General features: G+C 29.6%; 5 protein-coding genes and 1 long non-coding RNA gene across 10 annotated transcripts; 2 read left to right on the forward strand and 4 right to left on the reverse strand.

Moving 5' to 3' along the window:
* Nucleotides 1–7,795: 7,795 nt before the first annotated feature.
* Nucleotides 7,796–65,404, reverse strand: PIG-S (phosphatidylinositol glycan anchor biosynthesis class S). 2 transcript variants are annotated; one of them, XM_071182927.2, is made up of 16 exons: nucleotides 65,173–65,350; nucleotides 64,903–65,091; nucleotides 63,310–63,446; nucleotides 59,948–60,143; nucleotides 56,500–56,652; nucleotides 53,136–53,245; nucleotides 49,412–49,532; nucleotides 45,268–45,329; nucleotides 38,847–38,964; nucleotides 37,270–37,359; nucleotides 32,551–32,723; nucleotides 30,439–30,495; nucleotides 27,411–27,539; nucleotides 25,703–25,805; nucleotides 22,303–22,360; nucleotides 7,796–7,981 (listed from the first exon to the last, which is right to left on the reverse strand). In XM_071182927.2, the coding sequence occupies exons 2-16, from the start codon at nucleotides 64,979–64,981 to the stop codon at nucleotides 7,870–7,872; spliced, it is 1,698 nt and encodes a 565-aa protein (XP_071039028.2). In that variant the 5' UTR covers nucleotides 64,982–65,091; nucleotides 65,173–65,350; the 3' UTR covers nucleotides 7,796–7,869. The 2 variants fall into 2 exon arrangements, with proteins under 2 accessions (XP_071039028.2, XP_021002135.3); XM_021146476.4 differs by lacking the exon at nucleotides 64,903–65,091 and having other exon boundaries at nucleotides 65,173–65,404.
* A 39-nt stretch (nucleotides 65,405–65,443) lies between these two features.
* On the forward strand, nucleotides 65,444–101,106 carry LOC107440706 (palmitoyltransferase ZDHHC8). The gene is made up of 8 exons (XM_043053382.3): nucleotides 65,444–65,872; nucleotides 68,969–69,090; nucleotides 72,690–72,847; nucleotides 76,893–77,065; nucleotides 80,163–80,265; nucleotides 85,661–85,752; nucleotides 89,600–89,741; nucleotides 97,383–101,106. The coding sequence occupies exons 1-8, from the start codon at nucleotides 65,781–65,783 to the stop codon at nucleotides 98,394–98,396; spliced, it is 1,896 nt and encodes a 631-aa protein (XP_042909316.2). The 5' UTR covers nucleotides 65,444–65,780; the 3' UTR covers nucleotides 98,397–101,106.
* Nucleotides 101,096–139,750, reverse strand: LPCAT (lysophosphatidylcholine acyltransferase). 2 transcript variants are annotated; one of them, XM_087167227.1, is made up of 14 exons: nucleotides 139,663–139,750; nucleotides 130,477–130,592; nucleotides 127,722–127,870; nucleotides 124,635–124,855; nucleotides 121,717–121,890; nucleotides 120,236–120,294; nucleotides 118,617–118,651; nucleotides 116,428–116,482; nucleotides 115,775–115,857; nucleotides 112,797–112,922; nucleotides 110,719–110,851; nucleotides 107,274–107,372; nucleotides 105,179–105,278; nucleotides 101,096–101,231 (listed from the first exon to the last, which is right to left on the reverse strand). In XM_087167227.1, the coding sequence occupies exons 2-14, from the start codon at nucleotides 130,582–130,584 to the stop codon at nucleotides 101,194–101,196; spliced, it is 1,380 nt and encodes a 459-aa protein (XP_087023353.1). In that variant the 5' UTR covers nucleotides 130,585–130,592; nucleotides 139,663–139,750; the 3' UTR covers nucleotides 101,096–101,193. The 2 variants fall into 2 exon arrangements, with proteins under 2 accessions (XP_087023353.1, XP_087023352.1); XM_087167226.1 differs by having other exon boundaries at nucleotides 139,545–139,735.
* Nucleotides 139,751–150,744: 10,994 nt separating this feature from the next.
* Nucleotides 150,745–205,519, reverse strand: LOC107440703 (lysosomal dipeptide transporter MFSD1). 2 transcript variants are annotated; one of them, XM_087167229.1, is made up of 14 exons: nucleotides 205,500–205,519; nucleotides 195,332–195,680; nucleotides 191,202–191,302; nucleotides 187,936–188,054; nucleotides 185,328–185,383; nucleotides 183,433–183,576; nucleotides 180,523–180,681; nucleotides 177,881–177,996; nucleotides 174,443–174,543; nucleotides 168,534–168,642; nucleotides 165,192–165,329; nucleotides 162,310–162,449; nucleotides 155,385–155,499; nucleotides 150,745–151,282 (listed from the first exon to the last, which is right to left on the reverse strand). In XM_087167229.1, exons 2-14 carry the CDS (start codon nucleotides 195,351–195,353, stop codon nucleotides 151,169–151,171), a joined length of 1,434 nt encoding a protein of 477 aa, XP_087023355.1. In that variant the 5' UTR covers nucleotides 195,354–195,680; nucleotides 205,500–205,519; the 3' UTR covers nucleotides 150,745–151,168. The 2 variants fall into 2 exon arrangements, with proteins under 2 accessions (XP_087023355.1, XP_087023354.1); XM_087167228.1 differs by lacking the exon at nucleotides 205,500–205,519 and having other exon boundaries at nucleotides 195,332–195,717.
* On the reverse strand, nucleotides 200,642–205,453 carry LOC147806796 (uncharacterized). The gene is made up of 3 exons (XR_015435233.1): nucleotides 205,110–205,453; nucleotides 204,620–204,825; nucleotides 200,642–202,350 (listed from the first exon to the last, which is right to left on the reverse strand). It is a non-coding gene; the product is annotated as an uncharacterized LOC147806796 (long non-coding RNA).
* Phf5a (PHD finger protein 5a) lies at nucleotides 205,459–219,353 on the forward strand. Of its 2 annotated transcripts, none has more exons than XM_016066853.5 (4): nucleotides 205,459–205,745; nucleotides 209,836–209,859; nucleotides 213,095–213,261; nucleotides 219,136–219,353. In XM_016066853.5, exons 1-4 carry the CDS (start codon nucleotides 205,694–205,696, stop codon nucleotides 219,223–219,225), a joined length of 333 nt encoding a protein of 110 aa, XP_015922339.2. In that variant the 5' UTR covers nucleotides 205,459–205,693; the 3' UTR covers nucleotides 219,226–219,353. The 2 variants fall into 2 exon arrangements, with proteins under 2 accessions (XP_015922339.2, XP_087023356.1); XM_087167230.1 differs by lacking the exon at nucleotides 205,459–205,745 and adding an exon at nucleotides 205,848–206,039.
* The last annotated feature ends 3,702 nt before the right edge of the window (nucleotides 219,354–223,055 follow it).

The raw sequence follows: 223,055 nt of genomic DNA on the forward strand, positions 1-223,055 counted from the left end.
ATAATTCTTTTCATTTATAGAACACCTTATTCACTTAAAAATATTGAAAAAGAAGTTAAAAAAATAACATAAAATAAAGTAAATGAATAAATAAAAATTATCCAAAATTTATTCGTTTATTAGCTATTATTCACTATTTCACAAAGAAAAAATTTTTATTTTTATATACAGAACACTTGATTCGCGTTATAATATCGAAAAGTATTTTTAAAAAAATAATGTAAAATAAATGAATAAAAGATAAAATCGACCCTCACAGGGTTTCGAACCCAAGACTTCCGGGACTACACATCAACCTTGCTGAAAGTGCTACCAACTGCGCCACGCTTCACATGGCAGCCTCGCGAATATTTAGCTTAAAATACTTACTCCCGGTTAGTCAACAAAACTCATTTTGGCCATTTGTGGGCCCACTAATTAGTCTATAAAAAATTATTTTTGTGCAATTGTTTGTTACATTAGACTCTAGTTTCAGGCCGAGTTTGAAATTTATAGGTCAATAATATAGGGAGTTACGGGGTGTGATGTGTGTATGCCTCCTGATACGACTTTTGTCCCTTTTTCAGTCATTATTCGCTCTTTAACAAAGAAAAATAATTCTTTTCATATATAGAACACTTTACTCACTTAAAAATATTGGAGAAGAAGCTTAAAAAAATTACATTAAATAAAATAAATGAATAAATAAAAATTATCCAAAATTTATTCGTTTATTAGCTATTATTCGCTATTTCACAAAGAGAAAATAGTTATTTTTAAGTACAGAACACTTGATTCGCGCTATAATATCGAAAAGTATTTTTAAAAAAATAATATAAAATAAATGAATAAAATTCAAAATCGACCCTCACAGGGTTTCGAACCCAGGACCTCCGGGACTACACATCAACCTTGTTCAAAGCGCTACCAACTGCGCCACGCTTCACATGGCAGCCTCGTGAATATTTAGCTTAAAACACCTACTCCCGGTTAGTCAACAAAACTCATTTTGGCCATTTGTGGGCCCACTAAATAGTCTATAAAAAATTATTTTTGTGCAATTGTTTGTTACATTAGACTCTAGTTTCAGGCCGAGTTTGAAATTTATAGGTCAATATTATAGGGAGTTAAGGGGTGTGATGTGTGTATGCCTCCTGTACGACTTTTGTCCCTTTTTCAGCCATTATTCGCTCTTTAACAAGGAAAAATAATTCTTTTCATATATAGAACACTTTACTTACTTAAAAATATTGGAGAAGAAGCTTAAAAAAATTACATTAAATAAAATAAATGAATAAATAAAAATTATCCAAAATTTATTCGTTTATTAGCTATTATTCACTATTTCACAAAGAAAAAAAATTTTTTTTATATACAGAACACTTGATTCGCGTTATAATATCGAAAAGTATTTTTAAAAAAATAATGTAAAATAAATGAATAAAAATTAAAATCGACCCTCACAGGGTTTCGAACCCAGGACTTCCGGGACTACACATCAACCTTGCTGAAAAAACTACCAACTGCGCCACGCTTCACATGGCAGCCTCGCGAATATTTAGCTTAATACACCTACTCCCGGTTAGTCAACAAAACTCATTTATGCTATTTGTGGGCCCACTAATTAGTCTATAAAAAATTATTTTTGTGCAATTGTTTGTTACATTAGACTCTAGTTTCAGGCCGAGTTTGAAATATATAGGTCAATATTATAGGGAGTTACGGGGTGTGATGTGTGTATGCCTCCTGATACGACTTTTGTCCCTTTTTCAGCCATTATTCGCTCTTTAACAAAGAAAAATAATTCTTTTCATATATAGAGCACTTTATTCACTTAAAAATATTGGAGAAGAAGCTTAAAAAAATTACATTAAATAAAATAAATGAATAAATAAAAATTATCCGAAATTTATTCGTTTATTAGCTATTATTCGCTATTTCACAAAGAGAAAATAGTTATTTTTAAGTACAGAACACTTGATTCGCGTTAAAATATCGAAAAGTATTTTTAAAAAAATAATATAAAAGAAATGAATAAAATTTAAAATCGACTCTCACAGGGTTTCGAACCCAGGACCTCCAGGACTACACATCAACCTTGCTCAAAGCGCTACCATTTGCGCCACGCTTCACATGGCAGCCTCGCGAATATTTAGCTTAATACACCTACTCCCGGTTAGTCAACAAAACTCATTTTTGCCATTTGTGGGCCCACTAATTAGTCTATAAAAAATTATTTTTGTGCAATTGTTTATTACATTAGACTCTAGATTCAGGCCGAGTTTGAATTTTATAGGTCAATATTATAGGGAGTTACGGGGTGTGATGTGTGTATGCCTCCTGATACGACTTTTGTCCCTTTTTCAGCCATTATTCGCTCTTTAACAAAGAAAAATAATTCTTTTCATATATAGAACACTTTATTCACTTAAAAATATTGAAAAAGAATTTTAAAAAATAACATAAAATAAAGTAAATGAATAAATAAAAGTTATCCAAAATTTATTCGTTTATTAGCTATTATTCACTACTTCACAAAGAAAAAATTTTTATTTTTATATACAGAACACTTGATTCGCGTTATAATATCGAAAAGTATTTATAAAAAAATAATGTAAAATAAATGAATGAAAATTAAAATCGACCCTCACAGGGTTTCGAACCCAGGACTTCCGGGACTACACATCAACCTTGCTGAAAGCGCTACCAACTGCGCCACGCTTCACATGGCAGCCTCGCGAATATTTAGCTTAATACACCTACTCCCGGTTAGTCAACAAAACTCATTTTGGCCATTTGTGGGCCCACTAATTAGTCTATAAAAAATTATTTTTGTGCAATTGTTTGTTACATTAGACTCTAGTTTCAGGCCGAGTTTGAAATTTATAGGTCAATATTATAGGGAGTTACGGGGTGTGATGTGTGTATGCCTCCTGATACGACTTTTGTCCCTTTTTCAGTCATTATTCGCTCTTTAACAAAGAAAAATAATTCTTTTCATACATAGAACACTTTACTCACTTAAAAATATTGGTGAAGAAGCTTAAAAAAATTACATTAAATAAAATAAATGAATAAATAAAAATTATCCAAAATTTATTCGTTTATTAGCTATTATTCGCTATTTCACAAAGAGAAAATAGTTATTTTTAAGTACAGAACACTTGATTCGCGCTATAATATCGAAAAGTATTTTTAAAAAAATAATATAAAATAAATGAATAAAATTTAAAATCGACCCTCACAGGGTTTCGAACCCAGGACTTCCGGGACTACACATCAACCTTTCTCAAAGCGCTACCAACTGCGCCACGCTTCACATGGCAGCCTCGCGAATATTTAGCTTAATACACCTACTCCCGGTTAGTCAACAAAACTCATTTTTGCCATTTATGGGCCCACTAATTAGTCTATAAAAAATTATTTTTGTGCAATTGTTTGTTACATTAGACTCTAGTTTCAGGCCGAGTTTGAAATTTATAGGTCAATATTATAGGGAGTTACGGGGTGTGATGTGTGTATGCCTCCTGATACGACTTTTGTCCCTTTTTCAGCCATTATTCGCTCTTTAAGAAAGAAAAATAATTCTTTTCATATATAGAACACTTTATTCACTTAAAAATATTGAAAAAGAAGTTAAAAAAATAACATAAAATAAAGTAAATGAATAAATAAAAATTATCCAAAATTTATTCGTTTATTAGCTATTATTCACTATTTCACAAAGAAAAATTTTTTATTTTTATATACAGAACACTTGATTCGCGTTATAATATCGAAAAGTATTTTTAAAAAAATAATGTAAAATAAATGAATAAAAATTAAAATCGACCCTCACAGGGTTTCGACTTCCGGGACTACACATCAACCTTGCTCAAAGCGCTACCAACTGCGCCACGCTTCACATGGCAGCCTCGCGAATATTTAGCTTAAAACACCTACTCCCGGTTAGTCAACAAAACTCATTTTGGCCATTTGTGGGCCCACTAAATAGTCTATAAAAAATTATTTTTGTGCAATTGTTTATTACATTAGACTCTAGTTTCAGGCCGAGTTTGAAATTTATAGGTCAATATTATAGGGAGTTACGGGGTGTGATGTGTGTATGCCTCCTGATACGACTTTTGTCCCTTTTTCAGCCATTATTCGCTCTTTAACAAGGAAAAATAATTCTTTTCATATATAGAACACTTTACTTACTTAAAAATATTGGAGAAGAAGCTTAAAAAAATTACATTAAATAAAATAAATGAATAAATAAAAATTATCCAAAATTTATTCGTTTATTAGCTATTATTCGCTATTTCACAAAGAGAAAAAAATTATTTTTAAGTACAGAACACTTGATTCGCGTTATAATATCGAAAAGTATTTTTAAAAAAATAATATAAAATAAATGAAAGAAATTTAAAATTGACCCTCACAGGGTTTCGAACCCTGGACCTCCGGGACTACACATCAACCTTGCTCAAAGCGCTACCAACTGCGCCACGCTTCACATGACCGCCTCGCGAATATTTAGCTTAATACAGATACTCCCGGTTAATCAACAAAACTCATTTTGACCATTTGTGGGTCCACTAATTAGTCTATAAAAAAATTATTTTTGTACAATTGCTTGTTACATTAGATTCTAGTTTCATGCCGAGTTTGAAATTTATTGGTCAATATTATAGGGAGTTACGGGGTGTGATGTGTGTGTGCCTCCTGATACGACTTTTGTCCGTCTTTCAGCCATTATTCGCTCTTTAGCAAAGAAAAATTACTCTTTTCATTTATAGAACACTTTATTCACTTCAAAATATTGTAAAAGAAGATAAAAAAAAATAATATTAAGTAAAATAAATAAAAATTTTCCAAAATTTTTCAGTTTATTAGCTATTATTCGCTATTTAATAAAGGAAAAATAGTTATTTCTATATACAGAACACTTGATTCACGTTAAATTGTCGAAAAGCATATTAAAAAACATAATATAAAATAAATAAAAAAAATTTAAAATCGACCCTTGCAAGGTTTTGAACCCAGGTTTTCCGGGACCAAATATCAACCTTGTGCACTGCGCTACGAACTGCGCCACGCTTCACATACCAGCCCCGCGTATATTTAGCTTAAAGCACCTCCTCCCGGTTAGTCAACAAAACATATTTTGGCCCATTGTGGACCCACTAACTGGTCTATGAAAAATTCCTTTGGTACAATTGTTTGTTACATTGAACTCTAATTTCGGGCCGAGGTTGAAATTTATAGGTTAATATTTTAGGGAGTTACGGGGTGTGACGTGTGGGCGCCTCATGTCACAAGTAGAAAGTCAACTGTTCAATGTGGACCATCCATCGAAGTAGTTCAAATCGAAGTGGGCGTTACTGTCAAGGTATGCGTATTCGCATCAAGTCTGGGTCACCAATTAGGGGATGGTAGCTATCGACTATGTTAACCTTCATCTATGAAAACCTACCCCACCATAGAATCGAGTTAACATGACTTATATAGTAGTGAATTGGAATTATATTTTTGTAGTGGTAGATACATTACAACTGTTTTTGATTTGAGGGCTCAATCATTTATGTTTAATGTTTCTAGCTGACGATGGGGTGATCAACTTCTCTCTCATTTTTTAACACATATATATAAACGCGAAGTTTCATGTTAAAAAATTAAATATACCACCATTTTATGTCTCTTGAAGTGTTAAAATCTCCTGATAAATTGAAAAAGGTGGCAGGTACATTTTTCTAAAAAGTAAATAATTTTAAAAATATCTAATGTCTTTCAAATATTTATATTTCTTTCATTTTTAAGTATACTAAATTTTGATTTAACAGAATGAATTGTTAAATCCATATAATTACAAACGAGGTGCTTTTTTTCTTCTTCTTCCACCCAATATAATAGGGACTAATGTACTTTCACACAATATTTCATCATTTGAGTTCCCTCTTCATGTAACGCAAATGAGGATGAATTCCATGAAAAAGTTCTCCAGGTAGACCAGTTTGTCTCAATGCTTGATCTAGATGTTTCCTTGTCTTCTGGGTTATGATCAAATTTCGGTAGACGTAAAAGAAGGTCCGTAAGAAAAGGGTACGTGGAAAAAATGGTGCAGTTAAAAAGGCCCAGGAAAAAAATATATTTATTAAAAAGATTGGTGCTTCGTGAAGCCTACTTTACCTCAAGTGCTCTACTCACATGCTTAGTGGGCAATCCTGCCCTGAGGATACCTGCAAGTGACTTAGTGCGATCCTGATTGGCTGTTGAAACGTGACGTTTGTATTTATATACCTCTGTATTTAATTAACGTAACATTAATAAACGAGTTATGTAGAGAAACTTAGCTCAGCGTTAATACGACATACGGCTGATAGATATTGGTTGTCTTTTTCTTCTGGAAGTGCAAGCACCCAATTATTAGCTGCGACTACAGAGTATATAATCTATTAATAGTCATAAATTTTGCTAATTTTGATGTTTTGTTTTTTAGTAGAAATAAATAGTCGGAAATGTGAGGATAAATGCAAACAAACATTGTAAGTACTTAGTTTATGGGTAGACCCTTAATTGGATTTCACTATACACCAGAAAACTATTAAGATTAATTCACACTACTACTAATAAGTAATAAAAATGGTCATAAACACAACTAGTTCGTAAAAATTTATCACAATGCTCGATAAAAAATATTTTTCTCATTTATTTGGGCTTTTAAAATCTAAATAGAAAGAGAGAACATGTACGTTAGGTAAGATGACCAAAAAAATTAACTCAAAATAATTTATTTTATTCAATAATTCGTATATTTTGTTTATATTTGTTTGAAATATTTACTTGTTTTTGAAAACGTGTGCTGAAAATTCGCACTGTTTCGTGAGGAAAAATAATTTGTCTTAATAAAGTTTTTAAGCAAAAATGAACTTCAGACGTAAAAGCATTGTTAAATATTAATTCGAAATTCTTCTTGGAATGCTACTTTTTGTATGTTTCGTCATTTTAAATGCATTATTCCAGCGCTTGTTGAAGACGTAGTGAAATATATACTTCTGATTCTAGTGCTATGAGAATATTTCCGTAACAGTACCTGTGCGTATCAACAATCAGTGCTTAGATGCCAAAGGGTTTTTTAACTTGCAAAATTTTAGAATCAAACATGTAGAGGTTTGCCCGGGAATAGCCACATGTTATTCCCTTCCTGTTAGTCCACTTTCTTTCAAGCCCATTTAGCCACTTTTTTAAGATTTTTAATTGGCCAAAACTTGCCGATTATTTTGATATAGGTACATACATATATATATATGTATATTGGAATATATACCCCCATATGCATAAAAAATAGGCGATTGGTGATGTTTGTGCAATAAATTTTTAATAAATTAGCCCTCTATAAAATTATTTACTAACCATAATTAATTTTCTCCAAAAAAAAAATAAATGTATTTTGAACTTCAAAATACAAGAACAAAAAAATATATGTTTCTTCAGAGAAAGTATGTTTTTATGTCTGATTCTGTAAATCAATTCATAGTTAGCACTAATTAATGAGCATAATTGAATTCAACGTTACGAACCATTAAGATTGACTCATATGAAAATCTGATCATTAGAAGGAAAGTTATTCAGGGTGATATCTTTTTTTATTTTAGACACTGTATATAAAGAAAATAGAAAAATATATCATTTGAAGTTAATATTTATTCAGATATAGTATTAATATTTTTTGAGAATTCTATGAAAATATTAATAGAGAATAAGTTGGTGTAGAACCTTTCAACAAGAGAGTTTGCAGCTCTGGTTGCATCTATGCAAATAATAATAAAGCAACTAATAAAGAATTTATTTTTATTATGTGAAAAGACAGCACATATTGCAAATAACAAGAAAAATAATCCTTAAATATTAATCGTGTTTCGATTTGTGTTTTAGTTCATTCCAAAACTTCCATAAATAGGTGAGAGACATCAGCACTGGAATACTGATTGGCAGAAACAAAGGAATGTAAATAGCATACCTAAAAAAAGAATCATAGAAATTAATATTCTCACAGCTTGAAAAACTCAATAGTAAATATTACAGTAGAATACGGATTATCTAAACCTTTTCAGGGTGCATAGCCAGATTTTTCAACAAAAAATAAGCACACTTGAAGCACTCAGAAAACATTTTTAATCACTTTCCAAAAAAATAATAATAATAATTAGGATGTGTGCAAAAATATAAGTTATTTCTTTCTATCATTTCAAGTTCTAAATTTATAAACATAAAATCAGCAAAATTCAAAAACTTTACATAACCATGATAAAATAACTATTTTTTGATAAATATTGCAGAGAAAATTGCAAAAATCCTGCTTTTTTCTGTAATTTGTGACGACAATCGACAAGGCAAGGAAAAAACCTCTATTTGAAACATAGAAAATTAAGCACTTTTTACAGACCTCGAATAAAAAAGCATCTTTAAGGGCCTTTAAAAAATGCAAATCAAAAATAAGCACTTTTTAAAAACGCTAAGCACCCTGCTTTTTCATATGGATACTTTCAGTGGTCGGAAAAACCAAATTATTTTCTTAGTATACTACAACTACATTGTTACAAATGTAGTTAACCACAACTTCTTTTTTTAAACGAAGTGACTACAAAAAACTACTTTGGAATTGTAGTAACTACTTCACAGCTTTAAGGAGACGAATTTACATTAAATGTAAATGTAATTATTTAAGAAATATAATCATTCATGTTTACATGAGCCAGTTGGTTATTCGAAAAGTTTTGTTTGAAAATGTTCATTTGATCTTCAACTTTTTATGCCTTTTCCGACAACGAATATTTAATTTAAGAAACACGAAATTATTAAATTACTTGAAATTTTTGAATTGTTTAATGCTTTTTTATTTCCTCTGAGAAATTAAGTATAACGAAATACGTTCTCTTCCTTTGAAATAACATCAATGTTTCAAGAGTGCGCATTCGTAGGTGAAAGTATGACCAAAGCAATAAATTATCTATTTTTCGTAATGGCTAGTTTAAATATAAGTCACACGTGATTTTAAATACGTAATTCCTTTCAACGCTTAGCTGAAACCATAGGGTCGTTTTCATTGCATCCATTGACGGACACGCGAAGATTTGCACCCTTCAAATTCGAAACATTTGCGGCGTCGAACCCGTGTTTCTTTACTAAACTATCGTTAAAAGTAGTTTCCAGGTATTGCTACAAAACTACCGTTTTTTTTCGTATTGCACTACTAATTACTCTATTTTAAAAAAGTAGCTCACTATGTTACAAACTATGAAAAAAAGTAGCGACTACAAGAGTTTCACTACTTGTGCGCTATCTCTGATCACTAGGTACTTTGGATAATCAAAATGGGTTCTGAAATTTGTTATGCACAAACGCACTTTGGCTTCCTTTTCTTTTCTACTCCATACTTTTTTCTTCTTCAAAGAGTCCAATTAACAGAAAACAACTTTAACCCTTTGTAAGGCCATGGGAAGTATACATCCCACTTATGATTTAAGAGGTCATATGCTAATAACTACAAAGAAAAAAAACACACACACACACACATATATATATATATATACATATATATATATATATACATATATACATATATATATATATATACATATATATATATATATATATATATATATATATATATATATATATATATATATATATATATATATATATATATATATATATATATATATATATATATATATATATATATATATATATGTATATATATATATGTTACTGTGAATGACCGAAATGGGTGGTTGTGAATGTCGCTTTGTTAAAACGTCTAAAATATATACTTAGGTCTAGTTAAGTGCCCGGTATGCCCTACCTCAATGTTTTTCTGAGGTCCAGCGCCCAGTATGCATTTAACCGCTACACTAATTTGTCCTCAGCAGATATTAAAATATCGAAAAAGTATAATAAAATCAACAAATAAATTTACATAAAATATGATATAACAAATATTTCGGACATTCACCAAAGCGACAGTGTTATTGTTGACATTCACCGGTTCACATTCTTTTGATTTTGGTCATTCATATATATACCAATGAAGGGCTTTGTTAAAAGAAAGGTGGGTAACAGAAAATTTAGCATGGGGGTTAATAAGAGATCAACACTTGGTAGCCATTTTTTTTTCTTGTATTCATTCATTTGATCACTTCTCATAGAGTTCATTTGTAGTTATAAATACACAATTAATAAATTCGGTTATTTATAAGTTCAAATACTACTTAGAGAATATTTCTGAAATTTTGAAAACGTCCCTCATCAGAAAATAAATAGATAAAAAATGGTCTTCAAAATAAAATTAATTTCAAGAAATAAGTTATTCATTATTACCTGAACGACGCAAGCTATTCAAGAATAAGTTATTTTCAAAAGTAATTTTAGGTATAAGTTATTACACTTAATAATAAATTCGGTTGTTCATGAGTATAAAAGTTTTAAATATAACTTAGAGAATATTTCTGTAAAATTTTGAAAATGTCGCCCATCACAAAATAAATAAAAAATGGTCTTTAACCCTCCTGGCGTTTCCCCTCTCTCTTAGTTTCTTACTTCAAGCGGCAGACACATTTTAGATAGATGCTACCAAAAGTGTCGAGGGTCGGACAAAAGGTATGCTTTCCCCCTTCTGCTTCAATTTGTGGTTAAAAGGGGTGATTATCGGTCTAGGAGGTCCAGGTGGGTCATAACAGTTTGATGGATGAATCGCGTATGTGATTCACTTTTAAGAAAGTCATTTTTGAACTGTAGTCAACATTGCACTTTCCTCTGAAATATCAAGCAATGAAGAAGACATTTTTACTGATAAGATTATTGCTTTCAGGTTAAATTACACTTTTTCTTGTCCTTTGAGCTTTGACAATGATAACGTTGATATATAACATCAAAGGTTGTTATCAATATCCCCTGTGATGGTACTGAATAGGTTCCTTCTACTGATATTTTTTCCTTCCTAGCTCTTTTGACTTCTGTTATTTCCCAGATACATTTGCCAAGTTTAAAAAAAAAATGTGCATCCTTTTTAATTTACTTCAGTTCTAAGTTCATGTAGGATGAGAACAATTTCGTTGATTTACGTGTTAGTAACAAATCATGTTTACCTTTTTAATCCATATTAATGATATCTTTGAATTTAAAAAATAATTAATAGTACTTATATAGTACTTATATAATAGTACTATAGATACGAAATATAACGGCAATTCAGTGGATATTATATATTCATGTATAATGGCTCTTTTTCTTTGAGAGGGAGAAAAAGCTTTTGTTAATCGCTACTGTTTCAAAATGAAATATCCATTTTTAATTCATCGTTTACGCGATTGAGTAAAAATCGTTAGGTATTCTAGTAGCGATTTATAAAACTTCAAAAAATATGAATTTCTATTTACACTAGTAGTTATTAGGCAAAACTGCATTTTTCATTATATTTTTTCATAGTAAAAATAATATTAAGAATGAAAACAAATCAAAATCTAATCTAATCTTCGCATGCAAGGAATAAATATCAGTACAAGAATCATTGCAAGAATATTTTTTCAAGCAAGGGCGGGATCAGGGGAGGGGGATTTGTACCCCTGTCGGGTATGCCCCCCCCTCCCATCGGGAAAATTTTAAAGTCTCGTCCGGAAAATAGTCTGGTCACATTTTTTTCTAAATTATGTCAAAAATTCTTTTACACTTGCCTAATAAAAAATTTTGTAGTTGACTTTTTATCTATTTATTCTTAAGAATTAGTAACAAAAATTAGTAAAATATATTGCAAATTCTATGTAATTATAGTTTCACTGCACTACCCATAACTTTACCTGTACATTGTCAAACTAGAGACTGGATGCGATTAGACATAGGTGAAATTGAAGACTTTTCGAAGTCCCATAGAAATCCTTTCCCACAGACACATCTTCATTTTCGTGGAAACTTATCTTTCAAACTGCTATTCTTTCTTCTGGAGAACTGAGAAGGGGATACACAGGTCCTCTTCTTTGCGAATTCTTTTTTATGTAATGTGTTTATCAATGGTTTATGCGATCACGTAATTTCTTTTTGAAATTTTCAAGCAAAATGAAAGTATAAGAACAAAATAAATTTTCTTTTAATTTTTTAATCTTTTTTTTAAAAAAATACTATTAATTGAGGAAAATCATTTACTTATTCGGATTCAAGGTTTATATTTTAATCAACGCAATAAATATGCAGTCGGAAAAAAACAGTAACAAAATATTTTTAATTTATTATCTTTTTTATTATTTTCTTAGTAGTAAAAAGATTGTTGATTGATTCAGAAAAACAATTAAACTGTTCATATTCAATATCCTAAAATATATATTAATCAACCTAACAGATTCTCATTGACTTATTTTATGTACAGTGCATGAAATGGAAAAAGGGAACACCTTGATTAACTTTTGATTTAATCATATTTTCACGTACAAAGAATCAATACCATATTTTAATTTACGAAAATGAACAGAAAAACGCATTCTGATCTGGATAAACATACAAGTTTGTCTATAGTTTCAGGTTTGTAGATCTTGCTATTTTATTTTATCCGTCGTTGAACAACCGACCCAATTTCAACTCCGTAGCCTTGTAATTTTGAACCAATCCAGAAGACCAGGAAACTCCTGGATAAGTACCCCCAGTGTTGTTTATTTGTTATGGGAACATGGGGGACTTTGCGACTCGATAGATTTAACGTGCATCAGTCGCCATTTACTGCACGGGAATTTCAAAAATCGGGATTCAGAATTTTTAACGCATATTATAAATATATTAAATATTTTATAACTATTTAAAACTATATTTTTTGCATGGCATTACCTTTGGAAAAACGAATTTTAACAATTGTATGAAAATTTTTTCGATTCAATCAAAAAGCAAAATCGGTCAAATAAGTCCTGAAAAATAAAAATAATTTTTTTTTTCGAAATTTTGTCCCCTAACTTCTTAATTTTTAGTGTCTATTTCTTGTGACTTAAAATTCGTAACTATGAAAGCAAAAACAAATTTAAATCGTAGAGGAAAGAATGTTTCGCGTTGACATGTGGTAAACAATAATCAATTAACTGTGTGAAAAGTTATTCGTTGCAGGCATATGCCAATATGTAAAACGCTTTTGCAGGGCGAAACAGAAATCTTGGTAGAAAGTGTGCTTTCAGCTTTGCAGAGAAACGAAAACATAGGCAGACAAACAGCAGCCATGTGTTGCAATTTTTTTTTTTAAAAATGTAAGTTAGTTAATATTCGTTTCTCGGACGCAAATTTAAAATTTGTAAATTTAAAAATAATTACAAATTTAAGCTATATTGTTTGAATCTTATATAGCCGATGGACTTACTCTTTTTCTCAAATAGAGAAATTAGCATTTTGCCGGACATAGATGTTCACTTTAAAAGCATCTTTGAAAAGAAAAGGGAATCGCAAGGAGAAATTTTAGAAGTATCTTTGTATTTATTTACAATATATATTAACATCGAGTCCCCTGATTAAAATAGCCCTTTTTTTGTCCGTAAAATTATACAGTGTAACAATTTAAAAAAATAGAAGTTTTGCAATTTTATGGGCATAACCATTTCGAAGTTCGTTCGAAACGGGGCATGATATCTTCAGATAGAATACGTGGATGCAAAAAATGTACTTAAAACTTTATTTGCAAAACATTTAAATGAGTCAAAAGTCAATCGATGCATATAAAAATAATATTTTATATTAAAATATTCTTTAAATGCTTTGTTAAATGTGCATGAAATTTCTGATTTTTATTATCGAATAATTTTTGCTTTATGAGAGTAAGAAGTGTCGAAATTTTTTGAAATAGCGGTTACTGCTACAACTATTCTTCATTACAGAAGTAATTTTTATGATTACAATGTATGGTAAATTGCACCATACAATACAAAATATATCGATAACAGAAAAAAAAAATTTGATTTAAATTTACATTAAAAGGAATCTGCACATTATGGGTATCAATATTACTGATTTTAGATTCTTAGAAACACACTTGAAAAAAATGTAAAGTATAAAATTTGTTTTAATTTAAATATTTTGAATTTGTTTGAGCCCCCCCAGTCGGGGGAGACTTGACCCCTTGTCGGGCAGAGTCTGGCGCCATCCTTGATTTCAAGAATTAATACATTGATTCTTTGCTATTTTGTCTATTGCTTTAATTTCGTGGGAATGATTTTTACAATATAAATCAAACAATAATATATATTGTAAAAAAAGTACGTCACAGTAACAGAATTTAAATATACAAAAATAAACATATTTTTAAAAATTTTTGGTTGTATTGATTTAGTATAATTAATATCAAGTAAATTTTTTTCATGAAAAAAATTAACTCTTTGCACCATGATGACCTATAGAATCAGTTATTCCAAATATGTTTCTGAGACACCATTTAGAAATATTGTCTCAGACTCAAAGGTAAATAACTATACTTCTAGCTGACAACACTAATTTTTTCCGCCTATAGAATAGAAATAGTGCATGCAAAATCGGAAAAAAATCGTTGCTCTGCTTTTCTTTTTCTGTGAAACAAACTGACAATAATTACAACCTGTAAACATGACATAAAAATACTTTGTCATAAAAAAGTACTACGATCATGCATTATTCAAGGTGCACACCTTTTGTATGGCAATTAAATGACATAGAAAAGAATTACACAAAAAAAGGAAGATATTTTCAAAATTGGAAATGGTAAATAGAATGAATATGGGATTTTATATTTTTATTCGTTAGTTTATATATTCATTACTTTATATTCTTATATTCATTAGTCTATATTTAATTTCTATAAGTAGGATATGTTTGCTTTTTTTTTCTTTATAGAACCTAACTTAGCTGGAAAAAAAATTAAAAAAAACTTATGTGTATAAGTATAAAAATCTATTAAAATATAAATATTGCTTTCCCCCGAATTCCATTCTTTCATCCCTCTTCAAAGTCAAGAGATAGGTGACGTATAATAGGAAATGAGCTATGGGATTGCAAATTCAGGTTTTTAAGTCGAACGTCATCGAACTAGTCACTCCTTCTATTCAGAATAGATAAGGGTAGGATTTCTTTTCTAGGGGGGTGGCGGAGGAAGAACTTAAACTACTTGAACCTGTGAACTTTTGAAGCATATCATACAATTGAGAATTTGTAATTTTTACACATGTTTCAAACATAATACAACTGATATTTTAATTAACATTAACCTGTTTAACATTTTCTCATTTAAATAAATATTTTATTGCATAACTTCGTTTGTATTTTATAAATACTATTTAATTGAATAAAGTAAGCTATATATAAATGAATTTTAATGAAGTTGCTATATTTTGTATTTCTAACGAGGTTATCAGTATAATTTTATCTTTCATCTAATTTTCCTTTTTATTTTTAAATTATTACTAATACATTTAAGCAGATCAAATTTAGGAATAAAGTTTTCGGGATCTTTAGCTTCAAATTTGCAAAAAAAATAAAAACTTATTGCACTATTTTTGTAACATATCAACTAATGAAAAGTTGCAATAACATTTTTTTTTTAAAAATTAAATTTTTTAAAGAAAAAAGTATTATACGTATTACTCTATGGTTTCAAATTATATGTGCTAAGAAATATTTCGTGTAATAAAACTTGCCTCCCTGTCCACTATATTTACTATTTATAAGAGTAACACTTTAAGAATATTTTATTTATAGTAATTAGCAATGTATTTAAGGAGCTTGTGGGTTATGGATATACTTGAGATTATGGTAGGGCGCAAGAACTTGTTATCACTTAAAAAAAAACATATAAGAGGTTGCATTATGCCTTATAAAATAAATTACACCATCATTTATGAATTCAAAGATATACAATTCCTAAGAATGAAAAAAAAACATCATGTCTTTCATATTTATTCCCAAATATTATTATTATTCATTCTAAATTTATTGAAGCTCTTATTTTAAGTTTTATTATTTTCTTGCAGTCGAGAATTTCTCGAAAAGAATCGCAGAAAATACAGTGACAAATCTTCTCTGCATTTCACATTTCTCTAACTTAATGTAACACGTTCTGCTTATTACAGTACGTCCATTTCTTTTAGATCATCTTTCATAGTATTTTTGATCATAAATAGGAAAGAAAGCGATAGGCGAAACTCACTTCATCCGAACACTTATAAGCGGAGTCTAGATTATATTTACATCACAAGAAGGCTTGTTTATTGCTTATTTCAAATGAAACTTCTAAAAACGATTTCAATAACTTAACAAGATCATCACGTAACTAGAAGTATTATTTACTTTAGTATTTAGACCGCCAATAGATGAATATTCTAGTACGAATGACAGTACTGTAATACTTAATTTGATTGTGTTAAATTAATGGAATATTAGGGGGAGTGGAAAGTAAGGTCATTTCGATGCCGTTGGTATTTGTTACCAAGATTTTATTTTTAATCAACACCGTATTTACCCTCGTTATCAACAACTTTCAAATTCCGGATTGTTTAAAATGTATATCGTAATGTGAGTGACATAAAAAATTTACAATTTATTTGATTATTTGCAAGGATGGAAAAAAATTTTTGGTATATTAAAACTCACTTAGTTATTTGAAGTTTTAACAACTTGTAATTTTTTTTTACATAATTTATTAAGAAAATTTAAATTTATTATTAAACTTAGTTGTTTTTACTGAAACAAGCTATAAATCGTTTTCTTTAAAATGTATATCGTAATGTGAGTGACAAAAAAATTTACAATTCATTTGATTATTTGTGTGGATGGAAAAAAATTATTTGGTATATTAAAACTCACTTAGTTATTTGGAGTTTTAACAGCTTGTAATTTTTTTTAATATAATTTATTAAGAAAATTTAAATTTATTATTAAACTTAGTTGTTTTTACTAAAACAAGCTATAAATCATTTTCTTTGAAATGTATATCGTAATGTGAGTGACAAAAAAATTTACAATTCATTTGATTATTTGAGTGGATGGAAAAAAAATGTTTGGTATATTAAAACTCACTTAGTTATTTGGAGTTTTAACAGCTTGTAATTTTACTAATTTAATAAAACGTATTTACAAATGAAAAGAATTTCGATTTCCTCTCTATCCATGAAAAAGTTTCAATATCATTAATCTAAAGCACAAATAAAACTAGTGTCATAGGTGATGGGATTTTAGACAAACGCCGAGAAAGTCCAGAACATTACATGAAGAGGAGAGAATGTTTTTAGAGTTAACTTCAATCGCAAGAATTGTTTTAAAATATATTTTGTAAGCAAAAAAAATCTTTTTTTTTTAAAAACAATTAATTAATTTAACTAAATTAGTTAAATATTATAGAAAATTGGTAATATTAAAAATTCATAAATTAGTTCATTAAATATTACATTATTATTTAGAGAAGAAATAATTTGCTGCATTTACACTAAAATTAAATGAATTTTCGAAAATTATTTGAAATTTAAAAATACAAAACGATTTAAAACATTTAAAGATTTAGTATAATAAATTAAGCAATAAATATTGAATAAAATTCAATCTATCGAATAAGTTGAACAAAAAAAAAAATAACCTGTTTATTAAAGGTAAACTTTTAGTTTGAGTGGGGGTTCAAAAATCAAAAAGAATGCAAAATATTCACATCTATTCAAACAGAAATACTATAGCACAGTGAGTGATTTACGATGACAGCTTATACGCCTCTCAATTTGTGAGCAGTAGGAGGTTGAGGGGGAAGGAAATATTCTAGAGGAGAAAAAGACGGGTTCGCCGCTCTAGAGGCAGATCGTGAACCCGTGAAAACACGGGCAAGCCGCTTTCAGCATGGAAATCAAGCCCGTAATATAACGGGCTTGACGCCAGGAGGGTTAAAATAAAATTAATTTCAGGTAATAAGTCGTTCATTATTGCCTGACAGACTCAAGCTATTCAGGAAAAAGTTTTTTTTAAAAGTAATTTTAGGTATAATTTCATTTTAAAAATCAATCTCAATTCATAAAATATTTTACTAATACACTACTAGAATGGTCTTATAGAGGCTTAAACTATGTTGAAATAGGCTCAGAAATAAATTTTTTTATTTTTAAAACTAAAACTAGAAATTTTATTTCTAAATTAAATAAGAAATTAATCCATAAAACTATTTCATTTAAACCAAATTATTAGTTATTATTTCATTTAAACCAAATTAGTTAATTAGTATTTTTAGAAAAATGTATTTAATTTTAAATTTTTAAAAATCAGTAATATTTTCATAAGACTGTAAAATTTGATTTTTTGTTAATGAGTTATTTTTCAAACAATAAACAAAACACTTCACCTTTAGAATACAAGAAAATTCAAACAATTAAACAAGAAGTAGTTATCGTTTTAAAATTATCACACGTGTCTAAGTTAAATGTTATTTAATTATTAATATATTTCCAAGAGTTATTGCTCCATACTAATATTGTTCCCAGTTTCAATTAAATTTGCAGCACTAATTAAATATTTTCTTAAATTAAAGAATTTTATAATTTGTAATAAAAAATACAACCAGTATTATGTAATATCTCAGAGATAAGTTTTGTTAGGATAAAAGTTAATTAAAGTATAATGAGAATACTTTAAACAAGAAACCTCAACGGTTCATATTTAGATTTAATAAATAAAATTTTATTAGTCTAATGATTATTTATCTAAATAATTAAGGTAGATAAAGTTTATGAATTTATGAAGTAAGTATGGTTTTATAGTTATACCAATTAGGAACAGATATTTAACACAAATAAAGTTTGTTAGAGACTAATTATTATTTAAGTTGCATGCTTTTGTTATAAGCATTCATTTACTATGTACTAATCAGACTAAAATTTATAGCATTTATTTTATGAAAAACATGCTTTGTTTTCATTCCTGTAAAAATTATTACACTCCATTTCCTGTAAAAAATCAGTTGTAAAATCATTAAGTAACTATGCATTTCATTTATTATCAGGGTTAAAATTTGGAAAAAAAATTCCCTGTGTTTTCGCTGTACATATCATACACAATATATTTAGAGGAAAAATTTACTGTGCTCTTGTCTGAGCTATACTAGGCTAACTATAGTAGTTTTAATTGCTGAAAAAACTTAGAGAAAAAAGGAACATATTTAAATAATGCTATAGTAAATGAAATAGTTTAGTATAGCTGAAATATCATGGTTAAATATCCCATAGATTACGCTTTGAGTAGTCACCATTTTTTAAAAGACAAGATAAAGAAACAAAATAGGGGGGATGCACGAATTACTTCCTTTATTGCATTTTGCAAAACATCATCACATTAAAAAAATAATTTTATATCATTAAATCTGCAGCAGTAATTACCGAAAAGCAGATCTAAGACGAAATCACACGAATCAGCTTCAGAAAGGGGTTACTCATATGCATATTTCGTTTAAAGATTTTATTGTTTTAATAAATAATATCGTATAAAAAACATTGGGTTTTAAAAACTAAGTGGAAATCAAAAGCAATAACTGCCAAAAAAAATTATAGAATCATTGCCTTAAAAAGTAAATGATCAAATGCGCAATTTGAATTCCCCATATCATCTGTAATATATCAGGATATCTAAAAGCCAATCAATGTCCATAACAGCAGAAAATACAATCAAAATGGATTTACAATATTGGCATAAATTGAGTGCTTCAAAATTGATTATTTAAAAGTGTGATTCAAATTTTACCAGTAAATTTCTGCAGAAAAGCAAACCTAAATGCTTTACTTTCCAAAAGAAAAAACTTTCTGCAAGAACGTTCTGTAAAGTTCTGCAACAATGTCGACGTGATTCTGCCACGGGGCTAATATTGACTTCTCTTTTTTTTTAATCCATTAATAAGAATGATAAAAAAACTCAAAAGAATTTACAGTAAGTTTAAATTGCAAACACAAAGACATTATTGTTAAGGCATCACATCAAAATGGACCAGAGAAGAAATTTTTGTATGATAAACTTCCACAAATGAATTGTTTAAAACCTGACTAAAATTTTGCACTTCAAACATATATTTCTGGTAAAAGATTCCAAGTAAGTTTAGATGTTTTAAAATACGGGTGCAGAACCCTTTTCAGTAAAAGGCAAGGCTGCAGGTTTAGTCAAATTGGCAGCAAACATCATAATTTTTCAGAAAACATTAGAATTTTAAGAACTACATTTTTTATCAGTAAACTTAGTAATGTATTTTCAGAAAATTACTTTCAATTTTTTAGAATTTATTTAAAAAAGGAAAAAACATGCGTTTTTTAATATATATATATATATATATATATATATATATATATATATATATATATATATATATATATATATATATATATATATATATATATATACCCATAAATAAATACCGGGGGTGGAATATCAATTCTAAAACATGAAATAAAAAACTGTAATGCTGTGATTGAAAATATTTAAACGAAATACCTATGGTTTAATAAGAAATATAAAATCAAATTATATATTTTAAAAGAAAATTTACAGAGTTTAAACAAAAACCAAAAATTAAATCATTGTAGTACAAAACCAGATTCCATCTTTATTTGGTATTATACTTCAGATATTACTTATATTTTTTGAATTTTTAATGGTTTTATGAATTTTAAATAGGAAACGTTTTCTTTCTGAAAAATCCTCTAAGCTACAAAAAATTTCTAAACAAAACTACATACAGTGAGCAGTTTAATTTTAATTTTCCTTGTAATTTTCAATTCCAATTTTCCTTGCTGCAATAACACTGTATTAAAATATCGGAATTCTAAATGCCATGTGCAAATGCATGGTGCTAACTGCCAAAAAAATTACGGAAAAATAACTTACATTTACAATGTAATGTACGCAAATTAATTGTATTGAAAAGTGATTATTTAAATAAACGATTAATAACTTGCAAGTCGTAATATAATCTTAATAAAAATAACAGGTTCGTCAAATTCATGAGAAAAAACATTGTAATAATTGAAAAAATATTGCTTTAAATTATGATGAAATAGTATGAATTAAGCGTGTCTATAAGTAATTATCTAAATGTATGATTTAAAATTTGCATATCATATTACAAATTGGAATTTTTATAACCACTGGATAATGCACCCTAAAAACTGCTGTTAAAATAATGAAAAATAACTTGGACGTAAAAATAATGAAAAATAACTTCAAAAAGTAGCAAAAACAAAGTGTGCCCAATAGCGATAATTTAAATGTGCAATATAAAACTTGCATGTCATAATATTATTGTATTAAAAATAAGGGGTTTTCCAAATTACATGAAAAAGTGCAGCAATAACTGCTCTTATAATAATCAAAATCGTCAGAAATAAAACATGTCAAAAAGTGATCAATTAAATACCCGACTTATGACTTACAATTAACAATTGAAACGTCACAAGAATTTATGATGAAATTGGCAACAATAAAGCGAGTCTAAAACCAATTGTTTAAATTTCAAATTAGCGTATTGTAATATTTTATTAAAAATATTGAGTTTCTTATGCAGAATTTCATAGCAATAACTGTTGAAAAATCGATAAAAAAACAATATAGATTCATGATAGAATCTGGGCAGATTGAGTACATCAGAAAGCGACTAACTGAAATGTGTGATTAAAATTTTGTACTTTTCAGAAAAATTTATTTTTTTCATTGCATTCAGAAGCTCTTGCAGACAGCACATCAACAGTTGGCTGGCCACAGGTTGTGCAAATCTAATTCAAAACTAAAAATATTGAAAGTTATGAATAGAAATCTGAATTTCAGGAGAATTAAACCACTTTCAAGTAAAAAAAAAAAAAAAAAAAAGATTTAAAATTTACATGCTTATTTGAATGAATTTTTCTTTACAGTAATGCATTAACTACTGACAATGTAAGCAAAACTTAATTGTAGTGGCTTAATAAATATAATTTTGTAAAACTTGAAAGAAAAACCACTAAATTTTCAACAAAAAAAAATCATAATATACTTAGGTATTTATTTACCCTGATCCCTGGAAATTAATATAGACTTAAATTAATAAAGGTGAAAAAATTTTTTTGTAAATAATTTACTACTACAATTTTAAAATGGTTATGAATTCATTTTTGTTTCTCTTAAAAAAATATTTAAATTGTCAATGAATTATATTTTCTTGTTACAGATAGGCATTATAAGTTCAACAACACAACAATAAATAGTTTTAAATAGTGTAAAAAAGAAGAGTCCACGGAAATGAACAAAGAGTTTAAATTTGAATGAAGATTAACATCGACAATGGAGTAACATAAAAATGAATCTTACTTTTGATCTTCTGGGAAGTACAACAATCGGAGTAAAGAGGGATCATAAAATGCTTCATCTATAACAGAATGTATTTCAGAATTATTCATAATTTTTTTAATACTAAATATAGCTCACAAACATTTTAATTAACATATACTTGCACGTATTTATATAAATTAAGAAAATTTTCTGATTTTGTTGATTTCCCCTAAAAAACTTGACCAAATTTAAATTAAATTTGATTTGAAGATAGGCTGGCACAGGGTTTCCACTCAATTAAAAAATAAATAAAAAATTCTTGACTTTTCCAGGTATGCCAGGTAAATTTCAATGAAAATCAAGACCAAATTTTCATCAGAAAACTTTGATTGTTTTATTTGTAATGTAAAATATTAGATTTTCTGTGAAGAAAAATATTGTTAAAAGAGGATGGGAACATTTCAGTTTGACTAAAGCGTAAAAATTTTATAACAAATAATTGTAATAGATGTAAGAATTATCTAACTCGAATCTCAATAACTGATTACTTTTACTGACAATTTCAAGACTGGTTATTATCCATGTATGATATAGTGGGAATATTTCAGGTTTTTGTTAAAAAAATTGCAGCTTTTCCTGATTTTTAGAGTTAAAATAAAATTCCCTGGCAATTCCAGATTTTTCCTGTACTCCTTGACCTATAGGAACCCTATGAAATAATAGAAATTAAAATAAATGTTCCAGAGTTATAATCAGGATTAAGATGTTAATATATATATATATATTTTTTTTTTCTATTAATAGTCATTTTTAACTTATTAGATTTTACTCTTCTTTTAAACTATTTTTTATGAAATTTGAATGAGATTAAAAAAATAATTTACAAGCAAAATCCTCTTAAAATAGAGCATCTTTCTTCTTAAATTAGTGCAAACTTTTAGTATTGATTCATATAATTTTAAATATCCTACAAAAACAAGAGTTGATAAATAATTTTTCAAAATATAAAAATTTGCATTTTGTCAAAATGCAATCTTTCAATTTGGAGAATATCAAAAAATATTAGAGAATTTAATATACTTCAAATGAAAATTGATGCAGAAAATAAATAAATTCCTATTTATCTTCATCAGCTATTAATTTACATATTATTTTATTTGTAACTCACATACTTATGCTAATTATCACCTCATTTTTTACTAAATTTAAAAATGTCAGTTCCAATTTATAATTTTTCTTATTAAAAAGCTCATATAAAACAAGTTTTTGAAAATTTTTAAGGATATCATTTTTCAATTCAAATTAATTTTTGATTACTTTTAGACTTTTTTCTTTATGTTTTGCTTAAGGATATTTTCCAGCATCTTTACCCTGGTTATAATACAGAAGCATAGTCTTGAGTAACAGTTTTCGGAGTGAGAAACCAAATTAACTAACTCAGGCTGCGTAGCCAGATTTTTAAACAAAAAATAATACTTTTTAAGCAGTAAAAAAATATTTTGAATTACTTTTAAAAAAATCATTATTAGGATCTGTGCAGTAATGAAAGAAATCTTTTTTTTTTTTATTGTTTAAAGTCATTAATCATAAAATCAATAAAATTCAAAAACATTTTCAAAAACTTTACAATCATGATAAAATAACTAGTTTCTGATAAATATTGAGAAGAAAATTGTGAAAATCATGTTTTCTTTGTAACTTAGAACAATTAACAGGGCAGAGAAAAAATTATCTTTTTAAAAGACTTAACAACCTAGCACTTTTTACAAACTTTATTAAAAGCACTTTTTACAAACCTAGAATAAAAAAAAGGACCTTTAAGGGCTTTTAAAAAGAGTAAATCAAAAATAAGCACTTTTAAACAGTTTTTAAAAACACTACGCACTCTGTAACTTCTTTTGAACTGTACAGAAATAAAAGATAAATAAAGTTACGTAGTAATATATTTGTATTTTAGAAAAGTTTAAATGAATTCTTATGATTCTGTCACGAGCCCTTTTTTCATGAGAACTTATAATTAGCAAATATTGTAGTCCCTTTGCGCTCGTGAAAAGCGAATTCAAATGTGTTATAAAAACATAACACTAACAGCATCATGTTTCCTCAGTGAATTTATAAGAAGCTCTGACATCAACAAAGTTAATAAAAATATAAAAGTTAACTTTACCGCTCATGAAATAAAGTTTCTCTGCAAATTAAATGACATTTTCTTAAAACTGTCTTAAGAGTGCAACTGTTATTCATGACTTTTTTATAATGTTCATTTATAAATATCTAACATGAAATGTATGAAGAAAAACCACAATTTTATAAAACCAAAAAGACTCAGAAGTAACTTCTCAGACTGATTTTATCAAATTTCCCCAATTTTCCTAATGGATGACATACATTTCACTGATTTTTCAGCACTGTACTTTAGCTTACATACATAAAACATAATATTGCAAAACACTTTTATTCGCTACTAAAGTTAAGAAAAATAAAAAAAAATTTTTAAAAACTTATAAGGAGAATATATAAATACAGCAAACATATTACGTTAAAAGATTGAGGTACATAGCAGTATAAAGATATAAAAGACAATATTTTATTTTATGCAATCGCTATTTAAAACAAAGGTAGCTAAAAGGGTAACCCTAAATCAATGTGGGAATGAAAAATAGATCTACGATGGTTCTACAATAAAAAAATGGATCTTTTAGCACCAAAGACGCAACTTTTGATTCAGATATTAAAGTATTTACTAATAAACAATCAATATTTTTCCAAAAATATTCTTTTGAAGTATTACTATTTTTTTTAAGATAAATTTATACAATTTATATATAAAGGCATCAATAAAGAAAAAATTATAAATAAATAAAATAAAAAATATTAGGTACCTATTTATTGATATAAATTGGACCAAATTAAAATACAGAAAATGTTTTCAAAATTTGTACCAATTGTTTCAGAAAAAAAAATTGGGTTTTAGGTACTTCAAATTAATACATTTACTGGTAGTTTTGGGAAATTTAATTAAATTTCCTGTCATATCACTGATTTTTTACAGATTAACTAAAATTCCTCTTCTTTGGTTGACTTCAAATGCTGCATTGTCTGTGGTTATAAATACTTGGGAAAATCTAGAATTATTAATTGATTTTAATCAAAAAGGTAAAAAATTAGCAGTTTTTGGAAAAATTTAATAGTTTTTTTAAAAATATTTAAGTGATTTGTTCATTTTTCATGACAAAATGATTTAGTTTGAAATTATAGCATTGCTTTGAGTTCAAGGCTCTTAAGCTAAGGGTTTTTCTCTCTTGGCCAACACCTTGAACAACACTCTTAAATGGAAGCAAGCAAGATAACAATTCTATTTCTAATGCCGCAACACAAACAATGTTTATCTGAAGAAGATATTTTTCTGCGTATGAGCATTCAAATTTAAACTCAATACCTGAATCAATAAAAGCAACCTGAGCTGCTTTGTAACCTTCTTTTAAGTAACCATGACGTAAAAGTTGAAGACTTTCTTTGGTAGATGAGAGGGCAAATTGTACCTAAAACAAAAGAAAAACAGCACTAGTATGATTATCGTTGACTTACATGACAGAATCGCAAGATCAGACTCTACCGAATCAGCAGATCTTAACCATGGCCCACCCCGCTTTCTTGTTCAAGTAGGTCTAAAATGCAATATCTCTTTTATTGTATTGTCAGCGCTCATTTGAGTCACATGGGCCACCTATGGTTTGTCTGAAATAAGAAGTCCTCTAAAGATTCGTCTGGACCTGTTGCGATGACTATGGCAACAAGGTATGACTATTTCAAGTAGGAGTGCGGGGTCCCTGTTTTGAAGTGGTTTCGGGTCGGTGGGAGAAAGGAAATCTCTTGGGTCTATTGAAGTAGGAGTGAAGCTACCCTCCTTAAAATGCGCTATTCTTGTTTCTATGGCACCAGACTTTGTGGCGGGAGGGAGTTCTTAGCTTAGACAAACTATAATTCATTTTTATGTATTTAATAATAACAGGTTGTTTATAAACCTTGAACAGTTCAAAGTTAAATCTCCTTCTTCAGGTATTGTTTCTATTTACACCATCGAGTATACTCTGCAAAATTTGTCTCTCAAATATTCATCCATCAATATAAATCGCTCGACAGCCCAGGATGGGCCTTGGACTTCTCAAGAAGTTTTTTCCAGGCTAACCTTTTTCCTGCTAGTGTTTTCCAGTTTTTAGTTTCTAAGACCAAAGGGTGTTTTTGCGATATAATTTTCCTCTCCTCCAGTTTTGTCATTATCCAAGTTTCAGAAGCACATATCGAGACCGGCCAGACAAGAGTATTGTATAAACCTAGATGCAATAAATCATCTCAGCCCAGCTCTATTTGCCGATACCGTGATTAGTAAAGTAACTAAGAAACAGAGCAAGGATTGATGTTGATTGTGCCATTTAGAAAAAAAACAAAAGGAGAAAAAAAGCAACTATACGAGTCAAGTCTTAGCCTTTAAACATCAAGATTCGGCATTGTCGGCCAATTACAAACTTGTGAACATTTTGCACAATTTATTGTACAAGTGGGTAAAAAATAATAGGCTCAACTTTCTGATTTGAATTGTTAATTGATCATATTTCCAACAAAAATGGGTCGGCGTGAGAAAATAAGGGGACGCCGCTTCCACGTTCTGATGTTACGGCCATCTCGTACTCACGGACTTCATGTATGCCCACTGGTAATTAAAATTAAACAATGCAGATAAAAGAAATATTTCTTTTTATTTGGCAAAATTAAATATAAAGCAAAAAAACAACATTAATAAAGCACGAATAAAGTACAGAAATGGACATACTATAGTTTTGGTTCTCTTAAAAGGAACAGAAACTATAGTATGTCTATTATTTTATCTTCAGTGATCGAAATTCAAAATTGAAGTCACCGAGGATAAAATAATACACATACTATAGGTTCGGCTCTTGTTAAGAGAACCGAAACTATAATATGTTCATTTCTTTATTTCATTTCTGCTTTATTCATGTTTTTCTTTTTTGCTTTATTCTACGAAGCACAAAGTATAACCTAACCTTTTATGGGACAATTAAGAATCCTTTGTAATTGCTAAAAACTCTTTACATAGGAATAATATCTCATAAAAATGTTCCTCTCACCTTTTGACCAATATCATCATGAATGACAATATTTCTTATTTTTCGTAACAAATGACTTAAGGATGAAAGTGAGGACATTGATGAAGATATCTGCTCCTGAACATTTTTGCGCAACAAAAAATCTTTCTCCTTAAAAAGAAAATATGTCAATTTTTTAATATGCAAACGTATTTATTTTATTAAAATATAAGATTTATTCATAAAAAAGCACTCTCTTAATTAATCATTTAATATTGTAAGTTCCCATTAAAAATAATATGTTATTATTTTAAAGTCCCATTTTTATAATTTAAGTTCAGAGGATACCATACCGCAGAAGAAAAATTTTCCTCTCAAATTCTCTTTCATTACTAATTTAAAGTGAGTTCAGAAAAACCTAGAGTAGGCCTTTCAAATACTGAAAAGAAAATACAAATGAAAATAAATAATGAGACGATAACTTAGCATTTTAATATTTTGAAGTCTTTTTTTTCAGCAATTGAAACTTAACTTTTGAGTGAACTTACTTTTTCTTTCTTTTAAATTAGCAATAAAGTAGAAAGCAAATTTGTGAAAAAAAAATTTTTCTTGTGGTATGGCATTCTCTTCAAGGACTTATAGAACTAATTAAATTTTAGTCACACAATACCCAAAAAAGTTAATACAATACATGCAGAACATATATTTTACATGAAAATAATAGGGTGCTAAAGAAAAAAAATTCAGACAACATCAACACAACAACAAATTTAATTATTTCTTCGCAAACAGTTTCTAATACATTTTTTGTTATATGCAGTAATAGTAATTTTTTTTGTCATAATAGTTATCTAATTTTGTTTGACAGAAGATTTAAAACCAAAAATAGCTCTGTAAATATCAGGCATGGGTGCAAGTTGGAAAAAAGGCCAAGACTGAAAATTTTTTGACTGAAATACCTAACATACGCAATACCCCCTCGACATATGCAAACTATCTAAGAAAGCTTTACCATAATACATCAAGTTTAAATACTGTACAAAAAATATTTATTCATCTGCCTTTAATAAAATAACAACAGGACATAAGAAAGTAGACCAATAACGTAGACCTAAAAAATATTTTTAAGGACAGAAATTTTTTTTTCCGATTTCCGTCTTCGAGTCAGTCTTGTTTCCGTCTTACTTCCGTCCGCGGACATTTTCGAAAGACGGAAATCCGTCCTGGGGACGGAAGACTTGCACCCATGATATCAGGTATTTAAGTAACTTTATACAGAATATCATTATGTAGGATGAAAACTAAATTTTCTAGGCTCAACAAAGATTAGTGTTTTCTGGGCATGCGAGTTACTTTACATAATAGGATTGATGTATATGAATAAATAACAAAATCTACAAATCAAATTTCTGGTAATATATTTCATGTCATTTATAACATAAAATGTTACTACTCAATTATGAAATTAATGTTTTGTTTTAATTTATGGAATTAATATACATAGCTTAAAAAAGTACACAAATACTCAAATGATTGACTTAAATTCGTTTAAAATACAAAATCATTTTCTTAAAAATTCTACTGAAATTAAATATGAGCTAATTTGCATAGATTATAAAAATAATTGGCAGAATTTTCTCGCTCTAAATACTCAGAGAAAGTGAAACTTCCTTCAATAAATGTACACTCAATAATCTAATATTAATAAAAAATAGATACTTCACAATGACAAATTTGTTTCCATAAATGATTTATGATTTGCTTATATAAACGCTAGTCTTCTGAGTTAGGTTAAATTAGAAGGACACAATCATCATTGTTACTAGGCCCTTCATGAGCAAGCATGCAATAAAATAATATCAACTTAAAACTGCAACAAACTTGATGAATCCTAAATATCATAACAGAAATTGTCAAACATATAAAGTTTTGTTTTCATTAAAGTTACCCTTTAATAAGATTTAAATTTCAAGCTATCTCAAAAAATAAATTTCATCTATATTTTGAGGACCAGAAATAGGAATCCATCAAAAAATAGGTATGTTTATTCAGAGAAATCAAGTTTTTGGTTTCTAAAATATTGTCAGCACCAATTAATTAGCTGGTAAAGAGGGAATAAATGTCTCATTAACGAGATTTTGCATAAGTGACAAAATTTAAATTTTAGATTAGGGGAACTCTGAGAAAACTTTGTTTGGAATATACAGGGTATCTGCTACATTTTAGATTTTCAAATTCATGACTTCCCATGACTAATTCCAAGAAGTTTTCATGACTTATTGAAGTTACTATTTTCTCCGACAACAAAAACATAATAATAAACTCAAAAAGCATTATAATAACATTAATTGAAATGATAGGTATAACCAAAACTGTTATACTTTGCATATTTATTGATTTTAAATTCAAAAAACGGAGTAAAAAAAAGTATTGAAGAAATAAAATAGCTGAAAAAATAACAGCTGAGCAAAGAATTTTTTTTCTGCAGAATTATATTCTAAAGAAACTTTTCTTGTTCACCAGAAAGGAAAGAAATACTCCTGATTTTTCTGTTTTCATTTTGGAATTTTAAAAAATTTGCCAATGACTGGTTTGTTTCAGCTAGAATTTTAAATTGATAAAATTAAAAAAATAAATAATAATAATAATAATTCTGAAATCATAGAAGTTTAAAAGATACTTTGCTCTAGAAATGATGTTTTTTCTTTCATTATTTGAAAGAATACCATAATTTTTAAAGAAATGATAAAAACATGTTATATTTTAATAAAATATGACTTTGAGTGGGGATTTTGTTATAAATTCAGACATTCGGAACAGCGTGAAATTTGGGGAGGGGGGGATTCCATGTCAAAAATAAAATTTTTCGGCGACCTAAATCCATGATTTTTTTTAAAAAATAGTTAAAATCATGACATTTCATGACAAATTTTGTTGAATACCAAAATTCATGATTTTCCAGGTGCACGGATACCCTGAATATAAATAATTCATTGGTGGAAATCAATGGTTTTGACATTCACGGAATCCTGTGAATTAGCGGGTGAATCACAGGATTGTATAATCTTACCCATTCACGAATAATTGGTCCAGTCAGTTCTAAAAAGGATTCGTTGTTAAGATCACCCTGAAAAGAGAAAATGTTTTTTACTTATAAATATACATAAACATACATATATACAATCAATACTTGAGGTAATAACCCCTTTTATCTAAACTAAAATTTACGATATAACCTGAAGTTGTTAAATTGTGAGAGCACAAAATACAATAAACAGGGTTTGCGTTTAGGACTTCAAATTATCAGCCAGTAAATTAGAATCTGAAAACCACCAATTCTTTCGAGCACACATGGGGAAAACATGTCCCCTCCCTGCCCTCTTTCGACCTAAAGATCTTCCAGGTCACAGAAGAAATTTTGAAGTTTTCTCTCGACAAACAAATTCTTACATTATGAGTTATAATGTAAAAATGTAAATTTTTCAACATTAAGAGAAAAATTTTCTCCCTTTTTTTTAAAACTGATTTTAGGGTGAGAAGCCAAATCTTTCTACAAAAAATAAGCATCTTTGAAGTACTTTTCAAGCACTCAAAAAATAGTTTTAAGCACTATATACATTAAAAAAATGCGAAATAATTTTCAAAGACTCTACATGATCATAACAAAGAACTCTTTCTTGATTATACTAGCTATTATGAAATGATTAGCAACTTTTTTGGTTCCATATCAGAGGATGGAAAATGAAGTCTGAAATTGAGATTATCTTGCAAAATGTAGCAGAATTGCACATAAGAGTGCAATAATCTCACCGAGCCCTGCTCAGTAGATATATTAACTGACAAGTATTTCATCAAACATATAAAATGATTCATACTCTATGGTGCTTTCATACTCTATGGCCTGATGGTACGCCGATATAGATTGTGGTTGAATAAATTGTGAAAACATTGAATACAACAATGTGAAAAGCACGCTTTTGCATAATATGTGGTGAAAATCGAGACGGTTAAGAAGAAGAAAAAAAATCTCACTTTCGAAAAGGGAAAATTAAGCACTTCTTAAAGACACCCAGTGAAAAAAGGCAGCTTTAAAAGCTTTTAAAAAACGAAAATTGAAAATAAGCACCTTAAGTACTTTTTATACACCATGGGATTCAGCAGTTTTGCAGACTACCATTTTGTTGAATTTATTTCCACAAGCCAAGATATATTCTATGTAGTTTTACTATCTCATAATTAATTAACTCAATTAATAATTCAACTAACAAATATATAGCTCACAAATGTTAAAAAATGATACTAGGATGACACACAAAAGGAAGGAATTGAATGAAAAGAGTTCCCGTGTTTGACATTTGACAAAAAATTTAAAATATTTTTACTTCAGACTTTGGAAATGTTCCCCTTTTCATGGAATTTCAATAATCCCTTTTTTTCCCTTTTATAAAAGTCTAAATTTTCCCATCCCATAGCTGCCAACATGGATAGGAAAAAATCCAGTAGATTTTATGAAATAATATCAACTTCATTATAATTGTTGCAAAATGTACTAAATATTTTATACAAAGGGAATTTTATGGATTTTTATAGTCATTAAAATAGGAAAACTGTAATATTTTCCAAATACGATTAACATTAAATGACCTTGAAATTTTTAAGCATAATGTTTACTCACAATTTTGAATAGTAATAGGCATTTAAATGATCAAATAAAGTTAAAAGATTTTTTAATTAATTTAAAAAGGGAGTTCCGAATAAAGATAAAAGTTTTAAACTGATTTTTATAAATGGTATGCCTCATTATGTATAAGTAATACTTATTTAAATATTGAAGCAAGCAATAACCTGCACAAAAGTTCTATTTCAACAGGGATTTTTTTTAGGAAACTTACTCAATTTTAGGTGATTTATTAAAATGTAAAAAAACCAGAAGAATTTTTACTATACCAGTAGAAACTAGCAAAATCCAGTAACCTACAGGAAAATCCAGTAGAGTTGGCAGCAATGCATTTCAGATTTATTCGACTTTTTTTAGGCAATTTCAAATTTTCCTGACACCCCCTATTTTTATACTGTCTGCTTTCCTCAGATAGGTAGCTTTCTTAAGATTAAGTTTTTTAAAAAAATTGCTAATACCTATTCAGACTTTTAAAAATTAATAAACGAAATGAACTAGACTTACAACATTGAGCAAGCCGAGTAAGAGACGAAACTGGCTCAAGAAGACGTTCATGACACTTGACATATCAATGTGCAGGGTGTAGGGTAAAGATGAATTCTCAGGCAAATAAGGGTTATAGATCATGAAGCCTCCCCACTGGGGCAAAAGAAAAGCATTGGAAGGAAGAGCCTTTCCTGAAATATACATAATATGCAATAACTTCATATAAATCAGATAAGATATCAGATAAGATAGATATAAGACTGGTCATTTTCCAGACATGATACAAGAAGTTACCAGGTTTTTTGTAAAAAATTGCCCTCTTCCCTGCCTAGACTCGTGGAAACCTTGATATCATAAACCTGTTTTTAGTAGCAAGGCACGGAAAATGATACACAGAATTGTTCAAAAATATTATTACAAATATTGAAACATTTATTATTTACCATTTAGAAGACCAGAACAGCATTTGGAGAGGGCTTCACTCAATTCTCTCTCTATATTAAAAAATCGAAAGGGCCACTGTTTTGGGCGTTCAACTTAATGTTACATTTGTTTTGTTGTGCAAAAACTAAACAATTAAGAAACTTGAAATTACGCAGGTGAATACAGGTAAATGTACAAGGAATATGAAAGAATAAAAAAAAATTAGCATTCGAAAATTAGTTTCAGAATTTTAACTGTTAAACTTGAAGGAAAAAATACTATGTGGGCCGCTCAACAGACCACAGGAATAGAACTTCTGAGTTGAAATTTGGTAAGCAGAAAGAGCCATACTTGTTTATGAACAAAGTTTTTTTTCTTCTTCCAAAATTCCAATTTGTTGAAAGTTATTACAATTTTAATGCTTTTTTCCTCTTTTTTTTTTGCTTTAAGTTACATTTTGCTCTGTGGACCGAAATCTATGACACAATTTACTGTCTGAAATCTAGGGTTTGCAAAGTTGTCAATAATCAGATTTATTTGACTTAAATTTGATTTTTTTTTTAAGTTAATTTTTTTTATTTAAATCAAGTTTTTGTTTTAATTCTTTTTATATTTATCAGCCAAATCATCTGATAAAATATATTAACACCAATTAATATTATTAAAAAAAATAATGTAGCTAAAATAATAGATATTTCTCACTAAATGTTTTAAAAATTCTTATTCAATAACTACAAACTAATCACTGAATCAATAAAAACACAGTTAATTTTGTTAAACCTAAACATCATGAAATTTCAAAGACAGAGGGGCACTTTGTCTGTTAGATATCCAATCAAGTGTAAATTAGTTTAAATCAGAATGCAAAGAAAAAACAATTGTAAGTTTCTTTGGGCAGTACAAGTTTTTTCTCAATATTGGTAAACACTAACAACATATTTAATACATTTGAAAGCACTTAAAGTATTTAAATAAACATAAAACTAATTGGCTATAATTGAAATATACTTAGTTTATTACCAGCAAATTATTCTACATACAGCTTATGGAAATTAAACAGTTTGGCATTACTTTTATCAACTTGTCTCTAATGTTATTTATTTATTAGTCTATTTCGAAACATAATTCACCCTTGCCTTGTTTTATTTCTTCAGATAAAACCTCCGTTATCAAGGGAATCAGACTTAAAAAAGAATCACACTAGAATATATTTATGCAAACATTTTTGATTTAATGATTAATTTAAAAAAATCAAATGATGATCAATCAACATTTAAAAAATAAAAAAAATTACAGTGATTATAAAAAAATAATGAACATGGATAAAAGTAAGATGATACTTTTAACATTATAGTTTTCTTTTAACAATGCATGAAATGATTTGCTATTTAATAAACAAATTTTCCAAACGCATTTTCTCACACATACCCATTTAGTTTTATACTTATTTAGAGACTGATACTTTAAAAACTTATTAAATATGCCGTATGTGCATATAAACAATAAAGAAGATGCCAAGAGCAATAAAGAATAAGTGATTTTTTTTATCTTTCATAATCTAAATTAAAATACTCTTCGTTTGATATTTAATTAAAATTAGTCTTTACCTTTACGAATTCCCAATCGTGTTAGGTGCTGAGCTTAAACAAAAACTATGATTTCCATTTTTTAGTAATAAGTTTGCAGTAATTATTTACAATATGTTGTTACATATGGCTTTATAGGAAATATTAATCCATATACAATGTTCAGCATTAAGTGGACATAAACAAGGAGTAAAAAGGAACAAAATTACATAAACAAACAAAGAAAACACATGACAAATGCATATTAACACAAAAAGAACACATAGATAAAATTAAAGTAAGAATATATATATATATATATATATATATATATATATATATATATATATATACAGTGAAGAATGAGGAGTAGTCTTTACAGAGAGTTCATGTGATCTCTGGCATCCCAGTAAAGTTTACAGAGATCACCCCGCTCTTGGGATTGTTTGTCCAGTAAAGGGCATACAAGCAAGTGGTCTGAGTTCATGGTTCCCGAATTGCGGATTTTGCACTCACTAGATGGAAGGATACCTATTGTGTTGAGGTGCTCCGCCAAGCAGTCATGGCCTGTTGAGAGTATGAAGTTTGCCACAGCCTTCTTACGAGAACTGTGACAAAATTTCTTCTAACTGTTTTGGATGTTAGCCCAGGGTTTTTCGGCTTTAGGTCGGTCATAAGTTTCTCGGAAAATTGTTTTTTAAGGGAGTCTGGGGGAATTGGTTTATTACATTGTGGTTCGAGTGTCCCTTTCTTGGCTAGTTGGTCTGCCTTTTCATTGCCATTGATTCCCACATGCGAAGGGATCCACTGGAACATAATAATTTTGTTGGCATTCTCGAGAAAAATCAAATTATCTCAAATGTCTGAAACAGTTTGAGTATTTGAATCATGGTTTATGGCAACTGCCTGGATAGATGCCTTAGAGTCGAGAAGGATTACTGCTTTAGTGAAGTAATTGATCTTATTCTTAAGGTTTTCCAGGGCTATCGATATAGCAAAGATCTCTGCATCAAAATTTGATATATAGTTTCCCACAGGGGCGCCGTGAGAAAAGAGCTCACTGTGTACTCCTGATCCGGTGCTGTCTTGTATTTTTGAGCTGTCAGTGTACACTCTCGTCCATTCTATTATTTAAAATATAATTTTAGGTAAAGAAAATTATTTATTGCATTGCGAGCTAGAGAAAATTATAATATAGTTTTTAAATAATATCATAGCTGCCAAAATGGATGGGGAAAAAAATCCAGTAGATTTCACGAAATATTATAAATTTCATGATAATTGCTGCTAAATGTACTAAATAATTTTACACATGGGGAATTCTAAGGATTTTTACAGTGATCAAAATAGAAAAACTATGATATATTCTAGTCATGATTAACATTAAATGAACTTGAAATGTTATGCATTATGTTTACTCATAATTTAGAATAACAATAGGCATTTAATTTATCAAAGATTGTTAAAAGATATTTATTCATTCAAAAAGAGAGCTCTGAATAAAAATAAACTTAAAATTTTACAACAAAAGGGTTTTAAACGGAATTTTAAAAACGAGACTCGCTTCATTATGTATTAATAACACTTATTTAAATATTCAAGCAAGCAATAATCTGTGCAAAAGTTCAGGGAATTTTTCAGGAAACTTACACAAGTTTAGGGAATTTTTAAAAATGTACAAAAACCAGGAGAATTTTTATTAAGCCAGTAGATCAGGAGAAACAGGCAAAATCCAGTAGAGTAGACAGCTATGTAACATAAAGTATTATTTATACATTTTATCCGAGTTTTGGTTGGTAAATGCTATGTGGCAGAATCGCAGCGACACGGCAACATTGTCGCAGAACGTTACACTTTCACACAGAAAGATTTTTCTTTTAAAAAGTAAAAAATATTACTTTTCTTATCTACAGAAATTTACACCAAAATCCTCGTAAAATTACCTAATCAACGTAACATTAATGTAATATTTGAATGCTGCAATTAGATAATTATTTTTAGATGTGATCAATTTACACCAATAGTATCATAAATCGATACAATGTTTCGATTGTATTTTCGGCATTTGTTAATATTGATTTTCATGTGATTTTTAAATATCACAATACATTTCAAACAAAATGGAAAGTTTGAATCGTGCATTTGAATGTTTACTCCTTCAGGCAATAATTTTACCGAATTTTTGGCAGTTATTGCTAGTGATTTCTCTATAGTTTAAAAATCTGATATTTTTTATACGATATTATTTATTACTTATCACAACAACCTAATTTCGAAACAAAACACAGATTTTGAGCAGTCTGATTCACGTGATTTTATTGTTGATCTTTTTTTCGGCAATTACCACTATGGATTTCATGATTTTTAATTATGTTTTTTATTGTGATGATTATTAACAAAATGCCAAGAAGGAAATGATTCGTGCGTTCCACCCCAACAAAACGTGAGAATATCACCCGTAATATTAGAATAAAAAATTATTACGTGTGCAATTTAAAAAAAAATTATATAGATTTTGTTTTTATAAGCACACCTCTTTTGTTACTTTAAATTAGTATCATATATGTTTGTTATTATTAAAAGTATCTTGCAGAAAGATATTAGTACTAGAGATGAAAGAGTTTTGTTGCAGATAGCTTGAAAAAATTCTGCCACAGGGAATAAGTGCATAAAATTCTTTAGAAAAAATTGATTAAATGAAAAAAATCCAATTTTCTTGATAATAAAAATAAAAAATCTAGAGACTCACCCTCACTATCTGATATTCTGAGTAGAGACTGATGTCTAGAAGGGATATATAGAACAAAGTTCACGTTGGGCTGGAGAGACGTATCCGAACCTTTAAAAGGTGAAAACAAAATCCATTATAGTTTGGTCTATGGTAAGAAAAATGTGTATGTACGAGTATAAGTATTGATTGCTATCACTTGTTGCATTTAAGATATTATAAACTCTAATTTTATGATAAAAAACTGATTAACTTCTTTATTATCTCATTTTACGAAATTTTGATATTTACATATTAAAGCTTAATTGAATAAAAATCAAAATTATAAACTATATCATTTTAAGAAATAAAAATATTAGATCTATATTAGTAAAATAATTTTATAACAATATTGCTAATATAGATTCAGATTCTTTACACAGATATGGATTATTCAGTAAAAAATCTTTATCTTCAGGAAAATAATAAAAAAAATTTGAAAATTCCTTTTATTTATTGTCTGTATGAATATTGAATTTATGTGATGAGTATGTTTTGAATCATGAGAAGATCAGAAACGAAACTTATTCTTTTCACTCAGCAATGCTTTGAAATTGAATGAATATGTGTATCATGATGTTTGATTTTTCAAACACGTGAATATAAATAGGAATATTCACTTGTTAAATCGTTCAAAAAACTAGATCCTTTTTCTTTAAAAATTACAAGAAAAAAAGGAAAAGTGCCAAAAAATCATTCGCTTATTATATTTATATACCCAGGGATGATTGTGAGCTCAACTCAAAAATCCTGAAAATTTCTTGAGTAGAATCATTAAAGACACATTTCAAAAAATTAATGTCTTTATGCAGCATAATTTAAATTAATAATTATGTATAAGTTTACTTTTATTTCTAATTACATTTATTATTCTACCAGAAAAAATATTTACAAATGAAAGAGTTGCCTAGTAGAAATTCTAATTCTAATATTTTTAAATAAAATATACACGAATTTTTAAACATAAATGCGATCGATTTCTTGAAACCTCCGAACCTTGGATTTCTAGAAATTTCTGGATCCCAGTTAGCAAAAAATCCGAAAATCCGGATTTTTTCTGGAGCACAATCTGTATACCACAATATATGAGGAAATAGTTGCCCAAATCTGTAAAAAGTCACTACTTTTTAAAAAAGTAAGTTTTTAGACACTTTTTAAGCTTAAAAGAGACATCATTGTCACCCAAGAACAAAATAGTATAGTTTAGTTAATAATAGCAAGTATAGTTTGCCTAGGGTAAGAACTCCCCTCGCCACAAAGTTTGAGGCCATCTGCTGCTATGGAAACAAGAATAGCTCATCTGGAACAAGGTAACTTCGCTTCACTCTAGGGCTAACATAATAGAATGAAGAAAAATATTCCCTTTTTCTCGCCGACTCGAGCTAAAACCTCTCCTAAACAGTGACCCCACACCAATACTTGAAATAGTTATACCTTGGTATCATAGTCACCGACATAGGTCCAGACGAATTGCCAGGGGAGTTCTTACTTTATACAAACTACATATCAATTAGATATTTATTAGGTCAAATGAGCAACATCAGATAAAAAGATAATACCAAGTTTATCTTCAATGGGGTTGACCAGAGATGGTAATTGTTCAGGCTGAAGAATAAATTCTTTTTCAGCGTTCATGGGAAGGTGAGCTGAAATGGGGAGGGAAGTCATGAACAAAACCTAAAAAAAAAAGATCATTTTTATCAGGTTTCCAACAACTCAATTTAAGATATGAAAAACAGTTTCTTGAGTTTTCAATGTGTAGATGCAAGAAAGAATTTTAAACAACATTATTAATTAAAAATTATTATATACCACTCCCAGGCTGTGGAAAGGTGAGATAAACTTGTGGCAGAGACTTTGAATAAAATATGCAAACATGAAGGTACAGATGGATATATCCGAGCAATACTAAAATCTAGATATGTCTCCAAAATATTTAGACTTTAGATATGTAGGAGATAAAAACAGAACCTCAACAATGCAGTAATCCTTCTCAATTGAAGATCTTTTAACGTAGCTGCAAATACAGTAAAACCTCGCTACAACAATATTTTGGGGACCAAATAAATATATTGTTGTAGAGGGATATATTGTTATATTGAGGTTCTACATATTGTGGGAACACAATAAAAAAAATTTTTAATGTTATATATGTATTTACTATAAATGTACTTATATATTATACAAAAAATTAATTTGCAGAGTGTTATTTATGGCTAAATATTGAAAACAATTAAAATAAATTCAGAAAATAAGATCGTTAACATACCTGAAAACGGTTTTTATTGAAAATAATCTGATATTTTTGCTTATTTATTTTTTTCTTTCTAAAATGCTGTGCCAACTTAAATCATTGATCAGAATTCAATTTAACTTTCAAATAAGGACTTAAAAAAAATAATGACAATCGTGCTTAACAAAGCAAAAATTAAGGACATTTAAGGACTTTCTTTTGAAAAAAATCAAGGATTTTCTTGAAAAATTAAGGACCTTAAAAATAGTATGATTGTTTATTATCAAATATACATATACCACCAATGACACTGCCAATTCTTAAAAAAGAAAATCAATAAATAGGTTCGAATAGGGACGAAAAATATAGCACCTCCAAAACCCGTTCCACTATCTCCCCTACATTTTTTGTGGGGGTGCGTGTGTTAAGTAACCCGAAACTAATCACTGTCACAGAAGGGGGATTGCAACCTGCGGGGGTCAACTAGCTTTCAAAAGATATCAGAAGAAACTCACTCTTCATCTTATATTATGCTTTTTCTCTTTCTAAGAAAAACTTAAAAAATATTTTTTTTAACTCTAAAACGACTTTATTTATTTTCAAAATAGTTTTATCATTTTATTTAACATGCACTTTTTCTAATTATATCTTGAATTGTTTATTATTTTGATTTGATTATTTAGAGAACTAATAATAACCAGAGTATTTAAATTTATAAAATTTTACTATGTAGTCATATGAAAGTAATTCATATAAAGTAACTACATTAAAAATAAATTTATATTTTCTCTATAGATCAAATAAAGTTTGTTAATTTTTTTAAAATTGATTCGCAAATTTTTAAAACTTTTTATGTTAAAGTAAAACCTTGAGTTCAAGATTTTACTTTTTTATTACGTATTTAATTTTCTTCTTTCAATTACAATTCAAATACAAATATTTTTCACAATCTTTTTTTAATTTTAATTAATTTTTTTAAAGATTGTTACACCGTTTTGAAACTAATTAAATTCTACCACTTTAAAAAAACTGTGTTAACATTTAATCCATTGTTTAAGCAAATATGGTTGCTTACTATGTAAATTTGATTTAGACTTAAATATTTGAATTTCGCAATTTGAATTAACTAAATTAACCTTCACTAAAAACTCACTTCATTTTAATTATTACTTTTGCTAACTACAATTATTATTGAATAAATAACTTCGAACTGGAATTATGATTCGATCTTAAAAAATAAACACCGGGGTTATTTGTCACAAACAAATTGAAACATCAAAATTGAAAATTATTCGATTTAATTATCATAAAATTTTAAATCATATTAAGACAGATCTAAATTCTGATTATATCACTTAACTTATTCAAATAATTTAGCTCGGATACATTTAAAACTTCACCCACAAACTCATATTCATCATTTTTACTTACATTATTTCTACTCAGTTATAGTTACTTTAAAAACTTATCGCCAAAGATATTATTTAACAATAATACAAAAGAAATTCCTTATTGATCTAAAGCAGTTATTTAGTATAAATTTATTAAACTGCATATTTTGAAAGCGCAGTTTTATATGAAGTTTATTTTAAAGGAATAAAGGAAAATATAACTTATTAAAAAGCGAAAATATTTTATTTATCAGCTTTTGCTTGTTAAAAGGTATTTATATTTTATCAAATAATTTTTATCAAGTAATATCTTGTGATTACTTTATATAATAAAGGAACTTCATTTTTAATTTTAAGCCTTCAACTTAAAATTATTATAACCCTAATAACAAAGAATAATGGTAAAAGTGGGTAATGAACGCATTTTATTTGTAAATGTCGTAAATAAAAGGACAAATAAATAACTTACAAAAGTATAACTTATTTCTAAGAAATTCCTTAAAAACTATCTTTGATAAGCCTTATAATTTTCTAAACGTAAAAGTAATATTATAAGAAAATTGATGTAACTCTTTCATTTCAGTTTTGAGGATGCATAAAAAATACCATCATTTCTGTCGTAAAAATAAATTATAACATTTTCGAATAATAAGCTGAAGTGACAGTTTAAATTTATTTTTCTAATAGATCATTTCGATGGATCATTAAAAACAACAAAATAAAACAATTCTATGTTATTTTACATTTTAGTATATAGATTTGTGAGACTGCTCACTGTAATTAATATAAAGATTTATCAAAATAATCGAAATTAATTTATAAAAAAGTACGATAACGAAATTTTTGAAAGAAAAGGCATTTATTGGTTTTCATTAAAACTTACAACATAACAACAGATTGAGACAAGTTTACTTTACAAAATTTTATCAAATACAAAAATACAGAAAATTATGGTTATCTGGGAGATATATTCATATAGATGGCATGCTGGCTAACCCTGGGAGGTTTTCGTGTTTTTCCTCTTTATGTAATGCTAATGACGGTTAGTTTTCTTATATTTTAATTAACTATAATTACACTAATTAAAGTTTGCAGTATAGAAATTTCTACCAAAACTCTTCTCCATGAATGGCAAAAGAGGGTCAGGGAAGAGAAATTAAAATAACACATTGATTACATACTTTGTTCTAGCAAAAAATTATGAATAAAAATTACATTCTACACTTTTAATATGAATTCGAAAAATTTCTCATTATTAAATACATAAGATATTGCATAATTACTACTCTTAATATATATTTTTAGAATATTGCGAAAAAAAGTTTTAAAAAGTATATTAATTAGGAATTTCCGATTAGGGAATCAACTAAGGAATCAGGTCTGAAAACATCAAAACCAGTTTGACTGTCTGAAGTAACAAAAAGTAACTTAACTCTAAGTATTACAGCTTATTTTTATTTTTTAATTTATCGTGATGAAATGTCGTGGTGTTTATAATAATCACATTTCTCATTCTTTCTATTTCATCTGGCAATCAAACTGGTTTCAATATTTTCAGTGTTGCGTTCGTTCCTAAGCATCGATTCATTATATTTTGATACCGTTTGTATTTTTCTCTCGTGAATATTAATTATGACCACTAATGTTCTTTTACTTCCTTTTTTTTTTAAAGAATTTTACAATACATGCGTGTATTTTCATATTTTTCTTCATTTGCTGATTAAAATGAAAATTTCTTTCATAATACTTTAGTGTTCTTGTGTATTTACATCAAAGCCCTAAAAACAGGGTTAAGTGCTTGTTCATGTTTGGATGATGCGTGGTCTTGTGTACTAGCTATTTTTTTTCCTTACCGTGAAAAAACATACTATCACAGCTATTGGAGCAATTAAAACTATTTACGGAATGAAAAAATTGAAACCTTTTAAATTTTTTTAATGTAAATGTTTTTTTAAACCTACAAATGAGTGTACCATATATTTTTTTAAAAAAAAAAAAGGAAAACTGCAGTTTTGTGATGCTTTCTTTATAGTATATTGGAAGATCTTTACGTCATTTATTCGATTTTAATTAATCTCACTTTATTCAGCAGCTAATTTTTTTAATTCTGAAACATCTTTAAAAAACAAGAAACAAAGTTTTAAAAAAAGGGGAATAATGTATTTAAAAAATAAATTCCATTCTCAAAATGAATAAAAACAAGAAAATTATCACTACTAAATAAATAAAATGTATATAGAATGAACGAATTATCAGCAAATATAATTTTCATAATAAATTACAAGCTTATAACTAAAAAGAAAGCTATCGGTTTTTAAAGCGTTCCCCATATCAGTTCTTCAGAAGGACAGAGAGAGAAAAAGATTTTCAAAAGGGAGCAAGACCTCCCACCGAGAAGATTAGTGAACTGGGGGGTGGAAGTTGCCTTCCTCCCTTACTCAAAGGTAGAAAGTGACTTGTGTTTCAAAGGCAATATTACAAAAAGTAATAAAGATAAAAAAAAGTAACCTACATTTTCATGGATAGGAAAGATTGAAAAAATTATTAGTATTTTTTTTTAATTGATCACTCCGATTCTTGAACAAGAAAAATCGATTCAAAGTGTGACAAGCCCGCCATAGACTTTACATGTTAAAAGCAGAATTGAGGAGTCTGCTTGGTGCAACACTTTTCTCCCGGCAACCACGATTGTGGACCAGACTTTCTGATCATTTGAGCGTGCCCCGTGTTCTTTGTTCGCCAAGTAATAGTATTAATTAACAGGGCTCACAAAAGTAGGACCAGGCAATTTTTCCAAACTCGGGTTGTGTTTTTTTAAAAAATATTTTCAGATTGTTACATATTAACATCTATGAAACTAATCCGTATTCCATTTTTAATGATTTCATTGAAATTGACAAGTAAAATTAAGTGCAGAAATTAAGATTTGTAAATTTTTTCATACATTAAAAAAAAGAGTAATAAATAGAGACATTTGGGAAAAACATTGAAAAAATTATTAAAACAAGTTTTTATACACTACGAGAGATGTATATTTGAAAAAACTTACGGTTTTCATCAAAAACCCAATAAATCCCAGATTCTTGATGAAAAATCTAGGTGGACTGTGATTTTTTAAACTCTGTTTATTACAGACCTGTTTAATATTTACTACAATCAGGAATTTTAAAAAAATTTTACTGTTTTCTATAACTTTACAGTTACTTATTACACACTGAAATATTATACAAATTTACTTATTTCTTCAAGAACTTTGGAAATAGTTTTCATTGTGGATTCCAGCTATAAAAAAAAATTTTGATACTTCTTTTTTTAGATTTTTACTTCGTTCCTATATGCAGATGTGTTGTTGTGTTAAAATTGGATTTCTTGAATTCTATCAATTTTGAAGGCCAGTGTGGGTCGTTTAAAAGATAATTCGCTCTAGAAATGATGTTTTTTCTTTCACTTTTTGAAAGAACACCATTATTTTCAAAGAACATAATTAAAAAATTTTATATTTTAATCAAATATGACTGTGAATGGGGATTTTGTTACTAATTCAGATATTCGGAACACTATATAAAATTGAGGGGAGGGAGGGGGTAAATTCCATTTCAAAAATTAGATTTTTCGGCGACCTAAATCCATGACTTTTCATGATTTTTTTAAAAAATAGTTAAAATCATGACAAATTTTGTTTAATACCGAAATTCATGACTTTCCAGGAGCGCGAATACCCTGACCTTGCCTTTAGTCCCTCACACACATCCTTTGTCTCTCTAAAATGCTCTACCCTCAATGCATGGTCTAATTCTAGATAATAAAAGAACTTTTTGTTTTTAAAAAAATGAACTGAAAAATTTTTCCCATCAACTATAGTAAAGCTGAAAAATTAAGGACTTTTAAAAACCTTACACCAAAATTAAGTACTTTTAAGGGCCCTTATTTTCTAAAATAAAAATTAAGTAGTTTTATAGGACTTTACAGGATGTTTGGAACCCTGACACTAGAAAGAAAAAAATTTTAAAAAAATTGCAAAACGAAACAAAGTTTCACAATTGATTTTTGGCAGGATTGTTAGTTTGAAATGCTTCAGTATCCAATTAGAAAGCTAAGAATAAGAAGCAATTTGAAAGAAACTGCAAAAGAACTTCAGAAACTTCAACCCATCAAGTGGAGAGTGTTGCAAACAAGAGAGGTAGACTTCCTAGCAATATAAAAAGTAATAGGAGATAATAGGAATGTTCTAAATTTATTTACTCACAGAAGATCAGAGAAAATAATTTACTTCAACAAAACGTTATGTAAATCCTCAATATATTTCGGAAATTATAAATCAAGATTAGCACATTCAGAAAGAAATGGAATATATACCTGACTTTTGATCTTTATAGTCACAACATCTTTCAATTCATCAATAACATTCTTCATATATTCTGAAAAGAGGATTGATTACTTTTGATGCAATATATGATACAATGTTTTAAATACAGTAAAGAACTATTTCAAGCACTATAATTTGAAACACCATATTCGTTAACAAAACATGTAATAATTAGACTTTCAACACCCGAATTAATCAATTAACAAAGCATAAAGGTAGGTACACTATTTATGTCACACTAGAGCTGCACAATAGGCTGTTGGTGACAGTCTGGAAAACATCTATGAGGATGATCGGAAGAAATGACATCACAACTTTGATCCTCTGCAAAGAGGATGACTCCCTTGCTTCGGTATCCTGACGAAATGTGAGTAAAATTGAGCTCTAAGAATAAAGGAGAAAACTGTACATTTCTTTTATGTTTTGTGTAAAAAAGTTATAAGATTTCTTTTTTAAAATTTGGATATAATATTTTGGACCAAAGTAACCCGAACTCACTGCGGCTTCTTTGAACCACTTATTTATTTTATTAGAAATAGAATAAACTCATTTAAACAGAATTTAAATATCAAACCATTGTAACAGGGGTGATTGTGATCCCAACTCAAAAATCCCGAAGATTTCTTGAGTAAAATCATTAATGACACATTTCAAAAAATTAACTTCTTTGTAAATTGAAATCATTGCTATTTTTAAAACATAAAATTAAAATACATTATAAGCAGCATAATTTAAATGAATAATTATGTATAAGTTTACTTTTATCACTAATTACACTATTATTATTAAACACATGACTACAATAATAATAAATAAATAATAATAAAAAAACAATTAATAAATTGAATAAAGTATGCTTCATCTACAAATAAATTGTAGGTTTGATTCAATATTTATGAGGTGCAGTCATACCTTTGCACACACTAGTAATAGTATAAATAAGCAAATTAATAAAATAATCGATTGCGGAAACAAATTCTGATGAAAACGAGAAAATTAATGCTGAATGATATTCTTTTGACTAAAAAAATAATAATTAAAGACGAATCTGCTTATGCAGCTGGCGGCTTGCCAGCAAAGAATGAGAAAGTCTTTCGGAAAGAATATCAAAGATAAAGAAATAAAAAAACTGAATAAAGTTTAAATAAAAAATATCGTTTGCCAATATAAATTCTTGACATAACTTGTAATGAAACATAAGTTGAAATTTTTGGACCTTGGAACTCCAGAAACCTCAGGATCGTGGTTAAAGAAAAATTCGGAAATCTGGATTTTTTCCGGACAACAATCATCTTTGTTGTAACTCCTTACACAAGACTCTGCTAATGAAATAACACAACAAATAAAGGGGGGGAAATATTAAATTTCAAAAACAATTTTGTTTTTGCGACTTAAGTGCTAACTTTTTTTATTCCAACTCACATTCAGTCACCTCAGAAACATTGAATAATCCTCGTTTGATTATCTTGGGAGTGTGTATTTTTTCTTGACATCAGCATAATCGCAAACAAGAATATCTTTTTTAATGGGCTTGATATTATAGGTATGTTTATTCAAAATTTAAAACGTGATGTCAAAAATAAATAAATAATAAAAACAATTATTGCATATTATCATCTAACTGGATTTGTCCAAAATGAGAATATTTGGAGGTAAAAAATTTTACTTAACAAAACTATGGTTTACATTAACTGCAGTGTCACCAATGATAAAATATTTCAAGTATCGAAAATTTTTTGAAATACCCTCATATAGGGTACTAACTACTTAAGCTCAAAAATACCCATATGTCTTGTTAATTCAGAGCAAAAATAAACAAAAAAATTTGTGCTAGCCATGGAGGAAATGAAATTTGTTCAGCTTGTTTAATAATGTTTTTTACCAATGTGACTATTTTGCATTGATAAACTGCAACTTACATGGAACAACTAATTTTGGTTTTCACAATCATTTTATAACACAATACGAAACTAATCAATTATAGGGTTTTTACTGCAATTTTCCTCTTCCAGCATATTTTAAGAAATAATAATTTAAAACTAAAAAATTTATATTATATTTGAAAAATATAATAATTTCTTGAGATTTGTGTTATTTTTGAAAATGCATCTTTTAATTTAATTTCGATTACTAAGTTAATTAGTTAATTAATAAATTGAGGTTTTACTGTATCTTATTTGGAGACCATGAAACAAATTCATTAACAGTTTAAAATGCCTTTTCATTTAAAAGGTATTTATATTTAATATCAAAGTTTTTTTTTCCTACTTGTTGATAATTTTACAGTATTCTGCTGAAGAGTTTATTAATATTTTAACGTTAAGGTGAAAAATTGGTTTTTAATATTTAATTGCTAACTAACATCGATTTTTTTTAAGAAAGAAATTTAATCAAAAATAAAATATTTAAAATTATTAAAAATTACATAGCTTTAAAAAAATTTGTTGTGCAGTATTTTTTTAGATAATGTCATCTTTGAACAAAATATTTGATAAACTGAAAATAAATTCACATAATTACTAGATTTAAGTGCACAAATTAATTTAGGAACAAATAACAAAATTTCAAATAATTATATAATAGGTTATACAGATTTTAGAATTCTGTATAAAACTAAAATAAATTATATGGAAATAGTTATTTTTTTTTATATTTATGACTAAACAATTGCATTGGTCATTTTTTGCTTTCATCCTTGCCCAGTTTTTATCTCCAGAGTACTGGAAAAAATAAGACTCTTCGATAAGAAAATTCGAATCTGATGAAGCTCTAATTTTATAATAAAAAAATTAATAAACTTCTTTATTGTCTTATTTTATGAAATTTTGATGCATACATATAAAAGCTTAATGGAATAAAAATCAAAATTATAAACTATATCATTTTAAGAAATAAAAATATTAGATCTATATTAGTAAAATAATTTTATAACAATATTGCTAACATGGATCTAGATTCTTTACACAGATTTGGATTATTGAGTCTAAAAAAAAATTAATAATCAGTAACTTGGGGAAAATAATATAAACATTTTTAAAATAAATTCTCTTATTGTCTGTATGAATGTTGAATTTATGTGATGAGTATGTTTTGAATTATGAGGAGACCAGAGACAAAACTTATTCTTTTCGCTCAGCAACGCTTTGAAATTGAATGAATACGTGTATCACTATTTGATTTTTCAAACGCATGAATATAAGTAGGAATATTCACTAGTTAAATCGTACAAAAAACTAGATCCGTTTTTTTTTTTAAATTAGAAAAAAAAGGAAAAGTGCCAAAAAATCATTAGCTTATTATATTTATATACCCAGGGGTGATTGTGAGCACAACACAAAAATCCTGAAATTTCTTGAGTAGAATCATTAAAGACACATTTCAAAAAATTAATGTCTTCCTGCAGCATAATTTAAATTAATAATTACGTATAAATTTACTTTTATTTCTAATTACATTTATTATTCTACCAGAAAAAATATTTACAAATGAAAGAGTTGCCTAGTAGAAATTCTAATTCTAATATTTTTAAATAAAATATACACGAATTCTTAAACATAAATGCGATCAATTTCTTGAAACCTCTGGACCTTGGATTGCCGGAAATTTCTGGATCCTAGTTAGCAAAAAATTTGAAAATCCGGATTTTTTCTGGAGCACAATCATCTCTATATACCACAATATATGAGGAAATAGTCGCCTAAATCTGTAAAAAGTCTCCACTTTTTAAAAAATAAGTTTTTAGACACTTTTTTGCTCAAAAGTTTTACCGTAGTCACCCAAAAACGAAATAGGTAGCAAGTATAGTTTGTCTAGGGTAAGAACTCCCCTCGCCACAAAGTCTGAGGCCGTCTTTTGCTATGGAAACAAGAATAGTGCTTCTGGAACAAGGCAGCTTTTCTTCACTCTAGGGCTAACACAATAGACTGAAGAAAAAGATTTCCTTTCACTCGTCAACCCGAGCCAAAACCTCTCCTTAAACAGTGACCCCACTTCCCAACTTGAAATGGTTATACTTCGTTACCATAGTCACCGCCACGGGTCCAGATGAATGACTAGGGGAGTTCTTACTTTAGACAAACTATAGTTGCATTTTAGTCACCAATAGAGACCCTACAATTGAAACTCACTCATTACCTTCAATAGCATTTTCAATGTCCCAATTGACTTCAAAAACATGTGGTTCTGGAACAATGAGACTGAATGTCAAATCAAAGGATTTCATTGCTTTGAGGTATCTCATTCGATCTTTGTCAGGCTGTTAATTGGAAAAAAATTGAATAAATAAGCAAATAATTTAAGAGGAAAGTTTTCATAATTCAGTGTAGATAGAAAAAATAATTTTTTTTTATGTAATGTGAATGTATAAATTTTAAAAATAAATAAACACTAATTCTTTTGTACCTGTTGAATATTTTATTATACAGCTTTCTTTTTTAAAAATTGGTTGTAAAAAGTTTTACCAAATTTGTTGATAAAAAAAGTACAGGGCTGAAAATCTAAAATATGAAAATTAAGGACAAAATTGCCACCCAATTTAAGGACAATTTATGGATGCTGATTCTCTGCTGGGAGCAATTTTTACGATACCAACATGGATTTGCAGATATACAATTGGTAACAGTTTTAATAGTTCCTGCACTTAAGTGAAAAATGAAAAAAAAAACTCGGATTTTTAAGTAACAAAAAAAAAATTTTTTTTGGTTTCTTTTTTTACAAAAAAGGGGAGAAAATAGGAAAAACGCTGAATAGTAGCAAAATACAAGGATTCTCTGGTGAAAAACAGTAGAGTGTGATGAGAAAGATAAGAGCTTTTTATATATTTCTCACACATTGAAGGCTTTTATGTCATTGAATCAAGGAACTGGACACTGGAAGTAGATTCATATTGTACTTGACGCACTATGAAGACTTCGTTGCTCATTTTGTTATTTACTTTGTTTAATGGCATATAACGTAATTTTTAAAATTGAAATTTCTTCAATTCTTTTTTAGATAAATAATATTTATTCTTCTCGTAAACTTATACAAAAATTTGGAAAAAATCACAAAAATTTCAGGACATTTATTGAAATGTTTATTAATAATTAAGGACACTTTCTTTTTTAAAAATTCTTGAACAGATTACACATTTTTTTAAGTAATTCATCTTGTGTCACTTTTTGAAAAATATACTTGAATTTTTTTTTTACCCCCAATTTTACGTTATCCAGCTTTGTTCGTTTTTTAACGATAGTTTAAAAAACGAGCGAACGCTAAGGCAGTGTTTTCATCTCAGAAAAAAAATGGGTGAGAATTTCTCACCCTTTCTCAAAAACAGGGTGAGATTTCAAAAAGTTAAGTGAGATTTCAAAAATTAACAAAAAAAAAAAAAAAAACACCAAGATACTTGAAAAAAAAATCATTTCTTTAATTATAATGCATTTTTAACATCTTCTAATTCTTAAAGCATTGAATATTTTTGCTGCATCATCATATGGAAAATGTTCTACATCTACTTTTTCATCAGCTATTCTCATTATGTTGCTCAAATGCGTATTTGTTTCGTTTTGATCGTTTCTACCCACATTTGTTTCATTTTCATTTGTCCGTTTCGGAGTAGAAGATATTGACTTTACAAGGTATTTGTCCATCTTACATTAACGAGCAAAAAATTTGAACATCTTACCTAAAGAAACCTTACCTACGGTAAACACGTGGTTGCAGAGAAATGCGTTCTGAAAGAGGTTCCGTGGTTCGGAAGTATGGTGTTCTGTTGTTCTTAAAGGTTCTGAACAATACTGGTAAATAGGGAAGCTAGATAATGGGGCAGATGTTGAAAATAATAAAAGATCCAGGAAGAAAAATGAAACGGATTTTATTCTAAATGGCGCAAATGAGAAATTTTTTTCAAAATGCGAGAAATTCGCGAATTTTGAAATTGGTTTATAGAATGCGCGAATTTCTCGCGGTAATCATTTTTTAATGCGAGAAAATAAAAAAATATGCGAGATTCTCACGTTCTCGTGCTGCAGTGAAAACACTGGCTAAGGAGAACTTAAAATCAGGGTTCCAAAGTAAATATACCAGGGGTGATTGTGAGCCCGACTCAAAATTCCTGAAAATTTCTTGAGTAAAATCACTAAATTTCAAAAAATTAATGTCTTTGCAAAGTTAAATCATTGATGATATTTTCACAACAGGATAATTCTAAATAAATTATAGGCAGTATAATTCATATTAATAATTATGTATAAGTTTACTTTTATCTCTAATCATACCTATTATTCTACCAGAAAAAATATTTACAAATGTAAGATATGCCAAGTACAAATGTAAGATATGTCTAGTTCTAATATTTTTAAATATAATACTCAAGAATTTTTATACATAAATATGATCAATGATTTCTTGAAACTTCTCGGCCTTGGATTTCCGGATTACAGCTAGCGAAAAATCTGGAAATAGGAATATTTTCAGGAGCACAATCATCTCTGAATATATATTTGTTTCTAAATACAGCATATTCATGGGTGACACTCAAAAAAATTTATAAGACTGAACTTATTTTCTTACTAACTAACACGGTCTAGCGTTGTTCAACAGAATTTTCAGAAATATATTGCCCAATGACTGCAAAAAGCATCTATCCATGAGAATGGTCCACATATTATATCAATGACTTATTTATTTTTTCTTTAAAAAAATTACTTATATGTATATATTTTTACAGCAAATAAAAACACAAAAGCTACCTCATATCTCTTTTTACACCACTTGCTGAAAAATATAAACTACAACTTTTTTCTTGGAGCCATTCACATCTTTACACATTTTTAATTTCATCATCAGTTTTTAATTCAAACTTCATAATTTTTTTTTAAAAAATAATCACAATTTGAGTATTGAATTTTGATCCTTTCAACTTTTCTAAAAATAAGGGGAGAAAACAAACTCAAGCAAATTCAACGCTGAAGATGTCGGAAGTTCAATCGTTTTCCAATTCTTTTATTATGGTGTCACATCATTATTTGATCATTTTGCAATAATTACAAAAAATAATATTTTTGTTAAAAAGGATATTATTTTGTAAAATTGTCTTTAACCAAAAATATTTTTTAATTTTTATAAGGAAGAGAGAATTTTTTTGAAAAATTCAAAAAATAAATTGGAAAAGATATTAATTGTAGTATGGAATTCAGCTCACTGGCTTTTTCTCAAGACTGATTTCAGTCTTCAGGACAGAAGAGTGGTACCCATGAGCAGCATGTTTAAGAACTCCTTTCCGGCAGAAAAAGAATTTTACTTCCTTCACGTTAACCTACAAAGAATTACGTGTCCGGAATTTCCTTATTTATTTAGAATCCAATTAATGTTTTTGAAAACTTTTTGTTTTATTTTATTCATTGAAATGAGTTTTATAGATATTAGTAAAACAAATTTTAAGGTGGTAAGTATTTATAAAACTTGAACTTTGAATAACTTGTAAAAATATTTAATAAATTAAATTTCGTAACTAGTTTTCATGAACTCATTGCAATGATCAAAATGAAACCAATATAATTCAAAAGAAATTAATTACTAGATAAACAAGGAAATCAGGGACATATACTGGACATATAAGTTAAATCAGGACACATAGATCAAATCTGGGACATATAGGTAAATAAGGAGGGAGCGAAATCCTTTTTATGTCAGAATGGAACCCTTAGGAATGATCAGAAACATATTTGATAAAAAATAAAAAAAAATCTAATTTTAGAATATTTTCAGCTTATCAAGCTATGAAAAACTTTTGTTCCGATTAATTTAATTAATCGAAAGAAATGTTTTTTTAAACAGTTTTCAAGTCATACAAATTTTAGAGATAAAAGTAATTTACATTTTTATCAGCAATATATGATGAGGCAGGTGTAAACAGCTTTTGCAGCCTTTCTACTTGAACTATTTTATTAACCAGAAGCATGACATCAGAAGCAAGTTTCTTACTATCTAAATGATCAATGAGAAATCAATTGCAAAACATAAATATGCCTCAAAATTGTTAATAAGGGATAATGCTAGAAACAGATAAAATAGTTTGTCAACAATACAAAAACAGATGATTAAATGCTTAACTTATTAAAACAGATGTCGTGTTGACAAAAATAAATGTGCACCTGAAAAAAAACAGAACCAATTTTTTATGGGTGGTCAGACGGTCTTTATTCATTTGCTGATGGTAGATCACTCATGGATTTTGACGTAGTTTCTGGTCTGTATTACAAGAGTATTGAATTGATAACTTGAAATGAAGATTGCTGTGATCTTACTTTTCATTGTTCAGCAGAGAGTAATGTGTTTCTTCTTATTGAAGTTTAATATGTTTTTAAATGAATTGTTTTTCCATGGATATTTAGCTTCTGTTTTAAGACCAATAGTAACCGACCTACCCCCGAAGGAGTTTGCGGATAAGGGTTTCACCCGTTTGCACGTGACTAAACACTACCAAACTACAGAAAAGTAAAAGTACTAAATTAAAAAGATTAAAACACATAGGAAAAATCCCAAAACCGAAAAAGTAAAATAAAATAAAACAGAATAAAGAATAAAAGTACTTAAAACATCAAAGTGGATAAAATCAACCGACAATAAAAGTGTCAAAAATACAGGTAAAAACATATAAAAGTAAGGTCAATTAAAACATCAAAGGGTAAAATATGAAAAATCACATTAAAAATAAAAAGACTAAAATAAGCCCAATAGAAAAAATAAAATAGTCGACTAAAAGTTCAAGTGTCTCCCTTTCAAGGCTAAGTGCCTCTAAGATTAAAATGTTCTAAGGTAAACCAAAGTTTCACTGAGGTGATAACACTCAAAGATGACACCAGGTAAGACAGAGGGTGCTGAGCTTGACCAAGAGCAAGATTTCATTTTGAATGTCCTATGTATAAGGAAGATGCCAGTTTAAGGAAACGGCAAGTGCCGGAGTAAAATACTAAAAGCAGAAATTTAAAACCAGAAAACCTAAAAGCCGAACGTTTAAAAATAAAACCAGATAAAATTAGTCAGGTGTGCTCGCAGGGGCAAGCAGATCATCGAGGGTATATTTAAGAATTTCGATGATTTTCTCCCTGCAGTCAATATCAGCATAAAGTTGATGTTGAGTGTATTGATCCCATTTTCTGCCACGGATCCTCTGGAATTTGGGACAAAATTTTATGAGGTGGTCAATGTCTTGTACTCTGCCACAAAATTTACAATTTGCTCGTTTATTGAAGAATTTCTGCTGATATATTCCGAAAACTCCGTGGCCAGTTAAGAATTGGTTTAAATAGAAGTTTGACTGCAGGCGAGTTAGTGTGGGATCTTTAAAGAAATTATATGTCTGCCTGCCCTTTGTTGATTCACTCCAATCAATTTTCCATTTATTCATTGTGACTTGCTTGATGTAGCTTCTGTTTTAAAGAAGATTACTATTAATTTGCATTAACGTCATTGCAACTATATCACAGTAAATATTTCATGCAAAAACTAGTCCCTAAAGTTCTTGAGTCAAACTTTTGCAGCAATTCCACTTTTTTTAAAATTGCAAGTGAACTATACTTCCCCTTTATCGAATTATCATTAGTTTTTCCAGTAATCGATTGTTTAGATAACAAAAAAGTGCTTTATATTAAAACAAAAAATATTGGCTTAAAAAATATATATGTTATTACAGGGTGCGAAGCCAAATCTTTCAACAAAAAATAAGCACCATTTAAATACTTTTTAAGCACTACATGCATTAACAAAATGCAAAATAATTTTCAAAGCCTTCCACATGATCATGAAAAAATTACTAGTTTTAGACAAAGAACTTTTTTCTTGGTAATGTTAGCCACCATAAAAAGATTGAGAGATTTTTCAGTTGGATTTCCAAGGGTGGAAAATGAAGCCTGAAATTGAGAATATCTTGCAAAATGCAGCAGAGTTGCACATGAGAGAGCAAGAATTTCACCAAACCCAGCTCAGTAGAGGCACACGTGGACCCGTAAGTATTTCATCAAACAAGTACAATAATTGGCGCTTTCATACACTAAGGACCAACAATACACCTAAATACGTTGTGCTTGAATTGTGAAAACGTTGAATAGAACAACGTGAAAACCCCGCTTTTGCATAATACATAGCGAAAATTGACATTGTAAAGAAAAAAAAATTCACTTCCAAAAAGGGAAAATTAAGCACTTCTTTAAAAACACCCAATAAAAAAAGCACCTCTAAGGGCTTTTAAAAAACGAAAATAAGCACCTTAAAGCACTTTTTAAAAACCCTATGCACCATGTACAGTGGAACCCCGATTTTACGTTGTCCGTTTCGTACGTTATCCCGCTTCTTGCGTCATTTTCTGCTGATCCGTGAAAATTGTCCATACCGATAATGTTAAAAAATCCCGGATTTTGCGTTACCCCGTTTATGAAAACCCGCTTGATGCGTTTTTCTACCAGCAGGTCAAATTAATTTTTTTTTATTCTACAACTCTCACACAAACTTTTCCCCAATTTTTTGAACAAGAAAAACTTGCTTTTCAGCTGTATGGAGCAATTCTTGCATTCTTTCTGTTCCATTTGTCAATAGGGGGGTAGGTAACAAGCATAAAAACTCTAAAACAATTTTTACTTGCAATTGTAAATCAAGAAGCAAATTTGCAATAAAATGTTAGTATTGAATGAGTTGTAGATGAAATTGTAGCTAAAAACAAAGAGGAAGTGAAGATTACTAATCTTTTCCATTAATTTAACTAGTAGGTGTCAATTTTTAAAAATATGCATAGATTTTTCTTAATCCCGATTTTACGTTATTCCGCTTCAAGCGTTTTTTATCGCTAGTCCGACCGAAAACGTAAAATCGGGGTTTCACTGTATTATGAATGGCCAAAATCAAGAGAATGTCGACTTTCACCAGTGAATGTCAATAATCACAAAGTCGCTTTGGTGAACGTCCAAAATATTTGTTATATCCAAAGTGATATTAAGTTATTTATTGATTATTATATTTCTTCGATATCTTTGATTTTTAAAATAGTATGAATAGTTCGACTTTTTAAATAGTATGAAAAATAATGCAAATTTTTCTTCTGCATTTCAGATGATTGTTTGGCTAAACGATGGTTCTATTGATAATTTAAGAGTTGCATCTAGTACTAAAGATGTAGATTGTTCACATTAATCAAACAATTTAACCAAATTGTATTACAAACAAAGTTATATTTATACTTTAAATACCTCCTCCATTATTTAGAACAAATCCATGCCTTTTAGTACCAATAACAAATCTAGGGCAATCCAAGAAGTGTTTTTGTAGAATGACAATCGTCAACTCTCCTTCAGGTTTTTTGTAAGAACTCCTTTCATTAAACACTAAGACATCATTCAATTCTGTAAGTAGAAAAATATCTAAGAAAACCACTATCAAATAGTCAGCAACAGTAAAATTTTTTAATTCTTTTTTTACTAATATTTCCTAAATTATAAAAATTATCCATGTAATGAACTTTACATACATGTGTTATTGAATGAACTTTATATACATGTAAATTGGTCACTGGTTACATGCAAAAAATTTTACATATGCACAATTAATTAAAATAAAGCTGAAATGTTTTGTTGGTCAACTAATCAGATAAACTGCTATTTTATTGAGTACTAGAGGGCAAAGCCCCCTGTACTCAATAAAACCATGATTGCTTCGAAATAATTGTTTTGAATCGAAATAATTGATCAAAATATTTATTCGAAATAATTGCAACCCCAATGATTGCTTCGAAATAATTGTTTTTTTCTTTTTTCTACTAAAGATAAAAATATTAATTTAACATCTACTGTTTGCTTATGCTCTTGCGCCTCTAAATATTACTATCGATTAGTATTATAAACATTTAGATCTCTTGGTGAACAGAAGTGATTTTTTCAATTATCATTTTTTTAAATAACATTTATGTTCTTAATACATTATATTGTTCAAACAAATTTGATGAGTTCTCAACCATAATTTAAAATTTTCGCTAATAATAGCAGTACTGAAAAATAACTTTAAATTAGGGATACAAAAATATTTAAAGGAAAACAATACCTTTACGACTTTTGTTAATTTTATGCTGATGACAACCTAAACGATATAGTAATGAATAGGGGAAAACTGGATCTCACCACGTGATTTTCCGGCCAATAAAAATGTGTCAACAATGGAAAACGGTATCAGACCATTATGATTTTATGTTATATAGAGATATGTTGATGACACCCTTTTTCAAAGCATCATTCTGACACAAGTATACAACTTTGCTAACTACTGTAAAAGTTTGGTATTGTTGTTTTTATGTACCATGAGCAAAGGGGAAGCAGCAATCTGAGAAACAGGGTCCTAATAGTTTGAGCAGGACAGCTGTCCAAAATTTGGAACCCTTAATGTTAATTTTGCTTTGTGTATTTCACTATATCTCAAGAACTTGTTAAGCAAATTGAAAAGATTTCACACACAATCATAAAATTCCATTATCCGAAGATAATTCCCTGCAAAAAATATTTACTATTTTCTATTATTTTATTTAATAATAGTCGAAAAAATTTTGTACTTTTCCTTACATTTTTTAGCCACAGTTTCATCATGTTGGTTTACAGTTTTATCAGTATTAACGACTGAAATTAGTTTATGATGGTCAAAATCAGACTTTTGCGATCTTAGACCAATGGACCATGGCTAATTTTGAGCCTTCAAATTGTTTGGAGGAAATCTAAAGAAAGAATAGTTACTTCTTTTCTTTACTTAAGGAAATTTTTCAAAACGCATAATCTCTTAGGACAAAAGTTTTTTTCTTTTTTTTTTTTCTTGAAAAAACTGGTGAAAATTGATCCAGTTTTTTTCTTTTTCTTTACAAAAAATGAATAAGAAATTATTTTCGACAGTTTCTTATTTGGGGGGGGGGAAACCAGGGAGTGGGGGTTGGTTTAAATGTTATGAAAAAAATTACAGTATAAACAAAGATTTAACAATTTGATTACAGGTTTATTTTGAATTTCAAAACATTAAAATCAACTCAAGTGATCATCACGGCATATTCAAAATCCTCATTATCGGATAACTTTTTCAAAACAAGTTAAAAACATTTACTAATTTATGGTTAACTGTTTAATTTTATGATATTTAACGCAATAAAAATGGATATATTACATTTTCCATACCAAACATCTGCTTTATAATTAATAAATCCTAACAAACTTATAGCAAATCATCAAAATTAACCATGTGATTTACACAAGAAAGATGCTGCACAGTGGTGTCATCTGCTAACGGGGTGGTTCATCTATAAAATCTAATTCTAAGCAATGTATTAAGAAGTAATCAAAGTAATTCTAAATATTCCATTAAGAGGAAATCAATGCAATTCTAATTCAACAGTCAAATCTAAGAATATTTTAAAGTATTTAATAAAAGAAAAGAAAGTGTTTACATTTCAATTTAAAGCTCAACAGCTACATGAAATTCTACAAATTGATTGACTATTAAAATTCAGTTCTTTTTTGTTTTCAGAAGTGCGTATGCGCGTTGTTACTTCTACGTTCAACCAGAGTGAGAAAGAGAAAAAATGTTACTTGACGGGCACATCATCTATAGTAAATAAATATAATTACAATCTAGCCGATCCATTTTTACTATAGAATGAACCTTAGACAGGCATAAGAAATAAAATAACGTTACAAGATTGCCCACATGAAACACGGGCAAGTGCAAATTTACAGGTGACTTTCGCCCGTGTCAGGCATGGGCAAATGTGTTAAAGGGGATAAAAGCATTAACAGGGTTCAAACTCAATTTCAAAAAGAAAAAAATAATTCTGACTTTTTCAGGTAAATTTCAATGAAAAATGAGAATATATTTTCATCAGAAAACTTTGATTCTTTTATTTGCAATGTGAAACATTATATTTTCTATGAAAAAAAATATAATTAAATGAGCATGGGAACATTTCAGTTTGACTACAATCTATAATTGTTTCAACAAATAATTGTAATAGATGTTAGAATTATTTAACTTGAATCTCAATAACTGATTACTGTTACTGACAATTTTAAGACTGGTTTTTGTAATAAAAAAAAATTTAAAAAACTGCGACCTTTCCTAACTATTCCCTGATTTTTGGAGTTGAAATAAACTTCCCTGACAATTCCTGGTTTTCTCCGTTCTGCCTGACCCGTCGGAACCCTGATTAAGCATTTCCTGCAGGTAAGGTTCATAGATATAGAAATGAACGGCCTCTTTTTTTAAAAATTATTTTATACTATTAATTATTCTATTATTCTTTATTTATAATTTTCATTTTATTTATTTTTTTATTATATTATTTTGAATCTGCTCTCAGAAAGTTATTAGTTTTGCTTTGTTCTGGAAAATTTAGTAGGCATCATTTGGAAGAGACAAAATCTTTTAAGACTTTTTTTTTTTTTGTAAAATTAAAAAAAAGAAGAAAAAAAAACAAATTCAAAATATAGATGAGATTTTATGTTTGAGACTAAAAGTTCTGATGATTGTGCAGAAATCAATCAAATCAAACTTTGAGAAATACAAATATATTCAATATTAAAATTTGTGCTTATTGGCTGAAAACTTTAAATTGAGCTTAACACGATAAAGAACACAAAATAAAACATTTAAGTAATATGTTTGACAAAATACTTGTGATATTTTCAGATTCCTTTATTATTGCTGCTTCTTCATTCGAGGTGATACTCATAGACCATTGAAAATTAAAAACTGGCTGTGATGTTTCCTCATTTTTCAAGCTTCCAAGTTTCAATAATTCTTCCCAAAATAACCCTTGTTGAACTTCTCTATCATCTAATAAAATTTTTACGAAAATGGTGTGCCCAACCTATATTAAGAATGAAGAAAAAAAACAATCACAAAAAAGAGCTTGCCTATCACATGGAGATAACAAAAAATACAACTCGAGAACAAACCATATATTAGAATAGACAGTGTTTTGTTAAAGATGGTTCTAATATACATTATGCCTCAAAGCAATTATCTTCTTTAACACTCTACCACATGCATCAAGTGTTCGTTAGATAAAACAGATTTTTTGTTTTTCAGTTTGACTCGATAGTTGCTTTTCTCGTAATCCAGAAAAAAAGTGTCAATAAAAAAATACTACACATTCAAATAAAAAAGTTTTATTATTTAACTTTAACCAAAAAGTTTTTATTTGTATTTATTTATTTATTTAATTTTTGAAGTTAACACTTTTGTTACTTTAATTTAGTAGCATGTATATTTGTTATTTTTTTTAATGTATCTTGCAGAAAGATATTAGTATTAGAGAGGTATATCGCAGAAAGCCCAAAAAATTTCAGCCACAGGGTTGCTGCTATTATTTGGTTTGATTGCCAATTTGAAATCTTAACTTTTAAACCTCATAAGTTAATGAAATTATAGTCAAGAGAGAAAGCTTCAAACAATTTAGGGTGCTGCTGAGAATTTTAATTATATATATTTTAATATAATTATAAATGTTCAGAATATTTTTTCAGTGTGATTAATTCATTAGATATATGCAAGGCAGTCTTAATAGCATGTAGAGCCCCCAGGCACAGACAGGGTGCGTAGCTAGATATATCAACAAAAAATAAGCACCTTTTAAGTACTTTTTAAGTACTCAAAAAATACTTTTAATCACTTTCCAAAATAAAATCACAATTAGGATCTTTGCAGTTATATTTTATATTGCTTAAAGATCTTAATTTATAAACATAAAATAAATAAAATTCAAAAACATTATCAAAAACTTTACACAATTATGTTAAAATAACGCCGACTTGGTGGCCTAGAGGTTAGCGTGCCTGACCGCGGAGCCGATGGTTGCGGGTTCGAATCCTGCTCCTTCTCTCTGTTTCCTATGTCCTTTCTCCTTTGTGTGATTGTGTGAGTGTGACTCGCCCTATAAACGGGTTTGTGGTTGTGTGACGTGGGCGTTGCTGCTTCACAGCCGTGGCTTCGCCACAGGTGCCCACTAGGTAACAAGTGAGTAGCAGTTCTGGCATTAAGAGGCCAATGAGACAATACATTGCAAGTGCCCGCCATTAAAAAAAAAATTTAAATAACTAGTTTCTGATAAATATTGCAGAGAAAACTGTGAAAATCATGTTTTTTTTTTTTTTTTTTTTTTGTATTTCATGTATTTCAATAGACATGGCAAAGAAAAAAATCTCTTTTTAAAAGATAGAAAATTAAGCACTTTTTACACAAACCCCGAATAAAAAACTATAGCACCTTTAGGAGCTTTTAAAAAATTTAAATCAAAATAAGCATCTTTAAGCACTTTTTGAACCTACACACCCTGACAGAAGTGTTTTGTGCCTCTACAACATGTCACATTGTTTGAAATCAAACTAAAAAACTTCACATACAAGAGATAAAGCATTTTTAAGATATGCATTAATTTTACAAATATTGATTACCCCAAAAATTCAATGATTATAAAATAAAGCATTCTACAAAAATTTAAAAAAAAAAAATTTAGTTTCTAATCAGTTGCAATCGTCGAATAATAAAATAATTTTCAAAAAAATGGAAGCTAAATTATTAAGTTTAAAAATAACATAAAGGTATAACAATCAAGAAAAAATCGAATGGTATCAAACATTTAGTCAAACTTAGCAATTATTAAAACATCTTTCAATGTACATTAGCCATAACCAATTTAAAAGTTGCTGTATCATAGTGCTGCTTAATTCTAAACTCTTTCAATCATTACTTTATTTAACTAATTTCAAATACTAAATAGATTTGGTGGTGATCAAGCATTTTATTATGACTTAACATAAAACCTTCTCACGCTAATTTATTTTACAGGAGCGTATGAATCCTGCAGGCACAAATCGAACAGTAAGTGAAAGTTGAGTACTAAAAAATTCTTCGTAACGTGGAAAAATAGATGTCAGTTGCCTTTTTAAATTTTCTTGGTGATAAGTTCAAATTATTGGTGTTTGCATGATAATCAATTACTATTTGTTGAAAAGAAAAGCAAAATGCACACTTTACATAATCAGGGGACTGTCTAAGTTTTCATAGGTGGTATCTATTTTGTGAAAATTTCGACATAATTTGTGCAAATTAAAAATTGTATTAAAAAATCAACACAAAATATAATAAAATAAGAAAATATTTTCAAAAATTGTCACTAAAAATAAAAAATTTCTGTACATAAAAGTTTCAAAGAGAAAAAAATGCTTCATAAAAAAAAATGGTCAGTTAGAATAAATTTAGAATAATGTTTAAAATAATAGTTCGAATTTCGACTTCTCGTAAACTTTAGAGAGGGACAGCCTCGTCATTTTATTTTAAAAAACTCTGCGAAAAAAAGCTCGCTATAATATGGCGTGAAGGACTGGTTAGGCTTACCTCACAGCACTTTCTAACCAAACACGTGTTACTTATTTGTAGAAGAGCTCCTTTTCCTCGGAAAAGCTCCTTCTTTCCATAGATTGCAACGAGAACGGGATTGCATTGTACTAGTGCTTTTTCTACCACTTCATGTAAGGAACAGAGTAGCTGATGCTTCTTTTCTTCCACAACGTTTTGGGATCCCGAAATGCCTTTAGCAAGGCTTGGGGAGAAAAAGCAAGACGTGTGGGATTCTTCTACTACATCATCAATCCCTGTTCCAGTGCATACGTAATTAACCTAGGAGTTTATTGTTTTTACGGAGATACAACAACAAAATTTTAAGAGCCGGGGGGAGTGAACTTGCTTTTTTTTTAAAGTATTTTGTGAAGCTAACATTTTTCCTTAAGTTGAATTTGTGACAGTACCGCTAAACGGTAGTAAATTTGCCCTGGACATATCCCTGACAATACAATAAGTTTCTTTTAAAAATATGTAAGACAATGTTGTTCATTCTTAATTTTTCTTAAAATACAACTTACATAAAGTAAAATTCTCAAGGGACACTGCGCAGGTGTGCTCGTGCGTAAAGACATATATCTTTTATATATGTTTTATGGACATATGTTTTAGAAAGAAAAAAATAATAAAATTACCATTTCTGACTGCAAGTTTTGACAATCATTATGAGGAATAGGATACCTATAAACTTCCGTCGTTTTCCACCATAAGGGAATTCCAATAAATATAAAGGTTAAAATATATACACTCGTAGTAATAACAGTATTGACATCTGAAAAAGAAATTAATCTCAGTAACAAAAAAAAAATTATTATTATATTGAATGGAAGATTAACATATAAATCATATCAGTGGGGAAGATTTCTGTATTAATGTCTGTACAAAAAGAAAAAAAAAACACTGGAGATACTTCTACATTTTATTAGAAGATTTTTTCAAATAAAAAATTCTTTCTGATTGTAGGTCATCATGAACAGGTACCGTTTCAGAATTAACTTTTAATCCCACCAGAATTATTTCAAAAGACATCATACTCACATCATTTCACTTCATTTTTGAGAAAATCGCAGATTTTTGAAAAAATGTTTGCACTTTTATACAACCCTATATTTATTAAAACCACAGGTATAAGTTTCGTATTAAAAAAAAAAAACCTCAAAATAGCTAATAAAAATCCGAAAATGTTAAGCGTAAAAACACTTTTTAAATAATTGAAAAACTATACGAATTTTGAGCAAGAAAAAGTAAATGCTAGAAACATTTATAAACATAATGTTATCAATTTAACTAATAATGAGTGATTAATAAATCATACGAATGCCAATAAATAATTTTAAAATCCAGTGAATACGAATTTCATAATTCATAGTCACGTGAACATGAATTACAATTAGTGGTCTTTTCTTTCGAGTCTCGAGCTTGATTTTGGAAGACTTTCAAGATTTCTCGAGAATAACACGGGGCAACAAAATTTTTGTTACATTTAAACAAATACTTAATCTTGCCTAACTTGGCTGTAGAAATTTCAAATCTGAAATTAATTATGCTCTTAAAACTACTATTTGTCTTAAATGACTTTTTTAGCCTATTTTATTTACCTAAATGTTTAAAACTTCATATGCACTAGGCAGTCACGTAAATGTTGCAACAAACTCCTAGGAGATTTAGGGCAATCATCAAGATTAAAACTACATAGGAATGAAATGTTGTGGTGAATCACTAAGGGAGGATTCCCTATTATGATCTGTTCAGAAGCAGGTGAAGAAACAGTTCATAATAGAGAAGTGTCCCAAGCCATTTATAACACCATTTTTGGGTTCCAAAGCATTTTTAGTCATAACGATGAGCCCTAATTCTCCTAGAAAATTTGTTGCAACACTTATGCCACCCCCTGTCATACTTAGGTTGTACATTATGTGTTTCGATAAAAAATGCCTTTTTAACAAAACAGTTGCTTGGAAAGAGCAACCGATTACAGATTTGGAATCAATAGTATTAGAAACAAAGAGTATCGAATACTTATCAATTAAAAAATTGCATGAAGCAGAAAACATTTGTTCCCCAGTGATTTAAGTTAGAATGGTGTAATTTTTGAGCGTATGAACTAGTTAAGAAAAGAAGAACCGCTCTTACTACTTAACTCTTCAGCGGACTTTGTGGCATCAGCCAGATTAACCTTTTTCTGAGGAAAATAAAGATTTGCAAAATAAAATAAAAACGTGTAATACTGGAATTAATGTTCAGGAACGGCGCTCCAGGGCAATAATTCCGTATCGTGATTTGTTGCGCCAACCAATTGCCAGGCATTTTTTAAACTTGGTCATCTTTTGTTATGTTTTTTTTTTTCTTCAGTTTCTTATGGGACACTGTCCGAGAGTTGCAAAGTCTTGGCTATTACTCTGCCTTAGAACATCAAACTATAAGGATATTAATATCGTTATAGTTTGAATATCAGCGAATTTGTGTTTCAAAAGCTATCTTAAAAACAAAACTTTTACCTAAGTTACTTTTATCCATTGTTTTTTCTAATAACACAAGGATCTTAAAATCTTGATTTTAATTCCATATTAGAATAAATTATATACATTTAAAAAGAATTATCAATTTTAGTTTTAAAATCTAAATTGCATTCAAATTACAAATGTTCATTTTTTTCCTTACGACTAGTGCGATCCTAGCGATCTATTTCTGTTGCATTTAAAACTTATATCATTAATCTTTCATGCTAATGTTAACCCGTAACTATGTAAGCTACAAGCTTATATTATCAGACACAATTAAATCATAATGGCAACAGACATGACTGGTGTACAAAAATGAGAGAAACTCATGAAAAATGATAGGCAATAAATTGTGTCAAGATGGGGAAATTCATAAAATAGCAAGCTTATTCGAATATTATTGTCTATTCACGCTATTTTCGACAATTATGATAGGATTTTCTAAAATTTCTTTGCTGAGGCAATCCTCTGATCAGAGCATAAGATGTTGATTAGTGTGTTTGTTTATTTTTGAATTTGTGATGACAGTGTTTAGTTGATGGCTCCAAACAAATCTTTGGAGCAAAACAATTATTTAATGTGGTTCGCATCTTTTGTATATCAAAATGTCCAAATGTAAATCAACGACAAGGTGTTTCCCTGCCTTTTGTGCGTGGACGTTGTTAATAGCTACAACCGCATTGTTTTTCGTATTTCCGTAAGTCATTTGTTTATTTGTAATTTTTTTTAAACAATTCTTTTTGTTCCATTTCATTTATGAAATGAATTAAAAGGATAATACGCAATTCAAATTTTTCTATTTTTTAAATTTAAAAAATTCAGAATGTGAATAAGACAAGACTTGTAAAAAATTTTATCAGTTTGCTTATCAATAATGTAAAATGCGTTTTACCGATTCTTCTTTATTTTTGTATTCAATAAGTGTGAAGATTATTACAATTTAATAATTTTAAAACTAAAAAGGAATTTTAAATAAAGTTGCATTAAGTTCAGTCTATTGTCTCGAAAGTTGATAAATCCCAGACTTAGTGTTAAATTTGTTCACCAATCACTTTTCAGAACAGATTTATATCAATAATGATTAATATTGCTTTCACTTTACGGCAGCATATTAGGATAGATTTCCGCATCTTGATCTGTGGCAGAATAATTGCCACATCTTGGAAACTTCCAAGCAGTGGCCCGCAGGAAACTGAAAAGAAAACATCACAGAGAGGGACCAACTCGAAAGGTATAACTCGTAGCCACCCCCGGGCAAATATCTACATGTTATTTTTTAAAAAAATTGAAAGTTTAAAATCTATTTGGCACCTTGGCGATTATAGGTAGTTGGCACAACAGATAACGACAAGGAAATATCCCCTCATATTAAGCAGATACTCTTAAGTTGAAGGTTGCATTTGTAAACTGATTTCTTGGGGGGATTTTCCTATCGGGATCTGTGGCCGGATGATAAGTTTTCGTAACTTTTGAGCAGTGGTTTGCGAGAAACTAAAAAAAAAAAAAAAATCACAGAAAACGACCTACCTACTCGTGGCCTCCCTTGGGCAAACCTCTATGTGTTTTCTTTTTTTTTAATTTTTATGTTTAAAATTAATTTGGCATCTTACCAACTCTAGTTGGTTTAGATATTCAAACAAGCATTAAAGAAGGGAAAAGTAGTAAAATAGAATGTATGTGTGTTCGTAAGACAGTACTTCTTTAGGAGACACACTGTCTACAAACACACAGGAGCCTTTCTGTTGTCAGTGGAAAAACCAAAACTGACAGTGCCCCAAGGCCCCATAATGGATAAACAAGTAAGAAAATCATTACCAGAATCTAAAAACACTGAAAAATAATGAACTAGCATTACTACTTAAAAGTTCAAAAATTAAGACTTAAAAATGAAACTCCTACTTATAAATCAAAATATAAATATAGTTACAGTAAGATTAACCAAAATAAATTATAAATTGCTGACACCTGTTTGAAAATCTTGAACAACAAAACAAAAATATTCAATGAGCCAAAAAATTCTTCCAAGTGTTGCCATCTGCTTTGGAGAAAGAAATTCTTAATTTTCACCGCATACGCCTATTTATGCAGGCTTCAGTATCCGCCAAACTATTTTAATGTATGTAAAATATTTAGAATTAAAATGTCAAAATAGTAATTAAAAGGAAAATTATTATTCTTTAGGGTAATCCTTAAAGTCCCAATAGCTGATAGAATATCTGTTTTATTATAACAAATGAATTTAAAACTAAGAATTTGCCCAAAAACAATATTCTAAAAAATCTTAAATTAAAGGTTGGAATTAAAATGTGTTAAACTAATTATGCTAAATTTATCCCTTCTTTTATCGTATTAACATATCTTATTTCTCAAAAGAAAATTTTTAAGCTGAAAATCTCTATTTTCCAATTACTGCATTTTTGGAAGGAAAAAGAATAAAGTCTACTAGAAATTTGCCAGATTATATTAAAATCATGGACAAAAAAAAAGTTTTAAAAAAGACTAAACTTATTAGAAAACAAAGCAAAAATCATTATTAATTTTTAAACAAAAAAATTTAGCACTAAAAATCTCAATTTCACTCTTTCACATTGTTCTATTTTTAGAATTATCTGAGTTTTTTTATTGCTATACAGAAAAAGAAAAATTTCTTAGTTTTTGAAATATAACTTAAGTGTTGAATATCACAGTTTTCTTTGTTACCTGCTATCTTTCTTACTGTACTGAAGAAAAGTGATAATGCTGCTTTCTTAACTCTTAAAACATAAAGTGTTGAAAAAGCGATGAAATTTACTTACCAGGGATAAAATGTAAAAAAATAAATCAGCAGTACAAAACTTGTGGTTCAGTTTAAACTAATCAAGTTAAAATTCTTCTAATTTCTGAATATAATTTTAAAAAAATAAATCAGCAGTACAAAACTGGTGGTTCAATTTAAACTAATCTAGTTTAAATTCTTCTAATTTCACTTTTACATTTGTCTTCCAAAATATAAATTTGGAAGTCATGTGCAAGTTTCAGAATTTAAATATGTGTAAAAACTTTTCTGTAAAATACTTTGCCGAAGATTTGACCAAACAAATTTTGGCAAAAAGACGAAATAGGTGGTCGACTATTCGCTACACCCCTAGTATGTATGCACTCTATTTTAACTTGGGTAATCTCTTTACAGTGCTAATTCCTGTGGCAGAATTTGTTCGGGCTTTCTGCGACAAACCTTTTTAACCTTTTCTTTCTGCATGATGCAATTAATTATAAATAATAACAAGTATATATGTGGCAAATTTAAAGTTACAAAAGCGTTGTGTTTCACCCCCATAAAAAATCTTTATAGAATAACAATGAATATTATTTCTTTTAATTGCATTTGTCATACTTTTTTTTTCTAATAATATTAGTAATTCTCTCGCATTTTTTTAGCGTCCCTTCAACTTAGAGATATGAAGTAATATCTCAAAGTTGTCATTACTGTAATTATAAATAAATGTTAAAATAAATATGTAGGTAAAATTTTCAATCAATAAAATTGGGTCCAAATGCAATTTTTTCTTTTTTTTTTTTTTTTTGTTAATTGTTTTTCTTTTCATTTAAAAAAAATATATAAAGCAATGTGTTTCTAATTTCTTATACCCCTCCCTACCCTTGTCATCAAAAAATAAGCAAATCATTAGGGCACTTGCATAATAGTTTAACGATCCAATTGGTTGAAAAGTTTGCTTTCATATTCCAACAGGGATCATTGTGTAAATAGCTGCATTGTAAATTGTGGTTCTAACTGGCAATTGTTTTATTTCAGATGCCGTTACTTAACATATGAGTATCATATAGCTATTCCAATATGTCAAGCTTTTGTCACGTTTTTTGTGATTGTGAATTTCTCTTTGGCTACCTTCATGGATCCTGGAATTATTCCAAGGGGTATGTCTTTTAATTTTGTTATCTCTACGGGAAACATTGGGAAAACCTGGAAAATACAGGGAATTTAAAAATCATCTAAACTAACAAGAAGTTTTGATTCTTTCTTTACAAACTAGGAAAATGCAGGGAATTTTATTTCTTATTTTCGTCTTTTAAAAAAGGCTGACCACTTAAAGCATAATCTATGGGATAGGATGATATTTCTGCTATACTAAACTATTTTATTCACTATAGCATTATTTGTTTTAAGTAGGTTAAGCTGTTCCTTATTTCTTTAAGTTTTTCAGGAATTAAAACTAGTATAATTAGCCTAATACAGCTGAGACAAGATCACAGTGATTGTTGTGTTTCCTCTTTATATATTGTTTATAATACGTACAGGGAAAACGGAATTTTTTTTCTTCCAGATTTCAGTGGTAACTCTGATAATAAATGAAATGCATAGTTACTTAATGATTTTTTACAAGAAATGGAGTGTAATAATTTTTACAGGAATAAAAACAGAGCATGTTCTTCATAAATTAAATGCTGTAAATTTTAGTCTGATTAGGACATAGTAAATGAATGCCTATAACAAAAGCATGCAAATTAAAAAATAATTTGTCTGAAACAAACTTCATTTGTGTTAAATATCTGTTACTCCTAATTGGTAACTTGGAAAATACGGGGAATTTAAATATCACCAATATAAACAGGGAAAATACAGGGAATTTGTTTCTTATTTTCATATTTGTTTCTTATTTTAAGGATGATATTTCAGTTATACTAAACTATTTCATTTACTATAGCATTATTTAAGTATGTTCAGCTGTTCATTTTTTTTCTCTAAGTTTTTCCAGCATTATAGTTAGCCCAATATAGCTCACATAAGAGGGCAGTAATTGTTCTATTTCCTCTTAATATATTGTGTATAGTGTATACTGGGAATTTTTTTTCCAGATTAAGTGGCAACCCTGTTTATGTAAGATGTCATTTTAGAGTTGTATGATATATTGAAGCTTTCTTTCTTAACCAGTGTTTCATAAAGGGGTTTGTGTGGTAGGTTGACCCGGGGTAATTCACGATCACTCTGTTTCTGGGGTAAATAATGATCACCTAAGTTTTATTTTAAAAAAATTATTTTTTTTTTAAATTTCAGACATGGACAAGAATGCTTGTACACTTTACTAAAGTATAACTACATTTAGTTAATAATAGTTTTTTGTTTAATCTAACAAAATAAGTATCTTTTAAACTGCTCTCTGTATTTTCCATTTCAAAGATGGGTTTCAAAATGTGCACATTTCTTCAAAGATCCCCCTCCTTCTCTTAATAATAAATATTTTGAGTTACTTTCTTTTTCCTCGATATAAAAATAGTGTAAGCTTTTGTTTAATTGTTTCACATCTACTGTAAACATTATAATTGATTGTAGGAAACTATATCAAATGTTGTCCCCTACAGATAGGGTAATTATTGATCACTGGGGTAATTCATGATCATTGTCATTTCTTCTTATAAATAGTTTAATAAATAGTTAATTTACTTTTCTTAAATAACAGTTCATATTTATTAAGTGGAACAACTGTAAAATATATTTTGACTATAATCACAAAATTTGTTTTTAACTGTATACAAGACACATGTGCTCTGATATGCACCATTTCTAGCTTGTCTTACCTTGCTTCTATCTTAATTTTATGTGTGTATGTTGTTAGAATAATTTTTAAGTTTATAAATTAGCTTAGTATAAATATGGTGAGAAATTATTAGCCTAAAAAGGATACTAAGCTTCTAGAAAGCAAAATTAGTGAATTTCTTTTAATGATTGAAAATGAAAATTTCAATGTGAGAGCTGCTGACAGAGCTGTTGAGTTGACATACATTACTTTACTTTACACTTTCACTTAATGAAGTTAAAAAATCCAGCAAAAGTAACCCATGAGGGAACTCTCTTATATTTCAGCAAAACATGAGAATGAGTTGGCTGATTGCCTAAAATGTATGGCATGATGCAAAGATTTTTGGAAAATTTAAAGTGTTAATCTTTCTTCATGCTTTTAAATAAATAGTTTTATTAGCTGCTTAAGCATATATTTTTGGTTTATTTGTTTGATCTTAATGGCTTATTTGTTAATTACCATTGTATAATTATTTTTAAACAGCCAATTTACTATAAAAACTGGTCATCAGTAATTACCCCAGAAATGATCAAGAATTACCCCGGAAATGATCAAGAGAAGGGGCAATTCCTGATCACTAGATGTTTTAAATTCTAATTAGATTTTCAAACAAAAGAAGGTAGAATAGGACTCATCTCATATAGCTTCAAACTTCCAGTAAATATTAAAATTCTATCTTGAATAGTTTTTTCACAAAATAGATGTTTGCATTTTTTGATCAATAATTACCCCAGGTCACCCTATTTAATATTATTGCATACATGTATTGTAGAAATGGAATCTCTGAATATATTATTGTAATGGTAGAAAGTTTACTAACAAAATGGGTATTTTAATATTTAAGTTCTACCAGTCACTCTTTTAACCAAGGTTGGCTTTTTTGCTGCCAGAAACTGGTTTTTACCACGCGAGTGGCAGAAACTGGTTATAACCGGTAAAAACCGGCATGTAACTCCATGTAACTGTAACAAACTTTTAATTTGCAAAAGATGCTTGTGATATTTGGATTAATCTAACAAAGGAAGAAAATCTTATGGCTGTTTGTGAAAAGGAAGTGACATACAGATTTAAACAGGCAGTTACTGATTATCATTTGCTAGCTTATATGCTGCATCGAAAGTATTTAGGATTGAAATTATCATGTGCTCAAGAAGAAAGTGCCAGAATTTTACTCGCCAATATTAACCCAGATTTTGTACCTTATGTCCTAGCTTTGCAAAACAAATCAGCCCCATTTCCTGAAACTTATTTTTCCAGTAGCTATCCCAGCTGCTGCATGGTGGTCAAGTTTTAAAAAATATGCAATTAATGAAAATTTCATTAATCTTGCTTGTTCCTTGATGGCAATGCCTGTTAGTTCTGCTGGACTTGAGAGAATCTTCTCAAATTTCTCGTCCGTGCATGGCAAATTGAGAAATTGTTTAGGTTTATAAACTGCATCAAAACTTGTCTTTTGTTATAGATTACTGCAGAGTGCAAACAATGTAATATTTGATTTTGAATGGTGATAATTTTGTAAATAAATTGTACTTTGTTTAACATTTAATTGTTTTTTCTATGAATTATCCATTGTATGTCAATCTCAGTACTTACTTTTATGCCATTTTCTGAATTTCTGCCATGCCAGTTTTAACCGGTTTCTACCAGTAGTTTTAACCACCTCGGCAGAAACTTGCTAACCTTGCTTTTAGCGGAAATAAAGTTAAACAATGTATATAAAGTATTTTCAGAATAAGGCTTCACGTTTGAATTTAATTAAAATTAATACTTTTTTTTCTCTTTCTAGTTTTAGAATTAAAAGATAGAAAGAAAAGCTCATTAAATATTCTTGTGATAACTTAAAGAGTTATTTCTTAATATTATAATGTTGCTATCACATTGAATGACTGTTGCTTACAACATAGGCATTTATCAGAACTTTTTTTTCTTTCCTATTAGCTACTCCAGATGAGGAAAAGGATGATGATTTCCGTGCACCACTATATAAAAACATACTTATTAATGGGGTTACAGTTAGAATGAAATGGTGTGTAACCTGTCAGTTTTACAGGCCACCAAGATGTTCACACTGCAACACATGCAACTGTTGTATAGAAGTAAGCAAATTATTTATTTTTTCCACAACTGTATTGGATTTTCCAGTAGATTGCTGGATTTTGCCAGTTTCTCTTGGTCTACTTGTTTCATTAAAATTCTCCTGATTTTTGTACATTTTAGAAAATTCCTGGAAATTGGGTAAGTTAAGTAAAAAAAATCCCTATCAGGGTTATTGTTTGTCCTAAACTGTGAGCATTGTTAAAAGGTGAAAATTTTATATGTGTAACCATTGTACACATAATAATTACATGTATTTGTAAATATTTGATACTTTTTATACAATTTGCTTTAACTTATTAAAGGAAAATAATCCTAGTAGGAAAAGATTTATAAATTTTAAAGCTCCACAATTCAATGAAAGCAAAAGTGAATACCTTACCCTTTTAATACGAATAAATATGCTTTAATACTGATAAATTATATTTTTGCATAAGGAAAAATAAAGCAATACTAAAAATAATTATAAACTTTTTAATAAAACAAAAACTTTTCTTCATTTTTCCTGTTCAAAAATTAACATTTTATTTTTAACAATATTTTTTTTAAATTGAGACATAATTTGAATAAAAGGTTTTGGACAGGATGGTTTAAACCCTGGTTTAATCCATTCTGTCCCAAACCTTGCCAACTCTGATCCCTATTGAAATAGAATTTTTGTACAAATTATTGCTAGAATATTTAAGTATTACTAATACTTAATGAAGTGAACCTCATTTATCATCAGTTCAAAATTTTTTTTTGTTCAGAAATGTTCAGTTTATTCTTTTAAATTAATTGAAAAAATCTTTTAACTATCTTTGAATTAAATGCCTATTAATATTCGAAATTATGAGTAATTATAATGCATAACATTTCAAAGTATGTTTAATGACAATCATAACTGGAAGATATTGCAATTTTTCCATTTTGATGACTAAAATGCCCTGTGTATAAAATATTTAGTACGTTATGCAACAATTATCTTGAAATTGATATTATTTCGTAATATCTACTGGATTTTTTTCTTTTCCTGTGCATCAGATTTTTTCTAGTAGAGCTTTATTACATAAACTTCAAACTTCTGTTTATCTGAATAATCCAATTTGTAATATAATGAGAATCTACTGTCTTAGCAAATGTTCTTGTTTTTTTGTTTGTTTTTTTTTCTTCTTTTTTAAATAGGTAGGAAAAGTATTTGTGTTTAGTTTAGTTTTATTCCACAAAACTGTTATAAATTTTTATTTCAAATTATTTATTAGCATTATATAAGGATGTTTTTCAAACATTGTTTATTAAAAAAAAGAAAGAAATGTGTTTCTGTGCTTTGATTACATTAAAGTATATTTAAGCATTTTCTTTTTTTAAACTCTGAATACTCTAAATTAGCTGTTAGTGTTATTGTCAGGAAAAAATATGGTTTTTAATCTCATTTTTTGATTTCTGTATTTCTAAAAGTGAAATTTAAAATGTTTATTTAAAAAAAAAAAAAAGAAGCAATCTTTTTTTGTGATTCAAACTTATTGATTACACAAAATATAATTTATGCTTTTATGTTTTAAATCCTGTATATTCTAAATTAAATGTTAATGTTTATTTTTTTTTTCAGAAGAAAGGGAATTCATAACCACTTTTCCATTTTTGAATACATTTTAAATATTTTTTGTACATGGAATGCTAATTTAAAATCGCAATGACACCCGCAAATTAGATATCAAAATTTAAAATATAACGAAAGATTAAAAGTGCGTAAATATTGAGATTTTACTTCATTTTTGGGTCTTTCTTAAAACATTTTTTATGCTGACGCTGTTTTTATTAAGTAACTTAAATACACTTTATCTATAAAGATCTTATTACATTCAAATAAAACGTAAGTTTTTTTTCTTTCAAACTTCTATTCTAAACTAGCTGTTAATGTTATTGTCAAGGGAGGAAGGGGGGGGAGGATTAATAATCATTTGACAATTTTTGTAAATGTATAAGTTAATTTTAAAATCTTTTTATTTATTTTGTGAAATAATCTAACTTAAGCTTACAATAACACCCAAAAATTAGTTATCAAAATTTAAAGTTAAAATTCTGATAATCTTTTCACAAAATGTGTGACTGAAAGATAAAAAAGTTTACAGAGATTTGACATAGTCTTTCATGGAATTTTTTTTAATACTTTGAAGTTGTTTGTGCTAAGTTGCCTCACAATGCTTTTAATTCAACATTATACAAATAGAATTATACAGTAGGGAACCGATTATCCGGAACGATCGGGACCATCGCTATTCCGGATAACTGATTTTTCCGGTTTTCTGAATTACTGCAAAAAGCCATTTTTTTTTATTGTTAAACCCAACTAAAAAAAAAAAAAAACATTTGGAAATAATCTTAAAAAGAAGAAAAAATGATGAAGTAATACACTAATGATTATTTCCAAAATGATAGTAAGGTAAAAATCTTTCAAAAAAGAAAGAAAAATCCTAAAATCTTATGAGGAAAAAAAATTTCTTTTAAAAATGGCGGGAAAATTCATCGAATTTCGTTCCGGTTTTTTGGTTTTCCGATTTTCTGATTTCCGGATAACAAGTTCTGTACTGTATATAAAATCTCAATTTTCGTACAAAAATTGTACTTTATCTTAAAAAGGTTTGCTATATAATTAATGATGTTAAACTTCTAAGGATATTGATTTAATAATTATTGCAAAAAAAAAAAAAAAAAAATTTTTATATTTAATTTAAATAATAATTTTTTTATGCATAAGATTAACTTTGATTTCAAATTTCTCAACTTTAAGGGTGCTATTGGATCAATCCTTGATTTTTTTTACCAACTCATACCTGCCAAGTCTCCTGTTTTTTAACAAAGAAAGGACTCCTGTATTTTAAGACTATCTGCTGTTTATCTGTATATTCTCAAATTTCTCCATATTTGTTGAAGAAATTTGGTGATAAAATATCCGCTAATGGCGAAAATACTTCTGTTGTTCCTCAACTAGTGGTGCTATTACCAGTACTGCAGTATGTTGAGTGTTTATAGTTTGATTAATTATAAGAATTCATTATAATAAACAATAATAATTATAAAAATCTTTAGATTAAGATTTTAAGATCTTTAGATTACATATTTTTTACTTCACTAAATGTAAATGCTTATATTATTTCCAATTTTTTGAATTTCTCTTATTAACTTACACGATTATGCATGCTGTATCTTTACTTGTAGCCCGAAATATGTTGCTAGTAAAATCTCTGTTACTTGTCTGGCAACTTACATCACTTTCCAGACACATTCTTTCAGGGTGCGTACAGACTCCTTATAATCCTTAGAAACTCCTTGGAAATTAAAAAAAGTCTCCTAGGAGTACTTGGAACTACTTAGATTTCTAAATTAGTCCGTAGAAACTCCTTAGATTATTGCATTGCATAGATGAACTTACTAAGTCCGCTATTGAATTTGCTGTCCAGGCAGGGAAACTAAATGATATGACTTAGCTGTCAAAATCTAATAGTTTAAGAAAAACTTTAAAAGAAAAAAAATTGAATTGCACGAGTTAGAAGAAGAAAAAAATGACAGCAAATAATTTTAATTTTACATGTTAGAAGAAAACTTAATTAATAATTTACTGTGATTTTTTTTTTTTTTTTTGTTTGTTTAAAATGCCTTAGATTTTCTTACGTATTCAAATTTAAAAATATAAGATTGGTAAGTTTTTATATTAATTTTTAACATCTATACTTTAACAAGATTTATTAAAATATTTGAAACTGAAAAATATATTTATGTGTAAAAGTGATAACTTTATTTATTTTTTTTGATGTAGTTTGACAAAGTCAAAATTTATTTCAAAAGGGCTAGAAAAAATATGCAAAATATACATTTTTGCAAGTTCCTCATAATAACTGTTTTTTAATTTTTAAAAAAAAAAACTGTCTAGTTATCTTTTACACAAAGTTTTTAAATTTTTGATAAGTCCTTAAAATTTTGCACTCCTTGGATTTCTTCTGATCTCTGTGTGAACCCTGCCTTTATGTTTATAGCCCATGTGATAACCAATTATTTATTATTTTTCAGACATTTGACCATCACTGTCCATGGGTGAACAATTGCATTGGTCGCAGGAATTACCGTTACTTTTTTTTATTCCTCATTTTCCTGAGTGTACATATGATTAGCATCTTTTCCTATTGTGTATTGTACATGTTGGAGCATCATGAAGAAATTCATCACAGAGATACCATTGTTACGTATCCTTTTTATTTATTGACAACTTTTCTTAATAATTTGGGAAATAGACAAAGCTAAATAATGTGAATGATGCTGAAATGTGGCATTTGTTTATGTTAGCAACTGTTCTTTCTATTTTATTTTGAGTAAGCCAAGCCCGTCAAGCATCAATTCTCTTAAAACACATTCTAAATTCTTTCGCAAAGATTCTTCTTCGGGGATTTCAATTCTTTCATTATATATTTACACAGAGACTCAACACAAAGACAGGCACGAATCCATGACGAACATGAGCAAGCTAATTATACATCAAAGTTGCTTGGTACATGAAGCAAAAATGTATCATGGTTGCAATAATATACACAAGCAAATAATAAATTTAAATAAAATAAGTAGATGAGAGAGAATTATATTTCAATATCTAATTTGATGTGAAATACGGCTAGGGATGAGATTTTTCCGTTTTTTAACGGATTTCCTCTTTTTTCTCTCGAATTTCAGCCTTTTTATTGAAAACTCCGTTTCTCTAGAAATTTTACTTTTTCTATTACAAATATTCCTCTTTTTCAGAAAATTCAGCCATTGACATAAAATAATTACATTTATTTCCGTATTTCAAAGATAAACACAAAATTCCAGCTACATAGCTACCAACCCTTCCGCATTTTTACTTATTTTAGCTATTTTCCCCATTTTTATGCGCAGAATATAAGATTTTCCGCATTTTTCCTCCTTCCACCAGATAGCTCTTATTTTTGTAATTCAAATGAAGCTGCTTCAAGCAAACCTTCTAGAAGTCCCAAGCCCAGAATCTGCTAATAGCTCCATTCTTATTCACGCAATTTTAATATCAAACAGCTTTTCGTATTTACATGATTTAAAAGTAGTGTGCTGCGGTTCTTATTCACGCGATCTGAATATCGTACATTGGGATATTTACGAGTTTTTTAAAACCTATGTAATTATTTGTATTCACGATAGTTTAAAATCCTATGTCATAATACGCTCATGCGGTTATAATATTATGCATCGATTTTCGTATTTATACGTGATTTAAAAATAAGGCATTGTGATTTGTATTTACGCGATCTAAAAATTATGCATCATGATTCATATATACGAGATCTAAAAATTATGAGTCGTGATTTGTATTTACGCAATTTAAAAATTATGAATCGTGATATGTATTTATGTGATTTCTATATCGCAGTTTGTATTCTCGAATATCGAGTTTCATTTTCCCGTGATTTTAAAGTCCAAGATCGCAATTTGTGATTACGCGCTTTTAAGATCGACTTTCGCGATTCCAGTAAGAAGTAAGTTCTTTTTTATTGAATTAGTTACTATAAAGGTGACTGTTTTTCTATCGACTATTATTAGTATATGTTGGCATTACAACATTAGCGGAATTTTGTGCTTGCAAAGAAGAAGAGTAAGATTTGTCAAAGGATGTTTGAAGATGAGCTAACGACTAAATTAATCTTCAATCTGTTAGTGCAACACCCTCTGTGTGTTGAGTTCAGAGGGTGTTGGTTAGTGCCAGTTTTGCTATTACTACAAGAATATACAAGCAATTTGACCTTGTTAAAGGATTTTTTGCTTGTTTTGTGAAACATGGAGCATTTGCAACAATTAGAAATAAAAAAGAATATAGCAAGCAAAAGTAATCACTTAAAAAGTGATTACTTTTTTTTTTGGAAAAAGAGTTACATAACTCAGCACTAAAATCCAAAATTTAAAAAATAATGTTGCTGTTATTTATGCTCAAAAATGCGAAATTCTTATCAAAAGAAAAATAATTATCTAAACAGTTGCTAATTATCATGTAATTTTTCAAACTTAAATAGCAATTTTTGTATGTTAAGGAGTTACTATATATTTCGACTTCACAGTTATTGATATGTTTCACAGGGCTCTAGCTAGATTAGATTATAATTTGAACATAGTGATTCTAATTGTAAAAGTTTCTTTTCTAAATAGTTTAAAAAGCCATGCTACTGGTATATTTGTTATAAACTACGTAACAGTATTTATTAAGAGAAATATAATATTAATGTGTGTTCTCAGTAGTTTTAATTTGCTAAACCAGGCACTTTCTCAAGTAATAATTGTCTCTTATGTGAACTGAAGAAAAATTTCATTTTCTAGCTTTATTATTTCAATTGGTAATTTTACTTTTTACTAAATGTTAAGTATCAATGTAATCATTTATATAATAATAAGTTAGTGAACAATTTTATGTCAACACATTGTTATTTATTATCTTAAATTGTCCGAAATTTATTATTAAAAGGTTGCGCGCATGTAAAATTTACTTGCTGGGAAATTCAGCTTTTGGCCAATCTCATCCCTGTAATTAATGTTTATTATAGTGTTTAATTAATAGGTGATGTGTGGGTATGGGAAGTCTTCTTGAAGTGTGAGTACAAAATCGGAAGAATTTATACAATTAATTTGAAGCAACAATAATTTTACTAAAAAGCAAAATTTTATTGTACCTACTCCTAATCATTTTGTAATACATTTTATCTATAGGAATAAAACATAAACTAGAAAATTAATGTTGATATTTAAGCTGTCGGTAACAAAAGTCGCGGATAGCCCATTGTCCAGCTCTGGTGAGACATATTTAGAGTAGCTACCTCAAACCTTGTTAGAATGATTAAAAGATGGAATAATTTTAAGAAATAGTTTTTATTCACGGGAAGTTCTAAGCAAAATCCTAGTTATATCTAGTAACTTTCTGATTTCGATTAATGGGCAAGAAGCAAGTGTGACATCAGATCTTTGCAAAATTAAAAACATTGTTTTAATTTTGTGATTTATTTATTTTTTTGTAATTTCTAGATTTGTTGTTTGTTTGTTATATTTCTGAAATCAGCAGATTCTGTTTCAAAACCAAATGATCAGAGCGAAAGGAAAACTCATGCTAGACCGTCGCATGCTACTCTAGTGCGACGTAAACAAACAACAACAATTCTAAGCTTTTTTTTCCTTCAAAAATAAAGACAAAGCTTGTCAGTTTTTATTAAAACTATCTTTAATCAGCTTTTTTTTACATTTCTCATCTAAGACATGCATACCTTAGCTGTATTGTAATCCTTAACTGTAATGTAGCATTGTTATCATTATCATCATTACTTTGTTATTTATACCAATATTAGGACTCACTGGGTTTCATGTAGTTCTTGTATTTAGAGGCAGAACTACTAATGAACAGGTAGGTTGTTGTTTTTTTTATCTGAAAATATTTTATCATCGTTACTTTGCTTTTTATACCACTACTAGGATTCATGTATATTTTATCTAAAGTGAGAAGTTCCCTAGTAATTCGTCTGGACCTGTGGCAGTGACTGATGAGGTATAACTATTTCAAGTAGGGGTGTGGGATCATTGTTTAAGACAGGTTTCAGCTCTGGTTGACGAGAGAAAGGGAATCCTTTTTTTTCTGGTGTTTGCCCCATAGTTAAAAGGAAGCTAACCTATCTGAAATGCTCTATTCTTGTTTTCATAGCAGTAGATGGTCTCAGACTTTATAGCGGGGGGAGTTCATACTGTAGACTAGGGGTGCACAATTTTAAAAAATGGCAATTTTAAGTCATCACGTTTTGACGCAATCAATTTTAACAGATTCTTTAGTCAATGTACGTTTAACACGCTTTCTTTAAGCCGATTTTATCGTAAATATAAATGTTTTTTTTTTTTTTAAACAATTATTTCCGCTTTTCTACACTGTTTCGAAAATCCGGTATTTTTATTATGACACGAGTTTCAGATCACAAATTTAAATAATCACTTTTTGTGCACTTTATTTGTGACAATTTCATCTTAAATCTAAGTGATTTTTTATCTTTTTTCGCAATTTTTCTTTTTTTTCAACAATTTTTTTCGGCAGTTATTGCTATGCATTCCCACGTATTATAAAAAATTCCAATTGTTCCGATCGCCCAATTAAATAATCCTTTTTTGATATGGTATTTCAGTACAGTTTTATCGTAAGTCCTAGTTATTTTTCCTTCGTTTTTATTTCCGCAACGAATATGATTTGGTCGAATGTGGTGATGAATTGTGATTTGATCAAAAACCAAATATTCTGCAAGAAAAAGAAGAAGAAAAAAATCGACTGAACGCCGTACACTTGGGGCCAAATAGCAAAATCTTTTAGCAGCATAGCAACACATGAAACTGAAATTTCAATGCTCAGAATAATATTTCCTGGAAAAACGTATTCTTAAATTAACTCTAAAAAATAAGGCCAATCAAGAACGTTTTTGAAAATGTTGAAAAGCAAAACAGAGAACATAAAAATCAATCTTTATTTTTGGAAAAAATTTTTAAAGCTAAACATCTCAGTTTTTCAATTATCAGAAAAAGCCAAGAAAAAAGAATTAAGTCAACAGAAATGCTATTAAAAATTACTGCGTTATAAGGAAAACGTCTAAAAAAAGTTTTTTTTTATTTAAAGAATATAAAAAGATAGAAAATGAAGATCTTAATGTTTTTAAATGAAAATCTTATGCCGAAAATCTCAATTTAAATTTTTCTCATTGCCATAATTTTGGAAGAAAAAGAATTGCTATAAAATAAATTTTATTAGTAACTTTATTTTTAAAAAAAATGCTGAGTCATAATAAAAATACCTAAAAGAAGAAAAACAGAATAAAAAAAAAGAATTTTTCTTAGTTCCTGAAACAAAACTTTAATACTGAAAATCACACTTTTCTATGTTACTGGTTATTTATATTACAGTACAGGAAAAGAGTGATAATAATAGTATGAGATGTTCTGTTAAAATGCTGGGTTATAATAAAAACAGCAAAAAATGGAGAGAAAAAATCCTTCTCAATTCTCAAAGTATCGAAAAAATTACAAAATTGACTTGTCTGATTATAATTTTTAAGAAAAAAAAGTAATATCCATAAAAATTCAAAAGTAAAAAAAACTTGGAAAAATACATTTCTAAAAAATATTCTGCCGAATATTTGACTCATCATTCAACCAACTGAATTTTTCACAGAATGGCCAAATACTCGTTACATCCCTCCCTAATTTAAATGCAATGTTATTGCAACTTGAGAAATTCATAAAATGATGGAAAACGTGAATTTTTAAACTGCTCGCTGTTGGTAGTTTAGATTTCAATTTTTTGTTGCTTAAGTGATCTTTTTCAATAAGAAAAAGGAAAATGTTTACGATATAAAAAAATCTAATAATTAATAAAGTACATTACAAAATAAGCATTGAATTTTATTTTGAACTATCACAATTTTGTTTTTATTTTAGGCTTTTGTTTAAGACCTATAAATTTTTCTCAATTTAAATATTTAATTTGAATTTATATTACTTAATTATGACTAAACTTTTTCCTACTTTCATTCTGTGCAATTGCAGTTTTTTTTTATTTATTAGAATTTAATTCTAAAATGAGTTTTCGTATTGCATGATATGATAAAAAAAATATTTCTTTTCTTCAATGTTTATTTATTTTGATAAATCTATTGTTCATATGATAAAAATAGCAAGGTTTTTTTTTTTTGTAAAAAAAAAAAATTATAAGTTTTTTTATTCTTGAATAAATTCTAATAATGGAACACTACTAAGTTATTGATATTACTGAGTTTAATGATTAAAAAAATGGAACGCTACTGTTTAAATAAACATTACTACTTTTGTCATTAACATGTCTAAATACATCTGCGGCCCTTCGTTAGCCAACTTGCTGTGCAAGTGACCCTCACTCAAAAAGGTTTGCACCCCTACTATAGACAAACTATAGTTCTTGTATTTAGTAGCAAATATATTAAAGAGGTGGAATTTTTTAATCTCTCTGAAAGTATTTTATTATCGTTGGTTTACTTTTCATACCATTTTCGGGATTCACTGAGTTTCATGTAATTCTTTTATTTAGTGGCTGAACTACTAATAAAATTGTGTTTTTGTTTTTTTATCTGAAGTTTTTTGTGTTAATGCTGAATTTGTAATGTGTAAATTATTAAACTTCTTCTGAGTGTGTCCAGAATGCATTTAGAGTTACATTGTATTTTAATTTTTATTTCTAAAGAGAACAATTTTAGTTCAAAAGAAAAATTTTATTAGCAAAATAATAATTTGATCATAAATTTTATCTAGTACCATCTTTTCCTGTGGGTGTTGATAAAATGTTGCTAATTTTTCTCCTTTTATGAGTTTGATGCCATGTGTTTGAGTTCCCTTTCTGTCAGACTAACTGTGGGAGGTTCTCATGGTTTTCCTCTCCATGTAATGCGAGTTAGTTTCATCAAAAAAGTCCTCCATAAAGATAAAATGTCTCCCAATACTTGATTCAGAAGTTCCATTGTCTTCTGGATAGGGTTTTAAATTACAAGCCTGCGTAGTTGAACATTAGTAGTCGTAAACCCAAAAATAGGGTCGATAGGACGGTTATAAAATAAAATAGTTTAAGCAGTGCTCCCACGGGTCAGGGAAAACCTGGAATGCGAATTTTTTTTTACTCTAAAAAGCAAGGAATAGTCAAGGAATGCTGCATTTATTTATTATTACTATTTTTTTTCCTTCAAAAACCTGAAAAATTTCTATGTTAAACCTGAGAACTATCTATTCTTAGAATTGTCATCAGCAGTAATCAGTTATTGAGATTCGAGTTAAAAAATTCTAACATCCATTACAAATATTTGTTATAAAAATTTCACATTTTAGTGAAACTTTTCTACCTTTTATCCTCATTCAAAACTTTTTGCTCAAAAAAGCGAATATTCGGAGTTATAAATAAGAAAATAAAAGTTATCTAGTGCATGGCATGTCAAATTTCATTGACATTTTCCTGATATACCTGGAAAAGTAAGAATTTTTTTTCTGAAATTAAGTGGGACAGTTAACTTAGCCCTTAAATGTTATTTTCAATTTCTTCAAACAGGATACTATGTTTTCTAAATTTAAAAATATTTAAAATAATTCTGCTTTATATTGACGGGGGGGGGGTGCAACTTTTCACCGTTTTTAAGACACTTAAATTTTTTTGCCTTATCCATAACTAAAAAAATAGTTAAGCTATTTCAGTACTGAAGTATCTGTCTTTCTCTTGTCACCTTGCATTTTCTTTGCATTGAAATGAGAGAAAAGATTACTGCTCATTCGGACAGCAGCATCTTTTTATCTAGACACCACAGGTTATGATACCCCAGAAGCTGAAATGAGGTCTTAAATGCTCTCGATGCTTTTACCACACTGCAAATTTCTTTCATTTTCTTATCAATTTGAAGACTGTATTTGACACAACTGGGGTAAAAAAAGACAATAGAAATGTAATCTTTGAAGTGTTCATATGAATGAAATATTTATTCAGACACTTGATAGATGATTATTTGTGATTATATATACATATATATTTATATATATTTGAAAGTTCAAAATGAAGATAAAACAAAAGAAAATTACAGACATATGAAAAAAGGGGGAATTAGGATAAAAAATAACGAACAACTGGGGGGGGGTAGATTTTTTTTTTTAAAAAAACTTTAAGAATGATTTATTAAATATTTTTGTAACAAGATTGCAAAATGTGAAAACAAAAGTGCAAATTGAGTGTAACTAGAGGAATTTTGTTTTAAAATGACGTTCTTACTGCATTGCTGAAGTGCGTTTGATTTGTTAGTTACCAAGGCTGGGGCCGAAATGTATATATATACAGTCGGACCTCTATATAACGAAGTCACTAAATCCCGATAATAAGTTTGTTATATGGAAAATTCATTAAATAGGAAATCACCTTTTGAAATACTTAAAGAACACAAAACAGGTTATAAACTCATAAACAAAGGACATAATTAAAATAGCAATTGCACCTTTATCTTGTAAACTAGTATCTACTATTTATTTTATAAATCTTAACCATAGAAGAAATCTGCATAGAAATTAGGGACAGAGCAAAATATTATCCAGTGTTACACTATCATGCTACATACATTTTCAACTAAAAAAAAAAGAGATAAATTTATGTATAATATTAGAGTAGCATTTATAATAAAAGTAATTTTTAGCATACATTACCGCATGCATTCTTAAATGCAATTGCTACTGATAACTTTTGTCTGAGTTTTTCGTTTAAAATGCAAACAAGAAGGGAAAGGGATTTTGCTTTTTTCTCTAAAAGTTAAGTGGCTTCGAAAATTAATTCAAGGTCATTGTCCCCATAAAATGCGTTAACAAGTTTGAAATGTTTCGGGAAATAGGGAAAGTGCATGTATATATATATACACATAAACTAGATTTAATTAGAAAATTCAAGAATTAATATGGCTGATATTTACACTAAATGCCACTAAGTAATACATGTCTAGTTTTTTTTCCAAATTTTTTGTAAAATATTGAAAGTCAAATCAGAAATAAAATTAATTTTAATATGTGCCCTTCTCCTTTCCCCAAAAAGCATTTGAGCTTAGGTTTTTTTGGAATTTGTGGGTCAAAAACCTTGGCTCCTCTGTAAATTCAGAATGCACTTAATAAATAATATGGTTTTGGACATGGAATAAATAACCTTTAGTACCTTTTGAAAAAAAAAAAATTTTGCCATGTAACTTATTTTATTATTGAATGACTTTATTTTCCTTCTTTGACAGGTAACTGGAAAGTTCCGAGGTGGATATAATCCTTTTTCAAAAGGTTGCTGGAAGAATATATGCAATACTCTTTGTGGTCCACAATATCCTAAGTATATACTTTACAACAATGTTCAATTTATCTGATTATTATTATTTTTTTGTTACAAATTTTAAACTTTTAAAAGTTTGAATGTTTACATTTAAATGTTTGGATTAAAAAAAAAATTAACTATTTGTACATAATTTGGGTTAATCCAGAATCTTGACTGTTGTTGACACCTGAATACATACCTGCCAACTCTCCTGTTTTTTAATGATTACTTCAGTATTTTACTACTCTCTCCTGTTTACCATCATATTCTCTGCATTTGTTTAAGAATTTTTATTTGAGAATTTACCAACAATTATTAATTAATAATTGGTATTATTCATTAAATATTTTTTATTAAGAAATTTGGCGACAAAATATCCGCTAATGGCAAAAATACTTATTATTCCTGTTTACCCGAATATTCTAAAATTTCTCTGTATTTGGTGAAGAAAATTAATAAAAAATAAGAAGTTTTAATTAAGAATTTACCTATTATTAATTAAGAATTTTGGCGATAAAATATCTGCTGATGGCAAAAAATACTTTTAATTCATAATTACCCGAATATTCTCAAATTTCTCCATATTTTTTGAAGGAATTTAATTAGTGATAAATTTTTTAATTAAGAATTTTGGCGATGAAATATATGCTAATGGCAAAAATACTTCTTATTCCTTAATAGATAGTGCTGTTGCCAGGACTGCCATATGTTGAGTGTTTATAGTTTAAGTAATTATAAAGAGTGGTTTAAAAAAGTCTCCTTTAGATTAAGATTTATATACATATTTTTTACTTTGCTAAATGTAAGAGCTTATATTATTTTCAATTTTGACTTACATGATTATGCATGATGTATCAGAACTTTACTTATAGCCCAAAAAATTTTAGTAAAATCTCTGTTATTTTATTTCTCCAAAGTTGGCAGGTGTGTGAATATTAAAGTGATGCCTAAATCGGAAAAGTTTTCATAAGATTTAAAAATGCTAATCCTAAGTATATACTTTACAAAGTATATCCTTAACAAAGATGTTCAGTTTATCCGATTATTTATTTATTTTTATTTTTGTTTCAATGTAAAAAGTTTGAGTGTTTACATTTTAATGTTTGCATTTTCAAAAAAAAAAAAAAAATTGTACATAATTTGGGTGAATCCAAAATCTAGAACTGTTGTTGACATTTAAATATTGAAATGAAAGGAAAGTCATTTGAATAATGAGGAAAGTTTTCAAAAGTACTGATCCTAAATATGCACTTTACAAAGTAATCCTTTACAAAGATGTACAATTTATCTTTTTAATTTATTTATTTATTTTTTTTTGTTGTTTGAATGTTTACATTTTAATGTTTGGATTAAGAAAAAATTACTTATTTGTATTTCATTTGGGTGAATCCAAAATCTTAATGAAAGAAAGAAAAGAATCTAAAAATAATTCAGAAAATAATGATTATCAATTTAATTTTAATCTGTATAAATGGATTATTCGATACTTTAAAGAAAGCTGTATTGAAGCCAATTTCAGTTGTTTTTCTTGGTTCAAACTTTAGGTGTGTTGCTGTTTTCATTATTAAAATGTGGTGTATTTTCTTCTGTGTTGCTGTTTTTGAATTAAATGTTTACTAATTTGAATCTTTGGTCTTGCTATTTTACTTATTTAGTACATATTCAAAAAACTTATGATTAGCGATTTATATTTGACCGAAAATGGATTTAAATGAAAAAGTTTCAAGTGACATATATAGTTCTAGGACTGTTGTGGATTCATCAATCAACCTGTGTTAAAAAAAAGTAAAGCAGTAATAATAAATTCTTGTTCAGGGTTACCACAGTACTTGAAAGTCCTTGAATTTTGCTGTAAAAATCAGGTGTAATTTGATGTACACACAATATAAAATTAGGTATTGTGAATCATATTTACACAATTTAAAATGTCATGCCTTGTGATTCATGATCTATTTTAAAGAAAATAAAGTTTGGTCAATCTTAATTTGTTATTTGTCAAAATGTACTACAAAAGATTTTATTTTGTTCAAAATACATTACTGATATTCTGAGGTAATAAAAATATCTTTTGTTTTTGAAATTGAAACAGTTAGGCTAAATATTTTTTTTTCAATTAATTTGATATGCTTGATTAAATTTTACATGAAATAAAAACTGGTCTCAGTCTTTAAAAATTGAAGAGCATACTGTCAATATTAAAAAAATTGAAATACTCAAGTTGATATAAATCACAATGTAGCGATCAAACTATTTCCATTGGTTGCTTGGGCTGCACATATTAAAAAATTGCTACAACTATTAAACAATTCAAAATTGATATATATGCTTCTTATATATTGATAAATATGCTGGGAATCCTGAGTTAATATACAGAAATTTCCTTTTTTAACACAATAAACATACCATAACCAATAAAAAGATCAGTTATTGTGTGTTGTATTGTAAAGTGTTAGTATGTGTAGTGTTAAGTGTTTATTATCATTCTTTATTTTGTCTTCGCCGCGAAATCCAAATTTAATGTTGCTTGTTAAACCTAGGCAACTATGTTTCAATTTTATTAACAAATGAAATTACATTAAAAGATTTCCTACTGTCACCATAATTGTTTATTTTTGTTGTAAAATGATAGTCATATCCAGTTGTTTGTCTGCTAGCGATGGGATCGCTAATTTTAGGGCAAATTGAGTTTTTTTTAAACCCTTTTTTCTTCAATATCAGCACACATCCAACTAAACTACCTTCTACCTAGCATAAGTTATGATTATATTGTTGTCTGCTTCTTATTTTATTTTTTCCATGCAAACATTTTATTTTATTGCATAAATACTTTTTTTTTAATATTACAAAAAATATGAAAGTATCCACAAAATTGGAAAATCTCTTCCAATGTATATGTGTGTGTGCATCCATATTATCTAACTATGCTATTTTTTTCTTAATGGTACTCCATTAAGAAGAAAATATTCACTTTGTCTAAGCAAATTTGACACTTTTTGCATGTAGACATAGACATGGTGCATAGTGCTTTTAAATATTGCTTAAAGGTGCTAATTTTCATTCTTTAAAGGTCCTGAAAGGTGCTTTTTTTTCATGGGGTGTTTTTAAAAAGTGCTTAATTTTCCTTTTTTGAAAAGGGAATGTTGATTTCCTCTGCGTATTATGTAAAAGCATGCTTTTGACGTTGTTCTATTCAGCATTAGCGCAATTTATTCAATCACAACCTATTTCAGTGTACCATTGGTTGTTGGCCTATGAAAAAAAAATCATTTTACATGTTTGATGAAATACTTACGAGTCCGCATGCGCATCTACTAACCTAGGTTCGGTGAGATTATTGCACTCTCATGTGCAACTCTGTTACATTTTGCTAGATATTCTCAATTTCAGGCTTCATTTTCCACCCTCTGATATTGAACAGAAAAATCTCTTAATCATTTTATCATGATCATGTAAAGTCTTTGAAAATTATTTTGTTAATGTATATAGTACTTAAAAATATTTTTTGAGTGCTTAAAAAGTACTTAAAGGGGTTTATTTTTTGTTAAAAGATTTGGCTACACACCCTAATAGACCTTTTTCTGGGGCTGGGTGTTAAAGTTTTGAGATATCACTTAAGTGTTTAAAGGTCTGATAGAGTAATGTGTAAAGATCTGCAGTCAAAAGGTAATATATCTTTCTCTTTTGCATAATGTCTTTTAATCCTATAATCAAGTGTTAAGTTAACACCTCATGGGCTTTGCTAAAGCATTTTCCTTACTAAGGAAATAAAAATTTCTTTTAACTTTAGTTGATGTTTATTAACTGAAAAATAGAATTATAATTTTTACTATTTTTGTTTTTCCATTAAAGTGCTTTATTTCTGTAGGTACAAGAGTTTTAAAAAGCAAAAAAAGAAGCAATTATCTGTTGCTGCCCCATCAGTTTCTGCTCAAATGGTTGAAAACCAAGTCAAGATTTATATGGATAATAGTAATGTGATGCGCTCAGTAAATGCAACATACAATAAAGTAACTATTTTTCTCCATTTTCATGTAAACTTTTATTTTACTAACTTTTTCAATTTTAATAATGCGGACTCTAAAATTGATATACATAGGGTATCCGCACACCTGGAAAGTCATGAATTTTTGTATTGAACAAAATTTGTCATGATTTTAACCAATTTTTAAAGGAAATCATGGAAAGTCATAGATTTAGGTGGCTGAAAAATCTAATTTTTTAAATGGAATTTGAAATATCTGCTCCAAATATCTGAATTTGTAATAAAATCTCCACTCACAGTCATATTTTAATAAAATATAAAAGGTTTTTATCATGTTCTTTAAAAGTTATGGTGTTCTTCAAAAAATGAGGGGAAAAATCATCATTTCTAGAGCGAAATACCTTTTAAACTTCTGTGATTTCAGAATTTTGTTATTATTATTTTTTTTTTATCAATTTAAAATTCTAGCTGAAGCAAGCCAGTCATTTGGCGAATTTTTTTATTCCGAAATGAGAACAGAAAAATCGGGTATTTCTTTCCTTTCAGATGAATTAGAAAAGTATCTTTAGAATATAATTCTGCAAAAAAAAATTATTTGCTTTAGTATTTTTTTCAGCTATTTTATTGCTTCAACTCTTTCTTTACTCTATTTTTTAAATTTAAAATGTATAAATATGAAGATGCTGAGTATAATAGTTTTGGTCATTCTATCATTTCAATTTATGTTATTATAATGCTTTTTTCTTGTTCTGTTTTTGTTGGAGAAAATAGTAACTTCATTAACTCATGAAAATTCTAGGAATTAGTCATGAATTAGAAAATCTAAAATGTAGCAGATACCCTGTATACATTGGTTTGCTCTATTGATGAATGATTTGTATTAGTGATGTAACGAATAGTGATGGGGCCGAATACCGAATATTCGGCCAAATTTTAGGCCGAATACTTACTTTTTAAAAATTTCTCTTTTGATTGTAATTAAAGTAATTTTCAAATTTTAAATTAAAAATGAATTCTTAATTCATTGGCCGAATACCGAATATTCGGCCAAATTTTAGGCCGAGTACTTACTTTTTAAAAATTTCTCTTTTGATTGTAATTAAAGTAATTTTCAAATTTTAAATTAAAAATGAAATAAATATTAACAAAATTGCTTTTTTAATCTTGTGTATTTAAAAAAATTTTAACAACTTGATTTATTTTTTGTAATAATTTAAATATCTTGATACCAATAACAATCTAATAATTAATAATAGTATATTTTAGTTATAGTCATACTTGTAATTTATGTGCTATTTTATTTAAAATAAGAACTCATTACTACTGTTAAATGTATTCTTAACTTTCTTTTTTGTCAGAAAAATTATTAAAACCCAGAAAATTAAGAACTTTTTAAAAAGTTTCACTTTTGAAATTTTAATTTTGTAATTAAATAATTTTCAAATTTTAAATTAAAAATGAAATAAATATTAACAAATTTGCTTTTTTAAACTTTCTATATTTCAGATAGTATTCACACTTCTATTTAACAAACTATATATATTTGTATTTTAATGTAAAAGATTCCAATGCTTGTTTAAATACATATGATAATAAATTTGCGACAAGAAAACGTTTTTATTTATGTAACGACATTATTAAATACACTTATGTATTATACAACTTAAATTGAGTAAATGTTAGATTTTCTAATTAATGCAGTGAAATGTAACTCTGCAATATTCATGATTAAATATATTCAAAAGCACAATTAAAAAAATATCTTTCTTTATTATTATGAATTTATTATTATGAATTTATTCAGCCAAATATCTAATAATATTCATATTCAGCCGAATAACTTCATTATTTGGCTGAATGACTTCAGTATTCGGCTAGGCCGAATATTCGTTACATCCCTAATTTGTATTTATTTTCCTGCAGTTTTTCATTAATTTAGAAAAAAAATTAAATGCAGACGAATTTCTCTATTTTGCTATTTTTTTCGAGGGGCCAAGAACTTTTTAGAAATTTCTTCATAAAATAACTTTGAAATTGCAAAGTGAATTTTCTATTTAACGAACTTTTGAGATCTACTTTGCCTATTAAAAAAAAACATTTTAAACTTGTTAACGCATTTTTGGAGGGAAATTACCTTGAGTTGTTTTTTGTAGCCAGTTAACTTTCAGAGAAAGCAGTAAAATTCCTTTCCTTCTTTGTTTGCATTTCAAACGAAAAACTGAGACAAAATTAACGGATTTTAACAGTATTACTTAAACTTAAAAACGCATGTGGTAATGTATGTTTAAAATTACTTTTATAATAAATGCAGCTATAATTTTATGCATAAATTTAGCTTTTTTTAGTTGAAAATGTATGTAGCATGTACTGGATATTGTTTTGCTCTTTTCTTGCTTTTCATGTTTGTAGATTTCTTTTATGATTAAGATTTATAAAATAAATAGTAGATACTAGTTTACAAGATAAAGGTTTATCAATTGCTATTTTAATTATGTCTAATGTTTATGAATATAAAACTTGCTTTCTGTTAAGTATTTCAAAAGGTAATTTTCTATTTAACGAATTTGCCATATAGCAAACTTATTGTCTAGATTTAGCAACTTTGTTAAATAGAGGTCTGACTGTATTTGTATGTGACAATTTCTCCCTTGACATGTGTCTCTTTTTTATGGTAAAATGTATTTTATTGGATAATTAATATACTTTACTGCACTTTAATAGATGATTTTTAATCATTGAATGTTCACTCTCATTTTCAAGTTTTTTGAAAGGGATCTGCACTATATATATGCATATATATATATATATATATATATATATATGTATGTATTAAATTTGTAAAAATCTGCCCATTATGCAGCTCTAGTGCGACGTAAATTAACAACATCAACATTAAAAATCAAGCAGTTTATATATTTATTTATTTATTTTTTTGGCTATTCTAATTTAACCTTATCTTTATATTTCATAGATGTAGAAGTGTCCTTATAAGTGTTTTCTCATTGTTCTTTTGACTTGTGTTTTTTGTGTATTATCAGTTTTACATCTTGATTTCAATATTTGAATTTTTGAGGTATTGCATTTTCTTATTTAGTTTTCCATTATGAGGGTCTTGGGGGCACAGTAAGCTTTTGGTTTAACCACTGACTACAGAGGGGCTCCAGTGTGTTAGCAGACTTTGTCCCCTGATGAAGTGCTATTTTTGCTAACATATATATCTTTACAATTTTATTTTGCTTACTTTTGGTTTCTAACTTTTTATTTAAATTATTTCTGTAAGACAAATGTGGTTTTAGCTGCTGTTACCACTTTTCCATTTTGGCTTATTATTTTAAAGTTTTATCCTAATATCCTAAAATTTTTATGTTAAAATTTGTTTAAATCAATTTCATATTTTGATTGGATTGCTGACATTTTGACTTATTTAAAAGTTTTATCCTAAAATTTTTATCTTAAAATCTGTTTAAATCAATTTCATATATTGATTGACTTGATTGGTGGGGCGAATTAATAGTTGTGAAAGGATACAGCAAAAAAGAAAATCAGCCATCATTATAAAACCGGAAAAAATATTGGACTTAATTATACAGTGTGCATTGCATTTTTAAATGGTGCTTATTTTTATTTTTTAGAAGTGCTTATTTCATTGGGTGTTTTTTAAAAGTGCTCAATTTTTCTTTTCCAAAATGACCACGTTGATTTTTACCACAAATTATGCAAAAAGACATTACTTTCGTATTTTATTTTTTTTTAATTATTGCATACTTTTTATTAGTTATTGTATTGTTACTTTTAAAATTTTCTGTAGTCTTAAATTGTTTTATGAGATAACTCAATAATATTTTGAGGAAAGGCTTTAAAATGTGAAGGACTTTTAATATTTTACAGGGTTCCCACGGTCCTTAAAAGTCTTTAAAAACTGCATAATTTTTATTTTGGAAAATAACGGCCCTTAAAAGTACTTAATTTTGGTACAAGGTTTTTAAATGTCCTTAATTTTTCTTTATCACTATAGTTGATGCGAAAAATTTTTCAGTTCAATTTTTTAAAACAAAATATGGTTCTTTTATCACTTAGGCCGGCCACACACTGAGGAGGAATGCGGAAGGTGGGGTAAATTTGTTTCCCATGACTTTCTACTAGCAAGCGCACATTGAGGAAGTGAAGAGTTTTTTCCCTCCGGGAGGCTAAAAACTCCCCCAAACCTCTCAAATAGGTTCGACCCTATTTTCGCCTCTCGTAAAATCTTGCCTCCTCTTCACGCGAGATTTTGTTTCACTTAAAATAAGGGATGATCCTGAATTGAATTAACAATGTTAGTTATAAATGTAATGTTATGGATTTAAATGTTATAAACAATATTTCTTATGAATAAATTAATTTAATTATTTTTCACTTAGAATTTGAAAATTAAATAGGATCTGTACTAGTTTTGCATCTACTTTCTATTTTCTAAAGAGGAAAAAAAATCTTTTTTTTTTTCAAGGTTATGTGCAAAAAAAATTTAACCTAGTCTAAAATGTTCTCATAATTAAAATAACTTTTAGTCTTAGTACTGTTAATGCATGTTTTTTTCTTAAATTCAAGTTGAAATTTAGTTATGGGCAATGATTTTTATGGATTTTTAACTGTGAGTACAATTTTAAGTCCAAGAGTATACGATAGTAAAATTATTTTTGAATATATGGGGAAAATGTATAGAAATTTACCAGTATACCAATATAGAAATTTACCAATATAATTTTTAATTATCATAAATTATGTCTAAATTTTCACAAAATAGGTAGATCTCAAAAAAAACTTAGACAAACCCCTGCTTATGAAAAAACTTTAATTGATCTCTTAATGATTTTATTTGCAAGCAATTGAAATAAAATATTCAATTATCCCAGATTTGTCAAATATGAATGTAGGGACCATGTGAAAATTCACTTCTGACAAAAAATTTTATCTTCAATTTTAATCATTTAATTTAAGAAATATTGAACCAAGTAACAAATAATAATAAAAATTTGTTAAAGTGCCATTCACTAATTTACAGTTGTAATATGAATTTATTGGAGTTTTGCTTAATTCTTTGCATATCTTTATAAATTTGGCATGATGAATAATAATTAATTCATTAATGTTTTGTGTAATATGTTTTTATAAGTAACTTTTATTTAAATCTAAAGAATACACTTTATTATCTTTTTAAGTAATAATAATTAAATCAATTAAAATGTAGAAATAGAATGAGGCACTTAGTATTAAATATCTTTAAAATTGAGTATAAATTATTTTTATGTTGGCTATAATTAAGAAAACAGTTCTTTGTCAGAAATTAGTTATTTTATCATGATCACGTAATGTCCAAATTATTTTAATTTTGTTAATGTATTTATAACAAACTTTCAAAAATAGGAGAAGAAAATTATTTTGCATTTTGTTTAAATAGTGCTTAAATGTATTTTTTGAATGCTTAAAAGGTGCTTATTTTTGTTGAAAGATTTGGCTATGCACCCTAACAGTAGCCATAGAATTCTTAAATGAGGAGTTATGGAATCATCAACTAAATTACTTTTGTATGAAAATGTATTAAGGCTTACTCACTGTGTTTTCATTTCAAGAGTATTGAAGCCCTATTTTAAAATCATGAGAGTTCATTCTAATCCTGATTTTCTTGTTAAAAAATACTTTGTCCAGATTTTTAGATTTTTCCCCTCGTATTCTTGATTCTGAATATCTCGTTTTCAATTTATATCAATAATTTGAAATATTCATAATCAATTAAAAGAATGTAAAGATTTGAATTTTTAATTCTACATCATTTTGATTTTAATTAATTTCTTGAGTACAGATTGCAAAATTTGACAGTTTAAACTTAGGGACCATTCAGGTGCATTATCTCTAATTTTTTAGGAGTTTAGTCATTTTACAAAAATGAAACTCAATTCACAATTTTATATCATCAAGTTTTTATACATTTTCTTAGATTTTTCAGGTTATAAAAATGATTCTTTTTAGGTTTTATTTTTTATTCCTTTAGGCTTTTAAAATGTTATCTTAAAAATTTCTCTTAAGGTTAATGTTATCTTAAATGTCATCTTAAAATCTTAAGGCATTAAACATTTATTAAAACATGTTTCAAAAGATTTAAATTTTTTTCCCTTCATTTAAATATGACTCTTGTTATTTAAATACATTTTTTTTCTCTCCTTTATTTTATTGGAAAGCGAGTGGGTGCAGGTTTTATGTGATATCTTAACAAGGTTGCCACTCAGATACCTGAATAATACAGAAAATTCAAAAATTATCAGGGAAATTTTTTTTTACAAACAGTGAAAATACAGAGATTTTTTTTCTTTATTTTTGTCTTTTAAAAAAAAATGGTGATCCCTCAAAGGGCTATCTGGTATATTTAAGGAAAATATTTCGTCTATACTAAATTATTTTATTTACTTTGTGGGGATAGTTGTTATCGACCATGTCAACCTTCATCTATGAAAGGTTACCTCACCATCAGAAGGTTGCGTGTTCAAATCACGTCCGGGTCACCAATGTGGGCGAGTAGATATCGACAAAGTCAACCTTCATCTATGTAAAGGTACTCCATTATCAAATCTAGTTAATACGTCTTATATACTAGTGAATTGGAATTGTGTTTTTGTAGTGGTAGGTACACTACAACTTCTAAGTATGTTCAGCTGTTTAAGTTTTTGCGGGAATTAAAACTAGTATAGTTACAGGGTATTGGTGCACCTGAAAAGTCATGGATTTAGATCCTCGAAAAATCTAATTTTTAAAATGGAATTTACTCCCCCAATTACACAGTGTTCCGATATTCCCAATATCTGAATTAGTAACAAAAATCACACTCTCAGTCATATTTTATTAAAATATGAAATGTTTTTATCGGGTTCCTTAAGAATTTTGGTGTTCTTTCAAAAAATGAAAGAAAGAACATCATTTCTAAAGCGAATTATCTTTTAAACTTTTATGATTTCAAAAAATTTTTTCAGTCAGTTATTTTTATTTTATCATTTTAAAGTTCTAGCTGAAGCAAGCCAGTCATTGGCGAATTTTTTTATCCCAAAATGAAAACAGAAAAATCGCTAGTGTTTCTTTCCTTTCGGATAAACAAGAAAATTATCTTTAGAATATAATTCTGCAGAAAAAAAAGAGAGAAAAAATTATTTGCTTTTGTATTTTTTTCAGCTATTTTATTGCTTCAACTCTTTCTTTACTCTATTTTTTAAATTTAAAATCTATAAATATGAAGATGCAGAGTATGACAGTTTTGGTTATACCCTATCATTTCAATTAATGTTATTATAATGCTTTTTTAAATTTATTGCTGTATTTTTATAACTTTGTTGTATTTTTATATTGTTGTATTTTTATAGTAGTAACTTTGTTAAGTCATGGAAAATTCTTGGAAATAGTCATGGATTTGAAAATCTAAAATGTAGCAGGTGCCCTGTAGTTAGCCCAATATCGCTCCGTACTGGAACATAGTAATTCTGTCCTCTTAATACGTACAGGGAAAATGCAGATAATTTTTTTTTTCTTTCCAGAACTGTGTGGCAACCCTGATTAAGGAAAATTATTATTCTTTTATCTATTATCATATTCTAGTATTGCGTTAAGTTTAAGTTTTTTATTATATATATATATTTCTTTTTAGATGTCTCAGGGTACAGGTGATTTGTCGGACGTTGACGTTATGCTAGATTCATTTGAACACAACCAGAGTCAGTCACAAGATTGTGAACCATCACCTCCCATACCACGACATGGATCAAAAACAAACTTTTTCAGTTCTTCAGAGAGCAATCGTGCTTATGTGATACAGCAGAGCAAACCATGGTCTCCTTATGGAGGTGCCGGACCACCGACCCCCAGGGCCCCTCGAGCATCCATTCCCATGGATGAGCGGCAGTCTGCCATGCCGCGATCACCCGAGGGTTTCCCTCCCTGGGGTGTTGTAAATAGTCCCCATTCCTCCCGTACTCCACCTCGCAGTCTCACGAGCCCAGTCGTAAATGCCGAGGGTAACAGGATGCATTCACCTTCGAGGAGAGGGTCGAGCCCCAGTTCTCCAGCCTCGCTGACTCCTGGACAGTCACCTGTTGCAGTAAAAAGGCAAGCTGGAGGATCTCGTAGACCCACGCCACACTATTATGGCTACCACGCAAACGTCAGGACTCAGAGGTCGAGTTCGAGAAACATCAGCCCCAACAGAAAGTTTGCTTCTGAAAGTGAATTGGCTCGTGCCGCAGCTGATAAGGCTAACGGTAATTACGAAGCGAGAGCCAATCAAACAGCAGATAACATTCAGGAATTGGCTGATTCCGGACCCTCTTGGGACGAGAGGGTGCGTTATCTGCAGCGAGGCCAGGACTGTCAGTACATGCATGGGGTGCGTGTGAGCAGTTCTTCGCGTCGGACTAATGCCTCTCCTCAAAGTAGGCGTGGTAGCAACCATAAGACACCCCCGATGGAGGCATCGCCAGTGAAGCCGCATCCAAGACGGCCTGTCTCCATCGTGAAAGCTCTCGAACTCACCGAGAGTTACGAGAAAAGTGGACTCAAAGCGGATTCACACTCGAGGCAGTGTTTGCAACAAAATAAGCCTTCTAACGCGGAACAAGATGATCGCAAGAGTTTATATGAAATGAATTATGAGATATCTGTATAGTACATGTTAAGTTACAATTGGGATGCCTTCCCGCACTGTTATGTTTATGGGAGGGGGAAAAAGAAATATACTTTCATAAAAAGTATGAGTAACTCTTGTTAATTCTACTAATAAAATCACTTTGAAGAAATAATATTCTTAGTAATATGTAGTTAGTCGGAGAAGCAGCATAACAAAATAGTTGATGAATTTTAATACATATCTGTAGGATAAAACAATTACAGTTGTTCTGCCATTCCCCTATTTTAGTGCATTCTAAATTTTCAAAAGATATATTGATTAAAAATTGAGGTGACGTTCGATATAGGCACACCTATGGCCCATTTATAAATTAAGGTTCCTATGTTCTTAGTGCCTAGAAATATCGCAAATATTTACTCATAAATATGAAGCTAATTTTAACAATAAATGCTTAACGTCTCGTGATTATTAATAAATTAATTCATCTTCAGAAATCTTATTTTGTCATTTCAAAGAAAACTGATTCATCTTTTAATTATTCGATTTTAAAGCAATCAAAATTATCAATTCAATAATCACAGAATTGCTGAAGATAATTAGTTAAGGGACCATAAAATATTTCATCTTTGACTAAAATGTTTAGCTGCAATTCTTATTGTGTTTTTAATTATTTTTTTAGCTTTTTTTTTTAAATTCAGTACCTAAATAAAGTTTATAACAAAAAAAATGTTGAATTTTGTCTTCAATATTTTTTTTAATAAAGTCTCCAGCTTTTTAATCTTTGCATTTTTAAATTTTTATTGATTATAGAATCCAAAGAAAAATTTTATAGTAATAAACATTTAATAAGCGGTCATTCAATGACTTACATTTGTAACATTATTTTATTTAGGTTTTCTTATTAGGTTAGGGTTGTTCAGTTAATTGTAATTGTAATGAACATTTAATAGTAATAAAAATTTAATAAGCAGTCATTCAATGACATTTAATGGTAATAAGAATTTAATAAACTGTCATTCAATGACTTATACTTGTAATATTTTATTTAGGTTTTCTTATTAGGTTTATGACTAATTCACAACCAGTGGTTGAAAAAACATTTTCTTTGTAGTTAACTACAACTACTATTTTTAAATATATCGACTACAAACTACTTTCGAAATGTAGACCTTTTAATTCATGTTTACATGAAATAGTTTTTTTTATTTTTAAGTACTTTTTGCTAATTTGTTCCTCAAACTTTTAAACTCTATACTTTTCTTGACAGAGATTTATCAGTAGTCCTAAAATGGACCTTTTTTACCACCTCATCTCGTTATCACAATTAACTTTTAATCTAACTTTAAGGTGAAAAGACTTTTTAGTGTTGTTACAAAATTTACTTTTTCTTGCTTTAAAAAGTAATTTTAACTGGTTCATCTTCGGTATCGTGATTATCATTATGTGCCTCATACCCTACAACTGCTGTGGAATTTCCGTAGTTTCAAGAAATGTTTTTCTTTCTATTAATATCTTAAATGTTTTAAGTACTTTTTGCTAATTTGTTCCTCAAACAAATTTTGGAAAAAACCATTTGAAAAAAACATTATACGCAGACCTCAAATTGAAATAATAAATGCAATTAAATGAGCAACTATTGAAAAAATTGGGGCCTATAATGGACCCCACTTTACCATGCAAAGTTTAAATAATACGTTACCGGGAATGGCCGAAATCAAGAGAATGTGGACTTTCTCCGGTGATTGTCAACAATCAGATTGATGGTCGCTTTGGTGAATGTCCAAAATATTTGTTATATCCGATTTGATACTAATTTATTCATCGATATTATCATTTTTTTCGATATATTAATATCAGCTGAGAATAGATTAGATAAATCAGTGTTCAGAGTGCCACTTAAATGCATAATGGGCAATGGCACTTAAAAAAACATCAATTTAAACAGTGGCACTTAACCAGACCTAGTATGTATTTCGCACATGTACCTAAGTGATTGTAAACAGTAGTAGTCGTAAACCCATACAATTGGATCGACTGTTCAAAGACAGTTATAAAAATAAAATACATGAAACCTTAAATTATGGTAGGGTTATTAAAGATTCCGTAATAGGCAGGATATATATATATATACTGTACTTAAAATCATAAAACTGATTATTTAGAGGTGAAATTAGAAATATTTGTTATATCCGATATATTACTTTATTTGTTGATATTATTATATTTATTCGATACTTTAATGTCTGCAGAGGATAGATTAGGAGAAACACCAGTGTTTGGAGTACAAGCTAAATGCATACTGGGCACTTGACCTTGAAAAAAACATTGATGTGGGGCATACCGGGCCAATGTATACTGGGCATTGGAATTTAACGAGGACGGACATTAACCAAAGCGACTACGTAATTGTCAACAAACACCGGGGGAAGTCGACAACCACCCATTTCTGTCCTTCACAGTAACAGATACACTGTAATCAGAATGGCAGACCAACACATGTTTTAGCCAGCAGATTATCTGTACAAAATTTTAAAACAATCGTGGACATTTTGTGATAGCTTTTAAATATTTGTTTCCAGTTTTTATTGCAAAAATAAATATTTGTGTTGACACAAGAATTGTTTCCCAAGAGTGGTTGGCATCCCTTTTGCACTCTATACTCAGATTTGATTCTTTAGGATGTGTATAAATATGGAGCAATTTCTTAAATTATTAGAGCTAATAAAATGATACAGTGGTTTGTTTTTTTTCCCCTTCTATTTATTAAAAAAATAACGTATCACAAAATACACACATAAAAAAAAGACATAATATATACATATGTGTTGATGTTCTATCAGTTCCACTCTTTATCCTCTTTTTCATTTTTATGATCTAGAAGGGGAGAAAAAAGAATTATTTTTAACTAAAAGAGAACTTAAAGTATTACTAATTGCTTTGACAAAATTAGGATTAAAAGTTATAACATCAGTCACGTTAATTTGGAAAAAAAAACAATGAAACTCCATGAAATCACATTTTTTTAACTAGTCTTGAAATCGCGTCTATTGCTATTTCTATGCTGATAAACTCGAACTCAGTAACAGCATGATCAGTCCCAAGGTCGGATTTACGAATATGCTGTAGCTTGGGGCCCCCAGATCCTACTTTCCCCCCTCTTTTTTTAAAGTTTTATTCAGAGCTGGGGCCCTCAGAAGCCGAAAATGCATTTTTACATTGTCGGACATAATAAATATAAATAAATGACTGAATAAAACAAAAAACTTCGTTGTCACTAGTAGGGTACATATCATCTTTCAAGCAATTTGAGTAATAATAAATTATTTATAAATAAACAATTTTTTAGTTTAAAAGGTTAAGTTTTTTTTGCCCCATCATTCGATCATCAGACTATTTAATATCTGTTTCTAAGGATCAGAATTCCCTTTTATTTTACTTTAAAATTGTACAAATGATATACTTAATGCTTTCATGTGATATGCAGCAGTTTTAAACAGCACTTTAAAATATCTAAAAAAGGACAGGAATTGTCAGTTAAAAAAAAAAATTAACTAATACTTTTGAATAAGAATTTAAATAACTACACACGTTTGTTTTGCTATCTCATTCTATATAGCATTATTTAGAGTAGACAGTTGCGTGTGGGTGTGATGATGACGTAATAAAAGAGGCATACAAAAAAGTTAAAATCCTCAATATTATATTTTTAAACTCCTCCAAAATGTAGTAAAAGAGGTATACAAATTAACTGTCGCAAACAAATTAATATTAAGTAAGAACGAAACAAAAAATTTATATAGAAATATGCTGAATCACTAATGAAACCGGGATGAAAGACATCGAAATCTATTTGATTGAATAGTATAACTAGAAGGTGTTTCTGAAATCTATCAGGCTTTAAATTATTTATTTTTTTACTGTCACAAACTTTATCAGTAATTAAAAATAATAAATTCGTTAGATTTCAATATTGGTTCTGCTTTTTCGTTGATTAAATGTTAAACATTAACAGATATTTGTCTTTTAAAACATTTCATTCTATAATAAGATAATTCTTCTACAATTGTAATTATCTAAAACTAATGCTAATTGATATAAAGCTTTGGCGTGTTCCATTGATATGTTGAATGCTCGTTTTGGCGGGATGACCGGGACAGTTGCTCTTTCACATCCTAGCCACTATACACCATCAAGAGCAGAGCTGATACTTTAAACCCGTATGACATTTATTCTCTCTGATATTTAATAGACCCTTTAATAAATCCTTAAAAATATAAGCCAAAAATTTACATAAATAATGACAATTTTTTTCTTGCACTAAAATTTAACAAATGTACTTAAAATAATTAAAAAGAAAGCAAACATAATTAAGAAATATTTTCAATATAAACATCAATTAAATAATATCAGCTAACGAAATGTTCTTTTTATTGTTGAAATGTTTTTCACCTGCTCCAGGGACTGCTGGATTGGGTTCAAAATGACAAGGCTACGGAGTTGAATGTTAGTAGTCGTAAACTCGAAATTGGGTCGGCTGTGCAATGACTTATAAAAAAAACTAATAAATTTGGCCGGGATAGCCTGGTTGGTAGGGCGTTGGACTCGTGTTAGTGAGAATGGGAGTTTTAATCCAGCCGGCAGAAGAATACCCATGAATAAAATGGTGACTGGTACATGTTAAATCTGTCGGGGTCACAAAGTCCTCCAAGTTCTCATAACAAATAAATACCTCTAGGTACTAATCTAGCAGTTCCCTTGTCTTCGACAAGGCTACGGAGTTGAATATTAGTAGTCGTAAACTCGAAATTGGGTCGGCTGTGCAATGACTGTTATAAAATAAACTAATAAGTTTGGCCGGGATAGCCTGGTTGATAGGGCGTAAACTCAAAATTGAGTCGGTTGATCAACAGCGGTTATAAAAAAATAAAACTAATAACCAAATTTTATTTTGTTTTCTTTCTAACTCTTTGCATATTTTCTACGTACATTCTAAGTCTTATAGATTTTGTAGCGCAAAGAATCATTAAAAATTGCAAATAAAACATATTTAAAATGAATCTAAAAATTTTTAAATATATAGTGGCCCAGCATGCCAAATTTTTACTCTGTGCTTAAAATGTGTTTCTTTTGTAACTTTTTCCCCTCGTTCAAAAAATATGTGCAATAAAAGAAAGGTTCTACATAATAGTCTCATCACAATTAATATATTTAACAATAAAGTAATATTATCAAATTTGATAACTGAAAGGCTTCTTCTACAGAAGAACTACCATAAAAGAGGTCACCAACATAGAGGAAATTATTCAGCATTTCATATGCAAGAGGATGCGCATTTTTATAAGCTTTAATATGAGTTTTGACAGTCCAATCCCTCAGTGGATCAATCGATCGTAAATACAGGGTTCCCAGCAAAAGACCCAAGTCCAGCATCACTGGTTGCGGTCACTAAGCGGGCGGGTGGGAACTGAGGGTACACGGTATCGGTCCTCGTTAAACTGTTCTACCGTAAAGGCGAGCAAAGCGGGGGAACCTTCTCCTATGCAGAGGATCAAAATTGCGATGGCATGTCTTCAGATCATCCTCAGGGATGTTTCCTAGACCGTCCTCAATAGCCCGTTGTGCAGCTCTAGTGCGACGTAATTAAAGTATAGTTCGTTCACCAGGAGTTGGTGGTATGCGACGATACTATTTCGCTATTTTTGGGAGAAGGTTGTGAGCAATCCTGAACAATCTTGCTATTTGGCGATCGTTTAGCAAAAATATTTATTTCGCAAGCTTTATGTGCATTTTTTTAACAATAAATATTTCATAAATTTGATGATATTTTGCACCATTTTTTATGATATTTCTTTCTTTTGAGTGAATACTTTGTCCTTTATGAGTCATTTCGGTGGGAGTACAGCAGTTTTTAAATTTAAACTATATTTAATTAGCTAGTGTAACAAAATGTATAATAGTAGATGATAAAGCAAAGTAAGTGACTGAAAAAGAATTCACTTTTCGTGTTTGGCGCAAATTAAGGGTTGTCTCAATTTCAACAACGGAGATGTTTCTCTTCTAACTCCCGCGCTGAAATGAACTCTGCGTCCCAGGAGGTGGAGCCAAGTCTCAACTTCTGGTGAACGAACTATACCTACCTACCAACCACATGGTGCGTAGCGATTTCAAAAAGTATTCAAAGGTGCTTTTTTCATTCTGTGTTTTTAAAAAAGTGCATAATTTTCCCTTTTCCAAAATGAATGTTTTGTCAGGTATTATTCAGATTGTTGTGTTTCAATGTTTTCACAATTCATTCAACCACAATCTGTTTCGGCCTACCCATAGCGCATGAAAGCGCTGCAATCATTTTAAATGCTCGAGTTCCACTGAGCTGAATTTGGTGAGATTATTGCATTTTGCTAGATATTCTCAATTCATTTTCCACCCTCTGAAATCGCACCGAAAAATCCCTCGATCTTTTTATGGTGGTTAATATAATCAATAAAAAAAAGTACTTGGTCTGAAAATAGTTATTTTATCACGATCATGTAAAGTTTTTTGAAATTAATTTGCATTTTGTTAATGTATATAGTGTTTAAAAATATTAAGTGCTTTAAAGGTGCTTATTTCTGGGGGAGAGATTTGGCTACTCGCCTTGTTGATACGGAATGCTTATTAACGAATGGTAAATCTCCAATACAGTACCCCCAGAGGTGCAATGGGGGAGTTTGTAACCCAACAGATTAAACGTGCAGTCACCATTGGGAGTTTGCGGTCGGCTGGTTCTCACGAACATGAGTCTAGCAGCCAGGCGATCCCGGCTCATAGATTTTACTACTTACCAAAAATGGAATATGTCGTCGTCCAGCAAACAGAAGCAGGTACTCCCTTCCATATGAGAAGTAAAGTTGCCAAATGCTCATCTGGCTTTGAACCAAGTATCTAGAAAATTCATTGTTGTGGTTCGTAATTATTTTTAAATGATAAGTAATTCATAATATTGCATTAGTTTGTCCATCCTTTTGTACGCTAAGAATTTTCGAGATTGAATTAATAACTTTTTGGATGTGTGAATTGCATGCCTCTTTATTATGTTTCGAAGTATTTTGTATTTTCTAGCTGCTGTAATGCACTTTTGTGCACGATTATGTGCAATTCGAATATAGAAGTCATAGTGTTTAAATAAAATCGAGCGCACACTTGACGATAATTTTTTGTCCTTTTAAGAAAACAGGTGACTGTTGAAATTATAAAACCGAAAATCATTACATATGGCGATTTATCGCTTTGCATTTGATTGTGGTGAATTTTGAAAATTTCTTAACGGACATTTCACAAGCAAGATAATTTATCACTTTTTGGAACTAAAATTATTTTATTTATAGTATAAATTATGTTTTATCAAAAAGATTTATTTATAATATAAATAGTTATTTTTCTTAAAGCATCGTAATAATCCCGATTATTCCATTTTATTCATCCTAAAATTCAAATTTATACTTTTTAATTTATCTTACTAGTAAATATAAACAAATAAGAACTCAACTTAACCATAAAGTAATGATTATATATAACTAGTGGGCTGCTCGCTAACGCTCGCCAACCCCCGAAAAGTGCTACGCAATCTTAAATGGTTTGCTTCGCAAACCAAGCTCGCTTCGCTCGCTACTAACTTAGGTACGCTGCAAATGCACAAAATTCTAAGAATTCTAAACAATCATTCAAATCCATTTAAAAACTTTTTTTTAAAAAAAAAATTGCATCTTTTTAGTAAATACTAAGTCATTAAAATAAATTTGAATTCAAATAAATGACATGTAATTCGTTAAATCTATTAGAAATGTGCTATAGTATAATTCGTGATGTAAATCAAAAATCGTCAAATAAATTCGTGAAAAAAAGCGCTTTCGACAAAATACTAAAATAGAGATCCATCGGCAAAGACTACTCACTTCTGCCTAGCTTAATAGTATGAGATTGCCGCAGCTGATGCTCTCTGGTTATTTCTGTTTTTAAGACAAAAAAAATTCCACCTGTTTAAAAGCGATATATGTTGAGCCACCTCAGATAGATTTTGCATGTGACATTTTCAGCGGCAATCATTGGTCGATTTTCTAGTGATGCCATTCGGGGAGTTGTAATGAAGCTTTTATTTGCCGCCGTGTAAGAAAAATAGTAATGTAAACAAAACAATGCAAACGTTGCCATCGGCGGAAAAGAAATACAGCCAAAATTTGGGAGCCACGTAAGAAAATTATGTATATTGGATTATTAATAAAGAATTTCTTTTAATTTTTCTGCTTAAATGCAGTAGGCAAAGTCAAGACAAACACTGTTGTTTCTTTCCTTCTTCGTTTATTTACGTTGTATATTTTACTCTCTCTTTAATGTTTTCGAAAGAATGTTTTTAAATTTGACTACCTGAAAAATCCATTCTTGTAAATCTTTGCGAAAATTCCAAATACTTGAAGAAATATCTACGATTTTACACGGTGCTGTACTATTGTAAAATCTGCCATAGATTAAACTTTAAATGCGTTTTTAGACTTTATTGAAAAGCTAATAAAAAGTTATTAGATATTATTAATAATTTTGTTAAATTCGTATTAGGCTTACGACCTGTTAGAATTCATATAAGTTACTGAAAACTCTTATGAATGGTAAAATTACAACAATAAGACTTCTCAGGTTATTGAGCCTGTTCACACATCGCCTCGTAAGCGAAAGGATACACCGGAAGTCTTCGAAATTTCTTCCGGTTTTAGTAGCTTGTTTATATTCAGTCAACCATCCATAAAATATACTTCTGGCCAATAACAAAATTTCCTAATTTAGCTCGATTCTTGAAGGTATGGCACCTTCAAGTGACGTCATTAATGGCTCTATATTTTAATGTTAGATGATAGATCAGTCTTTGTTTTTGGAATGAATGCATACCTGGTGAGCGGCTTGCAATTTTCCTTCTGTCGTCAAGTCGTCCCTTAAAAGACAGAGTGTAGCTACATAGACTCTGAAATCTATGACACCTGTGTGTCGCTGCAATGTAAAAAAAGGTGAGTGAATTGCTTGCAGTGAAAACTCCCTTAAAAGATGCGAAATGTGCAAAGGTAAGTAAGTTAACTGACCATAAAAATATAATTACTTGGAAAGATTTATTGCTCCAAAAAAAATACAGCAATGTAAGAATCACTGTCAAAACCTATCTCGCAGTGGACTAATCGTAAAGACACGGTTCCCAGTCAAACACCGAGTTCAAGCAGCACTGGCTGCGATCAGTAAGCGGATGGGTGACCACTTGGATCAGCCTGCGGAGGAACCGAGAGTGCGTGGTATCGGTCTTCGTTGAACTGTTCTACCGTAAAGTGCTCGACTTCGCGCGCAGGTCGTTGGGCTACCAAAGCAGGGGTGCCTCTGCAGAGGATCGAAATTGCGATGGTATGTCTCCGAAACATCCTCAGGATGTTTTCCAGACCGTCGCCAACAGCCCAGCTCTAATAAAATATAAATAAAGTATCTACCCACAATCATACCGTGCAATAAATTAAGCAGCATATAGTCGTAGATGTCTGCCTGTGGTAAAGTGCGGGCAGGATCGGGACTCAAGGGTCGAAAACCTGCCTCTTACATATTTATTTATAATCATCGTTGAACAGCTGACTCAATCCTGGGCCTACTAATGTTCAACTCAGCCTTGTCATTTTGAACGAAACCAGAAGACAAGGGAAAACCTGGATTCAAGCATTGGGAGAAATATGTCTTCGTGGCGGACGTTTTTGATGGTCCACATTTGCATTACATGGGTATGGAAAACCTCCCACTGTTAGCCTGGCAGCAAGGGTACTCTAACCTATGAGTCGTCTAACACTGAAAATATTTTACGTCGCACTGTGGTCGGTGCGAGCTTGGTGCGGAATTCGAAGCCGGTTCACCTCATTGGAAGGCGTCTCTTATATGTAAAGGAATTCCTGTTCGGACATCGATTTGCCACAGACATTACAAAAACCGTGATATGACAGTTATTCAGAAGTTGAGGAATCGTTAAAATATCTTTTGTGGGGACATTTAATATGATTCTCCATCCTCTACTCGCTCTCAAGTCCACTGTTTTTCATAATCGCTTCATGGTTTGAACTCGCCCACTCTTTGCTTTTTTTTTCTCCGGAGCTTCCGCTACTAATGATTTTTGAATTCAATACAAGAATACAACGTTTTTATTTCATACATAAAAATTCATTTCACAATATCTATAAACTAATGAAAATACAACTGAATAATGATTAAATAATAAATATATATTTAATAATGTTATATATATTTAATTTTATCTTTAATGACATAATTTCCCCTCCGTCCCTGCTCGCACTTAACACTTCTTCCCAGAAGCCTCTACTACTAACGACATAAGCATGTAATTCAAAAGTGCTTTTTTAAACATTTTATTTAAAGAACATTATGAATATTTATTTTACAATATGTATAAATTAATGAAAATAAAATTAAACAAAGAATAAATAATGAAAATATTCTAAATAATATAAAGCATATTTAATTTTATCATTAATAATATAACTTTCAAAAATGTAATTTGAAATAATGATTTCTTTTTTTAAATGGTTCCTCAGAGGACTGATCGTAAAGAACACCGAAGTTAAGCATCACTGGTTGCGGTCAGTAAGCGGGTGGGTGAAAACTTTGATCAGATTGCGTAGGGACCGGGGGTGCGGGATATCGGTCCTCATTACACTATTTTACCCTAAAGTGCCCGACTTCGCGGGCAGGTGGTCGGGCTACGAAAGCAGGGGAGCCATCGCCTCTGTTTCGGATCATCCAGGGATGTTTCCTAGACCGCTGCCAATAGCTCACTTAGTAGCTCTAGTGTGACGTAAATAAAAAAGTACTTTTTTTAAACAATAAATAAAAAACGCAATTTTAAAAATTGAATTTTTTTTCAAACTCTTTCTTCTTTGAATTTAATTTTTGGGGTAATTTTTATGTTAAATTTTTTTTCATAAGATGATTCTAATGTCCCATGCAGTGACGGGTCCAGCGAGGGGGGGGGGGGTCATAGGGGTCACGACCCCCCCCCCCCAAAAAAAAATTTTTTTTTTAAATAATAATAATTTTTTTAATAATTTACAAAAGAAATGAAATATTTTAAAAATTATTTAAGGGGGCATATACACCTAGGTAGGTCGGAAAAATTGATTTTTTTTTCCTATCTAACTATGTTTTTCACAGTTTTAAGAATCATAATCCAAAAGATTAAAACGAAATTCGTCATAGTTTTATTGTATTCCTTTATTAGATAATATTTTAACAGATTTAAAGGACAGACTTTCCCCAGATGTGATGAAACTTTTTAATTACGAGTTTTTTTACCTCGTCAAACTGTTACAGAAGAAGATTTTATAGCCGTTCGTGAAACTACCGAGTTTTATAAGAATCTCTCAAATGCTTCCGTAAAAGTTGTCCAAACAGAATTTTGTCTTTGGGTGGCAGTGTGAAACAGAAGCAGGACTTGAAGTGCCTAACGATCTTTCTAAGATTATTAATGCCTGTGACATCGATTTGTACCCATCAATCAATATGTAGTTGAGAATTTTAATAACTCTGCCAGTTAGTGCAGCAACAGCAGAACGTTCCTTTTCAACGTCTCAAAACTTGGCTTAGCGCAACTCAAAATCAAGAACGATTAAATGGACTCGCATTAGTAAACATTCATCGAGAAATTGATTTGGATGTTGAAAAAATCATTGACAGATTTGCTACAGTTTCTAAAAAACGTATTACATTTATTATTTAAAGATGTTGAATACTTGAATTATTTATGTATTGTTCATTAGGAAAAAAATAAATGAGAAAACTAGCATTAAAAAGCCCAGTTTTTTTTTCCAAAAAAAATATTAAAAAAATTTTTTTATAAAAAAAATTAATTGTGGGGGGGGGGGTCTGAGTCCATGACCCTCCCCAGGAAAAATTTCTGGATCCGCCCCTGGTCTCAAGTAAGCATAGTTCACACTCCTTCTTCAAGCAAATATAAGCAAATCCCCCCCCCCTCCATCCGTTTGATGTGTTTACGATGATCAAAGATTTAATCATCGTAAATTTAACAAATATTTCATTACAGGACGTTCACCATACAATGTCCTTAACGAAGAACGATTTATTTTTAATTGATATCCATGCTTTTATCATAGGACACTCATCATAGAGCATCCTTATCGAAGAACAAACAAAGCAATTATAGAAACTATACATTAAGAAACGGTCGCCAAATTGGCGAACTATCTAACTTTTACATGGCGACGACAACAAATTCAGACATGACATTTAACAAGATGCTTACGTATGTTCGAACGGCCTCCCTATGAAATAAACTTACTTGATCTATTAAACGGCTAAAGTCTCTCACAACTTCGGGGCAGCGTTCCAAACCTAAATATACAGAGAATGCATTGGCATCTCCAATTGTTGATATTTTGCCTGATAACTTCTCCTCCTTTGGATCAAAGTAGCTGCAAAAGAAATTGGTTTTACAAAAAGTGAATACAAGTCTTCGGAGGGGCTTCGTGAAAAGTTTTGTAGAATTTTGCTATGTGCCACATTATAGACAGTGATGACAAGCAGTGTTGCCAGAAGTTAAGATTAAAAAGTAGCGAATGGGAGCTCCAAAAGTAGCGGATTCGAACATTTTGTAGCCCAAATGTATATAATATATATATATATATATATATATATATATATATATATATATATATATATATATATATATATATATATATATATATTAATGAAATAAATTTAACAAAATTAATATCACAGCATAAATAAAGCCATGTTTTGAGTGTTCTAATTTATTTGGCTATATTCTGTAAAACAGCGCCGTTTCCCAGAAAACAATAAAAAATATAATAATATTGGATAGTGCGTTTTTTCAAGCTTTTTTATATGTAAAAATCCGTCGGAACTGTCTTCGATATTTTAGTGTTGGTGCGGTTTTTGAGCTGCATAAGAATAATGGGACATTCTGTGAGAAAATATTTTTCTAAGAGGTTTCGACCTCAGCTCGATTCGTTCCCCAACCTCAAGAACCTTAATTACTTACAAATAGAAATGTTCTCACTAGCTAATTGTATTTAATGAAATTAACTTGCGTTTCGAGGAAATTAAAAATAAGACCTAATAAGGACCCAATCTCCAACAAGAAATTCAGAAAAGTTCAACTTCATGGGCCTACATCTGTGTGCATTTGAAAATAAAAGGCAAAAAATCTTTTTCAACAACAGCAAAAATGTCCTTTTTAAAAAAGGTAAAGAAACTGCAAACTTTCAAAATAATTTTATAATGGGAAGAGAAAAAATTAAAATATATATATATATATTTCTGCAAGGAAAAAAAGTAGCGCATATTTAAGATTTGTAGCGTTCGAAAAATAATAAGTAGCCCAGAAAGTAGCGAGTAGCCCAAATTCAATTTTCATTTGCGGGGACTTTTAAAAGTAGCCCAATCCGCTACTTGTAGCCCAATCTGGCAACACTGATGACATGCACGCATCCAGTGCCGGATTAAGCGGGACCCTAGGCCATTAAACTTTTTGGGGTCCTTAGATAAAAAAAACAATTCTCGTATATTTTTTACTTATTCAAATATAAAAGTATTTATATATCTTTTCATTCAAGAAAGCATATTTAAAATTAAAATAAATAATAATAAATTGAATTTTACTTAATTTTGTTAAATTAGAACTAAAAAACAATCATAACATATATATTTGAAATTGATTTTATTTTAAAATCATTGTTTTTATTATTTTTTAAAATTTTTTTTTCAAAAAATTCATTTTAATGGGGCCTCTAATCATTGGGGTCCCTAATGGGTAATCTGCACTAATCTAAACTAAATCCGAAAATATATGTAGTTACTTTTAAAAGTCAATTAAATTCCTACTCACTCTACCTATTATCTTGCTCAGTCGTTAATAAAATACTTTTTATTCAAGCTCAAATACATTTTTTTGAAATTGTAGCAAATGACACTTGATGTTAATACAGTTTTTTCAAATAATAATTCATTCATTAAAGAGGGTTGAGCGAAAAAAGAAAAAGTTAAACATTTGGATTTTCGTTTCTCCGAAGCTATTAATTTAATTTCCATATTTTTAAGCTCAGAAATCGAAAAAATTCATTATTAATTATTCGTCGGAAAAAAGAAAGATATTTTTAATAGAGAGAACGTTTTTGTTTCAAAAGAGTAATAATTTTTTTTTTCTGGTTGCTACTCTTTTGTTCGTTTAAAAAAAATTGTGTCATAATGGATTTTAAATAAACAAAGTACCAAATAATTGATTACAATTAAATCAAAATGACATGCAATCGATTCAAAATTTCATGCAAACGAAAGGTTTCAAAGCTGAAACTATGAAATCAAGTTTTTCATTTGAAAAAGAAAAAAATAACTTACCCTACAGTTTTCTGCAGTCTCAAAAATTTCGCCATAGCAGCAGTTTGCGGAAGTTGCATATTTTTTGCGATATTCAAATATCTTGCATCTTCTAAACAGAATTTCGTAATTGGAGTACCTGTCATCCTAGATATTGAAAGAGTGATTTAAGTTGAGACACTGTCACAAATTGCTTAAAACAAAGTCTAGAATAGAAATAGAGAAGTAGTAATGATTCTTCAGTTGTTATTCCAATGAGTTCTTTTTTTTTTTTCTTCTTATTGAAAAAGGGAGAGAGAAGGGGAGGGGTAAAAGATAAAGATATATTCGAGTCCACGTTAAAACGATGCTCAATTTGAAATAAAATATCCGATGATTTTCTAAGTTCTTTACGATGGCTAATTTATTTAAAAAAAAAATAACATTTAATTTCTTTTTGTTCTTATCATTTTGCAATGTATTCCTTTAGAAAAATAGCAACATTAAATACTCTTTTCAGTTGAAAATGAATCGGAAATTATCTCATTACATTACTTCCATGAAAATGATAATTAAATTTTTATAAGGGGAAAAAACTGTGTTTTTTTGGAAATTTAAGACATAGAATATTTTTATGTGACATGTAAAAAATGATTGTTACATAGCGCGATATAACAATCACTATGAAGGTCAAAAAGTATTTGGAATGCTTCATTTAAAATTCACCTAAACATATATCGTCTGCTAGCTTTTAACAAACAATTCAAGGAAGGAAGGTATTTAATTTTATCGTTTGCAAATAAATTAGTTTCTAAATTAGAGAAAAATTTTCACTCCACTGAGTTTCCGAAATGACGGCGAATGTTATTGAACAATGAACACGAACTAATTTTGTTACCGCAATTGAATTTCTGCTACAAATGTATTTGAAATGCTGCTAAAATCTTTTAAAGATTTTTGTTAATCAAAAATCATCGGCTCTACCTGCTTCGACGATTTAGTTAACAATTTCTTAGGTTAAGTCCTATTTTTATTCGTGAAAATAGCTAAAACATCGACAAATCTCCAAAATTGATTGATTTCTTAAATATAATATCCAACAAATCCTCATCGTACTTCATTCTCGGTTGGCAAACAAAAATACGATAAAATAGAATATTCCCCAATGCTATGATAAACTACGCAAAGGAAAGTAACAGACCAATTTAATATGATTTCTCATTTTATTTGTTATTTTCACTTTTATAATTTCATACAAGGAGATCATTAATATTATATTTTCTCCATAAACATTTTAAAACTCTAGAAATTTATGAAAAGCGAGGAAATTTTGTCACAACAATTTTTATTATTCAAGGAACATGAAAGCACCAAAAGAAAATTATCACAATTGATATGATGATAATTTAAAATTATGTCCCTTAGTTATGTTTTTTTTATCCCTTTTTTAATTATTTTCTCTCTCTGTATAATTTAATTATTTTCTCTTATACACACACACAGAGTCGGAAAATTTAACGAACTTACATTTTGGAAATTTCTTCATGAAATAACTTTCCAAATAGCGTAATAAAAATTTTCTAAATAAATATTGTACCAAAAATATAATAATTCTTCTTTGAGATCCACTTTCCTTATTTACCAAAATATTTCAGCACATTTCAAACTTGTTAACACATTTCATGGGGGAAATGACCTTGAAGTGATTTTCGAAGCCACTTCACTTTTAGAGAGCTCTTTCCCTTTTTGTTTTGCATTTCAAACGAAAAACTCAAACAAAATTAACGGATATTATCAGTAGCAATTAAACTTAAGAACGCATGTGGTGATGTATGTTTAAAATTACTTTTATAATTAATGCAGCTGTAATTTTATACATACATTTAGCTTTTTTTTTTTTAGTTGAAAATGTGTGTAGTATGATAGTGTAACACTGGATAATGTTTTGCTCTATTCTTGCTTTTCATGCAGATTTTTTTTTTTTTTTTTTTTGTTAAGATTTATAAAATAAATAGTAGATAGTAGATACTACTTTACAAGATAAAGGTGTATCAATTGCCATTTTAATTATGTCTAGTGTTTATGAATTTAAAGCCTGTTTTGTACTATTTAAGTATTTCAAAAGGTGATTTTCTATTTAACGAATTTACCATACAACGAACCTAATATCAGGATTTAACAACTTCGTTAGAGGTCCGACTCTCTATCTATATATTCTATATATATATAAAAAAAAATTTCCTTAAACATTTTATGTCCTTGTACTGCTAAATATCTATGAAACACGAAGAGATTTTATCACTACAATTTTTATTGTTTAAGGAACACGAAAATACTAAAGGAGAATTATCGTGGTATCACACTTTTATTATAATGATCTATTTCTTTGAATAGTGTATAATATAAATACTTTCTTAATGCATTTTTGGCTTTATTTTTTATGGGGCATTTTTAAAAAATTTTATTCTTTTTTTATTATTTTCGACAATTTTTTAAATCAATTTTGATATTTTTAATGAGAGTGAATTAGAACTCGTGAATCATTTTTTTTGTTTTTTTGTGTATATTATTGTAAATTTTTCATTGAAACATATTAACATCCTTTAAAAACAAGTGTTGATTTTATCCCAGTTTTCATGATGTAAGCACGTGTTTTTGGAGTAAAATCGCTCTTCCGATATTAGGAAAATCAAAAAAAAATTTTTTTGATAATATAATGCAATTCTAGTGTTCTAGATATTTTTTTTTTAAAGAAGATCAATAAATTCTTATTTATTTTCATAAGGTATTCATTTAGATTTTATTTTATATACAAATGATATAAATAAGTACAATGCTCATAACTTTTATTTAAAATGCATATAGCTTTTAGTATTTTCTAATAACTATCACAAATATTTTATTAAATAAATATTGTTTATCAAAAAAGTCGGTGGGAATTATCCCCCTTTAAAAAATGAAAAAGACCCCCCTTTAACATACGACCAAGATTCAAGAATTCTAAATTATGTGTGCTTTACCTTGATACGTAGCTTTGTACATTGTCGGCAAATAAACGTGGATTTGCTCGTTCCGTTTCCGAAGGTCTGTAGACAGGAAGAAACTAAGGAAGAAAGTACATTCATTCAAGAGCTGTTATTTCTGATGCCTTTTTTTAATTTTATTTTATAACCGTCGTTAAACAGGCAGCCCAAATTTTGGGTTTACGACTTCTAATGGAAAGTAGTACCTTAAAATTTAAATCTAAAAGAGTTTTTTTCTTTCAAATTTAGAAAAAATTTTGGCCGATTTGTAGAGAAGAAAATAACATTTCTGAGCAAAAATGATTGTTCGCATTCGGCTTGTGCTGACGTACCGACCACAGTGCTGACGTACACTATCTTCAGTGGAAAACGGATCATGGGTTAGTGTTCCCCTGCCGTCAGGCTAACCATTGAGGTTCTTGTGGTCTTCCGCTCTATATAACGCAAATGCGGGTTAGTTCTATCAAAAAGTAATCCCCGATGGCAAATTCCCCCCCCCCCCAAATACTTGATCCAGGAGTTCATTTGTCTTCTGTATTGGGTTCAAAATGACAAGGCTACAGTGTTGGACATTAGCAGTTGTAAACCCAAAAATATTGGATCAGCTGTTCTAACGAGGGTTATAAAATAAAATAAGAAGAAATTATTACTTCCAGTTCGCAATGAATGTAGATTTGAGACAACGTCAACCACAGCTGCTTCCACCTGTTGAGACAAAAAGTAACTATAAATAAAATTTTTGATTATTCTCCATTTATACAAAAGTCTCATATCTGTTTACTGCATTCACATTTAGAGCTACCCCAGTCAAACCCCGCTATAGTGAACAATGCTTATAGTGAACTCCCGGATATAGTGAATGAAATGTTCGCTCCTTTGCATTGCTACACACGTATAATGTTATTTTTTGTTATAGTGAACCATAAAAAATTTGGATATTATGAACTTTTTTCTGTCTTCGACTGATTTATTTTCTTCATTTTTCAAAAAAATAATTTTGAAATTTCTACTTCAAAATAAATATACCGATTTTTAAAACCATCAATGGCATGGAATGTAGCGATAAGTTTGTTTTTTTCTTGTTTGCTTCATTATTGAATTGTTTCAGCATTCAAAGAATTCGCAATCTTCCTGTATCTGGACAATGAATTTGCTAATCGATTTGGTGAGACTATTTTTATGTGCTCGAATGGCTGATTAGACAGGTTGAGAATTGCTCATGAGCTAAAGATATCTAATTTTTTTTTTGTCCGCAAGACAAAGAGTAATAAAAAATATACGTTAACAATTTTTTTGTTACTACACATTATGCTTCAGTCATTTTTATATTTCATTTTATGGGTCACTTATTTAAATAATGTGTAATAAAAAGGGGCAGTTTGGAACCATTAGTTAAGATTAGTTAACCTCTCCTCTACAATAGCTAGGCAATGTACTGGACATTTCAAAGGTATGAAGATCTCACGCACCAATATAAAATCCTATTCCATCTGCAAGTACTGTCCTCATTTGCAACTAACTCCAGACCATGTTTTTGACTGCCACGCCATTATCGGCTCCCTCTTTCAACTTGGAGCACCTCCCCCCCATCGAAATTCTCCATGGCCATCGGGCTCCAGAGCTTGCAGATCTTGTTATCAAGACTTTTGGAGGACTCTAATCTTTGCACTGCACGCATAGACACGACAACAACACAACAAAACATTCTGCGTAACCTGCATTTAATGTCTTCTACTGTCTATTTCGAATATAGCCACTGCTCTTTTTTGTTTTCTAATTTTTTTTTATTACCTGCGTTTTTGGTGGACACTTTAAACGTTTTGCCCTTCGCGGAAGCATTTTTATTTCAATTTTAACTATTTTCAAGAGATGTCTACGATATTGTTCTTTATGTATTTAATTTCAGTAATAATTTAAAATCTGCCTGGTATGCCCTACATCAATGTTTTCTTTAAGGGTCTAGTGCCTAGTATACATTTAACCGGTTCTTCGAACACTGATCTTTCTCCTAATCAGTCCTCAACAGATATTAAAATATCGAATAAATATAATAATATAAACGAATACATCAATATCAAATTGGATATAACAAATATTTCGGACATTCACCAAAGTGATTCTTGACATTTCACTGGTTAAAGTCAACATTTTCTTGATTTCGAGCATTCACGACAACCTATACATGGATTAATCCTAATATAAGAATCCTGCAATAAAAACTCAAGTTAATGCGAAAAACATGGGTTAGGGATATTACGATTTTCTTTTATGAGTATAGGAGGAGTTAGTGGTTTTGCTTTTTTTTTTTTTTAACCCATTGGCAAAATGGGTCTTGTTTCGGATTTGATGACGTCCTCACACTTTTCAACTGTGTTCAAGAGCAGTAGTAAACAGTGTGTCGTCATTGCATGCGTTGCTATGGCGACCGCTGCTGTTTTTCCTTTTATTTTCAGTAGCAGGCATTATTAATGTATTTACATAATAATAATTTAAAGTATTTTTATATTCTTTTTATTTTTAACGTATAATGACTGTCTTGACGGTGATTTCAATATAAATATGAATGAAGGAAAAGTATTTTGAAAGACGTGCATAGGCAGGATATAAATAATCTATCCGACAGTTTTTGCAACCCATGATTTGAAATGTTTGTGACGTTTAACGGAGTCAATCCAGAAAGAAAGAGTATTTGACCACGGTAACCATTGATCGTAATGAGGAGACTTTTTTGTTTATTTTTTTTTTCGCTGACAAGGGGGAAGAAGATTTACTAAAAATATGCTTACATTATATTTGAAAGGTTTTATAATTGAGTTCTATGAAAGTAAAAGAAACTCACCCGCTTGGACCATCCCAACTCCAAGTTATTGTGTCCTGGAATGAAAAAAAGTAAATAATGTATAAAAGTGTTCCCTAAACACCTCCCTTAAAGTTTATTGCATTGTGGCAAACTATTAAAAAAAATGGCATTGGAAAACACGAAAATTTACTTCAAACATGGCTATTGTTGATGTGTCTTATCAGTATGGGATCTTGGAAACCCCATATATATATAATGAAGAGAATGGCGCTTTGGTAAATGAATGAAATATTTGTTATATCCGATTTGATATTAATTTATTCGTTTATATTATTATATTTATTCGATATTATAATATGTGCGGAGGATAGATTAGGAGAAACGTTTGGAGTATCGGTTAAATGCATACTGGGAACTTGACCTTCCAAAAACATAGATGTGGGGCATACCGGGCAACGGCACTTCTAGTATATATTTCGGACTTCAACCAACCAAAGCGACTAAGTGATTGTCAACAATTGGAAGTCAACAACCACTCATTTATGTCATGCATAGTAACATTTTCAAGAAATAAAGTTTAGTGTTTCAGTTTTTGAACCAATAATGCGACATCAAATTTATTATTAAATGTTCATTTTCCCTTTTAATGTTCGTGATACATTTTCAATTTTTGTTATCTTACAAGAGTCTTCCGCCTCACTTCTAAAACGACCCTCTAATCTAGAAATGCAGCAACATACTGCGCATGCTCGAATTGATGTTTTCTCCTTCTGGGAGTACTTCAGAGGTTGAAAGGAGCTTTTCAGCAATGAACTGACAAAAAAAACACATTACGTACTGGTCTTAAACAAGAAGCGTTAAACGCAATTATGAACATCTACCTATATGGAAAACCTCTTTCAGATTTCTGTGCAGAAACCTCTGTAAATCATTGGCAAATCTAAAATATTAATTAAGACGAGATTAGAGCCGTGATGGATCAGGAAATAGAGCTTTCGCCTTCCAGTGAGGAGAACTGGGTTCGAATCTCAGCGATGGCAGCTCGATACGAATCCCGCATCCGGCTTGCTCAGACCAAATTGAAGATGTAAAATATCCTCAGTGGTAGACGGATCAAGGTGGGTTAGAGTCCCCTTGATGCCAGGCTAACCGTGGGAAATTTTCGTGGTCTTCCTCTCCATGTAAAACAAATGTTAATCAGCAGAATCAAAAAGTCCTCCACGAATTCAAATTTCTCCCAATGCTTGATCCAGGAGTCTTGTCTTCTGGATTGGCTTCAAAATGGCAAGTCTACTGCGTTAAACATTAATAGTCAAAAATTGGGTCGGCTGTTCAACGACGTTTATAAAATGAAAATAAATATTGATTTAGATCTCCTTATGCGAATTTTCTTTTGACAAGCATTCTTCAAATGTATAGCAATTCCGGTGATTAGAGAATAATCTTTGGTAGAAGAGCATTGATTACTGAAAGTCATGTATATCATATACATATATATTATATATATTATGTATATATATATTATATACATATATACATATATATTATATGCATATATATTATATACATATATACATATATATTATATGCATATATATTATATACATATCATATACATACATATTATACAAAAATAAATAGTAAATCCTTATACTTACTGTGCAGTTTCTGTAACGTATGAATACAGGTTGAACTGGCACTCCAGGTGAAAAACCACCTACGATAAACAGAGATTGGAATTCATTTTTAAAAAGAACATTTTTTCAGTTCAAAACGTAATTTTTTTTAATGCACCTTTATAAACCTATTTTAATCTGAAGAGGCATAAGCCAACGTCGTGTAATAGCAATTGTTAGTTTAATAATCTATAGTTATTTAACTACTCACTTTTATTCTTCAAATGTTATATTAGAGTATTTTTGGAATATAGATCTATTAAGAAATAGACAAAATTCTTTTAAGTTAGAATCTGAAAACTACATTAAACTTAGTTTTGAAAGAAAGTGCCATGGAATTTTAAAAAAAAAATATTTTCAACAATTAAATACGAAAAATATTAAGAGAAGAAAAAAAATATCGTAGTACATTCCCATACAACTGAAAAGAGGAGGAGAGGGAAGGGCAAAAGGCATGGAATCGTTCTTCTCCCTAGATGGCGTTGCGATCGCGAATGGTGGTGGCTCAGGGATGGTTTTGGGAAGTTTTGTGGCAAATGGAATCACTCCTGTAGTCTTTATTTACATTAAAATGAATTCCGACAAATACGTTGTAAGCTTAAAGTTTGTTACCTAAAGCGCCACTGATTAGAGGGACTATATTTTTCAACAGGATAATGCCTTCATACACGTTTCTGGGAACTCAAAACTTTGATTTAAAGCTAATCCTTTAAATTTAATGGCGGTGAGGAAAGTCCTGATCTTAATACAATCGAAAACTTATGGGGACTTCTAGCAGGAGAAGTTTTATAAAAATGGCAGACGATATCAATGCAAACAAGATCTTCGCTATCATAGATGTTGAGGAAAAAATTTCCATTGACAGTTCAAGAGATCTTTCAGGATCTATGACTGGGATGGTCATTGACAGTTCAAGAGATCTTTCAGGATCTATGACTGGGATGGTCATTGACAGTTCAAGAGATCTTTCAGGATCTATGACTGGGATGGTCATTGACAGTTCAAGAGATCTTTCAGGATCTATGACTGGGATGGTCATTGACAGTTCAAGAGATCTTTCAGGATCTATGACTGGGATGGTCATTGACAGTTCAAGAGATCTTTCAGGATCTATGACTGGGATGGTCATTGACAGTTCAAGAGATCTTTCAGGATCTATGACTGGGATGGTCATTGACAGTTCAAGAGATCTTTCAGGATCTATGACTGGGATGGTCATTGACAGTTCAAGAGATCTTTCAGGATCTATGACTGGGATGGTCATTGACAGTAAATAATGCACCCCACTATTTTGCTATAATGCTCCCCACTTCGCTGTACGAAGGACAAGAAATACTCTATATACACGTAGAAAAATAGGAGTTTATAAAGGTGCTGTGCGATGGTCAAGGAGCATCCTATATATACATGGAAAATAAAAGTGGGGTCTTAAATGGTAGGGTCTATGAGGAATGTACACATACCTAGTTTAAACTGCAGCAGAGCTCTTCTGTTTCCGCAACCACCTTCTGGGAAAATGAGAAGTTGTTCAAAATCCTTCTTGGATGTGACACGAGAGAGAATGTCTCTGGAAATCTGCCGTCTAGAATCGGGATTGTTGCTTTTTATGTACAATGGCTGCATGTAGTTCACTAGTGCTGTAGAAATACATTCACATTAAGACATAATCACAGAATCAAAGAATATACACTGCTGTAAGAAATGAAGAGATTTTGCAGACCTGGTCGATTATCTCTAGAACTACTGGACCGATTTTAATGACATGTGCATAGAGTGATACAATACAAAACAAATAACCATTCAACAATTGTAATACACAATCGTGATCGTGCGTAACACTCGTTGGAGTAGGAAGGTATGAATAAACAAAGAAATGGGTTAATAGGGAGTAGGGTGCCCTCTTACAGATATGCAGGCCTTGCACCGTGATTTCATACTTCAAATGAGGCAGTTTGTCATTTCCTCATACCTTCCGACTCCAACGAGTGTTACGCATGCGTGTGTATTACAATTTTTGAATGGTTATTTGTTTTGTATTGTAACAATGTATGTACATATCATTGAAATCGGTCCAGTAGTTCTAGAGATAATCGACCAGGTCTGCAAATTCTCTTAATTTCTTACAGCAGTATAGAAAGCAGAAGTCCAGCTCTTAGAATACTTAACTAACTCGGAGAACTGCTCGGATCGATATGTTATAACAGAAAAACAACTTACAGGGTGAACAACATACTCGGATTTAACAGAGCATCATATGTAATAAGATCCAGCGCATGCGCATAAGAAGCAAAGTGACTGTCAGGATGTACGTAACCAGTGAACTGGTTGTTTGGCAACTCCACACGTAGGGTTGGGTATAGTTTGTGTAAGGAAAGAATTCCCCTAGCCATTCGTCTGGACCCATGGCGAGACTATGGTAACGAGATATAACTATTTCAAGAGGGGTACGAGGTCATTGTTTAGGATAGGTTTGGGCTTGGATCGGAGTTAGAAAGGGGTTGTTTTTTTTCGGTTCACTGTGTTAGCTGAAAACTGAGATAGGCTCAGTAGGCCTTGGCCCTCTTTGGGCTGTCACGCCACTGAGTTTAGTTTAATTCTATGATATTCTTTATTACACCACCTTTTAAGAAAAGTTTATCTAAATTGGTGAATAAACTTATGAACCGTTTAAAAATTATTAATTTTTGGAGCAAATGACAATATTCCATTATAAATTAAAGATTCATTAAATGGTTAAGAATGAAAAGACGAGCTTCATTTTCAATGTGATGCATGTACAAATTATATTTTATGTATTAGCCTGTTTGGTCATCGAAAGTATTAAATTACAGGTGTGCTCACGCCAAACTTTTTATAACAGTATAACCATAATTTTAAATGTGATTAAAAAATGATTGCTAAGCAAAATTATTTATGTTTACTAATTAATCTCAACAGAATCATAAGGAAGATCATCACGCTTTTTGTTGTTGTTGTTGTTGTCGTCGGCCATTAAGGCAGAAAGCGTGAAATTCTTCTTGTTTTTCAGTGGCGCCATCTATGGCCAAGAATTCGACCTCTCCACACCCGTTTTATAGGGCGGACCCATTCGCACATCCATTTATTCAGCCACAGATTGTAATTTTGACCTGAACCAGAGAACGATCAATCTTCATATCAGTAGGGGAGAGTGGGGTCAATTGTAACATTTTTTACTTAACTATTTTTAACGAGCAAAAATTCCAATATATTATTAGTACTAATTGACAGACGAGTAAAGTAGACTATCCTCTACTAGAAAAAAAAATAAATACCTAATTTTAAATAGTATTATATTAGTTATTGACAATTTTTGACAGTCGTGCACCTGTTACAATTGTCCCCACTTACGGGGTCAATTGTAACAGTTCATAAATTCAACTAAAACATAGTTAATTATACATATTATCATAGTTGTGATATATTTTTTTATTGATCAAAATAGTAGTGATATTTTAGAAGTAAAAATAATAATGAGCAGAGACCTAAAGGGTTAAACTTTTAACTTTAAGGGGTTAAAATTTTTAATTTATGCTGTGAAAGGTGACAAATAAAATAATGCACATGCAACATAATATAAAGGATATAGGAAACTATTGGTGGTTCTTAAAGAGTTAAGTAATGGTTTGTAAACATAAGATTATTTATTTTCAGCTGTTACAATCGTCCCTTTACTTATTGTTACAATTGTCCCCAAGACGCCATTTTAGCTTCATTTGTTAAAAACAATGCTAGTTAATTAGCAAAACTAATCTTTTTTTTTATTGAAATGTTAATTAAGGTGTCCACTTACATATTCGGTTACTAATTTTTATTTGTTTAAACGAAATGACTCTGTTACAATATAATATTCTATTACCAAAAAAAGTACTTGAGTGCCGTGAAAATATCTTTTGTGATGTACCTCTTTCAAAAGTACATAAAAATGGTTGCCATCAGGGGTGTACATGTAGATTTATTAAATACACCTTGTGCGCCACCTAGGAACCAAATCTAGAACCCGACACTCGAAATTTTTGCTCTGTTGCAATCGTACCCTGTTACAATTGACCCCACTCTCCCCTACCCCTAAAGGTATAATTTGTTATGGGAACATGGATGCCTTTGTGAACCGACAAATTTTCACCTGTCAGTCACCATTTACTGCTCAGGGAATCTTCACCGGCTGGATTCGAACTCCCATTCTCACGAACGTGAATCCAGGGTCCTACCAACCATTCTATCCTGGCCCAGAATTCAATTTTAATACATATATTTTAAGTGGATTTTCGTAAAAATAATTATTTTCCGCCACGAAACAATTATTTATCGGGGTTGTTGTGGGAAGTATGGCTATATTACAAAGAAACCAAAACATACTTACTTCCAAAAAAAGGGGCATTTTCAGTGGCGTCTGTGGCAACCATACTAGGACATCCAAGTGCAATGACGACCACCGTGTCCAGGAAGGAGGAATGAGGCATGACTAAGAGGATGGGAGCTTCTTCCCTTGATGCCCTCTGACCTTTATGTGGTATCCAGTACCAGCCACCAATCACGAACATGAAGCGTGCGAGACCAACGATGAAAGGTTTAGCCCATCGCCTGGAAATGTAATTGATAGGTTACTGTGAATGACCGAAATAGGTGGTTGTTGACTTCCACCGGTGAATCACGCAGTCGAATTGGTAAATGTCCGAATGTCTAGTTAAGAGTCATTGCCCGGTATACCCTGCATTGATGCTTTTTATAAAGTTCAGTGCCACTGCCCACCAGTACTCCGAACACTGATATTTCTCATAGTCTATCTTCAGCAGATATTAAAATATCGAATAAATATAATAATATCAATGAATAAATTAATATCAATTCGGATATAACAAATACTTCGAACATTCACCAAAGCGACTATGTGATTGTTGACATTCACCAGTGAAAGTCGACATTCTCTTGATTTAATTCTGTCATTCACGGTGGTAATATATATACAGGGTGTCCCAAAAGGTCGTTTACAAACTTAACATGCTGGTCTGTCATATCATGACGAACAAGATTTACATAGGAACTTGTGTCCGAAAATTAAAACTGCGACCGCTAGAGGGCGATAATTGCACGAAAACGGGAGAGTGGGAAAAACAATCATTTCAGGCGTGGACGTTGAAGGAGAAGGATGAATGAGTTTAGTAACGCAGAAATGGCCGACATGCATTACGTATACGGCGCCGCTGATGGAAATGGACGAGCCGCGGCACGGACGTACCTTGAGCGCTTCCCAAACAGACGTCAGCCAAGTCATGTTTTGTTTGGACGATTGCACCGCAGATTATGTGAATCAGGTGCTTTCCTAGCACGTAGCCACATCGGTCGAGAACGTGCTACACGCACACCTGTCGTAGAGGAAACCGTGCTACAGGAGTATGTCATCAACCCGCAAAGATGTCTCCGAGAAGGCGAACGTGTCTTGGGTGTAGCTCGTTCTACCATAATGCGCATACTGCACGATGACATGCAACACCCTTACCACTTCCAAAAAGTACAGGCATTGTGCGCTGACGATTATCCCAAACGCATTGCATTCTCACTCTGGTATTTGCAACAGCGGGTCGCACAGCCAGATTTTCCATCATGGATTTTGTTTTCTGATGAATCCTGCTTTACACGGGATGGTGTCGTGAACCTGCGCAACATGCACGTATGGGCGCATGAAAACCCAAGATGTACACGTGCCCATGCACATCAACAAAGTTTCAGCGTAAACGTTTGGGCTGGTATTATCGGTGACATGTTGATTGGCCCTTACCTTCTACCTGAACGCCTCAACGGAAATACCTATCGCATTTTTTTAGAAAGAGTTTCGCCGGATCTGATGGGTGACGTTCCAGCCGCTACATGCCGAAACATCTGGTTTCAGCATGATGGAGAGCCTGCCCACTTTAGCTATGCTGTTCGAGAATACCTCGATAGAATTTATCCTAATCGCTGGATCGGTAGAGGCGGACCAGTCCCATGGCAGCCGCGATCCCCCGACCTGACTCCCCTGGAATTCTACCTGTGGGGACACATGAAGTCCATAGTGTACGAGACACCTGTAACATCGGACATGGATCTTATCGCCAGGATCGCGGAAGCGGCTGCACGTGTCCGTGACACTCCTGGCCAATTTGAACGGGTTCGTGAATCCATGCGCCGACGCTGTGAAACGTGCATTGCGGCGAATGGAAGGAATTTTGAGCATTTGCTGTGATGTAATGATGTTTTATAATAAAAATCATATTAACACCGCTATCGACATCATTTTTTTCTCCTCATCCAAACTTGCACTTATCGCCCTCTAGCGGTCTCAGTTTTAATTTTCGGACACAAGTTCCTATGTAAATCTTGTTCGTTATGATATGACAGACCAGCATGTTAAGTTTGTAAACGACCTTTTGGGACACCCTGTATATATATATATAGTATATATATATATATATATATATATATATATATATATATATATATATATATATATATATATATATATATATATATATATATATATATATATATATATATATATATATATATATATAAAACCCAAATTGATGGTATATTCCTAAGTGACCATCAAATGATGTTGAACCATCATGAAACACACTAAAACCAACATAAACCATCAAAATATTTTGATGGGACCATCAAGAATTTTGACTTGGGAGGAATGGAATTTTGAGGGGGAAAAACGGTTCTTGTCCAACCTAATTTTAAAATTTTGTTTCTTCTCTAACCTTGACATTTCTTTTTCTCAGAATCAGTCTTCAGGCACACAAACCGGTTTCCTCTCCTCGATCTTCCTTTACGGACGGCCACTAAGGGGATTGTTATTCATTATGCACTAATTGTAATTCATTATGTACTATCTAACCAAATCTAAGATCACAAAAAAAAACTTGTAATCCTGCTTTCATGATATTTGTTAAAAATGTAAAGTAAAGCTAAAAATGCAGATGCAATAAAAGGGAATACAATATTTCGAGTTCTTTCAAAAAGGTAAATATGTAAATAAAACTATTTGGGAGAATCATCAACTTACGCTGCTATCGGAAAAGGAATAAATTAAAAAAGTCCCCTTGTTTCATGAAAACAAAATAGTTTAGTTTATGGCTCAGTTCATTACGAAGAAAAACCAGTGTTTTGCGAAAAAGTAAAACATTTGCCATCGAGTTTATAGCCTCTTAAAAATGTGCAAATATTGAAAATTATGTCTTAATTTTGGTGGAAAAATCTTGCGATATCCGTGATTTAAAAAATTGTATTAACTTTTCCATTCAAGTTATCAAAAGTCCAGATAATTTTTATGCAGCAAAATGGCAGATACAGTTTATAATTCGAGTTGTTTTTTTTTTCTCAAGCGTATGGCGCTTAAATTGAAGTCTTTCTTTTATTTTCTGAGGCGGAAGGAGGTTCGAAAGACAATTTTAAAAGAGCTCACCGTCTCCATCCACTTATAGGGTCTAGGCCAATTTTTTGATTTTCTGTCAAGCCATGAAGGGTGCAAAGACCAGTCAACCATGCAGCGGCTAATACAACAGCCATGAGCAACAGTCGAATTGGCAACAGTGTCAGCGACAAGAAACACACCTGTAACATTTAGAAACAACAATCATGGAAAATTATTTCTTGAGAGGATTATTTATCTACTAATTTCATATTACTGCTAATTATTTAATTTAATTTTTATATCTACTAATTATTTATCTACTTCCGATCACTGTATTACCTCATCATGTCATGTGATAAAAGTTGCTTCATGATACATTGTTAATTTGTCGTCTTATAAGGTAATGGTGGGGCCGGGATAGTCTTGTTGGTAGGGCACTGGGCTCATGTCAAAGATGTCGTGGGTTCGTTCCCTGTCGGCCGAAGACTCCCCGAGTAGTAAATGGTGGCTGATGCACGTTAAATCTGTCGAGTCACAAAATTCTCCATGTTCCCATAACAAAAATCATACCTCTCAAGGGATAATGGTCCAAGAGTTTCCCTATCTTCTGGATTGGGTTCAAAATGACAAGGCTACGGAGTTGAACACTAGTAGCCGTAAGCTCAAAAACTGGGTTGACCGTTCAACGAGGGATATAAAATATAAGGGAATGATGAGTCGCGATGGATCAGGGAATGCCCTGGTTCGAATCCCAGCGATGGCTGGTTGATACGAATTCCGCACCGAGCGCAGAGCTCACGTGAAATATCCTCAGTAGTAGACGGATCATGGGTTAGAATCCCTCTGCCGTGAGGCTAACTATGAGAGGATCACGAGATCCACGTAATGCAAATGCTGGTGTCATTAGAATCTCTTATCAATTAAGCCAATACACGATATTTCATGGTTTTAAAAGTTGGATTCCTCGATTTCGAAGACGATTTTTCAAAGTACCCTATTGAGGTTGGCAAAGTGCACTGTTGTAAAAATCAGTTTAATGTTGAATTATAATATGGTTTAAATTTACTGCCATCTCATTGTTATATTGAACCAAGTTTCCGAAATAGATTTTACATTTTACTACCACCGTTGAACAGCCGACCCAATTTTTGGGGTTACGACTACTAATGTTCAACTCCGTAGCTTTGTAATTTTGAACCCAATCCAGAAGATATTGTGAGCTCCTGGATCAAGTATTGCGAGAAATTTGCCTTTTTGGAGGACTATTTGATGGAACTAACGCGCGTTTTCGTTACCTGGAAAGGAAGACCACGAAAACCTCTCACGGTGGATCCGTCTACCACTGCGGAATTCCTATCGACCAGTCATCACTGATATTCGAACCCGGGTCAACTCATTTGAAGGCGAATGCTCTATCCTCTGAGCCACCGCGACTTTCTGAAAAAGATTAACCTTAATATGGAGTAAACATGTTAAGATTAACCTGAATATGGAGTATCATGTGAAGTAGTAGTTTAGTTTAGTAGTAGCTAATATCATTTAACTTAGCACTATATTAAGGCTAGCCACATCACTCTTTCTGTACAGTGTTGAACTATAATACGGTTCAAGCTTGCTATAACCTTCATAAAATGTTAAATTGAGCCAATTTTCAGTTCAGTTTGATTTATTAAGATTACGATGATATGGCTCAACTTAGCACAGTGTTAAGTTTAAAAAAGTTCGCTTTAAAAAAAGAAACAAATAAATTTTGAGCATTAATATGACTTACATTTTCTACAACCTTATTGCTAAATTGATCCAAGTTTGCATTTAAGTTTAACCTCAATATAGAGTAAATATGTTATGTAGGAAAGATAATATTGTTCAACTTAGTGCCATATTATGGTATCAAAATGCACTCTCTGAAAAATCAATTCAATGTCGAACCTATAATAGGGTGCAAATGTGTTGCAACCATAATGCTAAATGGAATCAAGTTCCTTTCAAGCTTACAGATAAACATGCATTAAATACGCTAATATTGTTCAACTTAGCATCATATTAAATTGGCAGCAAATTTAAACATTTTGTTTCCATACACCCTAAAATTTCTTAAGGTAGAGTGTATAGTATAAAATTTTTATGAGCTTAAAATTCAGCTATAATTCAAGAACTAGGACTGGACGATGCTAAAATGTTGTCATCGTGACGTATCGTCAAGCTGAGATAGCGATATTTTGGTGCGTCACGATGTTTCGGTACATTAATGTTTAATATTTAGTACTGCGCAAATTCGCAATTAGTAAGTTGCATTCTTTTTAAAATAAACAATGCATTTTTTTATAATTATTTGTCAATATTTAAAGACGTGGCTGTATGAAAAATAGCTGTTAGAAAACATTAAACGGCAGGATTGATTGTAAAAAAAAAAAAAAATTCAACAGGATTCCTTCAATACTTCGCTTTCTCAATCACATTCGGATTCATCATGTCAGCAAAACTGTGAGTCACGATGTAAAAAAAAAATCGGGGAAAGATAACGATTATTGCCACAGTCATCACTGCATACTTACGAACGAAAAAGATGTTCGCGCGAGCTCGCAGACATCGATGTACTATCGGGAACAATGCTCAACATCGCACGTGTAGACATCGATGTAAACGATACATCGGAAAATGTCATACAATCCAAACATCGTATCGGCGATGATTCACATAATCGATATTTTCCGATGCATCGATTTATCACTCAATCCTATCAAGAACCATATAAGGCTTGTTGAGTAGATATACAGAATATGAATTTAAGAATAAATATAATTACTTTAAACATTTGGTTGTACGAAAGTTTCTGTTGCAATGAGAAGGGATTTAATATTTCGGCAGTGTAGGGTGCCATTTCTGCAATCAGCAATCTTCTTTTTTCTTCCATTGTAACATCTGCAATGTGCATCAACAATACTTAGTGTCGAGAAATATGAATAGAATACATTTTTTTTAAGAATACTAGGCAGCCAATCCCCGTCAATAATTCCCACTCATATTGTCCATTTACCCTCAGGAAATCAAAAAACAAGACCGAGTCGCGCATAAAATCCTCCTTTTTAAAATCCACACCGCTAAGGAGGTGGACCGGGCTGGCTGCACTGGGGAAACATTTGTTGCTGTTCATACTTCATGCACTTTATGTGACCACTATTGAATCTAGTGAACGCGGTCTGATCGTCTCTATTACCTTTGAATCAATATTTTGTTGATACGAGTAATCTATATGTTCTTAACTAACCTAAATGTAATTAATTATATAATTTATCAACAAATTAACCTAAGAAAATACAAACTGTGTGACTCAACAAGTAATAAGTGAGAAATAATTTAACCTTTTAATGACACTTATATTTAATAACACTTCAAATCTCTCATAACATTCATTCATCCACAACTTTCGTTATCAAGGTTTGGTATTACTTTTGGCTAAACGCGAACTGATAAAATAAATATTGCGAGAAAGATATATTTTTTTCTTTATACTAACAATGGAAAAATGGTCCTTATTTTAAGCAAAAGAAAATGAAATAAAATTGCAAAAAAGTCTTGGAAATTGCAGCAATTTTTGATCAAATTAGATTTAAAAAATAAAAAAAAACTAAATAAAAATGATCATTTCACCTGGCTGTAGATCGACCCACATGGTTTATTTTTAATGCAAGTTTAACAGATTCTCAAATTAGTAGTCAAATTTAAAATTTCTTTTATTCCGTCGTACTCCTTATGCTCCCTTTACACTATACTCCCTATATACTACTCCTTACATACTATATACTACTCCCTACATACTATATACTCCCTATATACTTCCTACATACTATATGCTCCCTATATACTATATACTCCCTACATACTATATACTCCCTATATACTATATACTCCCTACATACTATTTCAGAGGTTGCCAAAGTGGTCTATATGGACCCCCGGGGGTCTATTTAACAAAAGCGTGGGGGTCGATCCGAATCGGAAGGGTCGATTGGGGGTCAAAGAAAAAACAGTTCTTAATACGCAAATCTCACATACCTAATTGAGTATGTAAAATTTGCGAATTTTTTTATAATTGACTAAATATCAGTTTCTTTATACAGTGAATTCGCGATAACTCGAATCTGATAGGACTGACGAAAAACTTCGACATATCGGAAGTTCGACTTACCGTTAGTTTAGGTTATGGACTTTCAAAATAGGATTATTTAATTAATGCTTACTAATTACAAATCTTCTAAATGCTTACAATATTTAAGATCATTTTTCTGACAAGCCATTTACGATAAGACTGTTTAAGCACTTTATGATACCCTGGTCCATCGGCTGCAACTTTGCTGTTGTGTTTGGCGGGAGAAACTGCAAGTTTACTGCTTTCAAATTAGGTAGATCACTATGCGCTGTGCATTTATCCATAAAGAGTATCACTTTTCTTTTTTTAGAGAAGAATTTCCGACCCAATTTTCTTACATAGTCTTCAAATAAAACTGATGTCTTCCAAAACTTTTTGTTAGACTTGTAATCCAAAGGATACGTTTTTACATTCTTGAAACATCGGTGATTTCGGTATTTTCCGATAACAAGTAAGGGCAATTTCTCTGTCCCAGACGCATTTCCTTCAACTAGGACAGTCAAACGTTTCTTGCTCATTTTACCCCCTGAGCAGTTTTCATCCTTAAACATCATAGTCTTATTTAAAAGACATTTAAAAAATAAACCTCAATATTGAAGTAAATTTGGTAACGTTTCATTTAACCACTGTTCAGATACTTCAAGAGGGACAGCTTCAGCTTCGCCATGTAGAGTGCAAAAGACATTGTGTGTGTGTGTTGCAAAGGAAGGGGCAAGATATCAGCTCCTAGGTTTTTTTTTTCTTGCTTTAAAAGATCCAAAAAAATCGAGTTAAAGGGAGTAAAATTCGAGTAATCGAGAATAATTAACATGAAATTGAAGATAAAAGGGTCGGGACCTCATAAAAAAATCGAGTTATAGTAATATTCGAGTTATCGTACTTCGAATTATAGCGAATTGACTGTAGAACATAAATTAATAAACGTATATTTTATTCGGGTGAAGCAAGTATTTACGTACCAGCGCGCAGTGGCACGAACTCTGCACTTCTGGTTTATAAATCATATGCATATGTGCTCTTGTCCAAATGTCACGTGTGACGAGCATTAACGTTACAAACGCAAATATCATACGCAGTTTCAGCTATCTTTGCAAACTTTAAACAGTATTGAATATTTGCAGTGTCATTATTAAAACTTTCATAGTTTTGGATAATTAGTTATTGTTTCGATGACAGATAAGATGTAACAACTATCGAAGCTCGAACAATACTGTTAGGCTTCCAAGTAAAATTAAATTTATTTAGATCTTCATTGCTACGTAAGGATTATCAGTATGTTTCAAGTCTGCAACAATTACAAATAAAAGAAAAAGACTTGGAAATATATACAGGCCATCTTCAAAAATTGAGCGCCGATTTTAAACTGCGTAATGTTGATTTGGAAAACATTGACATCCCTGATTGGATTATTGCGCCATTTTCTGCTCAAATTGAAAACATGGACATCAACCTGCAAGATGAGCTTGTTGAATTATTATCGGATCTTGAAGCAAAGACGATTTTTAAAAATTTAACAATAAGCAAATTTTGGACAATTATAAATATAATGCAATAATATGTAAAACTTTGCGAAATAGCTCAGCCATTTATGCCAGTATTTCCAAGTTCCTATAAGGTTGAAGCCGGCTTCAGTCACGTAAATTCAATTTTAACTAAGTACAAAAACAAATTAAATGTGGAGTTTCGAGGGGATTTAAGATTGAAATTGACTAATTTTGAACCCAATGTAGGAAACTTTGCAAAAAAAAACAACAACAACAAAAACACCAGGCAATCCCATGTCATTGATTAAGAAGCAATAAATCCGTTGTTACTTTACTTATTATTTCTGCTTACTTATAATTACTTATTATTTAATAAATATTAAGGTATTTAAATTTCAACATTATTATATTTTTCATAAAACTATTGCTACACAATGTACTATTACTTTAATAAATGTTTAAAATCATAAAATAAATGTACAAACACAGTATCTAATAGAGTTTTATTTTAATTAACAGAAAATTACTTTTATGGAGGTCGATGGAGATTTCAAAAAATTATATAGGGGTCGATGATCAAAAAAGTTTGGGAACCAAGTACTATTTACTCCCTACATACTATATATTTCCTACATACTATATACTCCCTATATACTATATACTCCCTTTCTGCACACTTTTGTCGTTTCAATTTGGTTATAATTTTTGTGTAGCAAAAAAATTTGGAAAAGAATCACTTAAAAACGCAATAACTTTCGAATAAATTGTAATTTCGAAATTTTAAAAAATAAATAAGTAAAAAACCAAAAAGAAACTCATTTATTTCGTGGGGAAAATTTCCAACTGAGGTCGCTTCATGAATTGAAAAGCCCTATTCGATAAGATAAATCAACACAAATAAAAACCCTGATTCAGCACTTCCTAGAAAAACATAATTCTCTCGTGACTATTGAAAATCCCTTTTACAAACAGTTTTTGATACATTTCGTACTAACTCACCTCATTAAAAAATTCGTATGGATTACATATTCCAACGAAACAGCAAACTTATCTTATCCTTCTCTTGAACTTATTAAATGGGTCTCTGTAGGGAGTCACGGGTAAAATACAGAAATAAAAATTTTAAATATACAACTTTTTCTTAAAAATGTGATAATTCAGTTACTATTCGCCCGATTTCGTCCAAGTTTTGCATTTTACCATAAGAAATTGCGCTTTAAAATGATGTAAAAAAAATTAGCATGTCTTAGAATTCAAAACTTTTTCGTCGGTTTTTACTAAATAAAATAATAAATGAATATTTTAAATTATTTCTTGCATTCAATTTTCTAATGCGAATTTTATAATCACGTGCAAAACTTTTTCAATTCGTTTAAATAGTGCAGAAGAAATGACGAACGTAAAAAGTTAAATAAATATTTTAGGGGTTTCGCACTTTCGAAAACTCTCCTCGTGAAACTATTTTGACATTAATTGAAAATACTTGCTAAACCTCGGTAACGAAATTATCCTTATTTATTAATTATTTTTGTTACTTTTACAATTAATTTTCTACAGCTGAGCTGACTAACATAAATTTAAAGTACTTGCTAAACATCGGTAAAGAAGTTTTATTTATTTATTAATTATTTTTACAATTAATTTTCGACGGCGGACTAACATTACTTAAAAGTACTTGCTAAACATCGGTAAAGAAGTTTGATTTATTTATTAACTAGCCGCCTAAGGCGGCCAACTGTCCGCCACTCTAAAGGTTTTCACAAATAAAGTTTTTTAAAACATAGCAGGAAATCTGAAGATTAGTGGACAATTAAAGTGGTCTTGTCCTGCAATTTTGTCTTCATATCCTTGGGCCCTAGCACTGCTAGTAGAGACACGATCCTCTTCCAATCTTCTTTGACGTTTCTCTGATGTTTCTCGGACCCTAAGCATTGCTAATTGAGACACGATCCTCTTCCAATCTTCTTTGACGTTCCTCAGGTGTTTCTCGGGCCCTAGCACTGCTAGTTGAGACACGATCCTCTTCCAATTTTCTTTGACGTTCCTCAGGTGTTTCTCGGGCCCTAGCACTGCTAGTTGAGACACGATTCTCTTCTAATCTTCTTTGACGTTTCTCTGATACTTCTTGGGCTCTAGAATTGCTTGTCAAAATTCGGTCATGTTCCATCCGTCTTTCACGTTCCACAGACGTTTCTTGGGCCCTTCTTCTTTGAGAATCTCTTAATATCTTTTTCTTTGACAAAATACAAAGTTTTTTGGAGTGCGGTTCTGCCATGTCAGTAATCGGGTTTTTAAGAAGTCAACGAATACTTTAGAACAACAATTACTATGAAAGCAAATCATGAAACTTCAATATTAAAATCTAAGTGCTTACCTGCAAACTGAAACTTTTCTGAAAATAACTAATTACATTTAATAAAAACTGTTAAAATAAAGAATAGAAAAACCAAAGAGATCCAAGGTAAGTGTGATCGTTCCTTCAAAAATAATTAAATTCCTATTTTATATAGCTACAACGCTTAAGAAGAAAAAAACTAAAATGCTAAATACATGAAAAGAACACGAAAACGAATTAATTTTTTATGGTATCAATTTCTATTTCTATATAATTTTTATGGTATCAATTTCTATTTCTATATCGCTACAAAAATTATCGTCTTCGCTTAAGAAAAAAAATTAGAGCGTGGAAAGAAGAAAAAAAACTTATTATAACAATTATGCACAAGCGACAAATAAATCAAAGCGAAGCGTTCTATTTACGTATCGAATATGTTGCCACATTTTTAATACAAAAGTTAAACTTTTATCCACTTAAACTAATGCGAACCTTACAATTAAATTATTAATTCCTTCGTATATTATTGGTTTAAGTTGTCGAAAATTAATATTTCAATTGTAAGGTTCGCATTAGCATACGTTTATAAGAGTGGAGAAAAGTATATGCATTTTTTAATAGTTTTCTGAATATGGCTCTTTGAAGAAGAAAAAGCATAGATTTTCTTACAAAATGACTGATAACTAAAAAACTAATCCAAATTTTTGAAAAAGAAAAAAAAATACTTCTTCATTATGTCAAAACACAATTATGTGCCGAGTTTCGTGCCTGGGCGAAGCTTCTGGGGCGATATATTGTGATTACAGACACACACACACACAACCGCGTTTATTATTATGTATAGATTATTTTTACAATTAATTTTCGACGGCGGACTAACATTACTTGAAAGTACTTGTTAAATATCGGTAAAGAAGTTTTATTTATTTATTAATTGTTTTTACAATTAATTTTCTACAGCGGACTAACATTACTTAAAAGTACTTGCTAAACATCGGTAAAGAAGTTTGATTTATTTATTAATTATTTTTACAATTAATTTTCTACAGCGGACTAACATTACTTAAAAGTACTTGCTAAACATCGGTAAAGAAGTTTGATTTATTTATTAACTAGCCGCCTAAGGCGGCCAACTGTCCGCCACTCTAAAGGTTTTCACAAATAAAGTTTTTTAAAACATAGCAGGAAATCTGAAGATTAGTGGACAATTAAAGTGGTCTTGTCCTGCAATTTTGTCTTCATATCCTTGGGCCCTAGCACTGCTAGTAGAGACACGATCCTCTTCCAATCTTCTTTGACGTTTCTCTGATGTTTCTCGGACCCTAAGCATTGCTAATTGAGACACGATCCTCTTCCAATCTTCTTTGACGTTCCTCAGGTGTTTCTCGGGCCCTAGCACTGCTAGTTGAGACACGATCCTCTTCCAATTTTCTTTGACGTTCCTCAGGTGTTTCTCGGGCCCTAGCACTGCTAGTTGAGACACGATTCTCTTCTAATCTTCTTTGACGTTTCTCTGATACTTCTTGGGCTCTAGAATTGCTTGTCAAAATTCGGTCATGTTCCATCCGTCTTTCACGTTCCACAGACGTTTCTTGGGCCCTTCTTCTTTGAGAATCTCTTAATATCTTTTTCTTTGACAAAATACAAAGTTTTTTGGAGTGCGGTTCTGCCATGTCAGTAATCGGGTTTTTAAGAAGTCAACGAATACTTTAGAACAACAATTACTATGAAAGCAAATCATGAAACTTCAATATTAAAATCTAAGTGCTTACCTGCAAACTGAAACTTTTCTGAAAATAACTAATTACATTTAATAAAAACTGTTAAAATAAAGAATAGAAAAACCAAAGAGATCCAAGGTAAGTGTGATCGTTCCTTCAAAAATAATTAAATTCCTATTTTATATAGCTACAACGCTTAAGAAGAAAAAAACTAAAATGCTAAATACATGAAAAGAACACGAAAACGAATTAATTTTTTATGGTATCAATTTCTATTTCTATATAATTTTTATGGTATCAATTTCTATTTCTATATCGCTACAAAAATTATCGTCTTCGCTTAAGAAAAAAAATTAGAGCGTGGAAAGAAGAAAAAAAACTTATTATAACAATTATGCACAAGCGACAAATAAATCAAAGCGAAGCGTTCTATTTACGTATCGAATATGTTGCCACATTTTTAATACAAAAGTTAAACTTTTATCCACTTAAACTAATGCGAACCTTACAATTAAATTATTAATTCCTTCGTATATTATTGGTTTAAGTTGTCGAAAATTAATATTTCAATTGTAAGGTTCGCATTAGCATACGTTTATAAGAGTGGAGAAAAGTATATGCATTTTTTAATAGTTTTCTGAATATGGCTCTTTGAAGAAGAAAAAGCATAGATTTTCTTACAAAATGACTGATAACTAAAAAACTAATCCAAATTTTTGAAAAAGAAAAAAAAATACTTCTTCATTATGTCAAAACACAATTATGTGCCGAGTTTCGTGCCTGGGCGAAGCTTCTGGGGCGATATATTGTGATTACAGACACACACACACACAACCGCGTTTATTATTATGTATAGATTATTTTTACAATTAATTTTCGACGGCGGACTAACATTACTTGAAAGTACTTGTTAAATATCGGTAAAGAAGTTTTATTTATTTATTAATTGTTTTTACAATTAATTTTCTACAGCGGACTAACATTACTTAAAAGTACTTGCTAAACATCGGTAAAGAAGTTTGATTTATTTATTAATTATTTTTACAATTAATTTTCTACAGCGGACTAACATTACTTAAAAGTACTTGCTAAACATCGGTAAAGAAGTTTGATTTATTTATTAATTATTTTTACAATTAATTTTCTACGACGGACTAACATTACTTAAAAGTACTTGCTAAACATCGGTAAAGAAGTTTGATTTATTTATTAATTATTTTTGCAATTAATTTTCTACAGCGGACTAACATTACTTAAAAGTACTTGCTAAACATCGGTAAAGAAGTTTGATTTATTTATAAATTGTTTTAGTTATTTTCACAATTAATTTTCTACAGCGGACTAACATTAATTGAAAGTTCTTGCTAAAGGTCGGTAAAGAAATTTTATTTTTTCATTAATTGTTTTTACAATTAATTTTCTACAGAGCACTAACATTAATTGAAAGTACTAGTTAAAGAAGTTTTATTTACTTATTAATTAGTTTTTTTTAAATTTGTACAATTATTTTATACCGCGAGCTAACATGAGAGGACAGAAAACGGAATAAGGGAACGAAATACTTAATTAATACTTTCCTGTTCTATCATTAATGGGCGCTACTATGAAATGGGCAACACAGCTACAAACATTTTCATTCGATTTATTTACTTAAAATTTAAGAATAGTTAGGTAAACGCATATTTTACGTTACACACAAGAATTTCTTTTTTCGTTTCCCTCTAATATTTTTTTTAAAGAAAATTTTCTTTAAAGTTATTGTTTATATTTTATCTAAGTTCATAAATCTTATAAAAAGAAGAAGGAAAAGCAGTGCGTTAACGTAAGCCAAGTTAGACGTATACGTGAATAAAATACGCGCAGATAAATTTTTAATAAAAATTATGAAAAATGAAGCTCTCTTGAATCGACGCGTATGAAAAACGCTCTATTTTGAAGAAGAAAAAGAAAAAAAAAAGAAAGAAAAAGTCAATGCAATTTTAAAAGTTGGCGAAGAAGCGTCGTTTTACTTCTTCATCCATATGCGCATCAGCGCCAAAATGCGTCGTTTCTTTCTTCTTTAAAATAAGTTGTAGATTTCTGTTTGTGAACGTTTATATTTTAAATTTTTGAGCAGTTTTCTTATAAAAATTATGAAAAATAAATAACATAAATAATAATTATTTTTGATAAATTATTTCCTACCTGTTTTGACGCTCATAATTATTTCCCGGACGGAGTATTTTTTCCTCTGTGACTATTCAACAAACGGTTCATAAATAATCCCTAATTACGCGGAGTCGATCAAAGAAGGAAAACAAACCTTTTCGGCCGCCAAAACGGACAAGGTCATCAGTTTTTAGTTGTTGGCTTCTCTCCTCTAGACGACGAATTACGAAACACCGATTTCAAAGTTATATTTTGTGAAGATAAAATGTTTAAGATTTGCTTAACTCTTCATTTGCCTTAAAGAGCAATGACTTATTGGCCTTGAAAAGTGATTCATATTTCATTGACTTTTAAATTGGTCAATATTAAACATTTAATGATCAAACATTTTTATTTTTATTTGATTTCTAATCTACATCACTGACCCGACCATCTCCCGCGAATAAATTCTCGCTCTAATATATATCTATATATGCATTCAAAATGTCGAGAATACATGAAAAAATTACAGAATAATTAAAAAAGAGAAAATTATTAAAAATAATAAAAAAAAAAACCGAAAAAAGATATAATCTCTTCTTCAGCTCACACGATTATTTCCTCAAAAAAGAGTGCTTTCCAATATGGTGTCAATATAGTCAAAGCAAAATATATCAATACTATAGTGTGAGAAGCACTTAAAAATATATCACTTAAAAAAAAATAATAATAATAATTTTCTTTTTCTCTTTTCATTATTCGGTAATTTTTCCCCTTGATTAACATTTTGAACGTATTTTATGAGTCCTATATTCTTGCAGCTTATTCCCAGTAAATAAAACTTATTGATTTTCTTATATTTCTCTTTTGTATTTATTTATAGTGATACATTTATTTGTGGGTGGTATGTATATCTTTGTAGCAAGAAATGAAATAAAAAATACTTTGAAGGACCAAGGAGCTCGAAATTCACTACATATGACGAATCATAATCGATGTCAATCACCGCAAATGTGGAATTAAAATAATCAAAACCAGTTTATTTGCTGGGAAAAAGTAAGTAGTTGCTAAGTCTGATTCGCCTGATTTCCTTTCTCACTAAAACGTCAATCTGAAACTCCTTTAAATATACAGACCACTTATCACTAGTAAAAATAAATCAAGAGTGGAAATTTGTTTTGAATAACTTCTCACATAACTAAAATAAATGATTTTAAATTCTAGTATTTTCATCTCAGCTTCACAAAGAAAGCTCAAACTTTGAAACAAATTTAAGATTTTGAAGAAGAAAATTTGTTTCAGAAATCCTAAACATATTTGTAAGCCCGCACCAGATAAATCAGTATTTAAAATATAAAAAGCTATACTTCCAATTTTTAAACATAAAGTACAATTTTGGTTAAGTTGCTAATTATCTTTTGTTTGGTTTACCTTTACAAAGTTCTTCTTTCTTTTTGGACATTCAATTTTTTAAAACTTTTAGTTGGCATTATATTTAAAATATTTTGTGTCTACATTTAACAAATAGTTTTATTAGTTAAAATCGAGTGTTCAATTATAATGTTTTCATTTTTATTTTGAAAGTATTTGAGACGACTGTTTCTTTTTATGGGAACTTGCTAATTTGTTATATTGTATGCAGGGACTAATATATTTTATTTTATAACCGTCGAGGAGCAGCCGACCCAATTTAGGGTTTAGGACTACTAATGTTTAACTCCGTAGCCTTGGTAGTCTGAACCCAATCCAGAAGACTAGGGAACTCCTGGATTAAGTAATGGGAGAAAGTTGCCAACGTGGAGGACTTTTTGATGGAACTAGCTCGCATTTTCGTAACATGGAGAGGAAAACCACGAAGACCTCCCACGGTGAGTTTGACGGCAAGGGGACTATAACCCATGTTCCGTCTACCACTGAGGATATTTTACGTCAGCACTGTGGTCAGCCGGGTGCGGAATTCGTATTAACTCGCCATCGGTTGGATTCGAACCCAGTTCATCTCATTGGAAGGCGAGCTCTCTATCCTCTGAGCCACCATTCAAGGGACTAATACAGGGGACTTTTTTTTTTTTTTAAAGCAACACGCTATTGACAATTCGCATCCTCAAGTTATATGACATCCCCTCCGTACTTAAGCATTGCGTGTTATCAGTGTCGATCATTAAAAAGCAGTTTAATTTAAATTCTAAAACCGAGTATATTGCTTTAAAATGTCTAGACATCGCCTGTAATTTATTTGTTTGTTTATTGAAATTTTATAACCAGAGATCATTCAGATTACGGGCAATTATATACTTAAGTTTTGTTCCGTTTCGGTCTTCAGAACTTGGGTTAATTAAAACCGAAGGAAGGATATTTTCTAGTTCAATCATAGATACTAGTTTGAAGCGTCTTTTTTTTATTTTAACTCAAGTATAAATGCTTATTTTAGTATTTTTTTTTAAACATTTAAATGTATGATGTATTGTATACATTTAACAGAATGAATTCAAAACTTAAAAACCCTTTGAATTTTATTAGTTTACTATTACTGTTTTTTAAAATCATTATAATTAAAAATGCTTTATGTGACATGTTAAAAAAAAGCAATGCAACCATACATTTGTTTAATTTTCTTATGAGAATTAAAAATAAAAATCATTTTAATTGAAATAATTATTCGTAGCATTTATTATAAATTTGATACTATATAGAGTCTATCAATTTTCGTTCTTTATAAATACCTTTATAATATATATATATATATATATATACATATATATATATATATATATATATATATATATATATATATATATATATATATATATATATATATATATATATATATATATATATATATATATATATATATATATATATATATATATATATGTATATATATATATATATATATATATATATATATATATATATATATATATATATATATATATATATATATATATATATATATATATACGAAGATCTACTAGTGAATTGCAATAAATCAAATGCTCTTTTGTAGTTTTAACAAGGAAGAAAGATAAAATAATTTATGTAAGTATTGAAACATTGCTGCCTTTATGAATATTTTTTTTAATAAGAAAACAATCATATTTTGCGAGGGAAATCAGGAAAATATCTTTCAGATTGCTGGACGTTTAAAAAACTTCAGTTGAATGCTCAGTAATCGCAATGAATTTTGTTTTATAATAAATCAGTTTTAGCATCTTTGACAGACAGCCAATCATCTTTGAGAATATAACGAGATGCTTTTCATATTTTTGTAATTTTTAACTCAATCCAAAAATCAAAGTAACTCGCAGATTAAGTATCGGAGTAGAACCATTAAAAATAATTAATTTTAATCAAGATTAAATTGAAATTATCAAATTTTGCGTTCCACGCTAAGAGAAACCACGAAAATAATAATTGGTAAGATAAATCCAGCTAAATGCTCATTATCTCATAGAAAATAGTTTTTCTTATTATCCTCCTTGATAGATGGCCAGTCATCTTTGTGAATATAACGCTTTTCTTACTTTTAACAACACATAAAACAAAGTAAGTTACAATTTAGGTATCGGAGTACAATCATATTTACGAAAGTTATAAGAATAATTTATTTTAATTAAGATTAAATTAAAATAATCACATTTTGCGTTACACGCAAAGGGAAACCGCGAAAATGCTTTTCGTGGTAGAAGAATTCCAACTAAATGTTCGTCATTATCTAACTGAAATTATTCTTTATAATCAACTATTTTTTATTATTATCCATAATAGATAGGGTATCATCTTTCTGAATATAACGAAAAGATGTACTTATTAACCCAACCCATAAAACAAAGTAAGTCGCAATTTAAGTATCGAAGTACGATTATATTTATTAAAACTATAAAAATAACCTATTTAAATTAAGATTAAATTAAAGTTATCAAATTTTGAGTTACATACAAAGAATAACCACGAAAATGATTTTCAGATTGTTTTTTATTGGTAATTGGTTTCCTGCTAAATGTTCATTATCTCATAAAAAGTAGTTTTTAATGATAAATCATTTTTATAGCGCATTTTCATTTTTATCATCCTTTATTTGTAGCTTATTATCTTACTAATTGTGAAATGCTCTTCTTATTTTTGAACTTTTTTGTATTTTTGTTCATAACCCAGATATCAAAGTAACTTAAAATCATAGCATGAAAGACTTTTCGAATGAAATAAATCGAATTTACATTACGCACTAATGAAAATCACGAAAACAAACTAATAACGCTAACAGACGATAATGAGACTTTGTCTCAGCAATTATTAAAATTTTCCAATTTATTGTGCTTTATATGAAATTTAATGTTTTGGGCAGCTTAGGTTGCTCACAAATATGTTCATTATTTCATTGCATTCATTTATTTATTGATTTTTTGTTAGTAGGGTAAACTACCCAGTGAAGGAACACTTAAGCTTCGCTTGCCTTTTAAAAAATCATATTAATTTCAAAATTCGTAATTTCAGTTAAATGACAGTGTCAACATATTTGTTACTAATTGCAAACTATGCAAAAAAATTGTAGAGAACTTACATAATATTGTTTTAAAGTTTTGGAGGTTCAAATAACAAGTAGTAAGAAGACCCAATGAAGGAACAGCTCTTACCAGTGAAGGAACACAAAATTGCCCAGTAAAGGAACACTTAATTTTGGTTATTTTTTAATGCTCTTTATGAATTTTTTAGCCATACAAATATATAAAAACAAGAATATTTGTGAAATTATAATAGACAAGTACTTGTAAAATGCTAACTTTTTTCTGTAATCATGAACTAGAAATTAAAGTGATGTTAAATAAAAAATAAATAAAAAAAAATAATTCTTTCTTATAATTTGACAGTCAAATCTAAATCATTGTGTCATCCGATGCTGTTTATTATCATTATTATTTTATCACCTTTTTGTTTACTCTTTTTCCTCTTATTTCTTAATGCTTTCTTTCTTTTTTAAGTATTTTTTCTTTCTTTTTCTTTTCCACTTTCTCTTGTTTTAACTTTTTTTAGATCTTTCAGCCTCTTGAAATTTTTGCCATTTCTCTGAAGTTAGTGCAAAAGGTAATTTATTCGTTTTTCTTCTTATTTGACCTTTCCTTTTATCATCAATTATTTGGCCAATGTAAATGGTTCTCCAAACTTCTTCTGATTTTTCAGCAACATTTCTAGAATGCCTTTCTCGAAAATAGACGGGGGAAAGGTGTCTTGAAGTTTGAGGCAAATCCATCTCTTGTTGACTTATATCTAGAGGATCTTTAGAAGTACTGATTTTACTTATAGAATCATTTCTTTTTTCTACTAAGAGAGGATCAGCATGCGGACTCATTTCAAATTCGATATCTAAGATGCATTCATTATCAATACTAGTTTCAGTTCCTAAGTTGACTTAACCAAGTGGTCTTCTTTTAATACGCACTTCTTCCATATTGAAAAAAGTACAGGCTCTTGGATATTTTCGATATTAGACTCTTCAGTCAATGCTGCGTTAAAAATTTGCAACATGTCTTGAGGGATTTTCCTCTCAAGCTTCAGAAGAAATTGAGTATCGTTTCTGTTTAACCCTGTTTTTTGTTGAGGAGCTTGCTTTTAAATTCTAATATTGTAAAGTAGTTCTTATAAATTATATAATCACGTTGTTATCCTATAATGTCTATAATCCTAAAAGACAGCGAAAAAATGTTCTATTTAAATTTTTATGATTATATTTAATTAGTTTTCGATTTGTAAACATAGTTTATTAAGTTGCCTAACATTTGATGAAACTACACACCCCATCAATAAATATAAATTATAATTTTTTCATAAATTAAGCTATTAAATTAACATTTTGAACTAACATTATTTCAGGAATTATTCATACAATTTTTAACAAAATTTGGGTTGTCCTCTATATAGCAGAATTACTTATCCTAGAGTGATGCAAAATCATATTTCACACATTACTGTTCATTCACTGGAAGTATTCCCAGTGAAGGAACATGCCTGCTTCTTCACTGGTTAGAAGTTGTTTTTTGTCTTTTAAACAGAATTTTGATGTATAATATGACTAAAAGTACAAGAAAATTAAAAAATTTCTTTTATTTTCATTAACTGGGAGAAAAACCCAGTAAAGGAACACTTGTTCCTTCACTGGTTTTTCATCGTTTGGTGATCCAGTGAATAAACACCCCCTTATCTCAGTACTTGATTATGCTATGGTGCTTTAAAAAAAATAAAACGTAACTTCAATAACTATATTTTGAATTCTCCTTTTCACAGTGAGAAAAATAAGACTACTACATGCAATTAATTCCACTTCAAACATATAAATACAAACACTCACCTTATAATTTTTTCAACGAAACAAGGTGTTGCAGAGATAATAACAGATTCAAAAAATTTTCCAGAGAAGTCTATTTGACCAGGTAATCCAAAATACTGCTAGATGACTTCCTATTGTTTGACAGTAAGCTATTGTTACCAATCAATCTAAAAAAAACTTTCAAATTCTTATTTTTAATCAATATATATGAAATGTTCCTTCACTGGTTGGTTTACCCTACTTAAATTGCGGTTTTTTAATTCAAGAATTTGAATTTCAGAATGATATAAAAAATTAATTTTTAATAATATATTAGTTTTTTTTGTTGTTAAATTTTAAAATTTATAAATCTTTAAAAGATTCGGAAAAAAATGTGTTCTAAAATTTATGAGTTTCATATTTTTCTAGTACAGAGTCAGAATGTTACTAATTATTAAGCTTTACAATTTATAAAAATCAAATAAAAAAAATTAGATACAACATTAGATAAAGAAATAACTTCAATGAAGTTTTGTTTAGACAAACTGCTCACTAAAGGGCGAGGATACAGAGTAGAATTAGTTAGAGTTCGTTCACCAGGAGTTAGCACTTGGCTCTGGTATCAGACGATACTATTTCGCTATTTTTGGGAAAATGATGTGAACAATCCTGAAGAAGGTTGTTAATTGGCGATCGTATAGCAAAAATATTTATTTCACAATTTTAATGTGCATTTTTTAACATTTAATATTTCATAAATTTGATTTCTTTCTTTTGAGTGAACAGTTTGTCCTTTTTGCTGCGATATATTTAATAAGCTAGAGCAACGGAATGTATAATAGCAGAAAGGACTGGGCTATAAATCGATTTAACGCCTGTATCGGCAGGCCGATACAGCGACTTTCGTTTCAGGCGATGCATCGGGCGTCGAGTAAAGAAGACGAACGATATAGTGATACAAGACACGCAAGTATCTCTTACGTTCCGATGCTAACTCGTGCCGGGGAAGACGATGTTCGTATCGTTATATTGAAACGGCCTTGATTGATGAGTAGTAGAATCAGAACATAATATCCGTGATCTCGCGTGTTCGTTTCCGTACCTCTTAGTTCTTTTTTTCTTCTTTGTCGCAACTTGATATCGTTTCTTGTAGATTATTTTCAGTGGGACTGACTTTGTGGTTGCCGTCGTTACCTTGTTCTGAACGTAATATATTATTGAAAAGAATATATAAAGAAGTGTTTCTTAATTAATTAGGTAAAATTTTTTTTGAAACAAAACTTTCTTTTTATTTTTAAATGTGAAAATTAATTTTAATATTATATGTTTAAGTATTATTTTACATTATTGAATTTATTACAAACGGAAATCTAATTTAAGGTGCCCATAAAGAATTAAATTTGTTAGGCTATTTTTTGCTTTATTTTAATTTATTAAAAACTTTTTGGATAAAATAATAACTTAATGGGTTTTTATAACTGATTTTAAATTTATAAATCTTTAGTTGTTTTCATTTTTATAAATAAAATTATAACAAAACTTATTTTTCCTCTTTTGGATTTGGACATAAGTCAATCAACTTTGTTTATTCAAAAAAATTAGTAATGTTTGCGATTGCGACTTCTTTATTTAAAATCATTTAGCACTTCGTTTTATTAAAGAGTATAATCGTGTCTTTTAATTTTCTTTCAATATTGTCAGTTGAATATATTATCGAATATCATAATTCTTTTGATTTCATTTTTAAGAAATTAAACCTTACTTTGTTTTTTCGTTCAGAATTCGGTAATTATTCAATTTAACTTTATTATTTATGTGAAATAATAATAAAAAATAGTGTTGTTTTAAAAGTGCTTCTTTAAAAAAAAATTTATTTAGCCCTTTGTACTAAGCATACAAATAATTTTGAACGTACTTACTTTTTAAATTTTCTTTCTATATTGCTAGGTAAATATATTGATAAATTTCAATTTTATTTATTTTTTTATTATTTATTTTTAAACTAAAAAGCGGTTTAGCGTTTATATAAAGCGAATTTAAGAATTATTTACGCAATCATTTTTAGAAAATATAACATTAATATCTTTCTTAAGCAAAACATATACATCAAATTCATATATTGATTTAAATCAATCTGAGTATGAAGTTTTGATATAAATCCGACTTTCTGCACCTTACAAGTAAATGAATTTCAAAAATACTATATCGCGATGCATCATGATATAAAATTGCTTATATCGCCCAGTCCTAATAGCAGATGATAAAGCAAAGTAAGTGACTGAAAAAGAATTCACTGTTTGCGTTTGGCGCGCATTAAGGGTTGTCTCAATTTCAGGCGCAAAGATGTTTGGCTCTTACTCCCGCGCGGAAATGAACTCTTCCGTGAACGCAAAATTTGGGTCGGCTGTTTAATGACCGTTATAAATTATAACTACACTATACCTTTACTATTTAATCGTAATTAAAAAATGCTAAAATAATGTGATCGAAGTAATACTATAATAAGAAATAAAAAACTTACAGAGCAATTGATAATAACGTAACTTTGTTTTGAATTTTAATTAAATTTTCAAATAGTACAGTAAATCTTAAACATGCATTTAAAATAAATTATTTGATTTGGAGTAGCCATTTTCAATAAATAGCCCATGTTCTGATAAATTCAAAGATCATGCAAGGGTACTAATATTTCACAGAAAGAGTGAAAAGAAAAGTGGAATTAATAATTTAATATCTTTTTAAGATGATAAGTTTGAATTCTCTGCTTTTTTTAATGGTGCTTTTAGGTAGTTACCCAAGTTCCCAAAATAGTGTTTTGCGAACCTTAAGGTTTCGTATAAGAAGGCTTTTGATTGTTAAGGGATATTTATTCTTTAAGTTATATGCCAAAGGAAGAAAGATACTTTTTTTCTGATAAAAATGTGTCAAATAAAGTATAAGAAAATAAACTAAGCTCAGTGGCACGACAGCCCATAGAGGGTTAAGGCCTACTGTGCTCATCTGTTTCCTTGACCTTGGGCTGTAGGAGCAGATGCTCCGGTTGGGTGGTGAACTGAAAGTGGAACCCCCAGTGTTTAATTCCCAAGCATGCTTGGTACTCATATTATCAAACCACTAGGGTTGCTACACAAATCTAGAAGGAAAAAAATTTCCTGTGTTTTCCCTGTACATATTACACACAATATATTAAGAGGAAACAACAATTACTGTGCTCTTGTGTGAGCTAGATTGGGCTAACTATATTTATTAGTTTTAATCAGGGTTAGGGTTTTGGACGTCCTAAACTGGTTTTGGACAGGACATGTGGGTTTTACTGTTTTAAACTGGGTAAAACTGTCCTAAACTGGGTAAAACTGTCCCAAACTGGGTTAAACTGTCTTAAATTGTCCAAAACATTGAACTTTGGTAAAAGGTAAAAATTCTATAGGTGTAACCATTGTACACATAATTATTACATGTATCAATAAATATTGATATTTTTTATACAATTTACTATAACTTATTAAAAGAAAATAATATAATAGGAAAAGGTTTATAATTTTTGAAGCTCCCCAATTCATTGAACAACAAAAGTGAATACCTAATCCTTTAAATATAAATATGCTTTTAATACTGATAAATAATATTTTTGCATAAGGATAAATATGGCAATATTAAAAAATAATAATTTTTCTTAAAAAAAATACTAAATTTGTTCAAAAATTAACCTTTTATTTTTCACAATATTTTTTAAAATTTTTTTTATAATTTCTACATTACAGGATAATAAAAAAGACATCTATTTAAAAAAAAATGTTTTTAAACATAAATATATTAGTTTGAATTGAAAATACAAAATAACTGAAAAATGTATTAACAGCTTTGAAGGGCAAAACATCAGTTTCAGTTACTGACACTGGTGATGTATCACCACTATGCTAAAAGAATTGAACATGAATGAAATAAAAGTATTCTTGAATAGTACTATAGATAAATAAACGTGTTTATGACGAACCAAGCACTTAGTCCCTAATATTTTAAACTGTATGGCAAGACTAAACTTCAGTTATGTTCTATTGAATGAGAGGACCAATTGAACTTGATTACTGATTAATCTTCCTTTGTTTAAATTGAAGAGTCAAACAATATTAATAAAACATTATACTTTTAAAAACAAATATTCTCTGGTATATTTAATTATCAATATGTTATTAGTTCTATGTTTATTTTACCTCTTAAATATTGTTCAGATAAAATTGTGACATAATTTGAGTAAAAGGGTTTTGGACAGTTTAAGACAGTTTTGGACAAAGGGGTTTTGGACAGGACGGTTTAAACCGTGGATTAATCCATTCTGTCCTAAACCTTGCCAACCCTGGTTTTAATTGCTGGGAAAAACAGCTGAACGTACTTAAATAATGCTATAGTAAATTAAATAGTTTAGTATAACTGAAATATCATCTTTAAATATTTCATAGATTACGCTTTGAGTGGTCACCACTTTTTAAAAGACAAAAAATAAGAAACGAAATTCCCGGTATTTTCCCAATTTGTAAAGAAAAAAAAATCAAAATTCCCTGCATTTTAGGTGATTTTTAAATTCCCTGTATTTCCCACGTTTTGCCTGTTCTCCCCGTAGAGTGACAACCCTGACCACTTGCGGGATGGAAGACTGAGTCAACCTTGCCCAGAAGACACAAAAGCAATTAGAATTTATTATATTAAAATTTAGATAGTAAATTCTAGATAATAAAAGTGCCAGCTCATAAAAGGGAAGAACCCCCCCCTCCAGGTGAACAATGGCATTTTGGATTGCTGATTGCAATGCAATCCGTATCCTCACCTGTCTTACAAGTCTAACTGTTGTAATGAATCATCCAGTATATTATCTAGTTTTTTTAATTTTTTTAAAAATTGTAATAAGTATGTTTCATTTATTATGGATAAAAAAACAAAGATAAAATCATTTATACTTCATTTTTGCCATAAAAAAAATAAATAATTTAATTTGACTTTCAATGGAAATAATTATATACATTACACAAGGAATATTAAGGATAATATAATTTACAAAATAACGGTCAAACAAGAAAGCATTCACATGGGACAAAGAATAAAACATACGAGTAAATTATTGAAATTTACATAAAAGGAATAATATATTTGTTACATGAAAGAGTACAATTGTAATATAAATCTTGAGATCCTAGGATAATACATCAAAATGTATAATAATGAAACTTAACACCATGCATTTTTTTTTTGTGTAGAAAAATACTTGAGTTATTTCTAAACCACATTTAAATACAAAAAAAATCACTTAGGTTTCACACAAATAAAAAAAGGTACAACGGAGATTAAAAAGATAAAAACATTTCATTTTCAATAATTTCTTATGTAATTAATCATTGATTGCTTTTAGAGAGTCCACAAGTGCGTCAGTATCATTGTCGACAAGTTTCTCCTCCTCAGTCTTTGCATTCACTTCTTTACGACTCAGATTTAAAACACCACCCTGAAAATTGAGGAAAAAAAATTAAAGTTCAGAATACCATCCTTCAAGCAGGGAAAGAAGTTACAATTCCGAATACCACAAGTAAATTGTGAAGAAAAATGAACTACATTCTGCAACATTTTAGATTTTCAAATTCATGACTTTTCATGGTTTTCCATGACTAATTCCAAGAATTTTCCATGACTACCATTTTCTCCGACAAAAACACAACAATAAATTTAAAAATGCATTATAATAACATTAATTGAAATGATAGGTATAACCAAAGCTGTAATACTCTACATCTTCATATTTATACATCTTAAATTTAAAAAACAGAGTAAAAGAAAGAGTTGAAGGACTAAAATAGCTCAAAAAAAGAGGAAAGCAAATAATTTTTTATCTTTTTTCCTAATCAGAAAGTAAAGTGTTTTTTTTTTTTTTTTTTTTTTTGTTAATGGTGGGCACTTGGATCTAATTCCCATTGGCCTCAGAAATGCCAGAATTGCTACTCTCTTATCTTTACCCAGTGAGCACCTATGGCAGTGAGCGTCGCCCACGTCATACAAATATTGACAGCACAAACGTTAGCAGCCCGAAGATTGAAATCCTGAATATTGACAACACAAAAGAATGCAAAAAAAACAATTCAACCATGAGAGAAAATAATAGGTTATTCAGCTCATTCGTTGATTTGGATGATGAACTTAGGTAATGTGACATTTTCAATTGTATTTCAATAAGTTCTAAATTTTATTTGCTGTTATAATACATATAGGTGCAATATATAACACATGGATCAATAAGTCCCGAGACTAACAATGAAAACATTTTTTTTGCAAAATTTTTTTTTTATTCATCAACATAATCACCTTTTAGGGTGATACAATCGTTCCAGCGCTTTTCCAATTTTTCAATACCATGTTTATAAAAAAAATTATCTTTCACTTCAAAATAAGCTTCAGTTTCAGCGATGACCTCCTCATTTGAGCCAAATCTTTTTCCCTGGAGCACTTTTTTAAGATCAGCAAAGAGCCAGTAGTCACTGGGGGCTAAATCTGGCGAGTATGGGGGGTGGGGAAGCAGATCAAAGCCCAATTCGTCAAATTTTGCCATTGTTTTCATCGACTTGTGGCAGGGTGCATTGTCTTGGTGAAAAAGGATTTTTTTTCTCTGCATGTGCGGTCGTTTTTTTTTGCGATTTCCTCCTTCAAACGCACCAGCAAGTCAATATAATAATCACTGTTGATCAATTTACCTTTTTCGAGGTAGTCAATGAAAATCACGCCATGCGTATCCCAAAAAACTGACGCCATGATTTTGCCAGCTGACTGCTGCGTTTTCGGACGCTTCGGACGGCTTTCGCCAGCTGTGCGCCACTCAGATGACTGCCGCTTCGACTCTGGAGTGTAGTGATGTAACCATGTTTCGTCCATGGTCACGTAACGATAAACAGCTTTCTGAATCATCGACTCGTTGCTGTTTTTGTTCCATCGAAAGCAATCGCGGCACCCACTTGGAAAAAACCTTTTTCATGCTCAATTTTTCATGAAGGATAGTAAATACACTTCCATATGATATCTGTGTCATCTCAGTAATCTCACGGAGCTTCACTTTACGATCATTCATTATAATTTTTGTCACTTCACTCACATTCTCCGGTGTAACGGCTTCCACAGGTCTACCCGAGCGTTCTGCGTCATTTGTGTCGGTACGACCACGTTTAAACTCGGCAAACCACCGACAAATTGTTGCTTTTGATGGACAAGAGTCCGGGTAACATTTGTCAATCCATTGTTTCGCTTGCGCGGTGTTTTTACCCATTAAAAAACAATGTTTTATCAGAACACGAAACTCTGTTTTTTCCATTTTTTAAACAAACTACAAAACGACTTTACTCCATCCTCGATAACTCAGCTGTTTCTGGTCCGATCGACTTAAAATTTTGACACGTTTTAAGCAAAGGTTAGTACTCTAGAAAGACCTGGTTACTGGTTTACTACGAGCGCCATCTCTGGGTTAGTCTCGGAACTTATTGATCCATGTGTTATATACAATATATATGTGAAATATATATTGAATAATGTTAATATTTGCAAATGTATCAAAAAATTTTACTTTTAATATTAATTTAAAAGGGATTTTAAAAATACAGCACATTTATTAAATCAAGCAATGTATATTATTTTCTACTTGAAAATAAAAAAAAAAATAATTAACACAAAAATGAACTTGAATAACATATTTTTACAATAATTAACACATTTTTACAATGCTAAATAAAAGATATTCCTTCTTTAAAAAATTTCTCGCTAATCTTAAGAAATTATTGTACAAAAAGTCTGTATTTTTGATAAATTAGAAGAAATATTAAGAAAATTTATTTTTCTTCTTCATTAGGTTAAAATATTAAAATTTTCGATTCAATTAAAAATGCTGGGAGTAAAGAGTTTAAGGAAATGGATAAAAATCATTTGATATCCTAATGCTCTATTCAAACGTGTAATTGTTATTTATTTTTATACAAGTAGTTTTATAATGATTGACTTGACCTAACACTAACTTTTCTTCATTTAAATATTATTAAACTAATATATAAAGTAAAATGCAACAATTTTGAATATGAATATTCTTCATGATTCTTGATTCAAAAAATATTCTTAATTTAAATCCTTAATGTGTAATTTTTATTCTTCAACCCTTAATGTGCATACTTTTTTAGTTCCACAAAGACTTTAAAAATATGTGTTTTTTAAGGGGTTAATATTGAACAATATGTATATTTAAAAATGAAAGTTTTGTATAAGCAGGTTTAGAGATTTAAATCTAAGAAAAAATATAATTTAAATCTATTTTAACAGAATAAATTAATAGTTTCAAGATATTCCTGTTTCAGTTAAATTTTCCAGAATAGTTTCTATTGATTTACATGAACATCTGATAAAAGGACATTGATTTGCTGAAATGATGACATTTATACATAGTTTTATATTGAGTGAATTTATATGAGGAAAATTCTACACTCCTGGTAGGTACAATTCCGAAACATTAATTTATAAGAGAATCTAAAACAGACACACTGATTTGCTGACATTTGTAATTTTATACAGAGTAAATTTATTCAAGGATAATTTTATATTCTTGATTGATAAGATTTATAATTTCTTACAGAGTGGATTTACATGAATACCTGAATGACCTGATAGAGACAATTATTAGGAGGAAACATTGGTCTAAATGAGGACCTAAAAATAGGCACATTAATTTGTCGAATAAGTTTATATAACTTGAGTGCAGTCATGTGGAGAAGATTGATTTCAATGAAAATTCAAATAAAGCCATATAGAGGTTGTAACTGTTGTATATGTTTCTTTAACATTTATTTTGTCTGAATTACTAAGAAACACAAAGAAATACATAAACCAAGTAAATAAAAATTAACTAAATAAATAGAATACAAATTTTAAAACCTATGTAACTAGGACCAGAAAAGTAGGAAATGATTTTATTTATGCAATATAATGTAATGGGAAAAGCTTCTGAGGAAGGCCCAGGCTCACAAAGGGCTGTCGTGCCAATGCTGATGATGATGTAAAATATAAATTGTTATACAAATAATAAAGACAATCTCCATGGTTTAGCATTAGCCTATGTTAAACTGAACTGTATAAAATTACATTTTTTAACGCTTATGCTAAAAAAAAAACTTCGCTAGGTGTTCAGAAAAGTCTCCCAATAGTTTCCCTTTCCAGAAAATAGTTGCTTATTTAGCCTTTTCAGGCAAAAAAATGTTGCCATAGTATCCTCAGGCCAAAAATAGTTGCAAATAGTCGCATTTTAGTCACCTGTGGCAATCCTGAATTCTCATCAAAATATACATGTTACAATAAATACAGGCTATTATGCTGTCGTATCACACATCATTTGTAATTAAAAAAAATCTAAACTTATATTTCCTTAATTTTGTGTAACAAGATTAAAGATATAAATTATGCTTCTTAAATCTTTCTTTATTTCTTTAATTTAGTAGAAAACTTATATGTGATATAGTTCCATAAATATTAACATTCAAAAATCTGGTCATTCAAACGAATAATTAATAACAAATATAATAGTAACATACTTTTCTAGAATCTTCTACATTAAGTATGACTGCAGTTGCAACACAGGCCAGGATGTTTCCCAGTAGATAAATCATAACATATTTCCAACGTTTAAGAACTTCCTCGGAGGGTAAACTATAAATAATGATTTAAATCCCATCAGAATATAATTAAATAAATTTAATACAGAAATTAAAGAAAAAAGTTTAAAATCAAAAATTCATCATCATTAATATAAAAAAAAACTAGAGAAAATTAGTTTTTTTCCCAAGAGATTTCGAGTAATATAACATTAAAAAAATCATTGATTTAACTCATCAAAAAAAAAAGCAGTGATCAAGAAAATTTTTTAAGTTGTGAAAAAAAATACTATGACCTTAATAAAATAAATTAAACTTTTTTTATACAAGCTCATAAATATTTTTACACATATTAAGTACAAAAGTCGATGCTCGATATAACGATCCTCAAAGTCCATGTGAAAACGGATGTTATAACGAGAGGTCATTTTATCATCGGTGAATAAAAATATCATAACTATAAACTCATAAGCAAAAATAAATAAATAAATAAAAAACGACCAATTCTAACAAAGCGAAGTTCCACTTTAATAAGAATTCATTAGCTTATAAAAAAATTGGTATCAACAAAATTTTTTCTCTATATTATATTAAAAAAAAAAGATGAGAAGTCATTTTATCATCAGTGAACAAAAATACAATATTAACTCATAAACAATATAAATAAATACATGCATAGCTGCCAACACTGATAGGAAAAAATCCAGTAGATGTTTACTCAGAATTTTGAATAGTAATGCGCATTTAATTCAAAGATAGTTAAAATATTTTTTTAATTAAATTAAAAAGAGAGTTCTGAATAAAAATAACCTGAACATTTTTGAACAAAAAAAAGTGTTGAACTATTTTTTATAAATGAGGTTTGCATCATTATGAATTATTAATACTTATTTAAATATTCAAGCAATAATCTGCACAAAAATTCTATTTCAATAAGGATATTTTTTAGGAAATTTCCTCAATATTAGGGAATTTTCTAAAATGTACAAAAACCAGGAGAAATTTTAATGAAACCAGTAAACCAGGAGAAACTGGCCTAATCCAGTAGTCTACTGGAAAATCCAGTAGAGTTGGCAGCTATGTACATGACTAATTTCAACAAAGCAAAGCTCTATTTTAATAAGAATTTAGTAACATACAAAAAAAAATTATCATTTTAACAAAGCAATGCTCTACGTTAATAAGAATTTAGTAACTTACCAAAACAGTGGTATCAGCAAAATTTTTCTGTACATTATATACACAAAAGAACTCTTTAGGAAATATACTATGAAAATAACTTAGTACTTAAGAAGTGTATTAAAAATTTTATACTGCTTTGAAGCTGCCATTTTTATAAAGACATTTAAAAACTGTGAATACAATATTTATAATCTATTGTATAAAGATTATGAATGACCACCATTGTTACAGTGGTTAGGATGAGAATTTCATTCATCCTTCCTTCAATGGGTATTCAAGGAATTTTATATTCATCATGAGATAATATCTAAGGGAATAATGAGTAAAATAATTTGTTTGAAATTTTTGTTTCTAGATTACTATATTAGAATTAATAATTCAGAGCTGACTTTATAATTGACATTCGTAATTCTGCATTAACATTACGATTGCAATAACAAATGGGACTAAATGCATCCTTCATTAGAATGGTAGGATCGCCTTAATGTTGGTCATACTAAAGAGTTTATACTGTATTAATAAACAAAAATCTGTAAACACTTTTAACAAAGTGTCGAAATATGTGATAATTTTTTCCAATAGCAGGTTTTTAAAAGCTGCCAACTTTACAGCATCGTAAAAGTAGGTTATGCCGACAATTCACAATAGCAGAACAATTGTTGTCATTAGCAAATACACTTATTTAATGTTAATAGAAAGTGCTATAGCAATACACATGAGTGACACTCTAGAAACATTTCAAGACTAAACTTGTTTTTTGCCCAATTAACACGATGTAGCACCATTTTGAAGAATGTTTTAGAAATTTGTAGCTCACTTTCCATGAGAATAGCAAAGATAGATTTTTTTTCTAAAAAAACAACACTATAATGACGGAAATTAAGTGTGGTTGAAAGTTGTACGGTATAATTGACTAATTGAAATTGTGATGAAAACAGGAGAATGAAAATGACAGTTGAATATGAAAACTGAAATATAATTATAATAAAACTTTTATTAAATATTTGTAGAGCTCAAGATACAAATTATATTTTATTAAGACTTTCTAAGTTAAATATTAAATTTTGCATAATACTATCAATGAGGACAGGCCATGGGAAATAAATCCCCCATGACCAGCCCAATTGAAAGCAAAATTAAAAAGTGAATGAATTGTTTCTGGACAGTTAGGATCATAGGAAGAGATTGGCAATTTACTGAAAGATAACATAGCCAAAAACAACCCCCACAATCAATATTAAAAAATAATTTAGCAAAAACGAATCGCCAAAAATACTATTAGGATTAGTATAACCATGTAACTGAAACATTTTTATGATAAGAAATAAAGAGTTATAAATAGATTTTTATTTTCCATTAGTCATGACAGCGAATTAATGAGTTCAAATAAAAAGTTAGCCGTTACATTGATTGATAAGAAAAGAATAAAATATTTTATGTTCACTTTTCTTAAAATTTCATAAAAATTAAATAATTGATTTAATATAATTAAAATTTGTTTAAGAATAATTTAAAAAAATAATTTTAAGATATTAATTAATTTTAAAGTTTAGGAAATATGTAATGCCTATTGTGGCATCACAAACAAATTTTTCTTCTTTTTATTATTTTTTACAGCTAAAAAATACATTGTTTATTTTTTTATACCAATCGGCCAAAATAAACTATGAATTTTTTTCTAAGAGTCATGCATATTTCAACTTATTTTACATTTCATCATCATTAATGCTTCGTTATAGAAATATAAATTTAATATTTTAAAAAATAATCTTAATTTAACTTTGCCCACAATCTCAAACTGTTTCCCAACAGTTAAAAAAAAATACGAACTAAAGCAGATTTAGATTCAAAAATATTTCTTTTAGGCAAGCAGATGTTGAAAGTCAATGTAATTCCTTTATTGTGGTGCAACATCATTACTTAATTATTTTGCAATAATTATGAAAAACAATGTTTTCATGAATAGTAATAATTTATTTATTTATTTTAACATAAAATAATTATTACATTTTTAAAGAAAAAGTTAAATTTGTAAATGAAAACTTAATTTGACATACCTGCCAACATTGAAGAAATAAAATAAGCAAATCTTTTTAGATTTTACTAGCAAAACTTTTTAGGCTACGAGTAAAGTTTTGATACATCATGCATAATCATGTAAGTCAAAAAGAGAAATTTAAAATTGGAAATAATATAAGAACTTACATTAATCTAAAGAAGATTTTTTTAAACCATTATTTATAATTACTTAAACAATTAACACTCAACATACTGCAGTACTGGCAATAGCACCATCTGCTGCAAAAAATTTTTTTTGCTCAAAAATTTCTTCAACAAATACAAAGAAATTTGAGAATATACAGGTAAACAGGAGATAGTCGTAAAATCCAGGAGTCTTCATTAAAAAACAGGAGACTTGGCAGGCATGGTTTCAAAAACAAATTGAAAACATATTTAATGGAGGATGGAAAATCATTCTCCTGCACTTTTCTTAAAACTGTTTTCAGTCCTCAGGACTGAAGAGGGGTACCCATGCAATACATATCAATAAATTGCATTATTTCGTCACAGAACTTATCAATGTTTATAATATATAAAAGGATTTTTTTTTCCACATAAAAATCTTAACATTAAACATGAACTGTTTGGTAGACGAATAATCAGCCAAACACCAAATGATTAATAATTGGTCAGATATATGTTATTTACTACTCAGTGCAGCAGAATCTGTAATTAAATCACTTTTTGGCACATCTTCATCAGATCATTACTCATTTTTTCCCCTCCAAATTCTGTAAACGTTTGTTCTTCTTCATAATTTTTCAATACATTTCAACTGAAATATACTTTTAACTAATTATAGTTCATATGGGGAACACTTTATTTATATACCAGGGTATAAAAAATATTTTTTAGTTTTTCTTAAAGTACATGTTTTACTAATTACAAACATATGTGCACAACATTAGGTATACACACAAATAAAGCTTTTGGCTTAGAAATTGTTTTTAGTAGTTTGCCTACGGCCTGCAGAAACTGCTCCTGCACTATCTGCATTGCAAAGTCTCCCCGACTAGTGACTCTGCAGCTGTGTTTACTTTGGTGCTCACAAATTCCTATAGATTAGGGCTGTTTAAGTTTTTTTTAAAATAATCTTTTAAATTTTGTAGGCTTAAAATAAAAAAAAATGAAAGATTTATGTGCTTTTAATTTCCAGATGAAAAAAAAAAATTTTGCCAGGTAGATATGTTTTATTTAATTTTGTTTTAATATCTACAAATTATGACTTACTGATCGAACTATTATTTAAAATTTATTTTTTTAATTAAAATACTATGTTTCTATTAATAATAATTACTATTCTTCTGCATAGTAAAAACTTCAAATTAAAATATGAAACTCGCAAGTTGACATAAATGTATAGCAAAATTGCCAGAGTCTCAGTGGAGGTGGTGCATAAAATGTTTTTTTGCTCCAGCAGGTTCTTGATGGAGATGCATGCCAGCAGATTCTATCTTTTAATTATATTTTTTGACTATAGTCCATTTTTAGAGCGAACCCCTCTTGCATTTTACATTTGCTTCTTATGTAAGTATTTTTTGCACTGTATAATAAAGAGGTGATGAATCAGGATTGCCACTTAAACCTGGAAGAAAAGTTCCTTGTGTTTTCCCTGTACATATTCAGGGTACACAGCCAAATTTTTCAATAAAAAATAAGCACATTTTAAGTACTATTTAAGCAATTTAAAAAATATTATAATTAGGATATGCACACTAATAATTTCCCCGCCCCTTCATAGTGTTGAAAGTTTTTCATACATATACGTTAACAAAATGCAAAATAGTTTTTTAAGTTACTTGTTCATGATAAAATAACTAGTTTCTGATAAAGAATTCTTTTCGTGATTATATTAGCCAAAATAAAAATTTTTTCACAATTCAATATTACATTCAATATACATTCAATATTAAGTGAATCATTAAATTTTTTAATTACTTTACACAATCATGCAAAAAAATGTATTCAAAATTATAAATAATTAATTATAACTATTATTTAAAAAGATTTTCTCTCTTGCAAAATGCTGCAGAGTTGCTCATGAGAATGCATGAATCCTTCCCACCGAATCCAACTCAGTATTCAAACCTGCAAGTATTTCATAAAATGATTGGCGCTTTCATACGCTATAGAATGATGGTATGTCGAAATAGATGTTGATTGAATGAATTATGAAAACGTTGAATAGAACAATGTGCAAAACAAGCTTCTTGCGTAATTCGAGGCAAAAATTGATATGGTAAAGATGATGTTGTTGATTTACGTCGCACTAGAGCTGCACAATGGGCTATTGGCGACGGTCTGGGAAACATCCCTGAGGATGATCCGAAGACATGCCATCACAATTTTGATCCTCTGCAGAGGGGATGGCACCCCCGCTTCGGTAGCCCAACGACCTGCGCGCGAAGTCGAGCACTTTACGGTAGCACAGTTTAACGAGGACCAATACCGCACACCCTCGGTCCCTACGCAGACTGATCCAAGTGGGTCACCCACCCGCACACTGACCGCAGCCAGTGATGGATATGGTAAAGAAAAGAATCTCATTTTGGAAAAGGGAAAATTAAGCAATTTTTAAAAAACACCCAATTAAAAAAGCACCTTTAAAAAACAAAAGTCGAAAATAAGCACCTTTTTAAAAACGCTTGGCCCCCTGATATTATGCACAATATATTAAGAGGAAAGACACAGTCATTGTGTGAGCAGTATTGGGCTATTAGTTATAATTGCCGAAAACTTAAGGAACGGCTGAACATACTTAAAACTAATAATGCTATAATAGATAAACCAGTTTAATATAGCTGAAATATTATCCTTAAATATTTCTTAGATTGCACTTTGAGTAAATAACATTTTTTGAAAAAAAGAAAATAAGAAACAAAATTTCCTGCATTTTCCCACTTATTTTAGGTGATTTTTTAAATTCCCTGTATTTTCCAGGTTTTCCCCGTGAAGTGGCAACTCTGTGAATACTTAACCGCTTCCCTCATTATCCCGAGTTAACTCGGGTATGTACATAATGTAAATATTTATTATCCCGAGTTAACTCGAGCAAAGCAGAATTTGTCAGTGCGTTTTGTTTTATCACGTTTTTATTCGACTGACAACAAAACAAAAAATAATAATAATTTGCTGTGATTGGAACTTTGCCAATTTTTGTTTGGGAGTTTTGCTATTTGTGGGACTGCAGACATACTTTGTACAATTGTATATACGATAGTTGATGAATTTACACAGAAAAAAGAGTAAAACAAATGGTGTTCACGAGTGAAAGTAATGCAGATGATTTTTCAAATTATGAAGATGTAAACATGACTAATATTTAACATTTTTTTTTGCCTGTGATAATTTGGGATCGCAAACTGATGGTAAATTAAATACTTTTTGCTCATAAAAAAATTTAAATTTTTCACTTAGAACTTGTGTATTACGCTTTGTTTTAGTTCCTTGCATTTATTAATGAAATAAAAGAATATGTTGATTTTTTTTTGCATTTTTTGTTCAAAAAAATTGGTAAGGGAAGCAGTTATTTACTTCAAAAAAAAAATTATATGGTTACATAAATTATATTTTTCAGCATAGAAAATATACAGAGAAAAAAATAAAGGAAAAAAAAACTTACTCGCGACTTTTTCCTTGAATCTCTCCAACGATTAGGTTTGAGCATCCCACACCAATCATCTGAACTGAAGTAGCCAACCCCATGGCCGTGCCAATTGTGGCACGAGAAACTACCAGAGGAATAGATGGCCACATACAAGCCTACAACATAAAAAAAGGCAAAAAAATTTATAGGCTAAATTTAATGAATCACAGTAAAATGATTAACAAGTATGGAAAAATATAATGAATATAGCTAAGTCCCAATTTCATAAATTTATTTGCATCGAATATTTTACTCGTTATATTCAGGTTCAAAAATAAAAACACGAACTTAACTTATGAAACAATCCTAATACACATCATCATAGTTGGCCAGACAGCCCAATGTCGGTCAATGCCTTCCTCTGAAGATTTCTCCATAACGACTTCAAATCTCTCTAACGACTCAAATCATGGTTGATCTCTGATTCTTTTCATTAATTGCAAGAAAATCAGACTCCACTAAGTCAGCACATCTCAACTACGCCCTTCCCCGCTCTTTTGTTACCCTGGGTTCAAAAAGCAGCGTCTTTTTTATTGTATCGTTATCACTCATTCGAATCACACGGGCCATTCAATTCATTTATTTTTATGTACTTAATAATATCGGGTTGTTCATAAATCGTGCACTTCTTCAGTTATTGTTTTCATTTACACCACCAAGTATACTCAGCAAAATCCTAATATACAACTACACAAAAATATCTATAACTTGAAATTATACACTTTTAATTCAGCAGCCAAAAATACAGTGAATTTTGAATGCACTAGTGAGTTGATCAGTGCCTTAAGTTTTTGTGTCTTGATATCACATATTTTTCAAAATGTATTTTCAGAAACTTGGTTCTACCTTACAAAATATGGAGCATACAAAGGTTACTTATCCTCTTCTAAAAATAATATTTGGCGGCTCTACCGAAATAGGGTCGATCATTTTAGGTTCCATAGACGAAAAACAACTTAAAATTTAAAGCTAAAAACTTATGAATGCTTGTATAGTTGCATATTAGGACTAATTCATAAGACAAGTGCATTTTTTAAAAAAACTTCGACATAACAATTAACCCTGATTAAACGAAATAATGATTAAACAAATAAAAATTTTCGGTTCTCATGAAATTCTCAGATCGGGTCCTCATTGTATATTCATTTTTATTTACAACTTTAAATTATTATTTCATGTTTGAAGTATTGAAACATAATAATAAATATTGAAACATAATAATATCAAATATAAAACAATACCTATTGTATTTTTTCAATAAAATAAATTATTTATATATGAAACAATAATAGTTCTAAAAAATCCAGTAGTTTCTATTAACACATATCTTGTATTATTTTTAAATCTTGAAATGATTCATTAATATGGGGTTTACTGTTTATTAACTAAGGGGTTCTGTCTTCATTTCAATAGAGGGTAAGAAAGATCCGCTAACTCTCAACCCGAAATTCAATAAATAGAAGTTCGTGAAATTGGGGCTTGACTGCAATCATAGACAATGGACAGAATCAACATGGACAGGAAAAAATCCAGTAGATTTTATGAAATAATATAAATTTTATGATAATTGTTGCATAATGTACTAAATATTTTATGATAGGGAAGTTTAAGGATTTTTATAGTCATCGAAATAGAAAAACTGCAGTATTTTCCAGTTATGATTGACATTAAACATATTTTAAATCTTATGTATCATCTTTATTTATAATTTCGAATATTAATAGACATTTAGTTCATCAAAAATAGTAAAAACGATTCTTTTAATTAATTAAAAAAGTGTTCTGAATAAAAATAAACTGAAAATTTCAGAACAAAAAAAAGTTTTGAACTGATTTTTACACAATAAAGTCCACTTCATTATGTAATATTTATTTAAATATTCAAGCAAGGAAGCAAACAATAATCTGTACGAAAATCCTATTTCAATAGGGATTATTTTTAGGAAACCTACTCAATTTCAGGAAATTTTCTAAAATGTAAAACACCAGGAGAGTTTAAATTAAACCAGTAAAGCAGGAGAAACTGGCAAAATCCAGAAGTCTACTGGAAAATCCAGTAGAGTTGGCAGGTATGCTGTAATATATTTTTATTAATTGAATCTCTATTGCTGAAAAAATGTTTTATTTTGTACTTAAGTTTACAATGTAAACCGAAAGCTGATTTTTAGTTTGCATTATTAAAAATAAGCAACAATCTATTAACTTACAACAATGGTTTATTATCAAAAAATTCAAATATGAATAAGGTTTAAAAAATATTTAAATACATTAATATTTTAAAACCACTTGAAAAATAGAATTTTCCACAAAATACTTGTCTAAAAATAACAAAATATCTATTAAAGGTGCATCTTGTAGATTACCTATAATTTTCTAAAAAAACAATAAAGCTTCTAAAATTCATGACCTTTATACAAAAAATATTATAAAAAAACAAACATGTATTACATGAACTTTAAAAAAAAATAAATTAGAAATTGTAATTTGAATTTATAAAATTAATTAAAGATGAAGAAATAATTAAAATGTAATTTATGGATAAAATTAAATGTCATTAAATACCTGAGTGTCTATTAATTTTGAGTCACAATCATTAAAGACATTGTATAGTATCATCAAATGTCTTATTTGCATGTTCTTAAAATTGAATGATTACCTCATCAAAAAGGAAATCTTTACAGCAATAAATGTGGGAGAATTAGTTAGAAAGAAATACTGGTTATTCACCAAAAAAGCATGGATAACTGGTACTGCATTCTTTTTTATTTTGCAAAAATGTCAACGCAACTAGGAATGAATTTAACTCAAAAATTTGGTGCTGCACACAGCATTATTTTAAGAGGGTACTCATTAACTTACTGCTGCAACAGAGTAAGTGACACCAAACCATATGGTTGCGATTAAAGGATGAGCTTGAGAGAAGGCCAACAAACCAAATACAGGAATCGTCAAAGTTGCACAGACTACACACAGAACACCTCTTTTTCCAAAAACATCCTATAAAAATAAATAAGAAAATTTTAATTAATAATCCCATTAATATATAAAAAACAACTACAATAACAGGGTGGCCACTCAAATCAGATTTCAAATTTCCCTGATTTTTCCAGGTTTTCCAGATAAAAATCTTAAAATTTCCAGGTTTTTGTTTCTTTTTTCTTATAAAGTATAGGATGTGTACAAGAAAAGTGTCTATATTATAAAATATTTTATTCAAAATGTTATTTTCTTAACATATCATCTTGAAAAAAATAATTTATTTTGACAATTTTCAAGATTTTTTTATTTATTTTTTAATGTTTTGGCACAAAATTTTGAATCAAAAATCATATATTGACCAACAAAGGAGCCTTTTTTGTTTAAAATTAAAATATGTTATAAGAGGTTAAAATGAAATAGAAAAAATTAGCATTAATGCAACAATTGTAACAATTTGTCGACAAACATTGCTGTTAGTGATTGTAAAAAAATGTGTGATTGGTTGGTTTGCTCAGAAAAAATAATTCACAGATTTCTTTGAATAGAAGTAGAAAAGCTTTCAGAAAAAGAGTGCGATATAAAATCTATTATCATAAAATTATAACCAACTAATTTTTGGAGAATTTTATAAAGTTAAAAATACAAAAACATTTTGTCAAAATAGAGAAAACAAATAACCACCAAAGCATCGGAACAAACTTGAGCCATAAATGGATTTAGCCCAAGGAAAAAAATTAAGAACAGAAGCTAATATCCTAATCCCTTGTTCCACCAGAATCTTACCTAAATTTTCCTAAATTCCCATAGAGGTCAAAATTTTCCACATTTGTTTAGCAACCGTGGAAGAATTTTATATGGCATTCTAGTTTAACAGAACTATAATGGAGCAAATTTTGATGCAAGCAAAGTATCGCTAAGTTGATGATATTTCAACTGTTTGGCGATACATTTCCGTTAAAAAAAGTGGGTATAATGGATGAAATAATATAAATTAAGAAAATTAGCAAATAATTTAAATTAGTGAAATTTGAAAAATCATCAAAGAAAAATTTCCAGCTTTTCTTTAAAAATCCCTGATTTTTCCAGGTTTTTATCCAAATTTCCCTGATATTTCCAGGTTTTTTCCAGTATAAAAAAATTCCCTGATAATTCCAGGTTTTCAAGGTTTTCCAGGTGGGTGGCCACCCTGAATAACTACATTATTGTATACAAGCTTCTTTAAGAAACTGATAAATACATATAGAATAGAATTTTTATTTACCAGCAATTTCTTAATTCCGTAATTATGTTTGCCCAGTGAAACCTTTCAGGAGTAAATTCTCGGAAGTTTTGGTAAGATTGAACAAAAAAAAAAAAAAAAAAAGGTTGTCGGGAGTTTTAATTCCGTAATTATGTTTATACAGTGAAACCTATCAGGAGCGACCACACCCTGTTTCACAGTAAAGTTATCGTTCTTAGAGGATACCTCCATTGACTTCAAAAATGTTATCAAAGGTACATGATTTCTTGCAAACGATTTTAATTTTAGTTCGTGCTTTTTTCTGGGTGCAGAAATGCAACTTCTGCTTACATCATGAAAAGACGGATCGATGAATAAAATTTAGCGTCTATAAAAATTATCCCAACTGATATAGTTTTGCGCGAAACAAATTTACCAATTATGAATGATTAAGCTATTTTAAACAAATCGACAGTTATGTTCTTCGTTCAAATCGGCATGTAATTTTATATCATAAAAATTAGTTAGCTTAAAAAGATGAGAATAGATAATTAAGAGGTAATTAATTAATAGATAATTATCTTATAATAAGATAATTATAATAAGATAACTAAGAATATATGATTAATAAAAAACAGCCTATTAATTTAGTTTTAAAGCAAACAACATTTTAAAAAAGAGGGAAACAAGTAGTTTACAGAGCATTACATCGGGGTCTTGCTTTGCACCCTCCTTACTTGGCACTCCGTGTGATTGCCCGCCCCTGTAAATGACAATAGTTTACAATTATTTTGAGTTTGTCGTACAACTCATTGATCTGAGCCATGGTGGCTCAGGTGATACAGTGTTTGCCTTCCAATGAGGTGAATCATGTTCAAATCTCAGGGATGGCTTTTCGAGACAAATTCTACACCCAGCTCGCACTGACCACAGCGCTATTGTAAAATATCATCAGTGGTAAACGAATCAGAGTCCCCTTGCCATCAGGTTAACCGTGCAAGGTTCTCCTCTCCATATAAAGCAAATGCAGGTCAGTTCCATCAAAAAGTCATCCACGAAAGCCAATGCTTGATGCAGGAGTTTCTTGTCTCGTGGATTGGGTTCAAATTTACAAGGCTACGGAGTAAAACATTAGCAGCCGTAAGCCCAAAAAATTGGGTCGACTGTTTAATAACGGTATATGTGTGATAGTAAAATGACGGACCAGGTAAAATTAATGACCAAAATAGAAATGAGAAAGAAAAAAATAATAATATTGTAAAATTTAAACCCTGACAAAGTAAGTATCTTAAGAACATTTTATTCTACTTAATAATATATCGAACAATAAACAATACTGGATAATAATTTATTTCACAAAAAATAAACTGAAATTAAATTTGTAACAGTAATCAAGTTGTTAATAAGATAGCAGCAATAATTATTTAGTTAATTGAACATGAAAACGATTTCAGTCAGTTCAGCACAACGATTGTCAACGAAACATAAAAAAATGACTCACCTCGAAATTAATAGCTAACCATAATAGTTATGGAAAAAATAACAATTAATCTTGAATGTAATATCTTTTGGGAGCTGGTCCCAAAAAAAAAAAAATATTATAAACATCCACAATGCATCGAATTCATACATAAATTCAGGCCATGGCGAAAAACAAAGTAAAGGTTCGAAAAGAAACTTACTACTGCACAGACTCCTAGAAAAAATTGTGCTGACATCTCTGAATTAAAACAAAATAAATGATATTTAATGAAATAATATTGCTATCTTTTAAAAGTTACAATAAAGTTTTAAAACACTAAATTTTAATTGAAAATTAAATATTAATAAATGAAAAATTTATAAAACTAAACAAACGGTTATAAAATAAAATTATATCAACAACTATTGATCTATCTGGATACATTTTTTTTGGATGGGCTCACTATGGTGAACCCTGGTGTAGACCCATATTTATAGTAATGATTCATCACTGAAATATAAAGATTAAAAGAGATACTCACAATAAGTCCTCCTAAAAATGGAGACATCACTAAAGATACATCATAGATAGCACCAGCCATGTATGCTGCCACATTATCATCATAATGATACTTGTCTACAATGAATTTGCTGCAGAACAAAACAAATCTACATTAAATGTGGGTCATAAACAAGGTATACAATAAAAGCTTCATATTAATAACCATTTTGTTACAATTTATGAATAGAGTTGGCAAGGTTTGGGACAGAACGGATTAATCCACGATTTAAACCGCCCTGTCCAAAACCCCTTTACTCAAAGTTATATCACAATTTTTAAAAAAATATTGTGAAAAAAGGTTAATTTTTGAACAAGAAAAAAAAATAAACACAATTTTGGTTTTATTAAAAAATTTATTATTATTTTTAATCTTGCATTATTTATACTTATGCAAAAACATAACTTATCAGTATTAAAAACATATGTATAGAGTATATGTATTCATGTTTTAAGGTATTCACTTTTGTTGTTCAATGTATTGTGGAGTTTCAAATGTTATAAATCTATATATTATATTATTTTCCTTTAAAGAGTTAAAGCAAATTGCATAAAAAGCATCAAATATTTATGAATACATGTAGTTATTATGTGTACAATGGTTATACTTACAGAATTTTTACCTTTTACCCATATTCAAGGTTTCGGACACTTTAAGACAGTTCCAGTCAGTTTAAGACAGTCCAAAACTAGTTTAATTTGTCTAAAACCCCAACCCTATAAAAGCAGATCAGTGTCAGGCGTAGATGCATACATTCATTTAGGAGGGGGTATTATATTTTCAATAGAGTCAAATTAAATTCGATTACATACATGTATATGTAGTAGGACTCCAATTATCCAATGCCCAATCATATACTTTGGTTAACCGACACTCCTTCCCATCAGCATATTAAGATTACTGACAAGTATTTAATTACTATTACAGCTGATGCTACTTAATTATTTTAACTTTTTTAAGACCTTGTGCAACTAAACACAGTACTCAATACAACAAATTCCTAATTTTTCTCATAAAATCACATCATTACTTTTAAGAGGAAAAAAAAAAAGCACAAATGAGTATTTTTTAAAATTTTGTTATGATTGCTAATTACATATTTCGATAATCTTTTCTCATTGCTTAACGTTTATACAATAAAAAATTGACTTTCTATCGACTTCCAATATCAAGGATGAGAGTAGTCAAAAAGAGAAAAAGAGGAAATCCAAGAATATATATATATTCAAAATCTAAAAATTTGACAAAAAAGTGTGATTTTAAAACTTGTAAATCATGTGATTATAAATCCCGAGGGTTAATTTTTAGATCACGTGAATACGAATCACGATGCATAATTTTTAAATTGCGCGAACATGAACCCCAATGTCTAATTTTTAAAGCATGTATCAAAACGAAAATCGATGTTTGATATTGCAACCGTAAAAACGAATCACGACATTGGATTCTAAGCTCCCGTAAATACGAATCGCTACATAAGCTTTTAAAAGCGCGTAAATACAAATCGCGATATTGGATTTTTAAATCTCGTAAATAAGAATCGCGATGAACGATATTTAAATCGCCTGAATAAGAATCGCAACGTTCAACTTTTAAATCAGATAAATACGAAAATAGATGTTTGATAACAAAATTGCGATTTTAAAAATGCTTAAATACAAAATGCGATATTGGACTTTTAAATCTCGTAAGAATCATAATGTACGATATTTAAATAGTGTATATGAATCACAATGCGCAACTTTTAAATCAAGTAAATACGAAAATAGATGATTGATATTAAAATCGCGTGAATAAGAATCGAGATATTTGCGAAGTCTGGATTAGGGATTTCTAAAAGGCTTGTTTGTATTGTTTTTGTATAGACATAATAAATAAAAATTTACAAGATTAATTGAATGAGCAAATAAATATTTTCACCCCAAATCCATCTCTTTTTTTTCCCGTTTGGTAATGAAAATTAACTGTTTTCCTTATTTGGTTGCAGGATTATTGCTTATTTTTCGTGAAAAAATAACTTTATTATTATTGAAACAAAAAATTAAACAATGTATAATTTAAATTTGCAAAGATTTATAAAACTTTCTTATTTGATTCTGATTCACTCCAAAAAATTCATATTAGCTATACAGATACTTTTTAAAAAAAAAAGGAAATATAGTAGCTTTTTTTAGAAAGAAATTATCAATTTTGTCAGGGTTGCCACTCAATTCTGGATCTTTTTCTGTAGAAAAAAAAACCCTGTACATATTATACACAATATATTAAGAAGAAACACAATCACTGTTCTCTTGTGTGTGCTATATTGGGCTAACTATACTAGTTACAATTGCTGGAAACATTTAGAGAAAAAAGGAAGAGCTGAACATACTTAAAAAATGCTATAGTAAATGAAATAGTTTAGTATAGCTGAAATATCATCCTTAAATATCCTTTAGATTACGCTTTGAGTGGTCACCATTCTTTAAAAGACGAAAATAAGAAACAAAATTCCCTGTATTTTCCCAGTTTGTAAAGAAAAAATAAAATTTTTTGCATTTTCCTTTTACTTCAAGTGACACTTAAATTCCCTGTATTTCCCTATTCTTTCTTTGGAGTGGCTGTTGAGTTTTTTTCTGATACATATGCTTCTGTGGGTACTATGCTTATATTTTTTTTTACACCTGTTCATAAATACGTTCGCACATTTGTAGTAAATTTTTAATGTATAAAAATACAGTCAGACCTCTATTTAACGAAGTCATTACGTCCCAATATGTTCATTATATGAAAAATTCGTCAAATAGAAAATCATCTTTGAAATACTTAAATAACACAAAAGAATACTTAAATAACCCTTTATCTTGTAAACTAGTATCTACTATTTATTTTACAAATCTTAACCTTTAAAGAAATCTGCATGGAAAGCAAGAATGAGATAAACAGTATCCAGTGTTACATTATCATGCTACATTCATACATTTTCAACTAAAAAAAGCTAAATTTATGCATAAAATTATAGCTGCATTTTTTATAAAAGTAAGTTTAAACATACACTCTATAACAAAAAAATTGATGCACCAAGAACGCACTAAGACGCGTAAAATCGACGCTCGATTAGGCTGGGGTGCCATGTCCTTTGACAGCCAGACCCCTTTGGTTGTCATTCGAGGTACACTTACTGCACAGCGGGACGTCGACGACATCCTAAGACCTGTTTTGCTACCGTTCTTTTTGCAGCACCCTGGGCTAGTTTTTCATCAGGACAATGCCAGACCACATATAGCACGTGTTGCTAAGAACTGTCTGCAAGCTTGTCAAACTCTTCCTTGGCCTGCCAGATCACCAGATCTCTCTCCCATCGAGCATGTCTGGGATATGATGGGGAGGCAATTGCGATTGGGAACGATGTTGATGACCGCGTTCGACAATTGGATCGAATTTGGCAGGAAATACCGCAAGAGACCTCCCGGGAGCATTATCGGCCTATGCTCAGCGGTGTGGCAGCTTGTATCCAGGCTAGAGGCGGGTCAACACCTTATTGAACTTGTCACTGTAACTCTGCAATAAATTATTCAATTGTTCTGAAATTTTAATCATTTACTATTCTGCACATTGTCTTCCTATCCACCAATTTTCATTTCAATTGGACAACTCCTTCTCGGTGTGTCAATTTTTTTGTTATAGAGTGTATATTACCACATGCATTCCTAAGTTTAATTGCTGCTAATAAAATTTCTGTGTGAGTCTTTCATTTGACATGCAAGAGGGAGACAAAGAGGGAGAGGGATTTTACTGCTTTCTCTGAAAGTTAAGTGGTTTTGAAAATCAATTCAAGGTCATTTCTCCCATAAATTGCATCAACAAGTTAGAAATGTTCTAAAATATTTTGGGAAATAGGGAAAGTGGATCTCAAAGAATAGTTCATTATACATAAAATTCAATTCGCTATTCGGAAATTATTTTACGAAGAAATTTCCAAAATGTTCTTGGTTCCTGGAAGAAAAAAAATCGCAAAAGGAAGTTCGTTAAATAGAAGGCTAACTGCAACACTATTATTGTAATACGAACAATAATCAGCAAAGTGAAGTAAAATAGGATGACACAACAAAAGGTATACCACAACCCAAAAGTATATGAAATCAGAGTAACTGAAAAGTAGATCTAACAAAAAAGAACTTACGATACACTTGTTTAAATACAGATGAACATGATTTGCTAATTTAGATTAAATTAAGCATGTATATAATATGAATTCGAATTTTACATTAAAAAATATCTAGGTAGTGAAATTATCACAATTGTTTTCAGTAAAGCTAACTTTTATAGTGGCTGTAAACAGCATTTATTTGTAATGGATAACAATTATTAGTCACATATTTTTTAAATATAAAAGGTTAAGTAAAATCATTGATTTAAAACTTGATTTTAAAATATTAATACATTTATTTATTAGTAGAACTAGAAGATCTTTCGTGTAAAGTAATAAAACTTGATAGAAAGAAAATATTGACGAAAAAGTAGATTCTCATTCAAATCATTGAGTTTGGTAATTGTTTTCAAAATAAAAAATTATAAATAAACAAAAAAGTAAATAAACACACATATAATTTGGCTAAATGAAATTTCAATGCGGATCACAAAGAAATAATCTAAGCTATATGATACAAAAATCACCGTACATTTTCTTAATTCTGTTACAACAGTAATTTCCTCAAAAGAGAGAGAGAGGTAGGTACTTTTTTTTATGTCATACTAGAGCTGGGCTATTGGCGACGGTCTCATCCTTGGGAAACATCCCTTTATGGTAGAAGAGTTTTAACGAGGACAGATACTGCTCTCTCTTGGCCCTATGCAGGCTGATCAAAGTGGTCACTCACATGCTTACTGACCGCTGCCAGTGCTTGACTTCAATAACATCAGATAAAGACAATCTTTGTAACCCTAACTTAGATCTCATTCCCTGATAGTGGTTGATGAAGAGGGTAACAATACCCAAGTCAAAATTCTTGCTGGTTTGTGTTGGTTTCAGCACGATTCAGGGATGGTCCAACATCAATTGATGGTCACCATCATCCAACATTTTCCATTACATGTTCATGGTTTTTGATATGTTAACAAACTTCCATTATTCCATGATGGAAAATACTATCTTAATACAATGATGGTTAACCATCAAGAGAAGTTTGATTCTCCTGTACCAACAATCATGGCGATCCATGATGGTTCCAACTATACATTTCCATGATGATTTAATGGAAATTCTTGTTGGTTCAGCAAGAACACACAGGCAAAACAATTTTTTATTTTTTTTAAGATGGCCTATCATAAATCAGTTCGAATTCCTACGTTGGGGAAATGTTGGTTCATAATCGGTTCAAAATTTGATTTCTAAGAAACTATGAAGGAAATTTCCGATATTTCAAGATGAACAAACCATCAAAACAAGTTGCTATTGTTATGTTGGACCATCATAAATCAGTCCAAAATCCTACATTGTGATGATGGTTACTTATGTTGGTTACTATAAAAAAATATAATGGTTTATGATGGTATTATTGATGGTTAAAATCAAGATTATGTTGTTCCATCAATGGAAAACTATCAAAAATTTTGACTTGGGTCATAACCATCAGTTCACTGCAGACCTTAACAATCACACACACCCCCTTACTGAAAGCAGCCAATAATGCTTGACTTCCGTGTTCCACTGGGAACCGAGTCTTTACGATCAGTCCACTGCAGAACAAGAGAGAGAGAATGAATTTTGAAGTTTTAAATATACACTAAAACAATGTGAACTGAATATAAAGATAACATCGATATATTTAAATATATATTTTTTTAAAAATGTTAATAGAACATTTATGATATTAAAAACAAAAAATATTTTCTAAGATTTAAAAACTTACCTTGCATCTGCCACAAAAGGAAATACACCATTATAGAAGAACATTATAGTGAGTATCAGCAGCCAATAAGATAATGAGAAGTATTTTACATCAGATATGTGCTGAAGAAAGAAACAGCAAAGCATCAGTTCAATAACAGAGTGCGTAGTCAAAAAATAAGCACCTTTAAAGTATTTTTTAAGCACTCAAAAATATTTTTTTAGCACTCAAAAATATTTTTAAGCACTATATACATTAACAATGCAAAGAAGATATATTATAGCCAATAAATATTTTAATGTAATTCGAAAATACATAAAATCTAATGTAATTCATAGAAAAACAAAAGTTTTATTACATAAATCTCTTTCAAAATCAATTTTAACATATGCTTGTGAAACCTGGACCCTATCTACAGATGAGGCTATGTTAGGTACCTTTGAAAGAAAGGTCTTAAGTATTTTTGGAGGAATTTAAAAAAAAATAGTGCATAGCTTAGAAGATCAAATCTAGAGCTTTATCACTCATATAATGAACCTGACATTATTAACTTTATTAAATGACAAAGAATAAAATGGGCAGATCACATTAACAGAATGAACCACAAAAAGAGTTTTCAAGACTGTACCACAAAAAGAGTTTTTAATGCCAGACCAATAGGCACACAAAAAAGAGGCAGGCCGAATTTGAGATGGATAGATGGCCAAGAAAAAGACCCTTTGCTCTTAAAAACTAAAAAACACTAGCAGGAAAAAGGTTAGCCTGGAAAAAACTTTCTGAGAAGGCCAAGTCTCATCCTGGGCTATCGAGCCATTGATAATGATGATATACATTAACAAAATGCAAAAGAACTTTCAAACACTTAAAAAAAAGGAGAGATTTTTCGGTTCAATTTCAGTGGGTGGAAAATGAAGCCTGAAATTGAGAATATCTTGCAAAATGCAGCAGAGTTGCACATGAGAGTACAACAATCTTACCAAACCCAGCTCAGTAGATGCAAATGCAGACCCACAAGTATTTCATCAAACAAGTAAAATGTAAGTTACGGACTGATGGTAAGCTGAAATGTATTGCGTTTGAATGAATTCTAAAAATGCTGAATAGAAGAATGTGAAAACCATGCTTTTGCATAATATGTGACGAAAATCGACAGGGTGGAGAAAAAATCTCATTTTCAAAAAGGGAAAATTAAACTTTTTTTAAAAGCACTCAATAAAAAAGCACCTTAACGGGCTTTTAAAAAATGAAAATCAAAAATATGCACCTTTAAAAACTTTTTAAAAAAGCTATGCACAATGATGTATAATCAACCAAAATACTTGAGTCAGTGGAATACCCCAACTAAGTAATGCTAGTAATATTGTTACTGCATCAGACATACCAAGATTGATCTAAGAGATCTAGGTACGAGAAACTCGGTCCGTTGTATCAATATTAGTTTCACAAATCCTGTACTGAATACTTCGAACTAGGTTCATCCCAGAAAGCATGTAACCTTGGGTCGGAATTTTCTTTTCATTAGGGTGATCCGGGGTGATTCACGATCACACTGTTTCTGGGGTAAATAATGATCACCTAAGTTTTATTTTTTTAAAAATAATATTTTTTAAATTTGAGACATGGACAAGAAAGCTTGTACACTTTACTAAAGTATAACTACATTTACTTAATAACAGTTCTTTGTTTAATTTAACGAAATAAGTATCTTTTAAAATACTTTCTGCATTTTCCATTTCAAAGATGGGTTTCAAATTGTGCACATTTCTGCAAAGATCCCCCTCCTTCTCTTAATAATAAATATTTTGAGTTACTTTCTTTTTCTTTGATATAAAAATAGTGTAAGCTTTTGTTTAATTGTTTCACATCTATTGTAAACATTATAATTGATTATAGGAAACTATATCAAATGTTGCCCCCTACAGATGGGGTAATTATTGATCACTGGGGTAATTCCTGATCATTTTCATTTCTTCTTATAGTTTAAAAAATAACTAAGAAGTAGTTAATTGTCTTTTCTTATATAACAGTTCATATTTATTAAGTGGAACAACTATAAAATATATTTAACTATAATCACAAAATTTGTTTTTAACTGTATACAAGACAAATGTGTTCTGATATGCACCATTTCTAGCCTGTCTTACCTTTCTTCTATCTTATTTTTATGTGTGTACATTGTTAGAATAATTTTTAAGTTGATAAATTAACCTAATATAAATATGGTGAAAGATTATAAGCCTAAAAAGGATACTAAGCTTCTAGAAAGCAAAACTGGCAAATTTCTCTTAATGATTGAAAATGAAAACTTCAGTGTGAGAGCTGCTGCCAGAGCTGAAGTGTTAATCTTTATTCCGGCTTTTAAATAAAACGTTTTAATAGCTGCTTAAAAATATCTTTTTGGTTTATTTGTTTGATTTTAATGTCTTATTTGTAAATTACCATAGTATAATTATTTTTAAACAGCCCATTTACTATAAAAACTGGTGATCAGTAATTACCCCAGAAATGATCAAGAGAAGGGGTAATTCCTGATTACTAAAAATTTAAAATCTTTTAAATTCTAATTAGATTTTCAAACAAAAGAAGGTAGCATAGGACTCATCCCATATAGCCTCAAATTTCCTGTAAATATTAAAATTCTATCTTGAATAGATGTTTGCATTTTTTGATCAGGAATTACCCCAGGTCACCCTATCATGAAAATGTTTGTGCTAAAATCCTTTAAAGCAAAAATATTGCAGTTTCAAACCTTCCATCCAAAAAGGATTAAAAATTATTTTTTAAAGCTTTTTAAAAAAAGTATTGTCACTTAGGACCCTAATGACGTCACACTAGCAATAGGATCAAATTGCAACGCCCATTAAAATTTCATGACAAAGCTGAGCATACAAGACATTGCGAATCTCAAAATGACCTAGATTTAAGATTATTTTCACCTTGAGACTAGCTTTATTCAAGGATATTTTCAGGGTTGAAAACTCTAAGTTAGGGTTAAGAATAAAAAATATTATTTCTAAACTTCTTAACCAAAGTTAAATTTGGAGTATAGAAAATTAAAGCGTTTTGAGCGCAGGAAGAAATCACAAAAGATTCCTTAAGAATATTCGATTCAAAATTTTATAAAATGAATGAAAACATTATTTTGTTAATTGCATTAGATATTTAATTTGAATTTAATTGTAAAATTGAGTTGTTACAAAGTTATAGAAAAATACAAAGGGGGTATTGCCACTTTCGTAGGTAAGCAAGTTTTGTGATTTGCTTATTTTTGGGGATAAAGGGCAAGAGGTGTCCAAAATTTAAAAAAAAAACATACATAGGTAATATTTGAACAGCCTCTATTTAAATAACTTAAACAATATCTTATTGATCATAAATTTTATTATGCTCCAAATTAATGTGGTATATAGACTAGCAGGGTTTCACTGAAATTTGATTAAAGTAAAAAAAAAAGTTTACCACTTGTTTTGATTCAGTGTTTATAGTATCCATCAACCCAAGTCTTCTAAAACCATTAACATCTAATGTTCCAACAATAATCGCTGCTACAAGTCCAAGTCCACAGAGACCCGCTCCTAAAATTATAATTCATGTTTAAGTCGTAGCTAAGAATAAATTTAAAATTATCATAAAATAACAATTAACCAGTCAAAACACATAGTTTGAAAGCAATGATGACCTGTTGGTCTAGAACAGGGATGGCGAACCAATGGCACGCGTGCCATTTATGGCACATGACATAATATTTTGGGCACCCCACCGATCACTATTGTTATTGCACTATGAATTGTTATTACACAAATGTTATTACAATTTGAAGCATATGTAACAATTAAATTAAAAATCACAAAAACAAACAAAATAATAAACAACTATTAATACAAAAATTAACAATTAATGCTAAAAAACAATTAACCATAAAAAACAAGTTAACAATAAGTAACTAGCAAAAAAAATTAACAGTCTTGCTGAAACTAACATCTTACAACCTAACATAAGTTATTTGTCATCTAATCTGCAGCAACAGAAGTCACACTGATGTTACTTCAAGTTGAATTACGCCTATAACTGAGACATTGAAAATGTATTTTTTTTCTTCAATGTAAATAGTTTTCGGTTGATAGTATTTAGTATTATTATCCTAATAATCACGAAGTCAAAATTACTTGACGGCACGTCTATGACATCATTAAACAGTTTTTTTTAGAAAAAATGGCACGTTGGTGTATAAAGGTTCGCCACCCCTGGTCTAGAACCACTAAAATTTGACGCGAACCAGCATAAAATAATTGTCAACAACCAATATTAAACATTAGCTGTGTTTTTTTATTAATATAGATTATAACGGTAAACATTAAACATTTTGTGTGATGTGATTTTTCATTTAAATTTACTTCTAAAAACTTTTATTACTTATTTTTAATTAAATGAAACAAGTAAACAGACCAGTCACCAAATTTTCTTTATTTCTACCCTGGAAACATATAAATCTTAAATTTACTTTTTAAAACTGTTATTGCTCAGTTTTAATTAATAGAGACAAGTAAACAGACCAGTGGCCAAATATTCTTTATTTCTACCCTTGAAACATATAAGTTTTAAATGTAATTATTAATTAAAAAAAAAAGACAAACATAAAGTTGTCTGTTAAATGATCTGTTCAAAATTCAGTTTGATAAACTTGATCGCATTTTTTTTTAAAAATAGGCTAACAAATTTGAGTTCATATTACAGTAGTAGATAACACAAACCTTGAAACTTGAGGCTTTGCATTATAAAGGATTTGTTATATAGGATGATTTTACAAATCACAAGACTTACCTACTAAACATGGTAATATAAATATTCTAGCAAATCAATATTAATACTTTAAAATAATTTTTATTTACAAATAGTTGAAAACACAAAAATATACACTTAAGTATTTATTAATCACGAGGACCCATAACTGAGTGGTGCGCCACAGGTCCTGGGTTCGATTCTCGGGTAGGACAAGGTTGACTCAGACTTCATCCCTTTAGTGGGTAGATAAAATGAGTATCAAGCATGCTTGCGGACTAAACACTGGGGATTCTGTGTTTGACTGACCACCCAACCGGAACATCTGCTCCTGCACCCCAGAGCTCAAGGTATGAGATGGGCACAATAGGCCTGGCTCTCAATGGGCTGTTGTGTCACTGAATATTTATTATTTACAAAAAGAAAAAAATTATCAATCATATTATAACTAAATTTTAAAAAAATGTATCAATTATGCATACCTGCCAACATTGGAGAAATAAATGACGGAGATTTTACTAGCGACATTTTTTAGGCTACAAAACAATATACAAAATTATTCTAAATATACAAAATTTGTATAATGTTAAGAATATCCATTTATATAATTTTTGAAACTAAAAAATTCTAACTTCTATCGTTCAGAAATTTACCAATATTTTCAGAGAAATGTTTCATAGTTTTGAGAGGAAAAATATAATTCTTGATGCTAATGTTGAAGAAGAAAATGAAAATTTGTCAGTTTGGGAAATACACCTCAAACATCATGTTTGTTAATAAATTAGGTGATAAAAATGCATACCTGCAAAAATAGGATAAATAAAATAATGGCGATTTTACTAGAGACATTTTTAGGTGGCGAGTTAAGTTTTGATACATCATGCATAATCATGTAAGTCAAAATTGGAAATGATCTAAGCACTTACATAGACTGAAGTAAAAAATATGTGTAATAAATCTTTATTTAAAGATATGTTAAAACCAGTATTTATAATTACTTAAATTGTAAACACTCAACATACTACAGTACTGGCAATCGCACCATCTGTTGAGGAATGAGAGAAGTATTTTTGCCATCAGTGGACATTTAATCACCAATTTTTAAAAAAAATTTCTTTAACAAACAAGGAGAAATTTGAGAATATACGGGTAAACAGAAGAGAGTTATAAAATACAGGAGACTCGGCAGGTATGATTATGGTTTGCTTTAGAGATGGTAAAGTTATGTGGTTTATAGAGTTGCAGATCTTCAACTGTAAAAAAAAAAAAAAAAAAAAAAAAAAAAAACTTCTATGTGACACTAAAACTGTAAATGTACTCACCAATCCATAATGTGTATTTTATTCCCACTGCATCATTTAAATGTCCAGTGAAAAAGAAATTGAGAACACTGCCAAGCCTAGAAAATGTGAGCGTACAACCAAAGGCAAGGGCCAACTCTTTACCCGTAAACCAGAATGTAGTGACCCTATTTTGCACAACTGAAAATACATATTTATTAAGTAATTATTTCCAAACGCAAAAATTAACACTGTAGTAAAGAAAGGACACAATAGAAAATCAACAAAATAATAATAATTGTTTTTACAACATCACAATGTAGGGAAAATTAATGTCACCATCTAAATATAAGAACTGGCATTTAAAAATTTGTTAATCAATTGGCAAATTCACCAATTTAAAAACAAAAACAAAAGTGTACTTCACATGCTCTAAAGCACATGCTTTTGATTTCTCATATTTAATGCACAAGAAAACTGTAATCATTCCCTGAATGTTTAGGTTATTTCATATTGGTTAAAAATTTCAGGGAAACAGGTTTTGTTTATCAAAAGTGTCAGTCAAGTTCAAGTTAAAAGTTTCCTTAGCAGAAAAACCTGGGCTCTCATTGGACCAATATTCATTAATGACTCAATAAGGATAAAAAGGGCCTATATTTTTTTGATATTGTCCCTATATAGAATTGATATTGGCCCTATATGTTAGATTAACCGAATATTTCACACCCATTATTCAGCCAACATCGACCCTTTATAGAAATGTCCACATCACCCAATATTTTAAAGCCACTTTTCCACCAATGTCAGCCCTATATAGATTATTATTGCCAAAATGTAAATGTTCATGTTCTTATAGGAACTATATTCAGCCTAACTGGGGCCAGGGTAAAATTGTTGCTAGAATTACTTCTTATAAGTTTTTTCTCTCTCCAATCTATGGGCAAATCAATTAAAAAGTTATCAATTAATAAAATTTCATAATTTGATTAGTTTATTTTAATTACAAATAATATAATTACAATGGGATACATGCAAGTGATGTACTGTGGATATTTCAATCTTGAATGGTTGTTGAAACGTGGCATTTGTTTACATTAGCGACTGTTCTATTTTGAGTAAACCAAGCCTGTCAAGGATCAATTCTCTTAAGTGACACATTCTTTCTAAAAGATTTCAATTCCACCACTATACATTTACACAGAGACTTAGCACAAAAACAGGCAGGAAGCCAACATAAACTAATTATGCATCGAAGTTGCCAGGTACACGAAACAAAAATATATCTGTATTTAATTAACGTATCGTTAATTAACATCTAATTTATGGAGAGAGAAATTGAGCTCAACTTTAATACGCCAGTTTGAAAGATTAGCTGGCGCTGTCGTCATAGGTCACATGTGTGGGTATGGGAGGTTTTCTTCTTCTTCTTAAAGTGCAAGTACTCAATTATTTTAGATTTATTTTATGTTTTATGACAGATTTCATGTTTGTCAATAGACACAAACTTTATGCTGTAAAATAGGTTAAAAAACTGAAATTCAAAGCTTTATTATTTGAAAACATTAAATACAATAATAAAATTTTACAGAAATCTACTTGTGGAGCTTCTATTTTAGAAATGAACCCTGTACTATACTTTGGAAATGCTCTACATAAATAGTAACTATATATATATATATATATATATATATATATATATATATATATATATATATATATATATATATATATATATATATATATATATATATATATATATATATATATATATATATATATAATATTTAATAATTTGGAATTTTAGAAAAAGTGGCAATTATTAAATATATTGGCTGTACAAATAAGTTCGCCACACATCACTACCAGAAGGGTTATGTAGAAATTGACTGCTGTTAAACATCTTATTGTAAGTTTATTCATCTGGTAACATAATAACCTTAAAGTAGTAGGGATTCCATATTAGCCTTACATAATTGTTTTTTTTTACAAAAATATCAAGTTTTGTGCCAAATAAGCTTTATTTGTGGGAATTTTTGACTTACTTCTGACTAATTTGAGAAATCTGCAGCTGAGGTGCATCGATTGCTTGGAGAAGCATATAGTGAGGCTGCTTTAAGTGAGAGAAGTTGTGTTGAGTGGTTTCAAAAGTTCAAAAACGGTCAGTTTGACGTGGAAGACAAAGAACCAGTGGAAGGGCGAAATTATAAGAACACAAGGAGTAGGAAGATTTATTGGAAGAAGATTCGTCCAAAACGCAAAAAGAACTTGCTTTTACATTACAAGTGACTCAGCAAGCAATTTCACATCGTTTAAAATCGTTGGGAATGATACAAAAACAAGGAAGTTGGGTTCCATACGAACTGAAGCCAAGAGACATTGAACGTCGATTTTGCTATTTTGGAAACACTTCAATGGGAAGTCCTACCCCACCTGCAGTATTTGCCAGGTTTTGCCCCTTCATATTATCCCCTATTCCGGTCAATGGCACGTGGTCCATCTGAGCAGAAATTTACATCACTTGAAGAAACCAATGGGTCGATTTACAGATATCCTCGAAAGATGACGTGATATCCGAATGCTCCAAGAAATAAAAAATAATGCAAGTTTTTTTCACAATAAACTGCCGATTTTTGATAGAAAATGGCAGGAACTTACTAGTACTTTCAATACAATTTTAATAAACAATTTGCTGTTTTTTCTTTTAATTAGTCAATGATATATAAAGATACCACATATCTCTTATTTCTAAAATTATTCAACTTAAATCAGTAAAAATTGGGAATTAAAGACAAGCTAGGAAGTGTCTTTCAAGACAAATAAAATTAAAACCATGCATGGCTTCATAAGATCAAATATATTCAAAAATCATATTCTGGTTTCCACTCAATTTTATTAACAATATTTAGATCATCAACATCTGTTAATAGAAGAAATTAAATGATAAATGCTTACTAGTAAGGGATCCATTTCCAGCACCAAATACCAGTCTACCCAGAAGCATTAAAGGTAACATGTAATCAGTTCCCCTGTACATGGCTCCTGTAGCAAAAACACAGGAACCAATAACACAGAGAGAAGAAAACAGCAGTGCTCCAACTGGAAAAAAAATGAAAAAAACATTTCAAGACAAACTTTTTTAAAAACTCAAGAGAATGACTCAGAAAGAGAATGACTTTAAAAATAAGTTTTTTATAATATTTGTTCCTATCTCAGTGTAATTGGAATAAGTCTCACAAATGACTTATTAGATGCTAAAAGCAAGAGGTTAACAGTAAAATAGGTTAAACACATCTGTTACTTGCGCAATTTAATATATAAAATAAATTAGCAGGGAACCTTTGTTACATATAATTATATATTTTATCAAATAGGAGTTTTTATTTCACAAATGAAAACTTTTTTTTAATAAATTACTTTAAATAAAATAAATTACATTAAAGAAAATAAATTTATAAGATAAAATAAATTATAACAGGGGACCTTGCTTACATATAATTAATCAGAATAGAGTTTTTTTTTCCTAAATGAAAAAAAAAAAACATTTTAATAAATAACTTTAAATAAAATAAATTACATTAAATAAAATAAATTACATAAAATAAAATAAATTTATAATATGAAATAAATTATAGCAGGGAATTTATCAGAATAGAGTTGAAGGAAAAGTTTTGAAAAATGTTTTTTTCTTCTGTAGAATTACTTTTCAAAGATGTCTTTCTTGAGCATCAAAGAGGAAAGATATAATCATAATTTTTTTATTCTCCTTTGAAGTTTTAAAAAAAATCTGTAATGACTGGCCTCAGCTAGAATTTCAAATTAATAATGTAAAATAAAAAATTCAGAAATAGTGAAAGTTTAAAAGATAGTTCCATCTAGAAATGATGTTCTTTCTTTCATTTTCTTTTTCTTTAAAGAACACTATATTTTACTACTCATTTGAGTATCTTTTTTAAAGAGTTTGATTTGCGTGATTTGTGATCTTTATTTTGAGAGTTACTACACGGATTTTAAAATTTTTAATTTATGTATAAAATTTTTATTTACTATCGTTAAATTTACTGACGAATTTTAATGTGTGTAATAATTTACAAAATTTGAAAGAGAAATAATTCGTGCATTTTTCCACCTACAATATTAGAATTAAAAAATAGTAATTTTAAAATTATAAATTTTTAAAAATTTCATTCTATACTTTCATCTGTAAGCACAACGTTTCTGTTACTTTAAATTAGTAATTGTTATAATTAACAGTATCTTAAATCAAAATATCAGCGCTAGGAAAGTTTGTCACAGAAAGCCCGAAAAAAATTCTGCCTCAGGGATAAGTATTAACTTATTTAGGATTTATTAACTTAACAAGCTTTATTTTTTCTAAAAGATTTTCTTTATTTTTATATTTAATGATGCACACATATTTTACAAATCTACTTCAAGGAAGGACAATTCAGGAAATTTCTCTCTTATTAAAGCTCCAAGATATGACTTATAAAACTATTTAAGGAAAGTCTTCAGAAATTTTTTGAATAATTAAGGGAAAAATTGTTTAAAAAAATAAAAAAAATTATTCAAAGAAAGCTTGAATGATTCTACATAAAATTTTTTTAAATTCTTCCAAAATTAGGGAAAAAACATTTTGGCTGGGCAAAAGTATTTTGTGAAATTGAGCATCACAGAATTCAGCTAAAAATATTTCGTAACAAATGCGTTGGAGTTCAAAACTGAAAAAATTCAAATGTGTTTGGAGTTCATGCTGAAATCAAAGTTTTGTAGCATCAAGGTTCAATTGTATTTAGAATAAAGTTAAAAAATATATAAATAAAACATAATAAAAGATTTTACTTGTGTACCTCTATTCCCATATTTGTCTATAAAAAATCCTGAACCGATGACAACTAGAGCATTTCTGAAAAAAAAATATAACTATGAAATATATTTAATATCATACATATAAAATATATATAAATATGTACAAAATGATGCAAAAGTGGAATACAATTTTGGTAATTTCACTTTTGTATCAGTCAAAAATCTATTTTGTAGTATTTGCAGTATTTTTAATAAATAAATAAACAGTTATTATATTTATTTAAAAATAGCAACATCACTGAACAACAATAAACTCTTTACCGAGTACAGTGCACACAGAACACTTGAACAACAATCTTAATACTTGAATAGGTAGACCTTAAACAGGCTAATTAATTAGTGCAGACAGGCTAATATTAGTAATTAATTAGTGCTGAGTGTTCAGGGTGTCTGGCGGAGTAGTCCAGGTGACTGTGAAGCCAATGGTTGCAGGTTCGAATCCCGCTTGAGGCACGGGTGGGTCGCTCTATCTCTATGTGTATATCCTATGTTGTGTAAATGTGACCCACCCTATGAACACATCACAATCCCCTTCGACAAAACTCTTTAGCACTAATATCTTTCTGCAAAATATTTTTAATGAAAACAAACGTATATGTGACTAATTTAAAAAAACAAAAGTGCTGTTTTTTCAGAAAAAAACTGTATAATTTTTTTATTAATTGAAATTGTAATAATTTTTTATTCGATTATTAAAGGTCTTAATATTCTTGCATTTTGTTGCGAGGGGAAGCACAAATTATTTCCTTCTTTGCATTTTGTAAATAATCGTCACAATAAAGAAAATAATTAAAATCATGAAATCTGTAGTAGTAACTACTGAAAAAAAGGATCGCCAACGAAATCATGAGAATCGGACTCCTCAAACGCATGTTTCGTTTCAAAATTAAATTGTTGTAATAAATAATATCATATAGAAAATATTGAATTTAAAATCCATGTAGAAATCAATAGCAATAACTGCCAAAAATTAGATAGAATTATTGACTTAAAAAGTAAATACTCAAATACACAATTCGAATTTTCCATATTGTTTGAAATATATCGGGATATTTAAAAACAATATGAAAATCAAAAATACCGAAAATACAATCAAAACATCTCATTGATTTATAATACTATCTGTGTAAATTGAGCACATAAAGCAACCCAATGAGACAGTTTAAAGGTTGAAGACTTCCAACTCATTGATGAAAGTTTCAATAAGATTTCGTACCTCTGAATTGAATTACTGCAGAAGGCAGCCAAAGACTACTCTTATTGTTTGTTAATTTGTTTATTTTAAATAAAATGATAACAAAAATTACTTGACAGGAGGGGTTAAGGAGTTTCAATTTTAAAGATGATGTTTCATCTTACACTACCAGACAAGAGGGTTAATCGCCAGGGTTTATTAACGGAGGAAAATAACCTTTCAAACACTAACTCTTATTTCAACCAAATGAACTGGATGCAGGTGGGCTAATTAACAAGAGTTGGAGATCTCATTAAGCTGGGAGATGAGCCCCAGAGAGGGTTTTGGTTAACAACGTAGAGTAAACACAAAATTGGGGAAGGATATCTTTGGTAAAAAAGGCAATGTATGACTTAAAAAGAATGGCAAAATAGTAAGCAATTATATTGTACAATTTAGACAAAAAATTAAGTGAAGAAAGATTCATATTGCACAATTAAAAATATAGAGTATCAACATGTTCCTAGTTAATAATATATATATATTGAATAATAAAATAATAGAACACAGCTAGGGATTGTAGATAAAACAAAATAACAATAAGTAAATGTTACAGATAAAGTCATTATAAAATCTGAAAAAGTTGAATATAGTCAATGACACAAATTAAGAACAAGTTTATAAGTTTCAAAAAAGTAAAAGTTAATGAGGTTAAGTCAAAGACCTTTTAAAACAAATTTAAAGTTAAATAGCAAAAGTAAAACCAATTAAAAAACATAAAATTTAAGGAGGGTAAAACTTTATAATAAGAACATTATCATAAGGGTTGATGCGGTCACACCTTGTAATATACATTTTCAGATTTATTTAAAAGTCAGTTAGATTATTCAAAAATAATTTTAAGAGGTAGGTTTTACTAGACTCAATTAAAATACTAAAGCAGTATAGTTATTGTAAAACTTCATTAAATTAATTTTTTTCTCTTGCTGCTTTTTAGTTTAAACTTACTTAAAAATGATATATTAAATAGTTTTGTACTATATTATGTACTTTATAAAACAATTACTTTAATTAAATTGCAATTCTAAACTAGTCAAAAAAAATTTTAATACTTGATTTTTCTATTTTAAAATTTATACGTTTTAATAATCATATATTATATTTAAATATCATATATTATGCAACATTAAATTTTTGTTTTACTAATTATATTATGATATGATTGTTTCAATTGTTTTAATATTTAAATGACTTGATATGATTTAAGATAGATAATTTTCAATAAGACTTTTTTCCCCTTGAATTAAAAGAAACTTTTTTCTTTCAGGAAGTTTTTTTCCACAATCAGAGAAAGTTGAAAATCTTTGTTAGAAGTAAACAAAAATTAGTCGAATAAATAAAAATCTCATACATACGTCCATGAATATATAGCATACAATAAGTTGTACTGGCTAAATGTCATTCCAAGACAATCACTACAGCAAGTAGTTGTAGCATTAGTTTCATTGGTTATTTTATTAGAACAGTTAAAATCCTGAAATAAACATTCACATATTTTTAACCAGTCATTCACAATAATAGACAAAGTGTAACGGAGTATTAAATAAAAAACTAAAAACATAAGTGACAGTTTATTTGAAAATTTTTTTATTCAGCTAGTAGAACATTTTTAATTGCCTTTTTTGCAGTGAATACATAATTTGAAGAAAACCCTTTTATTCAAGTTTTGTTAAAATTTTAAAAAAAATATGGTGAAAAATAAAAGGTTAACTTTTAAACAAGAAACAAAATGAAGACAAGTTTTTGTTTTGTTAAAAAAGTTTATTATTATTTTCAATATTGCATTATTTTTCCTCATGCAAAAATATAATTTATCAGTAATAAAAGCATATTTATTGTTGCTGTTAATTTATGTCACACTAGAGCTGCACAATGGGCCATTGGCAACGGTCTGGGAAACATCCCTGAGGATTATCCGAAGACATGCCATCACAATTTTGATCCTCTGCGGAGGGGATGGCACCCCCACTTCTGTAGCCCGACGACCTGCGCGCGAAGTCGAGCACTTTACGGGAGCACAGTTTAACGAAGACCAATACCGCACACCCTCGGTCCCTACGCAGACTGATCCAAGTAGTCACCCACCCGCACACTGACCGTAGTCAGTGATGCTTGACTTTGGTGATCTGCTGGGAACCGTGTCTTAAAGATCAGTCCACTGCGGGACGCATATTTATTCATATTTAAAGGATAATGTATTCACTTTTGATGTTCAATGATTTATTGTTCAATCAATTTATATTATTATATTATATCAATTTATATTATTATATTATTATTATATTATATTATTTTCCTTTAAAGAGTTAAAGCAAATTGTATAAAAAGTATCAACTATTTATTAATATATGTAATTACTATGTGTCTGGAAGGTCATGGCACAGAATAGATCAAGAAGGCAAAAACTTATTTGGACGGCCTTGGGCTGTCATAGGCTGTAGTGCCGAAGAAGAAGAATTATTAAGTGTACCATTGTTACACAAATAGAATATTTATCTTTTTCCAATGTTCAAGGTTTTGGGCACTTTAAGATAGTAAAACCCATGTGTCCTGTCCAAAACCAGTTTAGAGCATCCAAAACCCCAACCCTGATTTAATACTAAATTTATTAATTTTCAAGTCCTCTATTTCTTTATGACTTTGAAAATTTTTCAAGTTTTCATTCAATATTTTATATTTACCCCATTCACCATTTTTCTACATCTTCACAATGAATTTTATTTATTATTTACGAAAAATTTGTTATAGAAATACGCAGAAAAGCAACATTTTGGTTATTTTCAGACATTCAGAATCTATTGGATACCAATCTATATCACTTTTCCAATGTTAGAATTAAACAATAGTTATTATTAAAACGTGTTCTGATGTTGCAGCTCCGTTGGGCTAAATCTTTCCAGACTCTTAGCATTTACAAGGATACAAAACTTATCATGAATTGATATAGAATTGTATTTTATTCCCCTCACACTAGGAGCATCTTGAGAAATACCAATTTTTTTTACATCTGAGCAATAATTCTTTTTTATTTAAATTTTGCTTTTTTTTTTAAATTAAAAAAACAACAACAATTTGTTTATAATTTAAAAAGAAGCATACATAAAAGAAGACTAAATGAAATTTAATTATGTCTCCCCTCTGACAATTTTTTTTTTTCATACTAATTTTTCTACTTGGTTCCTAAAATGCAGAATGTGTTATTTGGATTTTTCAATTATTGTAATAAATTAAATAATTATTACTAAATGAAGTTATTTGGATTTTTATTTAACTTCAACTTTAAAAAAAAGTCAGATACTTAAAATTCATTTCTGAGGCACTATTCCACCAATTGGGCTCAATTTTTTTTTTAATTTGCCATATAAAATTACATTATTTAAAAAATTGTATACCTTACAATTCAAAATTTTTTCGATAATTCTTAAATAAAATAATAAATATTTACTAAATGTTATTTTTTGCATGGAATTATCTTTGGTTAAACGAATTTTATAATTATGCGTAAATTTTTTTCACTTTGCTTAAAAAGTAATCAAGATATGGCAAAATAAGCAAAAATAAAATTCACATCAATAAGGGGTCTAAACTTTGAAGGGCTTTCCTGACCAAACTATTGGGATCATATTTCCCAGATTGCGATAACGCCCTATATTTTGGGGGTCAGAAATCCAAATCCATAAAAAAAGGGTATGTTTATAATTTTAATACTAATTATTCGCAAATTAAAATATCGTCTCTATTTCTTAATTAGCATATATGAGGTAACCCCCTAGAGCCATTATGATTGCATCCTAGCATGTGAAAATCTGATCATTAAATCAAAAGTTATTGCTAACAATCAAGTCAAGGTTCTTCTTCAAATGATTCTTTTTTTTCCTACTACTGATAAGGATAGCCCCATGGCAGAATAGTGGTGACACTGCGACACTGTCGCAGAACGTTACACAGTTCTTGCAGAAAGATTTTCTCTTTGGGAAGTAAAAAATTTTTGCTTTCTTTTTTGTAGAAATTTTTGTTCTTTTTTGATGAATTTATTACTATTGTTTTCCACATAGTTTTTAAAATCCTGTATTTTTAATACATTGTTTATTACAACAACTGAATTTCGAAGTGAAAATATACATTTAGTAGGTAACCCATTTTCGAAGAGCTCTTTCGCATGATTTTGCCGTCAATCTTTTTTTAGCTAGTTACAGCTACGGATTTCACTATTTTTTTTAATGTGATGATGATTTAATAATTAGTGAAATAATTAGTGCGTTTCCCCACGACAAAATACGAAAATATCGGCCATAATATTAGAATAAAAAAAATATTACATATTGAAAGAAAATAGTTATTTTATTTTAACCGAAAAGTTATTATTATTTTTTTGAAGTTGATGCTTCTGTCACTTTAAATTAGTTACATGTATATTTGTTATTTTTGAAAGTATCTTGCAGATAAATATTGCATGCCGCAGAAAGACCCCCCAAAAAAATTCTGCCACAGGGAAGGATAGCAATAATATGCAAGTTAATAGAAATGATAATATATATGAATGAGTGAAGATAAGAGGTAAAACTGCTCTGCAATTTTTAAATTATATGAAATAATAGATGACATAAAATTGTTTCCTTACCCCCTGCATTTGATCCTGTAAAACACTTGGCATATCAAAGCAATAGTAAGAGCCAAAAGTAAGCAGGCAATTGAAAAACAACACCAAAAACCTATAAGAAGCTGGAATAAATGAAAACAAATTCAATATATTTTTACATTTAACCTTTCAAAAAACTAATAATTATCACAACCATTGAAAATAAAAAAAGACAGGAATGAATAATAATAATAAAAAAACTCTTATTGTTAGAGTACTAAAAAGAAAAAGTATATAATTTTTAAATAGAGCATCTAGAAATATCAACAAAAGTTATAAAAATTAAGTGAGGAACTAAAAAATTTGTGGCAAGAAAACTTTTTTAAAATTTATCTTTTTGTTTCCTGAATTCCTGTTTAAAAAAAACCTTTTTTTTAGCATTTTTATTTTAACAGTTGGGAAACAATAATTTATGCCATGATTCATGATATGTAAGGTTATGCATAACAAATTTCACCCTAATATTGGTTACAGTTGCACCAGGCTCGATTCACCTATTCCTATGTTTTTCCTGCATGCATCATCTTATTATCCCATTATAAATTCATATTCTTAGCATGAAATATAAGTTTATGGTATTCAAAACAATATACAAAATTCGTATAATGTTAAGAATACCCATTTACATAATTTTTGAAACTAAAAAATTCTATCTTCTATCGTTCAGAAATTTACCGATATTTTCAGAAAAAAGTTTTTTAGTTTTGAGGAGAAATGTTTAATTCTTGATGCTAATGTTGAAGAAAATGAGAATTTGTCACAGTTTGGGTACTGTAACCACAAACATCACGTTGGTTAATAAATTAAATGATAAAAATGCATACCTGCGAAAATAGAATAAATAAAATAATGGAGATTTTACAAGCAACATTTTTAGGCGGCGAGTTAAGTTTTGATACGTCATGCATAATTATGTAACTCAAAAAGAGAAATTCAAATTTGGAAATAATATAAGCACTTACATTTAGTTGAAGTAAAAAATATGTATATAAATCTTAATCTAAAGAAGATTTTTTAAATCATTATTTATAATTACACAAACTCAGGGTTCTGTCTAGGTTTTTTTGAGAGGTACCTATTTTGAGAAAATTAAAAATTATATAAAAAATCAGCACAAAAATATGGATTTATCGTTTCCTATGGGATAAAAAAATAAAATTTTAAGAAAAATTATTTTGCGAAACTACCGTTTTTCCTAAAGTTTAATTTGTTAAAGTACCACTAAACGGTAGTAAATTTGGCCTGGACAGAAACTATATTTCATATATTATTTTATAACCATGGCCGAACAGCCGACCCGATTTTGGGGTTTACGACTACTAATGTTCAACTCCGTAATGTTGAACCCAATCCAAAAGACAAGGGAACTCCTGGATCAAGTATTTGGAGAAATTTAGACTTTGTGGAGGACTTTTTTTTATGGAACTAACCCGCATTTGCTTTACATGGAGAGGAAAACATGAGAACCTCCCACGGTTAGCCTGATGGCAAAGGGACTCTAAGCCATGATCCCTTTACCACTGAGGATATTTCACGTCAGCAATGTGGCCAGTGCAAGCCGGTTGCGGATTCATATCCACCAGCCATTGCTGGAATTCGAACCTGGTATTCAAATTATAAACATTCAATATACTGCAGTACTGGCAATAGCACCATCTGTTGAGGAAAAAGAGAAATATTTTCGACATCAGCGGATAATTTATTGCCAATTTTCTAAAGTTTTATATTTCTTCAAAAAATACAGAGAAATTTGAGAATATATGTTTAAACAGGAGATAGTCGTAAAATACAGGAGTCTTTGTTAAAATGTTGAAACTTGTGGAATTGTCAATTCAAGAAATGGTCGCAGAAGATGTGCAAAGTGATACCAATGGCGATGGCAAAATGGAACCACGAGTGGCAACATTTTGTCTCACAGCGTTTGAAACAATGAGTAACTTTTCGTATTCCCATGAACTTACAGAAAATGGACAACAATCTTTTACTACTATCAAAAATTTATTGTATGTGCTGAAAAAAAAAGTGTGCTCAAATTAAAATATTGAAATACTTTAAATAAATAAATGTGTGTATTCATCTTTCTTTTGCATTGTAAATATTTTTACATTAAGGGCATAACTTTTTCAATTAAATCATTTTACATTTCATGCAAATGTATAATTCCTCAAGTTCACTACTTATTTACCACTTTATATACATTTTCATATTATTATTTGATATTTCATATTTACCCATATTCGTCATTTTCTATCGTTCGTAATAAATTGTCCCAAGAAACGCGATCAATAGAGATGACTGTAGTATAAAAAAATTATTGCCTTAATTACATGAATAGCAGAGTTTTCGCAAATACCTTAAGTATCAATTGTAACTTCATTTTTACTAGTACAAAATTATTGAGCTTTTATAACTGTTGAACATAATTTATTTTAATAATTACTAATATAAGAAATATAACCCTATCCCCCTATATTTCAAATTTTGCAATAAAATATTAGTCTTAATTTGCAATAAAAAGGAAATTAATAGCTGATATCATTCTGGACTCTCATTTAGAATCGATATATCTTTGTACATAACCAATATAAGCATAGAAACATTTTGTCGCTTCTCGACCTGGTAGTTCCTAGTGTCATAAACTAGAAGTGCAAAAAATTCTCAAGACCCTAACATTTCTCTGATCAGCAACATGTTCTTCATAAGAACAGATACTTTACTTTTCCATCCTAATTGCACATACAAAACAACTGTAATGCCTTTCACTTTATCAAGTTAATCTATCTAAATTACATAATAATTAAGGATAAATTTTCAAGTTGAATTAATTGGAGACTTCTGTTTAAATGACAATAATAAAATTATCTTACTTTAAGTAAAATTTATCAATCTAGTCCAGTAAGTTATAAAAAATCATACGTTTTTCAAATGGGCTAACTTTGGAAAACTATGGTATGTGCATATATTTTTTTTCTGGCTAACTGAATTAACATGATCCCTTACTTCCTTTGTCTACTTGACAGCTAACTTTTAAAATCAACTATTAAAATTATTTCAGAGTTATCAATATCTACATACAGTGTTATCAATGATGTATTAAGCACTAGTCTGTTCAATAGCTATTTTAATGTAAAATATTTGTACATGCATAGAGTTTACAGTAATGACAATTCCGTCAGCTATCTACTGGTGCTAATACATATTTATTACTTATGCATGTTTCAAATAATTGAACTTTTCAGCAAAGAAATTATAATAGCATGTTTATGATTATAGAAAAATAATGGATAATAAAAATAAAGCTTTCAGAGTAAAAAACAATTAATTAGAAAATTTGACAGAAAATGTAAATGAAAATTTCATAGAAGATTAATGAGAAATTGTCGTATCCAAGTAATCGTAACTGCAATAAGAGTTGTGTGCGAACACGGCCAGGTATAGAAATATACTTCTTCAATTGAATTTTAGCTGCAAGCACTAAATTTTTCTAATAGAAAATTTTCCTAATTTTAAATTAAGTGAAATTAAAAGCAGACTAGGGTAGGTTGACAGCATTAATAAGAATTTCAAATGCACTTTAGGACAGATTCCTATAATTTAAGTCACTGGGCATACTTTTATTTGTACACATTCATGCCAACTGTACTCGCCAAGGTGTCTTAACTAGCTTAGAGGAATCTTAAACTAGCAAATATTGAAAAAAAATGTATTGTCATTTGTCCAGAAGTGGTTGCAAGTTATAATACTGTGTTCTGTCACACCAACTACAATCGCCAAGGTGCAAATTTAAAAAAAAAAAAAAAAACGAAGATGTTTGCCGGTGGTAGCTACGAGTTGCACATTTCAAATTGGTCCCTTTCTGTGATTTTTTTTTTTTTTTTCAGTTTCTCGCTGGCCGCTGCCCAAACTTGACGATTCTGCCACAGATCACGATACGGAAATCTCCCCATTGAGTTGGTTCTCTTATGTGATGTTTCCGTTTTATTTTTTCTCGTGCCACTATTCGGAAGTCTTAACACAGGTACTGATATGAAAATCTTCCCGAGACACAGGTAGTAAACATAGAATGGAAGTAGATTTCTAAATTTATTCACAAAAAAGTACACAATACTCACGTTTTTCAACGTCAAGACACATTTTTAATGTTTGTTAAATTCCAATGCTCTCAGCTAAATTCAGTGTCGCAGTAAATAACTGTTGAAGTTTCTTAATCAATGTTTTATGAGTGACTCATTAAACTTATCAGCTGATCACAATCAATGTTCTTTAGGAGATTAAAATGAAACAGGTCGGAATTTAGCATACACCAATGTTGAGAGAGAGATAAATGACACCTTTTTTACATTCAAAGTATGATACGAATGCTATTATTTATACTTTAAGCCTTGCTGTTTTCCAAGTAAGCCTTCATCTTCTTTCAAGACACAAGAAACTTTGGGATAGGGGTTTTTATTATGGCAGTGTCTATTACACCGACTATCGGTAAGATAGCCTCAGAGCTATCGCGCCGACGTTGACAACAGCGCCACTTTACAGAAACTAATTCATCGGTACAATAGCTATAAGTTATGCTTTTCAACCTGTGTATGTGAAATTGGTAATGGGTTGTCATTGTTTCACCAACAACAAAAAATTTAAAAATAAAAGAACATCATTTCTTTTTTCCTAAAAGCGTATAAAATTTTTCATAGAATTTTTAAAAACTAAATTATTTATTAACATTATATTGGATTTATTTAAATATATTAATTGTTTCTTTCGACTCATTTATATTTTAATTAATAACTTAAATAAAGTTTTTAATTAAGTACAAAAAAAAGTGTCTTTTCCTACTTTTTTTTCTGGTGAAATATATCTATTTTTTATTTATCATTTATTTCAAAGGGTACCAAAATTTTCGAAATTATTATTTTTCTTTTAATTTATAAATTTTTTGAGACAGTTTTAGGGGCGATAGCTATTACGGTTATTTAAATAAATTATATTAAACTTAATTGTCTGGTTGAAAAATATTTTTTAATAATAACATTTCATAATTATAATTTAAATTCAACTGTTTTTATAATAATAATAATACACTACATAAAGTGACAGAGGAATTAATGGTATACCATTAATATATATGAAAATATGTTTTGCGATACAGCTTTCTATAATACATCTAGCATTTGAACATAATATATTAATATTAATAGTTATTTATTTTTGTAGAGAATTGTTGGGACTGCGAGAGAAAACATTTTGCCTTATAAAATATTAATGTTATTAACTTCATATTGATCAAATATATTTTATGTAATTTATTTTCGGTGGTTGACTTATAAATTAAATGAAGATTAAATAACTTTTTTCAATAAATTATGTATCCAATAACGAGGATTTAATGGCAAAAAAATTTAATTTTTGTCTTATCTTTTTTGTCTTTTGTTAACAATCAAAAGTAATTAATTTTGCTTAGTCATTTAATTCCAAAATTCTTAGTGAATGACGGATTCCAATGACAAAATCTGACCCATCGTCCAAGAAAACCTCTCACTTTGGTTTTATAATGCAAAAATGCAGAGTGGGAGCTCCAAAGACAGATACTTTGAAACCGTGTTTTTGGAATCTATATCTACACTCAACATTTTGTCTTCAGATTAATGTTTTTAAATTTAAAATGATGGGGAAATCATCGGCAATATTTAAAGTGTGCATTCACATTTATAATGCTTGGGCCCAACATTCTTACTTACTTGCGTTAAAAATAGCTATTTTAGGCTCTAGTTAGTTTTCTTGTTATATATCTGTAATGAGTAGAGCAGCGAACACTTCACGTTAATGAAATATTACCTTTACAATTGTCAAAAAATACACTTTAGGCAGATCCAGAATAACTTGTGTTAAAATGAAGCACCTAAGGTTGTTGAACAAATAGTTCCATAGGTGTAAAGAATTGTATTTCAGGTTGATAAGTAATAACCTAAGGTTGAAAAAGAAACACCTTAAAGTAGTAAATATCTACTTCTCCTCAAATGTAAGATGAAATACCTCAGGTTGTTACATATACCTCTGGAGGTATATTTGAGGTAAATTTTGAGATATTCATTTGAACCCTTTTCAACCTAATGACATATTTAAATATTAATTTCATTTTTACCTTTGAAAAATACCTCGATTTATCCTTAAGGGCACTCTAAATAACTTTTGATCTAATGATCAGAGACCTTCACGCTTTGGGCTCAAAATTTTAATGGTTCAAGAGATGGGTGGCCACAAATATGCTAATTAATAAGAGCCGACGATATTTTTAGTTACGAAGAAGTCAGACAAAAAAAAAGTACTTTCTCTGAATAAACATATACCATTTTTGGAAGGCTACAGACAGATTTACGAACCCCCTAAATATAGGTGGAAGCGGAAGCAGTTTATAGCCAGGAGAAGTTAATGAAAATTTTACTATTTTGTGTATTTCGCTACATCTCGAGAACTTTTAAAGCAAATTAGATAATTCTATGCAAAAAATTAATTTTTAGTGAACTTTCATTATTTTATTCAATAATGGTTGAAAAACTCTTTAAAAGTAGGTATACAATTGTTTGCACCCATTTTAAAAATTATAATTTTACAAGACAAAATTTGAGCGAAATCGATCGAATAGTTCCTGAGAGATCGAAGTTTAAATATCTAGCCTTTTTGAAATTCAATTTCTAAGAGACTATTCGACTGATTTCGCTCAAATTTTGTATTTTGCCATGTAAAATTATACTATTTAAAAACTGATGCAAGAAAACTTGATAACTTTTCAAAAGTTTTTTTTACCAAAATTGAATAAAATAATAAAAAATAATGAAAGTTTACTAAAAATTATTTTTTACGGAGAATTATTTTTGGATAAATGAATTTTATAAGTGTGTGAAAATTTTCTTCGATTCGCTTAAAAAATTTTGATGTAACACAATGCGTAAAGTAAAATTAACATTAAGAGGTCCAAACTTTGGAGCACCTTCTTGACCGCCATATTTCATGGACTGCTGCTACCCGTATATTTTGGGGCTCAGAAATCCAAATCCGTCAAAAATGGTATGCTTATTGGAAGAAAGTGCGATTTCTATTTAATTTTGGCACTTGAAATATCGTCAGTACTAAAATTAGCACATTTGAGGTCACCATGGTGACCTCAAATGTGCTAATTTTAGTACAGACTTGCAAGTCCTAGACATCTTATCATCAAATCAAAAGTTATTCAGGGTGGTCCAGTTCGTTGTTTTTTTCCTTTTGTTGCGCATTGTACATTCCAGGCTGAAAAACGAATGGAATGTATGTTACGATACTTTTCAGGACAAACATCCCTTTCTGCCATTAAAGGATAGTCAATTCGTTTTTACTATGGCAAAATATTTTCAGTTTAAAATAGCTTTGCTTCTAATCTTGATGGTTGAAGGCATATCAGTTTCAGGGACAGGGGCAATGTTTTAAAAGCGTACTTGTTTGTACAGTTAGATCGGATCATGATCAATTTCCAAGAATTTTTCTTTTGTGTTAAACTAAAACTACATATGTAACTAATGGATGAAGGGTCATATTACTTCCTAATTCAGTCAGGATGCAAAAAAAAAAAAAAAAAAAAAAAAAAAGCGTTAAGTTTTTTTTCTTCCATAATTTTAGTCTATTTCAGATTTTTCCTTTTTTTTCAATATTTCTTAGTTTACTTAGAATATATTTAAAATTTTATACATACCTATGATGACCAGGAGAAGTAATTAAAATTTACAAATACAGTAAATCCTGTTTCTGTGCGGTCCTTTTTTATGCGATTTTGGTTTTGTGCGATTTATTTTTATGCGGTATATGAATCTTAGCGGCGTTAGCGCCAGTTTAATTTTTCCTATCAATATACATATACATGTTGTGAACGAACTCTGATTACGTGGTCTCTCCTTGAGAACGATGTATCTGGACTTCGCGATGCTCTGTTCATTTATTTTAAACAATCTCCTGATAAGGCAGAGTCAGTTACGTACATACGAGGGTCACTCTGAAATTTTTGAGATACAATTTGGTGTTTAAAGTTACACTTCATGAGTTTTACAAGCAATTGACCAGTCGACCGTCCTCATAAAACTGATCACCGATTTTATGGTACCAAGAAACAAATCAATTGAAATCCTATCTTCAAGCTATTGTTAACCATTTCAGAAGATGCGCGTTTTGGCTTACGACGAGTAGCAGCAAACTATTTAACGCATAATTTGAAAACTTCTCCATGTACAATGAATAATTAATTATTTTTAAAATTTCTTTAGGTCTAATTTAATTGAAAGCATTCTCTCATAAATCATTGATGTATTTTTTTTAAGTTCAACTTTTTTTATGCGGTCCCTAACCACCGCATAAATTTTTTTTTTAGGTAGTATATCGTACAAAGTTGTTTATTATACGTAATGACTTATAACAAATTTTTTTGTGTGATTTCTTTTATGCGGTCCCTATCCAACGCACAAAAAAAGGTTTTACTTATGTTTTTCTTGAGTTTATGATTATAATAACCATTTACTAATAAAAAAATAAATATTTATCAGGAATATAAGCTTATGAAGTATCTGGCTCTCCTTTACAAACAAATAAAATAAACTGTGTTTTTAAGTTTCGCCTTTGAAAATTTGATTTCCAGAAACTTCTGTGATCAATGATTTTTTGAAACGTCTGAACCTTCGATCTTAGGATCACTATTAGCAAAAAATCCGGGATTTTTCCAGAGCGTAATCAGCCCTGCCTATTGACAAAATAAGTTACGATTACTTTTGGACCACTGAAAGCTAAATTTGTCATTTTACCACTTAAGAAAATTATTGTAAATAAACTTAGAATTTTTTCTGCCTTACGGGTAGAAGTCTCAAATTTCAACTGAATTGCTATAGATCTGTGTCTGATGCGCAAAAAACTAAACATCTTCAAAGTTACAAAATAATCCTTTAAGTATTTCTTGAGAAATTTAAAGCACTTGTTTTTTGAACCTGGGACATAGTATAAAATGTCCTTTCACTAACCTGGAGTAGACACAAAAATAAGATCGTCATTTAAGATGTAAAATTAATTAAATACTATTTAATTTTTTCAGTGCCTGTATCAAAGTAATACCATGTTTGGTACTATATATGTTTGATATTATACATATGCTGTGGAGGTTAAAATTTTTTAAGTTCCACTTATTTAAATTAAGAATCAAATATAAAAGATAATTTTCAAAGTAAAATCTTCATAAAACAGAGGAAGTTGATAAATAGGAATTTTATAATCAATATTTAAAGATTAAGTGTCGGAAAGAAAGGAGTAGATTTTTTAAAAACTTATTCTCGAAACATTTCTATAAATACAAAAAAAACTACTAATTTACATTTAGTGAGCTCTGTCTTGTATATTATCAAAATTTCATTAAACACAAATGCAGGAAGAAACTAAACTTTTATTGGACAAAAATGTAGCAGATTTAAAAAACTAAATATAAATTTATACAATTAGGATTAGAAGCAAGCAATCACAAAGTTGAAAGAAACATATACTACATAAATTACAGTTAAAAGGAACATACTGAACACAAATTTATTGAAAGTAAAGTACTATTTTATCGAAATAGGTAACACCTATACCTAGAAACTTAATTATTTAACATCTTGGTGGGAAAATTTATGTCATTGAAGTCCATCAGAAATTAATAATGAAAGGTAAATGATGAGTTCTTATGTGGACATTCACTTGAAATTTGACAATGGTTAAACAAATACAGTGGAGCATCGTTTATACGACGCCGAAGGGACCACCGAAAAACGTCGTATAAACGATAACGTCGTATAATCGATTTTTACTTCTAAAACTGAAACTAACTCTGTTTTCAGTTAATTTTAATGTTTAACGTGTTGATTTACATAAATTTCTAAGTTAGACAAAGCAAAACAAACAAATAACCAAAGAAGAAAAATTGCAGTGAGCAATTTGAATGTATGTTACCTTTAATTATATTTTCTTGCTATTAGTCTCTACAATGCTTTGAATAGCGAGTTGAACTTACTGCTTTCTATGATGCAATTTTAAATTTCTAATCACGGCCAAATCTAATGGCTGAAGCGCACTTGTGCAATTTGCAGGAAAAAAAAAGAGCTTTTACATTTTCCAAAATAATTAGTATCGATGGGTGCGCTGGACATTGGTCGATGAATAGCAAAAATTTTCGTTTTTGCCTCTTTATAACATTGTCTAGTTTTTTCAGTCATCTAGTAAAAATTACGGTCGTCGTCCAAGCATTCTTGTTGACACCCTTTTCTGTATCATTCATGTTGGCAAATGCCGCCCTTTTTTAAAATACACAAGAAAAAATAAAAAATTAAATAAACGTGAACAAAATCTAAAAACCGACGTATAACCGATTCTGCGCGGCGTATAAACGATATATTTTTACATTAAAATGAATAGGAATGATTTGGGACCACACTAAAACGTCGTATAAATGTAAACGTCGTATAAGTGATCGTCGTATAAACGATGCTCCACTGTATTTAAAAAAAAATATATAAAGTTGGCTTACACATGACAAATATTTATTCAAAATTGGCTTACACATGACAAATATTTATTCAAAATTGGCTTACACATGACAAATATCTATTCAAAATATATCTCACAGGAAGAAAATCAAAATAAGCTAAAAAAAGTCTAAAGGTCTAAAAAGTTTAGATTTTTCTTTTGTTCTGGAGGCTGCAGAGGGCCGACACAGGAATAGCGATACCACTGCGAATAAGAGTCGCACAAAAATAGTATCACCATACCGCAATCTTGTTTGCATGAATAACATTCCCATGTCATCATTCTCGATTTTGTAAAATCACATTTTTAACCAATAGCCATCCATCAGAAGTAAAGAACAGCTTCATTTCATTAATTTCAACACATGATTCCATACGAGAAGAAACCTTCTCTATACCACATTCTATAGCAGCTGCTTCTTCAAAATGCCTTTATTTATGGTCTTCGATAATGTCTCTTCATCTACAAAGCAGTTCATAAGCATATTTTTTCCCCTCCAAAACTGCTTTTCTTGTAAAAGGAGTGGGCCTATTACCTTTCTTCCTCTTCAAACCAACAACTGTAGTCGTTAAACCTAAAAATATAAAATATTTTAAGAAAAAAAAAGCCAGATAAAAGAAATCATTGCAGAAGATAAAAATTGCTGAAATAAAAATAAAGCAGTTTTTAAGGACGATGGGAACCTGGCATAAAAAATAGAATTAATTTTTGGCCCATTTAATGAGTGATTTTCTTTTAAATATGCAAAACAAAACAAAAAGAATTTTTTTTTTTAATTTTAGAAAGAATTGCTAAATTGTGTATTGTAATCTCATTTGCTAAATTGTGCAGTTAGAAAAGATAAGGAAGGGAAAATGATAAATCTGACCAAATTGAAATTGTTTTAATGCAAGATTAATATACTTGTTCCTTTCACATTATTGTTGCATTTATATTTTATAATGTTAGAGTTAAAAATTGTGTCTTTAACAATTAAAAAAGATTCAAATACAGTGGTACCTTGAGATACGAATGCCCTTACATATGAGTTATTTGAGATACGAGGAATGGCCTTGCAAGCCTTTCTCGTCCTCGATAATGCTCCCGCTCACCCACCGAACCTCGAAGTCTATAGCCGAAAATTGTGCTGTCGGCTAAGTCCGTAGCTTTGAAGGATTCGAACTCGAAGTGCCAGCGGAGGAGGAGATTGTGCCTCTGAGAAAATCCATGGACCCGGTGATGGGTGAGCATTCGGACGTACTGCAAGAAATTGGTTTCGAGGAAGAACCAGAGGTGGAGGAGGTTATCTCTCCAAATGAGATAAAAGAATTCTTGGGAATGTGAAAGAGAATTTCACAGTTCGTGGAAAAGAAACACACCAAAAAAGTTGAAACTGGTCATACATCGGAGCTATTTAATGAGACTTGCCTAACTCATTTCTGCAGCATTCTGAAAAGGAAGAAACAAACCTCCTTGGACAGTTTTTTTAAAATCTGGCTAAAAAGGCAAAGACCAGTGAAGAGAAAAGCAGTGACTAAAATTAAGCATATAGTAGCATTTAAGTTGTGTGTAAGTTGCATTTAAGTAACCAAAATACAAATATGCATGTACACTTTATAAAAGCAGTTTTTTCTGCTTTACATTCTCTTTTATTATGTTTTTATATAGTATTTGTCATTTATAAATAAATTTTTCTTATTCAAAAACACACAACAAAAACAATTGAGGGTAGCATTTTTGAGGACGGAACGGATTAATGGCATTTCAATGGACAAAATTGCTTTGAGATACGAGCAAGGTTACGGAACGAATTAAACTCGTATCTCGAGGTATCACTGTATATGTATTAGTGAGTTGGTGACGATGCGTTATTTAAACTCCTTTTAATTTTGTTACATGCATTTTATATTAACTTTTTGGATTTATTTCTATTTTTAAGCTTTTACAATACTATTTAAATAAAAATATTTACACAGTAAAACTTATAAAAAAAAGAACATTATCATAAAAAATACTATGTCATAATTTAAAGTGAATAAAGATATTTAAAGAGATATGAATTATATTAAATGTCAGCACAAAATCACTATTTATGATAATAACATTCCGAATATATTCTTCCTCAATTGGAAACAAATTGTTTATTAATATAATACTATTATAAAGGTCATGCATTAAATTATTAAAAAAATTATATTGTTATAACAGTTTGCATAACTAAAGTCAATGTACTTGCTTTACTTACAAATATTTCATTGAATTTATTTTTAGAACACAAACATTAAATTTGCCTCAAAGCTTATTTTACTTGGCCCAAAACAAATTCAGAATTTGAATTTTCTATGTGTCTCTGCTTCTAACCATATTTTATGGATACATAAAATTTAAAGCAAGGACTACATATGAAAATTTACTATGCTCTTATATATAACTAAAATACATTTGACATTATGTCAAGGTAAAAAAACAGGGGATATTTCGTATTGTGATCTGGCAAAGCAACTACAATTGCCAAGGTGCTAAATAGATTTTAAACTTGCAAATTCTTTAAAAAATATATGTAGATAATTGCCTAGGGGTAACTACAAGTTATACCTTACGAGTCAGTCCCTTTCTATGACATTTCTTTTAGTTTCTCGCGGGCTAATTAGTTTCCTGGACTTTGCGTTTATTCTGCCGCAGATCACGATACAGAAATCTCCATTAACAACAGTTTGAGCAACAACAAGTTCAAATAGATATTATAATATTCACACGTAAGTCAGTGTAAATCACTCTGAGTAACAAAATAATTTCTTAACTATACAAACAATATTATGATAGAAAATGGAGATAATTAGAGTAAATGTAGGAAAAATTTTTACCTTTATGAAATGGAACAGAAATATAGATACTTGGAGATTCACATATTTTTGAACTTTCTCTTGGTGCTCAACAGGTATCAGGCTTTCTTTAGGCGAAGAACGGAACAAAGATTCGGAGAGGACATGGTCATGATCCTCATTCATTGATTTTATCTCCAAAAATTGTTTATCTGGAGACAGCAACTGGACAATTTTGAGTAAAGGTTCTGGAAAATAAAATTTTTTTTAAACAAACTACGAATAAAAAATGTATAAACTAAACTCTATAAGGGCTTGCAGACACAATATAAAATAATAGAGATAGCAGGACAGAGAACATATAAAACAAGAGTGTTAAATTTATTTAAAAAATGTTCTTTACAAGGTAATTATAGTGACTATTGACATGGTGACATCAGGAACGATGTTACTAATCAATTAACACATTTCAAATAATTCATTTTAAATAACACATTTTAAAAATTAATTAAACAATACAAAATTTACATACTTGGATTAGCGACTGTTATCTGTAAATTCTTTTTAATGAATTCTTCCACCATGTGTATTTCAATTCCAGCGGAGCCTTATCAAATTTTTTAAATTTCTTTGAAGCATTTTGTAAAGTTTCGCTTCTCTCTTCCAGAAGATCGTCCTTTTTTCTTTTTCAAATTCATGAATGGCTATTTGTTATTCTTCATATGAAAAAAATCAAAATGCTACAAAAATTGCAGCTGCCTTGACTATGATAAACAGAGCTAAATTATTTTTGAAAAAAAAATCGGAGAGTCACGTGGACAGATACGCTCTATGATTGGTTGAAATTTTGATCGGTATGATAGCAAAATGAATTTTACTGCGCCGATAATCGGTGCAATAGACACTCCGTTTTATTATTTGCAAAAATCCTTACTTAAGATTATTTTACCATAGTTCATACATGCTCGCTTTTACCTAACTCATGTTTTTTAACGTCAAAAGCTTTCTTTAAAATTCGCATCCTAAAACGACCTGAGTTGTACAAAAACAAGTAGCTAGAGGCTTACGAAATCACTGGTAAAATTTCCAACTGAGAAATCTGTTTTCAAGTTAATTATGGCAAAACATCATCCTGATCTCATATTTTGTCGTAAGCAGGCTGGAGTTGGTAATATGATTTAATATTCTGTTTTTTAACGTTTAAAATATTAATTGTTTCTCATATAATTTCCTTTGTCCGATTGTTAAGATACCTTTCCCTGTAGATCACCGAAGTCGAGCATCACTGTCAGTAAGCAGATAGTTGACCACTTTGATCAGCCGGCTAAGAGGTCGAGGTTGTGAGGTACCAGTCCTCGTTACCTATTCTACCTTAAAGTACTCGGCTTCGCACGCAGGTCTTGGGCTAGGAAAGCGGAGGTGATCGAAAATTGTAATGGCATGTCTTCGGACCATCCTCATGGTTTGTTTTCCAGACGGTCGCTAGTAGCCCATTGTGCAACTCTAGTGCAACGTTATTTAACTATTGCTATGCAATTTTGCTTTCTATAATAGGAAATTTATGTTGAGAAGATTAAAGTTCGCCAAGTTTTGATAACTTCCGGGCAAACAACCCGGCCTGCGAGTAATAGTTATGTAAAAATACAACACAAAGCATCTCGATGGTATAGCTCGCAGCTACCCCCACCCCCGAGCATACGTTTTTTTTAAAAAAAATTAAAAATTTGTTTGGCTGTTGTAGTTGGTGTGTAACAAATCAGGATATGGAAATATTCTTCATTTTTAGTATACATATTAATATGTGTACTTTAAAAAATTTTATAGTTATATATATATATAAAGTTTGGAAAATATTATAATAGTTAATCTAATATAACTTACCGTGATATTTCACTGTTAGAATTGTAAACCAGATTTGCATTAATCACAGTGGTGCAAGTGCTGCGCCAATTGTGGAAACCTGCGCGTACATGCTCCAAATTGAAGTAGTTGACTTAAATTGCTCCAAAAAGGATATTTTCCCTAGGGTATCGCCAAGTCACAATTTTGCGGCAACCAAGCTACTGCCATGTGGAGGGTTGCTCTGGATTCAGTGGGAAGGATTCTTGCACTCTCGTGTGAAGATTTTATAGTTGTATTTCACTCTTAGAATTGTAAACGAGATTTGCATTAATCACAGTGGTGAATTAGAATGGAAGACACTTCTAATAAGCCAATAAGATATCTGGCAACAGTAACCCCATCCATTATAAAACCTGAAGAGGCATCTTTGTTACTGTGACGTGGGGAACCAGAAGATTATTCTTCTGACTTAAATGAATATGCACCAATTGATGTGTTTTGGAAAAACTGTTTTGTGAAGAAAGATAATTTGGGAAATATCAAATATGCTCTTTTAACAAAGCTTTTTAGAGCTCTTTTGTGTTTACCACATATTGAAAGAGGTTTTAGTGTGAACAAAAGGTTACTCGACAATAGGGCAAGTTTAAATTCGCATAGTGTTAATAGTTTGGGGCAACTTGTGTCACATATTAACAAAATAGGGAGTTAAAATAACTTTAAAATTGACAACGATATGATTAAAGTGGCGCTTGCAGCATTTAAAAATTATTCTGCTCTATTAGAGGTTGAGAAAAAAGAATGTGAAAACACTGAAATTGATTTGCAAAAAAAATTGAAGGCATCTCATGATCTCTTAGCCACAGCTGAAAAAAACATGACAGATGGGTTAAATAAGGACATGTCGATTATAGAAAGCGGACAGATCCTCTTAGCTGAGGCTAAGTCGAGGATAGCAGAATATTTAACAGTCTTGGAAGATAGCAAAAAGAAACTTAGTTTGTTAATGCAGGGACCTTCAAAAAAGTGTAAAAAATCAAATATGTTATTAATGAACAAAATTAAAAATTCTTGTTATTAAATTCTTATTCTAATTCTTTTTATTAAATATGCTCCAAATCTTCGTTTCGCTGCTCAAAAATTGCTTTTTTGTTGCTCCAAAGATGCTCCAAAACCATGTTTTGCCACTTGCACCACTGCAATCATAATAACTGAAAATAGTTTGTTATGTAGCTCATAACTATGATTAGGGTTAATAAATGGATCCCGAAAGAATCTTTGAGGAAGGGAAGTTAGTGATCTGGAGATTATCCAATGGGATATTTATTTACTTCGTATACTATAAGTTAATTAGGAAGGATTTCTATAGCTGTATCTACACTAAGATTTGGCGACTTCCAGGCACTTTGGCGACTTTAAAAAAAAAAAAAAATCTTCACCGAAGGGGATCCACTCAAAGCAAAACTCAACCTGCTTCTTATTTAAATTTTCGCTAGTTAAAAATCCCATTTGTGGCTTGGCTGCTGTAGCTAACACAAACAGATACCAAATCAGGGGTCTGTCCAGGGTGAATTTGCAACCGTTTAGCGATACCTTCACAAATTCAACATTAGAAAAAAAAAACTAGTTTCACAAAATAATTTAAAATAAACAAGTTCTAAGATTCTCTGCCTCTCAAAATTTTGTTTTTGTATCCCCAAAATAAAAATACAAATCCCAGAATTTTTTAAAATGGAACAACGAGGTTATCTCTCTATAAACTATACAGGAAGTCAAAATTCGAACATCATTCTAAACGTTCAAACATTATCTTTAACATTATTGTAAATTTATTCTAACAGGCCTTTGTTTTTTTTATGAAAATTTTTTTTCCATACGAAACTTTTTTCTGTATGACCTAGTCGAAAATGTTCTCATAATGAAAATAACTTTTAGTTCTAGTACTATTAAATGCAAGTTGAAATTTAACAATGGACAATAGATTTTTAAATTTAGATGCAATTTTAAGCTCGAAATTTTATAATAGCAATATTATTTTTTAATATATAGGGAAAAATATATAGATATTTACCAGTTCTAAATAATTTTTATTTATAGTGACAATTTTTGAAAATAATTTTTAATTTTACCATATTTTGGTGTTGATTTATGTAGCTTTTAATTTTACCGTATTTTGTCTAAATTTTCGCAAAATAGGTACCTCTCAAAAAAACCTAGACAGATCCCTGCAATTTGAAAATATCCCAGTTTGATGTATGAATTGTGTGTATTTGGGTTGATTGATGTTAGTTTCAGGATCGAACTTTTTGTATATTAGATAGCTTCCTATTTAGTTTCTATTCATTTATTTAAAATTACTTTACTCAGCCATTATTTTGCATCAGCAGCTTTTAAGATAGTAATGATGATTTTAAAGCAGTTGTGTGGAACGGAAGAAAAATTGTTCTTCTCATTAGTTATGTTTGGAATTATATGATTACTTGTATAATCTTGATTAAATATTGTTTTACTATAGATTTTAGAAAACGCCTGGATCCTGGGTACCTGATTTCCATGGTGCTTAAATAATTGATTTAATGCCTAATATCTTAATAAAATTTAACCTTTATTCATTTTAAACAGAGCTATTTCTGTGTAGTATCTGTTGATGCCAACTAATGCGCCTAAAGGATATTTTAATCCTGAGGAGGTGCTTTTTCTGGCAAAATTAATTTTATAATTTTTTATTTATTTTATAATTAATGAGTTATTATAATTATCATTATGTAATAATATTAATTATAATAATATTAATTATAATAATATTAATTATAATAATATTAATTATATTTTAATTTATTGTTATTATAAATAATATTATTTTAATTAATATTTTAATAATTAATAGGCTATGATAATTTTTTTATATGCTTTTATTTAAATGTTTTTCCATTTGCAATATAATCTAAGGTTGTGTGTAAGATACTGATTTTGTCATTTTCTTTTGACAACCACTTGAAGATAATGTGAAAAATGTAATGTAAATAAAATGTAACCTTTATTTATTTTAAACAGAGATATTTCTGTTGCCAGTATCTGTTTGTGCCAACTACCATCGCCTAAAGGATTTTTGAACCCTAAGGAGGTGCATTTCCTGACAAAATTAATTTTATAATTGCTTATTATTTTTATAATTATTAAGTTATTAAAATTAATTTTATAATATTAATTTTATATTTTGTAATTAATATTATTATAATATTAATTAATTCTATTTTCTATATTTTATGTAGTAATTGTAATTCATAAGTAATATTGTTATTTATTATAATTAATAAGCAATGATAATTTTTTTTAATGCTTTTAAATATTTTTCCGTTTGCAATATAATCTAAGGTTGTGTGTAAGATACTAATTTTTTTTTTATTTTCTTTCCCCAGCCATTGGAAGATTATGTGAGAAATGTAAGTAACTTTTACATATTTATACTTGAAATTTTTCTCACTGTTAATTTTTGTTCAGTTAACAGCTTATTTTACAACTAGAGTTTATTAGCTAACTAAAAATATTTTGTCATATTTAATTTTAAAAAATATATGTTTTTGTTTGTTTTGAGAATCATTATAAATTATGGTTTGATTAATTTTTCACACTGTTAATTTTTGTTCAGTTAACAGCTCATTTAACAACTAGAGTTTATTAGCTAACTAACAATATTTTGTCATATTTAATTTTAAAAAATATATGTTTTTTTTTTTTTTTTTTTTTTTTTGAGAATTATTATAAATTATGGTTTGATTAAGAGGATCTGAACCAAATTTTATTTCCCATAATTGACAGTGTAGTTCTGCGGATATCGTCTGCATATTGGGTCTTTAGTCTGGACATTTCAAATAAAAAAGTGATACAAAGATTTTTTAACTTAAAGAGTCTCAGTCACATTAAATTTATGTAGAATTTTGTTTCTTTTACTTTCACTTTGGTTCTATGCTAAGATTTTTTTCAAAACAAAATATCAACATGGGACAAAAATATGCATGCCCATAACAATAAATTGAGTTGTAATGGTAAGAGTTATTTGATTTCTTTTTTATGATTTGATTGATTTTCATATTATGTTTAAAATATTTTTAACCTAAGTGACATTTATTTCTAATTTACTTTACTGTTATAAAGATGTAATTTTATCTATATATACTTTTATATAAAATCTAATTTCATATTGTGTTATATTAGTAGAAATTTTTGCTTTGAAACATTTAATTTCGGAATGTTTAATGATTAAAAAAAGAAATTTCGAATTATGAAAAGTTATCTCATATAGCAAGCAGTGACACTATTTAAGAAACATATAGTTTGTCTAAATTAAGAACTCTGTTAGCCATTCAGGATAGACTTATGGCAGTGACTCTGGTAACAAAGCAGGATGGCCACGCACCTGGAAAACCTTGCAAACGTGGAATTATCAGGGAATTTTTTTATATTTGGAAAAACCTGGAAAAGTCAGGGAATTTTAAAGAAAAGCTGGAATTTTATTTCTTAATTTAAATTATTTTGCCATGTTATGTCCTCTTTTTTTAGTTGAAAATGTATGGTCAAACAGTTGAAATATCATAAGCTTATCAATACTTTGCTTGCATTAAAATTTGCTCCATTATGACCCTGTTGAACTAGAATGCCACATAAAACTCTCCCATGGTTGCTAAAATAAATGGAGAAACCTTAGACCTCTTTGAAACCCCCTGTGGCAGAATTTTTTTAGGCTTAATGCAACATACCTCTCTAATACTAATATCTTTCTGCAAGATACTTTTAAAAATAACAAATGTACCTACATGTTACAAAATTAAAGTAACAGAAGTATCAACTTCAAAAAAAAAACTTATTCTGATCAAATAAAATTTTTTGTAAAATTAAGTATGTAATATTTTTTTTATTCTAATATTATGAGCTATATTCTTGCATTTTGTAGGGGAAAACACACTAATTATTTCCTTTTTGACATTTTGTAAATCATCATCTACTCAGTAAAAAAAAAAAAATTGAAAATTCTAAAAAATCTTGAAATTTGTAGCAGTAAATTGGACTCTTCAAAAAAGGGTTACTAAGTGCGCGTTTTCATTTCGAGAGTCAGTTGTTGTAATAAGTACTATATTAAAAATATTGGATTTCAAAACTATGTGAAAATCAATAGTAATAACTGCATTTAAAAAATTTGAATGAAATTTTTCTCCAGAAAAGAAAACCAAATTTTTTACTTTATTAATCTTTATTTCTCATTGTTCTCAAAAGAGAATAGGAAAACCATTATTTTCTGCTCGGTTGCTCGAGAAAGGCATCTTTTGAATATAATTTTAAAGAAAAGATAAAATCTTTCAAAAATTTCTGCAGAAAAAAAATTTTTTTTTACTTCCCAAAAGAAAAGTCTTTCTGCAGGAATTTCATAACATTCTGCAACAATGCCACCTTGTTGCCACAATTCTGCAACGGGTTGAAAACCATGGGCCTGTGCTGTTTAGGAAAGGCAAAGATTGTGGTGGAGGTGGAAGAATGGGTTAGGACATTTGCTTCTGTTTATAAAAGTAATTTTTTTTTCTTCTAATCTGTTGGTTGAATCCATTTATCATTCAAGTTTGTTCTGATGCTTTTGGGGTATTTTTTCGTTTGTGCAAACCATTAAAAATGTATATTGGTTTAAAGAAAATATGATCAATGAATTTTATAAAGAGAACTGTTTGGATAAAATACAGTATAAAATGACTCTATATTGAAATGTTAATAAATATAAAAAGCTATTAATTATAATCGCCTGACATTATATTCTTACGCTTAATGAAAATATATTAAACAGTGCTTATCCCCAGTTTCTTGGGTCACTCTGTATCAGGGTTGGCATGGTTTAAACCATGGTTAAAACCAAATGGTTTTTTCCGTAAAAATAATTAAATTGATAAAAATGTTCAAAATTTAATTTCGAACATTTCATTGAAGAGAAATACAGAAGAAATAAATACATATTTAATCCACATATATTTTTATATTAACATATTCATTTTTGATCTTATCAAAATAGATAAGTTAAGCTAAAATAAAAATTAAAAAAAATCTATGTACTCATTGTAATTTTTTTACACAAAATTTCTTTATAGAAAAAGATACTGTAAACAGATTATAAGAAAAAAAAACTTATTGATAAAAGAGACGACAGCACAATTAAAATTCTACAGATAGAATTTTATTTAACATTATTTGTATTTTTTTTGTGAAAAAAAAATTCATGTTTATTAATTACTTTCTACAGCTACGCAAGTCTATATTAAGACAGCATTGAATGTTTACTTTAATCTATATTTTCAATTTCAAGTAACAAAAGATTTTTAAAAATGTAATTTCAAATGTGTTGGAATTTAACACACACGAAGAAAGAAAGTAATTTCGTTAACTGAAATTAATTAAAGTAGCAATTTATTTAAAATAAATTTTAAAGCTATGGAAAGAAAATAATAAAAGTATCAAAATATTAAAACTCAGTTTTTAAAATTTTTAAACCAATATATATTAAAAAAATTCAGTTGATTTAAATAAATTATTATTTTAAAAATATCATTAGATTTAAATCATGATTTAGATCAAGTTGATTTAAATCAATATACCCTGAGACAAACTATGCATATAATATGTGTGATGTATTATTTATAGGTGATGGGAAATGTGTTATCTGTGACTCTTATGTTAGACCATGCACTTTAGTCAGAATTTGTGATGAATGTAATTATGGATCTTATCAAGGTCGATGTGTTATTTGTGGAGGTCCAGGCGTGTCTGATGCTTACTATTGCAAAGAATGTACTATTCAGGAGAAAGATGTAAGTAGTAGACTTATTCATACCTGCCTAGTCTCATGTTTTTAAACGAAAACTCCTGCATTTTACAACTATCTCCTGTTTACTCATATATTTTCATATTTCTCCGTATTTGTTAAAGAAGTAAAATATATATATACACAGTAGAAGTCCATTAGTCCGGCATCCAACAATCCGGAATGCCCGATAGTTCGGCATCGCTCCGGAAAATTGTAAAAATTTTTGTTTTCTCCAAAACTGTGTCTTTAAAACAAATAAAAATTCTCGAGAGCTATTCGTAAGTTTTCGGGATCATCTGGAAGCGCTCCGTTAATCAATCACGAAGTGTCTTCGCCATTTTTTTTGTGCATTGTTGTTTTGTGTCCTTTCACATTGCAGTAAACGTAACTTTTGAAACTGTTTATGAAAAAAAGTGATTTTCGTTCTAACTGTACTGTGACCATGTTTTCAAAACCTAAGCCTTCGAGTTCAAAAGGAGAGAAACGAAGACACGTAACACTGACTCTCAATCAGAAACTAGAAATCATCAAACGGCTAGGAAAAGGCGAGAATGGAAATGTTTTACTGAATGAGTTTAATATTGGCTCATCAACTATTTATGACATTAAAGAACAAAAAGTTGAACTAATGAAGTTTGCTTCTCAATCGGTAACAACTGAAAAGTTGGCTTCTAGACAAACATTAAAAAAACCAAAACTGGAACAGCTAGATAGTGTATTGTTCAAATGGTTTAGTGTAGTACGTTCTGAAAGAAAGCCGGTAACAGGGCCAATGATTGTTGAAAAGGCAAAGAAATTCGGCCAAGATTTAGGAGTTGCTGAAAGTGAATGTAATTATTCTGATGGTTGGCTCAGAAACTTTAAGTTTCGGCATGGAATTCAAAGACTTGATGTAACTGGAGAAACACTTTCAGCAAACCAAAACTCTGCAGAAAAATACTAAGACGAGTTTGAGAAAATCGTGGCTGATAATGATTTAACACCTGAACAGATTTACAATGCTGATGAAACAGGGTTATTGTGGCGATGTTTACCAACATCTACACTAGCTGGGGGAGGAGAAAAAGCAGCCAAGGGTTTTTTTAAAAACAAAGACAGATTAACCGTTTTGCTATGAGCTAATGCGTCTGGAAACCACTGAGTGACCCCTTTTGTGATAGGTAAGTCTGCAAAACCCAGGGCTTTTAAGAATGTTACACACTTGCCTGTCCAAAACGATACTCAATCAAATGCGTGGATGACTGCCGCCCTCTTTAAAGACTGGTTTTTTCACCACTTTGTGCCTGAGGTCAAGGAGTCCTTCAAAAGCCTTGGTCTACCAGAAGATACTAAAACCTTCCTTCTTTTGGACTATTGCAAAGCCCACCCCCAGTAGATGAGTTAGTTTCTGGAAATATTGTTGCTACTCTGCTCCCACCTAACGTAACATCTATGATTCAACCTATGGACCAAGGGGTTGTTCAAAATTTTAAATGCTTTTATAGAAGGTCTTTTATTCAAGGCTTGTTAAATGCCGACTGTGACGTGACTGATTTTCAAAAAAAGTTTACAGTAAAAGATGCTGTCTATGCTATTGCACTGTCTTGGAACCAGGTAAAAAATACAACACTCCAAAAATGCTGGAGAAAACTTTGGCCAGCTGCAAACCCTGTGCAGCCCTGCATCTGACCTAACTCTACAGACTGATGAGGAAGAAAACCATCAAGACGCTCTGACCAAAGTTTTGAATGTCGTTATAAGTGCTGACAATCCTTTGAAAAACCTGCCTGAAGATGAGGTAGAGGAGTGGCTTCTAACTGACGAGAATGGGCCTGTTGAACAGGAACTAACCGATGAGGACATTATTTAATTTGAATACAACATTCTGCGTAGTTTGGAATTCGACAGCATAATACAAGATTTCGTTGAATCCAAAAATCGCAAAAAAAGTTATATATTAGATCATAAGATTTTGCAAAATAATTTATTACCGAAAAATATTATATTTTTATTTGTATCTTCATAATTTTGTGCAAAATACACTTGTTGTTTTTAAAGCTAAATTACTTTAGTCAAAAAAAGAATTTCTCCCAATTTTTTCGTAGGCCCCTGAATTTCGTAGGCCCTAGGCACGTGCCTAGTGTGCCTATAGGTTAATCCGGCCCTGGTCTCTTGACTTTACTATAGGTGCTACAATTTCTATATTGTGGCAACTCCCTCCCCCCTATATCAAGGTTAAAAAATCCAAATGAAAAAGTAAATCAATAATTCCTTCCTTGGCCCTTCTGATTCTCTAATTAATTTGCTGTTTCACTAATTTGTTAATTTATTGATTTACATTCTCATTCTTTTATTGATTACCTTTTACATTGACTTGCTGATTAATTTTTTGCTTTGCTCAAGTAATTTTCAACTTCACTAATTATTGTTTGAACCTGTTTGCTCTACTCCTTTGATTTCTGCGTATTCATCATTTTTTCATAGAAGTTGATTATTGAACCAAACATAGACCGTTCCTCCAGACTATGATATGTGTGTATATATATATATATGTGTGTATATATATATATATATATATATATATATATATATATATATATATATATATATATATATATATATATATATATATATATATATATATATATATATGTATGTATATATATGTATGTATATATATCTATATATATACACATAGTATATATGTTATGCTTTGAAAGCATAAACATTGTAAATTCCTAGTGTGGCCGGTTTTTGTAGAAAAATATACAGGAACATGGAGAAATAATACAATTTTATTAAAGTTAGGGCCAGTGGCCCACAAATGAGAACTTTACATGTTGGTGGATAGATAGAGAAGAGCACAATTGACCTTGGAAAAAGGGTTTTTATATCTTTCTGGACAGTATATTGAAATATTAATAGGTTTTAGTAACGTGAGACTGATCAATTTCCCAAGCTACCCATCTGAAGGAAGGTCTGATCAATATGCTAGCCAATTGGTCAGAACTTCCCCGTTCTCGCAATTTCAAATTAAAATTAATTAAATTTAGTATATTGTCCAATATTATACATTTATAAATAAAGTATTACAACAATAACATTGATATAAAAGTAACTAAATATTTCTGCATAACTTTGAATAATAATAATTAATAACTTTATAATAATTAATAATGATAATGTACTTATTTTCTTTTCCTGTTGAAAAGAATAAAAAATAAAATAAAAAATATCAAACCAAAATTTCACAATTTGTGAAAAGTTCTTCTCTTGAAATAAACTGGATCCATTGTTCAGGTCTGTAGTTTTATAAACTTATTATATTATTCGTCCATGGAAGAAGAAGAAAATGAATGTTTCTGTTCTTTATCATCATTGTTTCATTCATGAAACAGTTACTATTCATTAAGTTATTAAAATTCACTTATCATTTAAATTGTTTTTACTTATTATTCCATTAATAATTATGTATTTTAACAAATATTGTGTAGAATTATTTAAAACATATGAAATACACTTCAAAAAAAAAAAACATTTCTAACAAGAAATGCAAGTAATCTAATTTAAAGTGCTTACTCTTACAAATAATATTTAAAATATTTCAATAGCATAAAAATTTACATACAAAGTACAAAATAAATCTTTGTAGAAAATAATATGCTTTATTCCAAATTAATAAAAATACATGCATTACCCATTGATAATGATTGATAGTCTAAGTTGGGTTAAATATTCCCTACTAGACGGAAAAAAATAGGGTTCTAAGTCTGTTTACTCATGCTTGATCCTTAATATTGAGGAGAAAACACAAGTAAAGAAACATTCTATGTGAAGAGTCCCACAGTTCAAATAGATAGGAACTTATCTTCTCTAGAGAGAGAAAGTTTTTCTTGTAGTTTTACCTCGAGTTTGGTCCTGAATTTCTATGCATTCATTTATGTAGAGCGTAAATAAGTCTTTCTCCAGGCATTCAGATATGTTATTTATTTTTCAGTTTTCTTCCAAATGCAGGGTTTCACATTTTTTATTGAAATACTTAATCCAGGAGGGGAAATTCTTTTTATCCTCACACGGAGAAATACTAAAGCGCGCTGGAGCGTCCATCTGTTCTTCGGAATCTGACATTATTCCTTTAATTTTTCAGTTTTTTAACTCCAAAGTCATAAAAATACACTAATAATGAAATCATAATAAAAAATAAAGAAAACAACTGATTTTAAAAAAAACTTATTGTTTTTCTTAACTTTCTTTGTGTTTTCTTGTATTTATTTATTTTGTTGTATAAATATATAGATATATGTGTGTGTGTATATATATATACACATACACACACATCCTTAACTATTACCCGAAAGATTGTGAGAAAATCAGTTACGCCATAATCTACTTTATTTATAATTGAACAGTGTAATTGCTTGATATGAAATTTCTTTAAAATCTAAAATAATGATATTTTTACTGTGTGCAATATGCCACATTTTAATATTTTATGCATTTAATGTAATCCTGTATTTCATGTTCGGTGGCAGGTTTTTAAAAGTTATGAGGATTAATTATCAAATAAAATAATTTGCCACACATTCTATTGAAACATGCCAAAAGTTGGTACATAACATTTCAAATTAATCAGTAATGTAAGAAGAATATTCCATAGGAAATAGGTTAAATATTATAAGAATAATAAATTGAAGTATTTTATCACATTTTACCTAAAAATTTATACTTCTGAATAAAATTTTAAAGTTCCAGTCAAATTAAAAGTTGTTTAATGCTATAAAACAAAAATAACTTAAAAAACGATTCTAAAATTACAAAAAATAAAGAATGCCTTTAAAAATTTACACAATGTTAATATAAAATAATTGTAATTAAAAAAAACTTACATTGTGCATAAATTAAACTAAATAACTAATAACCACAATTATAAACTGTATGAATATTTATCCATTTCAGCATAAAAATCTGTATGTAATGGTTGAAAATTTTTTAAAAATAAACATCAAGTGGTTTTTTAGGATATTACTAATGCCAAAAAATGATAAATATAGAATTATGTTGTTAAATTATTAATAAGCTATCTAAAAGTATTAATTTATTAGATTAAAAATAATTGTTTTCGTGTTTTTTTTTTAAAGCAATAACTTTAAAAAAACTCCACTCCTGAAAAATTATTAAGAGGTCATGTGCCCCCCTCCCTTCCCGATGCTACCCCTATACTCCCAAGAATATGTAAACTTAGTTTATATCAGATAGTTATAACTAACAGGGTGCATAGCATTTTTAAAAAGTGCTTAAAGGTGTTTATTTTCAATTTTTGTTTTTTAAAATCCCTTAAAGGTTCTTTTTTTATTGGGTGTTTTTTAAAAAGTTCTTAATTTTCCCTTTACTTTGTTGATTTTCACCACATATTATGCAAAAAGACACTGTTCATATTGTTCTATTCAACGTTTTTACGATTAATTCAACCCCAATTTTTTTCGGCATACCGTGGGCCCTTAGCGTATGAAAACTTTATTTGTTTTATTATTCAAAATTTTATGATTTTTGGCAATTGTCAAAAACTATGCCAAAAGATTTTTTGTTGACGTGGCAGTTTAATCCGGATGAAACCGTCAATTGTCTAAAATTTGCCAACACTGCCTAATTATATTTTTATTAAAAAGTGCTTAAAAAGCGCTTATTTTTTGTTGAAAAATTGGCTATGCACCCTGAATAAGTTTAATTCAATTATATATAAAAATGATAAGTTGCATTTGAAATTTTTTTTAATTTTTTATCTTAATTAGTGAGTCCTCCTACTTAAATTATCATAAATGTTTAAGTTTATGTTTAATGAATTGTCTACATCTTTAATTTATTTATTTTGTAAGAAGTAATTTTTTCTTCTTTTTTACAGCGTGATGGATGTCCAAAAATTGTGAACTTGGGTAGTTCCAAGACTGATCTGTTTTATGAAAGAAAAAAATATGGTTTTAAGAAGAGGTGACCCCCCTCATCTCTTTCGAATCGACATGCTTGGACTTTCATATGAATAAATTTCATGTATTTTGAATCTTTGCATTCTTCACTATCTGTATTGTAATCGTTTTAATAAAACAAAAATTTTTTTAGCTAGTTTAAGTTTTAATATAAATTTCTACTAAATCTTTTAACACTATACATACCAACACTTAATCTACATCTATTTCTACCATAGTCGATCAAATGATCGGACTTTATGTTTCTTGATTGAATGTATGAAATATGGATGTTAGGAAGGAATTAAACTGAATAAAAACTTTATTATAATTAAACAAAATTGTATATTGCTAATTTTTATGCATTACAACACACAAGGAATAAGAATTATTAATTCATTACTTAACACTTTTTTTACATATACAGGGTGTTTCCATTGGGCATTTTCCGCAAACATATTTCTTCTAATTATTATTATTTCTATAATTCTTATAATTATAAAAAATAATAATTCTTATAATTAATATTATTTCTTCTAAGAACTTGTGCTGTCTCGATTGTTTCGACATTTTTCTGGGTAAAAACTAACAGTTATTTAGAAATGAAGTAAAACTGTCAAAATGCAATACAAGCTACTTACAAAAACATTAAGTTTTTGTCACTTTTTCTGATACAAAAATGCCAATCTAAAGTTTTAGGTACTTTTTTGAAATTTGAATTCATAGTTATTCTGATTGAACTCACTATGCAACAGTCTTTGCAGGAATGTGCAACTAATCGAATGCAATACGTTGAGCACATTTCTGAACCGAAAACCTTATAAAGCAATAAATTGTTCTCCCGGTCAAATGACCGGTTGTGGCAGAAATAGGTATATTGAATATCGACTTCGAATTTCCGCATTTTGAAGCTATTCAACACACTATTATACATAGTAGCGTCCCGCAGTGGACTGATCGATAAGACACGGTTCCCAGCAGATCACCGAAGTCAAGCATCACTCGCTGCGGTCAGTGTAAGGGTGGGTGACCACTTGAATCAGTCTGCGTAGGGACCGAGGGTGTGCGGTATTGGTCCTCGTTAAACTGTGCTACCGTAAAGTGCTCGACTTCGCGTGCAGGTCGTCGGGCTACCGAAGCGGGGGTGCCATCCCCTCCGCAGAGGATCAAAATTGTGGTGGCATGTCTTCGGATCATCCTCCGGGATGTTTCCCAGACCGTCGCCAATAGCCCATTGTGCAGCTCTAGTGCGACGTAAATTAACAACAACTACATAGTAGCCTATAGTGCAACATTATGGGCCCCCTATTAAGCCTATAATTATTTCCTCTGGCAGGATACTCTATTACCCCGAAATATAATAGGTGGTCCAATCTAATTATTATGGGTCAATATTAAGGTAAGATATTGGGACATATGTTAATATTGAATATTGACTTTGAATTTCCGCATTTTAAAGCTATTCAACACAATATTATATATGTACATACATAGTAGCCTATAGGGCAACATTATGGACCCCCTATTCAACCTATAATTATTTCCTCTGCTAGGGTTCACTATTACCCGGTAATGAAATGCGTGGTCCAATATATAAATGTTATGGGTCAATATTAAGGTAAGATATTGGGACATGTATTAATATTGAATATTGACTTCGAATTTCCTCATTTTAAAGCTATTCAGCACACTATTATACACTCATGTCCATAAATTAAGGATAATTCAGAATCACACGGAAATCAAACTCTAAAATTAAAATTTCACCTGTAGTATTATCACACACATACTGACGAAGAATATGCAAATTACAGGAAACCACTAGATGACGCTGGTAGTACGTTACAATGACGAGAGTTTGAGAGAGGGGTATATAAGGAATGGTGGCAAAGAAGTAAAATTGCTCACAAGCGCTTTTAAAGCCTTTCAGTGCAATAACCGCATAGTTATGGCACAAAGGAAGGATTTTGATGATTTTTTACGTGGCAGAATCATCGGACGACTGGAATGTGGACGTACCCAGCTGGAAGTATCCGAGGAACTTGGAATCACCCAGAGTGTCATCTCCAAACTTTGGCAACGATTCCAAGATGATGGTAATGTGAGTAGACGCTACAGCACAGGTCGTCGCCGAATGAAGACCGGTATTTGGCAGTTACTGCCAAAAGAAACAGGCGGAGCACAGCATCTGACCTGTCTCTTCAGCTACCGGCACGACAGTTTCAAGGCAGACCGTGTACAGACGCTTAGGGCACATTGGTCTGTATGTTCGTAGGCCTGTCAGATGTGTTCCACTTACCGCAACTCACTGTCACCTGCGATTAGCCTGGAGTAAAGAGCATGCATTATGAACTCCGCAACAGTGGTCTTGTGTTATGTTTTCCGACGAGTCCAGGTTTAGTTTGCAGTCTGATTCTCTCGCCGGACTTTCATATGGAGAGCGCCAGGTACCCGTTACCACCAAGACAACACCATTGAACGACACCGTTACGGTGGTGCAGGATGGCTCGTTTGGGGAGGAATTATTCCTAGTTCCAGAACTGACCTGCATGTTCAGAGAGTAACGATGACAGGCCACATCTATAGAGATGTCATTCTGGAACAACATGTACGTTTGTTTCGGGGCACCATGGGTGCTGAATTTCTGTTTATGGACCACAACGTCCGTCCTCACCGTGCAAACATTGTAGAAGAATGCCTTCAATTGGAGGATATCACCCGTATGGATTGGCCAGCATACTCACCGAACTTAAATCCAATAGAGCATGTGTGGGATATGCTTGGCCGACGAATTGCAGCCCGTCAACCCCTCCCACCTATCTACCGGACTTTCGGAGGGCATTGCTTGATGAGTGGTGGAATATTCCCCAAGATCAGATTGATAATTTGATACTCAGCATACCTAGGCGTTGTACGGCCTGTATTGCATCGTCCGGGAGACATACTCCGTATTAACCATCATACTAACCATGTTATACTGTTTTTTGTAAATAGGTTCTTTTTTGAAATTTGCACCAGGGTGTAAAAATCGCAATTTTTATTAATTATGTCAAACATATAGCATCTTTTTTGCTCTTTTCCTTTTGTTTAATACATAGACTTTACAAATAAGTCAAATTTGTTTGGCTTCTGTCTCTTTCTGTGCCTGAACTTCATTATCCTTAATTTATGGACATGAGTGTATATATACATAATTAGTAGCCTATGGGGCAACATTATGGGTCCCCTATTAAACCTATAATTATTTCCTCTGGCAGGATACACTATTAACCCGAAAACATCGTTAGTCTTAAACCCAAAAATTGAGTCGACTGTTCAACGACGGTTATAAAATAAAATTATGTCACAAAAATTTGAAGTTACTTGACAGTCTGCAGTCAAAGCAGTGGAGAATTGACGATTTCTTGCCCATTCCCAACTCTCCATGTTGTGAAGCTGTTGCTAAATTCTGCCTTATGGTGGTAATGACTGTCTAGGAGAACATACAAACTGTTATCTTTATAATTTGTATTTGCTTCATTCATTAAAGCCAATGAATCGAGCTCAACTCCGTAGTTGCTCATCACTTCATAGCGTTTCTGAGGAGACATTGTATTGCGGAGAACTTTTAATGAGGCAATGACTTCTGTCATCCTTTGTGTTCGAAAATTTATTGTTTTTTCTGTGTACATTTTTAGCTTTACTGTTCTTTTTTGCATTGCTTTGTCTTTGGAAGTAAAAAAAAGGTACGTCAATAACTGTAAATATTTTATTTTTTTGTGGTTAACTACAGGAAAATATCTGAAATTACAAGCATTTTCCTAATATATACAAAAAAAAGTTTATTGAAAAGCAAATGATAAATACTTACGTCAACTGA

This window comes from Parasteatoda tepidariorum, chromosome 7, assembly GCF_982258835.1.
Source record: "Parasteatoda tepidariorum strain Cologne lab strain chromosome 7, Ptep-v5.0, whole genome shotgun sequence".
Classification (NCBI taxonomy): Eukaryota; Metazoa; Arthropoda; class Arachnida; order Araneae; family Theridiidae; genus Parasteatoda; species Parasteatoda tepidariorum.

Excerpts from the sequence above, each read along its gene's own strand:
- LPCAT (XM_087167226.1), bottom strand. Across the intron at positions 121,891-124,634 it reads AAATGCCCCTTTTTTTGGAA|CACTAGTGAACTACATGCAG; the intron begins GTAAGTATGTTT and ends GTATTTCTACAG. Across the intron at positions 118,652-120,235 it reads TACGTTACAGAAACTGCACA|GACACAATAACTTGGAGTTG; the intron begins GTAAGTATAAGG and ends TTTTCATTCCAG.
- PIG-S (XM_071182927.2), bottom strand. The coding sequence starts at position 64,981 with ATGCCTGGCAATTGGTTGGCGCAACAAATCACGATACGGAATTATTGC. Across the intron at positions 30,496-32,550 it reads TACTCGGCTTGCTCAATGTT|GGTGATCTTAACAACGAATC; the intron begins GTAAGTCTAGTT and ends TTCTCTTTTCAG. Across the intron at positions 27,540-30,438 it reads GACCAATTATTCGTGAATGG|GAGAAAGATTTTTTGTTGCG; the intron begins GTAAGATTATAC and ends TTTCTTTTTAAG.
- LOC107440706 (XM_043053382.3), top strand. The coding sequence starts at position 65,781 with ATGTCCAAATGTAAATCAACGACAAGGTGTTTCCCTGCCTTTTGTGCG. Across the intron at positions 72,848-76,892 it reads CATGCAACTGTTGTATAGAA|ACATTTGACCATCACTGTCC; the intron begins GTAAGCAAATTA and ends ATTATTTTTCAG. Across the intron at positions 77,066-80,162 it reads CACAGAGATACCATTGTTAC|CATTGTTATCATTATCATCA; the intron begins GTATCCTTTTTA and ends ACTGTAATGTAG.
- Phf5a (XM_016066853.5), top strand. The coding sequence starts at position 205,694 with ATGGCAAAACATCATCCTGATCTCATATTTTGTCGTAAGCAGGCTGGA. Across the intron at positions 205,746-209,835 it reads TCGTAAGCAGGCTGGAGTTG|CCATTGGAAGATTATGTGAG; the intron begins GTAATATGATTT and ends TTCTTTCCCCAG. Across the intron at positions 209,860-213,094 it reads TGGAAGATTATGTGAGAAAT|GTGATGGGAAATGTGTTATC; the intron begins GTAAGTAACTTT and ends TATTATTTATAG.
- LOC107440703 (XM_087167229.1), bottom strand. The coding sequence starts at position 195,353 with ATGTGTCTTGACGTTGAAAAAC. Across the intron at positions 168,643-174,442 it reads CCTTTTGTGGCAGATGCAAG|CAAATTCATTGTAGACAAGT; the intron begins GTAAGTTTTTAA and ends TTTGTTCTGCAG. Across the intron at positions 155,500-162,309 it reads ATTCAAGGAAAAAGTCGCGA|TTTACCCTCCGAGGAAGTTC; the intron begins GTAAGTTTTTTT and ends CATTATTTATAG.